Raw genomic sequence first — 288,358 nt, forward strand, 5'->3', positions numbered from 1 at the left:
AATGGAACCAGCATACTAAAGCGATACATGATGTGACACAACATCCCTTTCATCCGCTGTGCTTACACTCTATAATAAACCAATTTGCACCCTTAAGGGTGTTTTCTGTCTATAACTCGCACCTTTAGACCCTTACGTGTGTAAGAGTGTGACCTATAGACTGATTTGCATCCATAAGGAACCGTAAGGGGTGCAATTCGGTTTACAATGAATATAGTATATGAAGAAGCTGTTCCGAAACAGACGTCACAGACTAAACGCAAGTTCGCTACGAAACGTGCTGATTGATCCAAGTTCCAGAAACACGCTACTTGAGCACACCTTCAGCGTCGTTGCTTGCTAAGTATGAAACATAGTATAACTAACCTAAGTGAGCATCTTACTGAAACACCGTAAGCCAACTAACTACCTTCGCGGCGCAAACGGAGCGCCTTGCGGCGAACCGACGCCGCCTCGCGTGGGGTTCCACATGAGGACCGTTATCGCCCATCGCCGCCAAGGAGAAATCTTTAGTGCAACGTTTCCAGGAACGACTTTTCTCGCCGTTTTTATCTTATCGCGTGTGTGCAGCCATGCGAGCAGTGACGGTTCGCACGCGCTTTCCCGCTTTGCTTGCTGAGGCCCTGACCTCGCATGCGTCGGCCTGTCGTAACGAGAGCCGACTACGGACACTCTGGGTATTTAACCCGTTAAAGGTCTGCTGGCATTTCAAAATGGGTATGCAGCCTCGTTGTCATACAAACTTGATGACCGCCTGCGATTATTCAACGTGCACCTAAATCGGCTTAAGTGGGAGGCATGGTTTACGGACAAGGAACAGGATAGCCAGCTGGCTCTTATGGACCAAGCCCAGCGAGCACTCAACCTAGTGGGGCCCTAGACTAGGGGCTCCACCCACATTTTCCTTCTTTTTTTTTTTTTCCTTTTCTCTACAAAGTTTTATTCTCTCTCTCTCTAAATCACCCTACACGACCGTTTCTGCATATCGCCCACATAGATTACCGCTATATAATGCTCTCACTCAAATTTCCCAACCTGGGGTGCTATGCAGGATGCGCCGAGTTTCTCGTTCGTACGAGTTTCACCCGAGTTTGCTCGATGGCAGTCAGTGAACGGCGATAGCAAGGAACGTGCAAGAACAGCATGCAAAAAGAAATGTCGAGATAAAGCCGCGTATGACAACATGAGCGCACCCTGCACGGCACAGTGATTCCGTGATTCAAGCGCAGAAGACTGCGCAGCAAAACGCGCCAGCGCCGCGTATTGTTATCAACGTATTATCACCATTTAGCAATACCGTGACTGTACCGCTGTCTATCTGCACACTTGCCGTGAGCCACTTGCCACGCCTTTCTAGGGCGAGTAAAGGGCGTGCCTCCTCTTTCGAGCATTATCTTTCTATCCTCCGTCGAATGCGAACAGGGCACATGCGGTGCATTGTTGCGCCTACACTTTCCATCAATCGATTACGTTCAAATACAACAAATAAAATAAGGAACACTTTATTTCTTGAAGTATCTGTTTTTCGTTTGGAATGCCATAAATGTTTGATGACAAACAGAGATCGAGCGAATTATTAAATTTTGCACTTTTTTGCCGCGAGTGGCGACAGTGAGGCGAAAGCTTACACGCGGATACATTTTAGAGCGTCGCACGCACGAGGGAGTTCATACGGTGAGCAGTCACCAGGGGCACTGCAGTGCTATCCTTGATAGGGTGCATTGATGCCCGCGCGCATCGGGCCACTCTTATCATTGATAAAGTCAGTCATGACAGCGATCTTTCCATTTCCTGACTATTAGGGGAATGGCCACGCAGCGCTGCGGCATGGTTGTTCAGCGCAGGTGCTTCACTTAGGCTGCTATTAAGGCCGCCGCTTTACCAACTGAAACGACGGGAGCAACGGTTGTCACTGCAAAATGGCTGTGCGGTATTATAGGGTCCGTAGTGACGCAGCACAGTGAAAGTGCACCAGTTTATCTGCGTGCGCGAAGCCTCCGCGATGCATTGCAAGGAAGAGCGCGCTGCCCAGTGACACAATTCATCGCTTGTCATCGCTTGCCCAGTGAAGGTGCCTCCGTTCGCATGTATACGCAGAGTTGTTCTCTCCAATGTGCTTGCCGATTGTCTCTGCTGCTGAGCTAACAGCGATCGCAGATAGATATAGTAACGACAGCGCAGCAATCGCATTTTGGCTGGTGATGGCTCCTGTGTGCAATTAGGAAATTAAACTTCGAACGCAGGAAGGGGTTGCAACTATTTAGTGTGCCGTGCTTGTGATGAAGAAATGCCATCGCACTGTGTTTAAAAAAGCGAGCGTTTCTCGGCGCTGGCCGTGTTTGCGATACTGCAGATCCGATACACCACCGATGACAGAGCAGCCATCTCAAACAACAGCTGCGATACCTTTACGTTGGAAAACACTACGCACTGATCAGCATCGTCATCCACCACGGCGCATCGACACCTTGCAAGCAGCTACAGTGTCGTTCCGATAATTATTTGCTGTGCGCTACGTCGCTACAATGCAGACAATGAACCATGTTGTGGGGCCATCACAGCCTAAGAAGATAGATGCATGAACCAGGGAAAGTCGCCGCTTTGTTTTTGATAGTGGTTCTCAGCTACAGTGCATCACCGATGACAGTGTGCTGTGCTTATTTTCTGTCGGCGGTCAAGATTGTTGATGCCTCTAAGTTCCACACCACGTCGCTGTTGCCGGAAAATAAGTTGGGCGTGGCCCAACCGTGGCGGGCGCGCGCACAAGAGTTACAGCGGTGAGCACTGTTAGGGTGAACACGCGAGCGCGTGGCCGACGGCACTATCAGCGCCGCGTAACAGCCATCGTTGGAAACATTGCACATGCGCAGCATGTGCTTTGCGAAACACTCTTTCCACCGCGCGCATCACGTCATCGATACGCTTGTTCGTCGTCTGCTAGCCGCATTTTTTGTTCGCTGAGCTGATACCTTCTGCATTTCAAGGTCCATCTGGATTGAAGATTGGCGCGTGAAGGAAAAATGTGAGTGTAAGAGGGATAATTATTAAACTTTTTATTCAAGAAAATTGCACTTTTGCAATTCAAGTTAAACAAGACCATGAGAACAAATATAAAAACATGAGCAAATCTAATAGCGGGTCATGTGACCACTTACAGCAACGACTGCAGCTATTCTGGACGGTAACGAGTCGTAAAGTGATCGAACATATTCCCGATCGGCTTTCAGCCTTTCCCACTCGTTGCTGACTTGCGCCCACAACTGGTCCGAAGTCGCGGAATAAAGGGGCTTCCTTGCCAAAGAAGCTTTCAGACGGCCCCACACGTTTTCTATCACATTCAGGTCCGCTCCTTTCGGAGGCCATTCCAGTAGCTGCATGTGCTGCTCCGCCTGGAACTCCTTGACAGCCCGCGCCGTGTGTATCGGTGACCGGTCCTGTTGGAACAGGTAATCACCGTCTGGGAATAAACTGCTCGCATATGGCAACAGCACATTGTTCAAAATGTTGCAGTATTGTTCCGACGATAAGTGTCCACGTATACGTTGCAGGGGCCTTAAACCATATCTTGAAACAGCACCCCACACGTTCACACTCGATCTCCCACTGGCAGAAACACCTTGCACGTTGTCCGGGTCGTTCCTGCGTGGCATTGTGACGTTAATTAAAACAATTGCTTTTCAAAGCAGGAAGTTTGCCTCACCGTGTGCCTGGTAGTCTCCAAACACGCAATCTTTGGTCTTGTCGCGTCGAAAACGTCGACTCATCCGAAAAGATGACGCGACCCCACTCTTCTGATGTCCATGCTTCGTGCAGCTCAGCGAACTGCCGTCGTGCGTCCTTGTTTGCCGCCGTTAGTAGTGGCTTCTGCGCTGCGACGCGACTGCGAAGGCCCGCAGTACGCAGGCGACGTCGAACAGTGGTGTCCGAAACGTCCAAATCCAAGTCCTCGCGTATTGCTGGGGCTGGCAAGAAAGGGTTACGAACAGCAGCTGCAACTATGAGGGCGTCTTCATCGTCTGTGGTAGCTTTAGGGCGGGGCGCGCGGGGTGCATCCTGAATGCGACCTTCATACTTGTAGGCTTGAATTATCCTGTTCACAGTCTTCAGGGGCCTATTAACTAAAGCGCCAATATACAGCTGGGAATAACCTTTCAGGGAAAGATCGACAATTGAGCGCCGTTCATCATCGGGAACCCTAGCCATAATACGATCTGGCGACAGAATGAACGGCTGCGAAAGATGTTTGGTTGTTTTATATACGGCGTTGCATGCACAACAACTTTGAAGGGAACGAATAGACACGCCCCCATAGATATACAAGTTTTTTTGTCTTGTTCTGTTCAAGCACAGATGTTTAAAGAAATCTTAAAATGCAGGATGCATGGGCTTAGAAAACAAAAATGCGGCTAGCAGACGACGAACAAGTGCATTCATGACGTCATGCGCGCGGTGAAACAATTATTTCGCGGAAGGCGTGATGCGCATGCGCAATGTTTCCAGTGATGACCGTAACGGGGCGCTGACAGTGCCGTCGGCCACGCGCTCGCGTGTTCACCCTAACAGTGCTCACCGCTGTACATGCCTCGCGCGGGGCGTGACGTATGGTTTTGATTGACACGCGAACTCGGGCCAAACTCGTACATCGCAAAACCCCCCTCGAGTTGAACTCGGGAACATGGTGGCGGCAGCAGCAGCCTGTGTAATCGCATCCAGCGGCAGCAAGCGTCAATATGACCATCTGGACCCGTTCACCTACATGTCCGACGTAGAGTTTCAGCGTCATTTTTGCCTTTCCAAAACGTGAGTGCGCTGGCTGTGTGACGAATTAGGTGAAGGCCGTTGTTTGCGGAGATAGGGTGGCGGGCAAATTATGCTTTCCCAGCGTAGACTGGTGTGACTAGGCTGCGGAGGAATAGTTCGTGCGATCGCTTCGGCTCTCTCCTGTTTCAAGCAAGCTCGTCCACCGCGCCCCAGCCCCAGGTCAGGTCCGGCGTCGTCATCGGAGTACTGGAGCACCTGCGAGCACCTGGGGTTCAACCCGGACCAACCAACCTGCGCAGGCGAAGTAGTCACATTATATTGGAAGACTCAGAATGGACGCCGGGCTGCCTTCCGGTGCCGAAATCAGTTTTGGTGCCGAAATCAGTTTTGGCAGGTACACGGTACCGCTGCACGGCACGGGCAGAGAGGCGAAGGAAGTTACTGCGCCAACACGGACCGCCTCGGCCGTCCGAACGACCACCTCTCGAGGCGGCAAATGATTTGACTCACGTACTGCGTGAGCAAAAGCGTAGACATATGGATGTTGAAAGAGACCGTAGACTTGTTTCCTCTATCGGAGCACGCCATCGCCGACTGGTGGAGCTACCCCCGTAAGGTCGGGAGGGACGAGCTGCTGGCGCGAGCTCCACTCGGTGGCCCCGGGAAGTCAGCGCAAATTGACGAGTGCCTTCTTCGCGGCGAGCAAAAGTGCAATCGAGGCCGCCTAATGACGGGCGACAACGTTCCGCCGAGCCGCCAAAACTACGGTGGTGTTAAAGATGGTGGCCCATGGGTCTTCGGCATGGTCTGCGCGACCTGAGGGGTGCTGCTACTTTTCAAGGTCGACCGACGAAAGGCGGCGACGCTAGGCGCCATTATTGCAGCCAATGTTCAACCGGGGACCAATATTCATAGTGATGAATTGGCCGCATACAACTGTGTCCCAAATTCAGTGGATGCTAACGGGGCTATACCTTAATCTGCATTGGGAGACAGTTAACCACAGCGTGCACTTTGTTGAAACCAACACGGGCGTTAACACGCGAAAAATAAAAAGTTATTGTCAAAAAGTGAAGCGCCACCTCGTCAGCAGTGGGCACAGAGTAACTGCACTGATGCTGGAGTCCCGCCTGGGATGAATGTGGTGGCACTCAACGGCCACGTGCGCTGCAATGACCCTTTCTTGCGTTTGTTAGAAGCTACGGATCGCTGGGGCTACCCAGTATCAAGACTCTTTCCTGCGGCTGTTAGAAGCCAAAGCTCGGCGCTAGCCAGTATTAAGGTGCGTCACAATGTAAAAGAAAATAAATCGTAGTTTTTTTTATCCTTGCATGAGAGTTTTCCAACATTCCTGAGTGCTTACACGGTAAGCGCGCGGCAAACCACTTCTGCGCTAGCCGACGCTCCCTTCGTCTCGAAGCCTTACTTTAGCGCGAGCAACGAGCGATCTGTTCAAAGCCCAGCGTAAAAATCAGGCGCACACCAATCTGTGCTCGGAAATGGGAGCGCAAGCACGTAGGGAGCCGCGCCAATTAAATCTAGAGGAAAGAGAAAGAGCAACGAGCGATCTGTTCAAAGCCCAGTGCGAAAACCAAGCGCACACCAATCTGTACTCGGAAATGCTAGCGCAAGCACGTAGCGAGCCGTGCCAATCCAATCCAGAGGAAGAAAGAGGAGGGCGAGCGTGCCCTCGTGGTATAACGCGAAACGATTAAACTACAAATTAGTCTAATACGCATTCAGTGTACTACTTGTAAACTTTAAAAGACCTATACCCTATGGTAATGTGACTAATATTATTGTACTAAATGCATTTATTTGATAACTTGCTTGTGCCTCTAATGCACTCGGTGGAACGACAAACAAGTGAAAGAATGCACGACCATGCACCGACCGTATGATCACGTGAGCCCCAGTTTGTCGACCGCCCATATGGCAACGCCCAAGGGATGATGGCCACCCAGAGTGAATCTAGATAAACCAATGAAACTGGAGGTGTGCCGACGGACAAACTTTGTCTTGTTACCATTAGTTTTTTCATCTTGGGGCGTCGCCAGAGCTCGTGAAGATCCTGAGTTTCGCCAAACTCGGGGCATCCTGCATAGCACCCCAGTTTTCATTTCATCGTCCGCATCAAACCATAAAGCAGTTGGCACTGTTAGTTTGCCGGTTTATTCGTTATTTTAGGTTATTCGTACACGTGAGGAGAAGCTGCTCCGTGACACTGTATACAGTGTCAGAAGTGAGCTATAGCTCACTTCTGCAATGGCGAGGGTCAAACGCAAAGCTGGTTTTTAATTTCTCTGGGTGAACGAGGCAAGCAACGGCTACAATTAGTCTTTCTGCATGACGCGGACCAAGAAATGCGATACTACTGCTAAATTTGAGCGAGAATAAAGTAGCAGTAAGTAAAAAGATACTTTAAGATTGTAAGAATAAAATTGCAGGTCACTATATTTCATCGGATCTGACTTTATTTTCCTGTAGGAATAGCACATATCTACTGTGAAGGTCTGACTGCTGTAGGAATAGCGCATATGTACTGTGAAGATCTAGGCCGCGATTTCGTACCGAGATGCTTTTCGCTCGATTATATGCCACTATTATCATCCACCGTTCACGGCCGGCTGATTGCTTTGATAACGCGGGCGGGGCGTCGCTCTGACCAGTGACAAAGCGCGAAAAGGAATATCATCAGAGAAGGAATCGCTACAAAATCGCGGCCCTGACTGCTAACTATCTGTCACCTGTTCAGGTTCCTTGCAGGAAAAAGTTGTGGAGTATCAGCTGTACATGGATGGTTCGTTGAATTCCTGCGGTACAGCTTGCCTGTAATATACAGCACCTGTAAGACTAACCTGCGTACGATTCAGAGCATTCAAGCCCAAGCCCTTAAAATATGTCTTGGCTTACCACGCAGTGCGTCAACGGCTGAAACCATTGTCATTGCCGAGGATTACCCAATCACGACGCACATTACCGTTGAGACAATGCGTACGCATCTCAGACACTATGCTAGGACCCCTTCCCAACACCTGGCGAGCCTCACTGCTGGAGGGCCCTCCACGATATTTAGCGCTACTGTCAATGCACATCGTACATCGTTTACTTCAAGGTACGCAGCTGCAAGCCAGTGTTTTTCCTCCATGGTTTTTGAGCCGTCCACAAGTACATGTAACGATTCCAGGGGGCCCGGCCCCCCTGGCTAGGGGCCTACCAGGTACCCTTTGAAAGTCAACCATGTCCCCCCCCCCAAACTTTGATCTGTCAGTGCATGTCCTACGGCGCTGAGTACATCGGCCGAACGGGCCGCCGTGTACGTAAGCGACCCGGAGCATCACAAAAGAGCAGAGGACGCCGCACCCGACAGTCGGCACCCGATAAACAAAGAGGGGCGGCTGCGCTCCCTGCTTTCTCGCCACTGCGACCTCTTCCCGCCCGCTTCTTCAGCCACAACTCTACGCACGGTACATGCGTAGAGTTGAAAAAGTCACATAATTTACATACTGCGACTTTTACCGAAAATAATTACTGAAAAATAAGTGCATTCCTCAAATAGTCAAGGCCCTCAGCAAGTGCCCCCCCCCCCCCCCCCCCTCCCCGACAAAATATTCCTGGCTACGGGCCCTGGTACCTGGTCATTGTGGAATCAGTGGGAATGATTCCGCAGATAACGCTGCTCGCACATCACATCAAGAAGAACTCAGCGTTCCGATTCCGCTTTCGAGGACAGACGCTGCAAGGCAGCTTCGACACCTGGCACGCAACCTCTCACTGACCGAGTGGAACTCGCCAGACATACACGACTGCATCAATTAAACGCATCACCGCAACTCCGACCTCCACTCGGACTTCCTAGACGTGAAGCTTCGCTTCTCTGTCGCTTCTGGTTAGGAGTTGAATTCACAAAGGCCTACTCTACATTAATTGGAGTGACCGACGGTGCAGGATGTGAGGTCTGCGGCACCGAAGAAATTATCGACCACTTCCTCTGCCACCCTCTACGATATACCTCAGAAAGGCGAGAACTTGCTAAAGTGATACAAGAACTGGACAATCGGCCGCTTTCCGTGCAAATGCTGCTGGAACAACGCCCCCATCGTCGTCGGCCCACAAAGCGGTGAAGGCACTTTTGTGTTTCTTGAGTACGACGGGCTTGTGTGAACCACAGGTGCCCGCATGCTCTTTGTTAATACGTTTTCAATAATCCCACTCCATACACGCCCAACTTTGGACCCCTGTATAGCACCACTGTACATGCCCATCGTTTTTTGATGATTTTGACATGGGTCATTGCACGTGTTGACATCCATGACGACACGAAATCTGTGCACACCTGTGGTCATGGGCTACTCACGATTTAGGAGCTTGTTTTCACAGCCTTGTTGTATTCACTTTTTTAATAATTCCACTCTGTGCACGCGCAGTTTTCCATTTACGTGTTCATTGTATTCCTTTTTACTTTTTTTTTTTCACTTTGTATTTTTTTCTTGTCTCTTTTCCCCCTTACGGCAAAAAGGTATAAATTGAGCTCTGTATGCTTGTACACGCACTCTTGATGAAGGCCGGACCCCGGCCGAAACGTCAGTAAAGTCTTGTTATGTTTTTCCTACGTGCTTCTATTTTTTGAACTACTTCTGTGCCGGCTCCGGTTACTCTTTACTTCACTGATATATATATATATATATATATATATATAGGGTGTTTCAGCGAACACTTTCAAAGTTTATTTAATGTTGCCTGTGGCAGATAGCTCAATTCTAGTTAATGAGCTGGATCCACTTGGAATTAATTCTCAGGATGACACCAGTTTCGAGATATTAATTCCCGAACTTTGCGGAGAAATGTATTGGCGTTCCAGTTAATTTTGTGCTTGGATGCCTAAAGCGCCGTTTTCTTAAGATACTAACTCGAGCGCCAATCCATTTCTCCGCAAAGTTCGATGATTACTATCTCGAAACTGGTGTCATCCCGAGAATTCGTTCCAAGTGGATCCGCCTTGCGAACTCCCAGGCTACAATTTGTAAATTGCAATATGGCCCATCAGGTAATTAGCAAAAATGTAATTATTGAACGTCTGTTAATTATTCAATTCTGCATCTTAATTTCTTGCGCAAGTAATGTCCGCCTCTTCGAGTAGACCAGCTCATTAACTAATTGAGCTATCTACCACAGGCAACATTAAATAAACTTTGTTTCTCCGCAAAGTTCGATGATTACTATCTCGAAACTGTTGTCATCCCGAGAATTCGTTCCAAGTGGATCCGCCTTGCGAATTCAACGGCTACATTTTGTAAATTGCAATATGGGCCATCAGGTAATTAGTTAAAAACCTAATTAGTGAATTATTGGTAATTACTAAATTATGCATTTCAATTTATTGTGCAAGTAATGTCCGTCTCCTTGAGTAGACCACCTCATGAACGAAAATTGTGCTATCCGCCACAGGCAACCTTTAAGAATTTTGAAAGTGTTCGCTGAAACACCCTGTATATATAATGACCATTACTCCTGGGTAGCAATAGTACCTTATAGAAACGTAAGATTCAAGCAGCTTCGGGTTATGCAACTACATACAAGGCCAAGCAGAGTCGAGTCTCAGTCCCGAATTTTCTAAAACCACGCACTGAAACTGTACCTGAAGATTCGTGAAAGCCTTCCTCGAATGTTCTGTAGCCAAGGCTCCTTCCCGCTGTATAGCGCAAAAGGAAAACACGCAAAATTCTTAACGACCATATTGTGGGGGCACGGCCACCGCCTCTCCGCGTTCTGGGCAGTCGACGCTGCATGCATGCTGCGGCCGTTATCGAGGCGGGCGCGCGTCGTCGTGCGTTATTTGCCTAAGCAAAAAAGCGAAAGAAAAAAAGAATGCAGCGCTCGAAGTTATAATCGAGCCAGGTCGAGACGTCGCCGTTGTCGCCCCCCCCCCCCCCCCCCTTCCCGATCAGCATGCAGCCACAGGGAAGTAGTAGAGGCTGCCGCGTGCAACGTCTTGCGAGCGGTCAGCCCGCAAACCCGAAGAACCAGTCTGGCTTGGCGCAACCCGAGCACGTTATATATGCATACTCCGACTCGCAGAGACCGCATACACGAGGCGGACAACGGGGATAACCATTAGCAGCCAAGGATATATAGTATAGTGTAATGGCAAGGAGTAAGGAACAACATAACCCGGTTTATCGCTAGAGAGCGTGTTTTCGTGCGTGTCGGTATTAACAACCGTCCTTGCGTTTGAAAGCGGCTTTTAGGATTCGTATCACACGTGACTAAGGTGTACCGGCGAAACAAATGACATTATAATATACGAGCGAGCGATGCTGCCCTGCCGGTTGGGTATACCTCCGGGAGTTCTAGCGGCCATTTACGCGATTTACGCGTAGACTCCGTGCGAAGCCTCAAATGTGCGCGAAACTGTGCTCTCTCTATCTCCTTTCTCTCTCTTTTCATCCCCATAGCCTCTTCCCCCAGTGTAGGGTAGCAAACCGGACGTGCGTCTGGTTAACCTTCCTGCCTTTCCTCTCTTCTATTTGTCTCTCTCTCTCTCTCTCTCTTACGCATTGAAATCAACATCATTCGTATGAGTCCGGAATCGCGGTTATCAGCGGAGAGTTAATGCTGTGCACGTAATTCCCAGCGTATACGACACAGGTGATACGCGTTTCAATCTTAGTTTAATGGAGACCTGAGCTGAGACATTTTGGAACACAAATGCAGACTGTGTCGTTGCGAGTGCCTGGCCATATGAGGCGCCTGTATATCGTCTTTCTTTCTGGTTTTGTGTTGCAAAGTTATTATATAGAAACATAAGCAGGTAGATAAATAGGACATATTTAGAGAAGACACACGTAGCACATATAATCCCGCCGCACAGGTGTCGACGCAATCATGTTAACACCATTCGGTAGCATTAAAATAAAGCATTGAAAGAAAGACTAAATTCTAGAGTTTTACGTTGCGAATTCGCGATCTCATTATGAGGCATGCTATATCACCTGTGTTTTTTCTTTTCTTCCTTTTGCTCCTTTTTTTTTTCTTTAACGTGCATCCAGTGAACGCTACGCAAGCGTTTTTGCATTCCGTTCTGATTGGAATGCGGCCGCAGCGGGAGTGATCGATCCCACGACCTCGACCTCGGAAGCGCAGTGTCATAGCCAATAGGGTTATACCGCGGCGGCTCTTACCCAGCATTTGCTCGTGCTGACGCCGGCTGTGTTCTACTAATACAAAAGCGTAATTTAGTAATACAGCTTAAGAATTAATATTTGGGTAGCGTTCGAATCGCAAAGTTTTCCGAATCATTGGAATCAACTACCAGAAGATATCGTCTGTATTACAAACCATGACGAATTCACTCGCAAATTAAAGCTTCATCTTGGTGCCTGAATGACATTGTATAATTGTCTCAGATTTGTTATGCACTTATATTGATTTGTTAAAAACCACTATATAACATGCACAAATTCTTTCACTTACCTCATAATCAGGTCGTACCTCATAAAGGCGTACCTCATAATCAGGTCGTGGTTTTGGCACGTAAAACTTCAGAACCTAATTTTTATTAGAAAGGAACCTTTGAATGTCGAATTGAATTCGAAATATTTCTGGATCAATATGATTGCTGGTTACCAAATGGCATTTTAGAATCACGGATGGCCATATGAACATTCGGGGCACTTTAGATTACGCACTTATTGCTCACAAGAAAGAAAGAGATAAAGAAAACTCCGCCCCTCGGGGCTAAATTCTAAACGACACCAAATAGTATTGATGCTGTGAAGTGATTAAGAATTAGCGTGTACCGTTGTGCAAGTACTCCATTATCTGCGTGTATGCTCTGATTAGGGCAGCTATAGTGACACAGCTGTGGAAAAAGGCGGCGAGGCAGACAATCGCCTTCAAGGGACATTCTAATGCATTAAAATGGTGTCAAACACCTATGTGACAAAGCCATTGCTCCTCCCGGGTCATTCCAGCGCTCGACGTGCCCACGCCTACAGCCGATACGTTCGCCTATAACGCTGTTGACCAGTGATGCCATCTCGAGGCCGTTAGTGGCAACAAGCCTAGAGATGCGTGGTTGTAGGGGTGTGCTCACATGCTCCAGACCGCTATACATAATCAAGATAATCATTGCTGCGCATGTACCGAAAGCAAGATCCACGAAATCGGGGCTGACCGTGGTGTTTGCTCCAAATCAGCACTAAATAAGTCGACTGCACTTGAGCACGAGTGCCAAAGGAAATTCCCACCGTACGATGTAGACCTATCTCTCCGCCTCTCCTTAATAACAAACCTCCTTCTTCTCTCTTGCTTGTCTGAATATATGTTCGGAAATTTTATTAAGTTTTTTAAACAATGTTTGCATCACTGCAGGGGCAGAAAACATGTGTCGATAACAAAAAAGAAAGCCAAGCAACACACAGAAAACAGAGAGAGCTAGAGAGAAAAGAAAAAGGAAAAGAACGCAAGGAAAGAAAGAAAAAAATTAATTCATTGAAAGAAACTGAAAGCCACTTCATTTTAGTGTAAAGCGCATGATTCTGGAATCGAACACCCAGGTAGCGGACCGGTGGAACGCATTTTCGGCGCACTTTAGGCGCGGCCCGGCGCGTCGCGCGATATACCAACGCTGCATTTCACATTGGAGTGCATTTCACAAGGTTAAAAATCGAGAAAACCGGATAACCGCTCAGATCTGCATGATCATCGCGCGGCCGACTCCGGGAAACAACGCTCACTCTGAGTACATCCCATACTAGCTCATCTACCTTATAAGGAGCGACACAATTAACCTAATCTAGGCACCTCACCGAAAAAAAGCACTGGGGTTGCCTTTTAATACATGTACATTTTTAATAATACAGTCTTTTTATACACACACACACACACACACACACACACACACACACACACACACACACACACACACACACACACACACACACACATACATACATACATACATACATACATACATACATACATACATACATACATACATACATACATACATACATACATACATACATACATACATACATACATACATACATACATACATACATACATACATACATACATACATACATACAAGAACTCCCTGGGCTCGAAGCAGATCGAGGACTCCGAGTGGTATGGGCGAACCGTCAACAAAACAACCACTAACACAAATATCATCACGTTGCCCGTGCTAATTGATTGATTGATTGATTGATTGAGCGACCGAGCGAGCGAGTGAGCGAGTGAGTGAGTGAGTGAGTGAGTGAGTGAGTGAGTGAGTGAGTGAGTGAGTGAGTGAGTGAGTGAGTGAGTGAGTGAGTGAGTGAGTGAGTGAGTGAGTGAGTGAGTGAGTGAGTGAGTGAGTGAGTGAGTGAGTGAGTGAGTGAGTGAGTGAGTAATACTCTCAACATCATTTACAGCTACTTGAGCAGAAAAAGCTGCCTCGTATGGATTAAAACAAACTCGGGAAAAGGGGGACCAATTCTTCCTTTGCACCGCGAACACCTATGCGTGTTCACCTTTTGTGTGAAAGGCGCAGCAGTGGGGACCTATTGATTCGTTTGGGTCATTCGCCGCTCTTGTTCACCGAAATCGCAGTACACGACGCTTTCGCATTCAGCTCGTGCCGCGATGCGACGTAGAACTGAGGAACGGAACGCCATACGCTCTCATCCAGCATGAGGCCGATGAGCTTCGCACCTTGAATTGTGTGCGAACACTACGGCGCAAACGTCGGTGACGCACAAAAAAAAAAAAGTGTCAAGTAGCCATTTACGAGTATATCTCGCGAATACAACGGCAGTGTCAAAATGGCCTTCGCTTAGCCGTACTCTCGAGGAGGAAATATATGTCTATACATACAGGAAAAATTCCGCAAGTGCCCAGATAGAGACGATAAGCTTCGGATGACGCGCTCCCCCACATAAGGGGGCGTTATCTGGGCGCTGCCCAGAGTGTGTGCGTGTGTGTACAAGAATACGTTAGTCACGGAGAGCATGCCACTTCAGTGCGCTCCGATACAAGGCGTTAAGACGAGCAGCAAGCGTCTCGGCCATGAGAGCGAGATGCGAATGTCAATGATTACTACGCGTTCCGTCGAGACGCCGTCCATTTGCGAAGAAAATGACGTGCGGGAGCGATCAGCGCTGGCACGCTGCCAAAATGTCCCGTTTTCCGCGAGAACGATCTCGACACGCTTGTACGCGACGTCTGGTTCAGCTTTGTAGATGGAAGAGTGAAAATTCCAAAGGTATTGCGATGCAGAACATTTGTTTTCTCCTCAACAGTTTGCAAATTTCGTTAGAATGTTCTGACATATACAACAAACATTTCGTATACCCTCAAATTTGTCCATACGTAGATCTTAATAAGCGATAAAGTGCCTATTTATTTATTTATTTATTTATTTATTTATTTATTTATTTATTTATTTATTTATTTATTTATTGTTATTTATTTATTTAAAGAGAGAGAACGGATGCATAGAAAGGCAGGTAGGTTAACCAGAGCTAGTTCCGGTTGGCTACCCTGCACGGGGGGAAGGAGTACGGGGATAATAAGAGAAAGAGAGTGGCAGGGAGAGAGAGAGAGAAAGAAAGACGAGCACAAACAAACCGCATACACTGGGGTTGCCTTTCATACATGTACAATTTTCTATTTTTTATGATCTAATAAACGTCTTCTCTCTCTCTCTCTCTCTCTCTCTAGAGCGGTAGGGGGCGGCGTTCTTAAAATCTATCGTGAAGGCCCGTAGACCGCAGGTATACCGTAGTAACGCGAGTAAAGACTTCAGTGCGGATGTTCTTTGGGAGCACTGACCTAAAGCTTTTAGTTGTGATAGTGGACGATTGTCCAATTGGTTCAGCCCTCTGCACAGCACTTGTCTCTCGGCACTATAGCGCGGGCAGACACAGATAATGTGCGCGAGCGTCTCATCGCTGCTGCACATGCCGCACGTGGGGCTGCTGGCCATTCCCCTAAGGAAGGCCTGTGAGTTCGTGAATGCCACGCCTAGCCACCGACGGTACAGCATGGTCTGTTCAAGTCGTGGTGACCCGAGCCGGTAGGTGCATCCGTGTATCCGGAGACAACGAACGCAAACGACACATGGTGAAAGCGTTCGAGTCCCACAGCGGCAAAGTACATTCACGGGACATCAAGCAGCCCAGCCGCAGCGTCTGTTCGCGAAAGCGGAATCAAGAGACATTGACCACTTTCATGTGCAAATCGGGCGGCTTCGTCGGCGTGGTCCTTCCTACTGATGTTGCAATGTCCTGGAATCCATTGAAAGATTGTGTCCCTTGTCATGGCTGCTATGATATACATAATATTTCTGAGGTCAGTTGTTCATTAGGGTCTATGGCGCATTCGCCTTTGTATGCACTGAAAGGCTGCCTTGGAATAATTAAAAACGGTCCATTGCTACGGTGGTTCCTGATTAACTAAATCAAGTGCAGCACGGAGTGCCGCAAGTTCTGCACCCGTCGAGGTGGTAACACGTGACGTTTTTAACTTGATTTCCTCAGATTTTATCGGGATGATGACTGCAGCAGCAAAGCTGTTGAGTTTTACCGAACCATCTGTGTAGACAAGTTTCCGGAATCTGTGGACGTTGTAAATGTGTTCCAAAGTTGCTTGCTTCAAAGCTTGTAACGGCGCTCTGGCTTTCTTTTTAATGCCCGGAATTGTCAGTAGTACTTGCGGCCGGTGCAGACACCACAATTGGGCTAATAATCGTGTAGCAGGCGTGAATTGTGTTGGCAAGGAGGACTGATGTCCTACAATACTTTTGGCAAATGTTGAATGTGCCTCTTTGCTGGCAAGCAAACACGATGATGTGAGGGAATTCGAGCCAGGTGTCGGATGTGTGCTATCAGAACATCTGTAGCAATGTGGACTGTCAAAGGAGAGTATCTGGCAATGGCCACAGTCGCAATCGACGACGTAGTTTCTGGGAAACCAAGACAAGTTCTGAGTGCTTGGGCTTGCACACTCTGGAGTGTGCGGATATTTGCACTGCAAGTATTTCTTAGTACAGGTAAGCTGTACCAGCCGGAATCCCGACAATTTGCTTTTATATGAATTGCCACATAGGTGGTACGTATATTTCATGTCAACGACTGCATATGCAACGTGGATTTTGACCCGTTTTGGAATGACATGGTGTATGGCAACGACGCCGTGACGACACCGTATATGGCAACGGGATACGAGCTCCATTATGACGCTGGAATGCGTCGACGGAATTGCCGCGATAAATGGTTGAAAAGACACACCACATAACTTCGTTGCGTCGCCGCGCACCGTATGCTGTATGTGCGAGTGAAAGCGAGCTTAGGCGACTAGAGGCACACCACCTTGCACCATCGGCCGCAGCACGTTGGGCCGTTCGGCTTCTCGTCGCTTTCGCATCCATTCGCGCTGTTGAGCGCGCCTGCGCTCCTTGAAGGCGCGTTCTTCCTCTTCGGAGCGAGCGACACGGGTCTTACCCATACCGAGTCCAAGGGGCAACTGATGACGCCGCTAGCGAAATGTCTACGTCAAAAGAGAATGAGACACAGCTATTCGTTGGTAGGCTATTACGTTCTCTCACTGACGTTTCGACACGCATCGTCATAGCTAGACTAGCATTTGGGCAACAGCGTTCGTCGCTCCGGCGCATTGTTTTTGTCTCTTTGGGTCTCACGTGTGACAAGGGTAATTCAAGGGCGCTTTACAGGTCCCCGAGCGCACAGGGGTATGTGCCATTGAGCTTGGACCCTTTCTGCACTATCACCAGGATCGGCCCACATGACAGGGGTATGCGACATCGCGCTTGGACCCTTTCTGTGCTATCACCAGGATCGGCCCACTTTTTTCTAATTGTTGTTCTGCGCATCGTTTTGCCCGCGGACGTGATCCGCCACGATACATATACGATGTATACGACGTAATGTAATGGCAACGACTGCATGATGGCAACGCGATGTGGACGTTGGAATGACATGGCGGTATGGCGACGACGCCGTGACGACGACCGTATGATGGCAACGGGATAACGATGCTCCAATTATGACGCTGGAATGACGTCGACGGAATGTCCGCGATAGCATCACGACGACGGCAAAATTTCAACGACCGCGATGCGGCACAACTTCCACTATACTGCGGGCGCAGTCAGTGGGTTTTGCCATCCTGAACTCAACTGAACTTTCACCCTACTCTTTTTAACGGGAGAGTAATGTACTAATGTACTGAGGCCGAAGGGCAAACAAATATTATAAAAGAAAATTAAGGGGGGGAAAGGTCAGAAGAGAGAAAACGTTGCAGAAAGAAAAAAAAAGAGCATTTGTGCATTTGTTTAGTAATCGAGCAGAAATATTGACATCATTTTCTAGATATCCGGCCTGAAATTCCGCCACGAAATACCTTGGCGCGTCAGCTAATAGATTCCCAAGAGCGTGCGTGAAGCATTTCGGGAGGATCTGGACTATAACACCAATGCCTTTTTTTAGCAGATTTTGGGGACGTAAGTGGCGTTAGTCTTGGAATTTCTGTTAAGCAGACATGACTCCGCTACTGCTAGACTTGAATTTCGCAAGTGCAGCATGTGCCCTAAAATGAATAATTAAAAAGTTAATTAGTTATTCTTTTCAACTAGCCACCGAGACATTGCGATTTCTCGTGCAAGTTACGTCCGACTATTCAGGTAATACACCTGAACAGGCTTAATTGTGCTACATATGCTACATGCGACTGAAAAATTTATGTTTAAAATAAAAATAAAAAACACGAAAAGAAAGAAAGAAAAAGAAACACGACGTACTGTGCTATACAATATACAACACACACGCTGCCCGCGGTCTTCACATACCTGGTCGGTATGCATGATTTGCCCTGCTATATACACTACTGCATACGGCAGGCATTGCGAAATCCTGACTGGGAGCTTACCACTGTCGTTGAAACGGCAAGTGTACAATCATTGCATTCTACCGGTGCTAACATATGGGGCAGAAACTTGGAGGTTAACAAACAAGCTCGAGAATAAGTTAAGGACTGCACAAAGAGCGATGGAACGAAAAATGTTAGGCCTAACCTTAAGAGACAGGAAGAGAGCGGTGTGGATCAAAGAGCAACCGGGATAGCCGATATTCTAGTTCACATTAAGAGGAAGAAATGGAGCTGGGCAGGCCTTGTAATGCGTAGGATGGATAACCGGTGGACCATTGAAGTTACAGAATTTATACCAAGAGAAGGGAAGCGCAGTCGAGGACGGCAGAAAACCTAGGTGGAGTGATGAAGTTAGGAAATTTGCAGACGCAAGTAGGAATCAGCTAGCGCAAGACAGGGGCAATTGGAGATCGCAAGGAGAGGCCTTCGTCCTGCAGTGGACATAAAAAAATAGGCTGATGTGATGATGATGACACTACTTGCACTTAGATTTTCATGTACGGAATTCAACAGTGAACAATTCAACACAGAAAAATAATAATATCAACCAATAGATATATTCTCGACGCACAATACGTTCGTGAGAATGAGACGCTGCTTTGTACACGTAAACGGTACAGGTATAAACGGTACACATCACGGAAGACCGACCGACACAGAGGTCACCACCGCGAAGGAGACCGAAGCCATTTGAGGCGGATCGTTTTGTTCCGTATACGTTTGGTGTGAAATTTACGACCAGGGCAGGAGGTAAGTCCAAAGTGAACGAACGGGAAATGGCAGCGAGCCACGGCAGCGTAGTACTGTCACGCGCGTTGCCGTATAGGTCAAGTACATCCGTGGGCTCAGCCAAGAAAAAAAAAAAAAAAGAAAGAAAGCAGACGGCGACCCCATCTCAGATAGCAGATAAACGCATATGGCGCTTGCAAACGGGTCGGAAGATATAGTTCGGCTGCACTTTCGAATCGACAGCTGGTATGGGTATTAAATTCAAACGCGTATATTCAAATGGCAGTTTATTTGTTTGTTTTCTTTGAAGTTTACGCACAAAAGTCATAGTTTTAATGTTTTAGCTAACGTATACGCATGTTCAGAAACTGGGTTAATTGAATGAATAATCAGTGAAATGTTTCGACTAATCGGGCCAAAATTTTTAATCGATCCCCACCTTTATCTGATAGTGGTCTTCGTTAATGCAACATACAAGACTTGGACTGAATACTCGCTTGCGACCCCTTTAAACAAACAAACAAACCAACAAACAAACCAACAATATCATTGTGGCAGATCCAACGCGCTCGTTGGTATCAACGTTAAGCGAAGCTATCGTGCAACGTTTACATTAAATGCTACGCAAAAATACATTTGGTGCACGCAGTTTCAATATATGTCCAAGTACCCGCAAGGAACTGTTCATGTATCGCAGAAGTTTTGTGTCATTTGGCTTTGCGGTAGCGCACATGTAAGGCCCTGATTCACACATCCTTCAAAAGCCCAACCCCGTCTCGGCCCCGGCGTCGGTCGTAAGACATCGTTTTCTCGCAAGTTTTTCTTTAAATATGGGACTTTGCCGACGTTAATAGCACCAGGCCAACGCCACCGGCACGCCATCTTTTTGAAGAAACCGGTGAGGAAACGCCTTCTCAATGGCGGACGGCGGTGCCGTGATGGTAACGGGACGGGGCGTTTGACGACTGTGTGAATGAGGGCTACCCGCTGCGCCGCATTTTGCAGCGTAGCGATTACGTGTCTGCTCTTCAAGACGGCAAGACGCGGAGGCTCTCTGCCTCGCGACCCACGTGATGGCGCATTAAACTGTCTCCATGACCGGTCCACTTTACATAGGGGATAAACCGACTTTAAAAATGCGCCAACTCCGTGGAGGATGTCACAGACAGCCTAGCTCTAATAAAGGAATTGTGCGCTTGAAATCGTATATTTGTTGCACTGAGGATGTGAGTACGAACTTAATGAGTACAGAGGTAATTGGAGATCGCAGGGAGAGGCCTTCGTCCTGCAGTGGGCATAAATTTAGGCGGCGGCGGCGGCGGCTGCTGCTGCTGCTGCTGCTGCTGTGCTGCTGCTGATGATGATGCTGATGATGATGCTGATGATGATGCTGATGCTGATGATGATGATGATGATGATGATGATGATGATATTTTTTTAATCCACCGACTTTCAACAAGTTTCAACGTTGAAAGGGTACTTCCTTTAATTAACATGCGCATTTACGGCAGTTAGTCGGCACATATAGTCCTACGTCCTGACCAAAACACGGCGCCAACTCTGCGGCAAGTGACGACTAAGCTCCGTAAGTGCGTATGTGCACGGTATTAGAAGGATGTACCTTCTCGACATTCGTAACAAGGACACACTGATACTTGGCAAAAGCTTTGGAATACAATTTTTGAAAATGCTGCTCTGTGGTGTATTGCAGTGAATTTCAACAAATTGTCTAAGCGGTATTGTCCAGAATTCCTGGGCATGCGGGTAATTTCGTAGAAAAACAGAGCCAGTCACCTCATATCTAGTTCAGACGGTTATATACTGCAGGGTGTTTCAGCGAACACTTTCAAAAATTCTTAAATGTTGCCTGTGGCAGATAGCACAATTCTAGTTCATGAGCTGGTCTACTTCAAGAGGCGGACATTACTTCCACAAGAAATTGAACTGCATAATTTAATTATTAAGAAAAAATCACTATAATTAAGTGTTTAACTAATTACCTGATGGTCCATATTGCAATTTAAAAATTGTATCCGTAGAGTGCGCAAGACGGATCCACTTGGAATGAATTCTCGGGATGACACCAGTTTCGATATATTAATTCCCGAACCTTTCGGAGAAATGCATTGGCGTTCCAGTTAGTTTCTTAACAAAACGAAGCTTTATGCATTGAAGACCAAAATTAACTGCAACGCCGATTCATTTCTCCGCAAAGTTCGGGAATTAATATCTCGAAACTGGTGTCATCCTGAGAATTAATTCCAAGTGGATCCGCCTTGCGAACTCCACGGCTGCAATTTGTAAATTGCAATATGGGCCATCAGGTAATTAGTTTACATCTTTTTAGTGAATTTTTGTTAATTAGTCGATTATGCATTTCAAATATTTGTGCAAGTAATGTCCGCCTCTTTGAGTAGACCAGCTCACTAACTGGAATCGGGCTATCTGCCACAGGTAACCTTTTATGAATTTTGAAAGTGTTCGCTGAAACACCCTGTATAAGCCGATTCATGGGGCCGCCGCGGTAGCACAAGTGGATATGGCGTTGCGCTACGGAGCTTCAAGGTCGCGGGTTCAATCACGGCTGCGGCGGCCGCCGAAATGCAAGAGCGCTCGTGTACCCGTGCACTGAGTGCACGTTATAAAACCCCAGGTGGCCAAAATTAATGCGGGATCCCCCACTGCTGCGTGCCTCATAATCAGATCATAGTGTTGAGCAGGTAGGACCCCAGAATTTGCTTATTTTTTTTATAAAGATTTACTTTTTTATACAGGTTTATTATATACGCGTGTTGTAGGGGTCTGGCCTATTTTTCAAAATAGAAGCCACGGTCAGCAAGGTGTGGGAGCGTTCGCAAGAAATCTTCGCTTTAAGATAGCAGCCGAACCCGGATATATCGAACTCGAAGGGGATCGCGAAATAGCTCGATATATCAATAATTATATATATATATATATATATATATATATATATATATATATATATATATATATATATAAATAGAATTTCATACGAAAATTTTCAAGGGGATTATACAGCTGTTCCTTATACACGATAATTCGTTAAATCCGGGTTCGACTGTACCACCATTGCCCGGCATTTCCATCAGAGTATGATGAAAGCGCATGTGTATTAGACGACCAAACGCTGCTGCAAGAGGTACAGCCCCGAAGGAATATTGGCCGAAAAGTGCCCCGGTATCTAAGAATCTGAGCAAATGTTCGTCTGTATACCAACAGTAAAAAAACGATTGATCAAACGCCGCGTGCATGCTTGCCTCGGGGGAACTTGGATTGCGCAGGTACCATTCCCACGGAGCAGGGCACCATATATATATATATATATATATATATATATATATATATATATATATACTTTCTCCGTGTTTCGAGAGGTCGAGGTGCAGCAGCGCTTATACCTCTGCCATTATCTTCCCATAAAACGGCTGATGCGCATGGCCTGCCTAGCCAGTCAAATTGCAAGAAACTTTCGCTGGCGTATATGCGTTCGGGCAAACAAAACCACTCATAGAGACAGACACCGGCAAAACATTCACAGAGGCCTGAGCGAGAGCTGTCAAGGTGAAATTTTATAGACGGGGATATAGTAGATACTATTGAGACCACAAAACTTCGCCTGGTAAAATGCATAACTTCGCCTTTAATTGGCACTCTTGCAAGGAACCTTGGATTGCACATGAAAGCACTTGCGCTCCATTACGAGTTCGCTCTCGGCTGAAGCTGTTCCTGGTGTACGTGTTTAACAGCTTCCATAGATTCCCTAAGGTTTTTGCATATTTACAGTCAATACATTTGGAGAGATTATCCAGCATCATTGCGTACATTGAAGAAGATAAGCATACTTTTTTGTGTTTTGTTGGCGTTGTTGTTGTTGTTGTTGTGACTGTGAAGTTGAGAACTAAGAGTGGGGAACTGGGCGATTTCACATCTACTCATCCTAGAAAAAGCTCGTAAAACGTACTACAAGGTGGAGAAGGAAGCTTGCGCCACCACCTTCATTTTGTTATTTTATTTTTTCATCGATGTTTGTAAGCGGGAAAGCATCTAACATTTCATTCGATATTCGAAGCACGTATTTTTAGAATATTATCATTCGATGCGAAGATTTCTTTAAGCCAACACCCCTGCTTTTTGCATCTTCCTTGAATATCCGGGTTCTCCTTGTTTACGGAGATTTGTTTTTGTTACAGCGGTGATAATGCTGCGTGTAGCTATTTTAGCACTGCTTGTGAGGTACGATTATGTACATTTTTGCGCGTTTGCCACTTTATGGAAGCGAGCCGAGATCCTTGTTACACGTCGACCTCGCCGTACGGCATGTGACAACCTAATTTGGAATTTGACACTCGACTACATTGACAGGACCGCGTAACTTGCATCCCTTTGTTTCTCTGTAGGTTACGCCGAACAGAAAACGCCGTACAAATGCGCATTTTTGTTGACTCCAAAGCACGCAGTTTTTCTAAACCTGCAAACTCCAGTGCGGCGCGAGAAGGACTGACAGTCAGTGTCAGAAGCTGCGCTTACATCAGCGCGAAGCGTATTTGGCGCATCCCTATAATGCATCGTCATAATGATGCGATGCGCTAGCGTTCACAAAAGTGGCCACTGTTCCGAAACGAACAGTGGTCAGTTTTTACTGAGAGCGCCTCGCCTGCGAGTAAACAACATAACACGCCAGGCTTTCGTTCAGCCTCCCCGACGAGGCCGGCCGAACCACCCAACGACAGCGCGGAGTTCATTCTTAACCCATTATCAAGTACAAAACGCGTCGCGTGCTGCTTGCAACATTTCAGGGAACTCCCCAATGATCGCTTCTTTCTTTTTCGCGTGAGTTACGACATGGCATTTCTCGATTGCGCAGCCTTTATCCGCACAGCTACCACAAGGCCTCTCCCACTGCTATTTCATATAACTTCCTCGTCGGATTGGCCGGCTTTCTCGTGTGAGACAATTTCAATCGTAGGAATAACATCGAACAAATCAGCTTCTCTGCCACAGGCCCTGTTTCGAGGTCCAACGTGGATCTCCAGAGGGCGTTAAGCTGACTGGGCGATCGACGCTTTACGGGTGCAAAAGTACTGGGTGCACAACCCCACACCAGCCGGCAGCCTATAGAATTCTACGTTCGCGCCCTAAATTCAAGATTGTTTAGCGGCCGCTTACAGACGAGCTGTGTCTTCCGCCGTGCGCGCGAACTGTGTATCTCCGTTCTTGCATCTTCTATCCAAACAGATGGTGTTCATATGCACGCCCTAACGACGGCTGGCACTGAATATCAGGAACAGATCTCAAAGGCTATGCTTTTATGAGCTCCGTGTGCCAGCAGTGATGCGAATCCAGAAATTCGTCATGGCCGACATGTTTTAGACGCCACCTATTGTAATCTCATTTTACCCATGCAGGGTAGCATGGGCATGTTTGGGCCGGCCTTTGTTTGTCTGCCTTGCGTCGGTTGTGTTTCTCAGGTTATTACTTCTGACGATCCGATAAGTTGGTGGCGTCCGTGGTGCGATGCTCTTCGCATATATGTATATATATATATATATATATATATATATATATATATATATATATATATATAGTAACTGGATTTTTCAATGGGCCAAGCGTATTTAGGAAAATCAGAAGCACAACTTCGCGGTTATCTTAGGTTTATTATTTTCCCAACAGTTTCGGTCGGTGGACCGACCTTTTTCAAGGGATGATATATATATATATATATATATATATATATATATATATAGTTGCCTGCTTAGTGCACTGCGCTCGAATGAGCTGGAGCGCCCCGTATGCCCCAGTGAAGCTTTAGCAAAAGCGCAACTGCTGACTATCCAGGGCCGAGTCAAAACATAAGTGGTACATTTGCCTGCCGAGCACGAGATTCGTTTTCCTCTTCTTTTCTTTTTTCCTTTGTCTTTATTTTTTTTTTTTACAGTGAAGCTGTATATGGCTATGATCCAGGGCTTCGTGGTGTCTGTGTGCCGAAACTATCATCATCAGTAATGGCTTGAGCGTCGTCGTCTTCTTCCAGAGCTGTTGTGCAAGAACTATCATCATCAGCAATGGCTCGAGCGTCGTCGTCTTCTTCCACAGCTGACTCGTTGGCGCCCCTCGGTGCAACCGCGCGAACGCGCTCGTGCCACTGCTCACGCGTTCGTCGTCGTCGTCGTCTGCTTCCACAGCTAGCTCCGTTGCCGCTCATCATTCCAGGGTACAATTTCACTGCTATTCTGTCGTCGTAATGGGGAGGCCACGTTTACGAGGGTATGAGCCATTGCTTAAGGGGGTACGAGTCTTACGTGACGGACGCATTTAATAGCAGCGGTGATACGTGAATGCGTGTGCGTACCTATCGTCACGATTACCACCGATCAGCACAATAAATATTATCGTATACCTTTGTTCAAAATTCTGTGTCACCTCTGTGTCGTGTGCTAAACAGCTTCTTTGGTCATCCACCTTAACAGAGTAGAATGTCTCGTGATTTTTCTTTTTTTTTTCTTGAAATGAAAGAAAAAGAAGGAGATTTATAGTCACCTTAAACAATGGTGAAGTCTACTCCTGTCCTCAAGAAATCGTACACCATAGGACCTCTCTCACACACCTTTCAAATATCAGTGATGAATAGACGCGATATGAAATGAGAGTAAACAGCAGAAAATCATAAAATCAAGTTTTAAGAGGAGTGAACGAGGTATGTATAGTTATAGATATACAGGAGGCGCAAGTCCAGAACAGGCTCGCGCTATTTCACTCGGCCTAGTTCGAAGCTACTGACTCCTATAACGAAGCTTGGCAGCGGGGAGTTGGTTGGCAGCGACAGCGATACAGATTTCGCGTGCGGCGGAAGCAGGTAGCGTCGTAACACGCTGAGAAATCCTGAAACCATTGCAGAGCTTCCTCTGAGCCTTCATCGCTGTTAGTTCCTCGTGTAAGCAAATCGGACGCAGAGAACACTGGCAGTGGGGACTTTCTGCACCATTTGTTCCACGTTCACACTGAGGGACTTGGAGGGCTTTGAAAAATGGCGCTGCACTCAGTACGAGCTCCTCGCGATCTGCGCCCAACAACCTACACCACAAAAAAAGGAATCAAAGCTTCTTTCTTAAAGAAAGATAGCTGAACGCGAAGCTTTCGCCCATGCAAACTGAATCAAAGTCAAAATCCAAAGCTAACGACCACGCAACGAACCCAAGAAATGCCGAGCGACATGATGCGATGGATATGCGATTTGATTGCTTGTTTTGGATTGTATTGTTTGAACGTTGAAGTTGAAATAAAACACATTTCGTTAAGGTGCATAGCCTTTATTTCAGATCATGTAGCCGTTGATGACACGCACACACTCACACTTTTACGGACTGCATGCCGTTGCCGATACACGGGATCGGCCTTACGGGCACGATCGCGCTCGCGCTTACGTTCGCGTACGACAGCCTCCTCTTCTGCCGTGCGCTGCACCCGCGGCTATACCCATAGTGACGGCCGGGAATGCAGTGCGTGACGCGCGTACTGCAATGCAGATATATACAGTTCGTCTGGGTAGCGTGGCGTTGCAGTTCCCATTGTTCTTATCGGTACAAGCACGAATGTAAACTGTAGTGTTCTACAATTGTGTGCGCAGATGTTCAGATTGGTCTATTGTGCGCGCAGATGCGCAGATAGTTCCATTGTGTAAGTTGACTTTCCTGCAGTGTGTTTTCGGCGCTCACGGATGAATCCGGGAGACATAGAAAGCTTCGCTTATATAATAATAATAATAATAATAATAATAATAATAATAATAATAATAATAATAATAATAATAATAATAATAATAATAATAATAGAGAGATAAAAAGATAAATCGAGGGTCAAACTACTGAACTGGAAATTCTAGAATTTAGACACACTGTTCCCAGCAAGACTTTACGGAACCACTGTGGCTGCCGACAAGCTGAACCCGCCCAAATACCTGTGCTGAACAATCTTATATGGGGAAGTACAAGCAGCCCGCGCCTGTGCGACCACCTTCAGCACACGATCCCACGAAGAAACAGTTTCCATTATTTCATTTCCTTTTTTTTTCATTTATTTGGAATAACTTCAGACAAAAGTCTATCTGGGATGACAAGGCTAAAAGGCAGAAATCTTCTGCCGCACTCGGTGCCAAAAGTTTTGCTTACCATAGTTCTATTGACAAGCGTTCAGGGAGGCTTGGATGCCACCTTTGACTCGCTACAAAAACGCCTATAGCCTCTCTGCAGGCCGCAGGAGACCGACCGCTCCTGAAAGCTGAAGTCACCTCCGCTTATGCACACCGCGCGTGGCTGCGCTGCGGCGGCTTCGTAAACGGGCCGTTTGTTTTGCTCTTGACGGCGTACAACGGCCTCTTCGCTTCTCCGCCTCAAGCACGCAGCCGAGGCACCGTGTCCTCGACGGGGTAAAATCGCAAAACGGGTCGTGCGAGATTAATGGAGCCCGAAAACGATACGCCGCTCTTTGGGCGAAAGATTTATGGCCGTCGCATCCCTCGCTTTCTTTCTCTCTTGTTCTTTTCTAATCGGCACGCCGGCCAAACAGGTTCGTCCCGGCCTCTCCCTGGCGCCGGGCCACGGACGGGCGTTCCTTGTCCGGCGAGCAGCACGCGGCCTAACGCGGAAGAAGCGTGCCTGTAGCTGTGCAGTTCTGTGCACATGCAGGTGAGGCTTACAGCCGCCCTCGAGGATGTCGACAACGTTACCGAACCGGCGCTCTTCAGTCATACCACTGGCGAAACTTCCCGTAGGTCCCATACGAGTGAGAACGCTTGGGCGACCTGGCGATGGTTCATTGCGGTTCATTGGTTCACACAGTCAATCGCAATAGGCCCCACGTTGCAAAGCCCGGACGCAATAATTCGTTGGAGCAGGGAGTCTGCAGACAGTCCCGTCATATATGGGCCACCAAACTCCACTTTTTGAGCACAGCAGCGAGGTGACATCTCAATAAGCACTGTAGGCAATACCAAATGAACAGCATTTTCAATCAGCACCCTCTTTTTCAGCGAGGTTAGCCAATTCAAGCGCTATTTAGCAGGCGGTGAGTACCAACGAAGTTCCGCTGCAGCGGCGGCGCCCACCGTGCGGGATAAAGAAAAAAAATAACCAGAAAGCTCGCCTTCCCGCATAGCGTTCGCCGCCAGCGCTTGCAGGTAAACATTACGGTTACGTAAGCTGCAGTAGCTGGGAAGCATGAGAAGCAGTCAGGGATCTTTGGATGCTATTGCGTCCCACTCTTAAAGGCGAAGCTTAAGCGTCCTCCATTTTTTAAAATCAATACTTTTTCCTTTTTTTTCTGGAAACAAGGAGTTGTAACTAAAAGCTGAAAATTCAGCTTGACAACGGTTCCGACTCCCTGCAAAGTGACAACAGCAGTGTAGGCCCCATCACAACACTCACAAACAAAGAACATTTAGAACATCTGCTTGAGTTAAGCTCCCGCGGTCAGGTTTAAGGAAAGTTAACTGTGAATGGTTTAATCCTAACCATCCCTGTTGCCGCCATGCTAACGAACCACCAGTCCACAAAGAGCTGCAAGTTGGATCCGCTTATCCTAATTGCGCAGCCGAGGACACCACTTTGGCATTCCTGACGTCACGAGTAAGCCATCTATCGAGCAGTCTTTGAAACCTGGGTGGCAAGTGTCTACGCACCAGAAGGCAAAAAAAAAAAGAAATATTAGTGCGGTAATCTATTGGGCAAGTAGTTTCTCAGTTTCGCTTTTGAACGCATCTCTTGTATTCAACACCCAGGAACGACGTGCATGCCAGAGACGCTGATCATCTCCCTGTGGGAATTCGCGCGTTTGGCTGGCATCGACCGCCTGATGTGATGATGTCCTTAAAGACATTGATCGCCGCTCAGGGTGGTTGGTCAAGAATCGGGCGAACTTGAGATACGTGTTAAAGGTATGAAGTTATAAACCTTTAATTATAAGAAATAGGCTAACGTGAACAGAATATATATATATATATATATATATATATATACTCATCTCATCGAGCGGATCAAGCTATTTGCTCGTCGTTCCTACTGTTCTTCGTAGTGATATACTGGAAGCATGCCACAACGAGGTCACTTCTGGGCATCTAGGATATACGCGGACACTGAACAGAGTGCGACAAAGATATTATTGGCCAGGACTGCCCGTTGCCGTGAAACATCACGTTCGGACCTGCCTAGAGTGCCAGCGGCGCAAGTCACCTCCAACGAAACCAGCCGGTTTGCTACAACCCGTTCAGGTACCGCAAACACCATTTGACCAGATCGGAATGGACCTCTTGGGTCCGCTTCCTACCTCTACTAGTGGTAACCGCTGGGTTATTGTAGCAACTGACTATCTCACTCGCTACGCCGAAACAAAAGCTATCCAGAGAGGCACAGCAGCAGAGGTGGCCCGATTTTTCATAGAGAATGTTGTGCTGAGACATGGCGCACCAACCATCGTCATAACAGACCGAGGCACCGCATTCACAGCCGCGCTTTTAGATAACGTCCTGATGCTCAGTGGCACAAGTCACCGAAAGACAACAGCCTACCATCCACAAACAAACGGACTAACAGAGCGCCTGAACAAAACACTCGAAGACATGCTTTCCATGTACGTGAATATAGAGCACAACGATTGGGACGAGATTCTGCCTTATATCACGTTTGCTTATAACACGGCTAAACAAGAAACTACACGGATAACTCCATTCAGCCTTGTACACGGGCGTGAAGTAAGGACGATGCTCGACGCCATGCTACCACACGAACCTGACGACATTGACACGGATGCCGATGCGTTTACGCAACGTGCAGAAGAAGCCAGGCAGCTCGCACGCGTGCGAATACACCAGCAGCAAGCATACGATGCAGGTCGCTATAATGCCCATCATAGGCCTGTAACTTATGAAACCGATGAAAGAGTATGGGTCTGGACGCCTATACGAAAACGGGGACTATCCGAGAAGCTTCTGAGGCGATATTTCGGACCCTATAAAGTGCTGCGTCGGCTAAGTGACGTCACATACGAGGTCGTTCCAGATAGCCCTCACTGCACAAGGCGCCGCCAACACCGTTCTGAACTTGTGCACGTAGTGCGCATGAAGCCCTACGTCATCGAGTGACTGTACGAGCGACTTTCATTTTCACCAAGCGAACTTCATTGTCTAGCATCGAGGCGATGCTCTTTTGGAGAGAGAGCAAATGACGCGTACTCTATCTATAGACGTTTAAACGACGATGACAGTATGTGCATTAACTGACTCTGAGTAGTAGGACAGGGTATTCGAAGACGAAGAAGATGTCTTTGTGCTGGTGATTCTGAAGCTGCTCCGCCGTCTTGTTCAACGTGTGGTCTCTTGTTCGCGTTGACCCGTGACAATATATATATATATATATATATATATATATATATATATGGGGGGATGCGAGAACACCCGTGTGCTTAGATTTAGTTGTACGTTAAAAAACCCCAGGTGGTCCAAGTTTCCGTAGTCCCCCACTACGGCGTGCCTCATAACCAGATCGTGGTTTTGGCACGTAAAACCCCATAATTTTTTTAAATGACGCCAGACAGCATGCTGTCTTTGGTGTCGTCATTCAATCGTGACTATGCCGCCGTTGTCATGTCGTTGCCGTCATTTTGCCATCGTCAGGCAGTCGCTGTCATGCATGCGTTGTCATGCCCGTCTTGGCGGCCCTAACATCGTTGTCATTCCAGCTTAGTCATGTGGTTGTCGTCATACATTCGTCGCCGTCCCATTGTCCTCGTGAAGTCGTTGCCACGCTGTCGCCATTATAACATCGACATCGTTTCAGAATTGCCATCTCAATGTCGTCATACCACCAGCTGTGTCGTGCCATCGACGCCATTCCTTCTTCGTCATTGCGCCGTGCTTATGGGCGACCGTGGTAAGCGAGTGACATGTGCCCTACCAAAGTAAGCCGATGCCGGACACAGTGAAAGTCGCGTATAGCCGAAGCAACGGAGGTCTCCGAATGACCACTTCAGAATTTCAATAAACTTCACTTCAGCTGTACGGTGTGTCACTAAATCGCTTGAATGCTAATCGCATTACCTTCGACAGTCATCGTGAGATGGGTTCTGCCGTAGTTTTATTTACTTGTATTACCATTATTATTGCGAAAGTATTATATGGCACATGAGGCGGAACATCCGGCGTTGGCGTGACCACACGATGATCCAAAAAGGCCACGTAATCTCGAGCTTTGGTGGGAGTCAAACCTTCGACCTTCGTTGGGAGTCGAACCCCCAACCTTTGGTGTTAAGTCCGAGTTAATTTAGGTGCAGTTAATTAATGTAGAGTTAATTAAGTCACTTGTACCCATGACCTTTGGTGTTAATTAGGGCGAAGTGTGTGTGTGTGTGTGTGTGTGTGTGTGTGTGTGTGTGTGTGTGTGTGTGTGTGTGTGTGTGTGTGTGTGTGTGTGTGTGTGTGTGTGTGTGTGTGTGTGTGTGTGTGTGTGTGTGTGTGTGTGTGTGTGTGTGTGTGTGTGTGCACGAAATCGGTGTACTTCATCAAATTTCAGAGCCCTTCCCGTGTCGAGAAAATGGGGGGTAAGCGAAGCTTGTGGCAAGACGACACTGCTGCAGGCGTTCCGCTTCGTTTGCCCTAGACTCAGGGTTGGCGGCTCTTCGCTGAGATGTGGCCTCAACATCACGCTCCCGCTGCTCGGGGTCCGGGGCTCTTCGCTGACGTTTCGCCAGTGCTTCGGAAGCCGTCACGCTAGAATCGGACGGCAAGCTTCACTTACCCCCATTTTCTCGACAGAGGAACGGCTGGTGATTTTGTCTCTTTGGGTCTACCGTGGGACAAGGGTAGTCAAGGGCGCCTTACAAGTCCCCGAGCCCACAGGTGTATGTGCCATTGAGATTGGACCCTTTCTGCACTATCACCAGGATCGGCCCACATGACAGGGGTATGTGCCATTGAGCTTGGACCCTTCCTGCACAATCGCCAGGATCGGCCCACTTGTCAGCGTGACACCACCACCACCACCGAATCTTGTGAGCCTATAAAGCTTCGCTTAAAACAGTTTTGCACACTGGCCTCTAGCATTGGGACCATTGACGGCACTTGCAGGATCGTTCCGTCAATGGATCGTGCCAGGCAGGATCGTGCCGTGTCGTACTATGAAGGCGTAGAAAACAGTTCCTCTCTCGTTCTCCCGGACACCCTTAGTTCGCTGAGTATACATTGAGGTCAGATTAGTGCGCGAATTATGCAAGAAGTTTAGAGTCACGTTCATAATATTTCAAGCCCTCCAATACATTTGCAGTCCTGGCACACGGCACCACCTTCAGGGTACAACCATTGAATCTCTGAATGCATGGAGCCTTTAAGAATGTGACCGTAGTTCTTCGCAGTTAGTGGAAGGAACAGCAGGACATCGCCGTCTGAACGACTAGTTGCCGTGCTACGTGCTTTATTCTATGTTTCAGGAATCGACGTGGCGTTCATGATGGGTTTAGATCTCGACATGTACTAGGACTCAAAAGAAGATGCAGGAATTGTGGTTAAAATGGTTTTATCGAAGACAAAGACTGCTTCTGCTGATAACAACGGAACCCATTTCTGGTTTTATTATTTGCGGCTACAACTAGTTTTCCAAGCGCGGCCTGGTCGTTGTGGTATTCGTTGTAGTGTGGCAGCGGCGGCTGCCATAATCGTGTAACAACAGCTTATGTGAACTATCGCTTTCTATGTGAACTCACTTCACTCTGTAACGCCTTAGTGGCCATGAGAGTAATAAGATGAACTTAAACGAAATAGCAAAAGTTAACACACCATTTCATAGCAGTAACATCGGTGTTTCAATCTATTGGAAGAGTAGCTCAGAAATAAAGTTCTCTCTGCCTCGCTAGAAAGGCAACGGCTCCATTTGCAAAGAGCCCAGCATGGGTCACACTGCATGCAACTTACGCGCGACTATAGTGTCGGAGAAATTAACAGAACAGGTCCTTCGAAGGCGCGTACAAACAGGCACGCGCTAGAACGCCGCGGATGGTAATGGGCGATAATCGTCGTAGCAGCACTTCTTATTTCTCCTCGCCCTCTGTAGCAGCAAGGGGAGGGACTGCCCTCTGGCGTGCAAAACGCGCGCTCGCTTTGCGCGCTCGTTATCTGAACGCCGCGCCGGAAAGAACAAGTCGTACCGTTATCTCGAAACCGTTCACGCATACAAAAAGACTCTCCTCTCCTGGTTTCGCGGCGCCAAAGATGCGCGGAGTGGCTCGCTCTTTGCAGTCTTGTGCAGTCACGACCGGCAGTGTCGACCATCGGCAGAGTAAATTGCTATCTGTTTTGTCGATGCTTGCTTCGCCTCCAGCGGGTGAACGACCGGGTCGTCCTCGTAGGGTCTATGAAGCGTCTATGAAGCGTCTATGAAGCGTTATATGAAGGTCTATGAATTGCGTAGCCGAGAATAGAAGAGAAAAAACTAAAACGTTCTGAAATTGTGAGGCAGGACTAATTGCATGTCGTCCGCAATGCAGATTTTCTTCTTTCGTTTTCCTCCACGAGCATTGATTACTATAGGGAAGTCACATTAACTTCTTTCCATGCTTTCCACCTTGGCGTGGACCTCCGGCTGTGCCTGGAGCAAGCAACCCACCCCCTTTTATGTTTAACTTACCGCGTTTAATGTCTCCTCTTTCAAGTACGACTACAACTTGACATTGCCGCTCCAGCTTCCTGCGGCTTCATGGACTGGGCTTGCTTGGGCCCGGTTAAATGTCTAGCAATCGACAATACTTAAATTGTATTCCAAGTTAAACAAAAGTTCAACCCGTAAACTTTGAGAACTTCCCCGCAAAAAAAGCGATAATGCCATGGCATCGCCGACGTTTCACTGATCGCTGGCGCGGCATAAGTCGGCATAATGAGCGGGTACTCATTCATACACTCTCACCAATATTTGAGCAGGCTATATGTACTCCCTCACACTCGCGCGTGTACTCACAGTAGACGGCACTCCCTCACGTTCCCATCTCGCTCACTTGTACCTCAACAATCACTCATAGTTCAAACACTCATAGTACTCAAACACTCATAGTCAGTGACGGAGCCACTGACTATGAGTGTTTATGACTATGCCACTGAGTCAATGGCGTGCCCACTGACTCCTAGTCAGCGGGCACGCACTTGACCGCGGGCGGTGAGGGTTAGGGGGGAGGGGAGGATGGGCAGGCAGTGCACTAAATTCGGGTGGGGTGAGGGGGACATAATTCCCTTCCTCCCCTGGCTACGCCCCTGCTCACAGTCGCTCGCATGCATACCCAGTCACGCTCATACTACACTCTAAGAAAAAAAGGACGAAATGGGGTATCGACGTTAGTCCTTTTGGGGAGTAACTGACTTGCCACAATCATTCGTCCTTTTGGGGAGTAACTGCGAGGGGATGAACTGTTACTCCCGATGCGGTTACTCCATCAAGGGGACTAACAGTTGCTCTTTTCCGATGCCCCTCAAGGGAGTAACGGTCATTTTTTCCGATGCTCCGCAAGGATGTAATTGACGAAATTAGCCATTTACACGCTGATAAGAAAAAAAAGCTATTGATGTGAAAAAAAAAGGCTTCCGCAGCTCGATTCAAACTGAAGTCCTCTCACTCTCAAGTCGGGTACCCTAACCACTATACCACGGCAGCTCGCTTGACGAGACAGGATACTGAGACGAGGTTATGGATCGAAACGCAGGTGTGGCAATGCAAGAGACTCGGCAATTTGTATATGCTATGCGGGGAGAGTCTAACGCTGTGTGTACTTGCAACCATGCGACTGCAAAAAGAAAGTTGCCCGATTACGCGATCAGACATTACGCGGTGTACGTACATACGTGTAGCGAGCGTATACGGGGCACGGAAGATGACAGAGAAGGCGAACTTATCAGTCACTTAGCGTGCCCAGTTTGAGCTACATATCGCTTCACTTAAGTTCGTAATCTCCTTGGAACGGTTGGAACTATAGGTACTATTGACCAAGAACATGTGGCAGTCCATCAATGACTTGCGCGTTTAATGTGTATCGTTCACTTATGGCTTGCACATGACTTCCATGTGTCTTCACACTCCACATTTTAAATTTCACACAATTTTCTCAAGAAGAGACAAAGTGCTGCTTCGCATGTAGTTCAATAGACAGTGCACGAACTTCAAAATATTCACGATTTATAGACAATACGGTTTTCGGCGCACCACTCCACGACACGGACGAAAACAGCGAAATGTTTGGGGAGTAACTGTTGCCATTCGTCCTGCCGTTGCTCTCTTTTCGACCTGGGACTAAACACTTACTCCCCAAAATTTGCACACGACACGCACACTCCTGCAGTTAGTCCTTTGAGGAACGAAAACGCCCTTTTTAGGACTAACAGCCCAGTTACTCCCGTTTTCCCCGGGATTTTTCTTAGAGTGTAGCGTCCACCGCCGCTCGCCGGCACGTACATAACAACGTCCACTCACACTCGCCGACAGTAACTCACGTGCCATACTGACGTTCACCCCAAACCAGCATCACGTACTATCGTTCTTGCCCACCTTAGCCGGCGCTCACTCTCGTCCATGATCCCGTCCACTCCCATGACGCTCTATATCACGCCTGTGAAATGAGTATGAAACAAGTATGAGTCAAAGTACTCGCGAGTGAGTATGCCGACCACTTGCGAGTAAGGCGTGGCTAGTGAGGCGCTGAATTCAAGAAATTCAACTTCGGCCTCGAGTTTTGCCGCTCATGAAACATCGCAAATTGAGTTTTGAAAAAATATACCCTACCGGGGATCTAAAATCCTGCTTTAATGCATGCCTTTAGAGCCCCCCTTAAAGAAACACTAAAGAGGGACATTAACTTCCGCATTAGTAACACGGTCATCTTTACCGTCAGAGGAGAGTTGTATAGTGTCATCTGTGTATAGATGCGCATTGTGTACATAGTGTCCCCGAGTAAAAGTATACGGATCAAGGATTCTGCGATAAAACTGATGTTCTTATCCGCCTATGAATGTAACTTGAAAACGAGGGCTGCAGTCCAAACTTGGCACTGCGTCATTTTTAATACGATTAGCGTTATTACGTAGGATACGTCACGTACGTTCCGGTATTTGTGCCGGTATTTAACCGTTTTCCTTTCACGCCAACTTGGGTCACTGCATGGTATGTGCCGTTCTTCATAATAATCAGCATAGCATATAAAACATATCATCACCAATATTATCGCCCATCATAAGATAAGTACATTGCCAATCGCATTAACGTCGCCACGCCAATCACCTCCAAAGGATGGATGCGTCGCCATTTCGTTTCCCCCGTATAATTGATTTAGCGTTTCTCAACGGTGTCCTTTCGATATCGCCGGACCATTCCTTCAACTTGCTTCCGAAGCAGCTCCGACCTCGGTTCCTTGGCGTTGACGGCGAGGCTTCGAAGGCCCTGCGCTGCAGCAGCGGAGACACTGGCTGCATTCTTTGTACACCTGGTTCCCAGGAGCGAGCGGGCGTCGTCGCTCGGTGACCGTGGAGAAAGTGGGACACGCAACCCTTACCTCACGTACAGTATACATTCAAGGACCCGACCTCAGCGCAGGATCGCCTTTGTGTGCGCACGCACACGAGTGCTTGGTTGTTCGCGCGGCACCGGTGAGGTGGATTTGCGCGCGCTCTTATAGCCGCGTATGCGCTGGCACAGTGGCTTCTTTCGGTTGTCCAGGCAGCCGTAGGCACAAAAGCTGAAGTGCTCATCCCAGTTAACTCCCGTTTTGGCGCTCTCACCCGAATGCAGAACAGGGTAGATGCCGAAGGACGGTTTGTTGCCGACGCGAAAAGGAAATTGCGCACCCGATTGCTCTACGAGACTATGCCATAACTCCCATTATATAACTCTTCTTCTATTGTCCATCTAATTTATAGGAATATACGGGTTTTTATATAGGATGCTATATTGCCCATATGCCTTTTTTTTTCCTTCTCTATGTCTTTGTTATAGGGAAACGCTTACAGCCTTCTATGGCCAGGGAGACGGCCGTGTCGAGCGACGATGGTTCCTCGTCGTTCTGAAACTTCTTAACTGCACTTTAAATGAACGTGCAATAAACTCAACGCCTCCTTTGGCTGTTTCTCCGCTATATGAAAGAAAGCTAACAGTGTGCGTATGAGTGCGCGCGTGCATCTTTGGATATCCATGACATATATATACGGATGTATATATGTACGACAGCGTCATGCTGCAGCTTCGTGTATTATCTGTTTTCATCGATAAGCGATAACATAACGGCACCATGGCTAACAATAAAAGTACTGTTCTTGAGATACTTCTTGCCACTGAGGAGCGGTTGCTTTGAGTTTTTCTTGGAAGGCCTCAGGTACTACTTACACTGCGTACTTCTAGCTGTGTAACGCTAATCATCAGCAGCATCTGTCGTGACTGCGCTACACCGTTCATGACATCGTACTTCGTCCGTTACGGTGGCAGAGGTGTTCTGCTGCAGTTCATTTGGCACTTTGATGTCTCACACACGTCTGCAAGATGCGCTTATTTCAAAGCACACCGTACAGAAGTGCGTTTCCTGCGCTGTTTGAATCGCCGTTGAAAGCAAGCAGCAGGTGTCGATCAAGTCGGTAAGGTCCCGCCTATATTGAAGTGTAGAGCGTTTATAAACAACGTTGAGCAGTTGACGCGCACGTTGGCGTTTCTGCCGGGAGCCGGCTTTGCGCACGCTCCGCGATTCGCGCATGCGCAGATGGCATCAGTAATGGCAGTAGCAGGAATGACCGAACGATATGTAACACTCTAGACAATCGTGCTAATGGCAATATATGATGAGCCCGCCTACGTGTATCAGCCGTATATGGTAGTGTGGTAATCCTTGCCTTTGCGCACGGTGCTTCATTCGCCAGACGCAAAAATTTACCGTACGACCAGTCATAGTTGTTCCTGCAACAATTACTATAAATGGAACTATGGTGCTAGTGTTTACGGGATCTGCAAGTGTGGAAATTCAGCCGACGTGCATGGGAATGCTGGGCAAAACAATTTTGCGATGTTATGTGCCAAAACCACGATCTGATTATTAGGTACGCCGTAGTGGAGGACTCAACCCGCTTTATGACCTTGAAAATATGTCATTTTAAAAAAAGTACTGAGTTACAAATGCTCGCGTAATCGCGATGATTACACATGATAGGCTATGCATGATGATAGACTAATTGTCTTGCTGTATTTAGAAAATTATGAATTCCTAGAAATTGAGGAAGGTAAACTGTAATAAATGCCTCCGCAAGGACGTTTGAAGCCTCATGCACGAAGATTACACTAATCAATGTACTAACCATCATTATCAAGGTAGCGCGGACCAACCTCAGCGCCAAAGCATCCTGCAGCAGCAATTTTTGTAGGAAACTCTGTGCGCCCAGGTGCTTTTCGCTGCGGTAATACGGCATGACTATCGATGGCACGTACGTACAACGCTATTGGCGGTGCGTACACGAACAAAATAAGAAACGTAAAAAAAGAGCTAGAAAATAATAATCGAACTGTTAGTGTGGGTTTTTGTGTACGCTAAGCCACTTGGCGCTATTTCTAAAGCTCCCTACTGTGCAATTATAACCGTGGCGAATTATAGATGCTGCTGTTGTATTACCGTATGAAAATGCACTCAACCCGAGCACTAGCCGTCTCGCAGAACGTTCTCATTGCAACTTCAGTAGAGTCCGACACCATATGAAGGTTAATGCGTGAGCGTCGACCGACCCCGTGCCTCTTGATGGCGCTTTCGGCTCGACTGTGACTTCGATCATTCTTCTGCTACTATTGTCTGCAATTCCTTACAGCAATCACCCTACGGCAGTGCTGTTAGTGAATCGGTCGAAGCTTTACATTGCGGCCGTCTGTATCGCGCTAGAAAAAAAACATTAACTATAAATGATCATGCCTATGACATACTTCGTTTTTTTATGTATAAATGCACGTTCTGGACGCATTTTTTACAAGTTGCTTCAAGATACCAATGTTTATTAGCAGATTGATCACTGCAATGAAAGGTGCAGGTATGTGCATCTTCATAAGCTTGCTGCTAAGACGGAGTCGCGTTATCTGCCCCAGTAGATTTTCGCATAATTTGAGATCATCATTATCATTATTATTATTAGTACTACTACTAGTAGTAGTAGTAGTAGTAGTAGTAGTATCAGTAGTAGTAGTAGTAGTAGTAGTAGTAGTAGTAGTAGTAAAAAGACACTGTAGCTGTTCCCAAGCGCTATAATAAAAGATGAATTGATTGATTAATTGATTGATTGGTAAAAGAAAAAGAAACGAGAGAATATAAATATCCTGCAGCGGTGTCGTGCATAGCTTGCCTTATCCACAATTTGTGAAAAATAAACTGCCAACCTTGCCTCACCAAAAAAATTCATCGCGGCTTTATTTCTCCGAACAACAACCGAAGGCTTCTGCTATTTGTTTACAACTAATTGAGCCAATATTCAAAATGGCTTGTCATTTGCAACCTCAACGCCCCGAAACAAAGAGGATATTTTATCGGTGTTCTGAGCCACTTCGCAAGGCATTTTCACACTGCAACGTCCCTCTTGGAGCATTGGATTTACTTGGCTGTCCTTACAGGCACGACTGCCAAACAAAGGCTCTACAAAATACTGAAGAATTAGCACAGTTGGTCATCACCACGAAGACGCGTGGGTTCAGTGCTGGGAACATGATACACGTATACGGTATCTTGTGGCCAGTCAATCACAGTTTGGCAAAGATCAATCAGGTTATATTATATAGGAAACCAACATTGAAGGAACCGAGAGCCCATAAACGCGTAAATGGGATCAAAAATGCTGGTCGATTGTTACGAAGGAAAGCACAGAGTAGTAAAGCACATTTGGTATACTACATAGTGGAAGTGCAGATGCATAAAAAGAGTTATTGATAAACACGGCGTGTGCTGGCAACCAGAAATGTAATGAACGAGAACACTGCTTTGAACATCAAAACGTGAACACGAACACAGCTAAAATATTGTGTGTTGGGAAGTCCAGAAATACATGGCCAGTTCGTGATTGGCGATGCGACCCACACTAAAATATTTGCATTATAGTGACGTGAAAACCGCGTATGTGCCACTAAATAACGACGTACACGTTTCGTATTTTAAAAAGAGCATTGAAGTGGAAAATATGAATGCGCAAAAGAAAAATAATGCTGAGTGGGCATCACAATCCAATAAAGTCGATAGCGTCACAGGGTTGGTGCGTTCTCTCAGCAGTCAGATTTACGCCTCTAAAAGATAAGCTCTCGAACCTTCGTCATTTACATTGTTGGTACATAATTTCCTCCTGATTGAAATCCATCCCTCGACTTAACAAAGGGTTTTCTTCGTTAGTTTGAACTGCATTCTAACGATGAGGCGAGCTCAACAATTATTTGGACATTACACACGAAGCGCATGTTAATTTGAAGATCAGTAATGTCGGCAGCGCTGTAGTGTGTGTGATTGTATTGCTATTCTGGAGCAGTAAACTCTGAAGCTTTGTCAGCGAGCCCCTGAACAACTTGGAACACAATGTCATTTCAAAAAGAAAATTCCACGAAAACGTTTCACATCTGCCAAAAAAGTACATACTCGTATCAGCATTCAGCGGTTTATGAAGCACTTATTCGGAGCCTCATAAATAATTATATAAAAAGAATGAGACGCTCGATCGTCTCATCGATTTCGATCTAATAAAATCTAGAATGTATCATTTTACTAATTAAAATGAACAAATGCACGCAGTTATAAGTCTGTATGGAAGTGGTATAAACGGAAAAATCACTGTGTGGAACGACTTAGTTTAGGTGACGTGTCGATGTTTGCACGTACGGTACCACACCGAGCCGCATATTCCGCCATGCTGTTCAAAAAGTCGTAAAGGTGGGCGTGGTTTATACCGAGGAGTTGACCGCTCCGTCCACGTAATCCGGATCTTTCTCCGCTGCCAGCCTCTGAGAAAGCTTCATCACGATGTCCCGAAAGTGGTACGCCTGCATGTTGTCCTTGAGCAAGTAGAGTACGAACCAATCGCCGTACGCAGCCTTCATCACCAGCTGATCCATGTTCTTGGGAGGCACCATGCGACTGAGGGTCTTCAATAGCAGGTACCGGTATCGGGGGAACGCGCACACGACTACGCGGTACAACAGCGTGATTCCTGTGACCACGGCGAGGATGATGAGCCAGAACCAGAGGAATACGTAGATCTTCTCGTTGATGATGTTCAACGGGAGGAGACAGATGGAGTCGTGCTTCTGCACGTCTCCCGAGGTACCGAACCGATGGAAGCGGCACTTGGTCATCTTGGGGAAGACGCGAATCATGGGGTCCACCCTTACTTCGGGGTCTTCGTTCATGAAGCGGATGACGTCGGCGCCGTACGTCGAGAACATTCCCCCGAGAAACTTGTCGATGAAGTACATCTGGCCGATGACATTGATGAAGTTGATCAGCTCACAGAGGAAGAAGCGCAGTGCGTACGACTGGTTCTGGCTTCGGTGCCGGTAGAAGTAGTCCACCACGTCGTCCACCTGCTTCTGCTTCTTCTCGTGCTCGAGCAGTGGCTTGTTCAGCTCCAGGAGGAGCGACTGGACGCGTCCGTTCTCCCAGCTCCGCCAGAGCCAGCGTGGGAAGTAGAACATGATGGCCTGCAGGCACAGGACGAAGCAGACCCATTGGTAGTACGCGTGCTCGATCACCTCGTCACCGTCCTTGATGCGGCGCTGGTCGACGCCGGGCGACGCGACCTGCTTGCCCACTGTGCCGTTCAGCGAGCGGGGCAGAGTGATGGTTCCCTCCACCCAACAGTAGGTGTTCATCACCGGCTCGGGTATGGCATCGTGGGCCACACAGTAGATGGGGTTGCCGAAGAACTGCGTTGCGCTGACGAGCACACTGCAGGCGAGCAAGAACAATCCCGTGAAGCGGTAGTGGAGCCGGAAGACATTGTTGTCTGTCTGCACTTGCCCCACTCGCAGGATCTTTCTGAACGAGTCGGTGAAGAAGAGCTTGTCCATGGCGGCGTTGTTCGGCCCGCGGCTGCCAGGATCCTCGACGGGGCTGTGGGCGACGCGGCCGGTGGGGTGCCGGTGCCCTCCCTTATCGGCGTTATCTTGCGGCCTCGCCGCCCGAGACGCTGCAGATTGTCCCGGGGGCTTCGACAGCCCAGGTGATATGGCGTCACCTGGCGAACAGACCACGTACTATGGAACACGCAGAAAAGCACAAGTTTACATGGACCGCCTAGGTGATATGGCGTCACCTGGCGATCAGGCCGTGGACAATGTAAAGCTCAGAAAAGCACCCCCAAATTTAGATATCCGTATTGAAAACCAGGCTTCTTTTCTACAATCATGAAGGGAAGCAATCAAACCATAGTTTACGTTAAACAAGACGGGTTACGATAAGCATATGGGACGACGTGACTCACAGACGAACAAACTAACAAAAAAGTAAGAGAGAGAGAGAGAGAGAAAGAGAAGGGTCGAGGACAAGTCACTGGGCATACACCTGTTATTATATACGAGATCCCATAAGATCACTTGTCCTTTATCAATGTAGCGAAATTCTTGGGGGGCCAACAAGCTCGATATAAGTTCGCTCTCCAAGAGAAAGCAAGCGATGTTTTCACATTTAGATCTCCACCCGATTAGCTTAAGAAAATTACATTTCGGTTGTATAACTTTGTTAGCTATTAACCCGCGATAAATATTGCTGAGCGCTTCAAAACTTCCCCAAACAGATCAAAGCTTCCTCGAACGAAAGCACCAAACATCCTCAGCGACTGTTACACAAGTCTGACTACCTATTGTGGGATTCGAATCATTCGATCATTGTATAATATTGCTGCAAAACAACGAAGACGATTACATATAACCTGCCGACTACGACGACGAGTACACAAGACAAAACGAGCTGCCCATCTTTTGGCATGAAGTTACGGCGGGTGTATATAGCACACTTTGTAAACACACTGTCCCAGCTTCCCATCTTGCAACTGTGGCTCAATATAGTTCGCGCTTGTGTCTTGCAACGAAACAACATGATGTTACAAGATTATTGAACAGTGCAGACGAGTAGACCTCTGGGCATATTGGAGAAGCGTAGCCCATGCAATAAGTGGAATTGACAGAATCGGAAAGAGAAGCGGACTGAGCAGTTATTAGGTAGTTCCCGCTCACTTTTCTCCATTTTCCGGAGTGAGAAAGACCACAGGAGGTCTATTATGCGTAACCGTGTTTTTAATGCGAAGTATTCCCTGCCATGTTACATTGCACCCCCCCCCCCCCTCCCTCCGCCTTTAGGATCAACCTACTTTCTCCAGTGCTTCCCTCTGGCAGTTTGCGCTTTGAGACGCCACGTGACACTGCACCGCCTTCGAGATCGACCATATCCTAACGGAACAGGTTGTACGGCTTTTTCGTCAGAGTACAGTAAATCAGTTGTCACGCCACCTTCCTCGCCGTTGTCATCTTACTATCACTGTCTTGCCATCACGTCACTGTTGTCGTCACATACGCACACACGCATTACGCACACAATTGCTGTAGCCTTACACAGACACGTTGCGCCTGGTACTACTTTGCGATACTCGAAACGATGCTAGATAGAGATACGTGCAAAAATTCTTTGCACAATATAGATTCCCACAGTGCGTGGACTCAGCATAACATTTTTTTTTTTTTTTTCGCTGGAGCTGGCATTTTTGTGCGAGAACCTTTACAGGGTGTTTCATTTTAGCTGCACCAAATTTTTAAAAATTGCCTGTGGCAAATAGCACAATTATAATCCTTGATCTAAACTACTCGATGAGGCGGAAATTATTTCCGCGACAAATCAAAACGCCTAATTGAATATTTACCATAATTAGGCTAATTAACTTTTTAATTATTTATTTTACGGCACGTCGTTCAATATACGAAATATAGCCGCTGAGTTCGCAAGGCGTATCCACTTGGAACGAATTCTCAGGGCTGAACCAGTTTCGTGATATTAATTTTCAAAGTGTCGAGCGAAATGCATGAGCGTTCCAGATAACTGTTTGAGGAAAACGCTGTTTTATGCATTCAAGCACAAAGTTAACTGGAACGCCCATGCATTTCGTTGGACACTTCGAAAATTAATATCTCGAAACTGGTTCAGTCCTGAGAATTCGTTCTAAGTGGATATGCCTTGCGAACTCAGCGGCTATAATTCGTATATTAAAAGATGTGCCGTAAAAGAAATAATTAAAGAAGTTAATTAGCCTAATTATGGTAAATATTCAATTAGGCGTTTTGATTTGTAGTGGAAGTAATGGCCGCCTCATCGAGTAGTTTAGATCAAGGATTATAATTTTGCTATCTGCCACAGGCAACATTAAAAAAAAAAATTGGTGCAGGTAAAATGAAACACCCTGTATATCCGAGCCACTTCGAGGAACGGCAAACTTCCGCTTCTGACTCTTTCCATTTTTGGCTTGCCATGCTGTTGCGCTTCCCAATGTAGCAGCGTAGCGGACGGCATAGCAGTCGGTTGGTCTGCCGGTCTGTGACCTCCAAGATCCCGCGGCGCGCGCGCCGCCCAATCTCGGAGGCCACGGTCGGTCGCTGGTCGGGTTCTCGTCTAGTAGATTCAACCTTACTGTAAAAAAAAAAAAAAAAAAAAAAGTAAAGAAAAAGAGTGCGTCCGTCGCCTGGATTCCAACCACGGCTCGCTAGCGCAGCAGCCAGACGCTGTAACCATTCTGCCACAAACGCACGTATCCTTCTCTCGTGCCAACATCATCTAGCTCTTTCAGATGGTCATGACGTGCCGATTATGGTGATGATGATTTCCATTCTTCATACGCACAACGAGGGATTGGCCAGGCACGGACGGTACATATCGTGTCATCGCCAGCTTGCTCTTTGAGATGATGTTGATGATTATTATATAATTTCTATACTATGGAACATACCGAGAACAGAGGATCGGAAAAGAAGCCTGTCGGCGTGTTGATTATGGTGAAGTCATTATTGCATATACCCACAACAGGTGATTCGCCAACAACCGGGCGGTGCATACCGTGCCACCAGCACTATAGGTCTTTGATATGATTGCCGCGTGTTAATGTTCTCTATGATTTCCACACTATGGCGCGTGCCCACAATGGGGGATCGACCTCGAAGTGCGTTCGCGTGTTGATAATGATCATGATGAGTTCCACACAATGGCACATATCCACAACGGAGGATTCGCCAAGAAGCGGGCGGTACTTGTGCCAACGCCAACTATGTGAGATGATCGGATCGTGTTGAGTATGCTTATGGTATATCCATGCTACGGCACATGCCGACAACGAAGAATCGACAAGAAAGCGTTCCCGCGTGTAGATAATGATGATGATGATTTTCATACAATGGCACATACCCAGAACTGGGGTATGTGGGGTTGCCCAAGGAGCGGGCTGTACTAGCTCGTTGAGATGACTGCCGTATGTTGTTGACGATTATGATTTCCGTATCCACAACGGGTGATCTGCCAAGAAACCCCCTCCCCCCCACCCCGGTACATTTACAATTAATAAGAAGAAATGAAGAAATAAAGGCCAATATGAGATTTGTCACATTGCGTAGCACGGGTGCGCGGGAGTGTGTGTGGCACTTCGAATGCAAAAATGGCCAATTGGATAATATTGTCAATTCACATATGTAAAAATTAACCTCATTTGACGCTATAGGAAAATTAATCCTTTGGAGATGATTGCAATTTGCAATTGTTATTATAATGGATGTGTTTCAGTGATATGTTTTATATCGTATGATGATTACGATAGCACCATGCCATATCCCCATGCCATGCGCGTGAATCACGATACCTCACAGGCACATCAGCAGATACACGAAGCCGCAATTTCGCTTCCAACCACAATTCCAAGTGATATACCACGGCAAAGTTTATCTTGTTGCAAAATGTTACACCCCAGTTGAAACTCCATTTCGATGTGTAGCGGGGTAGTGTCGCCATCGTGTAGCTCTTCAGAGAAGCAGTAATGTTGGCGGGAGATTTGTTTCTGTCAGCCGAGGGCTCATGGACGGACGAACGGAAAAAAACTTCATTGAGAAAATACCTGCGAGGTTGTCGGCCCGGGCTCAGACCACCCGGGCATTATGTGCGGTGAGGCGTAGTCAAGTCCAGCAATCTGGGACATCGACTACTGCGGCGAAGCCGACCCTGGGGCGATGCGGTTGGCGTAACTCTATGGGAAGCATTTTTTAAAAATCGATTACTGAGCAATGGCTCGTTTTTCGCGATTTGCACTTTAGGCACTAAATCCCGACAACGTTCTCATGGTATGTGTCGAGTGTAGTCTAATTCCACTGGCTGGATTTTTTTCCTGGGACACTTTTGTAGACCCATTGAAAATGCATGGGGTGATTTTTAAAATGTAGTTTGCAGAACAGTAAAAACTCATCCGCTAATTGCACTCTAGTGGCACATACTTTAGGTCTCTCTATATATGTAGGTCCAGTTTGGTTTTAATCCGCTGGCTGAATTTTTTTCCTGGGGCGCTTTTGTTTGGCCACTATGCGGCAAAGCATCTCTACAGGGGCAAAAGATTCGTTTGCCGTGGAATTGATGGTAAATAGCTTGCGGACCATGTCAAAAATGGACACGAATGTTCAGCTGTGATGCATATTTGCGCCATGACGTATAAGAAAAGATGATGGTATTAGATTCTGCAAGAAGGAGCGGGCCAAATGGCTTTATGGAGTGCCATCCAAGCGCGAAGCCTGGTTGCGCGCCCCCCTTTTTCTCAAGTTTCGGTGCATGGTAAAGTGTTTCATTTGGTATTTAGAAAGATAAGGTGCTTAGACAGATTTAGTATTAGGCAAATTTTTGACACAAAAAGACATCGCCAAATAGAGCACTTGTTACGTGTGTTTAGGTGTTACTTGTTAGGTGTTTACTTAATTTGTTACGTGTGTTAAGTGTGTTTAGTGCAATGTGCCGACAATGCGAAGGTTTGAATATTATCAGTGTAAAAACAAATTGAAAGTAAAAACTCATGATCTATAGTGCGCGTGACGGAACGAAATAAAGAGGAAAAGATAGTCCCCGTGTTACAGCGAAAATCAGCAGCTTCATCTCGTTTAATAAACCATCCCGTTTTAGTTTTAAATGCATGAGCATTTCTATGCCTACCAAATGAGAAATTTGTCCGTCCGTCACGTAAGACGAATGCAATGGCTCATAACCACGTAAGGCAGAGGCTACAAGCGCTCAGCGAAGTGAAGTGAACAGCGCATACATTAATTCAGATCACCCATACAATGCACAGAACAGCACACGTTTCAATAAAGAACAAGTGCAAAACAAGCATCCGAACCATGAATAAACATTGCATGCTCCCTCAGCAATTGTAGTGGTGGTTTTGTAACAGCTTAGCTGGACATCCAGGTTGATAAGGACCGATAATAGTTCGTAAGGGTCGGATCGTGTTCGATAAGGTTGATAACGACCGATGAGGGTTTATAAGGGTTTACGCTGGTCGAATCAAGTTTCATAACATTGATGATGACACCGGGCAGCGTGGGGATTGGCAAGCGGCCCAATGCTTCTGCATACTTAGGCAACTCCAAGAGGAGGTTCTGCGTGATTTCGTTTTTCAGTTCGGAAGTATAACTAAAATCTTGCGTGCCTGTTAAGTGTACGCAAATCTCGCACGTTATACGCGAAGGTAAGGTTGTGAAGGTTTGAGAAAGTGGAGCCGCAACCGCTGAAGGGCCTGCTGTGAGCCACACGATTGCTTAGCTGAGCAAATTGGTAATCTCTTGAGAATACTTCTCGGAGCCCCGCTTTGTCGGGAATATTTCCTCTCGCAAGGTGACTCTTACAATGTCCTCGTAGCGCAGCAAAACACTGGTCTGACGATCGTTCGGACATGACAAACCTGATTCCGGGCTTTTAAATGCAGTCGCACCAAATCGCTTGGAAATACGAAGGAAACATACAATGCGTTTGTTTCTCCACAAACTCAGTCGTACTGTGGGGAAACAAGCTTCTAGTTTATGGCAGCGGTATTTCTCGTACACGTTTTTTTTTATTATTGTGAAAACAGTTATATGTACACTCCAGGCGCATTTACGCCGACGTCATCCGCGTCGCCTTCGCTGTCGCCGCGATGTTCCATGTGAAGTCCGACTGCGATAACATCGCGGCCGGATGTCGTATGTTGCCGGTGCGAGTGGAAGCGTGCCAGATTCACCTTAGAAGCCTGGTGGCTCAATCTCGAAGGATATGAAAAACGGCGCACAACAATGCCGCAAGCAAGCACGTCTCGCTGTGTATTGTGTGTATTACACGGACAAACAGGTGCACGCAGAACATCAACTCACCACTCTCGGGTTGCACTAAATGCTGAAGAAATTAAACATTCACTGTTAAGATCACCGTGTGCCATCGTCAGTCAAAGCAAACAGCAGAGAAAGCTTCGCTTACTCTGCTTACCACACTGAGTCGGATCCACATAATTTTATTGCGATTGCAAATATATGGGCACTCCAGGCACATTTCCGCCGTCGTCGTCGACGTGATGTTTCGTATAATGTCCAAGTGCGATAACATTGTGGCTGCGCGCCGTATGGTATGGGTAAAGTGAAAGCGTGAGAGGGTGAGCAAAGAATGGTTGCTCAGTCTCGCGTGCGCAAGGGAGGAAGGCGGGGAAAAAGCGCCCCGTCTTCCATCGCGCACAAGGCCGCAGGGAAAGTGGGGGACGTTTTACTCCCGTGGCGGCTACGTATAACGCGGCTGAGCGCGGCCGCGCGGCCCCGATCTAGAAAACCATCTGCACTGGGTACTAAGTCTAGGCGGGCCGATGACTGGGACCCTATAACGTAAAACTATTCCAATCTGTTTTCCTTCTAATCACCTGATGTCCAATTTACGTAACCGCCAACGCAAGCATCGGGCGGTGACTCGCAGCGTTGTTTGAGAAGGCTATTGAAACGCTCTCCTATTTTATAGGAGGTCACATGTTGTTTGCTTTCAAAAGGAATAGCATTGCCTAACTTAACATATATTTCTTACCTGATTGGCTGACCAAGGGCGATGAGCACGCAGAAGTGGAGGGGGTAACGTGGGGCCGGGCTAGCGCAGTGAAAGTAGATAACCTGATGAGCAGGGTGTTGCCGGCGTCTGCGTTTGCCCTGCTTCTTCTTACTTAGCTTTCGGTGTCTGCTATAAAATCACGTCGGCGTGCAAAGGAAACCTAACAATGCAGCTAAAACGAATCTTCAGTGAAGAAAATTTGACATAACGATGTCGTTTTCGTGCTGAAAGGACTCGACAACCATATAATGTCACGCAAAATTTTTAATATAGGCAAATAAATTCATTCTCCACGGCAGCTCCGACTAGCCAGTGCCAGAGCGATCGGCGGGTACCCACCTTCTATTGATGTCGGAACGGCGCAGTGTCCGGCTATTAAAAAAAATTAAGTTTTGATCGGCGTAATAATGCATCTTTAATGCGTACAAGCCACCTTAACGCAGTGATTTTTCACGGTTTTTGGACGTCAGGTGACAGACAGGCGAAGTGGACGCAGCCCGAAAACTTTTGACCAATTGCGGATGGCTGATGGTAAAAAGGCATAGAATCGAAAAATAATATTTTTCTGTTGTTCGGTCTCACATGCATAATTAGTGTGCACACGTCATATAAGAGTGAGTAGCTCTCGCGGTTTTTTAACAGCGGAGCTGTTTAAGCCGAGCGTTAGTCCGTAACCTGCGGACAGAAATTGTGGGCCGATCCTGGCGGTAGTGCAGAAAGGGTCCAAGCGCAATGACACATAGCTCTGTGAACTGGCGAAGCTGAGCCTGGATAAGTCTAGCTAAGCATGGTTGGGACTACTTAAGCTTAGTCTCTCATCAATAGGCAATCGATAGTCAACCAGCAACTAATCGATAATCGATAAATGATCAATAAATTCCGGAAAATGCTGGGGATGAATTGGTAGTGCTTAGCCTAGCCCAAAAGTCAGGCCAAGCTAGGTGCCCATCAGCTCTGCTTTCTCTGTAGCATTGCGCCTCCCGTGCAAGCTACGCTAATATTTTTCCTTTACGTTGCGTGAAAGACAAGTGAAGTTGGGCAATCATGGAGGCCTGATTGCAAAAATAGAATAGAAGCAGTTTGGAATAGCTTTTCGTTAAAGTGCCCCTGATGCCTTCGTGTGCGGTGTATTCTCGGCGCAATTAGTTAGCGTTGCAGCTAGAAGTAGCACGATGGACAATTCGCTCGCTGTTGCTGCCACTCTCCCCTACGCCATCGTTTTGACAGTGAGTGTCCGCGCTTATCGAGAGAGATGTGCTCGTTTGTGATTGTGCGCGCGTGACAACGTGCAGGTTAATTTAGTTAGTAAGCGAATGTTTACAGCCGTTTATGCAGCTGATAAAACGCTAACCTTAGTTTGCACAGCTGTCTAATAAATTTCTGTCGCAATGAGTGATTCGCCTGTCGGGCGAAATTGACCTTATTGTTAATATTATTGTAGTTAATATTATTATTACTTATTACGCTCAAGCCAGGCGCAATACACATAAAAGTTTCGAATACAGGCGCAGTTCTGTCTTCTTGCGACTGAGTGCCGATAATTTTTTTCGAGCAAATGGGGCACAGCGTGTCGTTTACAAAAAGGAGCTTGGTGTCTGCCACTGCGGATACGGTGGCATAGACATGTTGTAAATCCGGTTTTCTATTGGATGGCGCATATCAGCACGCAGAAAGAGAATTTCGGGTGGTGGGTCGATTCCTTGTTGGAAAAATGGATATATTCTCTCGCGCAAGCCGTTGCTTTAAAAGTGAATCCAAAGTACAAGTGCCGAAAAATGGTGGTATTAGGTAGTGTGCGCTCTTTCCCGTCTCTTGTTGTTTTCTTCCTGTTTGTTTTGGGCAGCGTCTCAATACATTAACGTAAGGTCACTGTCTCGTTCGACGAAAACACCTAAACATTTTTGCAGTAGGTAGAGTCATCTGCGTTCGGCGTTCTTAGAAGTAGTCCCCTTCCGAGGTGATCAAAAAGCACAGTGCTACTTCATCTTTCTTTTCCTTTTATTAAACGTGCGACATTTAACGGTAGTGCGCGAAGGCAAGTATTACAAGCTTTTGCACTGTAGTCGTTTTTTATTGAAAGCTGCACACGTGGCTCCATTCTCGTGCGGCCGAGACGTGGACTGTCAGAGTATGGTCATTTATCGGACAATGCCAGGGCTACTACTTTTATTTTCTTGCCAAAGAAACGTCCAACGCCCCTAGTCGGTCAAATAACAGTCATAACCTTACCACAAACAAGACAAATTGGCTTTGTGCTTTTGAAAGCGGATAGTGATAGTCTATCAACTCTTTGTCTTTGGATCTTAGCACTTGCTTTCTTTCAAGCCCATACTGCCCTAGAAAAAAGTCGGCAGAATTTTTTTTTCTGGTTACAATAAGCATTCTCAATAGGAAGTTAACATTTTCGACAGTATTCGTCTTCTACCGCAGTGCGACGTGTGTGGCGGCGTTGTGTAGAGATTTGGGGAAAAAGCGGTCAAATACGATATTGAGCAGCTGACTGCTGCACTCTCGTTAAATGCTAAACGCTTTTTGGGTGGCATGACACCATTTACACACCCTTATATTGTCATTTTCTTGGTACATGAAAAATTTGTGCTCTTCAAATGAATGTTCTATGGTGTAAGTGCTGCATTGTTTTGCTTCTTTTATTTAATGTACTAAGCTTGAAAATGCCGCTAGTCAGACATAATAGAGCACAGAGAAAAGGCCCAACTGCACGCGGCATAGTCTTATCCTTACAATAAATTCGCAAACGAGACAGATCATGAATCCAACTACAAAATGATATCTCGCACCAAAGGAATGTGGGAAAACCACTAGGATACACTAAGTTCGACAATATTATTGTTAACAGGTGTTTCAAGGGTGACGCAAGGCGACAACTGTTGCATATGACGGCGTGCATACGACTAGACCATCAATAGAATAACATGACTTTAGTGAACCAAGAACCAATATGCAGGCCATGCGGTAAAACTTTATTATAGGAACACATTTTCAGCATTGTTCATACAACTCACCGCTTGAAGCCTGTGTATATTTGCCTGTGTATATTTGGTATGTATATGTTTTATTGATGCATGGCCCACTTTGGTTATGACCCTGCGTAACACCGTGACTAAATTTTGCCTCATCACACGCACATTTAAGCCTTCTTGAAAACAGAACCAGGACGATTCAGTCAGTGGAACAGCCTTTCATTTATTTATCACACAGTCCCATATTCGCTCGAGGAGGATTATAGCGGGGAGCATGTATACACGCATTAAAACTTTTTTCAAGGTAACATTATAAGAAGTGATGCCCAACCCAAACAAGATCTAAAACAGAGTAACAAAGCACCAGCGGCGGAATTCACAAAGCTTTTCGATCGTAAGTGCTGCACCATATTGGCTGACACCTGCTTCTGCGAACAGATTTAGCCTGAGAACGTTTTTGTGAATCCGGCCCCAGTATGTAGCATACAGTAGTTACCATGAGCCTAAAAGAAAACGATTTTTAAATTAAAGGCGTGTAAAATTGTTATACATTACCAGGAATTTAGGACATCGCCGAACAGCGCCTCTAGCGGCCGCCTCTGAAAACATACGCGTTTTATACGGGAGAGCGTCGTTTTTTTCCAAATAACTAATCATAGAAGCCATGTTTTAAAATATTCCCGTGGAAATAGGCTCTTGGCGCTTAGCCCGAAATAACATGCAAGTGGTACCATTACTTACGGCAGAAAACTCGTTCCAAATTGTGGGCGAAGTTTCAGTTATGGGAGTCTATTGAAAAGCCAAAATTTTGGAGGATTTTTTGGCAAGTAAAAAGCAATTTGCGATGAACCTATTGCATTGACTGACGTATTCCTGGGGATTTATGAACTTCAATGATTTATCAACTTCAATGAATCAGCTTTCAGCTAGTTGCAGCAGCAGCTCTTGAAATGGCAAAGAAGTCGTTCCAAAATCGCAGTTTTCATAACAAGGTCGCGGAATTTATTGTGGTACATATATAAACCTAGTTTTCGCCAACAGCAGCATTTCGAAGCGGTAGCCGAGCGTGTTGAGCGACCACAGATCAAGATCACTGATAACCAGGATCGTGAGTTCGCAGGTTCGAAGCCAGCTGTACCGCGCTTCTTCTTATCACTTTGTCGCTGCTTAGTTTGGCAGTTTTTCCACCCGATGGCATATTCCGAAATGCAGGACATTTGGTTACGGTTCTTGTTTAGTTTCTTTCTACTGTACCAACGTCTTCCTAAAACAATATCTGGCTGGTTTAGAGAACATGCGAACGTGTTTCCAATCATCTTTTGCACTTTAGGTATATATTATTTTGCAAAATAAACCCAGGTAACGTGTTTTGAAAGTACATTTCTTTCTTAAGGTGGATATTTATGAAGACATTACTAAGAAATATTCTGCCTTTTCAGCTACGTCTTGGGAAAGGCGTGTTTTGTGCAACTATTGTGCGGCTTGAAACGTGCCACAAAAATAAATAGCGCCCAGTGTGTGCAATTAAAAGACACAGAAGTAGAAAAGTTGGCTGCAGCCCCAGACGTAGTATTTTTACAAAGGAATGCAGTTGAAGCTATTTGACTGAGTGCATTTGCATTATATCAAAGCAGAATTTTTGCGTATACCTGACCTTCAGTGCAAATGAAGGCTATCCGAATTAATGCACAAGCTTGTTTGCTTAGTACAAACCAGTACCTCGAAACATAAACATTCTACCCTCAATATGCAGCGCACGTGTCCTATCATTTGAACCATTCCCATATACCTTCACAAAATTCCAGAAATACTAAAAGTCTTCATATCCTTTTACCCTTTTACAACAACTTACGCAGAGGAGTATTGGAAATTATGAGAAAAGACTCTGGGACGTGTTAATGTAGCCTGTCGTGTAAAAATAGAGAACGACTCCAATCACAGACCACACCCTTTTTGAATTATGCCCACAAAGTTGTGCAAGAAGACACTGTTTTCGGCTACAATTACCGAAGTTGCCATATAGCATTCTGCTGTTCTGTTCTTGACTAACTCTATTGCTGAATCAGGTCATAGCACCATGATATGATTACTGGTGCAATTCTTTAGTAATTATGTGCGAATATTCTCCTACCCTAAATTTAACGTGTTTGAATAACTGAAGAAAAATGAGAAAGGACCATGACGGTTTGCAGAAATGTTCCTTTATTATAATCGTTTATGACCCATATCGGTACGGTCGTTTTGTCATGATCACGCCAGGGTGCACTGAGCATCATTTATCATTTTGTCTACTGCCTATAAATAAAATACAAAAGTGTCGTTCCTTGTGTGTGAGTAGCACAATGGCAGTTGAACCTTTGACATGGTCCTACTAAGCCAAACCTTTCCTTTTCTGCCATGGTGCCACAGGAGATGTCAATTTCACACTTTATTTTCGCCCCTTCAGTTTCCTAGAAAGCATAGGGAGGTACACAAGACGAATAGGCGAAATTTTGAAGTAGTCCTGAGATTTCAGTAAAATTTCATAGGCAATGTTATTATCCTTTATTTGTTTACAAATTTATTACACCTCATTGGTGATAATAATGACACTACATAGTAGTTCAGTTCTTATACTTAATACATCATGCCTGAGATGGCTGTCCTGAAAATTAACCAGGTGTAAGCATTGCATGACGTTGCCTGGAAGGCCATTCATTAAAAAATATGTGCAGAATAAAGAAAATACAAGTGTTCAATGGCACCGTCACCGTCAAAAGTTTATGCGGCCGAGATTCTGCCAATAGGTTCATTTTCAACGCAGCTACGCCCACAGCCAGTAAAAGTATGCAAAACTTTTGTTTACTCTAGACTAGTATACGCTGTAAATCCGAATGCCACGATGCGTGCCTCAGGCGCAGAAATATAATATTTTTTCAGCTTGAGGCATGCGAAAGCTTTGGACGCTGACTATACGTTCTGAAGGCCAGGCTGCTTTTTAGCTTATACGTGATGACAAGCGCCGAGCTCTTGATGATGGAATATTAGAGCGTAGAATTGTAGAACTTGTGCAAGGTCAGGTGACTTCACGACGCAAACCTAGCGATAGAAGCTCAGCATGCTTTTTGTTTATTAACACTGATGATAAATGAATACTCAGAGTAAATTAATGTTACTGCCCGTTTCTGGACAGACTCGAGTGTAATGCATACGTTCTATATCACTGAAGGTTCCATGCTAATTCCATACAGGGCATTCATATTCTAATTTTGGCCTGTCTTACGCCTACCGAATCTTTAGCAATGAGAAGAGGTAGGCAATTGCTTCTTGGGATGTAGCCGAGGCCATGGTAGATGTGATTAGTAATGCGGTATATGTGAGTAGGCTGACGGGATTACATGAAGTACGCCAACGTACCTAGGTTAAGTCACGGTGGAAATTACAGAGCCCTTTATTGTATATATGTTGAAGTCATGTGAGAGTGTCTCTGCTAAAAAGTTATGTTTGATATCACGACTGAATAGCCTTCTGTTAAGCTGTTGGTAAAAATACTCTGTACGAAGTTCAATTGTGGTTTAAACTGCAACGTTATCAGCGTTTCCAAAAGAAAGCGACTACAAGTCCATCTTTCTCGGGCGTTCATTTCACCTAGGGTACCACTGCCTGACTCGTGACCTTTATATATTTAAATCTGCCCCGATGAGGTTAGTTACGTTGCGGAAAAAATAAATACCCTTTCTAAAAAATGAACCATCACATGCTTCCCGACAAAGTGCGGTACGTTGGCGCAAGTCGTCATGTGTGATCACGATAAGAACGACCACCCGTCGTTAAAAATGACTTGTCACTCCCCGGTTTTTCTTTTTTTTTTTTTGTCAAGGACGCGACAAACCCGTAGAAGGGTAATCCCGACTTTTGCATGATGCTTGAGACTTTTCTGGTTCCGGACGAGCGCGTTCTTTGTGTATAATTCAGGCGCCTGGCATCGAAAGGCTTACACCTTTAAACAGCGAAAGGCTTTCACAGTCACTTCGGTAGCTCCACGGAAAACGCGGAAAATCAGTCCACTTTCAGCATAAGCGCTCTGACCCAAGACACATATTTGCGAGAAAGGAGCTCCATTATTACCCATAGCGAGAAATGTATCCACAAATTACACCTCATTATACCGATGTGTTTATGAGCCGCACTCTGGTGCCTGTATTCTGTATTATGACAAAAAATATAGTTTGTGCAGTGTCAGTAGCCTAAACGTAAAACAGGAAATTGAGGTCATCACAAAGACTGTCATATATCATAAATTGCAAGAAAAAACAAACTAAAACTGTACTTCATAATACTCGCAATGCAAACTTTGATGCACCCGCCGGGGTGGCTCAGTCAGCTAAGGCGTTGCGCTGCTGAGCACGAGGTTGCGGGATTGAATCCCGGCCCCGGCGGCCGCATCTCGATGGAGGCGAAATGCAAAAACGCCCGTGTGCTTGCGTTGTAGTGCACGTTAAAGAACCCCAGGTGGTCAAAATTAATCCGGAGCCCTCCACTACGGCGTGCCTCATAATCAGAACTGGTTTTGGCACGTAAAACCCCAGAAAGAAGAAGAAGAAACTTTGATGCATGTGATTCATTTCAATTTCCTATCTGTTCCGACCCGCCGTGGTTTCTGAGTAGCTATGGTGTTGGGTTGCTAAGCACGAGGGCGCGGGATCGAATCCCGGCCACGGCGGCAGCATTTCGATGGGGGCGAAATCTGAAAACACCCGTGTACTTAAATGTAGGTGCACGGTAAAGAACCCCAGGTGGTCCAAATTATTCCGAAGTCCCTAACTACGGCGTGCCTGATAATCAGATCGTGGTTTTGGCACGTAACAGCCGATAATTTAATTAAAATTTTGAAACCTAGATGTTGCTAATCGTAGTGTTTAGGGGAAATAAACATGCACTCTTAGCGCGTGCAGAAACTTCGTCGGTTTCTAGCGAGGGGAGCTTCGCGCCGTGACACAGCAGACCCCTTCAAGCATTGACAGTGCAGCATGCTGCCGGCCGAAATATACGGGCGGTGGGGTGAAACTCGGATGTGGCAGGGGCTGCCGTTGCAACGCGAGGATAATTGGATGTGACGGACGTTCGCGCCGAAAATTAAAAAGATTGTTGATAATAAAGCGACAGCTGTGCACTATGACATAGCCAAACATGGCAGGTTTTATTGGTGGATCATGAACGCTATGACAGAGAAGGTTTACTGCAAAGCGTTATATGGCGGGCAGAGGCGCGGTGGGGTTTAAAGCGATAGCCCTGTGGCGGCACATGGGCAAAAAAATTGTACCTTAAGTATCCTTACGTGATTTGAATGCGAAAGCATTATGACTCCTCTTAGCCATTGCCAATAAAGACTTCTTAAGTATTACAACCTGTTTGCGATCCTTCCTTTGCTTTCTTTTCTCTGCGTTCATTAATCACCAGACCACAACCATTCAGAACTCATCGCCAAGTAGGTACGAGTTGATATGGTGATCCACTTTAATCCACCTTAACCAAATTTAATTCCAGTTTACTTCAGCTTAATTCACTTGACTCCACCTTAAGTCACCCTTCTCTAACTTGTAACTTTATTTCACTTCACTGTAATTCACCTTAATTCACAATAACTACCCATAATTACTACTAATTAACGTCGTCATACCGTTTACTATCTTCTCTATTACTACTGATTTCATTCAAGACGCTGATGAAGTCACATTGACTTTTGATACCACTCGTTGTGGATGACGTCGGCTTTTCTGCCTCATGGCTCATCTAATGCTTTCGCATTAATGACTACTGTAGACGACAACGGTCCGTCTGTACGGCGCAGAGTAAACAGCTTTCCCACTTTCATTGCGATTTGCGCAGCCCCGGTGCGCAGCGTCCCGTCAGGCTCAGAGTTGCTGCAGATAGTTCTTGCGCGGCGACGAGGGGGACCGTGTATACTGCTCGAGTGCACGCGATAGGAGTGAGACCGCTGCTCCGGCCTTAGCGGCCAGATGTTCTTCCTGACGCCGTGGTGGGAACGCGCCTTTGCCGATACGGATGGCACAAGAGCTGAAGCAAGTGGTATACCGGCGTTGTTTCCGCCATGTTCTCTGCTCTGTACCGAGTAGAACGACTTATATCGCTTGTCACGGCGGACAGCGGCGGTGCCGGTGGCGCGAGGAAAAGAGAGGCCCTGCGTATTCAGGTGCACTATCCATCACCAGTACACGGGAGCCCAAGCCCAGAGTCCACTAAAGTTTCTTAAGAGATTTAATAGTGGAGAAGTGGTTTATGGTAAATGAAAAAAAAAATAATCACGATAAGTAAGCCAAAGAATGTTGATTCCACTGTCAATCTGCATCAAATCGACAAATTTAACACATGAAAACTTTTCTATAATCGCAATGGAACATTCGCATCACTTATGCTAAAACACTGCGTTGGATCTCATGTAAAGCTGTCATTGTTGTGGTACTTTCTCTATAATAATTATTTATTAATAATGTAATAGTAGTAGCAGTAGGGGTAGTAGTAGCAGTAGCAGCACTGATGGGACTTCAGACCACCCCCCTCCCCCCCGAAATTATTTCGTGCTGGCATGAACCGCCGACCAGAACAACCACCGGCGCCGGGAATAATTCTGGATTTTGTCCACAATGTCCTTTTCACGCTCGAAAACAGATTTCGGCACGCACATTGCGAACTCGGGCTGGATTTCGTCGCAACGCCCTCTGCACCTGAACTCGCATAACGCAAGGAGCCCCATCCGAGCACAAACTTTCAAGGGTTTTTCGATAGCGAGCGGGCGCGTTGCGGCATTTCGCAGCGGCCGCGGAATCTACGGAGCGCATGGAATTCAATTCCGAAACTTTATGGGTATAAAGTTCTCATAAACTTATGACGCGAAAGGTGCACTCACATTTCCAAAGGCGTGCTTTAGATTTTCAATTCTGGAACTTTATGGGTTTAATGTTCTTATAAACTTGAGCTAACTGCGCGCACTGGAGCCCTCGTGTCCAAGCCGTTTCAGAAATGGAAGGCCGCGCTCGCAATCTTCCACACCAGAACAACCACCACACAACAACACACACGAAAATACTAAATATGACCGTGACTGCCAGCTGGCAGCTGATAATTTTCACCAAACATTTTCAGGAAGGGCGACCGATGTGATCAATCAGGTGGACCAGGGCAGGCAAAGTGAAACAAGAGAACACAGAAGAAAGTTAACGATTGAGGCGGTTCTTTTTTTGCGGACGACAAGGTCTGGCTCTCCGTGGCCATAGGGACAGTGGTCCTATGGATTTAAGCAAATCCCCTCTGAAAATATTGGTATTTTCAGAGCGCTTCTTCATTTGCGATCTGATTCTGGAGCTAGATATCTGAAGAACCATTTGGATTTTGCCCCAGTAATACCTCGCATTTGAGCCCAGATGTACAAAACCAAATTATAGAAATTTGTGGTGAAATTATCAAAGAAAGCCTAGATGCAAAAGTAAATGGTGCAGGCCGCTTCTCCATATTTGCTGACGAAACGACGGATATTTCCGGTATCCAACAGTTTACTGTTCGTGCAAGGTACCTAAACAAGGATGCCAACGAGATCGAAGGAGTACTTTTAGGTTTTAGCACCGGAAAAGATGCCCTCTCTCAATGCAACTGCAGGTTCTATGTAAATGTGTAGAAACGGCTTCAGATTCTAGCCACCGTTCCAGTGACCACTTCAAGCGCAGATAGTATATCTTTACCATGAGATTAGAAAAACTACTTGCGCTCTGCAATGTCTGAGGAACACATGGTTAGGCAGGCAAAGTAAAATACGAGAAAACAGAAGAAAGTTAACGGCCTATTTTTGAGGCGGTTCTTTTTTGCGGACGACAAGGTCTGGCTCGACAAGGGTGCCGACGTCCACAGAGACGTCGGCATCAACGTGTCCGAAGTCATTGACCGCTTCACTAAACTTCCCCGCCGAGTGAAGTTTGTCCTTTAGATTGGGAAGCGGCAAAAATCAATGCAAGTAAAGGTTCTGTTCCTTCAGGTCCATAAACGCGTAATTATGAAAACGTATGACTGTTCATTAGTTTGTAAAACCGCAGAAATTATCGCCGTTTGTTCAAACAGGTAGCATGATAATCAAAGCTATCGTGTGAAAACGAAAATTACGAGGACATCAATAACCAATTTTTACCGACCTTGTTTATTGAAAGCCGGCCCTCGCGGCGCTTCCCAACAAACACACTCGGATATTGGGTAGTTTAACTTGCCGCATCATCTGTGGCTTTCGTTTGGTCTTTTCTTTCCTTTTTAGCTACCCGCTTTTACTTCTGTTTTGAGCCGAAGCAATACCCTCCCTTAGTTTTGGGTGCAGAAAATTTGTCGCCGCTTTGCAGGCAGTTAAATTACACACTTTCGTACTGATTTTTGCATTATTCCTATATTATCTACCCATATGGCGCTGTCGCGACCGCCGCATGGCCCAAGTACATATCACGAGTTCCTTTCAGACACAGCGCAAAAAAGTACGCACAACACACACGAAGACACGACAGACGCGGACGAGCGCTACTACCAACCGTTTATTTCAGTCAGCAAACCCTCCGATTTATAAGGCGAACCACGTACACCAGTGTCACGCCCCTTTCCCATGCAAGGTGATAAAAAGGAATCTAAAAAAGTTAACAGTACTATGTCCCTCAGGTAACAGAGTTCAAATAGTTCAGTTCGGCACTGTGGAAAAGAATTGACGCTTCGCTTATACAAATATCTGAGTTCTTGTGGATGTAGAATGCTTCTAGAGCCACTCGAGCCGTGTAGTTTGTTGATTTGCCTAAGATAGTGGTTTCATAAAATCGTGCCTCGCAACCACACGTAATGATGTGGGCAACCAAATGTGCATACCTGTCCTCTTTTCTTTTCTTAACGTTTAGCGCATGCTGCCTTAGCCGGTCGTTTATGCACCGTTCGGTTTGGCCGATGTACACCTTCCCGCACAACAAGGGGACGGAGTATACCACTCCTGTCGCACACCCCACGAAGCGGCTATCTTGGCTTGTTTGGCAACCTTCTTTCCTGTCACCCCAAATTCGAGGGCAGAGCCTGGATAGCTTATTAGGAGCCGTGAAGACCACATGAATACGCTGCCTGTTCGCGACCTTCTTCAGGTTGTGCGAGACCTGATGCATATAACTCATGGCTACGGGTGTCACCATCCATCGCTGGGTCGCAGCCCTTTCCGCTCCAGCTCTGTTCTTTACCCTCTGCAGGATAGACTCGGCCACCGGAACAACAAGCAACTGAGGGAATCCCGCTGCTAAAAGGCGACCCAATCTGATTGGGAAAGCTTTGCTGCATTGAATGCGGGCATGACTTACGGAGCGCATCATCCAGACATTGTAATGCGATGCCCCTTTTTACTATTTTAGAGTGGGCAGAGTCAAAAGGCAGGAGACACTTCTTAACCCGTGGGAGGTACTCTCAGCAAACATGGCCTACACTAAATTTTAGCCTGAGATCCAGGAATTGTAACCCCTCAGTTCCAAGCAATTCATGAGTGAAACTCAAACCCTGCCCAGCTTGAATAAAAACATCTAAAATACTCCCAAGGGCAGTGAAACCGTCCTCTTTCTTTAAAAGAATTAAAAAGTCATCGACGTACCGAAGCACTTTGAATACCTTCCCCCCATTAAAAGCCAAATCAAGCGCACTGTCAATTATGTCGCATAGAATCGGAGCCACGCAAGACCCAATACACATTCCTCTGCGTTGCAGAAAATGCTGCTCGTTAAAAGCAGTAAATGTTACACTAAGATAAAATTCTAAAAGCGTGAAATTATGAACCGACAACAAGCGGAGTTTTGGAAATCGCATTCGCAACTCTGTTCAATGCACTTCCTAACAGCAACTAAAAGCTTATCTTGAGGTACTGAATAAAACAAGTCCTCAACGTCCACAGACAAGCCATAATCTATACTCTCGTTGTGTTTCACATATTCAGCGACTTCTTCAGATTTCCTCACGCGGAAAGGATCAACAACCGTGAGTTACTTAAGGCTCTTCAGTAAAAACTGACTAACCTTCTTTTGCCAAGCCCCCCCTTCGCTCACAATGGTTCTGAAAGGGACATCTGCCTTATGTGTTTTTGCAGAAAAGAAAACCTTCAGACTGTTCCCCTTACTATTTCTAATAGCACTAGCAAGAACATTCAATTCCAAGTTCTTACAAAATTTGATGAACTTAGTCTTAACCCTCACTGCACTTTTTTTAAACAGCCACAAAGTTCTTGTCCACTGCCGCTTGGGTTTTTTCATTGAACATGCCTTTCGGCATCACAACAAATCCACCTTCCTTGTCAGCTTCTAGTAGAACCAAACTGTTCTGCCAAACTGAAAGTAACTATGTTAGACCAACTAGCCCAACAGGCGGTCCTTCTGGAACATATCACGATTTCTGAGATCATAGTTTTGTTCTTGCCGGGATCGTCTGTCTTTCTATGCGTAAAGCTACTACTATGTGTGACTGCGCAACATGTCTATTTGTCTTGTTTGACGCATTACATACAGTGACGTTTACTTAAATACGTAGATTTATTGGATACTTATACATATATTTAAACATCATGTTGCGAGGCTTTGTGTATACAAACAGTGCATTTTGTTACCAGTGACACTTTTGTGCCCTTTATCAACTTGTATCTTCGCACTTGTATATTCCATTCTATTTTCGCAATTCTAATCTACATCTTGCAGAACTCCTGCTTCTTTTATGTACTCACTGCTGCGACTATATTATCGGTGTAATTACAATACACGACCGGTAACAACTGCTCATGCGCAATCTATTGCAACGAAGGACAGCGCCATTGAGGTTTTTCCCTGGCCGTTGCATATGTACAGTCACGAGCAAAAGTTTGTGGACCAAAGGTATGGTATGATGCTTTATAATATAAAGCTTTATTACGGTCCCTCGGAACGCGCGTCAGCACGTAGCGGGCCGCTCCCACGTCGGTACAGAAAGGCCTAGCCTCTCTGCTGCCACGATTTTATTTTTTTTCCTTCGCAGCCTGGGTATTCCGGCTGAAATCAAGAGCGCAAGCCTACGTGCGCGTGATGGACCAATACAACGTATTAAGCCAATTCGGGGCCGTGCAGCTGCGCTTGAATATATTTAAAATTTTTGCTGATGCCATGGTCTCCAAACTTCTGCTGGCGACTGTACAAAAAAGTAAACAAGGTTCTTTAATGACAAAGATTTATCAAAATAATTGTGCCCAACTTGTTCTTTTCGTGGCCTTTACGTTTTTCGCACCAGCTGTATGCACTGCTTTGCTGGTTTGGAATTCTATTTTATTCTGATGTTATAAAGTTGGTGTGATAATTTCATTGCTTATTAAATAGACAAAAAAACGCGGAAGCATTGATATCAGTTACTTCTGCCACAATTTTTGGGACATACGAACATATTCTTTTATGAAAAAATACATAGTTTACTTGACAGTGGGTAGCATTCGGTAGTTTGTTTGCAGCCTCTAATATACAATGACATTGGCAATGGAAATGCAGTTATTATTGATGTATTTTATCCCTCGACAAATTCTATCGGGAGGAGGCCGCGCTGCAACGTGAGCCCCCCTCTCCGAAAAAAATTTCTGGCTATGCCACTGTGCAGTGAAGCAGGTCTTCGAACACTGACCAGTTACAGATGATTTTCTGCATTGACACCCGTCGCTTACCAAGAACTTATAAAAGGTGTTCGGCTGAAATGTAGCAAATTTTCTATACAAAGCCACGAATTTACTTTGTTCACAGGAACCTCCCTGAGAAAACTGACGTCAATCCGAGCTTTTGTTGACGTGGTTTTACTCTTTGCGGTGTCGGCCATTTTCGTTATGGCGCGGTTTCGCCAAGGTCACTGCCAATGGCACCGAAAATATAGCCATGCACCTAAGGCTTTCGCCTTCGAAAAACAGAAATTCCGTGGCAGTGAACATAACTCGATCAGGCACCTGCACGCAAATGCGCAAAGGACTCGTAAATTGAGGCCAACCGAGATTAAGGGTGTCAATCATGCGAATGCATATCCTGAAACATGCGCCCATCGCGACCATTTAGCAAGCTTACATTATTATTTTAGAATCAGCTTTCGAGAAATGAAGTGACAAAAGGGCATTTTTGCTTTTTTGATTCGATCGGACAAAAAGTTCGACGAGGAAAAGATGGACGGAAAGAGAGGGGGGGGGGGGGGGGGGCGGAGGCCGCTCTTTCAAGATTCTGCACCCGCTTTCTCGAAGCGGGGCTGAGCCTCTAAACGACTATCAATAGCAGCAAAACTGCTGATTCACAGTAGACTAGCTGGCCGCTCGTCTTATACGCGCGGCGGTTATCAGATCAGTTATTCCTGATTCGCGCTCGTCCATGCTTGACGGTGAAAGCTGTTGGCGTGGTCCTTATTTTTATTTTTATTTTATTGTTACAACGTGTATTCTGTTATCGTCCAGTACACTTCGTGCGTCATCGCGCGAATTTCGAATCTTAAAGGTCCGTACGCCACGTGGTGTAAAACCTGTGAACTAAAGGCGATGTCCGGAATTGCTGGGGTTGCTTTCCACCATTGCCCGGGCATGCAGTGAGATCAAGGAAATGAAGGATGTAGTAAAGAACATAGGCGTTTGTTCCTGCGTTTGAAGTGTCCATTACAATAGAGAGTTTTGAAATAGGGGCCTCAAATGTTTGGGGCCCCAAAGAGCTTTGCGGATGTTAGCGTTGGGGCATGCAAGACTGAAGAGATTTAGAATAGGGCTTTGCGTTTGCGAATAGCGTCTTGCGCTTGCAGCGCCACTACGGTGTCAAAGAAAAACTATTATAAATATTAAAATAAACTATACCATTTAATGACAGGAAAAGTAATTTTGACTTTCGTGGTTTGGCGTTTAATTACAATTGAGAGGTTATTCTATTAGCAGCAAGCGATTTGTTGCGCCTAATTGTGAGTAACCAACTTGACGTGCCTTCACCAGCCAAGCTAATCCACGTTAGGCCTACGAGCCATGAAATCGACAATCGAATTCGGAATCAGCGGCGTCTAATGAATCAATCTTCATTACACACGTTAGTTGAGAGAAAACGATAACCGCAGTCACTTCTCTTAGCTTACGAACTTCACGCGTTACCACGAATCAAGCCAAGTTTGGTACTCGGAGAGCCGTCGCTACGATGGGTGCCGCCATGTTTGTTGACGCAAAGCTTTTGGGGCTGCTTTTGAGGCTCCCGCTTAATCGGTTAAATAGCTTGCCCAACGCAAAACCCAAACGCAGTTAGCGTCTCGCACATGCGCAGTGGTGTCGACGCTATTTATTTGGGTCCCCAAAACGTTTGGGGCCCCTATTCTAAAACTCTCTAATAATAAACAAAGGTGGAAAAAAAGCTCCACTTCAGTTGCACAGAAAAAGCTTACAAGAGACAAGTTAAAGAATTTTTAACGCAGGAAAATGGTTGTTTTGTAGGCCAGCACACAAGTCATCTTTAAGCACAGTACGCACGCATGATTTACGCAAAACAGTATTTATGCATATATGCAAGGAAAGCTGGTGTGCTGGTCACGTGACTCCTCCACTACAATGGCGACGAGGATGACTTTGCTGGCTATCCGATAAGGACTTCTGAGTCTTGGAACAGCAGGACGCCTTGGAGGTGGAGTGCACGCACAAGAAGGTCTGTTTGCGATGTCATCATCAGCCCTTTATCCTTTTGGGTAGCCGTGTGTTTTTCCAAAGTGCAACCTATTCGATTTGTGTTTAAGCAACACTAATATTAACGGGCTGTGTATTCAAATGCTATTTTTTGCCGATTTGTTATGAACATCTTAGAAAAGTTTTTCATCTTAGCATTCGCTGAAAAATTAAAGCATAATAAGCAAATGACCTTAATATAGATAGTGCTCTTCAAACAACATGGCCTATTTATCGCCGTCATTGTCTTCTGAAGACGCCGCGTAATCAACATCGAAGTTCTCTGAATAGTACTTGATAATAAGTTCTTGAATTTCTGCATCATTCAGAAAACATGCACACTTCTGTGCCGGTCATGTAAGAAAACTAGATGTGAGCAACATGAATGGTCGATATGCTTGTCCTGCCATCGGTCGTGTAAAATCAAAACCTTCCAGAACATTTTAGTTTAGCCAACTTCTAAGTAGATCAGTAGCCAGTCAACGGATGTATTTCACAAATTATCTCGAGCACGGCCAGGGGTGTAACATTGGTGACCAGGTAGTAGATACAGTTAAATCTCGATATAAGGAAACCGGTAAAATCGGAAATTTGCTTTACCATATTGAAATGTTGTTATATTGAAATTCTATCTTTTATGCAAATAAGTACAATCATGTGCACCGACACATTTTTTTTTAAATTTTGATCCTAGAATTGTCCTTCGCCGGATAATTCGAACTTGGCAAGTCAGCGCGCATGCGCCTGAACCTTATGAGTAACCCCAATAGCGACCACTTTAGTGGCAGTGCATGCCTGTCTCGGCGGAGCTTAGGGGACAGTGCATGTGTCGAATATACGGCATCTCCCGTTGAATACGCCTATTTCCGACGTCCTCTAGGAATTTTTGAAGCAATAACCGTAGCTTACAATGCCTGATTACGGTATTTACGTCATTTTAATGCGTGGCATTTCATTTGTTCAGAAAAATTTGTCCGAAAGTTGCCTGCGTGGTGCAATCAAATACGAAACCAAAACTGCGTTTGTATGCTTTACCGCATAACGCAAATGTACTGCGGTGAAGGTGGCTTTAAAAAAACGGCACTCATTGTGCAACGTATTCATCTTAAATTTCTGTGCGCAAACAAACAGGGACGAAGAAAAGGAGACACAAGACAAGCGCTCGTCCTTGTGTCTCCTTTTCTTCGTCCCTGTTTGTTTGCGCACAGAAATTTAAGAAAATGAATCTGTTCCAACTAGGCCGACTCGCAGTTATGCATAAGTATTCATCTTGCTAAAAAACCTGGATGCGCATCAAATGTCTAATTTGTTCAGCAGCTTTAATGTAATTTCTACGTTCGTTTTCTGCTGTAGACAAAAACAGTGGGTCTACATTTGATTCGGGTTGGTGTTAGATTCTGGCAAATACTACCAAATGAATCGGTGGTGTGTTTTTACATTTTTATGCATCCCTTCTAATACGACCCACTGGATAGCTCAATCAATTTTGTTGATCCCGTCAGGGTCGAATTAATGGAAGTCGACTGTATTGAGATTTAACTGTACTCATGCATGGCACTCAAAAGGTAATGAACTAATGTGAAGTGATAGAGAGACCCATTCCCACATTGTCCGAACAATGTAATTGTCACATTTGTCTGTATAGCAACCTTCGGGTGTATTCCAGTTCTGGGAAGCATTGAAGGCAGTCAACTCTGGTGGCCAAAAAGGCAGCCTTGAGCCTGAGTATTGTAGTGTATCTCTGCGGCTTGACACGTACTGCCTTGCATTGGAAAAACTAAACAAAATAATAAAAAAGGTAATATCACTACGTCTTAACATTTTTTCGTGAATGTAAGAACACATTCTGGCTGAATTAATCTAGAGGGGCACTATAGAAAAACACTAAATCACTTTAGACTTATGAAGCATTCTTTCAAAACACTCTTTTCGTTATTTTGTGGTCATAGATTGAAGTATTAATCTATTACCAATCTTTTATCGAGATAAGGAAGGTTCAGAGCTCTATTTCTTGATATACACTGATACCTCAGCACCGACGCATCAGTGGGACATCATGGGTTTTAAAGTACTTCTTGATATTTTGGCTGTTGGGGCTCAGTAACAGTTTTCGAAGCTTGACAAGTCTCCTTGTTTGGTACTCCTAAAATACAGTGCAACCCATTTTTTGTCAATAAATAATTGGCTAAGCCCCAAACTGGCGCCACTAACTCTTTTGTTACCACAGTAGAAATGTGCTCATTTTCAGTACTTATATGTTTTAACCTTTTATTTCGACACATAGTAGTCGCAACGTATACCGCGATACATAAAATTATAAGCTGATCACTGGTTTTTTGAATGGATGTATAGCAGTAATACTTGCTCTGACCATTCTTGAGGATTCTTATGTGAAACTTCAACGAAGCACCTCGAGGAACACGAATGAAAGCAATAATTTACTATTTTTAGTATAAGTACTGCGAGTAAAAAAAAAAATCTGAAATGTAGAAAATACGCACCCGGCTTCTAGTTTCCAACTTTCGTAAGTCAGGCCACGCAAAAAAAAAAATGGCTATGATTTGCTGGCGTCGATACTAGCCATAATGATGCCCATGCTATAGGGGAAAGCAGTAGCTTCGCAAATGTGAAAATGGGTAAGTTACTATTGTACCGAGAGCATTTGTTTATACCCATTGTAGCAGGCACCTGGTTTGTTTTCTGTTGCATTTTTTACGCTCGCGAAGCAATTGCGGTCAGGTCAGGGAGAATGTAGAAGCACAGGGGGGGGGGGGGGGGGTTACGACCCCCCCCCCCCCCCCTGTGCTACTGCGATGAAGAAATAGAACAGTTTTACGAAGATGTTGAATCAGCAATGAGAAAGGTGCAAACTCAGTATACTGTAGTCATGGGCGACTTGAATGCATAAGTGATGAAAAAGCAGGCTGGTGAGCAAGCGATTGGCAACTACGGCATAGATTCCAGGAACACTAGAGGAGATATGTTGGTAGAATTCGCGGAAAGGAATAGGCTCCGAATAATGAATACCTTCTTCAGGAAACGCAGCAACCGGAAGTGGACCTCGAAAAGCCCTAATGGAGAAACAAGGAATGAAATACATTTCATACTCTCTGCCGATCCAAGCATAGTGCAGGATGTAGAAGTGTTAGGTAAGGTAAAGTGCAGTGACCATAGGTTAGTGAGGTCTAGGATTTCTCTCAATTTGAAGGCAGAAAGAATAAAGTTAGTTAAGAAGAAACGAAGAAACAGGCCAACCTAGACGCAGTAAGGGTAAAAGCAAACCAATTCAGGCTGGTGCTCGCAAACAAATATGCAGCTTTAGAAAAGGAAGATGAAGACAACATCGAGGTAATGAATGAAACCGTAACTACGTTGATCTCGGAAGCAGCAATTGAAGTTGAAGGTAAGGCACCAAGGCAACCAGTAGGTAAGCTCTCCCAAGTAACAGAGCACCTAATAAAGAAATGACAAAGCATGAAAGTGTCAAACTCAAGAGATCAGACAGAATTCGCTGAACTGCCAAAACTGATCAACAAGAAGAAAGCAAGGGATATTCAAAATTTTAACGTGGGAAAGATTGAGGAAGCCGTAAAATATGGACACAGCATTAAATCAGTGAGAAGAATTGGCATAGGACAAGACAAGATGTATGCACTAAAATATAAAGAGCGTAATATCATCAGCAATTTTGATGACATAGTAAAAGCAGAGGAAGACTTCTGTACTCACCTGTACAGTTCCCAGAGCAGCCAAGCTACTTTCATACGAAGTAGTGATGAACAGGATACAGAGGGTCCTTCTATAACTAGCGATGGAACTAGAAGGGCCTTGCAAGACATGACCAGGGGAAGGGCTGCTGGAGAAGATGGAATAACAGTCCATTTAATCAAAGATAAAGCAGATATTATACTTGAAAATCTTGCGGCTCTTTATACGCAATGCCTCACAACTTCAAGTGTACCAGAAAGTTGGAAGAACGCCAACACTATACTAATCCATAAGAAGAGAAACGTTAAAGAATTGAAGAGTTAACGACCCATTAGCTTTCTTTCACCATTATATAAAATATTCACCAAGATAATTTCCAATAGAATCAGGGCAAAACTTGACTTCAGTCAACGAAGAGAATAGACTGGCTTTAGGAAGGGATATTCTACGATGGATCATATCCATGTCATCTGTCAGGTGATCGAGAAATCTGCGGAGTACAATCAACCTCTCTATATGGCTTTCATAGATTATGAAAATGCATTTCATTCAGTAGAGATACCAGCCATAGAGGCATTGCGTAATCAAGGAGTACAAGAGGCATACGTGAATATTATAAGACCGAGACCGACCGAGCTGTCAAGCGCTTTTTATTCCAAAAAGCAAACGCCCCAGCTCATGCGCGAAGAAGTAGAAGAACAGGGAAGGTGATGATGGCTATGTACAAATGAAAAGGACGAAGTACGTTAATATTGCTTACACTAACTTCCCCCCGTCATGGAAGCGGCCAGCCTGGCCGCAGATTACAGATTATCTAAACGGGGAGTGAAGGGCTTCATCCGCGAGACGTGAACAATTTCGGCATTCCGGCGGCGCCGGTCAGTGACGGACTGTACTGGGCGCACGAGATAGTTCACTGCAGATGTTTGCTGCACAACGGTGTATGGGCCAATATAGCGTTGAAGGAACTTCTCACAGAGGCCTGGAGTTCGGGCTGGAGTCCAAAGCAGGACTTGGTCTCCAGGGTGAAAACGGAGGTCACGGCGTTTGTTGTCGCAGCGACGTTTGCGCTCAGCTTGGGTAGCGTCCGTGCTTTGCCGGGCGATTTGACGGCAATGTGCAACTCTGGCAGCAAAATCTTCTGGAAGGGACGCGGTAGGCGAAGAAGGTGCTAAAAAGAATTCTCTGTCAAATATGGTGGAAGGAGATCTTCCATATACAAGGAAGAAAGGGCTGTAACCGGTAGTCCGTTGAATAGCAGTATTATAGGCGAATGTCACAAAAGGAAGAATTTTATCCCAGTTAGTGTGGTCAGGCCGGATGTACATGGAAATCATGTCAGACAGCGTACGGTGGAAGCGCTCAGTGAGGCCATTGGTCTGCGGATGATAGGTAGAAGTAGATTTGTGCACGGTATCAGTGGCCCGAAGAACTTCCTCGAGAACTTGGGAAATAAACGCCTTGCCACGGTCACTCAGAAGAACTCGAGGAGCCCCGTGGCGCAAGACGATGGAGCGCAAGAAAAAGTCAGCAACCTCAGGCGCGGTACCGGCTCGCAGAGGGGCAGTCTCGGCATATCTGGTTAAATGGTCGACCGAAGTGACAATCCAACGGTGACCAGAGGGTGTCAAAGGCAAGGGACCATATAAATCAATGCCAAGAAATTCAAAAGGTGCGTCCGGGCAAGGCAGAGGTTGTAGTAAACCGGCAGGAGGGGAAGTCGAGCGTTTTCGGTGCTGACATGACGCACAGGAGGCAATATATTTGGCCACCGTTGTGGATAGGCCAGGCCAGAAGCAGCGGGTCTTGATGCGGTCGTAAGTCTTGTGGAAGCCTAAGTGGCCAGCCGATGCGTCGTCGTGAAGTGCCTCTAATACGCGCCGGCGAAGGCAGCGAGGTAGAACTGGGACCCACCGGTGACCTGTTGGGTGATAAACGTAGCGGTGTAGCACGCCACTTTGCAGGCGAAATTGTCGAAGTTGGCGTCGCAAGCGGCTGTTGGGTGGTTCGGCGAATCCACTAAGGCGATCCATGAGAGTTCGACAGTAGGAGTCGGCCCGCTGAAGCAAGGCGAGATCAGAGCGTGATGAAAGCGTAGCTAGGTCCAGGGGCGTTATCGAGAGCTGGTGTGAGGCAGGCGTAGCATCGGAACGACGTGGTGGGGAAGGCGACGGCGCGTTACCGGGAGAGAGCGAGAGTGGGCAGCGAGACAATGCGTCTGCATCATGATGACTTTTTCCAGACTTGTACGTTATTGCAAAGTCATATTCCTGCAAGCGGAGTATCCAGCGTCCTAAGCGTCCTGACATGTTTTTCATTGATGACAGCCAACACAGAGCATGATGGTCGGTGACGATGGTGAAGTGGCGGCCGTAAAGGTATGGGCGAAATTTCTGAATCGACCAGACGATAGCCAGGCACTCTTGCTCTGTAATGGTGTAGTTCCGCTCAGCTGGAGAAAGTGTTCGGCTGGCATATGCGATGACTTGCTCTTTAGAGGCTGCATTACGTTGCAGAAGTACTGCGCCAATACCTTGTGCGCTTGCGTCAGTATGGAGTATGGTGGGGGCTCGATCATCGAAGTGGCGAAGCACTGGTCCGGAAGTAAGATGTTGCTTAAGAGCTTGAAAAGCTGATTCGCATTCGTTAGTCCATGTGAAAGAGGCACCGGTAACCAGTAGCTTGTGTAGAGGAGCTGCTATGGCAGCAAAGTTGCGTATAAATCGACGAAAATATGAAGCCAAGCCGAGGAAACTACGTAGATCTTTCTGCTGCTGGGGCCGCGGAAAGTGGAGAACAGCACTAATCTTTTCGGGGTCTGGCTGGATGCCATCTTTTGAGACGACGTGGCCCAATACTTTTATAGTCTTGCTTGCAAATTTGCATTTTTTTGTATTGATCTGGAGACCAGCATTTGCAAGGCACTTGAGAACTTCGTCTAATCGATGAAGATGTTGGCTGAAGTTAGACGAAAAGATGACAATATCGTCCAGATAACAGAGGCAGGTCTTCCATTTTAGTCCACGAAGTACGTTATCTATCATGCGCTCAAATGTGGCGGGAGCGTTACAAAGACCAAAAGGCATCACGTTAAATTCATAAAGTCCGTCTGGTGTAGCGAATGCGGTCTTTTCTTTGTCAGTCTCGTTCATCGGAATTTGCCAATAGCCTGATCGAAGATCAAGGCTGGAGAAATATTCCGCCCCTTGCAGTGTGTCCAAAGCGTCGTCGATTCGAGGTATTGGATATACGTCCTTGCGTGTGATCTTATTGAGCGCTCGATAGTCGACGCAAAAGCGAACGGTGCCATCCTTTTTCTTTACCAGAACCACGGGAGAAGCCCAGGAACTAGATGAAGGTCTAATTATCTGCCGCGCAAGCATGTCAGCAACCTGTTGTTCAATGACCCTCCGTTCAGACGGCGAGACACGATAGGGGCGTCGTCGTATGATAGCGGAACCATAGGTTTCGATGCGGTGTGAAGCCACAGAAGTTTGGCTCAACACAGGGGAACAGCTATCGAAACAGGCTTTGTGCTTCGCTAAGACCGCCCGTAAGGCTTCGGACTGCGCGGCGGTTAGGTCAGAACCAAGAACGGCTGGGGGAGGGAAGGAATCATCCAAACCCGAGGTAGGTGCTGGCGACGAAGAAGGGCAAAGCGTGACTATAGAGATAGGTTGAGTGTCGGCGAGGGTTGCCACAGTCATCCCTTTGGGCAGCATCACAGGATCTGGGGTCGTGTTGCAGGCAGACAGAAGGGCGCGGCCACGTGAAAACCGGACGAGACAGGCGGCAATGAGGATTCCACGAGAAGTACAGCGGGAAGAAGGGGCGACTAGAGCGTCTCCGTCGGCGATCTGCCGGGATGTTACGGATACAACGTCTTCGTGACCAGGACGCAGGACGTAGTCTTCATCAATGGCCAAGTTCACGCATGAAGGTGAAGAATCTGTAACAGGTGCAAGCGCTGTATCCGCGATGTGGACAACTTCCTCTCTACATGAAATGACGGCTGAAGCAGAATGTAGGAAGTCCCAACCCAAGATAAGTTCATGGATACACGTTGGAAGAACGATAAATTCAATGTGGTGGCGAATGCCGTCGATGAAAACACGAGCAGTACACTGTCCGTCGGGGTGTATGAATGCATTATTAGCACCACGCAAAATAGGTCCAAGATAAGGCGTTTTCACTTTCCGGAGCCGTGAACACAGATCACTACGAAGAACAGAAACGGCGGCACCGGTATCGATGAGAGCAGACGCGGGAACACCTTCAACAGTTACATAAAGCATGTTGGCCGGGCGAACAGGAGGAATTGTTGAAGACCAATAGGAAGCAGTTTCCCCTCCAAAAACTGCAACCGTTAGTTTTCCGAGTGCTGGTCGGCAAGATGGGAAGTGGGACGAAGCGGCGATGTAGAGCGCCGGTAAGGCGAAGGAGAACGACGTCTGGCCGAACGGGAACTATGAGGCAGATTGGGAGCAACTGGAGGAGACGGTGAACGCCGCTGAGGGAACGAGTACGAACCGGGATAGTAGGAGTCTGGTCGGCGAGTGCGGTCTCTCTCGTGCTCAGCATAGCCTCGTCTTTCATCCTGCTGGCGACGGCGGCAGAAGCGAGATATATGGCCGCGTATACCACAGTAAAAACAAACCGGACGAGGTGGACGCCACTGAGGGTAGGATGGCGCAGCAAGTGCTCTGGTTTCCATCGAGGCCAAATGGTCATAGGTAACGTCAGGAGGCACGGAGGACACGGTAGGGGTGGGGAGCGAAGCAACATCCGCGTAGGTAGGTGCGGGGCGCGCTACCGGAGCAAGATGCGTCGTGGGTGTAGTCATCGCTGTCAACTCCTGCTTTACGACCTCGCGCAAGTCGAAGGTGGGGGTTGGGGCACAGGCAGTAGGGGAACGCCTCAGGTCTAATATTTGAAGCTCCTCGCGGATGATGGTGCGGATGAGAGCACGGAGATCGGAAGAATGGGGAACCTGAGGATCGCTACTGTCATGTTGAAGACGAAGAGACTGCATCTCGTCCAGGCGCTGACACGTGGCAGTGATGTCTTGGACAGAAGCCGGATTTTGCACGATTAAGGCGTTGAACGCGACAGACCCAATATTGCTTACAATATCTTGGCAAATATCTACAAAGATTCTACAGCTACCTTGGTTCTTCACAAGAAATGTAGACAGATACCTATCAAGAAAGTGGTAGGGCAAAAAGACACAATCTCTCCAATGCTATTCACTGCATGCTTAGAAGTGGTATTCAAGCTCTTAGCCTGGGAAGGTTTAGGAGTGAAGATCAACGGGGAATATCTCAATGACCTTCGGTTTGCAGATGACACTGTCCTTATCAGCAACAATGGGGACGAATTACAATAAATGATCGAGGACCTTAACCGAGAAATTGTAAGAGTGGGGTTGAAGATTAATATGCAGAAGACAAAGATAATGTTCAATAGCCTGGCAAGGGAACAAAAATTCAGGATCGCCCGTCAGCCTCTAGAGTCTGTAAAGGAGTATGTTTATCCAGATCAATTACTCGCAGGGGACCCTGATCATGAGAAGGCAATTTACAGAAGAACAAAAATTGGGTTGGAGTCATTGCCAGATCCTGACTGCGAGCTTACTACCACTGTCGTTGGAAAGAAAAGTGTACAATTACTGCATTCTACCGGTGCTAACATACGGGGCAAAAACTTCGAGGTTAACAAAGATCGAGAACAAGTTAAGGACCATACAAAGAGCGATGGAACGAAAAAATGTTAGGCCTAACGTTAACAGACAGGTAGAGAGCAGTGTGGGTCAGAAAGCAATCGTCAGAGAGAGAGCAAAGAGAGGAAAGGCACTGAGGTCAACCAGAAGAACATTCGGTTTGCTACCCTACACTGGGGGTAAGGAAAAGGGGGAATAAGAAGATGAAAGGAGAAAGAGAGTGAGCACTGTGTGCATAGCGAAGCACCATGACGCTAAAATCAAGTCACATATCTGGTGATGTGCTTTGAAGACACCTGGCATGAACCAAGGGCCAGTGGTCGTTGCGTGAATAGGAGGCTGCGGGTGAGCCATGGGGCTTACTCGAGACTTGCAAGCACTGGATTAGGAGCATCCAGTACTTGCACTGCACTTCGCGCTGACGGAGTTTGCAGCTTGCTTAAGGGTTTACGAAGGGTATTTATAAGGGACCGAAGCATCACAACCACTTGCCAGTCTTCCTCGGGCAATTTATCGGGAGTCGGCTACGTGGACTCTACCGCTGTGCACTGTATCCTTTGATGTGAATGTGGCTCCGGCTGTGGCTTCAACTGTGGCATCGGCTGTGGCTGCGGTTGTGACTGTGGCTTCAACTGTGGTATCGGCTGTGGCTTCGGTTGTCGCTTCTGCTGTGACGGTGGCTGTAGCTTTGGTAGCCCGGGCCAGGCTTCAGTATTGGGGTTCTTCGGCACGACCTTGTCAGAGTTATACTCGACTCCGCCAGGCCTAGGGGGCAGAGGAGGAGGAGTTGTCGGATTTGCCGCGCTCTTCATTGGGGAATCTGCGTTCTCCGAAGTCCGACGGCGTCTGGAGCGTCGCTTTTTAATGGCCGCAACAGCTTCCCGACGAGGCGAACGGTCTCTTGCCATCTGCTTCAAGACCGCCCTTTCCTTCGTCATTTTGGGGCAGTCCTTTGAGGTAGCATTATGGTACTCATTGAAATTGGGGCATTTGAGAACGTTGGCTACACAGGAGTCTGCAGCGTGGGGCTGTGCGCAACGCGAGCAAACGCTCGTGTTCTCGCACACAGCGCTCACGTGTCCCAGCCCCAGGCAGTTGCGGCATTGGAGAGGTCTATGGATAAATGGATGCACCGGGTGTCTAAAGTGGTTTACCTTGACTTGTAATGGAAGAGATTCACCCTTGCAAACTACTTTCACACAGCGGGAAGTGCCGAGTCGAGACACATGAGTAATAATGGCGATGCCATCAACGGCTGGCCCAATTAAAATCGGCAAGTCGGTGCTGGAGATGGAGACGTCCACCTCGTAGATGACACCAGTAGTGGTGTCACTGTCCAGAGGAATGTAGAGCGGACCTTTATGCCGCCAAGTTCCGTAAGTTTGCTCAAAGTGATCCGCGCAGCCACGTGTACGACGTCAATAGCCAAGACGTTTTTTTCGTGTGTTGACTTTGACGTCCGTGACTTGATTTGGCGTCACCGCTTCGAGAAGCACTGAGATTGACTGCCTGTTGAGTCGCCTCAGGTTGTCGGTAGCGAGTTCTGGTATAATTCGAATTTTACTGACTGCGCTATTCCGAGTTGGTCCTACAGTCGACGTGCTTGAAGACAGATAAGCCCCTGGGGCGCTATAACGTAAAATGATTCCAAACTGTTTCGATTCCAAACTCCTGATGTCAAATTTACGTAACCACCGACGCAAGCATAGGGCGGTGACCCGAGGTGTTGTCTGAACAAGCCAATCAAACACTCTCCTCGTTTACAGGAGGTCGCCTTTGTTCAATTTCAAAACCAATAACATTGTCTACACTCAGCGGTTTTTCTTATCCAATCGGCTGACAAGAGGCGAGGAGCACGCTCTAGTGGAGAGCGTTTCGATGGGACCGAGTCAGCACAGTGAAAATAGATCACCGCATGAAGAGGGTGGTGCCGGCTTCTCCGATTGGCCCGCTTCGCCTTACTTTGCTTGCGGTGGCTTGGCGAAAATCGCCGCGGCGTGCAACGGAAGGGTAAGAATGCCGCTAAAACGGATCCTCAGCAAGGAAGAGTTGGCAGAGCGATGTCGTATGCATGCCGAGAGGGCTCAATAAAACTTTTACTGCCACGCAAAAAGGTTTATCATACGCAAATAAATACATGCTCACCGGCAGGTGCGAGTAGCGAGGGCCTGAGCAATCGGCGGGCAGCCATCTTCTATTCCTTTCGGAACGGGGCAGTCTGTGGCTATTCAGAAAAATTTTCAGTTTTGTTCGGCATATTAATGCATTTTTTTCGCCTACACGTCACTTTGACGTGGCGAGTTTTCGCGGTTTTGTGACGAAGTGGGCGAAGTGGGCGTAGCCAGAAAATATTGGACCAATAGCAAAGGGCTAATGGTGAAAAGGCGTCGAATCAGGAATGATTACTTTTCTTTTGTGAGGTTTAATCATGCATAATCAGTGTGTACACGTTATATCAGATGGGGAGCTATCGCGGTTTTCGTGACGTCGCGTGACAGACAGGCGAAGTTGGGAGTGGCCCGAAAATGTTTTGACCAATCGTGGAGGTTGATTGCAGAAATTGGAATAAAAACAGTTTGGAATCATTTTATGTTATAGCGCCCCTGGTGTTTCTACGTTTCGCCTTGCGGCTCCTCACAAGCTGAAAGTCGTCATCGGAGAAGTCCTCCTCACTGCTGAGCGAGTAGACACTGGTATCATCGAGGTCGGTGTCGCTCTGGAGGCCGGTCCGCTTCCGAGACGCAGCCACCGCTGAAGTCGCCATCTCCAGCAGAGACGCGGGGACGTCAACTTGCTTCCGTACAACCATCCATGACGGCTACTCGGAGATATACACAGAAATCGGGCGAAAACAGCAGAGCTAGAGAAGTAGATGTAGATGTTGTGGAGATGGTTTCGCACAAGGCTTACCCTACGAGCGACGGTCAGGAAAGGGCACGACGCTCCTCCACTCCGCAACGCACAAAGGCGCTACGGCAGGGTTCGTCGACTCTCCGACACGGCGCAGAGAAGGCTCCGGAGTCAGATGGCCAACAAACACGGGTTTATTCACCCAAGGTACAGCACAGTGCTACAGTCACGGCGCTTAAGGGCCAAGGCTCACCGCAAGACCGATCGAGTACGCGCGCCCGCTGCGCTAGTGCTAACCGGGTAGCGGTCCACCAAGCGCGAGAACGAGGAGTCGCGGGAACAAAGGTCTCATGTAAGCATCTCGTTGTGGGCCTGTGAGCATCTGCCGCGGCGAGGAAGCATAGAATAAAGAACCAACGAGGAAGCGCTTAGCGGACGAGAGCTCGGGTGGAGAGGGTGTCCGGGGGCCGCCACGTGGAGGCCAATCAGGGCGCGTCCCGGTGACGTGTTCTCGCGGGGCAAGTCCAATCCCGGGGGGGGGGGGGAGAAGCACGGTTTGCGCGGGAAAGTAGGTCCGGCGCGCTCGCCATGTCCGCCATGTTGCCGTTACGGCGGCGGTTCCCGGGGATCGAGCTAAGCGCCACGCGCGAGCTGGGGGACAAGGCGCAGGAAGGCACCTCGATCCCCACAATGTAGATCCTTGGGCTATTCTGGCACTTACCCACTCCGGGGGATTGGCCAAGAACCGGGTAGGTCTAAATGAAATGCCCAATAAAGTGCAAATTATATACTGGCTAAGTTAGAATCGGAAGATGGAGATTAAAGTCTGCGTGATTTTGTAGCGTTCTGATTATGATGATGATCCTCTGTACAAGTGGAACATACCCACCGTGGGGGATCGGCCAAGAATTGGCCGGTTTGGAGAAAATGGGTTTTAAAAAATTTAGAAAAAGACAGGAAGAAAGAAAAAAGGAAGATAAATTTTGCTCGGTGATCTAATTAATTATTATAATTGACTGCTTTAGGAAGGCAGTCTGGATCCCAGAAACTTCGTCTTCGTTTCTCCAGAGCAAACGGGGATAGCCGATATTCTAATTGACATTAAGAGAAAAAAATGGAGCTGGACTGGCCATGTAATGCGTAGGATGGATAACCGGTGGACCATTAGAGTTACAGAATGGATACCAAGAGAAGGGAAACGCAGTTGAGGACGGCAAAAAACTAGGTGAGGTGATGAAGTTGGAATCAGCTAGCGGAAGAAAGGGTAATTGGAGATGGCAGGGAGAGGCCTTCGTCCCGTCATAGACATAAATATATAGGCTGATGATTATGTAACAGTATTTATGTAAGGTGGTATGATGTCGTATGCAATTAATTTTATCTTCAGTTTTCTTATGGGACATCGCGCCCTACGTACGTTGTTGTAGTTAAGCTACGTGATTTGTGTGTATTGAAGTCAGTATACCACTTCTATATATTCATTTTGTTCGTTTTGTCTCACTTTACCTTGTTTTGCTCAGTGATTTTTTTTGAAATATAGATTAGCACTTTGGTATTGTTCCAGAATGCCTATGCAATATCGTATCCGCACGTTTGCGTCTGCGTGCGAGATTAGGTGCTCTGCAAATTGTGCTTTTGTACTGTGTTTATTACTGCTGTCGTATTTTTTGGCTTGTGCTAATATCAATTTTTTTTTCGTTCGAGGCGAAGTCGAAGCGATATAGTAATTAGTGTTGAATAATTTCGAAGTGAATAGTTCGAATAGTTGTGGGATTTGTACAAAACCTTGACACAAGTGACGTATGTTGACAGTTCTAAAGAAATGTGGTTCTTAAATGATTGCAATAAAGAAAACAGTTTCATCTCTGGAGTCAGTTTATTTTTCAATGTGCCGTTATTCACATATTTTCATGCACTAATACAAGTTCAGCATTGCTTACTCTTGCTCAATGTTGGATTTGACGCATGCGTGACACCGGTAATTTATGCCGTGTTGCACAAATTCAGCTTCTGCAAGCGCACAGACAAACTTGGTAGGCACGCTCGCTGCTTTTGCAGCCCTCAGTCTAGCCCGCGCAAATGATTTGGGGCTCGATCACCGATGAGAGGCAACCTTCTCGCGCTATTTCGCCACGTGTTGGCCACCAATGTTACGGCTTAGTGCAACGTCAGCGCAATTCTATTTACAGCGGCCGTGCGGATCTCATGAAGCCGCACTGCCGCTACGAATAATGTGTTTGAACACTATGTTTGAATAATCGAAATCAGTAAGCCACTGCAAACGAATCCTTCTTTACCTTCTCTAGGCTATGAGTTATCCGGCGCGACTAGCTCACCAAAACCAAAGCTGTCTGTTATGTTCAAAATTTACCATATTTATGTGCGTACAAAACACGTCAAAGTTTTTTTTTTTTTTTTTTTTTTTAATTTATCAGTATCGGTGGTGCTAGTTATACGCGAATTTCGACTTGAAGTGTGGCTTCACGGCAGCGCGAATGCTGCCTCAAGGTGTAGTTTCACGGCAGTGTGCGCCGCGCTGCCGTGAAGCTACCTTTAGGGTTAAGTTCCTCACGGCAGCGCTGCCGAATAGGTGGGGAACAGAGCCGCTGGCCGAAGATACGACGGCGGCGATTCGTGCCTCCGCGAATGGAGACTGTCTTTACAAAGATTTGCGCGTTGTACGCAGTTAATTTAACGTGTTATAGGCGTGGGTTCTATTATTACTTCTTCTTAATTTCCGGGGTGTTCTAATTGAGGTTTTGGCTTAAAATACGTAGATTCGTTGGTTTCGCGAATACTTCAAAAACTTCGAATACTGAAATTCGAGCCGATGCGGATATCGAATAGCATAATATTCCATCGAATATTCGCACAAGATTGCTGTGCGAACTGTTTACAAAGGGGTTGGAGCCTTTGTCAGGATTTCTGCCTTTAGTCTCAATATCCTCTTGATTTGACGAAGACACAGTAAATGAAATGAAAATTGAAAACAAAATGTGTCCGCCTCACGAAATTTATTATCTTGTTGCGTTTGAAGAGAAGCTTTGTTTGCCTTTCCTCCCGAGTTTGGCGTCTCTGCTGGCTGGGTCGCTCAGTATCTTGGCGGATATATTTGGGTTATATACAAAGGTTACTTGTGCGCCGAATGAAAGTACCAGCGAAACGGCACCTAAGCTCCCACTGCCATTGGCTGCGACGCCACGTCACTAGCACGCCTCGACGGAGCAGAGCGGGCGAAAGGGCACATCAATTAGCGCGCCATGTGTTGCGTGAGGGGAGGTCTGAGCATTGCCACGACGCCACGTCATCCTCGCCTTCGGAAGCCTGTCTTATCCGCGCGTTCCTTGTCCGCGCAAGTTCTCGCCTATGTTGTAAGTTCACCACGTTAAGACGCCGTTAAGACCAAATCAAAACGCGCCAAGCGTCTCAACGCGCTCGCTTGCCCGCGAGGAGTTCATAACTCGAAGGACCGCTCAACGGCCTTCAAGTGGACATTAATGCTTTCGCATTCCCAACTAGTATTGCCATAATACAGCCATTGTTGTATTTCGGCGGAAGCCGCAGAGGAATCACGAAGACAGTCACGGCCGCAACGGAACAAGACCACCTCTTTATTCGGAGGCATGTATATATACAGGTGAACTGGAATACTTGAACAAGTGAGAGTTATTGCTACCGAAATTAGCGACATAAAAGAAATTACGTATGGCTTCATATAAGCAACATAAGGACCGCAACATGCGGAAGCGGAACTGTGGATGGAAGTGGCGGTTGCCGCTGGTACCGACGTCGCCCTCTCCTCAACATGAGCAGCAGCGTCATCATTTTCATGGCAAGCAAAACTTTATTTCTTCTGGACACTGGCCTCATGATTCAAGAGTCAACGAAGCACAAAGGTCAAAGGACGAAAGCATAGCGCGCAGCACGCGTAGCAAGCGAGTGATGCTATGCCGCAGCTGCTGCAGGTTTCACCAGGTTCACAATACTCGTATTAAGTCGCAGTTGAGCTGACTGAACCACTAGGAGCCCTGCAATATATTTTTAAAACGTAAAAAGGAAATTTTAAGTCAAAACTTGTTGCTAGGCTAGGCTAGGCTGCCTTGAACATGGCAACCTATATAGAAATACTGCGCCTCCGCGACTCTTCCGGTTGTGCAAGAGTCGTTGCGCAATTTCAGAGCGAGCAAGCGCGCGCGCGATGATATGAAACACCCCCTGCACATTACCTGCATCCGAGAGAGAACCAATAATAATAATCGTCACCCACTCATGCGTGCGCCAATTCAAAGCAAATTCAAGAACTGAAAAAAGCGCAATATGGACTAGCTAGCGCTCATCACAAGCAATACCACGATTAATTTTTTCAGGGCCTGCATTCATTGTATCTGAGTGACTGACGCACACATCGAAGTAAGCTGGAAAGAAAGCTTCTCTACAAGCCGCTATTTCAATGTTCAGTAAAACAGGCAACGGATCCTAACAATCGCGAAAAGCGCAATCGAGAGGCTGTATCTTCGTACAGAATTGTTCACAGCGGAAAGCAGCACCTATAGTACTGAATTTCCGACTGAATAACAGTTGACGACGTGCGAGGTGATGGAGTCCCAGCAGAATATTGAGCATACTGAGGACAACCCCATTTTTATGCAACGCACAAATTGTCGCAGCTACATATGCAGCATTAGCGGATGCTTGCATACGATCAATAAGAAAGGCACCTTACCTCGCAAAAAACACTGTTCTTTGTCGGAACAAATTAATTTCGGCCAATGTTGTGTGCAGCCACTGCTTTTTGCGCAAGCCGTCATGCTTTTCCTGTGGAATCATAAAAACAGCATAACCATCTTCAGGCTTCTTGCTGAAGTCATATGCGCTACAACACGGCATAGCGCTAGCGCAACACCGCATGAAACACAACGTGCAACGTTCGCCGCGCTGAGCCAGCCGGGCTAAGGAGAAGAATGGCGCCAACGAAAAAGCAAAACAGGCAAAACGCAAGATCCGCGCGTTTCCAAAGGCAATGGCAGGGAGACCAATCGTCGTGCAGAAAAACGGGAGCAAAACCGGCTCACGCGGAGGGGACGTGCTAGGGGCGAGGCGGAGGCGAGGAGGTCGCGCGGCGACGGCAAAGTTCAAAGAGTAGCGGTATACCATAGATGTTCTGCGGCGGTATTTTCAACTTATTGAGAGGCAAGAAGCCCGAACCGCCGCAGCGGCCTTTGCAGACCACAGAGTATGTTCGTCGTGTTTGTTAATTGGTTGTGCGCTGTTGCAACACTGTGTTTAACTGATTTCGGCATGCTTTCTGAGGGCAGTGCAACACCTCAGTTGGTCATAACTGATGTGTTGCACTGCCCAATTTGGACCACCTGTTCTTTAACGTGCACCTAAATCTAAGCACACGGGTGTTTTCTGCATTTTGCCCCCATCAAAATGCGGCCGCCGTGGCCGGGATTCGATCCCGCGACCTCGTGCTCAGCAGCCCAACACCATAACTACTGAGAAAGCATGGCAAATTATGACGCAAAGTCTGGATTCTGCATATGACTATCAAGTTGTTCAGGATGCTTAACACATTGCTTGCTGCGCCTTATGTAAACCAGCTCGGTAATGTTAATTGTGTGCCGTATTTGTACGTAAATAACGCGACTACGAATATAACGCAAGGTGGCCTTTAGATCTCTCAGAAAAATAAAAAGAATGCTTGCAACAGAAATTGCTATACGAACAGGAATTATTAATATATATAAAGAGAAGAAACAAGACAAAAAGCGGCTGCTCGCAGGGTTTAATTCATCGTTACTTATAATTCGAACTGCAGTCGCAAAATAAAGTGAAAGGGCGAGTGCTGACATATTTATCCCTGACGGTGAGAACGCCGTCGTCGTCCATAGCATCCACCAATGGTTATTGAACAAACATCTCTTCAGAAATGCCCGCGACACAATTGAACACGGCAAAGCCTTACTCGGATGGCCCGGTGATGCACCGCGCGACTTCGAAGACCGTTCACTTGACGCGCCGCACAGCAGCGCCTATCGTACCTTTCACGTCAATTAGTGGGTAAAGAGTGATTAATGTTCATTACGCACTCGCATCACACAAGCTTTGTTTGCTTAGAGAGACCGTTCATGTTTTATCCAAGCGAGGAAGTGGCGAAGCGTACCGTTGATAGCTATTATCAAAGCCTGCGGCAATAAATCGAAGCAAGAATATTTTTAATCGACAATAACGGCACGCACATCTGGGCTGATATACTTTCTAAAGAGGGTTTCTTTTTTATTTTATTGCGATAGCAATTATATGGACGCTTCAACCGGATTTCTGCCGTCGCCGTCGCCGTGAGGTTCTGTATATATAAAATCTTCGCCGCGCGCCGTATGCCCGAGCGGAAGCGTGCGGGGACGCACGCTATCACGGAGAGCGAACGCACTCAATCTTCCACGCGCAAGCAAGGAAGCGGGAAGCCAGCGCCGGAGGGAGCAGGGGGGGGGGGCGCACTTCTACTCTGCCAGCAACCGCGCTCGTCGCTCGCCCGCACCGTCTCTTATCTCCACACGGCTCTGACCTTTATGCACTGTGCATTCGCCGCTCAGTTTCCGTTGAAGCGATAGACCGCACGTACCTTCGCCCGCTGCGGCGTATGCGCTTGCTGCCAGCGTTTTGACAGTCGTTGTCTGCAGTCATTCAGTGTGATCTATTCATGTATACTTGTGCGCGCTCACACCACGCTTGTTCATTCAGTTAGTAATAGTCGGGCCACATTTTCCAACGCACGCTACACATGCAGTGCTGCCCGGATCGGCAGTGCAGCGCTACAGCTGTGTCCCTTCGCACGCGCTGCCCACGGGAAGCGCTTCTCATCAACACCACCGTTTCACACGCGCCTTCCCGTGGTCATCGAGTCTCTGTTCATGTCGGTCTACTTACGCCGCAGCACACCTTACTTAATCAGCTCATGCTTACTACAATTCATATTGCTACCAAAGCCGCTCACCTTACTTCGTATGACATTGCTGTGTTGCTATCGCATTCATTGCTTCGCCCTTAGGGCGAAACTGTGACGTTTTATTTAATCGCGGAACCGTAAACACAGGGAGCGCCTCGCGTATACCGCGGCCACCTATATGATGGAACCGCGCTCTTTTGCCTCTATATAGCAACATGGCCCGCCGCAGGTTTCACTCGCTCCCATAGGCGGCGGGCCCAAATGCTCCCAAATGCGAGCTTGGTGTACCTAGCTCAGGTACACCAAGCTCGCATTTGGCCATGTTCACGACTACACCGCGCTCGACTAAGCGCTGGAAAACGATTCGCAGGTGCTTTATATGGTATTCTGGTGTGCCACTTGCAACTAACAGGTCTTCAAGGTAAGCGTGGCAGAAGTTGAGGCCGCGTAAGGCGCCGTCCATGAATCTCTGGAAGGTCTGACCCGCGTTTAGGAACTCGAGTAGTCCGAAGGGCGTCGCGATGGCTGTCTTCGGGACATCCTCCGGAGCAACGGGAATTTGATGGAATGCCCGCACTAGGTCTATCTTTGAGAAGATGCTAGCACCGTGCAGGCTCGTCGTGATGTCATGGATATGCGGTACCGGGTATCTGTCTGGTGTCGTAACCCAGTTTAGCGCCCGGTAGTCTCCACATGGGCGCCAGTCTCTTGGTGTCGACTTAGGGACCATGTGAAGTGGAGATGCCCAGGGGCTCGACGAGGGCCTGATGATCCCCAGTTCCAGCATGTGGTCGAATCCCTGCCGGGCGACTTTCAACTTCTCCGGGCACAGACGCCGAGGCCGCGCGTGCACGGGCGGGCCGCTGGTGGAGAAGTAGTGGCATACCGCGTGCCTCGCCGCAGAGCCGGCTGGCGGCTGCCTCGTCAGTTCAGGAAATTCGTGCAGGATGCGAGCAAAATGTTCAGCCCCGGCCGGCCCGAGCAGCGTAGGACTCAACAGAGGGTGTTTTGAGGGGTTGCCTTGCACAGTCGCTTGCGACACGGGATCGTGGAGTCGTCTGTTGCGCACATCGACGAAAAGACCAAAGTGCCGAAGGAAGTCTGCACCCAGGATAACGAATTTCACCTCTGCCACAATGAAAATTCATCAGAATGTTTTCTTCAAACCTATATCCGTAAGTGGCAATGGTGGTATTGTTGACCGCCTGAAGGGGAGACGCACTGGGGATACGGCGCTCTGTTGACAAAGCCGGCACCACGTTCACCTAAGCCCCGGTGTCCACGAGGAATCGCAGGCCACTGTCACGGTCGGTGAGAAAGAACACTGAAGGACGACGCTCTGAGGTATCCGGAACACTGGTCGCCCTCAGTGCCGGCTGCGGTCGTTTCCCGCGTAATCGCAAGGTGGAATACATTTGCGGGCCGCGTTGCCGTATTTCCTGTGGTACGAACAGATTCTCTGTCGCAGTTGCTGGGGTTGCGCTGCGGCACCCTGGTGCTCCGCGCGCGCGCTGCCGTCCCGCATGGCTGCTACGGTGTCAGCGAGGTGAGAGATCTGCTCCCTTATGTCCTGCAGTTCATTGGTAGATGTGCGGATTCCCATGTCTGTTTGCACCGCCGCGATGGATTGCGAAGCCACTGCCGTTACTAAGTCGGCGAGTTCGGCGAGCTGAGAAAGCTGTTGGTCGGCAGCCGAGGCGAGGACCATCCGCACGTTTGTGGGGAGCCGTTGCAGGAAGAGCTCCCGAAGCAGCCTGCTGTCCACGTCGGTGGTCGTCGTGCCGAGCAGCTGTTGCATGTGGCGCAACAATTGGCTAGGGGTCCGGTCGCTGAGCTCAGCGCCGTGTAGCAGCTGTTTCAGTCGCTGAGGCTCTGATGGCGTGAGGCGGCTGATGAGCAGTTGCTTGAGCGTTGTGTGCGCTTTCACTGCACGTGGAGTGACCAGTAGATCTCCTACTTCGCTCGCTGTTGTAGGTGGAAGGCTGCCGACCACGTGGTGGTACTTTGTCTGGTCGGCAGTAATGCGTCGGGCGGCGAATTGCGATTCCACTTGCAGGAACCAGAGTTCTGGGTCGGCTGTCCAAAATGACGTTATATAGCTTAACGTCGACGGCGGAGATGGCTTGTGCGTCGGCTGTAGTCTCCTATGGCGTCGATATGTGGTTGTCGTTAAGCCTCGTCCGGGTCACCACTGTTGGGACTCGAGTACGCGCGGAGGAGACAGAGAGACGTCTCGACGGCGTGAATCCCAAGTGTCAACTGGTTTTATTTTTATTTTGCTTCAGCCGCCCTTGGGGCTGCTCGCCCTTTCCACTCGTCACCATTGGTGGAGAGTGGAGGACACGGGGCGCAGGGTGCAACCGGTTTGGTGGTTAGAAAGGTTTCGGAGCTGCGCTCGCGGCTCGCCCTTGCCTGCACGTTGTGGCCCTCTCGCGGCCACTACACCATCTGCCACCCTCGGGTCGGGGTGGATCGCGAGTAGAAGCTGCTTCAGTCGTGACCTCGAGTAGTCTGAAGCCGCCACTGCTCGAGTGAATGTGACTCCTGGGTGCTAGGCAGCTTTGGCGAGGGTGTCCGCCTCCTCGAATTACCAGCTATGCCCACATGGGAGGGCAGCCAGTGAAAGGAGACGGACACTCCAGAGGAGGCGAGCGCCGAGAACTTTGCGGCCAAGAGGGACCCCATCAGTCCAACTCGATGGCAGTTGGAAAGGGACTGCAGCGCCGGTTTACTGTCGCATAGCGCAGCGACCGGCTTTGCAGGTGGGTCCTCAGCCAGGAGGTCAGCAGCCAGGTGAAGCCCCGCCAGTTCCGCCGCTGTCGAACTCGCTGGGAACGGGAGACGGCATTGCCTGCTGATGGCTCTGGCAGGGATGACGCACGCCGCTGCTGCTGACCCATCCGGCATCACGGATCCGTCGATGAACACCTGCAGCCGACCTTCCAGTTGCTCCTGGAGTTTGCAGGATGCTGCCTGTTGCATAGTGGCCACAGGTGTCCGGTGCTTTGTAGCCCCGCCGTGGGAGAGGTAGGCCTTTGGTGGCCGTTGGTGTGGTGGTGGTGAGGCAACCGCCACTGGTGGGTGAGTCACCATCTGCTCGTAGAGAAGGCATAGCCCTCTCATTCGTGAAGATGGTAGGCTGCGAAGCCGTTCTAGGAGGGCCCTGCCATCAGGTGTCATGCGGTAGCGTACTGTGGTAAGGGGGATAGTTATTGCTTTCTTCCCTCGTGCTCTGGCGTTTTGAGACGCTGCGCCTTTGGTCGAAGACACTGCACGCGGTTCCGAACTACTTCTTGAGGAAGTGGCGCTCTAAGTACTGGTTGACTCCCGCGTACGGGTAAGGCACGGTGGTAAGGGGAGTGCCGCCCATAACACATAGTGCTAACGTAGTACCACAAATAACCACCTGCCAAAACGTGCTAATTGCATTTTTGGATAGCAACCGTGGTTAATTCTTCATAAATTTAGTTTGTTTGCTGTTGGCTTAACTACGCAACAGTTAGACAAACGTACATTTGGGTGCTTAGCAGAGCGCAGCGTGACAGGAATGGGGCTGCACGTAAACAAATTCAAATAGCGCGGGCATTGTTATTGCTGCCACGTCCGCGAGAGGCCGCTACAGAGCAAAAGCTCCGAATGAAGTCTGCGCAATCTTCATTCTTGGAAACAAAAATTGCAGTATTCAGTTAGTTCTATGGCACAAAATAAAAAAAAATGTAACTAAGAATTTTATGTACAATGTCGGTAAAAATGAAAACTTTTAAACAATATGCAAAACTTTGCCGCACGTTCTGAAATTTAGCGTAGTAAATATGATATTTTGTCGCTACATTGGGAGGCTCTGAAGCACTAGCTATAAATAACTGCATCGTTTGTCACGCGCATTGAAATCGTTCACATACAGGCGGTGTTTGTTGAATCGACAACAATTGGCTCGGTATTTATGAAACCATGACAATTCGAGGCTTGGGAGTAACATTTAGAGGCCCGTCGTGAGCTTGAAAGCTGTTTATTAAATACGAAAAAATAATTCAGCTAACCAGACAACGCTAACCGTGCAAATGAACTCTAAACGCGGCTCGCGCGCGTTATGCACAGCGTGGCGTCTGATCTTATATTTTTTGCCTACATGTTGCATCGTTCACGACCGCAGCGCTAACGTCGCTTACCAAGGCTACTGTACCAAGGCAGCAGCGGCGCAGTGGCAGCTTTTGGTTCTTGGTCCTTTATTCTATGGCTTTTCTTTCTGCTCGGAAGAATAAGCACAAATGCCGGATATTAAACATGACACTGCAATGATATTCTTTAATATTTTTTTGTTGATAACCCTTGTATTTGTGGATATATTGAAGATACGTTCACTTGGCACTGGCATTGCGTTTGTTTACTAACCAACTGAATTGAAACTCCGTGAAGTAGCGTAGTCGGTCAGGTTAGGCCGTCAGATCAGATCACTCGTTCTACACCGAAAAACTGGTCGCAGCGCCTTACAGCATGATACAGGAAGTACAAACACAGAAACACCCGCTACGTGCCCGCTACAGAGCAACAATTGTTCTTAGCGCTACTTGCGGCGTTGTATTGTACTAAAGGGGCCACAATATCTCCTGCTGATTTGGCGACAAGCTGAACGGTTTAGCATTTGGCGAAGCGGGTTCTAGCAGTCTTTCAAGCTGCTGTTTGTGTGTGTGTGCGGCGTTGCGGTGTTTGTTAGCGGAGTTTTATCTTAAGTTGTGTACACACTGACCGCGATTATGTGTTCTGGGCTTGGTTCCTAGCCTGAGGGTTCGTTGTGTCTTGTAGAGTTGAACGTGTTTGAGCAGCGCGGAATGACAGCGTGAAGCGCCCCAAAGAGCGGTGGTGTCCCGTGATCCGCCGACGATCGGAAGACCAGCCCGGCGCGACGTCAAGTGTTGGGACGCAGCTGAGAGCTTCTGCTGTGTGCTGTCCCTCGTGACGAGGGGACCCGTTGGTGCCCGACGGCGTTGTCTTTGCTGACCAGGGGGGCGGTGTTCTGCCCTTGCGCACACATGCGCCGCCGAGGTTCGGCCGCCGAAAGTGCTCGGGGGCGTTGATGCGGGCACGTGCTTGTTCTCGCTAGACTCAGCGGTCCTCGCCTGCTTGGCCATGACGGCCGATGCTATGGTTCAAAACCAGGACGTGGCCTGCTACCTGGTCACCAAGTTGTCCTGGAAGGGCAAGTGAGTACCGCGCGCTACCCGCTTCCGTGCACGGTTCCGGAGCGCCTGGTTGCGACGTGTAGGCCGAAGGAGCCTCGAACATGTGCGCGCCTTCGCAACGGTAACTCGTTGCGCGGTTTATCTTCGCAGGTGTGAAGTTCCTCCTGTCGGCTTACGGCGCTTCGCTGTAACGACAGGCGGTGGTTTTGGATTGGCACTTAGTAGCCTTGGTCCCTACGCGAAGGTACACATGGCACCCGGCGTCCGCACAGCCCATTTTGATTGATGTTGACGCAACAGGGCGTGCACAGCTGACTGTTTGCGCGACATTTGCATACCGCGGTGTGCATTTTAGGCATTGGGTACGTGTGTCAGTCAGTGCGCACGGCCCTATCCAGTGTATGGGAGGAGCTGGAGGCCACGGGGTACGCATACTGTGGGAGTTCAGACTTGAGCAGCATAATTTTTCTCATTATCGAGGCCCCTTCCATCAGGCAAACTCAACGAAGCGCACGTCGTTGGAGTGCCTTTTTTTTATTTCATATTTTTTTATAAACAGTGCTTTCTAGTTTGTCCGTGTTATTCGAATTCCTGACCTAGATTTGTATTTTGAAAGGTACGTTTGACTGAACCCATTAGAGAAACCAGTTACAAAAAAAAAAAAAAAAAAAAAGCGAAAGCCTGCACTTTCTAAACACGTGGTTTTAATTCATATGAAAACTTAGGTGCACCTGAAACCTCATTTTGCGAGAAGACTTGAAACTTCAACATTCCTGCAAATATCCAATTCGGTCTCAGTAAGTTAAATGTGAAGTCTCTTTTTACGGCTGCAGTGTCTCATGTGGTGCGTAGCTCTTGTTTTTCATTCAACGTAACATACTTCATTTCATCTATTAATTGTTTTAGGTGGTTATTCCTCCAGCAATAGATATGGTAAACAAAGACAACAGGTTTAATGAAGAAGACGATCTCAGTTATCCAAAATGCATCCAACCCCTGTGTGAATGCTTCACGGATACACACTTATCAGGCCTTTAAAAAAAAAAAAATCTTTTGCATGTACGAATTGTGTAACTTGAAACTTGACTAATCATGACTTTCTGCAGCATCTTAACTGGCTATGTACACAAATTTGCAATTTCCTTTATGGAACTACATCTGATGCCTCATCATTTTCGATTATTTTTATCACTCTATATTGCCTTTAAAGAGACTCGGAATACTGCATTCAGGGCAGTTGATTGTGTGTCACCTCGTACATTGTCATCATGGGAAAACCGTGCACTTTCCTCACTGGTGACCGTTGTGAGGGCCACTTATCAGTGTGCGCCAGTTCGTCAAGCCTGTCGAAACTTGCCAACAGATGCACTTCTCTACATTGTCTTCATGTCACGCAGGTTTCGAGTGCATTGGCAAGACAGGCTGCAGAAACGCCGCAATGTCATTGAATACCTGTCTCTGCAGAGAGGCATTGTGCTGGATATGACGCCATCGGAAAGTGATGGGCTGGACAATTAGCACTCAGATTATGTACGCACAGAAAGTGGGGACAAGTGGTCATCTTGTCTTCCAGAGTGCACTTCTTTTCTAGTGCCAATTCCCCTCAACAGTTATGCAAGCCCAACTAGTGCAACAGTTAGTCATTTCTATGAAATTGGAGGTGTCACTGTAGGTGACTAATCAAAAATACAACCTCAGGCTTGCTGCCTTCTCAGACAGTTGCAATTAGTGGGCATGGAGTGCAAACCACATAGTGAAATTTAGGTGCACAGAACAGAAATTCAGCCATAAATCGTTAATCCATAACTTTCTGCTGATACCATGGGGCACTTCTTTGGTACATAAAACAATATAAACTCTTTATTAAGTTTTCTCACTACTACTTTCCACTGCTTGGTTCAAATAATTAGGACATTTTATATTCCATGACTCCACTGTGGTCATGTGGTACACTACAGTTGTGGATTCATTAATTTTTATCACGAAGAGTGCTCAAAAACCTAAGTTTAAGTGCATGAGTATTTTGCATTTTGCATGGAATTAGCCACTTCTGGAATTGAACCTGTGACCTGTTGCTCAGCATCACATCATAGCCACTGAGCCACCAATGTGGCAAGTCAGCTACATCATTCAGAGCAATAAACGTTCGAGCACAACTCAGCTACGATGACTATCCGAATATGCAAATAGCATTCTTTTGAGAGGAAAAGAAATTCAGGTAAAATTTAAAAAAAAATTAAACGGTTAGATAGCCAGAAAGAAAACTGGTCCTACAGTGCCCAGAATACTATTCGCATTAGGAGAAAGAATAGGCCCTCTTTTTTTATGCTGCACTATCTTCGGGATCAGCCCACGAAAATGGTTAGATAGCCGGGAATAAACTTGGTCAGACAATGCCAAGAATGCTATTTACATTAGCAGGAAGAATAGGCCCTCATTTTTATAGACTGCACTGTATTCGGGATTGGCCCACGAAAATGGTTAGATAGCTGGGAAGAAAATTGGTCAGACAATGCCAAGAATCCTATTCGCATTAATAGTTGTACTTGCGCAGCGTTCATATTCAAGGAGTTACCCGAGGAAAGGCACAGGTGCTCATGCGAGATGTCAGAGTGTAGTACCGTGACTAAGAAAAAATCGCACTACGTGCATTCCTTCTTAAAAGTCACTACTGTATATGGCAATATGAACGGAGTAGGAAAGGGACTTTGGTTTTGCTGTTGCCTTATCAGTTTCAAATAATTGTTTGCATGAAAAAATAACACCTTGTTGCTATATTTGTAAATAAATTTAAAAAATAAGTCCCGACTTGGTGCTGTGCTATAATTTCCGTTATGATGACTTCTTGGAGTCCTTAGATGATCTTGTAAAAAGCAAAGGAACACCATGATAATGTGCTGACACGATGGTTGTGGGACTGTACTAACAATGCACACGGACTAGTTTGCTATCTGCGATAATGGTTATGTTGAAATAGTTATATACCGCACAGAATTTTGGATATTCATTTTCTATATGATTCTAATGTTGCCATACAAGGAAGTTTGTTACCATCCCAAATGCACTGGTTATCACCACTGGGAGGGTAGGCCTTGTCAGGCACACACTGCCTTTAACCTCCCTCCTGATGTAGCTTTGTATGCTTGTATGGGAAAAGTGAATTTCGCAATAAAGCTTTCAAACTTTCAGTTGTACAGGCACGTACACATTTGCATACCTGCCAAGTCTCCCTGATTACCCGGGAGGCTCTTTGATTTGACCATTTCTTCCGGTTGTACGGTTGACAGGAAAATCTTCCGGAAATTGCTGTTGTGTCCCGTTCCCGCGTCCAAAGCTTTGTCAGGCTACATTGCCTAAAAAAATATAACCCAATCTAATTCAGTTAGAAGTTCATTGCGCGAAACATTGTTAAGAAAGTAGTAGGGAAACCCTGTACATGCGCTATTTCGTTAACCCCAGAGCCGCTCCTTGAGCTGACAGAGCACTGCAGAATGCGAGCGGCAATTTAACATTGTGAAAAATACGAGGAGGCAGTGCCGCTCGTCTATGTGTCGCTCGTTCAAGACGCTGGGAAACGTCAACCTCGCAAAATGTGAAAAAAAAAAAGAAATTTCTTACTATCAAACATTATCTGAAGAATTTTTGAACACCTGCCGTGGTTCCTTAGTGGCTATGGCATTGTGCTGCTAAGCACGAGTTCGCGGGATCAAATCTAGGCCGCAGTGGCCGCATTTTGTTGGCGGCGAAATGCAAAACCACCTGTGGGCCATCCATTGGGTGCACATTAAAGAACCCCAGGTGGTCGAAATTAATCCGAAGTTCCCCACTACGGAGGGGCGTGCCTCATAATCAGATGGTGGTTGTGGGATGTAGAAATTAAATTTTGAAGAATTTTTGAAGGTGAAATTAGCAACAACGAAATGCTTGCAAAAGTGAGACCTTGAGGTTCATGTGGCAATTTGTATATCTGTAAATAAAATTGTAATGTTCTCCTGGCAGTACTTGAAAATATCGGCATTGGGGGAGGGGGGAGGGGGTAGTGTAACCAACTAACCCCCCCCCCCGGTCGGAAGATCTCCAGGAGTTAGTTGCTCCGAACTTCCGAGTGCAATAATGATGTGTCACTGCATGTAGCAAGCAGCAAGGACATGTTTGTATTAACAATAGCGTAGTATTTTAGAAATAGCAGTACTAATTGGCCAAGCTGTGTTGTCATAGCATCTCAGGTGAGTTGAGAATCTGTCAGTGAAAGTACTGACAAGGGGCTTTTTGCATGAATAAATTACAAAGGTTAGAACTTGTGTACCTCATGGAAAGCATTAACAGTTTGTGATGAATTATTCAAGCATGTTCTGCATAAACCAATGAGGTGGAGGCGTGTAAAGAAAAGTTGCCACCCAGCTGACTGGCAGAATAATGCAAAGGGACACATTTCCACGTCTTTGAAAAGCAAACTCGGCAGTTGAGAGAAAATTCGTCTTGGTGAGGAGACCAAACACAGGACAGCTGCTTTTGTGGGGCAGTCGCTCTACCATCTGAGCCTATTTGAACAACTCATTTGTATGAAAGCTTTCATGGTTTTCAGTTGTTAATTAGTTTTTTTCGTTATGCTGCCATCTGCTAGAACCTTGGTTAGGTTGGTTGGCAGAGGAACTGTGCCCCCTAAAAAGCATCAGTCCTTTGTTAAGTTGCCAGTCCAGGTTGAAATCTTCAGTTTCCAAAGCTTGCTCTTTCAGGACACTGAAATGAGTACACCCTTTGTAGAATTCCGCTACAAGTCAGATGAATGGCAAGTGTTTGTCTTGCAGGAATTTCTAATGCCTTAAATAAATGTGAAATAGAGATTGTTGACAACATAGAATGAAAGTAAAAAAAAGAACTGCAAGCCATCAGTGGTGTTTGAATGCATATTTTACAAGCTGTATCCAGTGTACTGTTTAGCTGTTGTCCTATGCACTTTCGTGTGGCAGCCATCTCTTGCACTATGTTGTGTATCTCTCTGTACCCGTGTAACCCTAATCTGAGAGCGCTGCGTGGCACATTTTCTTAATACAGTAGCTGATCAAGTCATGTCATGATCACATCATGTGAGATAAAAATTCTCATTCATGATCCTGCAGCTGTTAGCTGCTGGTTCTTAACGTACAGAAACTTTTTCAATACTATATAAGGGGCTTTCTCTCTGTCAGCATGTGGAGGGAATAATTTTGTGCCTGCAAAAGTGTTGATCTGCGGTGATTGGCTTGCAGATATGCGCGGGTGTTCTCGGTGGGCACCCAGGGCATCCGCACCTACAGCCTGCCCTACATGGAGATCACCAACCAGTGGAGCTACGGTGACTTCCTGCGCATCCAGCCCTTGGGTTCGGGCCACGAGTTCTCCATCACGTTCCGTAAGGGTCGCAAGGGCGAAAACAGCATGCGATTCCTCTCCGAACACCGTGCTGACATCATCACCCGTGCACTGGTGAGACCTTCTTGAAGGGGAATAGCCATTATAGGACGACTTATGTGGAGATCGTGGTCAATCAGGCACACAAGGCTCTTTGCTTACTGTCACCGCAAGGAGCAACAAGACGCATTCTTTCAAACGTGCAATTGCCACTGTTTGGATAGCTCTGGACTTTTTTGGACATTTTGCAGCCATACATGCACAGTAGTGACTCTCAATGGGTTAAAATTACTGCCCTATAGAAACAATCTTAAACAGAGGCATGCATTAGTATACTTGCTTTTAGGGTTTGTCCAAAAGGAAGCAAAACATGGATGCTTGATTTCTTTCTCTTGCACTCGGACTAGTGTAAAGCAGAACAACATAAGCACGTACCATGCAGCATAGCTGTTCAGCATGTCATACATAATAGAATGTTGCGGGCAAAGGAAATGCACATGGTACAGTACAAACGCAAGTACAAAAACGAAAACTTTTTTTTGTTGCAAAAGTTCCAGTAATAATGTCAGTGTTTTTAATGTAGGACTTTTTGCCGTTAGACATGAGTCAAATGAGGCATGCTGGCTTTTCATGTACCTAAACTACAGTTCTCCTATTTTTTCTTGCTCTAATTTGAACCATCTTGGTTGTGTTTCGGCTGTCTGCAGTTGTACCGGCAGAGTAACAGTAAGCTTATGAAAAATAGCCTCTATTAGCTAAGCCTTTAGTCTACGTCACTTGGATGCATGTGCCCTTACAGGCTCCCTACGGTTGCTAAGTGGGAATGCATGATTGTGCGTGCGCAGTAAGCCCGGGCCTCTTTTGGCTATGCTGAGGCAAGAAATGAATAAAATATGAGGAAAGGAATCTGTATCCAAATGCAGCCCTGCACTATTTTTCAGGCTTGGTTGTAATTCTGAACTGCTGTAACACTGTAGCTCTGCCCTGTTTTAAAAAGGCACTCGAGGAAAATACTAAGTCAAGCTTAGGCTTCTGTAATAATGAATTCATCATTTGTAGGGAGAGCACAGCTTTTATAAGTGAGAAAATGACATAAAGGATAAATTGGAGTGGCGCCGCCTATTTTGTACTATGGTACCTTCCGTGACATCAGTACTAGCTGATTCCCAGAGAGTGGCAGAAAGGAAGGTCATATAGAGATTATGTCAACTTGTTCATTTTGGCGAGGGAAATTGAAATTAAGAAACAGCAGCTTCAGTGGCATTTTTCTACACAACATTCATATATTGGTAGACAGAAGAGGATGATAAAGTGGTAGATCAATAATCTGTTGATATAACTCTGCCTAATATTTTTCTTTGGTGCACTTTTAAGGACATTTTTTGTTATCTTGACAGCCATGGAGCTCCTTGGGAACCTTAATGTCAAGGTGTGTGTGAGGTGCTGAAAAACAAATGATCATCGAGGAGTAGCATACTCATTGAATAGTAAAATGCTTCACATAAAAATGTAGAAGCATAAGACTGTTGTGCACAGTTCCCCAAAGAGTTGGGGGAACTATTTCCAGCATGATGTTTACAGAAGTTGACCATCTCATATATTAGTTCTTGTCGAATAATTAGTTCCTATTTATTCCTTATTGTTTCTTTAGTTTTCTTTGGAGCCTCGTTCAATACTATTCAGCTCTGTCAAAGAAACTCTTTCATCTGTGCATAAAAAAGTTGGGGAGAAAGCTAATTGTGATGTGCAAATGTAAAGATGCTGAAGCTCTCTTCACTGCTTGTCCCTTTACAGGATTTCAAGCATCTGTTTGCTGAGCCTTGCAAAGAGACTGCGGTAAGCACGCTGGCAATTTTGCTGATTTTGTCTTTTCAAGCGAACGCAAGGTCTTTGAGTAGCTCCTTGAATTGATGCTTCTCACTATCATGTTGTGTTGGAACCTATAACATGAAACCACACGCGCGCGCATGCACGTCGCAGTGCCGGCGCCGCCCGCTCCCTGAAGTTTTCTGCTGTTATCGGGAAGCGAGCGTTGGCCGGCATGGGCAGTTTCGGGGCCTTCGCTCACTACGTGCTTGCGCGCCGCATTTCACGACTCTCACCATTCGTACATCGTGCTATGGTGCACAAATACTACAAAAATAAGTCCTTCTTTTATTTCGAACAAATTTTCGGGCGCCTTTGAGTTCGAATTATCGAGATTCGACTGTACCAGCACCTACCTGTGAACAGACGTAATCAAACTACTGGGGGCAATGGATGAGTGAGCATCTAGAGGTGACCCTTTGAGAGATCAGAAACCAGACAAACATCAGTTTTTGCAAGCGCGACAAACGAAAACAGCCCGCGAGACGAAACCAAAACTAACCTCCATATGCCCACGGCGCGAGCAGTTGCCTGCACAACGGCGTAAACGAGTCATAGAATTAAAACAGAGATTATGGAAAGAAAAAAATAATTATTGCATCCACACAGGGTGGCAGCATTTGCTGGGCTACAGCAAGTGCGATAAATTGGCGCGTTCTTTAAATATACAGACGATGTCGTAAATATATTACATTGACCATTTGGGACTTGTTCGCGGTGCCATATATATGTACGTCTTTGACCCTCAAAGGGTTAACATGCGCTTCACTAATGTCCCGAAGTTTCACTTCTCTGCTAACTGTCTAATTTTTGCAATGAAATCATGAGCAGTCTCACCATTTTTTTGCGAGCGAAAAAGGATGGTGAGACTGCTCATGAAGAAAGCATAACTTGTAGTGATCTCATTAACTTATGAGGCCTAGTGGTCTTCCAAAAACCCGACGACGTCTTCATAACACAGCTCGTTGCCCTTTTTGGGGTGGCACTGCCCCTAGACCACTTGCACTGCATTGTCTGTGAGGGATGTTATGAGCAGTGCTCGCTTTCTCGTTAGTTCCACGGTGTTGTGGGCTTCAAAGTTAGGCCCCAGGCAAACACAGTATGTCGGCCACGTACCTTCCACGTCTGCAAATACTGGTGGCCGCCTGACACTCATGCTTGTGCGGGTCTACTCGCTTCACGCCAACGTGCTTCCTTGTTGCCACCGCTATGTCATGTTCGAGCCGATAACGTGAGGCAGTGATAACGTAACAAGAATGAAAAGGTCTATTCCAGCAACACCGCCATTTTTACCGCCAGCCTGTGACGATGCGGTCTTTTGGTCGTCCATTTGTGTTGGCTGTGGCTTGCTGATGAAGCATCGCTCACTGCACCAGCTGGCGTAGCTATGGCATTCTGCTGCTGAACACGAGGTTGTGGAATGCCTGAAGGTTGGGTGGAATGCATGAACACTCATGTGCCAAGCATTGGGCTTCTGAATTCAGGAAATTTTCACTTCATTTCTTTTTGTTGTGCGTAAGCTATGATCTGGCTGAGTTTAATTTGATTGCTTTGCATGAGTGCTGCTGTTCACTCAGTAGTCGGCATGCTGAGAGCTTGTTGTTTTTCATCTAGGATTGGACAAGCTTAGAGTGCCCTTATGCTTTCTATGAAAGGGACACATCTAGCCTCGCTATTCTATTCATGTCATTCTAACCACGGGTAGGCTCCAACTTTAGGCAAATAAATTATTGGACACATCCACGGGACATTAAGTGCTGTGGTGTAATTTTTTCTAGTGGTGTGTGAATATTCGAAACTTTGAATATTGGATTCGATTTGAAAGGCACTTCTAGTATTCAAAATGTTCGAACCACGAAAAATTGTTGTTGTCGGCTTTAAGCATGAAATGCTTTTAGCTCCTGTTTTAGCTCCCGAACAAATTGACCTTTGTGTTGCCGCTCACATCAACGCCAACTAAGCTGCGAAAACACAGCACGCGACGGACTCTGTGCCTGTCGCAGATGGCATTCAAGATACAGCGGCCTGGGTGGGCGTGTGTGCTGCGCCTCCCGGAGTAGAACGGGCCCCCTCCTTCCTACCCTCCCTCCGGAGCCTTGCGTGTGGCGGAAGACTGGGCGCTTCCTCCCCGCTTTCCTTGTTTGCATGCACGAAATTGAGCCGCAATCGCCAACTCACCCTCGCACGCTTTCACTTGCGCATACAGCATACGCCGTGTGGCAACGATTTTATCACCGTTGGACTTTACACAGAGCCTCAAAGCGCCGGCAGAAATGCAACTGGAGTGTCAATATAATTGCTATCGCAACAAGAGAAGATCCATGTGAGTGGTGGTGTAAGCATGGTGCCCACTGTTGGCTCGGCTTGCGAAGAGATACTTGCCGATACCAGACACTAGTGTGTTCAGTAAGCACCTCTTTTCAGTACCTGAAGGAATTTTGACATGCAGGAGGGTGTAGTTGCTCCCCGAAAATGTCGAGCCGCTATCCTTCCTTCACGACAACATGAAATAACTGCAGTTATGATACTGTCAAGCAAAAGTGTTTCACTAGCCTCCCTGCACTAGCCCACAAGGCACCCAAGCCTCCAGGATCGGTAGCGGTGGTGGTCACTCCGAATGTTCATCTCAACCAAAGAATATGTCTAAGGCGGTTCATCTTAAGCTGATTTTTTTTGCATTGAGTCTATGGAAAACCGAACAAACGTTCCCATGTTGTTTGTTATATGCGAGAATTCGACTAACCTAGCTCATCTTAACGAGAGTTCACTAATTCTATAATATCGAAAACTGGATATAGTGAACTTTTAGGAACATATATGAGAGTTCAATATACAAGGTAAAACAAAGCTGCACGCAATGGTACTGAAACATTTCATGGTGATCTGATTCTTGCAGCAGCATGTGTAAGTAACCCGTCAGCGCAGTATCATCTGTAGCTTTTTATCAAGTTATGCGTCATATCGGACTCTACCTGGTTGCATGGTGAAAAATGCTTAGAAAGTGTGGAAAAAAAAAAAAGCCGCTGCTGGTGGTTTTACATAGATGTTCAGCGCTGTCTGGATATTTGCAATCCAAATTTGTTTTAAGGGATTTATATTGCATGAATATCGCTAAAATAAATTTTGGTGGTTCGAGATAGAGCTTATTTCGCTGTACAGTCGATGACCGATAATTCGGACTTCATGGGGAACGTAAATAAATCCGAACTCTCGAATGTCCGAAAAAAACGAATGTGCCCAAAAAATATAATTTTATTTACGTTTTAATGCCCCTGTGCAAGAAAGAAGCGGTCGATTCATTGTTGCACACACTTCCGCTTATGTGCAACCAAGTACGCCTATATTTCTGCCGGTTTTCTGTTGTCGCTGTACGCTGATGCAAGGACTGCAAAGGCTCGAGTCAGATCTGCATGGCACATCATCATCCGAGTTAGAGTCGCTGTTTGACGGTGGGAGAACTTGCTCAATTATTTCGTCATCGTTCAGTTCGGCACACAACACCGCGCTGTCGACGTTGGCAAAGTCTTCAAATGTAACGGCGGCAGGAATCGGAAAACCGTAGCCTAGCAGGTCATCAATAATGGCAGCATTTGAGCTCGTTGTAGTATGCGGAAGTTCAGGCTTTTCAGTTGCGTAGTTGGGGTCATTCGGACTGCGACTCGAGACTCATTCGGAGTCAGACTGCGAGGGGGACCGTTGGTGCTATTTGACGCTGCCTGTCGATAACTTCACGAGAAACACTTCTTGGAGCCAGCAGAGCGCTGTCTGGAACGTCAACTAAACAAACAAAATGATGAGAGCGAGCGGGCCATGCGCTGGGATACCGGAATAGGATGTGATGATCGCGATGTTGATGCGACCTCACAATTCAGGCAAAGCCTCCAAGATCAACATTAGTAATTTAACCTGAGGCGTAGTGCTGTGACCGAGACAAAGCCTCAGAGATTACCATTTTACATTTAATCTCTAAGGCCATACTTGATATCTCGTATCTCTGAGGCCATACTTCATTTCTCATCAAGGTTGCCAGAGGAGATAATGGCGGCAGAATCCGAGTACACTACAGTCATGGATGGAGTCCGAATAATCCAACGTACAGCTGGTGGCTGTCCGAAATATTAGTCGTCTTTACACATTAAGTCTACGGGGCCATTGGCGGTGCGCGAAGCTGTCCGAATTATCGGTGTCCGATTTATCGGTCGGCGACTGTATCTGGGTTCCTTACGATTGGATTTGACTGTAATTATTCCCTTGATTGTATGGTGGTGGTGGTGCACATACGCAGTGTTACCGGGCTCGCAAGCTGCATTGGTCGGACGAAGAGCAAACGGTGGAGCTGGAGTTGGGCTGCCAGGGTTTTGTGCAGCGGGATCCTGCCCAGAAAGGTCGCGTCCTCGGCACGTACCCGTATCGTGATTTGCGGGGCATGGCCGCCCTATCAGACGCACCAGGAGGTCTGGTGCTTGCTACCGGACACGAACGCCTGGTAAGCACTACATACAAACCTCTTTGTAATGAATTCGCATCCTACAAAAGGATACCTTAGTTATACCCTGTATTCCTTAGTTATATATATCTGATAGCATTTCTGGTCCTGTGCAAAGCACACTTTCTGCACACAGTGCCAGGAATGCTGTCGGCCATATACTTTGACACATCCAGTGCACAGAAATTTTACGAAAATGATAGTATCTGTGAAAGTGATCGCCTAAAAATACCACCCCTGAATTTGCATAACAAAGCCTAAACTGCCGGCGCTGTGCAGTCAAGGTCGCACTTCACAGCATCATCTGCATTACGACAGGCGAATGCGAAACGCTCCCGTAGCCTTGAACATTGTAGTTCCAAATATACTGAAGCACAAAACTCGGCAAAAGCCTGTAAATGAATTTCTTGTGTTGTTGGCTGCGTAAAAAAAAAAAAAAAAAAGATCCCATGAACTTGCTTTTTTGCATGAAAATATCTGAATCACAGTACTATAATTTAACTAATTCCAGGGATGGATCTGTTTCATTATGTTAAAGAACCATTTTTTGTTAATGATTCGTCAACATCTAGCACTCATGTCAAAAGTATTATGCATATCCTGCAGCTATTCGAACTATTCACTTTGCAATTATTCGGCACTAATTACTATTTGCTTCAAACCAAAAAATTCAGTCAACTTTCGTTAATTCAACTCTGGTTAATTCGTTTTTTTTTTTTTTTGGGTAATTCGATCTCGACCAATCGCGGTCGCCGACCGGCGATCATGCATTTATATGGGCCCACACTTTCGTTATTTTGATTGTAAAATTGGCCTTCGCTGGATAATTTGAAGTCGACCAATCAGTATGCATATCCCTGACCCCTATGGTGGCCCCAATAGTGATTCCTTTAGTGGCACCTAAAGCGCCTATTTTTGGCCTGCCCTAGGAAGATTTCAAGCAGAACGGTAGCCCACAATGTCTTATTACAGTATTTTCCCGACTAACATACACCTTTTTTAGAGCCCTTAAGCGCCCGGTCCTGCGGCAAGCATGTCGTCTGGGAGGTCTCTGCAGCCGCTGCTGTGAATCGTGCCCACGCGTCACCCACGCGCTGGCTTTCGCGATCTCCACATTAGCGAGGCAAGTCGCGCCACACTTCCCTCCATTTGCAATGTGCCGCGCGAGACAAATTTTCCGTGCCAACCAATATGTTGCGAAATGAAAACACGTATGGAGCTGCACTCAAATATCGCAGTACTGAGTATTGTAATCGTCGGTGAATTATTTTTCCTAGGAATATTCGGCCAACAACTGAGATTGCGGCGTTTATATACTTTGCCGCCTAAAACGGCTGTATTGCGGCGAAGCTTACTTTAGGTAACCTGCCAGTGTGCAACACATAAACCCTTGTCCATTTTTTTTCCCGCCTGAAGAATAGGGAGCGTGTACGACTTCTACTTTGTTCAGAAGCTTCAGTGTCATTTATATGTGTGTTTTTTACTTTGGACTCACAGAAATCGGGCGTGCGTTTTATACTGGGGCATGTTAGAATTGTGCGAATACTGCCAAAAGAGTCAGTGGCGCGTTTTGATGTCATTTTCTGCATCTTGCTTAATTCAGCCGGCTGGATAATTCAATCAATTCCGTCGGTCCCATCAGGGTCGAATTAATGAAAGTCGAGTTAATACAGTATGTTCAACAGTAAATGTGTACCCCATGTGGTGCACTTTGTAAGGGTGATGTATAGACCTACACCACCGCCCTACGTCACGAAAATGCTGGTGGCGCTGTCGTCGGAATTTAGTTTCGCATGGTAGGCACTCTGCCACCGAGCCACTGCCCGTGTCACGCCTACCACAGCAGCCGCTGGGTTTCGCGGTTGGTTGTGCGGTTCCAAGTGTGAGGTCTTTATTCTATGATCTTACAACGAAGGAAATGCAGTATGTCGACGTGCTGAGTTGCGTCGAAACACGCAAGAGGCTAAAGTTTTCGTAGGTTTCCTGTTGATGAAAACCGTCGCAAGCAATGGGCCGCCGTGGTAAAAAGCGAAAGTTGGATTCTCATACCAGATCATCCATTGCACGCAAAACATTTCGTAACCGTTAAGCTTCTCTTTTATTTTGAGTGGCGTGCATGAGCCAACCTATGATCGTGAGGTCATTATTAGCCCGTCATTACAATTTCTTGCCGCACTGTGGAGAAAGCTAGCTAGATTAGGATTAGCCTTGAACGTAGGTCGAGCGAGCAGTGCCCCACAAAGCACGTCACATTCAAATTTATTTTCATCTCGCAGCATTGCACCACTTGCAGTGGTGAAATTCATATCATATCACACGTTCACATACGCAGGCTGCACACGCGCCTAAACGTGTCAATTAAATTTCGAGCGCGAAATAAAATGTACAGGGTTAGTGCATAGTTGGAGCGATCAGGATGGCCGCGGCCAACAGGTCAGGATGCGCGGTCCTACACAGCCGGCGTCGCCGTCGGGACGGTACCTCGCTGGTCCCATCCCAGAGGCGATCGCTTCTGTCGCCGCACACGGCGACGTAGAAATCGGCTACAGCTTGTTTTTAACATGTAATAATTCTTAATAGAAAAAATATCTCGAATTTGCACGTGTTTCGTAAAGCACTGCCCTGTACTAAACCACTGGCGCGATCGGGAGCAACGATCCGACGGCATTTCGTCTCGTGGAGGGAAACCCAAGCACCGGCCGTGTCAGCGAGGTGGCACGGCTGGCTTGCAAGTATATACTACGTTTTGTTTACTAATAGCACCAAAGACACCGTTTGCTATTTGCACCAATTCATTTAAGCCCACATTAATCGTGTTGTCAAACATAAGCGCACTATGATGAGCTGCAGGCAGATAAGCGCTGTCGGCCGTCACTGCGGCGGTCAGCGAGCTAGGCCTACCGTCTCGTTCGGCCGTATTCCGATGGGGCGAAATGCAAGAACGTTTCCCTCGGTGCACTCTAAAGAACCACACGTAGTCAAAAGTAATCCGGCGCCCCCACTACCGTGTGCTTCATAATGAAATCGTGGTTTTAGCACCCTCCACCCCATCCCATTCAACAAAAAAAAAAGTGCTATCTTCATGTGCAAGCGGGGCGGCGAAAGTGGGCGGAACCTACGCGACGTTGCTATAGGGGCTAAAATATATTGACGGTGCCTACCACTGTTTACAAACATGGTGTAGGTCTATAGCTGCCTGGCCACTGCACATTTAGTTTGCTTTCCTTCAGAAGGAAATACCCATGGAAAGGTGTTTGTCCACTGTGAAAATAGAGACTATAATAGCCAAAATTATGACCAAGGTGGGCAATATTTCACTATGTATGCAACCTATTTAAATGCACACTCTATGTTTGTAGAACTGGGATACCTTTTTATTGAGAGATCAATGTCAGTACCAAAGGTGGCCTAATCAGCTTGTTTAGTGCCCTTGCTGAAATGGCACTTCCATGCTTAAGGATTGGCAAAACAGCAAGTTAGCTTTTAACTATTACAGTCAATGTCCGTTGATGTGGCCTTGACAGGACTGACAAAATTGAGCTAATTATCCGATGGGTCAAATTAAACAAGAGGCAGCAAAAAAAATGCCGGAATACACCACTGCCTTGTGCAACTTGCACAAGGCAGTGGGAGTGGGAGAAAATGTGCACGGAGCGTTTGGCAAAGTGCCCAAACAAGTCTGAAATTATTAAAACCTACTTAGAGCCAAGTACACTGGGCCGAGTCAGCCAAGTGCAGATGTTTAGCTTACATTTTGAGAGAGAAAAAGTCAAAGGGTTGGCTTCACAAAGAGTTCGCTTGCGAAGGGTCGCTGTGTGACGTAATGCTCCCTCCTAGCTTGTTTTTTTACAGCGTAAGCTGTTATGGGCTCATTCCAATAGCCGTTTCAGTTCGCGATGGTGTCCGCCGCTGCTGTTGGGGACCGTAACTGCTATCGCCAGAAATGCTAAAAAAGTACCCGGTTCCCGCCAGGATCAAACCCGCACTCGCTGTGTGGGAGCCAGATACTCTACCACTGAGCCACGCAAGTGCTTGCTTTCGGGCAACGGGAAAATGCCCTATAAACGCTTTCTAGGCAGGCGCGCAGGCGCAGACGACCTGAGCCTCCGCCAGTATGGTGGCGCCATCTAGGTAAGGCGCCTGCAAATGCAGCATGTGCAGGCGAGCAGACGAAATGTGATTCAGACGAGGCCCGCTATCAACGCGATCCCGAGCTGCCCGAGCCTCCGCCAGTATGGTGGCGCCATCAAGTTAAGGTGCCTGCAAACGGAGCGTGCCCGACATGTAAGTTGCAGTTGTAAGGCTTGATCGGGCTCAGCAGACTGCTGTGCAGAGAGCATTACAAGTTGCAACTCGCCGTCAACGCCGGACGGACAGTTCAGATCGTTCTTGTCAAAATGAGGTGAAGAGACTTTGCCGCGAAGTGTGTGGTGCCGAAATTGGAGCTACTCTTGAGCTGCTCCACCAGCTTACGCTGTGACTGTGCTGCGTGTGCCGCGCAGGCCTGTGACTTTTTCTCTATGCCACTGGCAGTGCTGGATCATGTGACCATCTCACCACGTGTGTTAGTCTCCACCGGATGAGCCAGATCACATGATCACATGTCGGAGGGAGAACTACATCATAGACAGCTTATAACGTTAGTCTCCGGAGTTGCGAATTTCCACACTATAAGTGGTGACACACTATAACCAAAACAAGATTTTTCACATGCTGTGCACGTGCAAAACATGTAGACTAAGCAGCCGCCGCATGTGTCCGGAAATCGAAGCATACGACCGGGATGTGCTCGCGATTTCGTTGGCAAGGTGGTTCCTCAGCTTTCCAAGTGCCTACAGCCACTGTGGAGCATTTCCTTGACTCTGCATCAAACTGCAACTTTGGCCACCGACTCCTGACAAGATGACACTGGTTAGGCCTAGCCGGTGGGGGTGTTGGGTGACATGCTGTCGTGGAAAACTCGCCCTTGATATATGTTTGTACCTGTAGATGAATACACGGCGATCTGGTGCAAAATGATGCACAGAGGCTGGACTGACAGCAGCACGCGTAAAGCTGGCAATCAGCTGCCAACTAGTGCGAGCGTGTATAGCAAAAGTTTGTATGTGGGCATACTGGTAGGAACGGTGAAAACTCCTATGTGGACAACGTTCTGAACTGATGAATTTGCGGCACTCAGTTTAACTCCTTGACTGTTTTAGACGAGCTCAGCTCCTCACGCCATCCTGGTTAATTTTGCTTTGTACTAGCTCTGCTCCTCGATGGCAATAACCCTGTTTTCAAAGCGATTTGGACGAACTCAGCATGTCCACTTTATTTTTTTTTCTATTACGTAGACGGCTGTAGTGCCAGCGTTTGAAATACATATGCGGTTATTTCACTCTTTTTGTTTTACTAAATAGATGTCAGCACTTTTTCAGCGCCTTCAAGGCCACATTGATTGAGTCTTCGTGTTCTACAACATAGATGGCAGCTATTTCGTCAGCACTGGAGGGGCACGTTTATTGCGGTCTTTGCTTTTCTTCTCCATAAAGGCAGCACTTTGTAGGCACTCAAGAGACCACATTTGGCAATCTGGCACTTTTTGCACCTTTTGGCAGATTTGTAACGATAGCGTCTGTACCGTTTGTGGCAATTGCAAGTACATATATATATATATATATATATATATATGGCATAGTAAAGAGGTAAAATGAGTTTTTCACGCATAAAACATGAAGCAAATTGGGTGAAAAAGCTTTAGAAGGGTTCTTGATGGAGTGAAGTTTGGAAATAACCTTTAAAAAAGAAAAAGCTAATTAAGGTCACTTTTATAAAGTCAAAGCAACAGAACACTTAAGGGATTAGACTAACAGCATCGGGAAATCGAGGTCGCACGCGCGATATTTGCACATCACAACGGGCAGTGCAATTAAATATATTAAAACATTCTCGATTTATTCTTAATTATGGCAGCACGTATTTATCGTGGAAAAGAGAGAGGAGCTGATGAAGCGTGCTGTGGACTGGGCCAGCCAGCACGTGGGTGTCCAGCTGTCGTTCCGTGAGCCGATGACGCGGGTGTCAGCAAGAGAGGCCCGCCTTGGACGGTACAGGTGCGTGTCACCCTTTGGATCAGTATTTCTTGTTTTGTGGAGTGTGGTAACTTACCCTGTGCAGTCACGAGTCAATGCTCTAAGATATTGAAGAGCTAGGGACAGGCACAAGACAGAGCAGCCCAAGAGAGATAAAATGGAACATCCTGTCTGTGCTCAACATGCTTCACAATAATCTCTCATTAGTGGCCTGCACGATCTTGATGTTCTAAGCATTTGTACATGGTTGTATGTTCTTGTGTTCCAGCGTTGGAGCATGTCCGTTCTTAACAGTGCAAAGTACGTGCAGAGTTGCACTTGGTGCAAGCTGGAAACATTGTCTTGAAAAAATGTCATTGCAGGTTGTGTCGCGCAATTGTGAAATGTCCCACAGTGAACTGCTCCCTCCAGTTGCTATGTTGTGTGTCTGACATTATGGCCAACATGGGAAGTTTCAGTGCAGGTTCTCCTGTAGCAGGTGTGGTGTTCCAACTTGTGGTGTTCCGACTCTCTACTTTTTCTGCAGTACTGACGAGGCACTCACATCTCTATGCGAGTTCGTGGTTCACAAGATTTCTCCGCGTCATGAGGTAAGCTGCATGTTTAGGTGTTTAGGCAGGAATGTTCATAAGGCATGCACCTGCACTAGCTTTAGCTATTAAAAAATTTCATTCTAAAATGGCAGTGCTGTGCCATTGCCAAGATGAATCAGTTCCTTAATGAAGCTGCCCACCGTGGTTGCTTGGTGGCCACGGCGTTATGCTGGTAAGCACGAGGCTGCAGGATCAAATCCTGGCGACAGCGGCTGCATTTCGATGGGTACGAAATGCAGAAACGCTGGTGTACTGTGCTTTGGGTGCACATTAGAGAACCTCAGGTGAACAAAAAAGCAGAGACTTATGGCGTGCCTCATAATCATATCGTAGTTTTGGCACGTAAAACCCCAGAATCTAATTTTTAATGAACCAGGCCACAAGACTTATTTGAAACAGTAAGCTTTACTTTTGAAATGATGTTTACTTTTGTTATTCACTTATGATACATTTAGCTTACACTTACCGTGCTCCAAATTGGATCACAACAATGCAAAGCCCTTTCTAGATTGTAGCCACAGAAAGCGTGCCCGGGCTGTATGTTCAGCTGCTCTCCAGAGCAATTTATGGGGGCGCTCGACCCTATTCCTTAGTGTGTTCTATTCCATGCACAATTCTGGCTAACTAGCTTTGTTGCAATAGAAAGGAACAATGAATGGCCTTTTTTGTGCTTGCACTACAGTGTTGTGTTTTCTCTGTTATCCCACAAATTGGATGCTGAAAGTGGAAACTAGGGATGTGCTTATTCGATTTTGAATCGAATAGTGAATGTTCAAAGAATTCGATTCGAGAATCAAATTGTATTGGGTAGAACAACATCTACAAACCTAAACTCCTTATTTATCTTACAAAAAAAAAATGCAATTAGAGCAATCGTTAATATTCCCTACACTTCAAGTACACGAGAATACTGGCGACCACTGGGGATACTTAACACCTATAAGGTAATAACACTTCGACAGGCAATAGAGGCTCATTGCTTGATCCATAGCAAACCTAACCTTAGCTTTGGTTCAGTTGCACGGCCTGATGCTGTTTCTGAACTCCGATATGTTTCTCGCAGAACTCCTGAGGTTAGAATTAACTATGGGCTAACTTTCTTGAATGACAACAAAGATATCGAAACGTGAGTTCGATACATGAGTTCCCAAGTAAAATACTTTACCAAAAAAGAGTTATGGATCTATTACTTAGATCATAACACACAACTTCGACCTACTGTAGTCTTTACTTGGTAGATTTACAACATTGCTAGATAACGGTGGTTTACTTATTTATTGATTTTTGTGTGCTCTCTTTCTTGTTTCTTTTCACAGCTGTAATTTCAAAAATTATGTCGAAACATTTATATACTGTGCAGAATTGTGGATGTTCCTTTTTGTGCGATTTTAATGTTACCTTAGAAAAAAGCTTGTCGTTTCAAATGCACTGTTTGTCATCACCAGGAGGGTAGGCCTCATGAGGCACACACAGCCTTTAGCCTCCCTCCTGATGTGGCGATGTATGTTTGGATGCTGTATATGAAATTGAAAAAGAGAATAAAATATCTAATATTTGATTCCTCGAATGTTAGATTTTTCTAATATCGGTAGCTTTGATGAATTACCTGGCCGTGATCGGTTACTTGATGGGCACAGCGTTCCCACGGCAAGCGATCTCTATCGATACAAGGTTCATTGATGTTGACGACACCGATCGAAACGATTAACACGACGCGGACAAAGGGAACTACAACAGTCGGGAAAGCACGAGATCATGTGCAAAGATTGGTCTGATTAGCCACCTGAAGACACGCTGATCGCATTGAATACGTGAGTTCAGTGTTCACGCATACTGATTCGTGCACTTAGGAGCTCTCTACCCACATGCAAGCACACAGAGACGCTAAGTACATAGGCTTCTCTGCCAGCAGAGCTTTAATACTTTTTTTTATTGCGATAGCAATTATATGGACACTCAAAAGCAGATTTCTGCCGTCGCCGTCGTGAGGTTCCGTATGACGTCAATGGAGATGAAATCGTCGCCGCGCACCGCCGAACGCTGTATGTGCGAGTGAAAGAGCGCTAAGGACGCGCGCTTTCACGGGGAGTGAACGCACGGCGGAGAAGAAACGCGCGTTCTGCGCTGTGCTCCCTTAAGGGCTGCAGAAGTAGGCGTCTCTTTCCTCCTCTACAATCACCATATATGTAGAGTAAACGTACCTTCTTCCGACGCGCGAAAGGGTGTGGGGAAAGGGGGGGGAGGGGCAGGGAAGGGAGGCGACGTTTAGCTGCGGCACCAAGTGCCTATTTATATCAGAGGCTCCGGCAACAGTCACCAACGCCGCACGCATTTTGAGCGAACGCGGGCAAAACGCCGGCGGCGTCGACAACAGTTCTGCGTGTTGCCGGGGCTGCTGCATGTCCAAGTTTATACAGCTGATAAAGCTGCTATCATTACTCCGTATAGCTCTCTTCAAATTTGCTATCGCAATTGATACTTCGCCTTTCAGGTGAAACTGCGACAACTTTTTTTTTTTCGTTCACAATACTTCTATAGAAAAGCTTGGTATACTGCCCAATGTAGCTGCAACGTGGCACAGCATCAGTCAGGGGCAGTTAACTTACATGTGTATTTCAGTGAGTTTTGTAAACTTTCCTACTGCAGTGTTTCAGAATGCAAATGAAGCGATCATTCATGTGCATACTGCCAATAGCAAAATTTTTAAAGTTGATAACTGCTAGAAAGACAATAAATGCATGTTTTATTAATTTTGTTATAAGGTATTGCATCTTTATTGTTCTAAGAAATGTTTTGCTGCCGGCGATAACTGCCTTTGTTAATGCACAAGCCACAGTGCACATATGTGTGGTCACTGTTGGTAGCTATTTGACTGCAATCTGCCCATTTAATCTGCTTCCAGCAGTTTTTAACTTGCTTGGCACCCGTACATTTATATGGTCTTTTGGTTCTAGGATCCTGTGAGACGCCTGCTGTGCCTCACGGAGAGCTGCCTGCTGGAGAGGGACCCTTCGACATACACGGTGGTCACGTTGAGGCCATTGGCTGACGTGAGTCGTGTAGCGACAGTTTTCTTGCACGGGGTTGGTCATGTATGCATGGGTTGTGGGGTCTCACATGTGCTCTTGGGACAAAGGAACGACAATACAGTAGTGCAAATAATCACAAGGGCATTTATTACACCTTTCATACACTAATACACACTAACCGAATTACAACCAATAGAACATTCACACGGCGCGTGCGCGTGACAAATCAAGTAAGTCCGACTCACCGTGACCCGATAGCGAGCGAATACGTTCGCCCCATGCTATGACACCATCGCCTAGTCGTTCACGTGTACAGTCACGCGAACGGTGGCGCGCTCGAACGATCCGTGTTCGTCCGTACCGGTGTCCTGCTCTTAGCTTCGCGCGACGGTCGCGTGAAGCGGGCCGGTGCACGGGCGAAGCGTCCGTGCGTGTTGGTCGCCGATCCCAAGCCAAAGAGAGAGCGCCTCCGACCTTTTTCTCCCAAGTGACCTCGCCCATCGGTGGCGTTAGCAATGCGACACTAGCGCCATCTCTCGCAACGCGCCGCAACCACCGCCGGGCTTAGCCACGCAGAGAAGCTGGACTACAGGAGACATGCGGGGAAAACAACATCAGGGGACGCGTGAGAGTCGCGCATCCCCACAGGGTAAGGTAATAGAAATTAAGTGAGCTACTTAGTACATACATATTTGGGAGCTAGGAATATTTTGCAAAATGGGACAAGGAGAAAGCGCAGGGCACGTTGATAGACGGCAGATGTTTATTGAATGGAGCATAGCATTTAGAGTTGCATCTGGACACCAGTGCCACATTCTGTCTTCCCTGTCTTTGTTCTGTTACGAATGACGACAGACCGACATGTTCATCGCAACATTCACTTTTGTGACTCTTACAGCACTCCGTTCAGCCGCGCACACCGCACCACACAAACTTCGCGCCGCCCGCATCTTCCTTCCCTTCTCACCGCTGTTCTCCCCCACCTGGTTCCTCTCTCTGGCAACTACAGTCTATGGCGGGCATCCTCCGAGAACCGCGGCTTGTCTTGCCTCACTTGGAGCTCTCGGTCCGCTTATGCTTCCACTCTCTTCTCGCAGTTCTTTCTGTACTTTGCACTCTTTACTGCCAGATATTCACAGTAGTAATAAGTAGGGGTGTGAGAATACTCGAATATTCAATTTTGAATCGAGTAGTGAATGTTTGAATAATTACATTCGCGAATCGAATATCTAATATTCGTTTTCTCGAACATTAGATTTTCATATATTGGTTCCTACAGTGAATGACCCGGCTGTGGTTGGTGCCCTGACTCGCTTAGATTTCCACGGTGTGCGATCTTTATCGGTACAAGGTTCGACCAGGTTGACCGGACCGATTTAAATTATGAACGCTACGCGAACAGAGGGAACAACAAAAGCATCGTGTGTGGAAAGCATGGAATTATGTGTGAAGATCGGGCCGATTAGCCACCGGAAGGCATTCTGATCATATCAGATACCAGAATTCATGTTCATGCATGCAGGTTCGTGTAGTTCGGAGATTTCTACCCACATGCGAGCTCACAGGTGAGCTTGGCATGCATGTTCGCGGTAGTTGCTGCCTGGTCGACCGCAGACTCGAATGCTGCTTCAACAGTCTTACACGTACGTGGGATTTCGGGACCTTCACTGATGAGCTACCCTTAGGAACATGTTAGCAACAAGCTTTTCACGATGGTTTGCGACCCGTTATCACATCGGCCAATGGCGAATTTTTGTCACGGCCTCTCCATTGGCCACACTGTCTAGCCCGTCAGGCCTAATTGGAGCTGCGTTGTCAGGTGTCGGCGGCAAAAGTTACGGTTACCAAATCAACGCAGATCTATTCACAGTGGTCACGTGACCCTCAGAAAGCCGACAAGCCGCCTCACCAACGAAAGTGAGTGGACAGGATGACCCTTGCATGTTATGGCCGCCATCTTTGCTAAATACCGTACGGTATCCCCTCGTTCCGAACGCTGCTTGTAGGTGAACTTTCCTACACTTATTGTCGTTCTGCCCATAAAGGCATGCTATCCATAAAATATATTTTCCAGACCTTCCTATATGAACTGAGTTATTAGTGCTGGCATACTAGTTTGTTTCTTTTGATAAGAGTAGAGCATGCTATACATCTCGATTCACATGTACAGTTGCCGACCGATTTTCCGGACCTCGCGGCGATCGAAAAATCTGAAAAATCGAACAGTCCGAAAAACTTGTTCAACCCAAAAAATAAAATTAATTAAGCTTAGAGTGCTTAAAATGTCTAATAATACCCTGCCTACGCTTAAAGGCGATCAGATTTGTTTGGATTTGTGCAAGAGTGATGTCGTCTCCATATACAGTCAACAAGAGCATCATCGTGTTGGCGATCTCCGTTGGCGGAAATCACCATGGAGATAAAATAAATTAGCCATGTTTCTTCACACCACTTGGCTCTCACAAAGGCACAGTAGGTGGCGGTGATCACACAAATGCGATGCCTCACAAACACACACAAAGATGCCACAATGTCTGAGACACACCTGCTCTGTGGACACACCACGTGCATAATAGCAACTGAAACTTAAAAAAGAATAAAGAAAAGGAAAAAAAACGGATCCCCCATTAAGTGATTATTACGGTAGTGCTGACTGAAATAAAAAAAATGAAAGAAAAGGTGCTGTCCCCTGGAACGTTTTGTCAGCCAAGCAAGAGCGGGCATGGCTTCCAAGACAGGACGATGGCGTGCGCTCTCTATTGATAGCGTGCGCCTGCCAATCTTGGAGGCTATATAGCAGGCCACTGGAAGCCAAGCCTTGCCAAGTCAGCGGAAAATCCAATATGGCAGCCTCCAAAAACGGGTAGTGTGGCTCGAACGAGCGATTTATTTCAGAAAACTGAACTTTGGACCTTAAATTCGTCCAAAGAATCGATCACGAAAATGCATTAGCTATGTGGGAACCCTGACGGTGTGTTTATGAAGTCTGTGATATCCATCAAGTGCGAATTTTCGGAATCCGAAAAATTTGTCAGCTACTGTTCTTAAGTAATGTGTTTAGCCTCCGGAGTACGTGCAGCACTGCGTTTTAGAGCTCAACTCTTCGTCACCCATTCCTACGGCGACTGTCGGCGTCTTCGGCGTAACCGAGCGAACGAGCACAGTGAAGGATGAAAGCAGATGCAGAGTGCAGCATGAGATGAAAGACGGCGATAGCAAAGAGAGCGCAAGGAGGGTGCAGCGGAACCATGAGGCGGAAAGCGGAGGAGGAGGGTATTGCAAAAGTGTGAGAAGAGCATAGTGCCGCTCAAAAGGGGCTCTGTGGCGACGATGGCTACGAGATGGCGCCGGAGTAGTGCACGTCGGCTGTTCGCTGGTGACACCAACGATACCATATGTGGAAATAAAGTGCTGCATGAGCAGAGGTCTGTCTGCGGTGGCTGCTGTGAATTGCGCCCATGCGTCACCCATGCACTGCCTCTTGCGATCTCCCAATTAGCGAGGCAGTTGCGCACACTTCACTCCGTTTGCAATGCGCCGCACGAGATAGATTGTCCGTGCCAGCCAATATATCGCGAAATGTAAACACGTATAGAGCTGCGCTCAAGTTTCGCATTAGGGAGTATCATAATCGTACATGAATTTTTCAGCGCTCGAAGGCCGCATTTTTGAAATCTTGCTCTCTTGGTGCCTTTTGGCAGAACGTTTTGAAAGGTGGTGCAAGCCCTGTGGCAAAGTGTGCGCCAATCCTTGCTTCATGAAATTTCAGATTGCTAATAAGCACTTTATGGCCCACTATAAAACTGAAAAACCCCATTGGTATTTCACAAAATTTCACATGCTTTGTGACCTGCCCTACCGTAAAATTCCGAGCAAGCGCCCCCCCCCCCCCCCCTCCTCAAGCAAGTCGAAATTGCCGGCAAAGTGTGGGGGGGCGCTATCCCGGAACGGCACCAAAATTCAAGATGATGACGAAATTTTCACGCCAGAAAAAAAAAAGGCAGTGTGCATGGATTTAAAATTTTATTGCACTGAACTTTATTTAGGCCAAAGATTTGTTATCTCTTAATCACTTTCAACACCATCAAAAAGACTCTTCGGAGTCAGTCGCAAAGAAAAGGCTGCAGCATTCCGCTTGAAGTCCGCCCCAGTCTTCTGGCACCACGGCTCCAACATCTGCCAGTCTGCTATGCAGGTCGCCGTCCTCTGAGCCATCGAGTGCGTTGCTAATGCCACACCCCTTGAAGGATCGTGCCACTGTCTCGTCGGGTACAGCGGCCCACGCCTCGGCAACAAAATCAAGCACTTGTTGCCGCGACGGCTTCTTCAAGTTTCCCTTTGGGGTTCGCTCTTCCTCATGCATATATTGCTCCCACAAACGCCGCAGGGTGGATTTAAATGGCTTATTCCAATAAACGTCGGCAGGCTGCAGGATGCTCGTGCACCCTGCAGGCACATAAAGCACGTCGGTATCGTACTCCTCGAAGGCATTTTTCGCAGCTTGCGTTTTGTGAATGGGCGCCTGGTCCAGTACCAATAATCATCGCACGTCGTCGACGTTTGGGCCTCAGACTCTCGACAGCCATTCTTGCATCTTCTCCGATGTCATCCACCCGTTCTTCGTGGCGGTGTGACGAACATTTACTGCGAGTGGGGAAAAAAAAGTCAGCATTGTGATAGAACGAACTCGGCGAAATTGTGACTCCTCGCCCCCATCAATAAAATAAAATTATTCTCAATTGGTATGCGAAGGCTCGCAAAGGCCCTGGCTGGAATTTTCCCGCTTTGCTCCTTCAATACAGTAGACCGCTTATAACGTAAGTCGCTGGAGTCGCGAATATCTGCACTATAAGCGGCACTGCACTATAACCAAAACAACGATTTTCAAGCCCTGCACGTATGCAAAACATGTAGACCAAGCATGTAGACGCGCTTTGTACTATCGTGCGCACATCGCGATTACGTTTTCGCCAGTGAGCTGGCGAAAACATAATCACAATGTAGCCGGCGCTCTTTAAGTTCGACAGCTTTGCACCGAGTCAAAACGAAACAACAGTTTGCCGCAACCGCTGCGGAAAAAACCGTGAGCACTATCGACGCGATTATGAACGGCGACTTTGCGGTGCTGAAGGCACGCGCCCGACGCACGCACCAAGTCTGGACGAATTAACTACTGTTCGCTACAACTGCAGTCGAAACCGCGGTCGCTATCTATGCAATCATCGATGGCGACTACACAGTTTTTTTTTGGCTAGTGGCCGACGCGCGCATACCGAGTAAAAACGAAACTACTGTTCGCCGCAACCGCTGCGGAGAAAACCGCGGCCGCTATCGACGCGATCGTGGATGACGACCACGCAGTTACAAAAGCCCGTGGCCTACGCGGTGTTATGCGCAGCGGTAAACGCAAGCATACAGGCTTTAAAGACACAAATAGGCTCGAAGCGTACCGGCATTGCTGTCATTCACATACGTTTTCAACTGATGGCCGTGGCGATGCGGACTCCGCCGCTTCGTTTCGGTCGTCACCGTTGGACGCTAGCGCCGTTCTTGCTCTTTTGCGTCGCACATTTGCGGCGCTCCTCGAGCTCCGAAAGTAGTCCGAATTAACTGATGTGCGGCCAAATAAGTCCGAATTAACGAGAGTTTGATTGCATTGAATAATGCACACGTCGGCCGAGAGCACGCACCTTGTTGAGAAGCGTGCTCGCTGCCGCCCTTGTTGGTGCTTTCCCGGAATGGCACGGATATTTGAAATTAGCAGTGAAGTGTGGGGGGGCGCTTGCTCGGAATTTTATGGTAGTAATAAGGCATTCAGACCTCTTTATGGCTGTCAAGTTATCGCACACTAAGTAGAGAAAACCACGTGAGGTTATTGTGGCATCAACAAGATGTTCTTGTAGCATTAGAGATAACACCATGGGATTATTTTGGTTGACTTCTGATCGAACTTAAAGTGCTGAGCAATTTGGTCAGTTACCACGTGTAAAGTTTACAAACTTGACATTTTCAGCATGTCTCCTCTTTGACCAAATTCACTTTGTTTGAACATGAGGTATGGCTGGCCTGTGCAATGCTTTGAAGAACTCGTTCATGGAAGTGGCTGGAAACATTGATTAGTGCAAGCATTCAATTGCAGAAAAACTCAGTTGTGCATGAATACAAACCAGCAGGCCACGTACACTGTAATCTTGAATGAGATCAGTAGTTTCCGCTGAGAAATCATATGCATTTTTTTTCTGATATATTTCTCAATGCACAACTAGTGTGTCACCGTATTCATTGATGTGTTCTTTCGTAATTTCATTTTTCATTCAAAGTGCGCCTGCGGCCTCAGCCATCACAAAATTTCAAATAGTCAGAATGACCATTACGCTAAAACTCTGTAAATGAAGTTTCTGTGCTGCTGTGCTGTAAAAAATGTTGAAACAATTTGCATTTTTGCACAGAAATACCTGCAGAACAGCACTTTGAAGGTAAACTGTTTCCCGGGGGGAAACTGTTTCCATCCTTGGAAGTAAAGGCCCCCTTTAATCTTAGATTTGTCAACTTTTGGCTGTTGTGACAAATTTTAATGCAAATCCCACAACTATTTGAACCACTTGCTTTGAAATTATTCGACGTAAATAGCTGTCCAAGGTAATTTCACTTCGAACCAAAAGATTTATATTCGCGCGAGCCTAGTTTTCATGCTTTGCCCATCAAAATGAATGCTTACCAACTTTCTTACTTCCCATCTTTGTGTGTAGTGAACTTGCTTCTTACCAGCTGTGTTTCAGCAGCTGTGGCACACTGCGGTTGACTGTGAGGTTGCAGGTTTTATTTCCAGCCTCTGCGGCCCCATTCTGATGGGGGCAGAATGCAAAACACTCACGTACTGAGATTTCATTTGATTCATGTGAACTAATTACTTGATAACTTGTGTTATTACTTCATAATTGTTCTAACATTACTGCTGCTTTTTAATGCTGGATTTCAGAGTCTCATTCTGCAGATTTTAAAGCCGTTGACTACGTTGCAGGATTTTTAATTCATTCAAATACTGTCTATTTACTATATCGCTGTAAACAAGATGTTTGGTGTGGCTATGATCAATGTATTTGCTCTGATGAAGTGGCACACTACAGTTTTTCTCTTGTTGATGCCCCTCTGGCTAGGGGTTCTTGGGAACCGCTGTGATGGCGTAGTGGCTTTGGCGATGTGCTGCTAAGCCCAAAGGTGCGAGATCGAATCTTGGCCGCAGCGGCCACATTTTGATGGAGACAAAAATCAAAGACGCCCATGTACTGTGCATTGGGGGCAGGTTACTGAACCCCAGGTGGTCAAAATTAATCCGGAGTTCCCCACTACGACGTGCCTCATAATCAGATCATGGTTTTAGCATGTAAAACCCTAGAATATAATTTTATTTCTTGGGCCTGCAGGATTATACAAATATGTGAATAAATCAAATTTAGTGCACATTAAAAAATGGTAAAGACCCCAGGTGACCGTAACTAATCTGGAGCCTCCACTGTAGCATCCATCAATGCAAATATTTGGCTTGGAACATAAACCTTAATATAGTATAATTGTGATCATTAGTCATTGACTTTTTTTTTTTACAGTGTTGAGTTTAATGGCTGTCCATGCTTCTTGGTTGCAGGTGTGCCGCATTGTCCGGTCGAGAGATCAAGTGCAACAATTTTCCATCGAATATGCTCAGGGGGATACGCGCCATTACAGTTCCAGTGATCGGTGAGTGCCTTGTTGGGAGTATGCTGCAAGTTGAATTCACATTGAAGAACTTGCGAAACAGTGTGAAATGGGGTGTTCTCGCTTATCCCTATGTGTTGCTGTATACGGCGTTGGACGTAAATGGGACGAGCAGCACCAATAGAGCCATCATGTGATAGACGTCACAGTATGTTACTATTCTGGAGTAATATAGTAGAACCTCGTTCATACGTCTAGGGTGCAAGATAATCAAAATGGCGCCGGTAGTGGCCTTAATGCTGTTTCGGACCTGCGGTCATGTCAAAACATTCGAAAAGTTGGATGGCGAAGGATTTCAGCTTCTTCAGTGAAATTTCGAACTTCCTTATACATTCATTGGCTCTATGGGGTATCTGGTGGTGCTGCAAAGGCGTCTGAATTATCAGGCATGTCTGAAAAATTGGCCGTGCGAAGAATCGGTTGTTGACTGTAGTTTTAAAAAACGTGACAGCACTCGCAACACAGCCGACCACCAGGAGCCATGATGTCCCTGTGTCCGGTGTGTCTTGGCCATCCGCGCACAGAGCAGCAGCGCCTAGAACCACACTCGGCATCTATCAAGCTGTAGATTGTTACTGTTGCACAGGCGATATTGCAAATGCAAGACGCATGCTCCAGACCGGCTGCAGCCCCTCCTATCACTGATAGCACCTGTGGTTGCCAGCAGACAGTGTGAACTGTACTGCCAGGCATGCGAGATCGTGTGTTGCTGTTAACAAATCCAAGCTCTGTATTGCGCCGTCCACTTATAGCAGTATTCATCAAACCTGAAAAATCTGATCGTTGTCACAAAGTATCTTTGCTACATGTTGATTAACCTCAAAACTGCTGCCAGGGGCACCTGTGCGCTTATGTAAAGGCACCGTTTCAGCAGACAGCACAGACGGTCGTGTCAACAACATGATTGCATGTTGCTGTTAATGGGATCTGAGCTGCCAAGTTTAGTGGGTGTGTAAATAACCTGGAGGCAGTGGACTCGCCTGCTAGTTGAAAGTGCTTGTGCAGCATGCTTATCAAGGACGTGCTCTTGAGAGTGCAAGTGTTTGATGTTTCACGCAGGGATGCCCTACTAGCCACGCTGCTGGATGGGGTGCGTGCATCAGGTAATGGAGATGTGCTGGTGTCGGGGCAGCCGGGCCAGTGGGGACGAGGCCGGCGGGTGGGGCCGCTCGGGTGCCCACCCGACGAGGATGTCGAGGCTACCTACGTGCGCATGCTTCACACACCGCCACCTACCGGTACGTGTGTTGTGTGTGTGCATGTGTATGCGTTCTTTCTTCGTTGCTTGTGCTGCTTAGGTGTAGAGCTTTATTTTGGAGTGATCACTTTTGGCAGGGTTTGTTTTTCATCTAACATGAAATTCTAGAGATACCGTATTTACTCGCATAATGAACACATTTTTTTTCCTGTTGGGGGCACTCATTATGCAAGGTAAAATTTTGAGCAGATTTGTTTTCTGGAGTCACCTCTAAAAAAGTTGCGGTTTCACCCGAAAGGCGAACCATCGATTGCGATAGCAAATGCGTAGACAGCTACACGAAGTAAGGATAATAATTTTATTGGCCGTATAAACTTGCAAACATTCGCTAACTATGTAAATTACCAAGCATGGTGTTAGCGCGCACAGGCAAACATGAACACATCACACTCGATGATTGCGGGCACTCGCTGTCAAAATGTTAGCCTGAAGTAGCGCGACAGCACCAGCGAGCGAAGTGACCTTCGTGCCGTGTATCACTTCAACGCAAACTTAGGGGTGAGAACGGAGTACGCACAAAGGTATAAGCCGCATTCGCACCTAGATTCAGCCCCCAATGCAGATCGCTTTCAAGGTAAGGCGCACGCAGCCGTGCAATGTGCAGTTGCTGCGCCGCCCCCCTCCCCTCGGCGCCATGCGTGTGATGGAATGCGGTGCGTGTCCTCCCCGCTTTCCTCCCTCCAACGCGGGAGATTGAGGCGCGATCGTCGGCGCCGACGGCAAAAATTCGCGCGTAGTGTCCATATAATTGCTATCACAATAAAAGTAGGAGACGCAGCACGATTTGTTGTCTGATACAATCGTACCCGCCGGACGCCATATCAGACACTGAATCATATTGTGTTTCTTCTACTTCATAGCAGCAAGTTCAGGGTGCGTTCATTATGCGAGAGGAAAAAAATATCAGTTGCCCCTTCCCTATCGAGGAAATGGGGGTAAGCGAAGCTTGTCTTGGGTTTCTTCGGTGTTCCTCCGAACGAATTGCACTGACGAGTACCACATCGTGCTCAAACCACAACTGGTCACACGCACTACAGCTGGCTCCGAAGTTCCTGTTGAGAAAATCGGGTTTAAACCTGGCCATCACACCGGGGAAGTTGGCGCTAGCATTTTCGAGGTGTGCACCTTCATTGTTGGATTCCTGTAAGGCGAGACGACGCTGACGTTTGGCCTCAACATTGCGCTCCAGCAGCTCGGGGTCGGCGGCTCTTTGCTAATTTTTCGCCTGGGCTTCGGAAGCTCTCACGCTTGAATCGGCACGTCAATGATGAGCCTTTTCCCAAGCGCGTTCACGGCGGCGTTGCTCAAACACGTTAGGACATGTTGTCAGTTGCTCATGAATGGCTCATATCCCCGTAAACGCGGCCTCCCCATTACGACGACAGAAGTCTCTCTCTTGTGTGTCGCTCAGCGCTCGCCTCTCGGTTCCTTCATTCTCGGCCCTTCCCCTTTGGCCGCTGCATCGCTGACTGCCGGCACTACAGAGATGCTGTTAAATTTAAAAGTGGTTTTCAGCTTGCAGAACATCCATGTTCATTCCCACTCACGTGTGTCACTGTGAGCATGAATGAAGCGCGTTCAGTGTGGACTTTTTTAGGGCTAGCATTGTGATCAGTCTGCGACGCTAGCAACTTGCGACATTTGTGTGCAAGAAAAGTAAACTTCTGTGTATTAGACATGGCTTAGGGGAAGAAAATTGGTAAATTCCCACTTTTCATGATCGCAGGAAACTCGAAATCTCTTGGGGAAACTCTCGGGATCTTGAGATGTGCGGAGCTTTCAGATGGGATCTTGAGATGTGCGGAGCTTTCAGATAAGCTTCACACGTGCATAGTATTTTATGTTAAGAAAGATCAATATATTGAACAATTTCGTGATCCCCTTCGAGTTTATTATATCTCAGATCGACCATATTCAAAATTTTCGAATACAGTAAAAGCTTGTTAATTAGAATTTTACGGGGACGCTTAATGAGTTCGAATTCGAACTAACGAAAGTCATTGAAAAACAGCCAGAATGGACCTTTTTCCAATTCAGCTATGCCCATGCGCGTACCCTCGCCCCAGCTGCATTCCACGCCGCGCCGCCATTATCGCGGGGCAGGTGCGCGAAGTGAGTACGTGAACCCTTGCATGATCCGCGGCAATTTTCTGAGCTTGAGGGGCTGAACAATAATTTTTCTCGTGTTCTGGGCGAGGATGTTGTTTAAAGGAAACACTTAGCAGTTAGTGGGAAAGACTGCAAACACTTTTGTCGATGAAAACGACTCCGTGAACTAACGCTCGAGCGATAGGTGCAGTGTTTGCGACGAATCTCATGCCGGGCACTTGCTCGAGTCGAGCGACTCCGAACGACCGGTAGAGTTCATCCTGAAAAAAGTCCTACCGCGGCGCGTTTGACGATCACACATGCCTTCGCCAGTTGAATCAAAGTACTGACCAAGCTGTTGAAGAATAAAGGCTGGTGCATCTGTCAAATCTTGGTTACAAATGGCCTGCACGTTGCATCAGCATATTGCCATCGCGTCGGTAAATATAAAATGTGTTATTGCTACACGTGAGGAAATACGCGCACTTGAGCAGGACGATGAGAAGCTAGTTCAACAACACAAGCGACAAAAGGAAAAAAAAAAGCAGGGACGGCCGTCGCGAGACTGCTTGGTCAAACGCTACCATGCTCTGCGTAGAGGCGAGAAGCGGCGGGAGCGTATGTGTCTTGCCCGTCAAGTTTAGTTGAAGTGGCGGCCGCTAGAGGGGTCGCTTACTGGAAAAAGGTCCATTGAGATCGCGTTGCGAGAAAGCACTTGTACCTCACAATATTTATTGACCAAAATAATCTGTGATCACTTTTTGCTTCTTTTCTTTGAAAGCGATGGCCATCAGTTTGTCTTCCCAGCGCGAACGTGACACATAGCTTCATCTTTCACCCTCCTTGAAGTTGAAAAATAGGTGCTCAACACCGAGCTCGCTCCATTACAGTTGCCGACGGATTTATTGGACTTGATGGATATTCCGGACTTCATAAATGCACCGTCAGGTTTCCTACAGAGCAATTTTTCGGACAAATTTAAGCCCTAAAGTTCGATTTTCCGGACTAAATCACTCATTCCGAGCCATGCCACCCGATCGTGGAGGCCACCATGTTGGATTTTCCGCTGGCTTGGCCAGGCTTGACTTCCAGTGGCCCGCTCTACGGCCTCCAAGATTGGAAGTGAGTGCGCTATCTTCTCGTCTCGGAGGCCATGCCCGCTCTTCCTTGTCTGACAAAACACTCCAGTGGACGTCACTTGTTCTGTTTTCTTTCTATTTTTGGTCTGCACTATCGTCCTAACCACTTATAGCGGGTTCCTTTTTGTTTTTGTTTTTTTCACTGCATGGCAGCGCTCAGTTCGGCGGCGCGCAGTTCGAATTAATGATGGCGGAGCCGATGCGCATGCGAAATAACAAGTTGGTTTACCCATAGGCGCCTATGCTGCGTGGCTGGACTGCGACCTGTCAGTTCGACTTATCCAAAAGTTAGATTTAATGAGGTGCGAATTATTGAGCTTTTACTGTATTCATTTCGCTTTGAGCAGAAAGGATAACACCACTTATTGTAGTCTCAGGGGAGAAAGAGGAAAGGAAGTGTGGACAGTTCTAAATAATTCTGCTGCAGGAGATCCGCGGAATTCTTGAAAGAGGCACAAGCTCCTCAGCGAGTGCACGAAGAAGCCAACTTTTGAGAGTAGTTCACATTTAGGCAATCTATGAATTCGTTGTCTCGTTTTATACAAAGCAATATTTTATTTGACCACACTCATCCCTGTTGCATTTTTGAAAACTGACGCGCAGCTTCAATGAACGCAACACTGTAAGTGTACGAGGTGACATGCTGTTCACTTGTTTCATTAATGCCATTGTCGTGGTGCACGAGATAACTGAAGTTATTTATCATTTACAAGCTCCTCAGTTGACCGGCTGTCAGTTTGTGATTTGCATTACCGTATTTACATGATTGCAAGTCTACCTATATTTTTAAATTTGAAGATCTGAAGTGAAGTGAAGTGGGGGGGGGGGGGGTCGACTGGGGCACCGAAACATGGTACTGCCAATGAAAGCTAGACAAACGAGTTATCAAGGGCGCTACAACGGGGTTACAATTTTATGTTTTCTCTACAGCTATGCCCATAGCATCTGGCCTATTCTGTGCATTTGTTTGGAAGGGTTTTTCTACATTTTTTAAAGAGTTTTACAGCGCACACTGCAATCATGGGGTTGTCGATATTGAGGGAAGGGCCGCTGTTCCAATCGCGGTGGCACTGGCCCTCGGAACGGTGGGGCTTCCGGGGAGTATCGGTAGTTCATGGAAGAGCCGACGCTGCTCACATGTTTCTCTTTCTCTATAGCTTTTCATTTCACGCGTTTGACTTGATTGCCGGCCACGTGTTAGTACTAATAAATTTTCATTATGGAATGCGCCCACAGGTATGCCCTTTCTTTCTTTTTTTTTCTGACACATGTGAAATGGGGGGGGGGTCGACTTGCATTCGAGTCGACTTACAATCGTGTAAATACGGCACATGCATGTATCAAATAATGTAAATAAGCTAGAATTTTTTTTTTTTTACCAGACTGGCTCCATGCCAACTTTATATTGCACTTCAGAAAATATTTGGTATTCAATTCAATATTCTAAGGTAAAGCTTTTTCAATATTTTTATTCAACACGAATAGCTCATCTCATTATTTGAACACCCCTGGTTACCATAAACTTGTATAAGGCATACCATAGCAAAAAGATATGTCTGGTCATTTCGGTTTTGACAGTAGGTTGTGCTGCCAAGTGCAGTAAACCTCTGTTAATTTAAATTAACAGAGGATGGGCGCCCGCCGACCGATAGTCCCGGCGGGCGCCCATGCATTTCTATGGGCCGAAACTTCCGTTATTTTGATATCAAAATTGTCCTTCATTGGATATTCGAACTTGACTGGTCAGCTTCGCCACAATACAGCCGTGTTATGCGTTGAATCGTACCAAGAAGGGAAAGGGGCCACTGTCACAGGACATAGTACACTTCTTTAAATTATACCTGCATGCACACGCCGTGAGCACCTAGAGGCTAAATAAGCATACTGGCAGCCATTGAGAGCCGTTTCTGACATTGCCGTGGCAATTTGAGCCCTCGTCTCGCCCACCATGCGTGTCTCGTATACGAGCGTTAACGGGGCCTAGTACGCGTTCCTTAATTATATGCGCGTGCATACGTTGTGCACTGAGAAGCGGAGAAAAACCATCTGTGTTCTAGGAAGGCTAGTTAAATGGAAGGCGGTAAGACGAAAAACTTTGAAAGTCTAGGGCTCGGTTAAGGCCAACGTAAGAGTGGGGGTCTATCTAAAGCTCTGAAAGCATGCCAGTGAACTTATTAGGCGTCTCGCTGCTTGTACTGTGAAGACTGTGCATGTACGTGTGTAAATTAAGGAATACGTGCTATGTCCCATACAATGGCACCTTTCCCCGCTTGGTATCGTTCACCGTATAACACAGCTATATTATGGTGAAGCTAACTTCAAAGGCAAATACTGCCATGTGAATCAATGGCGTGTTTTGGCATTTTTTTTTTCTTTGTTTTGTTTAATTTGACCCGCCGGATAATTTGGCCTGTTTTGTTGGTCCCGGCAGGGTCGAATTAATGAAAGTCGACTGTAGTTCTGTGAGTGGTTCTACATGAGGTTGCATGTAGGCTTGCATTTGCTGTTAAGGCTGTGACTGAGAACAGCTGTTGAGAAGCGTTCAATAATATCATGAGGTAGAAATTTTGTGCTTGAGTAAGACCCTGTTTTCCTTGTCCTGCAGGTCACTGGAGCTATTCCGAGATTCTACTTCGCTTCAACAGCAATGTGCCTTACAGTGGGCTCCTCAACACGGCTACCAAAGAGGCAAGTGTTGCTGGAGTCATATTTTTTAAGGGCCCTTTTGTTTCAATTCTGTACCTTTATCATTTGCTATGCCAAGTGGGCAACGCTGGTGACAGGCAGTGCAGTGGCATTTGAGCCAATGACAAAGACTGAAAGGAACACAGAAAGCAAAGGATGGTTGCAATATACAGCCCTGGATCTTCATTTGTAATAACCTTCAGGGCGTTCAGTAGTGTGAAGAACTGAACTGCTTTGGTACATCAGCGTGTGTTGTATAGACGTTTTCACGAGGGCGCTTCCGACGGTCTGGCGTGGAGAGTATGTGTCAGTGTTGCCTGTTCGGTCTGGACTGTGAGCTTGCCTTGCGCTTGCATTGCGGAGTGGTAGCTTTCCTTCGATGTTTCCGTTTAATTTTGTCACGAATGACTTACGCTCGTAAATAATGACATATATACTCATCAAAAGGCTACAGGCCAGCACTGTGCAGTTTATGGGTGCACAAACAACCAGCGGAAAATAACGATTTTGGGGACTAAGTGTGTCCACAACACAGCACTCCGCGAGACCACTGCCGATGTGATATGTTCTTCACGTTTCGCCGGTTTCCTGCATCACCTGAGGACTTGGCATTCCAGTCTAATGTGAACCAATGCACACATCAGTAAAATAACGCATTTTGGTAAACCTTTTTCGGCACATTTCCCAATAGGTTGCGAGAATTGTCAGCTCTTCGATGCAATATTTTCTCGTATGTAGTGGCAGAGGCTACATTTGTTATTCTTTCAAACACGACTTCATTCCAGTGCCTAATACGGGGGCCATGCGGCACACTTTTGATCGTGATCGAGGCCGATCCGGGTCAAATTTCTTGGTTGCGATTGGCTTCTTTGCTCAATCTGCGGAAGGGCGCCAATCGCGGTCGAACATTCCGATCCAGATCGTTCTCGATCGCTATCAAAAGTGGCCGTGTGACACCGGTATAAGACAAATTGAAGCACTCTGCGAGAGAACTAGTCGGTAAATACACTTCGCAACTATCTGGAAAAATCGTGTCCTATGGAAGATGTATGCAGACCCTGTATCTACCAAAACATTGTCTCTGCGTTCACACGCACCCTGCGCGGCCCTGCCCATAAAGTTAATAACTTCAACAGTGTGGTGCTGCATCGAGCTCACCCATCTTTGAGCGTTGTCTATGTGCTTGGGCAGCAAGAGAATGCAAAAACGAACGTGTCAACCTCATCAGCACGGCCTAGCACCAGTGCTAGAGGTCAGGAACCATAATGCGCTAACTGTGCATGGCATAGAAATGCGCTAAATGAGCCCGCGCAAGTTAGAACGTAAAAAATGGTATTCGCATGGATACGCGCGGACAATAGCATCATGCTTGCAAGAATAACAGTAACGAAAAAAAAAAAAAATTATTCGCACAGTCGATCAAGTGAAATACGTGCGTGCAGTGACCGCTTCGCTGACCACTAAGCGCTTTTCACTCATGGTCAGTAGTGGTTTGTATTTATTCGACAATTTATATGTATTTATTCGACAATTGTTGAGACTCGACATTACTTTATTATGAACATTGCACAGAAACTAGAGAAAGAGCAGAGATGGCCCTAACGCTGCAATATTATTGGCTTATTTCGCTTCAGAGATAGCGCACATGAACAATTCCTTCCGTACGCCGTATCTTCAATACAAACTTCGCGCACGATCTACGTTAAGGTTCACCGTGAGCGAAGCTTGTTCCAAATTTAGACATTCGAAAGAAAAGCCATTCCAGGTAAACAAATATCTCTTTATAACAAGTCCTGTTATAATCCCTATTGGGATTGACAGTATGCATAAATAAATAACTACTAAATACTAAAAATAAAAATCTAGCACCTGGGCTGTATCAGTTGCGCTGTCATCTGTGATCACTGTCGCGCGTCGGTTCGCTGCAGGTACCGCGCTGCTCGATCGCCACGCTTATGTTTTGACATTTGGTTATAAGCACACTGCACCGCACCAGATCCAATAAATTTTGCATGATTGAGCTGTTCAGTTGCGTCGGAAGCGTATGGAGTAACCACCGCATATCTACCAACCACTGACACGAGTCGTCGGGCCGCCGGCGCCTGGTTACCCGACAGCTACGTACGCGCCTGCTTTCGCTAAATGAGGCAACCCTCAACCGCGAAACCTAATGGTGATCAGATTCAGTCGACGATACGATCACATGTGCCGAGCAATAACAATGAAATATACCGCTGATTATCACGCCAGGTCTCGACGAAGCAGACGTGGCTGCCGCCGCTACCGACGACGAAACACCACAACCACTGGCACTGCCTGGGCTTGCTGTTGCCATGGCACACCAGACTGAGCGCTCACGCGAGCACGTGAAACATGTAACAAGTCAAGCCGCACAAGACAAGCGAAACGGAAGAAAGCAATCGAAATAATGCGCGGCGAAGATCACACAACCGAAGTGCGGCCGGCCTGCTCTCTCGTAAGGTGCACAGTCCAAACCGGTGGCATGACATGTTCTGACGCTAGACGTCGCCCGCGTAGGCAAATGGCGCTGCTCAAACGTCGGTTTGTGAAAAGGTCTATAGAATTGCCAAGAAGGAATTACCTCTTTTAGTGGAAAAGACGCGAAAATAAGTAAGGAAATAACCAGACACAAAAGAATGCCACTCGTGTCTAACTTTATTATCCCTCTCCACATCGCCTGCTGTCCCTAGAATGAAGTATACAGTAGAATCTTGTTCATACGTTTTGGAGAAAGACACGAGAAAGAATGTGCTAACCGGAAACACCGTTACGAAACGATACGACCCGAAGTCACTAAAAAAGTTTGGCAGACTCAACTTTAGTTGACACCTCGTAATACAAAGGGCTGCTCGATTCGTTGTAGCATGAGAGACCGACATGCCAAGTTGGTGGGGCCCGAACGGCCTGAGATGCGTGTTAAGGATTGTTCAGTTTTAGCAAGCTTACGTTTGCGCTCCTCGCACCGCACACAAAGCTATCAGCACTTGCAGCACTCTGTCCCCACCGCAGATCACTTTCAAGATAAGCCGGGCCCTATCTTGAAAGCGATCTGTGATGGGGACGCTGCTTAGTTTGCCTTGAAGCGATAGTGAGCACGAAGCGCAATTTGCTCACTGATGCGGGCCCTACCTTGAAAGCGATCGTCTTACATGGACGGACAGACATGTTTCCTCGTTGGATAGGCATAGAAATGCTTGCACATTTAAGAAACTCAACAACTCACCACTGATTCATTTGACGGTGTTTGCCCAATTCTAATGCACCCCTGAATCGAACAAGTACCCACTTCCTATGTGTCCAAAGTAGAAAACTAACATAGAAATGACATTAAAGCGCTTAAACAAATTAGAAATCTAACCAGCTCTCAATATTTCAGCAAAAGAAAGTTGTTGCACAATGGCGGTTGGTTTCCTAAAGTCAGCATCGCTGCAGGGTTATTAAAGGCAGTTTTGCTGCAATACATTCTTGTCATGCAGTAAAGCATGCAAACATTGTGAAGACTGTTTTGATATCTTGTCCGACTGCACCGTGCAGGCAATTTATGGCCCAATTCTCACAAAAAAAAAAGAGAAAATGTGCGTGTTAGAATCGAGTACAGTATAGACCACTTATAACGTAACCGCTTATAATGCAGGATTGGATATAGTGCGGTTTTTTCATACTCCCGTTAATTTTCCCATAGCACTCTATGTATACACATATCGCTTATAGTGCAGTTGCGGGAAACGAAATACCTGTTACAGTGCGGCTGCCTGGGAGTACGGAAGTCAGCGGAGACGGCGAACGCTTGCCTCAAACGGGCGCCCCAAGGAGTGCTCGAGGAAGAAAGAGAGACGAAGTGGAGGAGAAGGGCACCTGGTGCGAATGAACAGCCAGTGAGGCTGAAACCAGAATCTTTAGTGCGAGTCGTGAAATATCACGGCGCGCATAGGGAGCGAGGGCCACGAAACTGCCAACGCATGGCCAACTCTCGCTTCACGATAACGGCAGTAAACGAAACTTCATGGAGCGGGCGGCGCCGGCACGGCACGGCGAAGGGCGCACGCGGAGACCATGGAATGTGAGGGAGGAGGGCGGCAGGGAAGCGGATTTCGCCTCAGCAACTCCGTCGCTTCGGTGGCTCCCCTCACCCTCCCTCATAACTCCCTCACTTTCGACTGTCACCATGCGCGCCTGCCACCGTGCAGGCGCCGCCGCTCCAGCCGGCCCGGCGCCAGCTCCCCGAAGTTTCGTTTTCTGCCACTATCGGGAAGCGGGCGTTTGCTGGCGTGGGCAGTTTCGTTGGCCAGCCTGGGACAGCGCCGCTGCTTCCCTCTGCGCCGTAGCCGCAGCATGCAAGGTGACTAGAAAGTAGAGGAAGCATAAAGGAGAAAGAAGGGTTCACTGCCATTTTCTACGCGCAGCTACGGTAGCGTGGCTGAGACGTCGGCACGTACACGCACCTTCCGGCGCAACGCAGAGTCGGCGACCTTGCCATTTGAGAGAGGGTAAAATTTCCACCGCATTTTTTTTTTTTTTTTCTTTTGTTTTGTTCGCGCTGTGACATTGAGGGGTCTCTCCTAAGCTTTAACTCTATGGCGGTGCCGGAGCAATGCCGGTCGGAGGCGCCGCCGCGTGATTTGGTTTGAATTAACTAGATTCGACTGTAAATTGAATGCAACATTTCTAGGCGCATTCCTCGACTGTCGCATACACGTGGCGGCTCGGTGCACATGTTTTGCATATGTGTGGGCCTTGAGAATTGTTGCTTTGGTTATAGTGCGGTATCGCTTATAGTGCGAATATTCACGACTCCGGCGACTTACGTTATAAGTGGCCTACACTGTAAATACCGTAACCGGACACTGTGAGCTATGGTTATGGCTTGAAACACCTCTGCAGTAAAAGGATCCTGAACCACCCTTCGGGCTTGGTGAAACAACGCTTTCCTTGGACAGCATATGCTGCTGTGAACATCTCAGCCAAATTTTGCAGGCGTGCGTGGCACATGGAGTTCGCAAGTGGAGCATGAAGTCGCCTTTTTCTCAAACTCTTTTTAAGAGACGCCTACTCCTCGCACTTTTTGGGTGCTACATTTCATCATTTAGCATATTTCGATATGCGACTGCTATTGGCCAATAGCTGACATCAATCAGGAAGGGTGTTTGGATCAGTGCACTTCTTCCTACTATTACTGTGTATATTTATTGATGCAGTTTAATGAACGACGCCGACGCACCTACACTGCATAGACTCTGCCCCCAACGCAGATCGCTTTCAAGATACGGCCCGCACGACCGCACAGTACGCAGTTAATGCCAGAGCACAACGCTGCCTGCTATCCCTTCCCCCTCGCTTCCTCGCCGGTGCCTCGAGTGCAACGGAATAAGGCGCGCTTCCTCCCTGCTTTTCTTTCTTTCCGTGCGAGATTTAGATGCGGTCGTCGGCTCCCGTCGCACGCTTTCACTCGCACATACAGCGTACGATGCGCGGCGACGGCATTATCGTCCTTGGACTACATACCGAACATCTATGGGCCAAAACCAATTTTAGGGCCGCAACGCTTCATAGACACCATCTTTAGATAGCAAATACGGATCTCAAGGGCCATACTTTTGCTGGCGGAAACCGAAAATACATCATAAGTGTCGCCCCCGGTACTTTGGGCGGCCATGCCATCGTCAAGCAACCAAGCCAAGCAACATGAAAAGTCAAAATGGCCGCTCGGGCCAGCGCGGGGTGGCAGTTCGCAACATATGATGCAGGAGTGGTCCCACAGTTTCGACGTAACAGTGCGTTTACCAATGCATTGGGTTCTATGGGAGCTGTGCCGGGACCGGCCGAAAACGACCTAACACCCAGGAAAATGCAGCACCCGGGAACGTAACAGCGGAGTTCTACTTTATTGTCATGTTGTAGCAACCTCAAGAGCAAGACAGTGTTGAAACTATGAGTTGTGAATTTAACTCTTTATTGGGTGAACTTGTATCAGAAGAAAGCTCTCAAAGCACAGCGATAGCAGCGAGCACAGTCATCGATCATCAAAATCTGATCTCCTGTGCCAAGTATGTCCCCTATTTATACCATAGACTTCCGTTAATTCGACGCCGGTAATTAGATTTTTTGATTTAGACTGAAGCTTCCAGCTGGTGTCCATGCATTCCTATGGCCCAAACGTTCTTTATTTCGATCCTAGAATTGGCCTTTGCTGGATAATTCGACCTCAACCAGTCAGCATGCATGCACCTGACATTTATGGTGACCCCAATAGCGACCCCTTTACTGGCAGTGTCTATTTTGGCCGAGCTTAGGGGACAGTGAATGCTTTGAGCACGTCATCTCCCGTTGAAAACGTCTATTTTCAGCCTGCTTTTGGAAAATTCCGATTACGGTATTTACCCTGATTCTAATGCGCGCCTGTTTTTCCCTAGACCAAGGGTTCTCAAGCATGTTCGTTTCAGGGAACCCTGCTAAGCTCCATGAATCGCCAAGGAACCCCCCCGCCCCCGAATTAACCGAATTAAAGTGTCCTAATTAACCAAATGCCAAATTATCCAGGGTATCAAGAAAGCAATAAATGAATGCTTACTACATCAACACGCTTTTATTTACTGAATGAATCAGCAAGTCTTGCTTCTATTTCGCACAAGAGCTGTGCGGAAGCTGAAATACTCGTCATCTCATGACTGATTAGAGCTACCAGTGGCGAAGGCCTCGCTTACATCCTTCGCAGTGAAGCCGCGGCGTGGTCTTCATCCGAGACACGCTTTTGAATATCGCGTGCACATCCCGATTATTTTTTCGCTAGTGAGCTGGTCGCCAACAAATTGTCCATCCATCACGATGTAGCCGGTGCTCTTCATCTTTTACAGCTTTGCACTGAGTCAAAACGAAACTATTGTTTGCCGCAATCGCTGGGGACGAAACTGTGGTGGCTATTGACGCGACCATAGATGGCGACTACACACTGATAAAGGCACGAGGCTAGCCGCCAACGCGGTGTTACGCGTGGCGAATAACGCAAGAATAAAGGCTTTGAGGGCACAATTAGACACGAAGTGTTCCGGCATTGCTGCCAGTCACGTATCGCGTACAATTGCCGCTGAGGACCATAGCGAGTGCTGACTGCGCCACTTTGTTTTTGGACGCTAGCGCCATTTTTGCTCTTTTGCGGCGTGCATTTGCGGTGCTCCGTGCATTAATTTTTTTATTCCGCCGACGTATACGTCCGTGCGCACGTTATCGGCTCCTACCCTGTCTACAAACGGGAGAAATACGCACGGTGGTAAGTTATGGCCTCCGAGATTCAAGTGCGGAAGCTTAGGCGCACTGCCCATGGCTGCCGGTTTTCGGAGGTTGGATGGCTACAAGCTGCTTGCGGATTTATTGCGCAGTTTGCGCATTGCTGTTACGCACTGGGATGTGCTTTTTGACATTCGGGCATCGGTAATGGAGGTTCTGTGGATCGAGCGCACCTCGTGTTCGCCGTTTTGGCCACTTGGCGAGCGCGGGACCACGGAAAATTTATCAGTGGCTCGCAGAACCCCAGGGTTCCGCGGAACCCACTTTGAGAACCACTTTGAGACAATTGGATGAAAACCCACATTTGTGGCATTCGCATCTTGTGCCGTATAACACGGCTGTATTTGGCAAAGATGATTTTGGGAAAACTGGCAGTCACTGTGCTACACATATTGCAGCCTTGGCCATTTTTCTTGCTGAAGAAAGCAGGTGCGCATTAGATTTTTACTTTGTTTAGGAGCTTTAAGATTATCTCTACACTAGTTTTTTACTTTAGACACATAAAAAGCTGGCGCGTTTGATTCATTGGCATGTTAGAATCGGGCAAATACTGCCAAATGAATCAGTGGTGTGTCGCGACGTTTTTTCTGCATCTTGTTTAATTCGACCCACCGGATAATTTAATCAATTTCATGATTCTCATCAAGGTCGAATTAATGAAAGTCGACTGTACATTTATCACAGTTCCATTCCAGAATAATTGCTTGCGCTCGCTTACATTTGAGAGAGCACAACAGCATTCGTGTCGCATGTGCCCTCGGTTTAGACGAGATGCTTCAGATACAGAATCTGTGACAACATTCTAGAATTTTTGGATACAATAGGCACATCTTGCACTGAGTTACTAACCGATAACACTGAAGATCTGCTGGACAAAAGTCATCGTCAAAAAGCAAAACAATGTACGCTTGATAATATTCATTAAAAGATGTATTCTGTACCATTAAATAAAAGGTGTTGCCCACTGACGGTAGAGCCTGTCTGTCACGGCGGCACGCAGGGCTTCTTTGCGGAAAACAAGGAGAAGCAGGTGCAGAATGCCCTGCTGTCGGTGCTGGACCAGGAGATGCCCTTGGAGATAATTGAGGCCCAGCTCCATGCTTTGAGGCGGCCTCTTCGCCTCGAAGCCTGGCTTCGCTGCCTTCAACCAGATTTTGAGGTCTGTGGTGCTCCTCCCTAGGGATGGAAATATGTGGAAGCGCTTCCCCTGTTCGCCTTGACTAATTTTACGGGTGTAGTGCATGTCCTGCTGGTATATCTTGATGTGCAGTTGGCCATGTACGTTATGATGTGCGTATATGGTTGATGTACGTGATGGCCATGTAATTTTTAGCGTCATTATGTAATAAAGTGTGCTTACCCACTAGCATAATAAAATTAAATTTCCCGAATACCGTGAAGGAAGAATGAGGAAATAAATGGAAACATTACACCGAGCGCCAATGGTCAAATAATTGGATTAGATGGGGTTGTTTGCAGATGCACCACACCTTGCTGCCGAGTGTTATGCAAGAGTGATGAAAGCTCACTGTAAAAGCATGTACAGTACACATGAAGTGCAGATTCCATGCACTAAAGCACCTCAAACTATGACACGCACACGTTCAGGGCACAGTGCAATGGCAGGCACTGCCTGTGGAAAGTGATATACATGTATTGCATGAACACGCCCAGGAGGGAGGTGCAACATGACAAGCTGCGGAGCACCGTGATACGAACTTTGTGATGACACTGATGCTTAGTCAGTGAGCTTCCCGCTATCTACCAACTGCAGAAACAACCAAAGAACAGATCGATATGTTTTCACGCACCGCGGTGCTCAACTGCAAGGCTGCACAGTGAAAAGAAAAGAATTATGAAGGTTTTTTTGCACAAAAAATTAAATAAATATAGCAATCCCACATTTTTTGGTAGCATGTGGAGCATCAAAAGCTTACTGTACAAATGTTGCACATGCTGCAGTGTGCTGCAATGCATGACAGTTTGTCGCCTCTGCCAGCGTTTTCGTGCTCCTGAAAGCTCACATTGACGCAGAATCTAGTCTGCCCTTTATACAGAGCACCGCAGGATAACGACAGTGCATGCCTGTTCTGGGAGTGGCCGAGCGGCACTGCATGCTTGATGCCCTAAATGCTGAGTAGCCGCTTCCAGTTTTCAGCCTTGCATTCAACATAGGCACAGATGCCACTCAGTTTTTTTTTTTTTCTTGGTGCTGGCAAAGTAATTGAACTCCTCTGACAATTGTTTAGCTACTTGCACCATGCTAAAGAAGCAAAGCTGTTGTTGGTCATTAATGCCAACAAATAAATGGGCAGAAGTGGCAGCGAGAGGAGAGGATTAGAGCTGTGCAATCTTTAGTGCGTAAGCCTTGCACGGCATTTCTGAGAACTTGAAACCCTTGCCCTTGCAGGGTCCGGGAACGGGTTGGCCTGCTGGTCATCAAGGCTCTCAAGCTAGATGACGTCGGCGTGGCCCACGCGACCATCGACATGCTGTGCGCCCTAATGCAGGCAGGTTGTCATCTGAGAATCGGCACGTTCCTGTTCTCTAAGCTTGTGGGATCCCAGACAGTGAAGTCTGGGGCCCGCTTTCCTGGCACACTGCTGAAGATCATTTGCAAGCTGACCACAAGATGTAGAAAAACATGGTTTACAATGTTCACTGCATGTTGTAATGTTTTAGGCATGTCTGCATCATGCATAAAACATTATTGATTTATATCAAAAGCTGGTCCTTAAAGTTAGATCTTACAACAAATGCTTTAAATCTTTACTCATTGTGTTACGGTGCTGTAAACTTGTAGATATATGTAATTTATGTACTTATTTCAAATTAGGTCCATTTTCGCTTATCTTATATGGTTCTGACTTTATGCGAGTTTCCTTTACTTAATTTTTCAGAAATATTTGCAATAATTCAGTTGCTTAGATTTTGTTAAACAGGGTATTAATGGCACATGCATGATTCAAGAGCTCCAATAAGACCAATTTTTATTGCTTGGCTTATCCTAGACCAAGAGAAGTGAGACTGATGTGAACACTCAGAAAAAGGCTTTTATGGAAGTGTTTGCAAGACTGAAGCAACACGCAAACATAAATTTGCTTTACTATAACTGGGGCTACATCACACCCCATATTTTCAATTTTGCTATAGCATTAGGATGCTCGTTGACATAAAACACGGCCAACGAATATGGAATTTTGGGTTTACATTGTCAACATTCAACTGTACTAGTGTTCTTGAGCAGGCCATATGCACGATGGTTTTACATTATTATGGTTACCTTCATTTTGATCAGAGGCACCTTTGCATTTTTGCTGACATATGGCTTTTTACTGATGATGCAGCCCATGCACGACAATGGCGACCTCTACCATGAGCAGCAGAACAAGTTGGCATTATTGTCCTCAAAGGGCTTCCTTGAGGCCCTGCTGTCTAGCTTTGTGCAGCATGTGGTGAGTTCTTGGCTGCTACATTTGGAACAGCTGTGGTCTGTAAAAAGTAACCAGACACACTGTTGAGGTCAGGCTTGGTTTCCCGACTGGTATTGTTGACTGACTTTTAATAGCCTGTGTCTTCAACTAGAATCACTAGAAAAGCATGTTTCAGAGTACCACGTTAAACTTGTGTAAGCGCCGCTCTTTCTTTCTTGTTTTCTAGCAATTTTGATGTGGTGTGGACTTTACAAGAGAGCAGGCTATTGTGGTCCAATGTTGTTGTTTTCGTTTCATAATAGAATTGTTCGTTTTTATATGGACCACTGACATATGCATTTTTTGTCATCGTCAAAAGTTGTGGCCGGCGTATGCGGCTTCAGCGTATGCAACAACCTTTAGCATCAAATGCTGCCAGGCACTTTCTTCTAGAAACTTAGCATGAAAATACAGCTGGCTGGACTAGCTCTAATCAGTTTTCTGAAAAGTAGGCGGTGCTTACACAAGTGTGGCCCTTGCATATGTACGGTATGTTCAACAGTACATATGTGCCCCCTGTGGTGCACTTAATAAGTGTGACTGGCCACTGCACTTTTCAAGTTTGCTTTCCTTCAATAAGAAATGCCCATGGAAGGGTGTGTCCACTGTGAAAATGGAGAATAGCCACAATTATAACCAAGGTGGGCTGTTTTCCACTAAGCGTGCAGCCTATTTGCATACAGGCTCTATGCTTTGTAGAACTGGGATATACGCGGTATAGAGAGATCAATGTCAGTACCAAAGATGGCCTAATCAGCTTGTTTAGTGCCTTTGACAAAATTGGCAGCACTTAAGGATTGGTAGAATGGCAAGTTAGCTTTTCACTAATACAGTCGATGCCCATTGATTCAACCTCGATGCGACTGAAAGAATTGAGCTGATTATCTGACTGGTAAAATTAAAGAAGAGGCAAAAAAAGAAGAAGAAAAAAACAACAACCTCTGAAATACACTGCTGCCTTGTGCAACTTACACAAGTACATAGGGAGAAAATGAGCATGGAGTGATTAGCAAAGCACCCAAACAAGTGTGAAATTATTGAAACCTACTCAGATGCAAGTACACTGGGCCGAGTCAGCCAAGTGCAGATGCTTGGCCTACATTTTGAGAGAGAAAAAGCGAAAGGGTTGGTTTAATGGAGAGTTGGCTTGCGAAGGGTAGCTGCGCGACGCAATGCTTCCTCCTATTGTTTTTTTCTTCACGCCACGGCAGCGCCGTATCGTGTGATCACCTCTATACCTTCAGTTATCCTCTCTCCTGTTCACGTTTCATTTGACGCCGATAGTACACATATGTAGCATATCATCATGGAGTAGGCACTACTTGGCTCTCATGGTGCCTGTCAACCAAGAGGACTTTCCTTGCAGGAGCGGGGCACAGGCGCCCTGGTCGTGAGTGCCTTGCTGGACCTGCTGACATTTGCCATGTGCCCGCCATATAGCGAGACGACAGATGGTGCACAGTTCGACTCGCTACTTGAGCTGGTGGCCTCTCACTGGTCGTGTGGTCTTCCAGCTCTTCCAGGTTGGTGAAGGCCATCTTACTCACAACTATGGAGGGCCAAACCCAGTGCCGGCTGACCAGAGTCCATACTAACCGACACTACTAGATAGCTGCCAGTTTTCACATCTCTTCTTAGGAGCCCTGTGTAAACTAACCCCTTTCTGTTGCCTACTTCAACTGCTGCACATTTCTGCTGCCTTTGTACTCCGTGTGGAGCAGAAGACATCTGGTGGCAACAGTGTCCTATTGTATTCCCATTTGTTGATTGATTTGGGTGGGGTTTGATGTCCCAAGGCAGAGCTTGGACTGCGAGCGACGCTATCATGGAGGGTTCCAGGTTAATTTTAACCTCCTGGGATTCTTTAACGTACACCTAAATCAAAGCATACAAGCGTTTTTTCATTTTTCTCCTATTGAGATGTGGCTGTTGTGGCTGGGAATTGAACCCGCAACCTTGTGCTCAGCAGCACAACACCATAGCCGCTTAGCCACCATGGCAGGTGTTCCATCTTCTCATTTGTTAGCCTAGGAGTTTTCTTCACATGCATGTTTACATGCACCTACATATCCTCACCAATCACATGGTGGGTGGGAGGACAGCATAGAGCCAGACAACCCAGTGTTGCAGGTTGAAACATTAAGGTTCAACATATGCCAAACAAGTTTTCTGCATTCTGATGTATGTGGAATTTGAGAACATTTTTTGTGTATGATTTGGGTACATAGTAAAGAATATGCAATTTGCTGGCCTCCTGGTTAGCTCAGATGATAGAGCGACCGCCCCGTAAAAGCGTTGTTCCTGGGTTCGAATCCCGGACCAGGATGAATTTTTCTTCAACTGCAAGGCTTCCTTTCTGAGAAACCCGTATGGGTTCCCTTTGTAGCTTTATGCTACAATATGGTAGGAAGTCAATTTTTTCCTTTCATGCACTTACCTCCACCTTGTGGGCTTCCGCAGAATTGATTTGCCATAAAGGATATTATGCTGTCAAAATTAACCCAGAGCCCTCCTTTATAGCATTCTTTTATAGCCCAGTTGTTGCTTTGTGATGTTGAACATTGTCCAGTCAATTAGTCATCAATTTTTATCATCTGCCAGTGCTGTAGGCACTGGGTAACAGAGGAGCACTTTCATTACACTGAGAATGAGAAGGATGTTATACGAAAATAAGAATAAAGCTATGCATGCTGTCTATAGCATGCTATTCAAGTATTGTCCATGTGTAAATGGTGTCTGTTGAGCAACAAGGCCACGTCAGCCTCATTTACATGTCTATTAGAGCATTTTCATACTTATGCGCATCTTATGCCTCACTATATGTGCCAGTATGTTCATTCTTTCCTTCTGATGCATTGAGTCATTTGCACAGTGATGCTTGCAAGAAGAAACGGAAGCGTAGATGGTGTTCTTCTACCTTGTACAGCATCCGTCGGTTGCCATTGTGAAAGGGGCAGGCCTGGTGATGCGTGCAATCATAGAGGTGAGTGCTTCACCACTTCAGGCTTCACTGTCGACACAGTAGAGGGATAAGGGGCTGATGCAAGTTATGACTGTCGCCACCACACCCTGAAGCATGACTTGTGTTTCAGTGCAGCTGCTGAAGGGGGTTACAGTGTGCAGTAAGTGTTACAAGCTGGGCTAGTTGGTTTGGGTTCAAAGGATGCATTTTTCCAGTGAAACATTTTAATACGTAGTTAGAGACAGAAAGGACAGAAAAACCAGCTAGTGCGATTCCCTAAGCCATCACTTTCTCTGTTTATAGCCCCCTTTTCTTAATTTGCGAGTGCACTTCTCTGCATTGCCTATTTTTCAAACTAATGGCAACATAGATCATAGATGAAGACTAAGATGAAGTTTTAGCTGCATATGCTTGGGCTTGTCTGTTGTGCATGGTTTCATCACGAGAGTCATGTCTGCACTATAGCGGACTGACTCACTGGAGTGAGAAAGGTAGCCTTACGGTTACGAAAAAGGTCCATCACATTGCTTTGCGCCATACCGACCAAAGTCATGTTAGCAACTCTTGCTATTGCCTCATAAATGAGGGCAACATAGCTTAGAATAATTCATGACTTCTTCCACACCTTCTCCAAAGCATCATGCACTGTTGTGGCCTCCCCACAGATTTTTTTTCCCCCCCTTCCTCCATGATTCATTCAAAGTGACGTGTTTTAAATAGTCACAGGCAATCCACGGTGTGCACACTGCTGGGACCTCAAAATTTGTGTTCAAACCTGTGTCACATGTGCACTGCATGCGGTGGCAAACAAAAAAACGCAAGAAGGCAATGCAGTTTATTTTACTGGATTGTTTTGGCTTTTTCTATTTGAAGGCATGGGTTGGTTTAAATCTGCCTTGTTAGTAGGGCTTGGGGCAGTAAAGGAGGAGGTTATTACGACAGACGAGGCTTGGCAGTCAATTTAATGACCTAAAGTTTGCAGGTGTTGAAAGCTGTTTATTCATTTATTCCAGTCGTAAAGAGAATGGGCCCAGATAATGAGTTATAAAATGTAGTTTGAGAGTGTCTGAAGCCCCAGTACAGACTGCAAGGAATTAAAAAGAACAAGAAAAATAGCTGCACAGTTGTATGCGAGCATGCATACACAGACACTATCAGCCAAGAGTAACAGAGAGCCTCTTCCACAGTGAAATAAAAAGAATTTGTACACGTTATGGCTAAATTCATACATGCATAGTTAACACATTCGTATAATGTGTGCAAATTTATGCTGAAAAATTATAAAATACACAAAGTACAGGTAATAGAAGCAAACATACGACTATACAGTATACGAATTCACACAGTTCTGTTAATGAACTACAACTTGAAGTTCTTCAGTGGCAGTGTAAAAATAATGGCATTGATCTCATAGCTATTCAACATGAAAGAAAAAAAAATTGACAACCACCCGTATGTAGCATGAAGCTACAAAGGAAGCCCATGTGGGTTTCCATTGTAGTTTTGTGCTACGTACGGGTGGATGTCAATTCTGCACGGGTGGATGTAAATTTTGCCTTTCATGCACCTTCCTCCACCTTGTGGAATTCCACAGAACTGATTTGCCAGCTATGAAACATATTTGGTACGATAAACTTATACATTTTTTACCGCTATTAGTCTTACTTCTGGGTTCCGTCCATTGCTTTGTGCAGGTCTAGTGAAGACAAGCTACAGTAAACTCTTAGTTGTACGAATGTCAGTTTAACGAATATTTCAGAATAACGAACTTTCAGAAAATTCCCAGCGGTTTTCCTATGCATTCTATGCAAAAATGTTTCAGTTAAACGAGTTTCTGAATAGCGAATACTTCAGTTAAATGAACAACATCCAGCTGGTGACAGAGGTCTGTCACCAGCTGGATGTTGACAGCAACACTTCATTTGAAGACTATGCGTAGTATGACAGTGAGCTCGTTACCTGTGCTGAACTGCCAGATCTGGAAATTGTTTCCAGTGTTCGCCCCGAAGAAGAGTGCGATGAGAGCGATGCAATGGCAGAGGCAGCTTCAAATCAAGCAACTCTAGCCGAGGCTGTAGGATGCCATTGGAAGGTTGCGAGACTTCGTGTCTCAGCAGCAAGCTGTGCCAAAGGAAGTGTGCAAAGACCTAAACTCTCTGGACAGCTTTGTTACTTCTTGCGCTTTAAGAGCAAGAGTGCAAATTAAAATTAGATTTTTTTTTTTTTCAATATGAGATAGGCAGCAACATAACTGGTAGGCTCCATAAACCATAACTCTATAAATTGCATTTCACACTTTTAATTCGAGGTCTGCTGTGCCCTATGCTATTCCATATTCTAGTGAATATTCAGTTTAGTGAACTATTTCCTTGGATTCCTTGAAGTTCACCCAAGTGAGAGTTCACTGTATATCTTTTGGGCTTTAGGTTTGCAAGTGTTTTAAGGAAATCGAAAGCACATAGCAGAAAGAAAGACCGAGAGAGTAGGCCATACCCTTAGGTATCCTTTGTGCCACTGAATACACATGCAAGATACAATAAGGCAAGTGAAGTGATGAGGTATTCAGCGGTAATCGATGGTCAAATACTAACTGGGTGTTCCCTTCATGTGGCCCACACGCTGTATATCTCTTCTCACATTGCCAGGTTTCATGACAATGTGAGTAGTTTCGAACGCTGAACTGACTGTTAAAGTTATCACCACTAGAAATAAGACTGTGTAAAGGCTAGGTAGAAAAAGAGCAGCTCGTTAGTGATACCATTAATTCATAAAGAACATTAGGCAGGAGAAAATAGCTTCAACAGATGAAGTGGGCATTGTTTTTTCAGCGCTGTAGAAACTTGGGTCTTTGCATAAAAGTTTAAAATACTGTGGCTAACAGCAGCCTCTACGAGGTCAGGCACAAAAACGTGTTCATTGAATGCAGCACCAGTGTCGTTTGTCATGTAGCGGCAGGTACATAGGGCAAATGGGTAGATGCATTAAAGGGGCCCTGAACTGCATTTTCTTTTTAAGTCTCAATACGGCATTATATTACCTTTCAGGAATATACAATAGAACCCTGTTCATACGTTTTTCAAGGGACTGCGAAAAAAGAATGTAACAGCTGGGAAAACGTAACTGTGAGGAAGGCTACCAATTGCCACAGCTGTGTCAGAAACAGCTCTGAATGGCTGCCATTACCGTTATTAGACGTCTCAGCGCTCGTACTGTTACCGAGAACGGTGCGTACGTGCGTGTATAATTAAGGGACATGTACAATGTTTTGTGACAGTGGCCACTTTCAACTCTTAATATGCTTGACCACTATATTTTGCTTATGCTTCACTGCATAACACGGTTCAATTGCGGCGAAGCTGACTTAAGAGAACCAACGATTGTGCTACACATATAAGGCCCTTGCCGGCTCCAAAATAAATGTAACGCTGCACTCGGTGGATCTGCCCCAGTGTGCGTGGTTCCTGGTAGGCTTTAACTGATGCACACTTCGCTTCGGGTGCTCCCCCAACTGCTCTGTGCACATGTGCTGTGCCTGGCTTGTGCAACTTTGGTCGCTTACTGCAAACTTTGGTCGCTTGCTGCGAACTTGTTGTTACTGCAAATTTTGGTCACTTGCTGCAAATTTTGGTCGCTTGCTGCAAATTTTGGTCGCTTGCTGCAAACTGCGGTCGCTTGTGGCAAACTGTGGTCGCTTGCTGCAAACTGTGGTCGTTTTTGCTAACTTTGGTCATTTTTGCTATGCTATGCTATGCATTGTTGCAATGCACCAGTCACTTGTTGCAACGTACAAGCTGGCTGCTTTGCAAAATTTACGCGACCACCACGTTCAAACGCAACGTAAGATGCAGGAATATTACAGATTGGTCACGTATCAAGGGGGAGCATAACACATGGAAGTCAATGGGATTTAGGTCGGGGCCGGAAAAGCACAGCAGTGAGTAACATATCAATGGGGTTTCACTGTAATACCGAAAGAATCTTTCTGATGTCACTGATGTCAAGAGGCAGCCGCCAGCTGCCTCAAAATGGGTGAGGAGAAGGCGCCTCTGTTGAAAAGAGTGTTTGATAAAAATGCCACTTCGCGCTCCACTTGGGAGCCCCACGCACAGTGCATGAGTGCAATATTTGGCTGAGATGTTCATAGCAGTGTATGCCATCTGCAGAATGGGTTTTTAACCATACCCGAGGGGTGGTTCGGGCCCCTTAATGAGAGGCTCAGGGAGCGTAATTGCTCTTGCAAACACATCGCACACCCTGGAAATCTAGTGTGGCATTGTACAGCATTAACATCTGAACTGCGCTTTAGCGAGAACTAAAGTTAACAGGCACTCTTGTGATCAGAGATTAAAGAGGCATTAGAAATGCACCATACTGATAAGATGCTCTAGTGCGCTGTCCATAGCTGTAATTAAAAAAAGAATTCTTTAACCCTGCACATGTTCAAAAAATAAAAGCATCTTTACCACACATATGGACGAAGGAAGTCATGCTCAAGGTTTATACTGCGTCACTTTATCTTTTTGAAAAATTTAGCACACACAATGACGTTAGGAAGAGAACACAACACGGGCATTGTGTTTTGTCCTCTTCCCTACGTAATTGCTATTTATGTGCAAAATTTTTCGACATGAATCGATACCAAGTTGCTCAGTTCACTCTTATTAACTTTGTCGTGCTGTTGAGCTTTTACTGTATCTCAAGTTTTCTGTCTTTTCAATTCTGTACATAAGCCACATCTTGAGAAAAATAAAACAATAAAAAAACAACCAAAACAAACAACAAAAAAAAACAAAAAAGAACAAAATCCCCTTGTACGGGTCACCTTGTTGCTAACTCATGCTCTGCTACACTATGAAGCAGTGTGTCTAGCCATGAGGACCCCACCCTTCACACCCCCTGGTTTGTGGCAGGAGGGAGACACAGAGACTTCCCGGCGCATGCAATCGCTCGCACTGGCTGAGGCAGCGCTTCCGCGGCACCTGCACGGTGCCCTCTATGGCGGCGGGCAGGAGTCCCGGCTACTGGCCCTGCGGCAGCTGTGTCGCCACCTTGTGGGCCTCTGGGTCTCTGGCCATGAAGCGGCCATGGCAGCACTCAAGCGAATACTCCCACCTGGCCTGCTAGCCTTCCTTGAAGACCCCAACAAGCCACCTGCCGACGCCGCAGTTCCCCGCCCGAGGGACAATTTGCGTCTGGCAAACGTAAGTGGCTTTGTTTCGAGTAATTTCTTAACCCTTTAACCTTTCCTGTTCCGAATTCTTTTAATGAAGTGATAATTTTATGTAATGCGCATCTGAATGATAAAAGTCGAAAAAAAAATTGTACTGGAGTTTTTGGCAATGAATTGAACATGTTTCTCATGGACTGCGAAGTGCTCAATGTGTTGTAAGCAGGATGTGGTTCTTCATGTTTCATAATACATCATCATCATCATCAGCCTATATATATATTTTTTTTTATGTCCACTGCAGGACGAAGGCCTCTCCCTGCGATCTCCAATTACCCCTGTCTTGCGCTAGCGTATTCCAACTTGCGAATGCAAATTTACTAACTTCATCATCCCATCTGGTTTTCTGCCGACCTCGACTGCGCTTCCCTTCTCTTGGTATCCATTCTGTAACCCTAATGGTCTACCGGTTATCCATCCTACGCATTACATGGCCTGCCCAGCTCCATTTCTTCCACTTAATGTCAACTAGAATATCGGCTATCCCCGTTAGTTCTCTTATCCACACCGCTCTCTTCCTGTCTCTTAACGTTAGTCCTAAGATTTTTTGTTCCATCGCTCTTTGTGCGGTCCTTAACTTGTTCTCGAGCTTCTTTGTTAACCTCCAAGTTTCTGCCCCATATGTTAGCACCGGTAGAATGCAATGATTGTACACTTTTCTTTTCAACGACAGTAATAAGCTCCCAGTCAGGATTTGGCAATGCCTGCGCAATTCTCGAACCCAATTTTATTCGTCTGTAAATTTCTTTCTCGTGATCAGGGTCCCGTGTGAGTAATTGACCTAGATAAACGTACTCCTTTGCAGACTCTAGAGGCTGACTGGCGATCCTGAATTCTTGTTTCCTTGCCAGGGTATTCCACATTATCTTTGTCTTCTGTATTAATCTTCAAGCCCACTCTTACACTCTTTCGGTTAAGGTCCTCCATTGTTGCTGAATAAGACAATGTCATCTGCAAACCGAAGGTTGCTGAGATATTCGCCGTTGATCCTCACTCCTAAGCCTTCCCAATCTAAGAGCTTGAATACTTATTCTAAGCATGCAGTGAATAGCATTGGAGAGATTGTGTCTCCTTGCCTGACCCCTTTCTTGATAGGTAACTTTCTACTTGTGGAGAACCAAGGTAGCTGTGGAATCCGTGTAGATGTTTGCTAAAATATTCACGTATGCCTCCTGTACTCCTTGATTACACAATGCCTCTATGACTGCTGATATCTCTACTGAATCAAATGCCTTTTCATAATCTATGAAAGCCATATAGAGAGGTTGATTGTACTCCGCAGATTTCTCGATTACCTGATTGATGACATGGATATGATCCATCGTAGAATATCCCTTCCTGAAGCCAGCCTGTTCTCTTGGTTGGCTGAAGTCAAGTGTTGCCCTGATTCTATTTGAAATTATATTGGTGAATATTTTATACAATAATGAAAGCAAGCTAATGGGTCTGTAATTCAATTCTTTAACGTCTCCCTTCTTATGGATTAGTATAATGTTGGCGTTCTTCCAGCTCTTTGGTACACTTGAAGTGGTGAGGCATTGCGTATAAAGGGCCGCAAGCTTTTCAAGCATGATATCTCCTCCATCTTTGGTTAAATCTACTGTGATTCATAATTCACCATCATAATAATGTGAAATATGGCCACAGATTATTTTAAGACCATTTTTGTGCCGCTGAAGGCAGGTTATAAGATGCTCTTCCAATAAAGAGGAGTGATAGGCAGGTTACTGCTATGGGCCTATTGGCCCTGCCCAAGCCAAGAGTAATGTTTGAGTTGAGATTTAATGGGGAAAGTAAAGAGTGCTCTCGCTATATCTTCTTTCATGTTACAGGTCCTCTTCAAAATTTCTTTCTGGGATATATTTCTTGAGAGGCGCACACATTCATTAAGTTGCTCATGTTTCAAGAAAAAGTGTTTCATGACCCCCGCCCCCCCCACCTCCCTATGGGGGGGGGGATATACAGTATAGACCACTTATAACGTAACCGCTTATAGTGCAGCACTGGATATAGTGCGGTCTTTTCAGACTCCCGTTAATTTTCCCATAGCACTCCATGTATACACGTATCGCTTATAGTGCAGTTGCGGGAAACGAAATACCGGTTACTGTGCAGCTCTCTGGGAGTACGGAAGTCAGCAGAGACGGCGAACGCTCCCCTCAAACGGGCGCCCCAAGGAGTGCTTCAAGGAAGAAAGAGAGACGAAGTGGAGAAGGGCACGTGGTGCAAACGAACAGCCAGTGAGGCTGAAACCAGAATCTTGAGTGCGAGTCGTGATATATCACGGCGTGCATAGCGAGCGAGGGCCACGAAACTGCCAACGCTGGCCAACGCTGGCCAACGCTGGCTTCAAGTTAACGGCAGTAAACGAAACTTCAGGGAGCGGGCGGCGCCGGCACAGCACGGCGAAGGGCACACGCGGAGTCCGTGGAATGTGAGGGAGGAGAGCGGTGGGAAAGCGGACTTTGCCTCGGCAACTCCGGCGCTTCGGTGGCTCCCCTCGCCCTCCCTCGTAGCTCCCTCACTTTCGACTGTCACCGTGCGCGCCCGCCGCCGTGCAGGCGCCACCGCTACAGCCGGCCCGGCGCCAGCTCTCCAAAGTTTCATTTTCTGCCGTTATCGGGAAGCGGCAACGCCTCCTTGGAAGCGGGCGTTTGCCGGCGTGGGCAGTTTCGTTGGCCGGCGTGGGACAGAGCCGCTGCTTCCCTCTGCGCCATAGCCGCAGCGTGCAAGGTCAACGCGTGACTAGAAAGTAGAGGAAGCATAAAGGAGAAAGAAGGGTTCACTGCCATTTTCTACGCGTGGCTACCGTAACGTGGCTGAGACGTCGGCACGTACACCGCGGTGTGGACTGTGGCCGCACCGCGAGCTGAGCCATTGCCTAGCAACCGCCACAGCTGGCAGCGCCGTTCGTCGTGCCATCTGGCATGACGTCAGAGGAGGAGCCGGTGAAACTGCAAGCTCAGCCGTTGCCTAGCAACCGTCGGCGTTGCATCGCCGAAGGAGCCGGCTTTGCATTGTATATATAGAAGGGGCGGCTCGGTGAGATTCATTGGCAGATATGGAAAGTGAGTCAGAGATACTGAAAGAAGCCAGGCTTCGTCGTCAGAATGAATCCAAGAAGATTCAGGGAGCCGAGGAGACAGAGGAAGAACGAGCCGCATGCCTCGAGAAGCGTCGTAAGTACGAAGCGGCCATGCGAGTGCATTCAGATGAGGATGGTTCGTCGTCTAGTTCGTCATCTCGTGCCAGGGCCGCGGATCATAGACGGAATGAAACAGGAGGAGGCAACTAGCTGCGGGGACAGAAGAAGAACGTGCTCGGCGTATCGAACAGAGATGACAGAGTGATGCAGCTCGGAGAGCGCCACGCCTAGCCACCGATACAACGCAGTTGGAGGACGTGAAGGCTCGCCGTGTGACAGACCATGTGATTCGGCTGGCTCAAAGTTCAAGTGCGATGCGCATGTTCCAAACGGACTTTACAGACAATCCGTTCAGATTTGCGTGTGATGTTTGCGTAAGACTGGCATATGTGAGATTTGAGTCCGGTGAGTAGCGCAATGCGTGAAACACTTGGTTTAGCCGTACCTGAGTGAGGTAACAACCAAACCTAAACACTCAGATGTACGAAGATAAACAATAAAGATGTAACCGTACAGACACCCAAGCTAACCAATAACCCGTACCTCTCGCTACGCACACCCAGGCATAGCTGAGTTAAGCCACAGCTAATTTTTTGGAATCAGTTGAGAGTGTTCATGATTGTTCCGTGACTTCTTGAAAATTTCAATGTTTCTCAGCATTTTGCTCCTTTTTGCAGTAGTTTGATGCAGTTTGATTTAAATTGATTCTAGCCAGCATGTCACCATCTTCAGTGCCCAAGTTACAACAAGAAAGTCAGGGCTATAGATCAATCACGCAAGCATTTTAAGAATATGGAATGGCTGTTTGAGGAATGTTGTTTAGGCTGCCTAGGTAATGTTTTGAGTAATGACAAATGAAGTTCTTGTTTTTCATGGCTTCTCTCTTTTGTCTGGCATTGTGCCTTTTGAGGGACAATATTTTATATTTCGTATGAATACATGAGTTAATAAGTTGATGAGATGACTAGGGGAGCCTGAGATATGTCCCTTGAGTCTCAGCTGCTGACATGTTCCCCATTGATTCTCACACATAACCCTTTTTGGTCTTAATAGCTTCAATGCTTATTCCAAGCATGCAGTGGATAGCATTGGAGTGTGTCCCCTTGGCCGATATCCTTCTTCAATTGGTATTTTTCCACTTATGGAGATCAAAGTAGCTGGGCAATTTTAGATCTTTTCTAAGATGTTGATGCATGCTTCTTATACTCTTTCACTACGTGATGGATCCATGACTTCTGGTATTCATACTGAATTCAACACCTTTTCTTATGTGAAGGCCATATATGGAAAGGTTGGTTGTATTCCACATATACTTGTTATCACCTGATTGACGACATGAATGTTTCAGCTAATCAGCTGACTTTGTTTGCATGTCTCCATGATATTGTGTTTCTGTTCATGCAAATAGGACCATTCGAGCAGCCGGGCACCCTCGCGGGCTGCACAGCAATGGAAAGCGGTTGAGCGGCAGGTGGACAAGTTCCTCCAGCACTGGAGGCAGCGGACAACGCCGCCTTCAAATGCCAACGACACGGTGCGGCCCGTCGTCCTCCGCAAACGACGCCAGCGTGTTCGTGTTGAAGCCAACTGGCCCATGTTCTACTACCAATTCTACCAGGACCACGCACGACCAGACCTCATTTGGAACTTCAGGGTGCGTATCTTGTTCCGAAGCAGGGTTATTGCCAGGTTTTGCTACTTTCTGCCGAAATAACTGCTTCTGAGAAGGTCTACATTGGGATGGCTACATTCAGATCTGTGAGCTAAAAAATGTACTCTTCTACTGTGTGTATACTTTTACGTATCAGCGTATGTGCCCGCACTTTGAAGATTTGCAATGGGACTGTATGAAGCTCGGTGATAAAAGTTGGCTTATTGCCAAGAATGAGGTCAGCTGTCATGGTGGATGATGGATGACCTAGATAAAAATAGGCGAGCAGCGCTGTGGGTGACGTCATTGGTTTTTTCCTCATTAACGATGCTGTCAGTGATGCATCGGTCACAGCATATTAATCGTGACCTTGGGCAAGATGGTCGGCACTTTTTGGCTACAGTTGCAATCGCTTTTAGGTATTACTCGTGTACTTAGATTTACGTGTGCATCAAAGAACCCCAGGTAGCTAAAATTAATCCGGAGTCCTCCACCACAGCGTGCCTCATAACAAGATTGTGGTTTTACCATGTAAAAGCTAAGAATTTAGTTTAATTTAATTTTGAGTATCACACCATAAAATTGAGGTAACTTCTTGCATTGCTCTGTAACGAAAGCATGCACTCAGCTGGCATCTATATTTCTGTCCTCTACGATGTTAGAGTTTAATACCGAGACACCACTGTTCGTGGCTACTGCTTGGCTACTGCTTGGCTACTCTTCAAGTCTGCTGCCTAGATTGGTTAATCTTTGGATAGTTCGCTACATTAAGGAATTTAGGGGCTACTTTTGGAGCAGGGGGCCAGGCAACCTAGTCTCCAAGGGGCATGTAGCAAAGTGTGAGTCAATCATTCATGTGCTCTCTTGGAACACATGCACACCTGTGAAACTCTGAAAAGGTGCTGATGGGCCAAACCTATCAGACTCCCTGCTTCGACCTGTGAAACTGGAATCATTTCTGATTGAAGCAGGCATGTCTGAATGCAGTCATCACAATGCTGGTGCATAGGCTAGATAGTCCGACATGTTTATGTATGGTGTTCAGCGTGTACAGGTAAGGACAAAGGATAAGAACGCGGATGCTATTTTCTTGCTATTTTCGTGACGTGCGCCCAGGCAAACATGAACATATCTCACTCAATGACCGCGGACACTCGCTGTCAGTACGGTGACGTGAAGAAGAGTGGCAGCAGTGGCGAGCGAATCGTTTTTCTTGCAAGCTCTTGCTTCAACGCGAACAAAGCCTACGAGAACGCAGTGCACACTAAGTCATCAGCTGTCTCAAGTTTCCTACCCTTAGCATCGACCGCAGATTACCACCAAGAAAGGGTGCGCGCAGCTGCACTCAGCTGCACCGTGGGCAGCCCCTACTCCCCCCCTTGCTTGGCGGCATCGAGCCACCATCCTTCTCAGCTCACCCTCGCCCGCTTTCCCTTGCACCCATAGCATACGGAGCGCAGCTGTGATCTTATCGCCCCAGGACTTTATATGGAACATGACGGCAACGATAACAGCAAAAATTGCCCTTGAGTGTCCATGTGATTGCTATCACAGTAAAATACAGTTGACTTCCGTTAATTTGGCCTTAATTGGACTGACGAAATTGATTGATTATCTGGCGGGTTAAATTAAACGAACAAGAAAAAAACTCCGAAATACAACGCTGATTTATTTGGCATTGATGCCCTTCTGAAACCTTATGCCAGTCACTGTTTCCAAGTTGCTAGCTGCTAGCAATGTCTAAACACAAAGCAACATACGATACTGCTGCCCACATGGCTGCCGCATCTTTCCGTTGTCCCAGATAAGTTTGGGTGCAGTGAAGTGGAATTAAGGCCGGCACGCAGGGACGTGGCGGACGCTCAACATAAAACTTTTTTTCTCACCTACAACAAGGCGTACTTTGATTAAACTTTTGGAAATAAATTGCTTTTGTACGCCCATCCAAGTGAATTTAAACATGCATTTTAACTTGGACTGCATCATCAATCTACATGTGCCTAAACATGAGGCATATTTCACATTTTCCAATGTTTGCGCCTTTTCCCCTTTCAAAACTACTTGCCCATTGACTTGCATACTTTTTTGACACCCTTACTGCCAACTATCCAGCCACATGATGCAGTTGTATTGTGTCTGTAACACTTGTAGAATTTTGTAAAAATAGTCAAAATTGGTACAAAATCACCGAATTGCTTCACCACAAAGCACATTGGGAGACAACGTAGCAGCCGCTAATAGGAGAGAATGCATTAGTGATCGCCGCCACGATCCTGCTTGGTGCAGTTCCTTTTCTTGCAACCAGCAGATCTTTAAGGTGGTCTGTGTAGTAGTGTATTTTTGCAGGTGTTTCGCAGAAGCCTTATGGCTTAGAACGGCTTTGCAACCTTGCAAATTATACATTTCCAGCAAATATTTCGTAACAAATGAATGAATAAACACAAGTAAAATTTTCTGACCACTGGATTGGATCAGAGGACCTCTAGCACAGAAGCCTGGTATTGTAACCATTACGCCATGGATGAAGATGTCGACAGGCAGAATAAAACATCCTTACGAATTGCCTTCGGCCAAAATCAGCATGTTGAGGCGCTCTGATGCATTTCAATTTGGCTACGGAAGCATGCCTCGAGATCCGGAATCACTAATTAGCAGTGATTATAGATTTTCAGTCTTATTAGCTTCTACATTTAGGAAAGTGTAGATCTCTTAAAGATTTGGGCCAATGAAGGCAGAGAAAAGGGTAGTAAACAAAACCTCAAGAAATCTGAGGCCACAAGTACGAAGATCAGACGAATCCAAGTACTAATGGTTGTGTCCAGCAGTTGTTTCTTGTTCTTGGTTTTGCTTTCCATTATCATATGTTACGTCGCCACTGACTGCAATATCATCTGTCAGATATGGCTGCTGTGTGCTGAGCCAACTTGTGCGCCATTAACACAGTAAAACAACTTCTCCAATAGTGTCTGCCCATTCTTGGCAGCACCCCACTTTTATTTCAAACTATGACGTTGTCTACACATGAGTGGTGATGTAACATATGACAATGTAAACAAAAAAAAAACATAACCAAGAACAGAAAAACAAAAAACTGCTGGACACAACACTAACCATCATTCCCATGGTGGCTGAGTGATCGCAGCTGCGTCACTCATGCGCCCCTTGCCAGGGGCGTGCAAGGAAGTCGGAATAATTGAATAAGCTTGAAAAATCGGGTATCCAAGAAATCGGTCGGCAACTTGTAGTACAGCTACGCACAGTTAGTCTCGTTGAAAGTAATGTGAAACAGCTGAAAACAACTTGCCAGCTTCTGCATTCACAGTATGAGAAGGAAGATCGTTACACTTACGTGACCATAATGCAAAAATTGAAAAAAAAGAAAAATATTCGTTTTCTTTTTATGCATGCGTCTCATGTTAATTACATCACAAAATGAAACACCATGCATGTGCGCACGTGTACGCAGACGCGGGAGGAACTGCGGGATGCACTGGAGGCGGAGTTGCGTAGCTTCTGCCAAGACCGGTCGGTGTGTGGTTCCGGCCTGCCCGTAGCCTGGAACCACTGGGAGTTTGAGGTGCTCTACCCAAGCCTGCAGGAGGAAGTACGCGTAGGCGACTACTTCCTACGCCTGCTTCTCGAGGATGACCAGCCAACTGAAGGCGCCTCGGCCTCCTACATCCGTCGCTCGTGAGGAGCCTTTTTGTCCTCAGCTGGTGCCCTGATTGGATACTGGTTTTTGGTGTTGCTCAGAAGAGAATTATGTACAGTTAACGATTAATGAATTCGATGGAACCTGAGAGTTATTTTTTTTATATTGAGAGCTTCGTTGTATCACAACACTTTAAGCACTCAGAAGAAAAACATTTATTTGCGAGCAAAAAAAAAAAACGTAAATGCTGCCTGCACGCTTATCACACTTATTGTTGAAAGTGAGCTTGTTTAACGCATCTTGTGTACCTTCCTAGTAAAGTTAAACCTCGATGTAACCAAGTTGGTAAGATCGGCAATTCGACAAGAATTGTAAATTATACATCGCTCTTAAGTACACCACCAATATGCGAGTATGACTTTTGAAAAGCCCTTGTAAACATTGGAGCAAGTTCACGTAACATGTAAATTCATATATCAAATTTGTCTGCTTTCAATGTTCTAATGGATGCCGTGTACAGAAATGCGATATCTGTTCTTGGTGCACAGTTACAGATTTGTAAACTTTGTGCTTCTATTTTTTTCAAACTTACCGATTTCCGGCAATTTTTGTTAAAAAAATTAAGGCAATAAATTGAAATTCCACTTCTGACAGTCGCTACGATTTAACTGTATCTTTCAAATACAACAAATTTGATTCAAACCTGACCAGCGGTTGTCTCATTACACATTGATGCATTTCACATGTGTTTGAATTGCAAAATGGGAGTTAGCTCTGAGCTAAAGCTTCCTCTTAACTCTAGTGCATGGGTTCTCAAAGTGGGTTCCGCAAGCCCCTGCTTGGGGTTCCGCTAGCTACTGATAAATTTTCCCTGGTTCCACACTCGCCAAGTGGCTAAGACGGCAAGCATGAGGTGCGCTCGATCCAAAGAACCTCGATTACCCATGCCAGAGTGCCAAAAAGCACATCATACTGTGTAGCAGCAATACGCAAACTGTGCAATAAATCCACCAGCAGCTTGCAGCCGCGCAACCTCCGAAAACAGGCTGTGCGCCTAAGCTTTCGCACTTGAATCTTGGAGGCCGTAACTGCGCATTTATCCCGTTTGTAGATAGCGTAAGTGCCGATAGCATGTGCACTGACGTTTACATCAGAGGAATGAAAAAAAAATAATAATAAATGCGCGGAGCAGCGCAAATGCGCGATGCAAAAAAGCAAAAACAACGCTAGCGTCCAACCAAAACGAAGCGGCGCAGTCCGCATCGCTGCCACGATCCTCAGCGGCCGTCGTACGCCATACGCGACTGAAAGCAACGCCGGAACGCTTCATGCACAGTTGTGCCCTTAGCCTTTATTCTTGCGTTTATTGCCGTGTGTTACGCCGCGACGGCGGCTAGCCGCGTGTCTTCCTAAGTGCGTAGTTGCCATCTATGATCACGGCGATAGCCACGACAGTTTCGTCCGCAGCGGTTGCGGCAAACAGTAGTTTCGTTTTGGCTCGGTGCGTGCGTCAGCTGCTTGTCTTCACAACTGTGTAGTCGCCATCCATGATCGCGTCAATATAGCGGCCGCGGTTTCGTCCGCAGCGGTTGCGGCAAGCAGTAGTTTCGCTTTGACTCAGTGAAAAGATGTCTAAGATAAAGAGCACCGGCTACATCATGATGCATGGATGAACTATTTGTTGGCGACCAGCTCAGTCGCGCAAAAAATAATGGGGATGTGCACGCGGTAGTCAAAAAGTACCTCAGATGAAGACTCGCGCCGCGGCCACACTACGAGGGAAGTCGCGAGGCTTTCGCCGCTGTGAGCACTAATCAGTCACGAGATTACATTTTCAGCTTCTGCACTGCTCTTGTGCAAAATAGAAACAAGATTTACTGTTTCATTCAATAAATAAAAGCGTGTTGACTTGAGCATTTGTTGATTGTTTTCTTGATACTCTCGATAATTGGACATTTGGTTAATTTGGACATTTTCATTCGGTGAACTTGGGTTGGGGGGTTCCTTGGAACTTCATGGAGCTTAGCAGGGTTCCCTGGAAGGAACATGCTTGAGAACCCTTGCTCTAGTGCATTTACATTTAATACTGGGGCAGGTGGGACTGGCACACGCTTGCACCTGTCATTTTGTTCCTATCTTTCTGGCGCACATATATTGTTCTTGGCTCACTTTATTTCCTTTGACACACGACCACTGCATCATAGTCAATCTTTCAGCTACATGATGAAATTGATGTATGAAATGTAGAAACAGAGATGGCAGGACTTGTGCCAAGCTCTTTGTGCGTTTTTGTCTTATTTCAGAGAAATGGGGCGTCTAGTGAACGATACAAGCAGGTCTTTTTAACCCTTTGAGGCACCAGTTAATTCTGGTGATGGAAAACTTGCTTTCACCCTCATGTCCTGCACCTTCAGAATCATAAAAAGCATACATCCGCAGAGTAGATTAAGAATTTTGAATTCTTTAGGGAGTTTTGTCAAGTTTACAGAATGTGAACTCCATGTGAAAAGTCACTGCAGGAACATCCAATATGAGAACATCAACTATTTCATGTCTAGCAGGCTTAAAGATGATGAAGTGTCCAGCCACTTGAAAGTTATGCCTGGTTTCATTTCATTTCATTTTATTACCTTAAAGACCCCATTGAAGGGGTATTGCATAAGGTGCCTGGTGGCAACACATTGAGAAAAACAATGGAAGAAGTGAACCCACTACATACAGCATACTCGCACTGAGAAAAAACACCCAACCATCTACCTTCCCTCTCATTTTGCTAAAACATTTGCACATGTTAGTCAAGCTTTCCGCAAAATTACACTCGGAAGTGCTTCAAGATGTACGCGACACATTTTAAAAATCATTACTTTCATCAATGCTTTTGCTGTTGATGCACTATCTTGGCGTACACAGTGCCTGAAAGGGTTATGACTACAATCTTTTATAAAAATTTCCAAAAAATTTTTACTGGCTGAGAGTGACTGGCTGGCTGCCCTAACAGTCAACTCTGTTCATTCTACATAGCACAACAGATGTGGTGATAGTGAAATGTGCTTCCTTCTTCAGGTCTGAGTTCTTCAATGACTTGTACCATGCATTCCTGTTGGCATCAGATGCAACACGACGCTGCCAGTGTCTTCAAGCTATGGCACTTGTCTATGGCCGCCATTACTTGGACATAGGACCGTTCAATGACACCAAGCACATACTCAGCAAACTGGACAAGGCAAGGTTTTCATTGTACAACTGGACCTTCCCAGAATGTCTGTTATGGGGCATGTCACTTTTCTTTGGAGTGACTATGGGCAACAGTAGATCTTTATTACATAGCTGTTATGAGGCTGTTTTGCTGCATTTGCGGCATAGGTCGTTGCTGTGTGCTGTTATAGCAACTCCCCAGTAGTAATCGGTATTGTGTAGTCATGCAAACAATATAATGAAACGATTTGAGATAAAGAAGATGCTTCAGGCGGGAAAACCAGGGGCCTTCACTTTCAAAAGTGGACACTCGGGCGATGGACATCTGAAGTACACAAACACTAAGAAAAATTTTGAAATTTGCAGGCGTAAGAGTGAGTGAGCCAGCACAAGATGGGTAATTGAAGATCGCTGGGAGGGGCCTTTGTCCTGGAGATGTACCTCAGTCAGGTTGGTGATGATCATCATCATCACTAAGATCAGCATTTCCTGACAAAGCAGTGGTTCAGCTTCACAGCACTGAGGTGAAAGAAGTTAATGCTGGTTGGAACAAGTGAAAGACAGAAAAATGGGTGCAAGTAAACGTCACAATTCTCCAACAGAGATTAGTTGCATGCTGATGCCAATGTTTTCTTTAACTGATACTGTCTCCTGCCACCTGTTAAAACTAAATCTACAAGGTACAATTGATGCCATTTGGAACCATTCAAAAGAAATTGAAAGAAAAATGTGCGGATCTGAGTGTGTTGAGTTTTTTTTTTTTTTACTACTCTTTTCGTGGACATTCTACAAATGTTGAACTTTTAAAATGAATTCATAAAATTTTCTCCTGCAAAGGCTCGAAGTACAAAAATGTGGCTCCGCTGCCTGGGTGTCAATGGCTGTGTTCCAATACTAGCTGTAGACTTGAATAGAGAGCAAAACGAACAGCGGCCATTTTTGAGTCTTATTCCAATTCAAATGGAGCCTACAAAACAGCTTTGGGACGATAACATGGAAGTCAAGAAAGATGCAGACTACCTTGGTGTCCAAACAAGATGGCTGAGCAGCCTGCCTGGAAGCTCAGCAGAAAGTTCACCTGCACACAAAAAAGTGTAGCCAGGCTTGCTTGTGCACTTAAAGTAAGCCACATTGCGTTTTTCTTAGGTTTGCATGCTCAAAGTGTTAAAATATAGTATTACAATTCTTTTTCTTAGCTTCTTTTTTTGTGCCGATGCAAGGTGATGTCTAGTCGCAGAGAAGTGTTCCAAATATATCCCAACATTTGGAATCGAAGCTGCCTTTTTAGCCAATGATGTAGACAGGCTTTAATGCCGGCTCGAATTGGAACAGACCTAATGTGAGCCTTCGTTGTGAAAGTTGCTGTACATGTGAAAGTACGTGTGAAAGTTACTCAATAAATCAACATAACAAGGGAGCAAGACTGCAGCAGCTATCAGGGTTTTTAGTGGTAGATATACAGTGGAATCTCGTTGATACGATTCTGCATAGTATGTTTTTCAGGATAATTCATTTATTTTTCTTTTCATGATAATAAGATTTGGGTGGATAATATGTTGGATAATACAATTTTCAGATGATACACTCAGGATCTCTGCCAGGGAGGGTTTAATTTTTATGATGGTGGGGGGGAGCAAGGACTTTGCATAATATGCAATTTGCACTCGGCCTCAGGGGGAGGGGGCGTTACAACACCCGAACCCCCCACCCCCCCGTCGGTGCGCCACTGATACGCTTTATTTTCCGGTTCCCATGAAGATCGTATCAACGAGATTCCACTGTACTCTGCTCAGTTGAGCATGGTCATGTGATTGTGACACAGTCATGTGATGACATTAACTGTGTTGGTGCAAATTCTGTGGATTGATTTGCTGTACTCTCTTATCGCAGTGTATGGACCGGATGGAGAGAGACCGTCTGCTCATTTTCCTTAGCAAGCTGATTCTTCACAAGGTGAGTAGCTTAAAGATCTTAGGCCTAAAATAAATTGCTTGAATGGCCATCCTGCATACAATGTGACTGTATTGCCTTAAGCTTGTTGTGCCTTTGTATGGCTTGCTTTTACGCTGGGTATCAGTGGTATTTCCTTTTCCAAGCATGCAGGTTGACTTGGCCGCATGATGGTTGCAATTTTTTTGAGAGTGGATGTGTACGTGGATTGCCTTCCTCGAAACTATTTCCTGTGATGTGCACCAGTATTCGGAACTGTTTTTGACCTGTGAGAATAGCGCTCAACTAATAACCATTCAGAATTATCATTATTGACTGCTACAAGACCTGCTCAGAATCCCAGTTCTTCCTGCTACAAAATCTGCTACAAAACACTCTTGGCCATTCCCACCACTGAGTAGTGCTTGACACCGTCCATGACAGGTTTGTTTATACAAACGTCAAGCAGTTGCAACTGAGACGTCATGCCTCCAGGGATAATAAGTTCGGTTCACACAGCAGTCACTGTGCGTAACTGGAACTGCAGATTTGGGCTGAAGAGCGTTTGGTTCCGCATATAATATGAGGCGTAAATGTGATGTGTTAAAAGCGGGGGACAGAAAACAACCTCGTATTACACGTGGGTGTTTGTGGTACTTCTTGAAAAGTTCATCCTGAACTGAGGTTCCATCTTCATTCACCTCTAGGCCTTTTCATTGTTAGTGCTGTTAGATGCAGCAATGACCTTTGGACCATGCCAATGAGGCAGAATATTTATTAAGGTGCACATGACTTGAAAAGCCTTTAGTGCATATCAGCTGTGAATCATGAATGAATGAATGTTAACTTTATTTATAATCCGGCGAGTTATTTGGGGATTTAGGCGAATACCCCTGCCTAGGTGTCGGCCAGGAGCCCTTGAGCTCTGGCGGCTTCCTCGGCCCGCTGGACGGCCCAGAGTTGGTCTTCGAGGGCGGAGCTGAGCAGCGTAGTCTCCCAGCGCGTTCGGCTCGAGGCTGCGTCCCCGTCTGGAACCCCCCCTTGTTTGCACTCCCATAACATGTGTTCCAGGGTTGCCCTGGCCTCACAAAACTTGCATTGGTTGGACGAATAAAGCTCTGGGTAACAGAGATTCAAGATCACCGGGTTTACAAACGTTCTTGTCTGCAGCTGTCGCCGTGCGACCGCCTGTCTCTTGTTCAGTTTCTGGTGTGGTGGCGGAAATTTGCACCTCGCCAGTCTGTAGTGTTGTGTTATATCTCTAAAACTCGTCAGGCGATCCTCCCACTTCCACCCCTCACCAGACGTCGTGGCCGAGGCGGCGGTAGTGTGGTTGGCGGCTCGGTCCGTAAGCCCTCGAGCCGCCCCGTGCGCCGCCTCGTTGCCGGCGAGTGATGTGGTGTGGGCGGGTGCCCATACGATGTAAACTTCTTTATTCTCGGTTTTGCCCACGAGTAGTTCGTAACGCCTCGGGGGAGATGCGGCCGTTGGCGTAGTTGCGAATTGCCGTCTGGGAGTCGCTGATGATCACTTCGGCCTCGGTGGTCGCCACCGCTAGCGCGATGGCTACCTCCTCCGCTGTTTCCGCGTGCACCGTGCGTACCGTGACACTAGTTTTGCAAGTGTTCTCGTGATCTACCACGGCGGCCGTGAAGGCGCGCCTGCGCGTGTACCTGGCCGCGTCCACGAACACCGCGTCTTCATTGAAAAAAAAAAAATTAAAAATCTTGTGGTTTTACCTTGCATTTAAGAAACTCTTTAGCAGTTGACAGTGTATCTTGAAGTGTAGTGCCATATATTCTTGGACAGCATTTTTCTTTTTTTTTAATCGGGTACAAATTATATGTGTGCGGCCCACACATGAGCAATAAGTAAACAAATGTGCAGCTGCTTCGAAAAATAACCGAGCTTGCTACCATAAGCAACGACCTTAGGAAAACTGTGTGTTGGCATTTTCTACCTGCCAGTACAAGCAGCTATAGTGTAGGGAGTGTAACATGCTAGTGAGCCGTTGAGAAGATCTGTTGTACTGATTGATCTCTGATGCTGACTTTGCCAATTCAGCGCAATGTCAAGGAACTCTTGGATGCTGGTGGCCTGACTACTCTGGTGGAGCTGGTGACTTTGGCCCATCGGCATGTAAGCCGTGCACTTGTCCCAACACAGGTACGTGTGCTTATTCTGTTTTTTGCATTTTGCCTGCTTCAGAGTGCAATCTTACGAAAATTGTGTGTCCCAGTCAGGTAGTGTCACGACTGTTGAGGCCTATGTCTTTTCCTTGTGAGCTTCGCTTGCTCCGTATGATTCTTGTTCATTATGGCCACATGTTTTTGTTATAGGCCTTAATGTCAATTATAAGCCTAGCCAAATAATGAGTGCATAATGAGCCTTGCTGGCTAAAGGCTGGTGAAAATCATTTTGCTATTACCAGAGTGATCACTAGTTTATCACACCAATCACTATCGTGAGTGGCGAGCATCTGGTAGCTGGTCAATGAGTAAACATACTTATGTAAAAGAAGTATTGAAGTTTGGTGAATGAGTGTGCTAGTGCTTAATATTTCTGCTTGTTTTTCACTCTTTTGTAATGCGAGGTTGAGTCAAATTTATGTGCTTTGGTGGTTAAAGAGCCTTTCAGCAGGCCCCGTCAAAAATTTCACTTGCCCACTGGAAATTGTAAAGCACTGTGCAGGGAGCATTCTGCCTCAAGAAGTTTTTAAAAGTGTTTAGGGAAATTGCCAAGGGGGTAGAAGCAAATAAAATGTTGTAAGGCAATGGCCGAGGAAGACAAGCTACCATTCCAGCAGCACAGGCTCTCTCTCCCATTGCCTAGAAACGACATCCCTCCTCTGCTTTGTCCAATATCAAAACCAAGGCCCACGTCACAAAGCTGGCCCCCCCTTTTTAAATGCAAAGCTTTCTTTGGCTCATTCTAGACGCTTTTGCGGTAGGTTGGTAGGTTCCTGTCTAGCCTTGTTTCTTAAAAGAAAAATCAAAACTGTTTGATCATGGGATTTAACCTCTGCCCACAGCAGCCCAATGCTCTAACCGTTAGGCCGCAATCGCATGCATGCTTCTCTCGTGCCAATGCCAGTTAACTAGATCTTGAAAACGACGGGCGCATACATCACGTCACACAGCACGAGCTAGAGCACGTGTGTGCGCGCTAGTTGCCATTCGGCCACAGACTTGCCGCTCTCTTTCTATTACGTCACGAGTGGGAGCTTGTCAGTTTTTCCAATTCTTGCCTCATGGCAGCTGATGTTTTGATATGGTGCGTTGGACTGCAGCACCTTCAGGATTGGCCTACATTCGCAAGCTTTTTCCTCATAACAAAATTCTACAAAGACGCTGCGCGACATTGTGCCACTCAGGTTGTCACGAAACAACTTCTAGTGTTTCTTTCCGTAGTAAACAAAAGAAACTCATGTAATGCTGTCACCGTCATACTATCATCACTGTCTTATGTCGTCACACACGGGCTCGCATCAAACACAACTGCTTGCTTCGCACAAGCAGGTTGGTCTATCTGGCAACTCTTCAAACCCCAAAAGGTGCTGAATAGCCAGCTACCTGCAAAATGTGTCGCATGAACATAGATTCCCCCAGTGCATGGGATCTGCATTATTTTCTTCTTTCTTGTCTTGCTGTGTGGTGCATTTCCGGTGAGGGTCTTTCATGCTCTGCGACTTACACTAATCCTGTTGTGTGTGTCTGTTGTGTTGCTCCTTTCTATTTGTGAGCTGCAGGCAGTACCATGCAACACCAACTGTGGCGTTGTCTTTACTAGTGGGGGCTCCTTTGAGGGGAATCTTCCATGGGTTTTCATTCAACCTTAAGGCCATTTTCACAGTGTACATCGGTGTAATAGTTTTGCAGACGATTGTCACCACAGGGATCTACGCACTTTACTAGTCTGAAGTGGCCAAACATGGTGAAGGGACAGGCCCTTCACCGGGTTTGGGCACTGCAAGCAGATAAGCGCTGTGTGTAGAGCATGCAGTGACGATTGTGTCCACAAGGAATTGTAGATAGTAATTCTGTGAATAGTTATCTCCAAATTCGTATAACAAAAGGACTTTACATCCTTCACTAACAATGCATATGTAACAGTAACATGCATGCTTGGCCTGGTGCAGATGAATGTGATAGAGGCATCACCTGAGATGGCGCTTTGCCTGGAGAAAGAGTGGCATGTCGGCGGTGAGGACAAGGACCGGCAAGGGCCCTATGGCTACGATCAGGTGGGCTATCTTTGTGGTTGCATTGATGAAGTGCTTTAGCCTAGTGTCATTGTATCAGCATAGACGTGTATTGGAAGACAAAAATGGAAACACCAGTGTTGCTGTCAGACATCTGGAGACGTCATGTTCTATCAACACAATGCGAACTCTGTCAGCATTCTGGTAATCACCTGTGATACTACACCTGGACCATGCTGAAAAATCTTGTACCTTTAGAGTTAGCATCATTACTGGGCGAAAGCTGACTCCACTAACTGTTGTCTAGTGCATGTCATGCGGCTGACTGCTACATACTGCATATGCAGTAATATTGTCTGTTATATTGTACAGAGAAGGCATACCCTAGAGCAGATGTAGCTAGCCTGTGCCTAAATACAAAAGAACGTCGTTAATACGATCCCCTTTCGTGTGGTTTCCCAGCGCCAACGTTCGCGATCTAGAACACAAAAAGTGACCCAATACAATATCACTTCTTTTTTTACTGGTTCATACATCCCCGGAAAACAATCTTATGGCACCAACGTTCAGCACATTGCCAAATTGCAATCATATGATACGTTTTCTGGCCGCTTACCAAGGCGCCTATACTGATAAAGATGACTTTTTTGCTATTCCAGAAGCGTAATTTTTTAATACAGCTCAACTTATTTTTCTTTTTAGAAGGGGAGTTGATTAATACAGCTCAACTTCTTTTTCTTTTTAGAAGGGGAGTTGATTAATACAGCTCAACTTATTTTTCTTTTTAGAAGGGGAGTTGATTCCTAGTCATCTTATTTTCAACCTTTATTCTTTGAGTTATATGGCTGAAAACTTGTAGATAGATGTACCCTGTATGTGCTTAGTTCGAATATGAAGTCATTTGGTTGTGATTCTATGCAAGTTTCACTTATTCAATTTTCTGTAAGCATTTGCAAAGGATCAGTTCCCCAGGTATCGCTAAACAGGGTATCAGCAGCTTCTGCATGATTAAAAAAGTCCAATAAGACCAACCTTATTGCTCTGTCTACCCTTGAACAAGAGTTATAAGAGTTTTAAGTTAACACTTGAAGAGACGTTTTTAAAGTTAACTTTAAAAGGGGTCTCGCAACTCAAGGGCACTGATACTTTTTTGACAAATTTTCCAGAAGGTTACTTGCATAGAACAGAAATGGATCTCATATTCTAAATAATTAAACACACAAAATTACAAATACACTCGTACCTCGTTATAACAAAACGGGACATAACGAAATAATGGATATAAAGTAAGTGAAATTGCCCTTGAAATCCCCATAGAGATCCGCGTATTTAAAACCTCGTTTTAACGAAATGAAATTGTTCTGCAAATGGATAAAACAAACTAAATTCGTCTCCGAAACCAAATAATACCCGACCATTGCGCACCGCGGCGGTACATCGCTTTCCACAGGGTTCGGCACTCGTTCGTCACGGCAGTTCAACACTCTCGCATCCCTGCGTCGAATATATAGTCGAGCAACACTAATCTTTCTGTGAACTGTATGTTCTGTGAACTGTATCTTTTGTTTTATACTCTAATAAGCTCATCACCTCTACAATTATTTTTGTGTAATCATCCAGCATACGCAGGAAATTATGAATATCCATTATTATTATGCCAATTAATCGTGTATGTATATTATGTACCAATTATGCATGCTGTTCTCCTTCTTTTGTGATACCCCCCTTACCCAGTGCCTCTCACGAGGCCTGTAAGGACTTTTTAATTAATAAATAAATAAATAAATAAATAAATGGAAAGCAGATGTGGGAGATCATCACAGAACAGAAGGCAGCTCTCTGAAGGCTGTGGCATCAGGTGCTAAGTGACGTGTTGTGCACGCAGAAGATTTTTTTTTTATTTTATTCAAATTTCATCGCATGTATGGGCTGTGTAGCGGTTCCACGGGGTGCAAAGCCGTCTTCTTATTTCTATGTTTACAATTGTGCACCCCATTGGCCATATATTGCAGTAAATGGCAATAATGGATATAACGAAGTAACGGATATTACGAAGTAATTTTTCTCTCCCCTTCAACTTTGTTATAACGAGGTTCGAGTGTACAATCAAACCTCGCTATAACAAAATGAGATAGAGTAACGAAATAATAATTAAAACAAATTAACTGAATTTCCCCTTGAAACCCTTATATTGATTCATATTGCAATGCATGTAATAATGAATATAATGAAGTAATGGATGTAACAAATTAATCTTAGCTCCCCATTAAAATTAGTCATATTTTAACAAGACTTCACAGTAGCTACATGTTTTCAGTACTATAACATGAGTAATAACGATTTGAAAACTGTTTGGTCTAAGTCCCAACTCCTGCCTCAAAGCCTAAAATTGTAGACGTCTGTCTTACCCCCGTATTCCGAAATGCAACTTCGCTTCAAGTCCGTGCTTGACTTGAATTAAGTGACGCCTATTGTGAACATGCCCTGGACGTTCTTTGCGTTTGCTTCGGCGTGTTCACAATAGGCGTCACTTAATTCAAGTCAAGCACGGACTTGAAGCGAAGTTGCATTTCTGAATACGGGGGTTAGTCCTTTTGCTGGTGTGTCCCAAATGTTGATCTGGAATGTGTTGCTGTCCCTGTCCTCCCCTTTGGGTGTGCAGTTGCAGGAGATGTGGGCGGAAGGCAAGCTGTCTGCACGGACGATGTGTTGGGCACAGGGCATGGCTGGCTGGCAGCCCCTGGTGCGCGTGGCGCAGCTCCGCTGGGGCCTGCTTGCCACAGGGCAGGCCCTGCTCAACGATGGCGAGCTTGCGGCAACCGTGCTCTCAGTCCTCTCGGCCATCTGCTCCTTTTACCCATCACGCGACTCGGACGGTGCCGTGGTGCGACCCATCCCCCGTGCCAAGCGGCTCCTTTCCGAGCGCTCCAGCCTGGTCCACGTTGTGCAGGTGAGGTGGCTGCAAGCATGTGGAGCGTGTGTTTATGTGTATGCATGAATGCGCGACTACAAGAGCTCACTACTCCGAATGCATATGGGGTGAGAGCTCCACTGAAAAACTTAATCTTGTGCATACTGCCAGGAAGTCACATTTGTATTCAGCCTAAAAAAAAAATTAAAATACGGGGAACAGAACACAAGGAAGGGATAAACAACGTCCAGTTTACTGCGTCTTGTGTCCCTTATGTCCTGTTCACTGTGTTGTTTTTTCCGCTCAAGTCGTGAACCAACCAGCCCAAATGTGAACCCAACCTACAAATATGAACTTCAGCAGTTCATATTTGTAGTTTGTACTGTATGTATAGAAGTACAAACAATGATGTTCGCATTTACAAGCCAGAGGCCCAAATTGCATGGAAATTCAGTTCCTTGGCAGAACCCTCATTCTGTAATCTTTTGGGGTTGATTGTGCAGCCTTTGTCAAAAGTTGTTAGGCCATAACTTGCACAAGTGCATTGCTTGCACAAGTAGCATTGCACAAACTGGACGCCACTGTGCAACACATATTAGACCCTTGCTCATTTTTCTTCCTAAATAATTGGGTGTGCAGTATGCTTGTACTTTGTTTAGTGCCTCATAATCAGATTGCTGGTTTTGGCATGTAAGACCCCAGAATATAATGAATTTAACTAATCAATTAACACTTCTGAATCTGCATTACAGGTCCTGTTGACCTTCGACCCCGTCCTAGTGGAGAAGGTGGCTCAGCTACTGCTGCAGGTCATGGAGGAGAACCCAGCAGTGCAGCAGCTTTATGCCACAGGCTTCTTCTACTTTGTGCTCCTCTACACTGGCTCTAACCTGCTGACAATCGGTGAACTGCTACACCGTGCCCACACATGCCAAGCGCACCGCTTCGATGAAGTACGTAGCAGTCTCATGCACCCCCATTAACATGGTCATGTCCTTCGTCAAAATTTGTGTAAGCCATATTGAAATGAAGTGTTGGCTATTACTTTTGTAGCACGAGGCTCTTTGATGGTCTGCGATACAATACTGAATGTTATGCTGAAGAAGGAGCCTGGTTTATTTGGCTCTTACGGCTAAACTGCTGGCTCACTTGCACTCAGGTCTCTTGCAAAGATAGCGTTTCACAATGTGATGCTGTGCTTCGGTGCAGTGCTTGCCTGCTCTGTCATAACACAATGACCTACTTAAATGCCTCTGGCAACATTGGATGACGGAAAAACGTAGAGACAGACGAACAAACTTGTAACAGTATTTAAGTGTCAAAAAAATTTCATTGTTAGAACCGATAATTGTTATAACCAGTGAAATCGATGAACGTGTGTGTAAAGTGTGCATTAGTATCATTATTAGTGAATTTTTATATCTTGATGTATGCCGTGTTATGTTTTTCTTTTGTCTAGTTTTTTGATTGCCTTCTTTCAGCATGTTTTGCCTATCAGCTGTGTATGTATTCCATTCTTCGAGTAAGCAAGTTTAGTAAGTGCTTGTCCTCTCTCAGGCTCTGTTCTGTCTTTGTCTTAATTAAATAGCATGAAGATAAATACCGGAATGCACATGGTTTGATGCAGCTTTTGTTTGACATTACGAGTGCAGTGTTTTTCTGATTGACTAGCTGAAGCATTGCCACGTGCTACCTTCTTGCAGGGTAGCTCACTGACTCAGCGCAGTATTCTAGGCCCTCTGCTACCAGAAGCTATGGTGTGCTACCTCGAGAACCATGGAGCGGCCAAGTTTGCCGAGATCTTCCTGGGCGAGTTTGACACGCCTGAGGCCATCTGGAATGCGGAGATGAGGTAAGGCTGCAGAAATGGCAGCCCACTGTAAAAGGCAACCCACTTTACACCTACTTCTTGCTTATCGTACATGCAAGTGCTGACTCGCATCACTTTATTTGCTGTAACATGCGTATGCGTACTCATAATTATGACTCTGATGGTCAGTTATGTGGCAAATAGCTTTCTTCATTTTTTATTGTTGTGTGGAGCCCTGTGGCGATCGTTATGCTTTTTTTTTTGCTTTGACAATTCATTCTTATAAATTAATAAAACACACTGGCTATGGTGCTTTATGGCAGTCTACAGTTAAACACACTGGGCAACATATGGGTAACAAAGGCCACCCGCAACGTCAACCTCCATGCAAACTCTCTCTGAACATGTCTACACAACAGGTGATGAGGTTTTTTCTTTTGTTACGGCTAGGGTGGTAACCACATGCAGATGCTGGTTAGGATGAAATTACCGTATTTATTCGATTATAAGGCGGTCACGATTATAAGGCGTGGGTGCCAGTTGGAGGACCCAAGAAAAAAAAACTTAAGTATGCACACTACAGTAGGGTTTCCACTTGGGCTTGTTGGTTTTCCATTAAGAACGTGTAGCATTGCGCGCAGAAAACGTGGACAAAAGAAGGAACACAGTTTACACGGTATTTTAACCATGTTCCTTCTTTTTTGTCCATGTTTCTTGCGCGCAATGCTTCATATTCTTTATGCACACTAATATAAGGTGATATAGAGTAGCTGACAGATTATTCAGACTCGGCAGGGATTACCTGAAATAGTGAATTACTAACACAGCCAAAACACAAAATAGCGACCATGAAATATGGGGGAAAGGTGCTCCAACATGTGGAGTGTGGGTTATATGTGAATTTTTGCCTTTTGGTGTTGCTTCACGGCAGCGCAAATATCGCCTTATAGTGTGGCTTCACGGCATCGCGGCATGCGCTGCCATCAAGTCACACTATAAAGCGAAAGTCGCGCTGCCGTGAAGCCACACTATACAGCAAAATTTGCACTGCTGTGAAGCCACACTTAAAGGCAAAATTTGTGTATAAGGCAGGGGGTGACTTTGAGGGTTAAGATTCTTGCAAAAAGTCTCGCCTTATATTCGAATAAATACGGTGGCCTACCGTTTAACCCGCTTAGACCGCTACAGCCTTGTGAGGCCGTGATAAACAGTCTTAGCGCAGCAGGAGCCAGTCGAATGTACCATTAGTATTTGCCTTTGGTAAAACGGGATGCAGTCAAATGTACCATTAGAATTTGCTTTTGGTGTCCTTTTGCAACTGGCCCGCATTGTCTGCGCTCGCTGCAGGCGCTTCATGATGGGCAAGATTGCGAGCCACATCGGGGACTTCACACCGCGACTCAAGTCCAACACGCGCGCCCAATATGACTACTGCCCAATCCCACCCGTGCGCTATCCGCAGCTGCAGAATGAGCTCTTCTGCAACATCTTCTACCTGCGGCACCTTTGCGACATCCAGCGCTTCCCAGACTGGCCCATCAAGGACCCTGTGAGTTGAAATCAAGAGTGCTGCTTGTAATACTGCTTTGAAGAAGGAATGGCCAAATGTAGGATACCCGGGAATATCATTCGGAGGTCTGCTTCCAAGCATGCAAACTTGAATTTCATTAGAATGTTGAGGTGGGCTAGTTGGCTGAAATTCATCATGAATACTGGAAGGTGCAGGCAGCAGACAAGAACTCAAAAACAGCCAGTGTTGCAAGTTACGCACCTGTCCTGTACTTCTCTAATGCACTTAAAACTATTCATGGTAAATTTCACGGCAGTAGCTTTAATGGAGTGCAGATGGCATAATGTCAGATTGCAGTTTTGCAGCAGTAGCTCTTAAGGGGGGACGCGGCTTTCGCATCGCGAAAAATGATTAAAAAATCGATTTTTTGAAAATCACATTTTCAGTTTCTGTAACTCTTATTCTATGTGATTCCGAAATATTATCACTGAAAACCAAGTAGAAGTGCTCTAAAAAAATTGTTGTATCAGCCACAATATCTCCGGAACGGCGCAGCTGAGCGCCGCCATTGGTCTCGTTGGAAAGCTCATTTCTCCGCCTTATAATTTGCCACTTCAACTATCTCCCCTGTACAGAAACAAGCACACAAAAAGCAAATGATTGAAGGTCGTGCCGGAGCCACAGATTGGCCGCGCTCGCCACGTGACTCCAGCGCGGTTTGCCATTGGTCTGGTGCTCGCTCCGCAATGGCGTCGTCTGCACCGCTTGTTGCGGTCTCCTCGCGAGCTCTGGACAGTTTCCGTAATCTCGACGAGTGTTAAAACGGGTGCTACGCGGACATCGCAGTAGCGTGGCCGATCCCGCTTTTTGTGGACGTCTCATACCCGCGGCTAAGCATTCTGAGCATCAGCGACGCTGACTTCGCGACCAAGCTTCAGGCACGGAATCCTCGGACACGCGGCTAACTCTTTTGCGCGTAGGCGTCTCCGACTCGGCGATCAAGCACATTGCACGCGGACTTCTCGGATCCTTGCCTAAGCATTTCGTACATCGGCGCCTCCGACTGTGCGACTAAGCACATCGAGCGTCGACTCCTGGAGCCTACAGCTATGCAATCCACGCGTCGGCACATCGCTCATCGAGTGTCAACTCCTCGGACCCGTGGCTAGGCACTTCGCGCGTCGCTACCATGAGCGTCGACACCTCAAGCCCACGGCTAGGCATTTCGCGCGTCAGGACCTCGGACTGCGCGACTAAGCTAATCGAGCGTCGACTCCTCGAGCCTGCGGCTAAGCATTTCGCGCGTCGGCACATCGCTCATCGTGTGTCGACTCCTCAGACCCGCGGCTAGGCACTTTGCGTGTCGGCACTTCGCACGTCGGCACTTCGCACGTCGGCACTTCGCACGTCGGCACTTCGCACGTCGGCACTTCGCACGTCGGCACTTCGCACGTTGGCATTTTGCACGTCGGCACTTCGCACGTCGGCATTTCGCACGTCGGCATTTCGCACGTCGGCATTTCGCACGTCGGCATTTCGCACGTCGGCACTTCGCACGTCGGCACCTCAAGCGTCGACTCCTCGAGCCCGCGGCTAGGCATTTCGCGGGTCGGCACATCGCTCATCGAGTGTTGACAATGCAAACGTCTATTCCTCAGACCTGTGGCTAGGCATTTCGCGTGTCAGCACCTCGGACTGCGCGATTGAGCTCACCGAGCGTCTATTCTTTGGACCTGCGACCAGGCATTTAGCGCGTCCGCACCTCGGACTGCGCGACTAAGCTCATCGAGCGTCTATTCCTCGGACCCACGACTTAGCACATCGCGCGCCGACTCTATTATCGTAATGCCACGATATCTCGTAACAATACCTATCATACCACCCCTTCATAAAGAGAACCTCATCATGAGTTCTGTTCACTAGGCCACTTGGGCTGGCACAGACACCTGGCTGCAGAAGTGAGGCATCATACAAAAGTACGGGCTGGAAAGCACTGAGCAGCTGCATTGCTGCCTATCTATCAGTGGCTGCGCTAACCTCCGTAGCCATTGTCAATGGAAGATTATTCAGAACGCTGCTGAGAGCCTTCATTCAGTAACATGGTCGATTCTACCAAAAGAAAACAATGCCTCAATGACTGCACTAGTCTGCAGGTACAATGCTAGAACTACTGTATATTTATGCCCACATAGTTCTGCACCTCACTTGGTTTGAAACCCAGGCACCATGCTCTTTGTAGAGCAGCAGTAAAGAATGCCATACAAACATGAAAAAGGCAGAACGAAGGCGCAGCAGACCAGAGGCCACATGTCCAAGAAGCCCCACATCACAAAACACATCAAAGATTTCAAATTTGGTGCGTTTTAAAGAACTGAAGAGAAGGTGAAATTTTGAGAGCCGTTTTCTCAAAACTGTTTTTTCGCCTTTCTGCTCAGTTTCTGGAGCCGATTTCTTCGTTATCGTTTAGCCTATTTTGATTGTGTTTTTTTTTTTTTGTCACATTCCTTGGACTACAGTGCAGGTCGAGACAGTCTCAAATTTTTATCTTGACTTTTTATAAATTTATGGTGTGGCTGTTCGTTCACCCCAAAAGTGTGCTTGGTGCGAAGGTAACTTGAAAAATGACTATCTAAAAAAATTTGTGTTGCGAAAAAAAAAAAGTAAGACTATCACGATCTTCAGCACGCATTGAGCTATGCAGTAAATACTCAACGAGCCTTCCATCATGTTTTTTAAGCTCCCCAGGCCCTCCAGAAAGTTCAAGAGAAAAAAATTCTGCTCAATAAAATGTTCTCAAGGTATCACTCTGAAACTTTATGGAAGTATCAGGGATACATTCTAAACATTTCTGCCAATTTTCATCAAAATCCATGAACAAATCAGGAAGTTGATTTTCAAAGCCACGTCCCCCCTTAAATAGGCGTTAAAAGAACAACACTTGCTTTAATTTAGTCTGGTGAGTTTGAAGTTTGAAGTTTATTATTATTAGCAAAGTAGCGATACATAAAATGACCAGGCATTGAGTTATGACCAATATGAGTTATTCTTTTAAAAACTTGATTTTCACTTCTTTTGGGGAAAAATGTTGTTTACTAGCAGAGAAAACAAAGGAACATTTCCTTCCTTGAAGTTTATGCCTAAACAACAGTGTCATTACATTTAGATCTGTTGTTTGTGATGTCGTAGATTTCTGAGGTATGTTCGGATCAGATGCTTTCCAAATTTTATGACATCCTAAGAAGTTAGCCGAGGAACTTTGAGCCTGTCTTTTGTCTTTGCATCTTTTCTGTCTCACCCGCCGTGGTTGCTTAGTGGCTATGGGTGTTGGACTGCTAAGCACGAGGCCGTGGGATCGAATACCGGCCACGGCGGCCGCATTTCTATAAGGGCGAGATGCGAAAACACTCGTGTACTTAGATTTAGGTGCACGTTAAAGAACCCCAGGTGGTCCAAATTATTTCCGGTGTCCCCCACTACGGCGTGCCTCATAATCAGATCGTGGTTTTCGCACGTAAAACCCCATAATTTAATCTTTTCTGTCTTGACACTTATGAAGAGGTTGCTCATGATGAGACTGACATACCCGGTATTTCGGAAGTGTCATTTACTAATCCCGCCCAACGTAACATTGCAATTTATTGTCTCCTTAACCGTTACTATTTCTAGCTTTCATGTCACCTGTCCTTGCTATAGAACAAGTCTCCATAAAACTTGACATGTCCTTCACTCCCTGCACGACCAAATACCCCTAGATTTAATCTCGTTGCCTACCGACTTCCTGTCAAAATTTGTAACTTAAAAATTAAATTCTGGAGTTTTGCATGCCAAAACCACAATCTGAATATGAGGCACGCCATTGTGGGTGACTGCTGCTCAAGTTTGGCCACCTGGAATTTTTTTACGTGCACCTAAATCTAATTACGCGAGTGTTTTTGCATTTTGCACCCATCGAAAGGCAGCCGCCGTGACTAGGACTGCACCTGTGACCTTAAGCTTAGCAGCACAACGCTATAGCCACTAAGCTATCGCAGCAAGTAATATCTCAAACTGAACTTACGACACAGTGGGCAGATGTTTGAAGTGCTGGGGGAAGCTCTCAAAGCTTCAGGTAACACTCGCATTACCTTGACGTGTTTTAAATTTGAAACCTACAAGTCCAGAATTATTTTTGGATTTCCAGGGGTTCGACTTGTGTGACTGCACTTATGAAGGTCTGCGACGTGGCTTGTATTATGCAGGTAGCGCTACTGCGAGATGTGCTCGAGCGATGGCGACAGGAGCTGGACCGCAAACCGCCACCACTTTCCATGGAGGAGGCCTGTGCAACCTTGGGGGTCACACAGGAGCAAAAGTCAGCAGTTGCCATTACTATCTACTTTCAATCAGTAACACTTTAATTCATGGTTCACAGAATAGGAAAAAAAGTGTCTGAATTAGCCAAATGTTGAATTATTGAGGGAACAGAGCCAGTGTTTATTGCAGCAACAAGACCTTGCCGAGTAATTGTATCTTTTGCCCTCGTTCGCATATTGCTTGAAATCCGTGCATGAACTGCAGTTTTTCTTGTTTTGTGCAAGTTATCCAGCACTTGTAAGCTTTCGAAAGAAACTGCATGCAACTGCTCCAGATTGGCGAGGGCCTTGTAGCCTTTTTCTTTCGCAAGGCAGCTGTAAATGCCTGCATACCTACACAGATTTCTAAATTAATATATAGCTACTATAAATTGTAAAAGCACTCTTATAATACAGACCCAAATGTAATTCGCTGATGTTTGGGGACCGTAAAAATAGGAAAAAGAGAGTTTTAATTGGCATATAGGACTAGATGGTTATGCGCGGCGAGGTGTTATGCGTGGCGGTAAACGCAAGAATACAGGCTTTAAAGACACAAATAGGCTTGAAGCGTTCCGGTGTTGTTGTCATTCATCATTCACATACGATTTCAACTGATGGCTGTGGTGATGCGGCCTCCGCCGCTTCGTTTCGGTTGGACGTTAGCGCCGTTCTTGCTCTTTTGCGTCACACATTTGCGGCGCTCCTCGCTCAGAGAGCTCCGAAAGTAGTCGGAATTAACCGATGTGCGACCAAATAAGTATGAATTAACGAGAGTTTGATTGCATTGAATAATGCATACACCCGCCGGCAGCACACACCTTGTTGAGAAGCTTGCTCTCTGCCGCCCTTGTCAGCGAGATTTTCCCGCAGAAGCCACATTATAACCGGTATTTCGTCTCACGTGGCTGCACTGTAAGCGGTATGCGTATACATGGAGTTCTATGTGAGGGTAAACGGGAGTCGGAAAAGGCCGTGTTGTATCCAGTTCTGCACTATAAGCGGTTACGTTATAAGTGGTCTATACTGTAATACGAGGCATACATTTGACATGCTAGAATCTGAAAAAAAAATGTTGTATTATTTACGGGCTTTAAAAAGTTTGCTTTGTTCTGCAGTAACAAGTCATGTGCGTCAGCTCATTCCACTGATAACTGCTCGCTTAGGGCACTCTTTCTTGTCATTTCGCAGCAAAGCTGTGAGCCTCTTCTAGTTGGTTGGGATTTTTTGTTGGCTCGGTGCTCACCCAAAAACAGTACTGCCATCTAGTGGCCGCGGCCACTCAGACAGATCTTATACCCCTGACACACGGGCAAAAGTAAAGTCCTTTGCAGGAAAGCCCTTTTGTTACTCCGAAGGACCCTTTGCAGAAAGGAGTTGCGGCGATGATGAAACGGCATCGCACTAACTTCTTTAGATGGCTCTTCAGATAAACGCGGAAAAAAAAGCGTTGTTTGTTAAAGCAGCAAGAGAGAAAACATTTACAAAAAGCTGCGCATGTAGGTTACATTCAGTGATTGCAGAACCTAAAAACATTTTCCCCCATTTTGATGATAATGCGCACATTCGGAATTCAGCATGGCTGCGCTAACGATGTGGTGCGAGTGTTTGAGAGTATAGCTAGAGTAAATCTTCACTGTTCGACAAATCGCGTTACCACTAAAAATTTAAACATTTTCCAAGGTAAGAAAAAAACACTTACGGGACACCGTAGTAATGTAACAGGTTTTCTTCTATTGATGAGTTGTGCACGTTGTATGCGAGAGTACACCTTTCCGCTCGAACAGTAGATGCTCGATCTTCTTTCCCCCAAACGAACTTTGCCGGGAGGGAGATGCTCCTTTGTCGTGTGTCACTGCGCTTAACGCCTTTCCAGTAGATGACCCCTTACCTAAAGGACTTTAGAGTGCCTGTGTGTCAGGGGTATCAAACAGTAGCTGGAAAAGGGCTTTGCCTTCTAGTTTCCGCGTAACAAAATTACGCTTTCTCATATATTCGAATTACATTCCAAAGCTATAATGTCTGCAGCTTGTGTTCAAGTCGTACTTGAGTAATTACCTGACGCAATTTACTTTCAAAAATTCAGCTAGTTCAATAAGGCACTTGTGCTTGGCAGAGGGCCTAGAAGAATAAGGATGTATGCTGCACTTCCGCCCACGTGCATGCACGCATGACGTACATGTTCACACAATGTATCTGTCTTTGATCTGTGGGCGCTCTGCCCGTTGCATCTGTCGCACAGCATGTGCTGTGACCATAATCTACATTATGGCAAACACTGTCCAAATAAAAGTATTACATTAGCAGTTGGTGGTTGTCTAACGTCGCTTGTGGTGGTACTTGTCTAATGTCGGTTGTGCTTGTCTAACATTGGCAACAGCTTCGCTATACATACAATTTCATAGGGTGGAATGAAGGCTAGAATGGAGGCAGACTTTTTATAGTTTCCATTTGTTTTGCGGTCGAGTTGCAGAGAATATTATCGCAGACTTTTGCATATTTTGAAAAAAAGAAATTGTGCAGACATCTTGCTCAATGTTTTTATTGGAATCAAGGGATGATAAACCACACAATTAATAGGTATTTCATGAGAACATTGCGTGCAAAAAATTGTCTGAATACAAAAATTTGGGAAATTTCACGAGCTTTTCCAGAAAAAAACCTGGGAGTTAAAGCATTAAGCACCTGTGTGAATGTGGGTGTGGACCAGGTTTCTTAATCTTTTACTCGTTGGTTGGGCAGGTCAGATGACTCAGTTATTCGGCGTGCCTACTTTCGACTTGCTCAAAAGTATCACCCTGACAAGAATCCAGAAGGAAGGGTAAGCATTAGATTTTCTCACTTTGCTCGCTTTTTTGCATGGCAGTTTTTCGAAAATACGACTGCTGCTACTTTATAAAGTTTGCATTGTGTACTGATGTTTTCTGGTTAGAAAACAAGGTAACATAACTCGTGCTCATGCATCATGCTTCAGTTTCATTTGCAAGGTCATAAATTTGTCAAGCTGTAAACCATATTCACAAACTGCTAACTACACTCATTATTGTATCATAACCGTAAAGAGCATTAGTGTTAATGATCCTTTTCTACTGCCAGCTTTCACATGTGTCACCTTAATTTTATTTAATTCTCTCTTCACATGTATTTTTAACTTGACAGCATTTTGGGTTGTTAATTTCCTGTGACTGCTTTAACACTCTTTTTGACACACTTGCTGATGCTTTTGCTAAGCATACAGTACCAAAAATGAGGCTTAAAAAAAAGTGTAAAGCTCTGCAGTGGTAACATAGACTGTGGTAGCTGTGGGTTCTTAGTGTCTCACAGGAGACCAACCATCGCGGGTTCGAGCTTAGCGAGCCACAGGGCCGCGTCAGCCATCGCCTCCAGCACCGCTGCGCGCGATCTCAGGCTGCAAGGGGCTACCGAGCGACGCACGCAAAAAACACAGTAGTGCCCCGAGTTAACGGAAACCGTTTATTGAATCCGTCGGCACCAGCACTGCACAAACGCCCGCGCGGTGGGGAACCAAAGGGGTCCTGCACCAGGGCAAAAATACAGAAACAGGCGCCTATAACACGTCGCTGCGAGAGTACAGGCTCAAGCTGGGACACGCCGCCAGGAAAAGTCCCGGCGGCCATGCTGCTTGCTCTGGCGATTAACCAATAGGTCAACTCGCGAGAGCTCGGGCAATGTCCTTCAGCTTGGGCTTTCGGCGAGTGCGGCTTGGCGTGGTACGACCTCACGTGAGCACTAGGCACCGCTCGTCAGCTTAGCGTCAGGAAAGGATCAGCACAAAGTACGCGCTCCCCGAACGGGCAAAGGCACCGTGCGCGAGCTCAAGTCCTAGTCACAAAAGTATCGGCGGACGAGAGGAAAGCATGTACGTACCCTGCGCTGGTCCCGGAGATAAAAGAGCCCCGCTCAGTAACTAGTAGCCGACGCGCGGCCGCGTGGCGACGTCAGCGCCCCGCCCTCACCGCAAACCACTGCCTGTGGAGCGCGACCGCTGGAACCGATTGGGAGCGGACGGGGTTGGCGAGGGACGGCAGAACAGGTGAAGCCCACGCAATGACGCCGGTGCCTCCCTCAATCCCCACACAGCTCACACCTTGCACAAAAAGCAATTGTGTGCCGACCCCCAAAAGGAAAGGGTAAGCATAGCAATATCAGAAGATTGGTAATGTATCAGAAAGCAGTTTGGTGCATTGGAAGTGCCTTGCAACTAAAATGGCGGTTGTGTATTGTTACAAGAAAGGTACCTTATACCGCGCGACAACATTGCACCATAGTTAACTGTTGCCTTTCCAAGTAACTTGAAGATTTCGACTGTCCTTTTTAAGTTTGTGCACTAAACACTTGCCTTTTTGATTGAGTGTAGCACTGACAGGAGTGAACTTGTGCTGCACTTAGTGTTAACGCAGCTAGTCACATGACACTCTTTTTATTGAAGGGCATAAACAGTTATGCTTCCTTGAATGAAATGAAGACCTTTTATTCTCATCAGCGTGCAAAAAAAGTCAATATTGTGCTCCAGTTCAGTGTAACGCTATCCTTAGATGTGGAGTTTCTACCTTCAGAGGGAGCCACAGATTATGCACATTTGACATATCTTTAGTGTATTGCTACTTGGCGTCTACGCACCTCTCCTACATTATGTCTGCACACCTCTCCTACCTAACCTGACAACGGGCGAGACACTAAGCTGAAAGCATGTCAGAAATGTGTCTTGTGAATGGCAAATCAGTTTTGTTGAAAATCCCGGTGGTGGAAGTTTTATTAAAGGGACCCTGAAACGATTTTGTACAAACGTACTGAGTCATTAGAGTAGGTCCTTCTGATCATTAATTGACGCATCTAAGCGCTCCGTTTAAAGTGTGTAATTTATTATAAAGTTTTCAAAAGGTACATCGCTACTTATCGCAGCATGCCTATCGGCTGAGTTTTGGTACCAATTGACACGATTTGACCATATCACGTCAGTAGGGCAGCTAATCAGGCGCGTCATCGATAATTTTTCCAACATTATGGTGAACAAATATTGTTCGTAAGCGTTTAGATGTTAGTTAATTTGTTTCGATAAAAAGAAAGTAACAGAAGGAGAATGCACAAGGACATGTATCACTACACTAAAAGCACTTCTGGCCCACGGCAAGTGTCGTCTGCTTGTGTTAAAACATGCTCCGTGTTGACAAGAGCTGCGCGGTCAGTGTTGGTCTTGTTCTTTCCTTTCGCGAGCACCATGGTTTGCCCTTGTTGCGTTGTGGGCTGCAAATGTAGCGATCGGCGACATGTCAAGCTGCGACATCGTGCCCCGCTGCAATACAGCAGACGAGCGGAGTGGCTGCAGTGCATCGGACTGTCGGTATCCAAACGACGCCAGCATCTACGCATTTGCAGCCATCACTTCACGTCGAAGGATTGCCACAATAGAGTTTAGCGTGTCCGGTATTCAAGTAAACACAAGCGTAAGTTTACTGGCTGTTTTACCGCGTTTTACGTGATCAACAGAGGCGCACACGTGAACTGCTTGCACGGTGCACCCACCTGGCGGCACAAAGCTCAACCAAACACACAGCTAATATAGCAGTAACCAAGTTTTTTCTACTTTGCTGCTGGCTCAAATTTTTGGCAGGAGCGTAATCTTGAACACGTTGTCTTTTTGTATGTTTAAAATGTTTTAAACTTGGTTACAGGAATATTAGCTCTGTATTTGGCTGGTTAAGCTCTGCATGCCGATCAGGCCGCTCACGTACGTCTACGAAGCTCCTTCATCACAGCGGTATGGAGGGGCTTTAGTTTATGCCTCTGCCTATCCGTCAAAATTCCCAGCTCGCCTGTGGTTACCGGAATACAGGACACGCTCGGTGCTGTGGCAGAACGCTCGCAGCGCACGCTGCTTGATCGCTCTTGCTGGAGATTGACGGCCGGGCGGTTAGCAGAGATGTTGGAGAGCCTTTGCGCGCTGGCTCGAAGACAATCGAAAGTAGATGACAACACGTCACGACATGACGTAGAGCGAGCGAAGGCGGAGCTTAGCCCCGATCACTCGGCAAACGAGTTGAGGAGGAAATACATGGCTAGGGAGGAGGGTAACTTGTAATCGTCCGTAGCTCTCTTAATATAAGACGCTTCAATTAAATTGTGAGGCGAATGTTTTACTGTAGCTGTACCCTACACGTCTACAAAATTTGGCCGAACCGTTTCAGGGACCCTTTAAAGGGACCTTTGTCATATGCGTACATGGTCCCAGGTTCGACACCCAGACAAGGACAAACTTTTTCAACTGCAACGCATTCTTTCCAAGGCATATACGTGGGAAAGTTTCCTCTGTAGCTTTGGGATACCTTCAGGTGGACGACAATTTTTCCCTTTCATGTGTTTTATGTAGTTGGCAATCTCATGTTACTACTCATATTTAAACACATTATGGTCTCACCTTTTTCTATTGCTGATCACATATTTGAGCGGCACTTCTTTTCAAAATCTATGTGTTATCATCTTTATATTCTCGAGCACTGATGTACTTTGTACCTAGGATCTCCATTCATGTTTTTCATTTTATGTCAAGCTCCGTTGTACTGAGCGCTGAGTGACGCATGCTTCATTTGGATGGGACCCACAGGAGCAGTTTGAGAAGGTCAACAAGGCGTACGAGCTGCTGTCCGACAAGACTCAACGCTGCTTTGATGGGCCCGACCCCATCAACCTTCAGCTGCTGCTCAAGACGCAGGCCATTCTCTTCAGCCGACATGCTAAAGGTCTGGCAAGATGGCTTCTTAAAAGGCATTGGGCATATTGCCTACACCAGAGGTGGCCAAACATATATCCCATGAGCCTCAAGGAAGGACTATTTCATTGAAGAGCCATACCAAGCATCGGAATTACATATTTTGCCACTGTTGACTTTATTTCCAGTGTCTTTTGACAGTTCCTCATTTTTACCAAGAAACCATGACTGACGGAAGTATAAAAACATGGCTAATAACAAGATCTCATGAAGCATGTTTCTCTAGCTCAGCAACAAATGTGACACAGTATATAGTGCACATAATTAAAAAAAGAGCCTCGTGATACGATAGTACCTGCTCAAGTGGTCCTTACAGCCTGTCTGATTGGCTGTTGAGCCACATTTTGGCCATCAATGTCCTACACATTCAGCTGTCTCCTGGAACGATTTTACCTAATGTAAGAGAAACTGCAAAGTAAATGGAGCAAGGACTAGACCATCTCTAGACTTTTTAGACAAAATTTTACCTCCGAGTTAAATCGTTTCAGCATGCAGTACCTACGTGTAGTTTAATGGATTGAACAGATTAGAATTTTTGAAATTTGTGGCGGCTAACAAGTCATAGTAGCCACCCACTACTCAGTGTGTTAGCAAGCTTCAAATAAACATTGTCTGGCCTGACGTGATGCATGGCAATTGCATTCGATGTAACTTAATTCGTAATAACAGTTTCGTAAATTACCATCCAGAAATGCTGCCATGCTACTACAGTCGATCCCACCTATAACAATATTCAAGTGCCAAGGAAATTCCATTGCTATAAGCAATAATTGTTATAACCGGGTTTCACAAAAAATAAATGCAAAAAAATGAGGGGTATGACATTAAACATTTTAATTAAATAGAAAGAAGTACAGTCAAACCCACTCATGAAATTGCCATTTTTAACAATACTTGGATTTAACAATGAGCAGCGTCGGCACCATGACCTTTTGTGGGTGTCCTATGGGAAAATAAACCTGCCTACTATAATGTTCCCATGCCGCATTATTGGTTATAACAATTGAATTTGGTTACTGGGTGTCTGTGATGAAAGGAAAAAGAAAGCGAAACCTCGCAAAAGAAAAGCGTGAGCTGCCTCACCCGTATTGTGTGCTGTGCACGCCGCCTGGCACGCCTTGGCCGCATCGCGAGCCTTGTGTGTATCTCTCCTGTCTGGAGAGAGATGCATGTGAAAGGAAGGGAGATGCATGTGAGGCTTGATCTGGCGAAGGCATGCCAGATAGCGTGCGCGACACTTCATGTGTGTGCGGCTAAGGTGCGGTGCAGCAGCTCTTTCTGAGAATTTCGCAATCTTATTAGGCGCAAGCGTGCATTCCCGTCTGTGAAATCGGCGAGATTAAGTCTGAAGCCGCCGAGCTGGGAGAGGGAAGTGAGTACCAGAGGAGGAGGGTGCCTGGAGGTGGAGAGTAGGAGTGTGCGGCGGAGCGGGGGAGGGGGAAGGAGGCAGAGCGTCGCGGAGTAGGAGGGTAGGCGGAGGCGTGCTCGGTTCACCTCTTCTGGCAGTTGCTACAGACTCTGTGTGCACTATGGATGTACCGTGTTCGTCTGGCAACCGAGAGGCTGAGCGCCAAGCAAGAAGGACAGAGCAGCAGCGCAAGTGGCAGCAGGCCGAGCGTGAGTCGACCGACCCCGAAGTCGTCGGCAAGTGCTGAGCACAAGCTGAACAAGATCAGCAAAGGCGTGGGCTAGGCGTGCCCAGGAGACTCCCGAAGAATTTGCTAGGTGACTTCTGACAATGCAGGCGTGTCAGGCAAGACAACATAGCTTAGAAACTCCCGAACAGTACCCATATGCTTGCCGGTAACCCGTGTTCACGCAGTGAAACGTCACTATAATATTTTTCCTTTCGGCACAGACACCCAGTAGCCGGATTTAATTGTTGTAACCAATAATGTAGCATGGGAATATTATAGTAAGCAGTTTATTTTACCATAGAACACACGTAAAAATGGACGGTGCTGTGACTTCTCTTTGTTATATCCGATATATTGTTAAAAACAGTAGCATTATAAGGGGGCTCATCTGTATACTACTTGCCAGACTACTGTACCACCTAATAAAAGCTCAACAGTACACACACACACACTGTTAATACCTATAGGAGCACAGCTTACAAAAAGTGGTTGTGTGTATGTATGTGTTATATGCTGTTCTGAATAGAGGGTAGTTATTGATTGTGCTTGAGCGCGAAGATGGCGCTCAAGTTGTGTACTCCTGTCCGCGAGTTCTGTCTCTGCTGTGTTCTTCCTGAACATGACCCTCATCTAAATTAAGTACACAGTCGCCTTTCTTATCACTTCTTATAAAATGGTGGCTGTGTGACTATGCACTATGCTTTGCTACTGTCATCATTGACTATGTGACAGTTCACTATAATGGCTCCCCAGCCCATACCTTTCTTTTACATGTAAAAGGGCTTGTAAAATGATACAGAAGGACAGAAGGTGAAAAGTATGGGAGCATAGTGGTACTGGCTGTATGTAGTCTTGCAGAAGCACATACACTGCAGGGTCTTCCAACTGCTATATTCTGATTAGTCTCTATTTGTGGACCTTGTTGATCAAGGTTACTTGTCAAAGCTTTTAGTATATTTAACTCTTTCCTGGCTGTCGCAACACTTTACTGTGCTGCATCTGGTGAATTTATAAAATATGCTTCATTAAAATTGCACTAACTGTATTGAAAATGCATAAATTGGCAAGGGAAAGTCAAGATCTCTTCATTATGACCACTACTTCGTTATATGTGAGTGAAATGGACCATCGTTCTGGCACTGTTTGGTTTGTGCATTGCTTGCTTAGATAATGAAAAATGGGAGGGTAACTTGGACCCAGGTTTTGTAACAATTATTTTACCGATCAATCCTTTTGGCTTTTTTCACCGGCTTGTACGTATCATGTAGTGCTGGTTTCGCTGGATTCTGTCACCTGGGGCAATTGTTATTGGCACACCATGCCACCACATGCCGCTTAAGCTAAGATTGGACACCGAGCGTGACTCTTAATCTTATTTGTCCAATTTTCGACATCACTCACTTGATGAAGCAAAAAAAAAAAAATTAACTGACCATGTTACTTGTTTCGTTCCAAACAATCCATGTGCAGAGGGAAGCACTGTCTTTTTCTATGGCTCATGCTTGGACTGGGCTTGGCTTCACAGTGCAATGTACATTGATGCACAGAGCTGGAGCCATACAAGTATGCGGGCTATGGGCTGCTGCTGCGGCTAATGGAGTCGGAGCTGGACGACCCCCAACTGCGAAGCAAGGCCACACCCTTGCTGGGCGTAGCCATCGAGACCGCCTGGCACACGTTGAGCTGTTCGCCACTCAATGTTGAGGAACTGCGCAGGGAAGGTGGTCTCCAGGTACTGTAAGCTTCACTAGCTAGAACCTGTCAGGTCTGGACCTGTCACGGTCGCCCAATGGCTACTGCATTGCGCTGCTTAACACGAGGTCGCAGGGTCAATTTGTGGCCTGTGGCAACCGCATTTCAATAGCGGCGAAATGCAAAAACGCTCGTGTACCGTGCTTTGGGTGCATATAAAGAACCCCAGGGAGCCGAAATTATTCCAAAGCCTTCTACTACGATGTCCCTCATAACCTACTGTGCAGCTTTGGGACGTTAAATTTCGTAATTAATTTAATTTAACTTTGATAGGTCTGGATGACGTTCTACATGGCGTGTACATTCATTGGGCTGGCGTGTGCATGCTTGAGCTGTCATCAAGCTGTCTGCATACTGCACTCGTGTTGCGGTAGTGATTGAGCCGAGGTGTTGTGGGCATGTAAACCCGATGGTGGTTGGCTCTAGACCTTCTTTGTAGTACAGTCGAATGCTTGATAACGAAGTGCTTGGGGCCTCTGAAATCATTCGTTATACAGGTCATTACCTTGTAAAGGTCGTGTACCACACAGCTCGGAATAGAACTGGGACAGAATTATTTCTTTGTTGTACAGGCACTGGACTGTAACTTCATCTGTGCGCTTGCTGGGTGGAGAAGAGAATGCTCATGCTGAGGCAGTTATCGCCATACTTATTTCTCAGAGTGCGACTTAAATGTCAACTGCAACAAAATTTTCGACCATGTCATTAGCCTTTTCTGATAAGTGTATATACAGAGCAGCCTCCACGCAAAATTTAGATTTGAAATATAAGTGAATGCAGCACAAAAAGTCTGGGAAGGTGAACATCTTTGTTAGCGATACTTCAAAAAAAAAGAAAAACACTGGCTTTTTTGCTCACCAGAAATGCCAGAATGTTCAGAACCAGTGTCCACTTCTGGCATGTATATCATATCTGCTTACCACCAAGTGGCCACTTCGTCTGCTAAGGTGCTATTTAAGGGCATCAAATCAAAGACCTAGACAATTACCAGCCCTATGGCATAGCCAATATTGCTTTAATAGTCTACATCATTCACTTATACAGTGGAATCTCGATGATACGATCACGGCTAATACGAATTTCCGGATGATACGAATTTTTCCGTGGTCCCGGCCGAGCCCCATTACTTTGCAACGTGCAAGAGAACGGTCGTTACGAATCGATTTTCGACCCGCGTCAGTTGATACAAATAAACACCACCCCACCGACGGCCGCGAAAGAGAACAGCGCGCAGTCACGCACTTTCTCCCTTTCTCTTTTGGTGCGGAGGCACAGACGCGGCGCCGGACATCGCGGAGGCCGCGACTGGGTGCAAAGAGTTTGAAGCCGTGGCGCTTTTGTTGCTTTTGTGGTTTTCCTCCTTTTCGGCGGCCGCCCATCGGACGGAGTGGCTGCTGTGCTTCGGGCCGCGTTCTTTGTGTTTGCGCCATTTTGACTAGTCGCAGCGAGCTATGTCTACCGAGATACGATCTCGGCCGATTCGCGTGGCCGTACGCCCAGGTGCGGGAGCCTCCGTTGGCGCGTCTTCCATCGACTGCGTTATTGGTGCCGATGGCACAGGGCGATTGTTGGTTTCGCTGCTGGAGTCACACGATGCAAAATAGCGTGGCACGTAATCCACGGTGCAAGGTAGCGCAGCACGTTCAGTCGGGTGCTCCTCCGCTTCTCCCGCTAATCGCCGTATTTTTCTTGCCGTAGGAGGCTTGCGCTTCCGTATTCTGAAGGCGTGCTTCGTCCAAAATTTTTTCTTCAACGAGCGACGATCCATCACTAACCTGGGAGCTTTCAGTAATCCGAATTCTGCGTGTCAAGTGAAGACGTCGGCGTGGTTTACGAAGCAGACAACTGCGGTTGCCATCTTGCCCCTGCCACAGCAGCAGCCAATCGGAGGCCTGCTTTCATCAGAGGGCCCGTGTGACTACCTATTGCAGACCCGCGCTTCTTTTGTGTTTGCGCGTTTGTTACAAGATGGCGACGATGGACGAATTGAGAAGCGGTACGGCGAAACTTTGGGCTTTCGAACGATACCAAGATGGCAGCGCTCGGTAGCAGGAAATACGAGATATGCCTCCGTGAATTGCAGTGATATTGCGCGATTTAAACCTGTTTTCTCGCCCTGCGCACTGACGAATAAATCTTTTTCGGCCACTTTTAGTGCGTTTTCAGCTAAACCATTTTGATACAGTGTAGATTAGGCGTTGCAGATACCGAAACGCGTGGTTTTCAAAAATCAATTTTTCTCACGATTTTCGCAATCTGATCCCTTCATCCCCCCAAATTTAGCCAGATTTAATTGTGTTTCGATGTTACGAATTTCGGCTAATACGAATATTTTTTGTGACCCGGTGAGATTCGTATCATCGAGATTCCACTGTACTAACTTGTAGCCAACTTAAGCAAAGTTTTTTCATTGTAGTTGGCCATTTAAGTGCCGTCGGGGCAAACTCAGTGACAAACGACGTACACTATACACATATAGGGAACACGACCAACTATAACAAAATGTCAACTAGAGCATACTGATGAGCATGACTGAGCAAAAATCTATTACAAAGCTTTTCATTCAGACGGTGTTGTAAAAGGTAATGAATTTTCCTTTTTCCTTGCGTAAGTTTCTTCGGACTGCCTGGTTTTCAGGCATTTTTGTGGTTTATACTATGTCTGAAAAATTAGTCAACAATTGTGCGTTAATTCTTTGGCCGTCGCTTCACCTACACGAATGCAATTCTGCTGCCTCGGTGTACAAGCTTTAGTAGTTCTGGATGGTACAAATTTTGGACAATGCAAATATCTAATGGTACCGCATCAGTCTTGCATCTTTAAAACGACATTAAAGGAAGAAAGTTGAGCTAGATTGAAAGATTAAGCTACCATAATAATGAATTTGTCATTCATAGTGAGAACAGATATATTGTTAGCAAGAGTAAAATGAAAATTAAAAATTTGAGTGGCGCAACTTGTTTTGGACTGTGGTACCTCTCATGTGCCATCAGCACTGGCTGATTCACAGAGAGCGGCAGAGAAGGAAGTTACGGGGCAATTGCGTCAACTCATCTGTTTTGGCTCAGGCGATGCAGATTGAGGAGCAGTTGTGGGACCTTTGGTGGCAATTGTATACGCAACAGTCATGTAGGCGTTTACGGCGGCTGCATTTCGATTGGGGAGAAATGCGATTTAGGTGCACGTTAAAGAACCCCAGATGGTCCAAATTATTCTGGAGTCCCCCACTACAGCGTGTCTCATAATCAGCTTGTGGTTTTGGCACATAAAACCCCATAATTTAATTTTTAATTTTTTTTTATGTAGGCATGTAGAAAGTGACAGACTTCTAGACGAATAATCTAACAATCCAACTAGGCCTAATATTTTCCTTTAATGTTCCCGTAAGATCCTACTGCACTCGGTTCTGTCGTAAAAACAGTCTCACATGTGTGAAAGAGTTAAAACACGTGTCCCTCTATCCTCTCGCAGCTGCTGGAGCGTGCACTGTCGTGCAGTGTGGAGATGTTAAACCACAGCTCCCAGAAGGGCGCCCTGGAGGTGGAGGTGCTGATGCATACGGCACACTGCCTGGGTGTGGCAGCACAGTTCCCAGCCTGCCGGCAGGCCCTGTCCACCATGCAGGGACTGTCCAGGGACCTCTGCCGAGGCCTGTACTTTGATGTGAGTGTTGGGTTTGCTGTTTTGTCGTGCTTTGTTCAGTGCTTAAGGCCTGAAGAAACACTAAAGAGAAGAGAAATGTTTAATGATATGAAAGACATAGAGGTCGGCGACCGCTCTTCAGCCAACTACTCTGTGCTGGCAGAAAGGAGAGAGGAAAAGAGGGACAAGATGGCTAATGCTGTCATTTATCACTCTGGAGGCATCTTGGGCATCGTGTTATGCTGTTTGCCCACGAGCTCGATTTTGTTTATATTTCCAGTCACAGTGTCAGGACACTATGCAATAGGAAAACAATGTGCGTCTCGAGTTGCTTAGGCCCTACCTGGTTGAAGCACGGCAATGATTCTGCACGTCAGGACTTCCCGTCGAAGTGCCCAGCTTAAAGAAACTGCTGACCCTGGCCAAATTCGTGGCACACAAACTTAAGCTTGTGGAAGCTGTAAAAACGACAATGCACGTTTCGGGGCTGCTTGGGCCCCGCCAGCTCGGCTCGTGTCGGCGCACTCATGCTGCAACAATTTGCGCAACGCTTTGAATTACATAGATGTCAACTAAACTGACTTCCGATCATACGTTTTCTCAATTAGTACATTTTAACTCACTTTTTTTTATAACGTATGAATGAGATTCTCTGTACTAGGTGTCCAGATAATACACTAGCAGCACCAGTGTATTAATAACGTAGATGATTTTATTTTATTGTTTTTGCCGAGAGGTAGTTATATCACATGACTCTCTGAAATAGCTTGGTGTGTTATAACTAAACTACATGCTAAATCCACCAGTTTTGTTCCTGTAGCCAAAATATTTTTATCTGGGTTTGAGACACAGTTAGATTGTAGGGAAATTCTAATGGGGAAATTCTAAATTTCGTTCCGTTCTGCTGATGTCCTTATTCAGTGATTTTGAAGATTCAGTGATGTTGAGTGATGTTGAAGTTGTTTGGCACCTGGAGGGGATATTTAATTTTATTTAGAAACAAAGTGAGCAACTGTGGTCATGCAGCTTCTGGTAGAGAAACAGATTGTAAAATGGCTTGTCTTTAGAGAGGCCACAAAGAGGGCAGCACATCTCTCGACACAAACCACTGAACTGCTCATAGTTGATTTTGCACTGTATCGTCTTCTCAATCTGTTCATCCTGTGCTTTCCACGATGTGCAGTGCATTATGTCATGCCACCAAGCCCAAGCACCCACCTTTGTAAATGCCTCTTGGGCAGGCAGGATTTTTCTATTGAAGAGTGTTTAGCTTGTCTGCATACATATTGCTCTTCATGGTATGCCAGGTTATTGGAGACGCTGACAAAAACAGCTACATTGGTAGTGCCATCTTTTGGTGCAGCAAAATTGAAAAGCCAACTGCAGCGAAATATTGAACAGCTTCATATCTTATGTTTAGAGAGTGAAGATATAGAGCAGCCATCTTGCAAAATTTTATGTTTGTAATACAAGTGGATGCATCACGAAACGTTTGCAAAAGTGCAAAAGTAAGTGTGCTTAATACTAAAACAGAAAAAAAAAAAATGCCACCATTACCGCTCACCAGAAGTGACGCACAACCCAGAATTTATGGCTCCTCGGCATGACCTCCGAGGTTGGGTGCCGCCCGCGGCTGCTCGCGGCGTGTTGAGAGATCTCTGAGGCACCATGATGGGACTTGCGTCATAGTCCGCTAACCACCAAATGCATGTGTTGTCTGCTTGAGCACATTAAGGCGGCTAATAAGAAATTCGGATGATTACCAACCTTGCAGCTGTGCCTAAGATTGCTTCAATAGTATGTTCTACTCATTTATTACCAATTTAGCCAAGGTGAAAGTTCTATACATTTGGCTTTTAACCAGAGGGGAGACAGTTTCATTATTGCAGAGACCAACCATATATAGTTGACTCATGGTGGAATGCATTGGTAGCGACAAAATCACACAGCTTCTTTTTTTGTACTTTTTCCTTCAATAAAAATGCCATTGTAAAACAAAATTGTCTGATAAGTGTTGTCGGACAAAAGCATCAGAAGATGTTGCTACCAGCGTTTTAGTATCATCCATGTCTCTGGTAAGCTGGTATTCTTTGAAGGGTAATACATATACAGATAAAATTCCATTCTTTTGCTTCAGTGCATTAAAATTTCAGTTCAGTGCCTTGTCCTGTGTGCATCCTCTTCTGTGCATCGCTGTCTCTTTTGCACTGCCATGTTAATGAATTTTTTGGTTATGTTCGGTGCAGCACCTGTCAGAGCTATGCCTGGCACTGGTGCGGTGTGTAGGTGCCCTAGCGGTGGAAGATGCGCTGCAGACACGGCTGCTGGCAGCTGGCGCCCTCTTTCACCTTCTGTTGTCGGCCTTCCACTATGACTACACACTGCGCGAGGGTGGTGTTGAGAGTGCTCTCGAGACCAACCAGCAGGTAGGGGGCAGCAGTACGTAGTTGCATACTCACTTTGTGCAAGCTAGTTGCCATAATTTCCCAATTATGGTTGTCGCAACAAATATAGTTGTAGATTCTTGACTTAAAGATTTCTTGACAGCTAGAAAGACACATTACATTATAACCCCAATACAGTTAAAGCTTGATATAACGAACTTCAAAATAGCGAAATTTTCGATATAACAAAGTATTTAACTTTTTGACACTTCTTGTCCATTGAACAGAGCATATTTCGAACCTTAATATAACGAAGTGTGTTTATACATAATTTCAATACAGTAGAATTCTATTAATTCGACTCTGGTTAATTCTGCTCATGCCATGCATTTCTATGGACCCGAACTTCCATTATTTTACCTCAATATTGGTCTTCGCCAGATAATTCGAACTTGACTCGTAAGCTTCACCGCAATACAGGTCTGTTATGCGGTGAAGCATAGTCAAATTATTGTGCTGAAGATTACCAAGATCGGAAAGGGGCCACTGTCGCGGGACGTAGTACGCATTCCTTAATTATACAGGTTCACAAGCGCCGTCTTCCCTCACGTCTCTGCTCGTTGAGCCACAGCACACTCAGCGAGCAAGTTCGTTGTGGCATCCCGTGGCAGCCGCAGTATCTATGCTACATAGCAGTGTGAGGCTTATATTGCATGAAAAGACAAGGACGATCGTCCTTGTCTTTTCATGCGCTATAAGCCTCACAATGTCATACCAACAAGCCCAAATCACTGCATTACAGCTACATAGCAGACTGCAGCTACATGCAACTGTAGTGCGTATGCGCAGCGTTTCCTTTATGCATGACAGGGCTGGAGTGCGCGCTTGCACTTATGTGCTCCAGTGTGGCCGGGCTTTGTGGTGCAGACCAGCTTTGTCCTGGGCCAGCTTGACCATTGAATCGTAGCCACAACCAAATTGAGCATTTTGCGCAGTAGCTAATACAAAGCGAAATCTGCCAAGGCATCTAGCCAGAAGTGGCCAGGAGTGAGCGCACGCTGCCAATCGTGCGTGTGGTCTGACCTTAAGTTTCACGTAGTTCAAGGCTAGTTGAGAGTTCAAAACTAATTGAAATCAACGAGACCCGACGAGTACAGCACTGATAATCAGTATGGCCAAAGTGTCATTCCGATGCAAGTGGGCACAGCTGAGCATTAGCAGATGATAGTCGGCAATAGTACGATAGTCATACTTCTGGAAATACATAATTTTTATCAAAATTCGAAACGCAGATTGTCACTTACTTCATCCTGTTTGTTAAACTACGTCAATAAATGTAAACAGTAACAGTAGGAAGAAGTGCATGGATCCAAACGCCATTCTTGATTGATGTCAGATATCGGCCAATAGCAGCTGCATATGGAAAACTGCTATATGACAAAATATAGCAGCCAGAAAGAGTGAGGAGCAGGCTTCTGTTAAAAAGAGATTGTTTGAGGAAAAGGTGACTTCGTGCTCCTCTTGCAAGCTCCACGCGACAAATGACTGCAAAATATGGCTGCAATATTCACACAGAGATGGAAGTGCTGCGGCTATTGCGCCATCTTCTGCCAAACTGTCGAGCTTCACCAACTTGTGCCAGAACACTGATTTCGAATGAAGTTGCCAAATTTAGCAGGATGTGCCCATTCAGTGGCAACCACACAGCCATAGATAGACATGTGTTGGCTAACGCCTAGCCCTGCAAGCCAAGCCTAAGCAATTCATTTCAACATCTGCGTCTTTGGAGTCTGGCTATGTTCTGTGGCATAGTTGTAACTAGGCTGTAAGAAAATGAAAACCGTTTTGTGCTATATATAGTTTGCCCAGCGTGTAGCTCATGAGTTTTGTTGTACATTTTAGCACTTGCTTTCAAGCTCTATTGGTACATCTGCGTCGAATAATGAGTTAACATCGTGCAAGTGATTTTCTAAATCTATTTCGCACGTACTCTACGTCCAGTTACTGGGATGATAGTGCGGCACACTAACAAACGAACTGCATATCTTTTTTTTTTTTTTTTGACCTTCTTGGTCACAAATATTCAATGGAAATTGCAATCGTCACTGAAATTTGCTCTGTGGCTACACTATTTTAACGCGACAGTGTTAAAGGCCCCGTGTCGCAGAAAATCCGGCGTCGGTGGCTGGGAAAATCATCTCGAACCATGCAGGCTCCATGTAGCACAAAGTGTTAGTGAACAAAATTGAATTTCTCAAAGGTAAATCTGTCAGAAAAATCGTAAAGTACAACTTAATTGCTACCTACAGACATGAGTACAACGTCGCATATGCGAGTCGCACTTTAAAGAAGGCAGAAGCCAACTACTCTGTCACAGAGAAAGAGTGCTTGGCCATTATTTGGGCTCTCGTCAAATTTCGTTCATACCTATATGGTCGCCCTTTTGACATCGTTACCGACCACCACGCCCTTTGCTGGCTGTCCTCGTTGAAAGATCCGTCAGGTCGCCTCGGCCGCTGGGCACTTCGCTTACAAGAATATAACATCCGCATTGTCTACCGATCGGGCAGAAAGCACTCCGACGCCGATGCGCTTTCCCGATCACCGCTACCTTCCGATGTGGCTTCAGTGTCAACGCCCTTCGCATCCATGTCGACGATCAACATCGCTGATATGCCGGCCGAGCAGTGTAAGGATCCCCTGCTTTCAACTATGCTGAATTTCCTCAGATTGTGTCAGATTGTAATTTGAATGTACGAGAAATTACAATTCTGTTACGAGGGAACTCAAACACAAACCCCTTTTCCAGCATTTCTACTATACCAACAGCACGAGCCCGGGTAGGTTACTTGCAGAAACATCCAGATGGCGCTCGCCTCCTCGGCAGTGTAGGCAGTGTACCCTGCCTAAAATGGCAGCAGCGCGCAGAGGTGAAGGTGGAGAAAAAAGAAAGCTTACCAAGCCTCTCCTGCTTCGAAATGGACAATTCATGCTCTAAACCTGCTTCAAAGGGCCAAATTTGCAGCTCCCAGAGCTGCTCCAAAACTTCCTTGGCCGCTTCCATCCCTGTTCACAGCAGCGTATGCTTTCCGCGGACTGTGTTTTTTCATCAAGCCCGAGGGGTGGTTCAGGACCCCTTTAAAGTGAGAGGCAGATGAAGCATTCACTCCTTGCTCCTGGCTCTTTTCATGATAGCGGCGTCCCACTGCAGGCGACACTGTCGGCTGCGGGGGAGGAGTGCACGCGAAAGCATAGGGGCTTGGCTTTGTACCGCCGTAATGAAAATATTGCCGAAACGGCATGAAACCGTATCTTTCGTCACCAACTCTCAATCTCAACAAAATGTTTTTTTTTTTTTGTTTTCATTAAAATTTCCTTTGTTCGATTTCTCGATAATTAGAAAAATCTTGCGGCTCCTTCCGTGTAATAAAAATTAATTGGTGACAGTACCTATTTGCATGGAAGGTTGAATTTCAATATAGCGAAGCAAATTTCCGATTTTACCGACATTGTTATATCAAGGTTTAACTGTATAATGAAGTAATGGATGTCACAAAGCAATTTTGTTCCCCCTTCTACTTTGTTATAAAGAAGTTGTACTGTTAAGCAAATCTTGTGCTGGCAGCTCATTCTGTATGAAGGTGCTGTACAGCTCCCGAAATTTATGTGTTTGACAGTTCGCTGATAATCTGTTTTACTAATAATCGTATTTACTTTCTCTTTTCACCTGCCATGGTTGCCCAGTGGCTGTGGCGTTACACTGCTGAACTAGAGGTCGCGGGGTTGCATGCAAAGCTGCATTTTGATAGGGGCATAATGCAAAAACGCTTGTGTACCATGCATTGGGTGCACTTTAAAGAACCCTGAGTGGTCAAAATTAATCTAGCCACCCACTGCGGCATGCCTCATAATCAGATGCTGCTTCTTTCCTTCCACTCATGTAAGCAGTCGCCCATCAGCTGGCTGTACAGAGCAGTGGCTCATTATGAACAATGAATCTGTATAGCAATGGTTACTGATCGGTTTTATTGGTAATCAAGCTCTCTTTATGCCTACTTCTTTCCCTTTTGTCACCTTTCTTTTGCCCTTGCCTTTTCTCTCCTCGTGTAGGAAGTTGCGAATCGACTGGCTGAAGAGAGCATTGGTGCGTGTGCACGACTGGCTGGCCTAGACGAGGCATGCCCACCCAATGCAGCTGCTCGCACGGCCCTGTCTGCACTGCTGACCCCATACCTGGCCAGAAAGCTGGGCGTCCTTCCAGCTCCGGAACTTCTGCGGATCTTGACGGCCAACACGGAGAACCCTTACCTGCTCTGGGACAATGCCACCCGTGCCGAGCTCCGGGAGTATCTGCGTGAGCAGCAGCGCTCAGTCGTGCGATCGGTAGGTGCCGCAGGCACAGTCTTGCTCAATAGGTTGTTACTACACACTGTTACACAAGACGTCGTCGATCACTTCTTGCCCTTTCCGAGTGTTCCCGGCACCCACCTGTGCATGTCATTGGTGTGGTGTGCAAATGCCAATGACGTGTTTCTGGATTCACTTCTGCCTAGTCACAGCTTTGATGCTGAAAATTGAGCCACATTTGTAAACGACCTCCTCGAAAAACATTACCTTTGTTTTGCTTTTAGATTTGTGTGTGTCAGCTGTCAGCAAACTGCCAAAAACTGGTCTAATGAGCTGGCTGAACCAAAGAAAGTGGGAAAGAGTGCGGCAGGAGTGTAGTACCTTTGGCATGCATGGATGAGTGTCAGTCACTTTATTTGGACACACGTACTATAGGCATCAAATGAAACGTGAGCAGCAGAGCGCATGGCCTAAGCATAACTGAACGTATAGTGCATGCTGCCCAGTCATCACCATTGACAGGCGCGCACATCCGGTTTGCCTGCGCTGCGCGATTATGCTCCCCCTATGCTGCGATATTTTTCGCTTCTATTCTGGTTCTCTCTTACTTGAAAGTGAGAAAATATGACGGCACAGTAATGGCGATGGCCCAAGCTGTACCACACACACTGCTGTTTGCGTTTAATTTGATGCCGACCACACATACGGTTTCACCGCACTGGGTGATAATACTCGCCCTATACTGTGTATTCTAGCTTCTGTTTTCTTTGATTTTACTTTCTCGCTTTTAAACTAAAGAGAACCGGTACAGAAACAAAAATATTGCCGTATAGGGGAGGCACCATCACGCAGTGCTGTCAAACCGGTTGTGTGCGCCTGTCAATGGCGCGCACTTTATCTTCAGTTATGCTTAGGCCATGTGCTCTGCTGTTCGCGTTTCATTTAATGCCTGTAGTAAATGAGGGCAGGCTTTTACTGTGGCAGCAGCTATGAGCTAAAGAAATTAGGTTTACGTGTCCTGTCTATCCATCCATTGGCATAAATTACAACAGCTGTGCTACCATAGCCATATGGCAATTGCGCCTCAGAGTCGAAGTTGCACTGAATGATGCACAGAAGCCAAAGGAGAAGCTATAGGTGTAGTGTGTTGGGAAAGAGGTGCAGTGCGAGAGGGAGGCGCAGAATGTGTAAGTCGGTGCTGAGTTTTTTCGTTCACAATTGCAGGATGTCTCCATGCTAGAGAAGGTTGCTCAAAGAGGTGTGGACATTGCAAAACGGTTGGGGGGATTAAATGGGATTTTCACAAATATTGCATAGCATTTTGGAGACTTTTGCTGTTGCAGTAAATAAATCCAAGCACTGGAGAGAATTGTTAGAGCCTGGGTTCTTTTTCTTGTGGACTTTGAAACTAGTGATGTTACAATAATTCGAACATGAACGTTGCTTAATGCAGTTGTAATCATAAAATTAAAATAGGGTCCTTTCTTGTGCAGGTGTTGATCATGGTAAGTCGATGACAGATCATCTGTCAGTCTATTCTAAACCCTCAGCGTGACGTGCTGTTATGCCCAGTGCCTCCCTGTAGGTTTTGGTCTTACTTTTGCAGGGCGAGTGCGACGAATCGTATGGTGCCAACTTCGTGTACAGTGCCCACAAGGAGGAGCTGGTGGTGGGCGAGATATTTGTACGCATCTATAATGAGCAGCCCACTTTCCCCCTTGAGGTAAGGCACGAACATCACCGGGCCATGCTTTGTTCTGCCTGGCGGTATCGTGTATGTACCTTCTCTAAGATGAACTTCTTCCTGGTTGCTTTCTTGCTTGAAGTGCAAGCTCATTCCAGTGCTTAGCAACGTGTGTTTGCCTTGTGGTGTTGGCTTAATTTCAGGGTTACCAGAGCACTGTGTCGAAAAAAAATGCCGCAGATCCAACGAGTTGCAATCTGTATACAGCGAAGCTTTGTGCGAGTGCATAAAGAGTCTAAACACGAGTTTGTGTTAACTGAATGTTCACACAAAGTGACAGGGAAGGCTTTATTCAGGCATTGTAGAGAGGCTAATGCAATGCCGCCAACACTGCCGCGGATGCGCGAAGACGAGCTTTCTGGTTCTTTTTTTTTTTCTTTCCCCCACACGGCCACCTCCGTGGATGCGCGGAGGTGAGCACCATCTGGTGGTGGTGCAAGGAACCCAGCGTCAATGTCGCATGCGTCCTCTGCTGTGATTGGTTGGCATATTCGGCTAGAGAACAGCCACACCGCAGCACCCGCGGTTATGAAAACTCAGCGAGGTTGGCAAAGAAAAGCTTCGCTTTTAAAACAAAACAAATCTGAGCCATGCTTGCATGCTAAAATCTAGTTTTATGGTTAAACTCATTCGTCACAAAAGTGCATGCCAGTCATAGTGTTCACAATGGCTAGCGTGAATTACAGTTGCTATATAATTGTACCTATTTATTACGAACATTGATACAATAAAATACAAGAACTCATAATATCAGCGACCACACTGGCTGTGTGGCCACTGATATTATGAGTTCTTTTTGTTCTTCTTGCACTCATTGTCATATTTTGTCAAATATTTCCTTCAAGCTTTCATAAAGTTTCTTGTGACCTATATCAGTGTGTTTCAATCTGTGTGTCATGGAGCCAGTTCTTACATTTCTGGCACGATTGGAGGCAAGTTTCCCCTATATTGAAAGCTTACTTAAACTGCAAGTTGTCAAAATTTATTCGTTGGCCCAACTGTAGTATCTCTCATGCTCCTCCGTTGCTTCTGGACATTAAACCCTATGAATCATTCAGTGAGGTAACCATTACAGTCTGTGTCATGAGGCTCTGAGAAAAACATTCCAGTTTCTTGTCTTACTATGATAGCTCTTATTGACTTTTTCCATTTTAAATGCTTGCATTGGGAGTTGATATCACCAGATGCTTCAAAAAGAGAGTCCGAGAAAGCCGCTCCACTTGTTGCACAGGTGCACTGGTGGTGCAAAGATTGCAAAGACTAATCGAAAGGTAAACTTAACATCATCACAGGCTTTACTACAAGACACACAGGATGCGTGAGGGACCAAAAATGTGCCATAGCTATGACTGCTACTGTATTAAGGATTCATGGCAGATTATGAGGCTTTTTCAGGCGCTACTAATGGATCACTAATCACTGTCTGCTGTTACCTCCTGCATGTCGCAGTAAGGTGCCATTTTTGACAGCTCTTCATGTCCCTTTCTTTCCTGTGACCATCATCATGGAACATTTACAGATGTAACCTCTGTTGCCAGTATGCGAAATTGGGGCAGTCGTCTAGAATTAATCATTGTCTTGCAGAACCCACGCCAGTTTGCCCTGGACCTGTTGGACTTTGTGGGGTCCCAGGCGCAGTACCTGCACTCGGCCCGCTCACTGGATGATAACAACACGGGTACAGCAAGCGGTGGCATCCAGCGAGTGGCACAGACAGAACAAGCCCTCCAAGCCCTGCACAATGTGCTCCGCAACAATCCTGGTCAGTGTGCGCGCATCTTAACGGAACTGTCCATCAATTTTAGACTGGACTTCGTTCCACGAGTATTGCACTCAGCAACAAAAAATGGCAAAGGAACTTTGAAACAGATTACGGAAATACAACTCTTAACATTACATGCGTCACATCACAAACAGGTTATTTAATGGAGAAATACACGACACAATAATCAATGATGCACTCGACCTCGAAAAGACACAGCAGCGTCAGATCTGGACGGGAATGTAAACATTGATCGTAATAAGCTAGGAATTTGACAACAACAAAACTTTTAGCCTTTCTCTTGTGGGCACATGTTTATTTGGGAGTACAGGCCATTTCAACAATTTCAGGGCAGTAGTTCAAGATTTCTAGTACATGATAATAGATTGCATTCTATATATATGTAGTTGTACTCTTGACAAAAGCTCCCTGCCTCAATTCTTAGGAGCAGATCAGGTATTTCATGTTACTCTTTCCACATTTAGTCTAAGTAGGTGCTCATACTTTTTTTAGTTATTTAACTACTCAGACAATTTTCAGCATGTTTCTTTAATTTAGAACATGTCAGCGTGGTCAGGGATACTTGTGTGGCTTTGCAAGTGACTGCAAGAAAGACTTTTAGCAAATGGCATCGTTGACACGGACGTCCTGAGCTAAAGTAGAAATGAAGCCACTAGAGCAGGGGTTCTCAAGCATGTTCGCTCCAGGGAACCCTGTTAAGCTCCATGAAGAGCCAAGGAGCCCCCACCCCCCCCAAATTAACCGAATTGAAATGTCCTAATTAACCAAATGTCGAATTATCGAGGGTATCAAGAAAACAATAAACAAATGCTTAATGATGTCAACACGCTTTTATTTACGCAATGAATCAGCAAATCCTATTTATATTTAGCACAAGACCAGTGCGGAAGCTGAAATTCTCATCTCATGACTGATTAGCGCTAGCAGCGGGAAGGCCTCGCGCGCAGTACATCCCGATTATTTTTTCGCCAGTCAGCTGCTCGCCAACAAATTGTCCGTCCATCGCGATGTAGCCGGTGCTCTTCGACAGCTTTGCACTGAGTCGAAGCAAAACTACTACTTGCCTGCAACCGCGGCGGACGAAACCGCGGCCGCTATCGACGCGATCATGGATGGCGACCTCACGGTTCAGAAGGCAGGTGGCTGACGCACGCACCAAGTCGAAACGAAACTACCGTTTGCTGGAAGAAGTGCGGACAAAACCGCGGTCGTTATCGACGCTACCATGGATCTACCATGGATGGCGACTACGCAGTTGTGAAGGCACGCAGCCAACGCGCGCACCAAGTGAAAACGAAACTACTGTTTGCCGCAACCGCTGCGGACGAAACTGCGGTGGTTATCGACGCAATCATGGATGGCAACTACGCACTTATGAAGGCACGCGGCATGCCGCCAACGCAGTGTTATGCGCTACGATAAACGCAAGAATAAAGTCTTTAAGGGCACAATTAGGCACGAAGCGCTCCCACGGCGCTCCGGCGTTGCTGTCAATAAAGTGCCGCGCACGATTGCCGCTGAGGGTCAATACGATGCGGACTGCGCCGCTTCGTTTCGGCGGGACGCTAGCGCCGTTCTTGCTCTTTTGTGGCGCGTACTTGCGACGCTCCGCGCATTTTTTCCTTCATTTTTTAATTCCTCCAACATATACGTCAGTGCGCACGCAATCGGCACCTACGCTATCTACAAACGGGAGAAATGCGCATGTTGGTAAATTACGGCCTCCAAGATTCAAGTGCGAAAGCTAGGCGCGCTGCCCGTTTTCGTAGGTTGGATGGCTAGCTGCTTGTGGATTTATTGCGCAGTTCGTGCGTTGCCGTTACGCGCTGTGATGTGCTTTTTGACACTCGGGCATGGGTAATGGAGGTTCTGTGGATCGAGCGCACCTCGTTTTTGCCGTTTTAGCCACTTGGTGACGGGGAACCGCGGAAAATTTATCAGTGGCTCGCGGAACCCCGAGCAGGGGCCTGCGGAACCTTGGGGGTTTCGCGGAACCCACTTTGAGAACCCATGCACTAGAGCCATAGCTTGCTTTTTCGAGCTGGCCGTGGACGACAGTGCTCTCATAACGGTCTTGTGAATTATTGATGTGTATAGCGCACATACAGAAAAAAAAAAAAAGAAAGGTGCTAGGGTTCAGGAAGACTCACAAAACACATAGAGTGCTACTTTCAGCAGCTGTCTTTCATATCCAATCACAAGGCAGAGTATACACTACCTGCCACCAGTCGTTCCACAGATAGCGTGCACAATCTGATTTGATCAAAAAAAGGAAGCAGTTACAAAACAATGCAATCAGAAACAGTTTTAATGCAAAAGCATTATATAGCTTATGAGGCGGAAAACCCGGTGTTGACGTGACCACAATGGTCTGAGAAGTCAAGTGAGGCAATCAAGAAAGTTGATGCCAGTTATGGCGAAGTTAATGAGGGCAGAGTGAATTAAGGTGAAGTTAATTAAGTCAGGTTTAATTAAGGTGGAGTTAATTACGGCACTCGTACCTAAGGCCATTGATGGGAGTCGCACCCACGACCTTTGGTGTTAACGTAAAGTTAATTAAGGCACAGTTAAATAAGATAGACCTAATTAAGGTATAGTTAGTTAAGATAGAGTTAATTTAGGCACTCGAACCCAGAACCTTTGGTGGGATTCGAACCCACAACATTCAGTGTTAATTATGACAATGTTAATTAAGGCACAGTTAATTAAGGTAGTGTTCCCACGGTTCCCACGGAAATTCGACCCTTTGAGGGTCGAATTTTTTTGCCAAATGCAACCCCCCAGGGTCAATTTTTTTATTGCTGATTTAAATTCTTCGAAAGAACCTATTTCGAAAAAATATGGTCGTAATTTTTTTAGAGTGACAGTAAAGTGAGGAAAAAATTGTTTGTGTTGTAAAATACACAATGTTTATTCATGAATAAGAAGATAAGCGCACTGAAAAATGGTTGTCTGCACGTCCGGAAACCGAAACAAGTGAGAAGCCTTCGTCTTATCGCCAACAAGGTGCGATAGAGCTTTTGTGGTCTGCAAAAAAGGAAACGCAAAACCAGCAGCATCGTTTGTGTACATACGCGCCTGCCTGGGAACAGGTGTAATCGCGAAATAAACGATCGAGTAACAAGCGGTCACCCTTTGAGAGATTTGCAACCAGATAGCCATCAGTTAAGTGCGTGCAACAAGCGGGATCAACCGCAGGAGAAAACCGTAACTTGCCGCAAGCGCGCACGCTCGGAGGCGCAAGCGATAGCTGACGCGCCGTTGCCATCAAGGAAAAAAAGAATGGCGTAGCATTGGCGCAAGTAAACAATTCCGCGTGTTCCCGTCGAGTGGCAGCACATGCCAAGCAAAAGAAATGATCAAAAGAGGCGCGCACTTGCCGCTGCTGCGCGCGCACGCGCCCGGATGCCCAAGCGATAGCCGACGCGCCATTGCCATAAAAAAAAGAGAGGCACTGGCGCAAGTAAAAAATTCCACGTGTTCCCGTCGAGTGGCAGCACATGCCAAGCAAGAGAAATGATCAAAAGAACCGCGCACTTGTCGCCGCCGCGCCCGCGCCCGGTTGCGCGAGCAATAGCCGATGCGCCGTTGCCATTAAAGAAAAAAAAAACGGAGAGGCATTGGTGCAAGTAAGAAATTCCACATGTTTCGGTCGAGTGGCAGCACGTGCCAAGCAAAAGAAATGATCGAAAGAGGCGCGCGCGCTTTTATAAATGTACCAGCGATAACGTACATGTACGTCATTGACCATTTTGAAGGTGTTCGCGGAGGACGTACATGTACGACATTGACCCTGAAAGGGTTAAAGCTCTCAAACCCAGGACCTTTTTTGGGAGTTAGACACACGACCTTTGGTGTCAATTAAGGTGAAGTTAAATTAAGACCACTGAAAGAGCATAGGCATTGTGCGGTGGTCGCAGTGCTTTCGCATTCATCCACGTAGGGATAACTAAGCGCCCCTTGAATTTTACTTAAAAACTTATCTGTTCCTGGCAAATCAGTTCTGCCGAAGCGCACAGTATGGAGGAGGAAAGTTCATGAAAGGAAAAATTGACATCCACTCAGGTTTAGCGTAATAAAGATAACCCATCCGGGTTTCTCTTCAAATGTGAAGCTTTCTTTCTGAGAAGCCCATATGGGTTTTCTTTGTAGCTTCGTGCTGTAGGTGGGTGGATGACATTTCTTCCTTTCATCTCTGCTCTTATAAATATATCACCGCATGCTCAGGAATTTACAGCCAAATTGATACCGTTAAACCTTGATATAACAAACTTAAGTATAACGAAATTCTTGATACAGCTAAACCTGGATATAATGAAATTGGCAAATTCCCGAAAAACTTCGTTATATGCAGGTTCGGCACGAAAATTCGAAAAAGAAAGTGCTTACCGTATGTACTATCACTCAAGATTGACTCCCAATACACTAAAGTTGCGATGAACAAAAAAGTCCCCTGTTTCGCCCGAAAGGCGAAGCATCGATTGCGACAGCAAATTAGCAGACAGCTATACGAAGTAAGGATAGTACAGTCAAACCTCATTAATACGTACCCGCTTAATGCGTAATTGCAGTTTAAATGTAATCGCAAAGATTCCCCCACCCAGCCCCTATTGAACCCCCTGTATTGGCTGACCGGTTAAGCCGTAGTCACTCATTGCCCACCAAACGGTTAGTGCGTACTATTTTTCTTGTTCTGCATGCACAGGCACAAAATCGGCAAAATCTCATTGCGCAGACGTTCGATTCTCGAGTTGCGACGCCCAGACGACAGTCGCCAGCAATAGTGAACTTACAACATGGCCACCATGACGTATTTCCTGCTCGTACAGCTGTTGCCAATTGTCGCGCACAAAAGCATGGCCTTCGAGAAAAGTTCCCGGTAACGCAGACAAGCTGCCGGTAGGAGGTGCGACTTTGCTGTTGCCATCGGAGTAGTAACAGCGCAGAAGCACATTTTATTGCGAAGCGCATTTGTGCCGTCACCGTGGACGTCGCTTTGAGGTTCCGTGTAAAGTCTAAACACGACCACATTGTCGCCGCGCGCCGTACGCTGTGTGTGCGAGTGAAACCTTGAGGCGGTCGGCCTAAAGTCCCTATACAGTAGAACGCCGCTGATACGTTTTTCACGGGACAGTAAAAAAAAACAAAACGTAAGAGCCGGGAAACGCAAGAGCCCGGAAACGGGAAAAATTGAGAAATGGGGAGCAGTGTTGAACTGCACACAATATTATTTTAATTCTTACGTGTGAAAAAAGTCGTAGTTTCGCCCGACAGTCGAAGTATCGATTGCGATAGCAAATTAGTAGACAGCTATACAAAGTAAGAATAGTAGTTTTATCGTTCGTATAAGCTTATAAACATTCACTTATTAACTATATTAACAAGCATGTTGGCAGCGCCCACAGGCAAACATGAACACATCACACTCGATGAGTGCGGATACGCGCTGTTAAACGCTGGGGTGAGGAAATTAAGCGCCGCTGCAGAAGCAAGCAAAGTAACCTTCGTGCTGTTGTCTATCGTTTCAACGCAAACTGAGCACCAAGAACATGCAGCACACACAAAGCTACGAGCCGCCGACGCACCTACACTGCGTAGACTCATGCCCCCAACGCAGATCGCTTTCAAGATACGGCCCCGCGCGCCGCCGCGCAGTACGCATTTGATGCGAGAGCACAACGCTGCCTGCTATCCCTTTCCCCTCGGTTCCCTCGCCGGTGCCTCAAGCGCAACGGAAGAAGGCGCGCTTCCTCCCTGCTTTTCTTTCTTTTGCGCACGAGATTTAGACGCGGTCGTCGGCTCCCCTCGCACGCTTTCACTCGCACATGCAGCATACGGCGCGCGGCGACGGCGTTATCGCCCTTGGACATTATACCGAACATCTAGGAGCCAAAACCAATTTTAGGGCCGCAATGCGTCATAGACACCATCTTGAGATAGCAAATATGGATCTCAAGGGCCATACTTTTGCTGGCGGAAACCGAAAATACATCATAAGTGTCGCCCCTGGCACTTTGGGCGGCCAATGCCATCGTCTAGCAACCAAGCCAAGCGACATGAAAAGTCAACATGGCCGCTCGGGCCAGCGCGGGGTGGCAGTTCGCAACGTATGATGCGGGAACGGTCCCACAGTTGTGATGTAACAGCGGGGTTACCAATACATTGGGTTCTATGGGAGCTGTGCCGGGACCGGCTGAAAACGACGTAACAGCCGGGAAAACGCAGCACCCGGAAACGTAACAGCGGGGTTATACTGTATAGTAAAAGTACCGCCATCTACTCTTTCCTCCGCCGTCTCCTCTCCTAAAGCGCTTGTTTTTTTCTTTACTTTTTGCTTACGGAAGCAAGTCGACGATGGCACCCCAGAAAGTCCCCGTTGAAGCTTTCAGGCCGGGGGCGCGTGGCGACCGGCGACTGCGGCTGCGCAGAGTGACTTTCAACATGGCTCTGAGGCGGAAAAAAAACAAAATACAAAGAAGTGAAAGCGTGCAATATCGTCCAATTGGAGATGCAGAAGAGAGCGAAGCGGTGTTGATCAAAGGATGGCGGTGCTTTTCCTATATAGGGACTTTAGGTCGGCCAACTCATTCTTGCGCGCGCGTGGAGAGGGGGGGGGGGGGCTGCAAGCGTGCTTGCACGCTAGGCAGGGCGGGGGAGGCGAAAAAGGGAGGCGTTTACTTCGGCGGCAGCCGCCGTATCTTCAAAGCAATCTGCGATGTGGAAAAAGTGTGCGCCCGCGCAGGCCTATCTTCAAAGCGAACTGCAGACAAGGTCAATATCTTGCGTTTCTTCGTCGAAGCACTCATCCTTGGAATATCACACCAGGTACTGGATTCGTGGACGCGTGTCGTTTCGCACAAGCGCAAGGCGTCAGAAACGACGAGCGAGCGACACGATGGCGTTGTAGCGTCATATAGTGTCAGGTTAGTGAAGTGAAGTGCAGAGACTTGTGCAGTAACCAAAGAGTGGCGCTGCCATTGCGTTGAAAAAAAAATTTTTTTTCCTTCGGCAACATAAACAGGAAAAGGAGAGTGCCGACTTGGCGGGCTAGGCCAGCTGCAGCAAGCGGTGGGATCAGGCTTGAATGAAGGGAAGGGGAAAGGTCACGCCCGCGGCGGCAAGATCGCTGGGTCGAGGGATGCAGGCCCGCCTCGTGCATGTGTGCTCTCGCCTCGCAGTCACCGTGAATTCGAGCGTGCCAAGCACGCCGCCGCTGCTTCGCATTCCGTGGTGGCGGAGAAGGTGCTTCCGGTTGCTGCTCGTGCAAAAATGACAAACTTTGGGGCGAAATGTCTAGGTTGCTGGCGGGGAAAATTCTTTATTTCGAGGGGGTCTCCCACTGCCACTTCGTTACGCAGAGGTCTCAAATACATGTGATTCTATTATAGTGCAGTGGTGCCTGCGCATGGCTATCAGTGTGGCTGAGCACATACACAGCCCGCTTGCCCTGTTTTAGAAGTAACCTGACGTGCGTGCAAGGACTTGGTGAGACAAGATGGCGTGGCATCGTGCACTGTCTTTCTGCGTGTTTAGTGCCGGAGGCTGCGTAATCTCTAGTTTCGAAGATGTGTTGAAGCGAGAGGCAGACGAAGCATTCGCTCCTGCGTCCCACTGCGGGTGACACTATCAGCCGCATAGGCAGAGTCCATGCAAAAGCTTGGCCGGCTTCGCTTCGTACCGCCGATGTGAAGATATTGTCGACACAGCATGAAAACATATATTTTGTCGCCAACTCTCAAATTTAACAATTTTTTTTATCATTCAAGTTTGCTTTTCTGATTGCCCAATAATATAGAAAATATTGCTGCCCCTTTCATTTCAGAAAAATTATTGGTGACTGTCTTTATTTGCATAAAAGATCGAATTTCAGTATAACAAAATTTAATATAACGAAGCGAATTGCCGATTTTACCGACTTCGTTATATCAGGTATAACTGACAAGGTTTCCCTATGCTTGTTTTGTGGTTGCGCAGGCCTGGAGAGCCTGTGTGTTGGCCACTTCCGGTTGCTGTTCTGCCTCCTCAGCCTGGACGGCTGCAGGGGCCTGCAAGCAGTCACCGTGCAGGTCAGCATCACACCAGGATGGGACTTGCTTTTGCTGCAGAGTACACTTCTAAACTCCAAGCCACCTGCATGCTTTTAGGCTGGGACACAACAGCATTTTATTTTTCAACTTCCATGTCTCAAGAACCTTTTTCAATTATGCTCTTACAGCAAGATACTCCACGGGTTTCTGAAAACTTAGCTCAGCCCTACGTGTTAACCGTTAAACTACCAAGCCCGAGCTGTACTCACTCTAGCTGTTTATGCCAGTATCGCCAAGGACGAGTCCCACTGGTCCATGCCACAGTTTCCATTGCCTTTAATTGCTGTGAACGAGTTATGTGCACGTCTGCTCATCCCACCACCTACTGCTGAGACTGAGCCCTCATGGATTATTGTTTTGCAGTTTGCATTTGTTCTGCTGTCATGTGTTGAGAGAACATTATCGAAAACTTGTATGCATTATGAGAGAAATGTCTTTCTCAAAGCAAGGTTTGTTATTCCGTGTTTTCGTTGAGTAAAAGAAGTAGAACATACATTTAATATTTTTTCAATGAGAAAACTACGTGCGAAACCTCAAGGAAGTAAAAAACAAATTGGAGGAAAGTTTTTGCAGTTTTCCAGGAAAGATTTTAGGTGTTAAATGGTTACAGCACCCCTAGTGGTCGAAGTTTATCCCAAGCCTCCCACTGTGGCATCTCTCATAGAGCCCTTGTGTTGCTTCGGGATGATAAATCACAGAATTTAATTTTAAAAGATGCTTGTATTTGTCTGCCTTCCAACTAGAGTGACAGTCTGCTTGTCACTTGATCATAGGTGATCCAAGCGCTGACGGGAAGCCAAGAGTGTGTGAGCGACATTGCCAATTCGGAGGTGCTCGTCTACCTGCTGTTGGTGCTGGTCACCTTCAAGGAGGCTGAACGTGAGTTGCAATAAATTTCTCAAGCACTTTGCATAATTTATTTGGTGGTTACTATGGAAGTTGCTCTTTGAATGCACTTGTACTGAGAAAGTTTTGTTTTTATGCCAGCATTCGGGTAACTTTAGGGGCATTATTTAAAGAAAAAAAAGTTGTGTATATTTAGTGATCAGTCTTGAGAGCCAACAGACAATAAAGACAGGGGAAAGTGTAGGGGAAGTTAACCGCCTTTTATAAATTTAGATGTTGTGAAACAATGAGGAGAAGGGAAATGAAAGTGGACAAAAGGACAATCTTGCAGCAATGCTTCGCCATTGGTACAGCATTTATCGTCAAGACGGATGCGTACAAATTGTGTGTAGTCCACCTGTAATGCAATCGCATTAAAAACGTTTAAAGCCGAGCTTACAGCAACTTGTAAAGGGCCCTAAATGTAGTGCTGCTGCAGAATTCGAATGCTGTGCACTTCTGCTGCATTCCCATTTAGCCCTGAAACTGCCCTTGATATGACCTGGCAATCCTTGCTTGATTTTTCAGAGAGGCTCGTGGTGCTGGACACACTTCTTCCGCTGGTTTCCAACAGCCGTCTCGTCAAGGAGGCCATTGCGAAAGGTGAGTGTTGATTGTTGATTATCACCAAAGCTTCCAGGTGCAGCTGTCATCTCTGTGGTGAGCTTTGCAGAAACTCATGGGTGTTTGCTTGCTTGGTGGCACATTTTCTCATACTTTGGACATGTGAACATAGTATAGTCAAACATTGCTGTAGTGAAATCACTTTCGAGGAAATACCTATGTGGAAATACCTATATTTTATGCAATATTCGTTATAGGTGTATACTAGGAATGTGCGAATACTTGAATATTCGATTTGAAGTCAAATAGTGAGCGTTTGAATAATTCAGTTCGCAAATCGAATGCCTAATATTCGATTCCTCAAACATTTGATTTTTTGAATATTGGTAGTTTCGGTGAATGACCCAGCCGTGGTCAGTGTTGTCATGCAAATGTGCCGTGGCCCTCCCGATTTGAGAGCTCTTTACTGTCAGCGCTGACTGCGTTCGACGCGTGCGGCACTGATGACCACGCAGAGCGGTCCCGAGTGACGTGATGTGTATTCCCTGCTTTTGTCTGTCACGTAGCTTGGCCTTAATTAATGAGCTGACGATAACTCTTTACTGTCAGCGCTGACTGCGTTCGACGCGTGTGGCACTGATGACTACGCAGAGCGGTCACGAGTGACGTGATGTGTACAGTCGAATCCCCCTACAACGAATGCCGCTACAACGAAATTTCCGCCACGACGAAGTCTTTCGGATTCCCCGTCAGCTGCCCATAGAAAGTAATACAAAAAAAGTCCCTTCATAACGAAGGCGCTTTATTCGGTATTTCCGCTTCAACGAACTTTTCGAGAACGAAACTGGGACTGAATTGCAATTGAAACTGCCGAGTAGTCAAATTAGAAGGCCCTTCCAAAGCTGTGACGATCGTATGTCCGCTTGAACGAGGTTTTCGCGAACGAAATCAAATTCAAAGTACCGGTTTAAGCCACTGCAATCCATAGCCACGCGTGATCACCACGCGCCTGCGCGACTCTGCAGGGGATCACCACAATCGCTGCCGTTTTCTGTGGTGTGTGTCCGGGTGAAATGGCTACGCCAACGAAGAAGCGTAAACTTCTCTCTCTCGAGGAGAAGGCACATACGATCGCCGAGGCAGAAAGCAAAAGGAAAAATCTCGCAGTTTCGCCTGCAAGGCGAAGCATCTGTTGCGATAGCAAGTTAGTAGACAGCTATACGAACTAAAGATAGTAGTTTTCTTGTAAACATTCGCTAACTAAATTACCGGGCACGGTGTCACACGCACACAGATAAACATGAACAGATCTCGCTCGATGACCGCGGAAACTCCGTGTCAACACGCTGGAGTGAGACGCGGCAATAACAGCGACCTCCGTGCCGTCACTCGCTTCACCGCGAACTAAACGTCGAAAGCACAGCGCACACGACTCTACCGGCACTAGTTGCACTTTGCCCCCATCGCAGATCGCTTTGAAGATGAGGCCCGCGCGGGCACTCACTTTGTGCACGTCGCAAATTGCTTTCAAGATAGCGGCCGCGCCGCAGCCGCTGTTGTCAACAGGATGCTAACGTCTCGTCGTTTGGGGAAAATGACTATCCGCTAGACACACCGACTCCGACGACTGCTTTGAAAGCAATGGTTCATTTTCGCCTCATCAGAAAAGTTATCCGTACCCACGACAATGCAATGGCTCTTTTAACGGACTCTGAGACTCGCGTAACGCCTTTGCTTGCCGTGAAGCGTAAGAAATCCAGGCTGACCGACTTTGGGAAATAAAACTTCTGGTAAGCGCAAGCTTGCCAAGCTTGCCGACTTTGTCATAAATATGCAGTGAAATTGCGATAATTCAAGCCGCTTCATTTGCGAAGGTGCGTGTGCCACAAAATGAGTGTTTCGCGTTGAGCCGGGCACGCGCGTTGGATTAGGCGTCAGCCGCAATGTACGAAAAATGCTGTAACAGCGGCGCAAAATGCATTCTCTCGTGAAGTTGACACTATCGACTGCCTTCGGTACCTCTCAACCTTTGCCCCCCACCGCCATCGCGAAGATTTCCCTGGCGATGGTTTCGGTTTCGTTCCGGCTTTGCCGTTTGGCGTACGTACCGTATATACTCGATCCTAAGCACCCCCTTTTTTTTCGTGATCGCGATGCCCAAAGTGAGGGGGGTGCTTAGATTCAAAAAATCTCCGTGACGCTCGGCTCCGGCTACGCGCGGCGCGCGAGCGTCACACGAGTCCACGCGGCGCGCGGGCATCACGAGTCCGCGCGGCTCTGCAGTCCGACTGTGCGGCGAGATCGCGCTGCGGACGCCGTGCCACCTCAGGAGTGCGACGGCTCCGGCTACGCGCGGCTCGCGGGCGTCACGAGGCGGCTTGGCTACGCGCTCTTCTTAACAAATAGGCGGGTGCTTAGATTCGCATGCAAACTTTTCCCCAAATTTTTTTCGCGAAAATAGAGGGGGGGGGGGGGTGCTTAGTATCGCGAAAATACGGTATATACATACCAATTCGCGTCAACGAAGTTCCGCCACAATGAAATTTTTCGTGTGTCCCGTGAATTTCGTTGTAGCGGAACTCGACTGTATTCCCTGCTTTTGTCTATCACGTAGCTTGGCCTTAATTAATGAGCTGACGATAACTCTTTACTGTCAGCGCTGACTGCGTTCGACGCGTGCGGCACTGATGACCACGCAGAGCGGTCCCGAGTGACGTGATGTGTATTCCCTGCTTTTGTCTGTCACGTAGCTTGGCCTTAATTAATGAGCTGATGATAACCCCATAGAAACCACCTGCCATGAAGATGGAAAAGCCCTCCTGTTTTCTGGAAGAAAACTATAAAGCAATACTTTCTAAGCAATAGAAGATTGCCATTAAGCGCAATATGGCCCACTGTTAAACTGAAAAACCCCATTGATGTTTAGGACAACTTCACATCTTCAGCTTCATAGGGTTAACTCTATTTGACAGATATTCCATCGATAAAAAATATTTCCCAGACATTCATATACGAATGAGTCGTTCTCAGTGCTGGCATACTAATTTGGCATTCCTTTTAGCAAAAGTGGAGCACACTATGCATCTCAATTCATAGGTATCTAAGTTATTGATAGCTAGCAAGATTCTTGGTAAATACAGTAAAAGCTCGATTATACGATCACGGCTAATACGAATTTCCGGATGATACGAATTTTTCTGTGGTCCCGGCCGAGCCCCATTACTTTGCAACGTGCTAGAGAACGGTTGTTACGAATCCATTTTCAGCCTGCGTCGGTTGATACGAATAAACGCCGCCCCACCGACGGCCGCGAAAGAGAACAGCGCGCAGTCACGCGCTTTCTCTCCTTCTCTTTTGGTGCGGAGGCGCGGCGCCGGACAGCGCGGACTCCGCGACTGGGCGCGAAGAGTTTGAAGCGGTGGCGCTTTTGGTGCTTTGTACTTTTCCTCCTTTTCTGCGAGCCGTCAGATGGAGTGGCTGCTGCGCTACGGGCCGCGTTCTTCGTGTTTGCGCCATTTTGCCTAGTCGCAGCGAGCTATGTCTCGCAAGCGGAAAGCACTCTCCTTTAAAGAGAAATTAGACATTCATAGAAAGGTCGATGAGGATCCCAAGAGGAAGCGGACGGAGTTTGCTAAGGAGCTAGGCCTCGCAATGTCAACACTGAGCACAATTGTTGCACAGCGAGACTATCATGAAAAACGTGTTTTCGTTCAACGTCAACGCGAAGCAAGCGAATTCGAACACGCTTATTTCGAACATACCGCGCACTGACAATGCTCTTAGCAGCGCGCCAAATCACGCGGCGGCGCCTCCGACCGGCATTGCTCCGACACCGCCATAGAGCAAAAGCTCAGGAGAGACCCCTCAATGCCGCGCGCGAAGGAACGGAAAAAAAAAAAAGAACCCGCGGCGGAAATTTCCCTCTCTCTCAAATTGCAAGGTCGCCGTTTCTGCATCGCGCCGGAACAAGCGTGTACGTGCCAACTAGAGTGTTCTAGACACTCAGTCTAGAACACTCTAGTATTTTAGCACACACTAGTGCCGACGTCTTAGCCACGCGGATAAAATGGCAGTGAACCCTTCTCCTCTATGGTCTAGTCACATGTTGACCTTGCACGCTGCGGCAGCGGCGCAGAGGGAAGCAGCGGCGGAGGCACAGTCGGGCCAACAAAACTGCCACGCCCGCAAACGCTCGCTTTCCGATAACGGCAGAAAACGAAACTTCAGGGGGCGGCTAAAATAAGCTGGCGCGGCGGGCGCGCACGGAGATGTGCGCACGGAGTCGAAGGTGAGAGAGCTACGATCCCTGGGAGTTGAGAGGGAGGGCGAGGGGAGCCACCGAAGCGGCGGAGTTGACGCAGCCAAATCCGCTTCCCTGCCGCCCTCCTCCCTCACCTTCGACGGTCTCCGCGCGCACCCGTGTGCCGGCGCCGCCCGCTCGCTCCCTGAAGCTTCGTTTTCTGTTGTTATCGGGAAGCGACCGTTAGCCGGCGTGGGCAGTTTCGTGGCCCGCGCTTGCTATGCGCTTGCGCGCCGCGATATTTCCCGACTCGCACCGTTCGTGCATCGTGCTATGGTGCACGAATACTTCAAAAATACGTCCTTTTAATTCGAACAAATTTTCGGGCCCCTTCGAGTTCGAATTATCGAGATTCGACAGTAGTTTTAATTGTTTCGATGATACAAATTTCGGCTAATACGAATATTTTTCGTGACCCCGTGAGATTCATATCATCGAGCTTTTACTGTAATGTGGTAAGCATTTTGAGCATGTGCAGCACTGTTTTTGTTTTTTGCATAAAAGATTCTGTAAAATTTTCTGATATTCGATATTAGATTCGATATTCGGCTTTCTTTTTCTTGATACGATTCAATATTCACTTCGAAATCTACTATGTGGTATTTGCACACCACTAGTGTATAAGGTAATATTGGCATAAAAATTGGTGCATCCATCTTTTAGAGATGATTGGCAACTTTAATGCTATTAGAGACCTAGGGAAGTGATAAGATTCTCAGAATCATTCGCTAGTCTGATGTTATTATTGTTTTTATCTCTGTAGATTGTAGTGTTAGCTTCATTAATATACAGTAGAACCTCGTTGATATGATTCCGTTGCGTACGATTTTCCGGCAGTAACATTCGCAATCAAGAACACAAAAAATTACCCGATTGAGTTACGCTTATTTTTTACCGGTTCATATGTCTTCAGAAAACTATCTTTCATCACCAACGTTCAGTATATCACCAAACTGCGATTGTATGATACGTTTTCCGGCCGCTAGATTCCATGACAACAAGAAAAGCCGCAAGGCACGCACGATCGAGAACAGTAGCCGCCCGCCGCATCAACTTCCCCACAATACCCGGCAGCCCGTCTCACCTGAAAGTGCCGGTGCGCACTCAATTTCTTATTCCAGTACCAGCAAATCTCCTCCTGAGTCGTCTCGCACCAATTTCACAGCTATCGCCGCCAATCCTATTGTGATAAGCATGTTCACCTGTCTGTTTCACAGCGTGTGGGGTGTAGTGCCATTGGAAGCGTACTGTACGCTTTTTTGTAGGCGATAACCCAAACGTGCCGCCATTCCCTGCTGCCGGCAGCGCAGTGTGAGCATCACATTTCACTCTGGCGGCATCCGGCGTCGCCATTAGCTCGATTTCATTTTGGTTTCTTTTCGCTGTCTTAAAACACTACGTTATAGGAAAACAACAAAACACACGTCGAGGGCCGCAGGAGCCCCACCAGGTCAACGCGCATCGGCGCCTCGTGCCTCATGCCACACGATTCGCGTGACGCTTCGCATTACATAGATGTCAACTACAGTTAAGTATGTTTTTTTAGTTTCTTCATATTGTACATTTTCCTGATTAGTATGCTTTTTCTAGCATTTTTTCCCAAAACCTATGAACGAGGTTCTGCTGTACTTATGCCATATATTATGTATCCACATTTTATATGTCCAATTTCAACCACGCTGCCTATATTATGAGCACTGTGGTGTTTAATTGAGCCATGCTTGACCAGCCTTCAGCATGTCTGTGCAAAACTGCAAAGTACGAGCCATTCATGATGTGTATGGCAGGTGCGGTGGTGTACTTGCTGGACCAGTGGTGCAATGGCACGGACGAGACGCTGCGTGAGCGAGCGGGGGAGTTGCTGGCCAAGATGGCAGCCGACAAGCTTCATGGCCCCCTGGTGCGCAGCACAGCTGGCCGCTTCCTGCCGACCGTCTTCTTGGATGCCATGCGCCAAGGCCCCAAGGAGGCCCTACACCTGTTTCAGGGTGGGTGTCTCTCGTTCTTAGCTGGCAAGTTACCCCAGGCCATGAGCAAACACTGCAGCAATATCCTCAGTTCATCGCTTTCGGGGATACAGTCATTTTCACAACATTTTGCATGACTCAACGCCGGACACATCGGTGTCTGCAAGCAACCGTGTTGCTTGCAGAAGTGATTGACCAAGAATACGACCCCTGATCTGTTTTGCAGCCCAAGTACTCTTGGTGTCATAAATGTATTTAGTCTAAGAAGACTTCCAAAATTTTCTGCTTGATTAAAGGATTTTAACGTCTCAAAGCAATACTGAGGCTATGAGAGATGTCGTACTGGAGGGCTTGGGATTAATTTTGACTACTTTGGGTTCCAGGGGTCCTGAACCACCCCTCGGGCTTGTTGAAAAAACACAGTCCGCAGATAGCATACACTGCTGTGAACAATTTTGCACTTGTGCGAGGCGAGTGCAGCTCCCAAGTGGAGCGGGACAGCACCCTTTTCTCAAACGCTCTTTTCAAAAGAAGCCTGCTCCTCACTCTTTTCGGGCTGCTTTATTTCGTAATATAGCATATTCCAATACGTCACTGCTATTGGCCAATAGCTGACATCAATCAAGAAAGGCATTTGCATCAGTGCGCTTCTTCCTACAGTTTCTGCGTATATTGATTGACATCGTTTAATGAACAGGCTGAAGTAAGCGAGAATCTGCTTTCGAATTTCTATAAGAATTACGTACTTCCAGAAGAAGCTGACTGTCGTCTGGTGACACTTGGCCGTGGCCACTCAGTGACGTAGCCATCGGGTCTCTCTAATTTCGACTAGTTTTGAACACTCAACTAGTCTCGAACTATGTGAATTTAAGTTCAGAACACACGTACACTTTTCAGCACGTGCTCACTCCTGGCCACTCCTGGTTATGCCTTGGCAGACTTCGCTTCGTATTGAGCTATTGTCAGCGCTTCAAAATGCGCAAATTGGGTATGACTACTACCCGTCGGTCAAGCTGGTGCAGGACAAAGCTGGTCCGCACCACGTAGCACGGCCAGATTGGAGCATATGAGCGCGAACGCGCACTCAAGCCCCGTCGTGCACAAAGCAAACACTGCGCATATGCTGTACAGTTGCATGTAGTTGCGGTCTGCTACGCAGCATAGATGCCTCGGCAGCCCGCGAGTCTGCTGGCTTAGCGCACTGCAGCTCACTAAGGACAACCGTGTTTGGCTACATTTGGCACGTCGTAGGCGTGAAAATTGGAAGTAGTGCTATCTACCTGAACATCCAAAATTAAATTTGAACTGCGCGCCACGGTGACATTCAGTAGGCGGAGCATCGTACGCATGCCCTGCTCTGTCGTAGCCTTCGCAGTGCAAGGCATTGAAGAAGGAACAGGAGACCTGTGAATGGGATCATTCGTGACCTTTGATTGCCAATAACTCCGCTTCTTCTGAATACTTGAAGTACTTCTTGCGGCGAAGTATTTGAAATAGCCTATTTAAACTTCAGAGGGATTTCTCGACTTTGATAAAAAGTGATTCAGAGTCCCTTTAAAGCGCACCTAAATCTATGCACGTGAGCTGTTTTGCATATCGCTCTCATCAAAATACTGCCTCTCTGGCTGAGAATTGAACCTACAACTTCATGCTCAACAACAGTACACTGCAGCCACTGAGGCCAAAATTTCCTAAAAGATAGCAAAGTATAGACATTTTCTTAAAAACACGATTAATATGTTGTGTTGTCAAGACATTCGCTTTGACATGCTTATGCTATGGCGTACAATATGCATGGACTAATAACAACGAAGAACATGATGACACAGTGCAAATCACTTCTGTTTTGTTTCTTATTGTTTGTCCTTAGTCTGCATGCAGTAGATACTATAATAAGTAAAAAATAGTACGATTGGTGCACAAAAAACGGGTATTTCATTCTAATATTTTTTTCAACTACTAGTTAAGGTAAACTGGTTAGCTTCTTAATCACTGCTGTTGCAAGGTAGGCCAATGACAGGCTTGTAGCATGAGGGAGAGAATAATATATACACCTGCGGATAGTTGGAACACCGTCCACGAAGATCAGCACAATGCTAAACCTTGCTACCGCTGTCGCTGCTTCGGCCTTCAGGCAAAACTGGCAGTTGTTTTTTTTAACCCTGCAGCCCAACAAGAGAACCCTGAACTTGTCTGGAAGGAGGAAACACGGCAACGGCTATGCCAGACAGTGCGCCGCATGGCTCTCGAGTGAGTTTTGCGAAGACTTCCATATTGGTGTGAAAGCATTTCTCTTCGGCGTGGTTAGCATCAGTAAAGTTGTGCAGTTCTGAGCAAGGGCATTCTGCAAAAACAGGATGGCTGGAGCGAAAATTAACTTGCAACTCAAGCTTGTAGTGCCTATGGGGTTGCAGCAAATTATTAGTAAAGGAGCAGCGATGCAATGGCTTGTAAGTACAAAATGCTGAAGGGATGTATGTGTAATTATCTACATAGATTGTGTATTAGACACGTCATTGGTGCTTGCTATGCTCTGCAGCATTGTCGGACGTGCGGGCTTCATAACTTGCAAGTGTAACGTGTGTGTCAGCCATGTGTGTCCTGCAAAAGCAATGACTGTATATTGGCATTCATATTGTACATTGTATGAGGTAGCATACCAGAGCTATGTTCTTCCTACTAACCTTTCCATGCTAGTTGCCATTCAAATCTATTTATTTAATGAATTGTCTGTGAAGTATTCTTTGCCTTCCTGAAGAGACCTTGCTCTATATTTAAGCCAGCATGGACATTTAAGAAAAAAAGCGGTTCTTGCTATATAAAATGTGCTTAATGTCAATCAAGAAAATTGTGTGCGGACGTCAGTGCTGTTAAATGAGTGAGTAGTCTTTAATCAAATTGTTTGTTCTGCAGGCAGTGGAACCTCCAGAAGAAAGACCCCAAAGCTAGTTGCAAGGTGGGTCATTTATTTTGTCTATTTTCTTAAAGATGGTGTCGCCAACTGTCTTTCGTTTTCCTGTCTTTTCTGGCTAACCAAGCCTCCACTGTTGGTAAAATTGACCCTTTCAGTATTTCAGAAGTGAAACTTATGTCCCTTAACCCTTTCTAGTTCAGTGTTTCTTGTAGGAATCAGAATGTTTTACAAAAAACGCCCAACACGAAAAAGAACAGAAGCCCAAACTAACCTGAGAAGTCAGAGTTCCAGCAACCCTGATTACGTAATTTATGTAGGCTTCGTACTGCAGATCAAATCACTTTGCAGATCAATACAAGTCCACATCTGGCTACATGCTGAGATTAGGCATCTGCGCTGCTTCTTTGGAGCATGCCTTAAAGCATGTAAAATGTAAGGTACAGCATGAAAACATGCTTTTAGTTTGTTGTGCCTATTCTTCGCACACGTGTGATTGAAATTGACAAGTTTGAAGCTCCATAAGCTCCCCACCACGTACCGAATTGGTGACGGACGGCTCTCATGAAAAAGTGCTCTGGTAATTTTAAAGCGATAGCTTTCTTTGTCTCTTCTCCCCACATTGCGGTTTGTCAGTTTCTGGCCATTTGTGGTCAACTTGAGACACTAGATGTCACTAGTTGCCACTAGGAATGAGTTAAATAAATAAAAATGTCTGATTGTCGGTTTCCCACCCTGGCCCCCCTTCACAGAAGCTCAATGCTCTAACTATTAGCCGCGGATGCATGCCTGAAAAGATTAAATAAATTCATGCAAGCCCGCGCACGAGATGCTTGGTGCGCCAGTCGCATCACATAGCAACGTTTTACCTATAAAAAATGAGCTCAAGCATCTTCTAGCTGACGATGAAGAAAGAAGTTATGGAACATATTTCTCTCCGAAATTCACTGCAGATCTCTCATTGTACTGTGGAGCTGTGGCATGTTTCTACAAGGTCAAGCATGTCGTGTCTTGTGATTGAACATGTTTTGATGCTGAATTAAAGTACCGCTTTCTCTGCAAGGTCCACCACGGTGGCTGAGGGGTGCGTTCGTCACTAAAATGTGCTATGTGTCTCTTATCGTAATGTGCAAGCTATCGCTGATGGATATCAACTAGGGGTGTGCGAATAGTGATTTTTGAGACCGAATCGAATACGAATCGAATAGTGCCAGAAGCAAATAGAACCGAATCGAATATTGAGTACTTTTTGAATAGTTTACGAATAATGATTACTCGTAATCACAACAATTATAAAACGAACTTCACGTCCGAGTATTTTTAAAGTTGGCACGTTTCCTTCATTACACAGTACGTTATGAAGCGTTGTTTATTAAAACAAAAATGGAGCATTAAGAGCAAACGAGTAGTTTCTTCGCATGCACAGGGCTCTTCAGGGAATTCGAATGATCGCTGTACAGCCTTTAAAGTATGGCTACCCAACTAATGTCGCCTGCTCCACCCGCAAGTTTTCATGTTCTATGTCTATACTATGCCTGCAGGGATGAAAATGTACCATACTTTTGCTCCAATGTTATGTTTATTTGGGCGCAGTTGACGTTTTGAGATGTTCGAAACGTATTAGAAAAATATTAGCATTTACGAATAGTGGCTATTCGATTTGAAGATCAGATCGAATAGGACACTGTTCGATTCGTTATTCGAAAGTTTCGAATATTCGCACACCCCTAATATCAACCCAAGGTTGGTTCTGCCGGTATTCAATTGTCATATAAATTTATTACTTCACAAACAAAATTAAGGCCAGAAACGTTTACATAGGTTGCTGTTGCGGGTGGTGGTGGTGACCAGTGTAGTCTGACTTTTAGTCTTAAGTTTTCTTTTCAGATTGTGTGTCACGTGTTGTAACATGCTGTAGTCTAAAGCTGCTGGGTCAGGTTAATCATGTGGCACATTGTGAACTCGAGTCCTAGAGCACACCATTGAACACATTCCACTTGGTGTTTTCTTGTACAGCTGCCAGCTGAGTTCAGTCTGGTGGAGGAAGACCCCTCGGAGCTGGTGGTGGCAGGTGTCTACGTGCGCCTGTTCGTGCAGAATCCAGGATGGACACTACGCCGGCCACAGGAGTTCCTCACCGAGTGCCTCGACCGCATCTGTGGCCTCCTTGCCAAGGAGCCCCTCGAAGTGCGTGGCCGTTCAGTAGCTTCAAAAACCGTCTAGCTCAGGGGTTGGCCAAATTGAAAATCACTGCTATTGCATGACCGTGATGATTAGCAGGACAGATTTTAGCCTGCAAACTGAATTGCTGATTAAGTTAATGGACTTTTTTGAATACTGAATTGCTTATTCAGTCTTGACTCTATTGACCCTTGAGACATTGCCTTGCCTTATACTGGGAACGCAACATTTTTTTTTTTTTCCCCTCCGCTTTTGTGCTGTGAAGTGCAGAATGCCCACCTACTATGCAACTGAGCTGTGTGGTAAAGCCAGCATCCCAATATGGAGACTACAGATGCACTTTCACATAGTGGGGTGCAGGGCTGCAAGTACATGAGAGCAGAACGAAGGAGGAAAGATGCAGCGGCATAAAGCTGGATGCTCTTAGCAGTCATGCTGAAATTGTGTGACTCCCCTTGTTGCAAAGCGCTAGAGTATGATAAGGAACTTTCTGGCAGCTGGGTGTTACAATTGTTTTGTTTTTTCACACACCACCACTAGACAGAACTCACTATAAACAAGTTGCATGCTGTGTCTGGAAGGGATACATGGCCTCTGACCTCACGCAGACCGACAAGGAGGAAGGCGGCCCCTTAGATCTGCTGTGCACGGCCGCATGCGGTGTGCTTCAGGGCCAGCCGAACCTGCGGGAGCGGCTACCCGTGCTAGGGCACCTTCCTCAGCTGTGTCAAGCACTGGCACGTAGGCCGGGCCTTCCCGGCTGCCTTCGCATCCTGCACCAGGCCAGCTCCAGCCAGGTAAGCTGTGGGAGTAGCCACCTCGTCTCTACAACAGCAGCTTTCCCATTGACGCCACTTGTGGCAGTGGCTGGCGCTATGCATCAGAACAACATGTTGGGAAGGTTGGTCTAGCATCACTGCTAAATACTAGGAGTGTGCAAATACTGAATAGTAGATTTCAAATAAAATATTGAACCAAATCAAGAAAAAGAAAGCCGAATATCATAGCGAATATCAGAAAATATATCGCAAAGGTTATGCTTACAAATATTGGCAAGAAAACACGATGCTGCAGATACTCGAGAGTTTCCTTATATTGCATAAGGATGTAGCAAGCTATCGGCAACTTAGGTACATAGAAATCAAGGATATACAATACAGCCTGCTGTTATACAGGGAATTCCTCATTAGTAGGCCGGCACTGATTACAGCTGCAGTTGTAGTATATAAAGGTCTCATATTTTTTTTTATCAATAGGATGTTTGTTGAATAGAATCAAGTGTCCTTTTTTTACTCTGAATCTAAAGATCTAAGGATTTAGTGGCATTATGTTGTACTGAGTACCAATGAGGTTCTCAAATAGTGAACCTGTGACTTATGGCAATATTTTATAGCATACAAAATGTTCCTTTCCAGTTTTTCTTCAAAATACAGAAGGGCTTTCCCATCTTTATGGTGGTTGGGTTATAAAGAGGCCAATCTGCACGACAGAAAAAAATGCGGACCTGCGCATCATGCGACTTTATCACTGTTCCGCGCATAGCCATTGTTGGTGCTGTCGTAGCCATCGTTGATGCGTTGGTACCACAGTTGGTGTTGCTGGTAAAGAGCAGGTGCCTTTTAATTGTCAAGTTCAGGCATTATTTGCTACCTGGAAGACTCAGAAATTGGAAGGTTCCCAAGAAGTTCGCCGGACCCTCCCGCCACTCTTTCTCGTTCGTCCACTGCCCATGCATATGTGTGCAGCCGGGCTGTCAACGCCCTAGTCGCATGACACTTTTGCACCCGCCACGTGCTCAAAGCTAAAAAATAAGACCGGTATGTGTCAACGAGTGGCGTTGGGAACAAGAGGCCGCCGTACCATATATCACGAATATGGCGGCCGTGAACAACTTTCTTGCCATCCAGTGCACTCGCTTTCATTTTCGAAGTGGTTTGTCGGCTTCCTGAGTATCGTGCAGCTGCTGCGAATAGATTCGCAACTTTAGTTGCTGACGCCCGACAAAGCAGCACCAATTATGCCTAGGGGCCTAGGCAGTGTGGCCATGACAAATTGCGGCTGGCTGATATAATGCTGGCCACCATGTAATGCTTGTCGCTACTCTGTTCATATGGGTGGCTCATTAGTGATCGGTCCCGGGATCACGCGGGTGGATTGGATTGACAGCTGTTGAAGTGGCGTTAAGTTGGTCGCCAGGTCTTCAACACGATCTGCATGCCTCAATTCCGGTGGCTAATCGGCCCTATTTATGCACATTCTCTTGCACTTTTCGAAATACGCGCTGCTTTTGTTGCTGTTCCCGCTGCCTGTGTCGCATTATCGTTTAAAATTAGCACATGCACATGGTCCTCTGCAACACATGCAATATGCAGCACTGCACAGGTCTCAATACCGATAACACTGAACATTAAAAAAATATCTATTAGATATTCGATTTGTGAATCGAATTATTCAAATGTTCACTATTAGATTTGATTCAGTGATATTCCAGCATTCGCACACCTCTACATTTACTTCAGTCAGTGCAGGCACACATTAATGCAAGGTAGAAGACAAACATGGGTACGCTATCTTCTTCGTAGTGTGTGTGTGTGTATGCGTGCACGCACATGAGTTCATGTGTGGAAAAAAACTGTTCGACATTTCTTCCTCATGAAGCTGTCATCTCCTACTGAAATTATTTCTTTTTTTCAATGTTGCTAAACAGTTTCTGCACACCAGAGCAATTCTTTTGGATTACCGTCATTGGATCACTGTACATTTGTCACAAACTTTCATGCAGTGTTGCATTTATTTTGCAGTTAGCATAAATAACAGAAACTCAGCTCTACCAGTCTCTCATTCTCACTGGGCCTTTCTTCTTTTCTCTTTTGTTGTGTAATTGTGTTTGTTATCTTTGGGATGTGTGCAGGCAAGAAGCAAAAAGCCTAGCCTAGCAGGTTCTTTTTTCTTCTTTTTTTTCTTTTTTTTCTTTTTCTTTCTTTTTTTTCAGTCCACTTCTTTCCCAAAGCAACAAAATCAGGTAGCAGCCTTTCCTATCATGTATCGTTTATGTGCCCAAGTTAGTGCAGAGTGTCCTCGGTCATCTTCAGCTTTGAATATTATGTGGCAGCCATTTCTATTGCTTTGTACAGTTTATCACTGATGTTATGTACTCTTAATGGGTGCCTAAGAAAGTATGGCTAGGCTTTTTAAACTGCCTTGTGCACATGTGCTGCACACAGGCCTGTGTACAGTCGGTGGGCGTGGCCTGCCTGGACCCCCTGGGCCGGTCCTTGTCATGCCCCGAGTCGGCCCAGCTGGCCTGCCAAACATTACTAGGGCTCTGCCAAGCTTCTGTGCCTGGTCTCGTTCAACAGGTGAGCCTTAAGCTTGTTTTAGCATAATAATTGTGGTTAGCGACCTATTTTTCAAAGGATTGTGAGGGCCTCGAACGTTTCCAAAAAAGTAGCACTGCAAGAGGATCCACACTATTGTTTGAGCAGAGATTTCAAGCTGTGAACTCAAAAGGAGGGGGAGTTGCTGGTTTTTCTTTTTGTTGAGAAGCTAACAGTCGCTGCTGATGTTTCTACATCTTGTGGCACTGCTAGTAATGTCCCAATGAATGCACACCATTCATTCTGTAATCTCCACCACAGTCATTCGTATTAATTTTGGTGAAATTGCAACTGAAACTTTCTGTAAGGCAATGCCCTTCGCTCACGTGCAGGTTTTGTATAACTGTGTGATAAACGTCCTGTGCAAATTGCTCTACTGACCACGCTGCTGGCAGTTAGCACTCTGATTTTGAACAGAGGTGGCCTTTCACAGTGCAGTTCGTTTGATAATCACGTTTGAATACAGTATCTTTTCCATTTTGTCCAGGATAAACGAAAGTATGCATTGTCTGAGGCAAGGCTGGATGAAAAAATGTAGATCTCAGCAGATGCAATAGTGATGGGCATTTTTCAACCTCCAGACAGTGCTGTCATTCCTTTCTATGAGAAAACCGTAATTTATTGTAGGCGTTGTCGGACACAACATGTTAGCATTTATTCTGAGCAAGACAGGCAAGTACTGTGTCCACAGATGATAATAAGCAAAATGTGCTGGCCTACCAAGTGGCTAAGTTAGCATTCCACTTCTGAATGTGAGGTCGCAGGTTTGATTTCAGGCATCCAAACCACTCGTGTAATCATATTTGGGTGCACGTCAAAATTAATCTGGTGACCTTTGCTACAGTGTCTCTCATAGCCAGAGTGTTTATTTAGGATGTTACACTTAATCAATCAATCATTCAATAAAGAAATTTCTTGTGAAGTGCCACCTCCATGTTAAACATTAGCAAAAACAGGCCATTGGTTTTACTGCAAGAGCAATTAGGGCCTAGCATCCTATTTATGCAATATTCACCACAGGAGACAGCAATGGGCCAATGCCTTGCCTGCTGCTTTTGTGGAGGAGGTGCGATTGTGTCTTTTGGACTGTTGTGAGGAGTGCATTTACGCTGCTGCTGTGTGACCATTTCTTGCATAGGCTGTGCGTGGTGGCCTGGTGGAACAGCTGCTCAACCTTTTGAGCAAGCCCTCAACAAGCGCAACAACCAAAGCGCATGCTGTGCAGGCACTCAAGGCCATGGCAGCAGACATGGCCAGCGGGGACCAGGTCAGTTTTCTGTGAAATTTATAGCTCTAGCGACCAACATTCGCCTCCAAATTTAGACTGAAATATGTACCAAACTTGGTTCTCCACAAGAAAAGTAGCAAGTTACCTATCAAGAAAGGGGTCAGGCAAGGAGACACAATCTCTCCAATGCTATTCACAGTATGCTTAGAAGAAGTATTCAAGCTCTTAGACTGGGAAGGCTTAGGAGTGAGGATCAACGACAAATATTTCAGCAACCTCCGGTTTGCCGATGACATTGTCCTATTCAGCAACAGTGGGGACGAATTACAACAAATGATTGAGGATCTTAACCGAGAAAGTGTGAGAGTGGGGTCGAAGATGAATATGCAGAAGCCAAAGAAAATGTTCAATAGCCTGGCAAGGGAACAAGACTTCAGGATCGCCAGTCAGCCTCTAGAGTCGGTAAAGGAGTATGTTTATCTATATAGTTTAATTACTTAGGGGACCCTGATCATGAAAAAGAAATTCACAGAAGAATAAAATTGGGTTGGAGTGCATACGGCCGGCATTGCCAAATCCTGACTGGGAGCTTACCACTGTCATTGAAAAGTGTACAATCATTGCATTCTACCGGTGCTAACATATGGGGCAGAAACTTGGAGGTTAACAAAGAAGCTCGAGAACAAGTTAAGGACCGCACAAAGAGCAATGGAACGAAAAATCTTAGGACTAACGTTGAGAGGCAGGAAGAGAGCAGTGTGGATCAGAGAGCAAATGGGGATAGCTGATATTCTGATTGACATTAAGAGAAAAAAATGGAGCTGGGCAGGCCATGTAATGCGTAGGATGGATAACCGGTGGACCATTAAGGTTACAGAATGAATACCAAGAGAAGGGAAGTGCAGTCGAAGACGGCAGAAAACTAGGTGGGATGATGAAGTTAGTAAATTTGCAGGCACACGTTGAATTCAGCTAGCGCAAGACAGGGGTAATTGGAGATCGTAGGGAGAGGCCTTCGTCCTGCAGTGAACATAAATATAGGCTGATGATGATGATGTACCAACACTGACTTCACCAGTTCATGTTTAACTGAAATGGAGGCCAGTCGATGTTGTGTGCCATGGTGCTACCAAAATTTTTGTTTCTTTTGTGCAGAGTGTGATGGTACAAGGACTAAAGGTGAGAGGTTGGTTTGTGTTAGCTAGCTGCTCAATTAAGCTGAGGTCATGGGAAAATATTGTGCTCAAAGGTATCGCCGACGATGCTTTTAACCTGCTTGTGCACACCAACGTTGATACCGTCGACACAATCATCAAAGAGTGCCAGCGGTTTAAACACGCGAAGAGCCGCCGTATAACCCAGAGATTCACATGGCTGCCCAATACGGCTGCAACTTCATCATGCGATGCCGTTCGCCAGCCACCCACCTGTGACCACGTTACATGCATTGTTCGTCGCGAAATTGAAGCTGCCTGTCCTGCACATATTCAACCACCCGTGTTTACACCCCACACCAGTGACCCATCGCAGCCATTGGTGTCCCTCATTCAAGCTGTAGTCAGGCAGGAGTTTCCCAATCTTGGCCTTCCATCAGCGTGCCCACTGACTCATCCTGACGCTCGGCCTTATTTCTCTGGACCCGCTCGATGATCCTACACCTTTCCCGTCTCCTTCCACAATCCTGCGGAATGGAGAACGCCCGACGATCAGCCCATCTGCTTCTCCTGTCATCGGGCTGGGCATATTGCTCGTTATTGCCATCGCCGTTGGACCTATGCATCTCATCAGATCGCCATCCACCCTACTCCTTCTAGACGTTCAGCCGCTGGTTCCCCTACTTACTACACGTCTTCCTCCCACGAGCCTCTTCCCTCTGACGCCACTGCTCCTGTTCGCTGCTTCTCCCGCTCCCTGTCGCCACAACGCCACCAATCCCGCTCTCCGCAGCCTCACCGCTTTTCCTCGCTGTCCTTCTATGGACGCTCGCAGCGGGAAAACTAGATAGTGCAGCTTATGGAGGTGAAGCTGCAATGCCATCGTCTCCTGCAAATCCTCTGCTGACTCTCCCCACTCACCATAGCCTCCTAGACGTCAAAGTCGACAATATTCCTGTGACCACCCTCATCCGACACTGGCGCACGCTTGTCTATTATGAGCGCCCCTTTACGCCGCCGCCTGCAGAAGATTATGATGCCATCTACGACACAGACAATACGTGTTGCCGATGGTGGTGCTGTTCAAGTGATCGGAATGTGCACCGCCCGTGTCAGCATTGCCGGTCGTCACACTGTTTGTTGTCCTTTTTGCCGTCCTTGCTCACTGCCCCCGTAACCTTATCCTTGGCCTTGACTTTCTTTCGGCACACTCAGCCTTAATTGATTGTTCTTCCGAAACACTCTGCCTCGATCTTCCTCTTGTATCCAATGCTTGTGAAACGCCCGTCAGCCGCTTAAGCCCCACCGCTTTTGTTCGCCTACCGCCTCGAGCCGTCACGTACGTGTGTTTGTCATCGACTCCTCCTATTCCTGACGGTGACTATATCGTCCCTCCAATTACTGATGTACGCCTGACGCGCAATGTTACTGTACCACATACCATCGCCACATTAGCTGATAACTGTGTGTTCCTCCCGCTACTTAACTTTGGTCTGACCCCCCAAGTGTTGCACCACAAGATGTCACTTGCCCACCTCACTGCTATAACAGACCATGACGTCAAGGTTGTCGCCATAACTGCTCCTGAAGAAGCTGAAGTTTCCCAGTCGGCAAGTTCTGATGGGGGGCACCATTTTTCGCAACATGATTGGATCAGACCTTTCACCTGACCAGGCCCGACACTCTCTGCCAGGTTTTGGCTTTATACAGTGACATTTTCGACATTCATGATCGACCCTTGGGCCAGACTAAGATTGTCACCCACCGAATCAACACTGGCGACTCTTTGCCCATTCACCGTTGACCTTACCGTGTGTCCGCATCAGAGCGCGAAGTGATTAAAAAAGAAGTGGCTAAAATGCTTGCGGAGGACATCATCAAACCATCATCTAGTCCTTGGGCCTCCCCCGTCGTATTAGTAAAGAAGAAAGATGGCTCCTGGCATTTCTGCATTGATTATCGGCCCTCAACAAAATCGCCAAGAAGGACGTGTACTCTCTTCCACGTATTGACGACGCCCTCAACTGCCTCCATGGTGCCACCTTCTTTTCATCCCTGGACCTTCGATCTGGCTACTCGCTACTTCATTAGATGCTCAATGTACAGTTGGCTGTGAAGTGGAACACTGTAACAACTGAAAAAGAGTCAGTGTCATTCCGCATTTGACCTCTAGACTGTCTCTGGAGCATTTGGTGTGGTCCAGGTTATGTACCGTATTTACTCGAATCTAGGCCGACTACGATTCTAAGCCAACCAACCCCCCAAAGTCCGAAGCCAGAAGAAAAAAAACAAGAAAACTGGAATGTAGGTCGAACACAAAAGCGAGGACGGTGTTCACAAAATGAAAACAGCATTTATTGAATATGAACATGCCGAGCTCATTCTACTTTATTATCGCTGCTAGCCTTGTCGCTATCTTCCTTATCGCTTCCATTTTCAAACACTGCACTATATCGCTATCTTCCTTATCGCTTCCATTTTCAAACACTGCACTATATTCAGTACCATCAAGCGCATTAGAGATGCTTCACTTTTTGAAGGAGCGCATGATCAAAGTTCCTGGGTAAATCTCATCCTCCTTGCGGCGCACGCAAAAAGCATCTCCCGTTGCCCCCTCCAACGACGGACATTTTTCTCATCGATTCCGAAGTCCCGTCCGGCTTGAATGTTTGACGATGCTTCTGCGGCTAGCACAACTGTTCGTTAGAAAGCGGTACTATAGAGGCATCGCCTTTTTGGTGCCATTACAATAACGCCACACCACACGCTGATACACCATTGCCCCCTCCAACGACGGATGTTTTTCTCATCGATGCTGAAGTCCCGCCTGGCTTGAACGTTTGACGATGCTTCTGTGGCTAGCACAACTGTTCGTTAGAAAGCGGTACTAAGTGGCATCACCAGTTTGGTGCCATTACGATAACCCCACGCCGCACGCTGATACACCATTGCCCCCTCCAACGACGGATGTTTTTCTCATCGATACCGAAGTCCCGTCCAGCTTGAACGTTTCACGATGCTTCTGCGGTTAGCACAACTGTTCGTTAGAAAGTGGTACAGTGTAGACCGCTTATAACGAAAGTCGCCGGAGTCGCGAATATCTGCACTATAAGCGGTACCGCACTATAACCAAAACAACGATTTTCAAGCCCTGCACATATGCAAAACATGTAGACCAAGTATGTAGACACGCTTTGTACTATTGCGCCCACATCGCGATGTAGCCGGTGCTCTTCAAGCTCGACAGCTTTGCACCAAGTCAAAACGAAACAACTGTTTGCCGCAACTGCTGGGGAAAAAACCGTGACCGCTATCAATGCGATTATGAACGGTGACTTTGTGGTGCTGAAGGCACGCGCCCGATGCACACACCGAGTCTGGACGAATTGACTACCATTCGCTGCAACAACTGCAGTCGAAACTGCGGTTGCTATCTATGCGATCATCGATGGCGACTACGCAGTTTTTTAGGCACGTGGCCGATGCGCGTATCGAGTAAAAACGAAACTATAGTATACTGTTCACCGCAACCGCTGCGGAGAAAACGGCGGCCGCTATCGATGCGATCGTGGATGACGACTATGCAGTTACGTAAGCCCGCGGCCAACGCGGTGTTATGCGCGGCGGTACATGCAAGAATACAGGCTTTATAGACAGAAATAGGCTCGAAGCATTCCGGCGTTGCTGTCATTCACGTACGATTTCATCTGATGGCTGTGGCGATGCTGACTCCGCCGCTTCGTTTCAGTTGGACACTAGCGTCGTTCTTGTTCTTTTGCGTCGCACATTTGCGGCGCTCCCCGAGTCCGAATCAACCGATGTGCGGCCAAATAAATCCGAATTAACGAGAGTTTGATTGCATTGAATACGCTGGCCAGGACTAGAGGATGAGTCTGAATTAACCTATTTTTGGAATTAACGAGGGCCGAATTAACGAGGTTTTACTGTAGCTCCAAACTAAATTTGCGGAACACTGCTTAAATTGACAGCGTCGCTCGCGCGATATCTGCACTTCACGACACGCATCGCGACGGGTGCACAGAAACTGAAGCCGCATTCAGTCCAAAATGCACCGCTGATAAGCAGCCGAGCAAAGGGTTTCTCCGTCGCCTAGACAACCTACACGCGCATTTTTTTCTGTTCGTTTTCTCCGCGTCTTGTGTTCCTCCTCTGCTTCGCTCTCGTTGATCTCCTCTCCCATCGGATTCTATGGGTGGGCGCACCTTGTTGAGAAGCGTGCTCGCTGCTGCCCTTGGCGGCGAGATTTTCTCGCGGAAGCCGCATTATAACCGGTATTTCATCTCATGCGGCTGCACTGTAAGCGGTATGCGTATACATGGAGTTCTATGGGAGGGTAAACGGGAGTCGGAAAAGGCCGCGTTGTAGCCAGTTCTGCATTATAAACGGTTACATTATCAGTGTTCTATACTGTACTATAGTGGCATCGCCTGTTTGGTGCCATTCTGATAACGCCACGCCGCACGCTGATACACCATTGCCCCCTCCAACGACGGATGTTTTTCTCATCGATGCTGAAGTCCCGCCCGGCTTGAACGTTTGACGATGCTTCTGCGGCTAGCACAACTACAGCATACCGATACTACCGATATGACACAGGTCAAAATGGCGACGTCGTTCGTGTACTTTAGTTGGCTACTGGCGTGGCTAGTAGCGTCTGCGATACTGACTTTTCTAGATAGCGCTAACTATGCACCATATTTATCAGTTTCAGTTAAAAACTGGCGTGTTTTTCAACATCCTCGAATCTAAGCCAACCCTAGAGTTTTGTCTATGATTATTTGAAAAAACTATCAGCCTAGATTCGAATAAATACGGTAAGTGAGAGCCGTTACTGCAGTATATGATGTTCAGTTTATTACATAATGACAGTTACACAATTTAGCTTGGTTCTCATAAGTGCTGCTGTCCTGAAAATGCTGGGCTGTCGGTAGGAGTATTTCCCAAGTATTGTAAGAGGTGACAAGCGTTGATGCAGTGTTATTACACCAAACTCATGTGTACGACTATGTTTTACTCTTAGAAAACTCATCAAACACTTTGCATTAGTGGGAAGGCACTGTATTTAGATATTCCCTTCAGGCACCAATTAGTTCTGTCCATTGAAAGTGCAGTTTCATAACATTTCTTGCAGCTTCAGAATCACGAAAAGCTTACAGCTGCAGAACAAATTGAGAATCTTCAATTCTTCTGCGAGTTCTGTCAAGTTCGCAGAATTGGAACTGCATGTGAGAATTCTTCACTAGAACGTCAGATATCAGAACATCAACTATTTCATGTATAGCATACTTGGAAAGCATGAACAAGTGGGAAAAAAACTCCGAGATACACTACTGATTCATTTGGCAGCATTTGCCCAATTTTAACATGCCCCTGAACCGAATGCGCACCCACTTTTTATGGGTTCAAAGTAGAAAACTAACGTAGAAATTATATTAGAGCTCCTAAACGAAGTAAAGATCATAATGTGCAACCGATTCTTTAGCAAGAAAATGAAGCATGCCTCCAATTTTGGCAATAAAAAAAAAGAGGGAACCAGTGAACTTTACCTTCACAGAATGTGTACTTATTTTGGACTTATTGTTCATCATCATCACTCTGGCAGCATTTTATCGCTGTCTGTGAACCACATGTCATCCTTTGTATGGTACGTTATACGTTTGATATTCTGCATTTATCAAACCGCTCCATAACAATCTCAAAGGAGGTGGTGGCTCACACCTAGACTAACCCCTTTTTGCATGCGACACATGTAGGCTTGTGCGAATATTCAATATCTTCGAATATTATGCTATTCAATATTTGCTTTGGCTCGAATTTCAGTATTAACCCTTTCAGGGTCAATGACATACATGTACGTCCTCTACGAACACCTTCAAAATGGTCAGTGACATACATGTACGTCATCGCTTGTACATTTAAAAAGCACGCCTCTTTCGATCATTTCTTTCGCTTGGCATGTGCTGCCACTCGACGGGAACACGCGGTAATTTTTTACTTGCGCCGATGCCTCTCCGTTCTTTTTTTTTTTTTTTAATGGCAACGGCGCGTCGGCTATCGCTCGCGCATCTGGACGCACGTGGCGGCGGCAAGTTTCGGTTTTATTCTGCGGCGGCTCCCGCTTTTTGCACGCGCTAAGCTGATGGCTATCTGATTTCAAATCTCTCAAAGGGCGACTGCTTGTTAATCGATAATTCATCGCTCACCGCGGTGCGATTACACTTGTTCCCGGGCAGGCGCGTATATACACAAATGATGCTGCCGTTTTTGCGTTTCCTTTTTGGAGACCACAAAAGCTCTATCGCACCTTGTTGGCAATAAGACGAAGGCTTCTCACTTGCAGAACGGAATGCATTAAGCTTGCATGTAGACGGGAGGGCATCAAGCTGAATTTGCGCAACACAGCATAAACTCCCAACGTCGTGCAGTGAAGGTCGCATTTCACAGCATTGCCACTTCTTTTGGGATTTAATGTGCCAAAACCAGTTCTGATTATGAGCCACGCCGTAGTGGAGGGCTCCGGATTAATTTTGACCACCTGGGGTTCTTTAACATGCGCTGCAACACAAGCACAAGGGCGTTTTTGCACGACGGGCGACCGCAAGACGCTCTCACGATTTCAAACGTCACAAAATTTTACTTTAGGCTGAAGCACAGCAGTGAGCAAGAGGCCGCAAGCAAAGTTTCTGTGCAGTTGGAGTTGCAAGGGATGGTTAAATTCCATATTACATCAAAGTATCTGAATAACAGCAATTTGAAAATAATTCGACTCCAGAGAAGAACCTGTTACCTCTTTTGCAAGCAAAGAACCAACTTTTTTTTTAGATTTGTCAACATCTGGCTCTTATGTCAAGGTTTTATGCAAATACAACTATTCTAACTATTCTTTTATAAATTATTCAACACTAATTACTATTTGCTTTGACTTTATTTCGAACCAAGAAATTTATATTTGCTCAAGCTTATACACATGGAATTCTCTGGATTGCCTAGAATACATGACACGACCTGTTGGCACTAGATTAGCGTGTAAAATAACTTATCTTGTGAATTAGCTTTCGTAATCAAAGACTGAAAGTTGCACACCGTTATTGTCATGCTGCGCGAGATGTTCTAAGGCCATCTGCAATGGCAATGACGCTGTCTAGGCTGGCTCTGATGGTAGGCTGTTGCAAATGCGGTTTTCGTTTTGCACCCGATGGCATCACGCCAGCAATTTTCTAATCAATTTGCTTGGGAAGGAAAGACGCACATTATCATCAAGTAAATACATTAATTATTCATTGTGAGCTGCCGTTTTCACTTGAAAATCTTTCTAGCTGCAGCTTGAAATTATGTGTTTTTGGCGTGAGATGACGTGTGTTCAACTCATTCATTGTCCTCTAAGTGCTGCCAAGATAGAAACTGCTGCTATTGGGGTCGCCATTTCGGTCTGGCACATGCATGCTGACCAGCCATGTAGTGGCTTTGGCGTAGCGCTGCTAAGCCTGAAGGCATGGGATCAAACTCAGGCTGCCATGGCTGCATTTCTATGAGGGTGAAATGCAAGAACACCTGTGTATCATGAATTCGGTGCACATTAAAGAACCCCAGGTGGTCAAAATTAATCTGGGGTCCCCTACTGCAGCGTACCTCATAATCATATCATGGTTTTGGCGCATAAAACCCCAGAATTTAATTATTTTCTTTTACGATAAAAATGTCTGTGTTGACCTTGAATTGGTTTCAGCTGCCTGGTGCGAGCTTACGCAGATTGGCATGAGAAAAATGGCTGGCTACATGAGGGGTTACTTATTGTGTGTCTTCTGTTCATTTTTGGGATGTTCTTCTTGTGCAGGTGAACAACCTTCTTGGCCAGTCCAGCGTCTGGTCCGACTACAAGGACCAGAAGCACGACCTCTTCATGGCGCCTGCTTCCACGGCTGGCTACCTGCCCAGTGAGTGTGGCCACCATGCCTGTACTTCTGCTATTCACATGTCTACTCTCCTGCCCGTTCACTTGTTGCTTTGTCTTGCGGTTACAGTACACATGTTACGGGGCATGCACAAAAGATTGACTCTATGACACGACTCTTCTTGCCAGTTATCGTGATTTGACTGCATATTGATTGTAAGCTCCTAAATTGGTCCAGGACACTTAAAGTTATGTGGCTAAGCTTGACTGGTATTCTAAACATCTGTAATGCCAGATTTTATTGTATTTACTTGTGTAAGACCCGCACTTTATATACATAATCTTTGTAGGGTGTGGCTCTTGCACGAGTCGAGCATATGACAACTCGCTAGAACTGCGAATTACGTCGCGAATGATGTAAAAAATAATGCACTGGAAAGTAACGCTGGCTACACATTATACACACATTCAAAATTCAGTGCCATTGATCAACTTCCGCTTCATTCCTTAACCTTCCCCCTGGTGACGTCTTTCCCTGTCATCATTTATTTATTTATTTATTTATTTATTTATTTATTTATTTATTTATTTATTTCATTACTTTCAATGCCCGAAGGCGTTACAGAAGGGAGTGGGGAAAAAAATACATAATTGTCATGATTGTTAGCGGCTAGTACCGTATTTTCCGGTCTGTAAGTCGCACCTTTGTATAAGATGCACCCCCCCCCCTCAAAACGGCAGTTTTTCTGGAAAAAAATGTATATAAGTCGCACCGGTGTATAAGGTGCACCTATTCGTTCGGTAAGTGATTGAAAAAAATGATTGACGTTTCACTCCGTGAACGCGGGTCATGCGCAAGCGTATGGGTGCCATATATTTCCACTCCAGGCGCACTTCTGTCATTGTGGTTGTGGCGATAACATCGTCCCCGCGCACCCTATGCTGTATGTGCGAGTGAAAGCGTCCGACGGTGAGCCGAATCGCGCACAAGGAAAACGGGAAGGCAGTGCAGGAGAGAGGGGGCTTGTATTCTGGTAGCAACTGCGTAGTCTACGCAGTGACGCGGGCCGTATCTTGACAGCGATCTGCAGACGCGACGAATTCGGGGTCGGCTGACTCGCGGACGGCCTACTGCGGCCGCTTGCGTTGCTGCTCCGTCCTCGCACGGCGCCCGGGAACTCGATCACGAGAAGAATGTACCCGCCACCTCGATAGCAAGCACAGAACCCGCAACAATTAAATCAGCCAGTGCGCTTCGCGTGGCTATAACATCGAATCTGATTTTGACAGGCAGTTTTTCCGAGAAAAATAACGTACATAAGTCGCACTGTTCTATTAGACGCACCGACTGAAAAATTTTGAAAAAGACGTGTCTTATACACCGGAAAGTACGGTATATACAATAATTGTCAACAGCGGAATTAAATGCAGAAACACTTGGAATGGTCACGACGTTTGAAGCTTACTACCTCATCAGCACGCTACCAAGAACGGTTGTGCATTGATGCCAGATAACCTGAGTGAAACTTTATTTTTAATTATTTACCTCGAAAGTAAGGGGCGCAGGTCTTTGATGAAGGCGAGTATTACGCAAGTAAATACGGTAAGCTTGTGCAAATGTTTAATAGTTTGGAATATTCGCTTGTTTATTATGGTATTCGCTTCAACTCTAATATCTGTATTCGAATGAACAAATGTAATTTTGAAAACAAAAATCGCATTCTCACCCAAAAGGTGATCTGTATTCGAATGAACAAATGTAATTTTGAAAACAAAAATCGCATTCTCACCCAAAAGGTGAAGCTTTGGAAGCAGTGATAGCTATAGCAAAGTATTAGACAACTACACGAAATAAAGTTCGCAGCTTGATTGGCTGTTTAAATTGCATTAAACATTCGCTTACTAATTAAATTGGCAAGTATGCTCTCATGTGTGCACAGGCAAACATGAACAGATCTCACTCAATGACCACGAACACTTGCTGTGACGACGCTAACGTGATGAGCGCAAACAGAGGGCAGTGATCACTTCCACTGCCTCTCGCTTCTACACATCTCCAAAACTTGAGATTGTGCGACCTCCAGAACTTGGCACGATGGAAGACAGCACATATGGCAGCCACCAGCCATCTCGAGTCGCCGAACCTTTGCACCTGTCGGAGATTACCTCGAAGGTAGGGCACGGGTGGTGAACACACTCAGCCACATGGACATCCATGCGCAGCCGCGGCCGGGCTAGCGGAGGACACGCGCGCTCACCTGCCCCCTGTCTTACACGTGCTTTTTATCACGTGACCTCCACCATCAAGCCCCCAATCTTTTTTGGACTCACCCTCGCACTCATAGCATACGGGTGTCAGGCACGATAGGATCTTATCGCACTTGTACATATTATGGAACCTCACAATGCTATTGATGACGACATTGAATATTTGCCTGCAGTGTCCATATACTAATTGCAGTAATACAGTTAAACCCGGATATATTGAATGTGAAGGGGGTCACAAGAATGTTCTATATATAGGTATTTCAATATATAAAATAAAATATTTATATAAGTTTAGAGGGGATTTTACTGCTATTCGTTATAGACAATAATTTGTTATATGTGGGTTTGATATATCCGGGTTTGACTGTATGTAGGGGAGGTAGAGAAAAAGTGGGATGTCTGGCATTTGCTCTTCCTTAATCACAGGCAAGCTGCATTCGATAAATACAGGTGCAAGCTCGTTTTGGATGCCATCGCACACGTAAATGCTGGCGCATCAAAATATAATGATGTGCAAAGAAATGCGAAGACATTCATGTAAGCGTGGCTTATATTTTGAGAAACTTTGGAACCACACATGCTCTCTCATCAAATTCTCAGAATAATGCATCATATCGTATCGCACCCATCTAACGTTGCTAAACCTTTCTGAAGGAATGATGGAAGCGTCTTCATTTTTGGTATCCAATGCTTTTCAAACTAAATTACTTTTCTCAACTTTTCTTGTGATATCACAACAAGGTGAAGCTAATAGCACCTGGTGCACAATGTTAATGTTTTTTGTGTGGCTACCTAGCTCCAAGTACTGAGCAGTGTCTGCATTTTTGTCAAACGTCCAATTTAAATTTCTGCTGCCTGACACCACTGTGGTTGTACTCTCTCTTGAGCATGGGGCTACTGTGTTCTAATGTAAGATCTAAAATGAGTTGACATATCGAAAAGTGGTCAAACAAAGCGTGTCTGTCAACATTTCAACAAGGGGACCTGTCTTCATTAGGGCACCAACTTGTCGTTGCCCTTGTTGGCCTAACAAAATAGGTCCCGTTGTCGAAATGTCAGCACCAGCACGCAACACCCCTTGTTAGGCTGTTGTTGATCACTTTGAAGCTTCGGTATACATCTGCTGTGTATCCCTGTCTTGTTTGGTCGTATCATCGAAGGAGCTAAACCTCTTTAAAGGAGCGAAAAATGCCTTTAGGACATAACCATGAAAAAAAATCACAGAGAAAAAAAAAGCCCTCTTTCAGATGCAACTGAGATAACAAACCTTCAGGTGGCCTTTTTAAAATTGAGGCACGCTTTTCTGGCTCGCAGGTGCAGGTACGGCTATCGCTGGCTACCTCACCCAAGGCTCGAGCCAGCACATGCCACAGACGCCGCCACCCCTGGGCGAGAGCTGATGCCTGCTGGGACTTATACGCGACACAAACGTGCCTTCCACTGTGATGTTGGGTTCGCTGCCAAACCCTGTTCCTATCTGGTCCAAAGCTGTGTGTGGGGAGGGGGAGCGTGGTGTCTGTCTGCGGCATGGCTTGGAGAACGCAAGCTGGCCTGGTGAAGAAAGCCCCCTCCCTGCATAAGCCACCTGGCAACGAGGTCCGACTCAGCGCTACTACTCTTATCATACGTCTCGGCGCTGGTGGCAATGCCGTGGCTTGTTGTCCGTCTCGTGACTGAACTTGTGCCTCCCCTGGCATCCCGAATTGCAACTGCAGCACTCTTGCTGGAGTGATGTCCAAGCCAAAGGAGCGAGGCTGTCGTGCTGTTTCCCCCTCTTCTGGGCAGCTTGCCAGATTGTTTATAACACTCGTCAATGCAACGAGTCTCTCCTGGAGCTATCAAAGTGTCAGCCACATTTAGAGCGACCCGCAGACGAGGCGTCTGCGGGTCGACGATTTGTATACCAGTTTTGTTTGCCTTCATAATTTTTAATGTTGTTACTTTTCGACTTTTTTTCCAATTTCTCTTGCTGTGGCTGCAAAGTGGAAAAGTTGGGGCTTTAATGCTCGCCGGTGCCGTTGAGGAAAGAGTAGTTTTACAATGGCCGTCGGTAGGTGCCTGTTTATGTAAATTGTCCGTCGTTTTTGGCTACAGAAAGTGTGGATGTGATGCTTATTCGGAAATGCTTGTGCGTGTTTTGAAACCGGTTTGCAATAAAGACATTCCCCTTGCAGTCGTCTGTACAGGAAGGTGTGTTGACCCTCAGGGCAGGATTTGTTGTAACTGATAGTATTATTTTTGCTGCATACATTTGGAGACTAAACCTGAGTAAATTATCTCCAGATGAGAGTGAAGCTAAATAAAGAAAAGAAGAACACATACCGAGATTTTTATGAAAACAGGTCACATATTCTATGTTGACGTGACAGTCAGATTTTTTCTGCTACTTTTTATTCTTAAATCAGCTCATTCGCAGAAAAATAAATGTTTGTATGTGCTATATTTGCATCACTTAGTGTCTGTGGGATGAGAGCTTAGTGCACGCAACTGTGACAGAGCAGAATGGGAGGCTTTATACACAATGTTGCTTCTGCAGAATTGGTGCTCTGGTAGGTAAGCATGTGCTGTAGTTGCTTGCTTAATAGAGAGGTTTAGCTTGTCCGGTAATCGGGTAAACTGCGGGCTGAACCGGGCGTTGGAGCAGTTCTGGTGGCACCGTAAACGTGAGCGACCCTGTATGGTGCTGCCACCTGGTGGCGCAGAAATCAAACAGACAAAAAACGGCTAATATTGCAGTAACCAAGTGTATTCTACTTCGCTGCTGGTGTATATGTATGTTCGACAGTGGCATAATCGTGTTGCCGCCAAAAATTTACGCCAGCAGAGAAGTAGATTACACTTGGTTACTGCAATATTAGCTGTTTTTGTCTGTTTGAGCTCTGCGCCACCAGGTGGCAGCACCATACAGGCGGCTCACGTTTACGGTTCCGCCAGAACGCCCAACGCCCGGTTCGCCCGCGTTTACCCGATTACCGGACAAGCTGAACCTCTCTAGTGTTCTGAAGATCGGGCTTGTGCGTGTGAGTACAATGAAGGGCGTCCTTTCGTGTTTTGTTTGGACTGCTCCTTATGGCGAGATGTGCCTCCAAAACACATTAGTCTTAGTAATAAAGTTAGGATTATAAAAGCTAAGACAATGACGTTTTCGTTTACTTTTCTCAAAACTCATTTGTCTTGATGTTTGAATAGTGAAATTTCAAAATCAAATGATATATATATATATATATATATATATATGTATAGATGGCATATAATATCAACTTTAATATTGCCTCATTTATAAATTAGAAAGCATATACTATATGGCAGATGATGCTGTATTTGCATTCTAATATGTGAAATGCTGTTCGCAGCTGTAAGTACAGCTGAGCAGAGAATTTGTAAATGAGAAAAGTTCAACTTGGCTATGTCTTACACAATTGTATGTAAATGATGGTGGTGCAGCAAATGACCTGTGCTTTACTAGTATTTGTGCATAGAGCATGACGTTCATTGACATAGTTCCTGGTCATATCGGAGGAGCCAGGTTTAATATTAGTAGTACGCCATGTGTAACTGCATCACACTGCACATAAGTGGGGCAAGATCCACCAAGGAAGCAAAAGGTTCTGTTTAGCATCTTTGGTTGATCTCGCCTGTTAAACCCTCAATTTTCTGGCAATTGTTTCAATGTTCATCGCTTGTTAACGTTAGCGTAATGTGTTAAAGAACCTTTCAGTCTGTCCGACATACATCTCCTGCAGGGCAGTGGAATATTGTACCGTGTCTTGAGATGAAAGTTCATGAATTATATTTCAAGTGCTATGCAAGCTATGCAAATATGACTGGCACTGATGTTTTAGGCTACTTGGTGGACATGCTGTGCACAGAAAATTAAGCTGAAAAAGTGCATAATGAAATAATTGCATTACCTAATTCAAAATGTTTGAATTTAGGATGTAGGGAAACTTGAAGACTGTCGTAACCTAATACGAGTTCAATTAGTTTGATTCTTCTAGCAGAAAGGTCTTGAAAAAAAATTCATCCCGAAATTTCTCACTTCATGCAGCTAATTTTGTGTTCCGAGTTGAGGATGTTGGTGCAAAGATTCGCCTCGAATTAACTCAATTCCTTGCATGTTGCACACAAGCCGGAAAGCAAGGCAGAAAGCATAGCCGGGGTAGTGTTCTCAGACAATCACTTTCTGGGATACTTTCACTTTTGTGAGATTTTGCATGACTAGCAGCAGACTCATCGACGGATTACAAAATTCCTCGAACTGTGATAAGACAGCATACCTGGCACTGCGCCAAGAATGCTGTCGCTCATGGACGTCAATAGACAGTTTTAGTTTAGCGTGGTTACCGGAATAGCGGGCGTACCGGAATAGCGGGATCGAAATGCGCATGTGCAGAATGCTAAACGAGCCATACCGTTTACCGTGCGCACGTTATTTCTCAGAGTTAACGTTACCATGTTAGCGTGTTTACGTAGTGTACGTAAAACATGGCGGCGGTCCCGGCCGCCCGCTTCGAACTGAATTTGGAGTTGCTGTTGAATAATTCACTTCGTTGGTAGGAAATGACTGCGTAAATGGCTTTCGCTTACCTTCAGGCAGGATCGACAATATGTTTTTATGGATAATTTAGCGGAGTTTTCGAGATCGCTTCTCGTTTCGAACGCGCGTAAGCCTAACGAAGGAAATTTTCTCCGAGATGTGAGCGCCACCTGTCGATAAAGTCGGGAGATAGGCGCGATGACGGCATATGGCCTCTGAGATGGGAGGATTTCGGAGGCTATGGTAGACAGCTTGTACTGCTTGTCTGTTTCGTTGCAGATCGACGGACATGTGAAGTAAATATACAACACGCTCCTGGCTTCCATTGTGCTGCTTATCGCACTTTCCGGATGCACACACCCATAGAATTAGTTGCCCTATGTATGTGAAATTCAAAGCGTAATGGAATAGCGTCCCGCACGTAAATTACGCTATCACGCTATACTAAAACTCTTTCTGCAAAATTCGTTTGCGGAACGGTAACGCTATTTCCCGTAACCCCGCTATTACGCTAACGCTAAACTAAAACTGTCTAATATGTTTGCTGTTGGTCACGCGAAGTCTTGCAAAAGTGAAAGTATCGCCGAAAGTGGTGCCAGGGGGTGGTACACCGGGCACCCCCCCCCCCCCCCTTCCGCTTCAGAAGAAAATTTCTCGCTATGCCACTGCCTGCAGTGGACCGGTAGCACCTGAATTGTATGATGCTTGGTGGTGTGTTTTTCAAACTTCACTCCAGCTACTTGTGATGACTGTGACTCGGGGTCGTGAACACAAGGATTGAAGAACATTCAAACAAACATTCGGCTGCGTCATGACTTCATTACCCAAATTTTAGTTGTAATCATCTGCTTTTAGAAGCTTAAAAACGTATTCCAGGGTTCGTTTGCTGGAAGGCACATTTACCCCTGTTTAACTTAACACCGGTGAATTTGGGGAAAAAGCATCGCTCGCACATTGTCCCCCAGGCACCCACGGCATGTAAAGTTATACCCCATACTGCAGTGAACCGCTGATGTCTGTCTGTCTCTATCGTGCTACAAACTGCAGCTGACACAGTTGGTGTTGCTCATGTAAAGCCATGCTCAAAGTATCAGCATCACTGAAGAGTGTTTCTTCCTTGACTATGCCCTGACTGCACAAACATGCTCAAGAACTATAATGATGAGCAAATACATGCGCACCCGTTACCATTGCGGCCGCGACGGTATCTAAATTTCGAGCCTTGTGTAGTCGACACCACGGTGGAACATGACAGTGCCTGTGGTGCTTTATGCAAGTATGTGTGGTCCTGCAGCTCTTTGCCTCAGGAAAATTCTTGCTTTTGGCCGCAGGAACTGTGGTTTGTATATGTCTCAACTGCATCAGCAATTGTGTGTCAGGTCACCCTTTCATCCCGTTTCTTATAATTATTGCGATAGCAATTATATGGACACTCCAAAGCGGATTTCTGCCGTCGCCGTGAGGTTCCGTATGACGTCGACGGCGATGAAATCGTTGCCGCGCTCCGGACGCACCTGAATTGTATGATGCCAGTGAAAGGGCGCTCCGGACGCGCGCTTTCACGAGGAGCGAACGCACGTCGGAGAGCAAACGCGCGTTCTGCGCCGTGCTCCCTGAAGGGCTACAGAATTAAGCGTCTCTTTCCTCCTTTACAATCACCATATATATAGAGAGCAAACGCGACTTCTTCCGTCGCGCGAAAGGCCGTGGGGCGGACGGGCGGGAGGGGAGGCGATCCATATTACGAGGGAGAGGGGCAACCCAGAGTTTCTGGCGCCAAGAGTGGGGAATCCGATCGGGGGGCGCCGGAGGAAGAATAGGTTGAAGAGCAAGGCGCGCAAGCAGACGGCGCCCAGGAGACGTCTGAGACAGGCGACCAAGTTGGTTAACGAGGTGAGCCTCCCGAAGCTCCGAGTAGGAGTTGTGCACCCCCAAAGCCGCAAAACGACGGTTGGAAGTGGACACCGGGAGGTCCAGCGCACGCTTATGCACAGACCGGATGAGGGCATCCAGCTGGGCCTCGTGGTGGCGACCGAGACGGAGGGAGGGGGCTGCGTACATGATCCGACTGATGACGAACGCTTGGGCCAAACGAAGGGCATCCCGCCCTCGCAGACCGCCACGTTTCGTAGACACCCGACGAATCATGCGGCTCACCTGCTCCCCCATACGGCGGAGGCGGGTAAGGGTAGAGCCCGGGTTGAGAGAGGACGAAATAAAAAGTCCCAGAACACGGAGCTCGGTGACCACGGGGATGGGACCCGTGGGCAAGGAGAGCCGGGGTGGGGGTAAAGAGGAAAGAGAAAGAAGTGCCGATTTCTGCGGGGTGCACTCCAGGCCACAAGAGGTGGCGTAAGTGTCCACTATAGAAGCAGCCTGTTGAAGACGCTGCTCGATTTGAGCGGGGTTGCCAGAATTAGTCCAGACGGTGATGTCATCGGCGTAAAGTGCGTGTTGGATACCCTCCACCTGGGCCAGAAGAGCAGGAAGGCGTAGCATGGCCAGATTAAAGAGGAGCGGAGAGAGAACTGCTCCCTGAGGTGTGCCCCGCGTGCCCATGGGGTACGGCCCGTGTTCAGAGTCATCGACGCGGATGAAGGCAGAGCGGTCAGAAAGGAAAGCGCGGATGTATGCGAACGCTTTTGAGCCGCAATGTGTCGTGTTGAGATTGGCGAGGATACTACTATGTGTGACGTTGTCAAATGCGCCGCGCAGGTCGAGCGCAAGAATGGCTTTGTCGTTGTGGCGCATAGTAGTAGGATCAATAATGTCGCGGTGAAGCTGGAGGAGGACGTCTTGCGCGGACAGATGCGGGCGGAAGCCGCACACGGTGTCCGCGAAGGTCCCCTCCCGCTCAAGGTAAGCGGAAAGGCGATCCCTAACCATCGCTTCCTTGAGTTTCCCTACACAAGAGGTGAGAGAAATGGGGCGGAGGGCCTCGATGTGAACGGGGTTGCCAGGTTTGGGTATAAATGTAACGAGAGAGGTAGTCCATTCTGTGGGGAGGGGGCACCCATCCCAGACAGAATTCATGAGGTGAAGGGAGAGATAGGCCGAGTCGGGAAGGTTAGCCAGCAGGGTGACCGTGATGCCATCGCGACCCGGGGCCGTACCCCGTCTCATTTTGGCCAACGCAGCCCGAAGGTCAGGCAGCGTGAAGGGAGCATCAAGCTCAGGGTGGGACGGCCCGAGTACTGATACTCCGTCCACCGTGCGACAGAGGTACCGGTCGCGCAGCTTGTCCGCGAGCTGAGCCGAGGTGCCAGGGAACCCGTGCAGAGCGCGGCGCAGTAAAATCACCATATATTTCTTCCGTCGCGCGAAAGGCCGTGGGGCGGACGAGGGGAGGCGACATTTAGCTGCGGCACCAAATCCGGCGTTGCGAGGCGAGAAGGTGGGTAAGATTTCCGACGCTGCTCGACGAGTGGATCTCGTCGAAAACCTCCGAGCTCACCTACGCCGCGCGCGTTCGGTGCGAAGTCGGCAACAGTTTCTGCGCGTTGCTGGTGCTGCTGCATGTACTGATAAAACTGTATAGCTCTCTACTAATCTGCTATCGCAATTGATGCTTCGCCTTTCGGGTGAAGCAGCGATTTTTTTTAATGTTTTGCACGTGTCGATTTACCTCAAACACTTTTTAAGCGAAGCTTTATAGGCTCACAAGTGTCGGGGGTGGTGTCACGCTGAAAAGTGGGCTGATCCTGGCGATAGTGCAGAAAGAGTTCAAGCTCAATGGCACATACCACGGACAATAAGTTACAATCGTCGAAAACCTCCGAGCCGCCCCCAGAGGCACCGGCAACAGTCAAGGCCGCGCGCGTTCGGTGCGAACGCGGGCAAAACGCCGTCGGCTGTCGACACAGTTCTGCGCGTTGCTGTTGCTGCTGCGTGTCCAAGTTTATATAGCTGATAAAACTACTATCCTTACTCCGTATAGTTCTCTACTAATTTGCTATCGCAATTGATGTTTCGCCTTTCGGGGTAAACTGCGACATTTCTTTTTCTCTTCCTCAAACCTTCTCTATCTGCCTTGTACCGCTACCCATGCCTGTAACGAATCCGGTCGAATCGATCTCTTCCTTGCTATTTTCCCAGCAATACTCTAAACGTATTTTGCTTATCTCGATGGCTGACCGGTTGATGCTTCCGTCCACTTTAAATCCAAGTGCTTCTGTAAGGTGTGTACGTTACCTACGGGTCTCACCGGGGGAATCCCTTCGCATTGCATTAGGATGTGCTGAGTGGTCTCCGGATTTTTGCTGCAGCGTACACATGCCTCTTCAAGTTGAGAATATTTACTCTGGTATGTTTTTTGCCCTTAGGCAACCAGCTCGAGCCTCAAATAAGGCACTTTAGTGTTATCGTACAGATTTTCCGTTCTCATTTCTTCTTCTTGTAAATCTCCATGGCCTCTTTTGTTTTGCATTATTTGCATCCATTTCACTGTCTCGGTTTCTCTCAATTTCTTTCTGATGACTCTGGATGCGCGGAGGCGAGCGCCATCTGGTGGTGGTGCAAGGAACCCAGCGGCGCGCGTCCGCTGTGATTGGTTGGCTTATATTCGGTTAGGGAACAGCCAGGCCGCAGCGTCCACGGTCACGAAACCAGTATTGAACATGTTCCTCCAAAACAGGAACGAAAGCTCGTTCCTCGTCCTTCCCAATCTTCAAACGACTTTCCGTTACATGTTCGTTTAATGCAAAAGGAACGCGTTCCTAGTTACACTACGAACATTGAACGTGTCGTTACGTTTTATGATTCTCTAATGATCAAGTTAAAGTTCTACACGGTGTGTCCAGACTCCAGAATGACCCTTGTTGCTGTCCAGACTGGCTCAGACAAGAAAAAAAAAATCGGCTCCCCCCCCCCCCCCTCGAGCTTTTCGGCCCGGCGGGAGCGCGCCGCAGTAATTAAAGCGCGGCCCTCTTCACCTGCCCACCCTCCCCCTGGTGCCTTTCGGCCCGGCGGGAGCAGTGTTGTACACGTCCCTCTAAAACAGGAACGAAAACTCGTTCCTCGTTCCTTCCCAATAGTGAAACGAGTTCCCGTTACATGTTCCTTTAATGCGAAAGGAACGCGTTCCAGTTACATTTCGAACATTGGAACGTTTCGTTACATTAGCGTTGTATTTAATGATTCTTTAATTAAAATATAGTGTCGAATAATCCTGAGGCGAAATAATATGAGCAATTTAAAACTCACATAGAATTACGTATATTGCACTAATTTGAACATCGCCGGCAGCAGACTATCTGGAAATAAAAAGAATCCAAAGAAACGCCCCTATAAGAATTTTTTCAGGGAGCACCGGACGTAGTCCAGAGATGTCTAACTGCAACTTTGGTGCTCGTATATTACAAGTGCAACACATATGGCACTTTCCACTTCGGTCTTCAAATGTACAGACAGGATACTGCGCTTCAGATGTGGAAATAGAAAGTTACTCACATGCATCAAAATAATTAAATTTCTTGCACGAGATACCGCATCGAAAGGAACTATACATAGGCGTTTGATGAAAGCTGATTCAATATTGCAGTATGAGCGGAAGAAAAATGTCCACTATACATATTCGCAACTTAGTAAAGTCGCTTGTTTGAACTCTGCAAGAGTTGCATCTCGATGTTGGTGTCCGACAGACGAACCCGTTTCTTCGTAAGCACTTCGTTGGCAATGTTGTAGAGCCGTTCCACCGAAGCGCTTGAGGGTACTGCCCTGCTGTAGTTGAGGAAAAGTTGGTTCAGTCCCTCGAAGTGCTTCATCTGCGACAGCGGGTAGTCAACTGGTACCAGCAGGTACCGCGACAGCTCATCTTGTTCCTCGACTGGAAATCTTTCTTTCTCTCTCTCTCTTTCTCTCTCTTTCTCTCTCTCTCTTTATTTCTTTCTCTCTTTTTATATCTCTTCCTTTCTCTCTCTTTCTCTCTGACCTTCGTGTTGATTTTCTTTCTCTCTCTTTCTTTCTCTGTCTCTCTTTCTTTCTTGTCTGACCGTCGTGGTGATTTTGTAGATTTCTCTCTCTCCTCACTCTTTCTCTCGGTCTTTCTTTCTTTCTCTCTCTCTCATTTTCGCTCTCGATTTATTTTTCTTTCTTTCTCTCTTTCTTTCTTCGTCTGACCTTCGTGGGGACTTTCTATATTTCTCCCTCTCTTCCTCACTCTCTCTTTCTCTCGGTCTTTCTTTCTCGTTATTTCTCTCTCTTTCTTCTCTCTCTTCTGTCAAATTCAAATTTATTTACCAGACAATAAGCTGGAAGGTCCGCTGGGTTAAAAGCCGTAAAAACGGCTTGACAGGGCCCAGGTGACCGTTACATGGCAGCAGATGTACAAGATGCGCAGGTTGAGATGATAGATACGCCGTGACAAAGGTACAATGAAAGCAAGCAGATTATACAACATCTACATAAATCACACAAATGCATCTAAAGTTACAATGCACAGAGAAATGCATATGGAAATTTACAAGTAACAATGTATCAGTCCTGGTCCCTGGTATGTGCCATTGAGCTTGGACCCTTTCTGTACTATCGCCAGGATCGGCGCACTTTTCAGCGTGACACCGCCGCCGCCACTTGTGAGCTTTGCTTCGCTTAAAAAAATGCACGATAGTCACGTGACAGGCAAGCGGTAGTTTGCGTATAGTGAACCAGGCCCCGGAAACTCTCGAGTTCACCAAATGGCCACAGAGGGCGAAAAATCAACCGCGGCGCGTTCCAGCATAAGCGCGCAAGTGGAGCTACTGTAATTTGGTCGCATACTTTAGTTTGTGTTTTTTCTGCTAGGGGCGCTCAACGGGGCTCAGTATTTGATCTATTAATGTAAATATAATAACCAAAAAACACAGTTACGGTGTCATTTGTTTACAAAATAAGTAGTGTATTGTTTTTATTTGACTTCTGTTATTAAATTCCTTGCTTTGTTACTTGAATAAAGGTTTTGAGGCCTCACTCACGTGTGATCAGCAGCAGCCCACTGGTATCGATTGCAGTCCGTGCCGTTTATCGATTCAAATTGTACGGCGGTAGTATTTGCGAGCGGGGTGGTCGTTTATGTTGAGCAGCATCACGCAGGTTCGTTTTAATTAGTTATCAGTAATATCTCAGCCAGTTTATGCGTATAAAATTCGATAGCTGCCACCAAGCGAAGTTGTTTAAAGACGGTAAACTTTATCAGCTGGCGGCGTTTCACTAGCATAACGGCTGCATGCACGGCTTCCGCCGTTTGTGATCTGCCGCGTCTGGCCGCGTAATGACGTGTTGCTCGAAAAAGAAAGTGCTGGCCAGCACGAAAATTCATCGCTGGAACCGAGCACAGTCTGCTTGAAGACTACCCACGAAAGCGGATTAACCTTGCAGCTCCTCGGCTTGTGCGCCGGTGAGTAAAAAAGCAGTGCTTCGCATTTTCAACTTTGAATTTCTTTGCGTGCGAGGCGGATAAAGCAGATTCCTGTCGTCATTAATTAAAAGTAGAAAATAGTAATAATTATAAAGTTATTGCCCTTCCAAAGCAATTCAAACGAGGCTCTTGCTATTTTGCCAAGTTGCTAAAATTGCTAACATGAGTACGGCATAGATAATAAAGTTTTGGCTGTTTCTGCATAAATGATACACCGCGATAAGTTCACTGCACATTAGTGACAAGTGTACTTCCGGTGATACAGTTAGATTAACTGCATTTGAGACATAATAAAATGACTGTGTTTATTACTAGTATCTGGCAGAAACAATTGTCATCTAATCGAGGCTTGACTAAGCACAGCCCACACAAGGACACCACTGAAAGAAATGCACACTCAAAACAGTGTTGGTGTGTGTGTGTTTTTCTGTCATGGAGCGTTTCGTGCATTGTTCTCTGACATACATGAATCACAAACTCAGGCACACTTCCACCATAGTAATTGAGGCTCTTTTTTCTTTCGATTCCAGCCTCCAAGACGCTGCTCATATTTGGACTCATCCCTTTGGACTCTATTGTCTCTGAACGTACAAGTCAACCGTGAATGTGTCACCACTGGAAGTAACATCAAGGGCCAGCATCATCACAGGGTATGTATTTGAGCACTTCAACTAGAACCGTGATTTATTCATTATGGGACAAACTTTTGTTTCACCATTTTTTGCTTGCATGTGTGTCATGGCTTTGTCATTTCTCTTTTCAGGAAGACGGACTAACGAGAGATTATTGGTCTGCAAGCTGCCCACGCTAAGCCACAAGATGCTCAACTGTCACCATAATGACAACAGGTCCTCTTGAACTACGTGCCTCACTATGAAATGTTTGGAAGTTTACCAGATAGAGAGGTGTGAGCCCTGTTAGGAAAGCAGCAGTCTACAGTTCTGTATCGTACCGAGCGGGAATGAGAAATTTGACATACAAGCTTAGTTGCTTTTAAGGGCGTTTTATGACAATCGGGGAAGTAACATGTTGAGTCCCAACTTGTTTCTTTTCCAGTCATTATAGCCGTGACGACCAGAACAGAAACAATGTAGCAAGCTCCTACTTGCTAATGCACAAACTCTGTCATCTGCTCTGTGCAAATCAATTTGACGGGCATTAGTACCATGAAGTATCACATGCTCCCTCACAACGATACTTTGTTACATGAAAATGCAAAGAATTTTAAAATGATCAAAAGCGCCTAATGCAATTTTAAGGAAATGACACTTCATGTTGACTGAAACTCTGGCAGTCACTCTTCATTTTATTTTTTGTTTAAAGTACCCTCAGGGCCACCTCGCATTAAAGAGGGGAGTGGTTACAAAGTAGTAGAGTCAAAACAAACAAGTGCAGTGAGTTCTTGTGACATAATGATTCTCCTGATTATACAATGTTAGCTAATGTTTTGCAAAAAGTTTGTTATCTGTGATGGCTACGATACTTGGTGGTTACATTTCTGAGATGTACGGGGCATGAAAGAAAGACTTCGTGTTACATGAATCAATCCCTACCTTACTGCGATGATCGACGCAATTTGAAATGCACTGAGGCCGCAGTATGAAGTCGTCATGAAGTGTGGTGCGATAAAAAAAATTTATGAAATAGCAAAAGATGGCCGACTCTGCGGCGATTAGCTAGTGGAATGAGTGCTAGACTAGTTTACATTGACGTTATACTTGCGGTACGGTTATAATTAGAAATAATGAAACGAGTAGAGTTACTGTGTACTAGTTCAAGTGAAGTAATAAGGTTAACGCGACTGGCATCCCGTATTGCAGATGCATATTCAAGTTTCGAGCGAATTAGTCTTGTAAAGCTGTAGTTCTAAAGTAGACAGTGCTTTGGAAAAGTTGTGCCATAAGTACCCGAGCATGTTATTAGCATTGCTAATGATGCACTCTATATTAATGGTCCAATTTAAGTTATTTGTAATGTTTACACCGATATATTTATATGGCATGACAAAATCTAAGGGAACGTTAACATGGCAAGTGCTAGGATTAGAATTAGATCTCGAAATACGCATTATTTTGCATTTGTTTACTACAAGAGGCTCATATACAGTTTGCATGAAATCAATAACTAGGCTAGTACTGCACCATAAGAGATATCTAGAAAAGGCAAGCTCACACAACCGGCCAGCCTATTTAACACTTCACAAACTTGAGAAATCACTAAAAACAAATATTGTTTCTCTTCAAACAGCAGATGACAAACCTGAGCGCCGTGTGCTCCCAAAAAGATTTTGAAATGTACTCGCAGAATAAGTTCAGCTTAACATTCAGCTAATCAACAGTGGACGAGCACGGGAAACCTCACCTGAGCACTAAATGTGCAGCAGAAGAATATCCAGAGCACAAAATATGTGGTGTAAAATTTAGCATAACGCCCCCCCCCCCCCCCCCCCCCCTACACTTCGTGCTACGAGGGCAATGGGACATTGCAGCTCGAGTTCATCTTGCTGACAGTACATTTCTGCCGAGCATTTTTTTATGTTCCTTTCTTTACTCTAGCTGAAATCGTCGAACGCAGAGAATGTAAAACGTCAAGCAGCACTGTACGCAATACAAGTACGAGGGCAGCTCAGCATACATATCACTGTCTGAACCTTCGTTCGCCCTGCTTTACGGCACGCCGAACACGATGAGAAAACTTCGCTCGATTTCAGCTTTGCGTTCCATTAAATAGATGGTTATTTGTGTTTCTGTATGTTGTAAACTCGGTGACGGACAACATTAAGTCCACCTGAGCTGTACGAAAATTGTGAGCATGTACTGCCTCATTCACCATTGACAATAAACAATGTAAGCTTACTTGTTTGAAGTGTTTTATTGCCAGTTGAGGCCTCTCGGTCACCTGGCGACATAAACAGATATCTGTAGTCATGTTATAGTACAGTACACACGAATACCGCTCCGAAAGCGGTAACAAAACGTCCAAAACCAGCGAGCGAGCAGCGCGACCAGCCCTACGAACCGCTACCGTAGCGGCCATATTGCTCACTACGTAATGATGATGATGTTAGTTTCGATTCTGCCACCGCCATCTCTCGGTCGCATACTTTAGTTCACAACGCCACCGCTACGCTTATTTCCGTTGCACTGTGGAAGGTACAGTTTCCCTTCTCTAAGTTTGTATGGGTGTTCTGTGCTATCACTTCCAATGCAATGCAGCTCTTGAAGTGTGCAGAAAGGCGCGCTCGTAACGCTCACCTGTTGCAATACGCCTCCCTCACACGTTGTGTTGTTTTGCTTATTGACGTTTGCCTAAATTTGGTGACGCGGGTAGTGTCATTGTTTCTTAACCTGTTCAGTCAAAAGCAGCAAGTTGCGACCGCCTGATAATAATTGTCCACTTTAGTTGTTTTTGTGCGACAGCGCTGGCCGACGGGCTTCGCGTCCGACGAAAGGACGAGCACTCTACGCCCAAAGCGTTCGTCGGCCTCCACAAAGAAAGTATGTTTAGTGCAGGGATGCGATTTCGACACCCGTACGGCAGACCTTTCCCTGCCTCGCTTTCCGTGCTGAAAGTTCGGAACGCCCACCAAGTCGTATGGCGGGGCATTTGAATATACAGCTGTATAATGGCCGGCCTCCGAAAACAAATTTCGCGCCTTTGAGAACAAAATGACGTCACTTCTGTTTTTAATGGATATGACATCACATTATTTTTTTTTCCGCCGGAAGTGTTCTCTTCTCACACAGATGGCGCTAAGCCCCATGAACCGCAAACATGGGTTCCGCAAACATGGGTTCCGAAAACAAAGAAGTTTAGAAGATAATCTGTTCTCATTGACACAGTGTATTGAAATAGCAGAAAAGGAACACAGGCCCCTATGGCTTGCCTTTCTGGATATCAAGGGAGCCTATGACAGTGTAATCCAAAAGGATTTGTGGGACATACTGGGCACTCTAGAGGTGGAAGATGGAGTAAGAAATCTTTTAAAAGATATCTATAAAAGTAACAGAGTGCTTATAAAATGGGAAAACAAGGTATCTGGGCCTATAGAGATACAGCAGGGGCTTAGGCAGGGGTGCCCTCTGTCACCTCTGTTGTTCATGCTGTATTTACAAGGATTAGAGAAAAAATTAGAGAGGAGCGGACTTGGCTTCAACCTTTCCTATTTCAAGCAGGGAGAATGGATTAAACAGTCATTACCAGGACTGATGTATGCAGATGACATTGTACTTATGGCTGACAGCAAGGAAGACTTGCAGAGATTAATGGACATCTGTGGTAAAGAGGGAGATAGCTTAGGTTTGAAGTTTAGTAAAGAAAAATCGGCAGTCATGACTTTTAATGATAATCAGGGCAGCGAGCATAGGATACAGGAGGTTACGCTGGAAGTTGGTGGATAAGTACAAATATCTTGGAGTGTGGATAAACAATGGGGCTGAGTACCTAACGGAACATGAAAAATATGTGACGGCTAAAGGTAGCAGAAATGCAGCTGTGATGAAAAATAGGGCACTGTGGAATTACAATAGGTACGAAGTGGTGAGAGGGATTTGGAAAGGGGTGATGGTCCCTAGTTTGACTTTCGGCAATGCGGTCCTGTGCATGAGATCAGAGGTTCGAGCAAGGTTGGAAGTTAAGCAGCGAGGGGTAGGTAGACTGGCTCTGGGAGCACACGGAAATACACCAAATCAGGGGGTACAGGGTGACATGGGATGGACGTCATTCGAGGGCAGGGAAGCCAGCAGCAAGATAGAATTTGAGGAGCGATTGAGAGAGATGGCAGAAAAGCGGTGGGCAAGGAGAGTTTTCAGTTATTTGTACATGAGGAATGTTGATACAAAATGGAGGAAGCTGACCAGAAAACTGTCAATCAAATATTTGGACTGCAGGAGGGGTGCAAACCAGGAAACAGCGGTTAAGAAAAAGGTTAAGGAAACAGAGGGGTCTGTGGAAAACAGGGATGCAGACGAAATCAGCACTGGGCACATACCGAACTTTCAAGCAAGAAATTGCCAAAGAAAATATCTACGATAATTCTAGGGGAAGCTCTTTGTTGTTTGAAGCCAGGACGGGAGTATTGCGGACTAAGATGTACCGAGTCAAGTACCAAGGTATAGACACGTTGTGCTGTGCGTGTGGAGAAGAAGAGGAAACGGCTGAACACCTCATACTTTTCTGTAAGGGGCTTAACCCTACAGTGCAAGGCAACGGGGCTGATTTTTTCAAAGCATTGGGATTTAGGGACAGTGAAGGCAAAATAGACTTTAAGCGGGTACAAATAACCAAACAGAGGTTATCTGATTGGTGGATAAAATCAAGGCAGGGGTGAAATTTCACCCACCACAAAGTACAAATTATGTTAATAGCCATGGCTAGGTGGCGTATGCCACCGCCCGATTTAAAGGGTTCAGCCTCATCCATCCATCCATCCATCCATCGCCGATGAACCGCCATGTTTTGAACGTATGGGCTTCTATGGAAGCTTCGCTACCAGGTATATCTACCTTGGTAAGAACGCACGTGCGCCATTTTCAGTTAGTGTGACGTAGGGACGGTAACGGTAACGGAGGGTGCGCCAGCCTGGTCGAGCCGAGTGTGTTCGCGAAGAACGGGTTATCAGAGTGCGCGGGCTCGTTTCCCTTACTGTTCCCTGCCCCGGCGGGCTGACCACCCGTAAAATGAGCATTTTTGGAATGTGAGAATGCTTTCACTAGGTTTAACAAAAGTTGTTGTCTATGATAAAATAACAGGTAACTGAGTCAGAGGTATTTGCTTTTATTGCGATAGCAATTATATGGGTACTCCAAGCGCATTTCTACCGTGGTCGTGGTCGTCGCTGTGAGGTTGCGTCTAAAGTCCAAACACGGTAACATCGTCGCCGCGCGCGTATGTGTTCCCTAGTGGAATTACATTTCTTTATTTTTTTTTTCAAGTCACACACTGAAGGTAAAGTACACAGCCCCCCTCGGAGATTTGACAACACACGCATTCGTGCCTGCATTCGCAGAAACTTACGCACACGTTTTCAGATTGTACGAATCTTGCCAGGGAATCCCTGTTTAAAAATTGTACAGTTCAACACTTCGATACTAATAGCACGTGGGTTATTGCCAGCGCCGTAATCCAGGTGGCAATTGAAACTGTAAACTTTAATTAACCTCTTCTGCTACGGGCCAGCAGGTCGTTCCGTTTTTGCACTCAAAGGCGAATTGCAGTCACAACTGCCTCTTCTTCGCACGAGGAAAATGCGAGAAGGTTTCAAGTTTTCTCCAGAGTCACTTGTGCCTCTAAGCGGCAGCATTTGCTAACTCAGCGTCAAGCTGATTTCGAGTAAAAAATACAAAATTGAGAGAGATAAAGAGAGAGAGCGGGATAGAAATAACATGCTTATTTTATGAATCAAGCTTAGGGAATGCATCACTAGTCTAAAATGCATTGAGCTCGGACTGCTTCTTGGGCACTCGATCGTGACCAGCCGAAGCTGATCCTAGAGGCTGGAGCTGGCAGTATTTTGCCCGACACTTACAGAAAAATGCCTCGAGTAAAGCGAGGCGTAAAGTAAAGTTAGCTCACAACGTGGCTCAGTAAATATTGATAACGTCATGCTCGCGCGTACCGCGTTTCTAGGTGGTTTCTTTCGCCGAGGGCGCTCGAACGCAATCATATGGTTCGCATCTCTAGTTCGCATGAATGCAATCCTTAGAAGCGTGGCTGTATGGCAAAACCAGTGTGGCAAAAACAACACTTGTGAACCATGGGGAGCTCCTAGTTAAAAACCGGCGCTGCATGGTGATAGACCCCGAGCCAAAAGCCGTGAAAATGAAGCTCCTATGGCTTCCTGAGCATTTAGAAGATGGCTATGTAAGGGAAGCGCTTCAGTTATATGGAAAAGTTACGTCAATCAAGCTTGAAAATTGGAGAGTCGCCGACATGGAAGACATGCGGACTTTGAACCGGGACGTCATGCTGTCATTGAATGATGGTGTCTCTGTCAGCGAGGTGCCACATCTTTTGACAGTATGTGGCATACAATGTCTTGTTTTAATCCCCGGAAGGCCACCACTGTGTCTTCGCTGTAATAAAGTGGGACACATACGCCGTCAATGTCGTACGCCTCGTTGTGATAGTTGTCGCCGATTTGGGCACTCAGCTGATGAATGCGCTTTGACGTATGCTGATAAGCTCCGGCATGGCACGCGTCCCCCTGATGAGGTTGTCCAAGAACATCTCATGGACGCGACGGAAGTCCTCGACGCAACAGGAGGTTTGTCAACAGAAGGAGCTACCGGATCAACGACATCACATGTGGCTGAAGGCACATCAGCGTTGCCTAAGCAGGAAGTAAGCGGAGTTACATCAACCGCGCTTCAATATCATGCACCACCGCAACAGGACGTGTCTGAAGCTGTGCAGACAGTGTCCTCCCACCGTCCTCAGCAAGATGTAGTGGATGCCTCAATCGTGTCGTCGCACGCATCACAAGAAAGTTGTGATGTGCGTTCCTCTGCCGTGTCATCGCTTGCTCCGCAAGAAAGTGGTGATGTGAGTGCCTCTGCCATGCCTGTGCTTGATCTGCAGGGCGCTGGGCCACAGCCTAGCGAGCATCCTACTGCAGGTGTGCCTGGTTCTGGTGCAGTGGCAAAGCGTCGTGTGATGTGCGAGACAAAGTCAGGGGATACGACGGAAGGCAGCGATTCTTCCTTGAAAGGACCTCGTCGTAAAGCATCTAAGAAGTTGGGAGGATCTCGACGATCAAGGTCCAGAAGCCCAGGTGTCACCTCTCGGGAGGCGTCACCGAACTCGATGCAACATACCTAAAACAATTGTCAGTAACCATGGCGCTGTCACAGCAGCTGAGCTTTCCAACTTTGAATGTACGAGGGCTGAGATCTAGACAGAAACAGGTACAGCTGCGCCGATTACTATCTCATGGCCGCTTTGACTTTGTCGCCATTCAGGAGACAAAGTTGGAGAGCGATGAGATGACCGGCAATGCCCTGCAGCCTTTCCTCACAGATTACTTTGTTTGCGTATCACACTCTGTTGGCCTTTCCGCGGGTTGTTTTTTGTTTCTAAAGAGAAGTCTTCCTTTTTCTGATCTCATTTATAACGTCGACAGCCAAGGCCGCTTCATAAGTTGCGATTTTCAGTTGCATGGTGTGCTGTGGCATTTACTTAATGTTTATTCTTTCAGTGATGAAGCTAATCGAGTTAAGTTTTTTGAAACTATGGGTAACATGCTAGATTGCGATCGTTCTGTCGTTCTCATGGGAGACTTCAATTGTGTATGCAATCCATCTGATCGTGCTCAGTCAGTGAACAGGCGGGATAGGAGTGCTGAAGTGCTAACATGCATCACTGATAACGCTGGCCTCATTGATACCTGGTCTTGTGCTAGGAGTTCATACTCCTACACACATTTCCAAGGCTGTTCCCATGCTCGTCTGGATCGCATATATGTCTCTTCAGCACTCCTAAATTGCCGGATTTCCTGTGAAGTGCAGCCTATTTCATTCTCTGATCACTGCATGGTGATCGCCCGGTTTGGTGATAATGGTCGCAGTAATTTCAAACCAAAGTGGAAACTATGGAAGCTTAATGTAAGCCTAATTAGCGATAAAGAATTCATATCTCGAGTACGTTCATTGCTATCATCTTGCTTTTCTAAGAATTTACACTCATTTGCAGCCTGGGAAATGTTTAAACTGGAAATTCGAGACATAGCAATCGAAATTAGCTCGATAAGGTCGTATGTCAAAAAGTGCGAAGAAAAAATGTTGCGAAAAAGCCTTTATAACCTTCATGAGCTGGAATCAGAAACACCTGGCACATATATAAATGAAATCACTCTTGTTAAAAGCCACCTTCAAAAATACGATGCTGAACGCTATAGAGGTGCTCGCATTCGCGCTCGTACAACCCGTGCCTTGCACTCGGAAGAACCAACGCGCCAGGCGTTACTTGATGAGCGTCGGCATGCAAATTCAAAACATATCTCAGATATATATTCTAATGGCGTGCTTGTGACAAAAACGGAAGAGATTATCAAAGAATTTCAAAGATATTATACAACGCTGTTCAGCTCAGCTCATACGCCAAATCCTGATATTCTGACACATTTCGTCTCCCTAGTTAACCCTCTCTCAGAGGATGATGGATCTGTGATTAGTGGACCATTTACCCAACAAGAAATAGAACTTGCCATTGATCAGTTACCGCTTTCCAAAACACCAGGTCTTGATGGAATCTCTGGAGAATTTTATAAAGCCTTTAAATTTATATTAAGCCCTGTTTTACTTAATATATTTACTGCTAGTTTTGATGAAGATTGCCTACCACAATCTTTTACTAAAAGCCATATTATCTTAATCCCTAAAAGTAGTGAAAAAGAAAAATTGCGGTTTGTAGAATGCTATAGACCCATTACACTGACGAATGTAGACTACAAAATTTATGCAAAAGTCTTATCTAATCGACTCCAGTATGCAATGGCATTACTTATTGGACCTCACCAGACTTGCGGATTAAAAGGCCGTTCCATACAAACAAACTTGCATCTAGTCCGAACAGCTCTTCAGTACTGCTCGTCCCACTGTGATCATTTTGCATTGCTTCAGATCGATTTAGCGAAAGCATTTGACCGAGTGAACCACACGTTCCTTTTCAAACTTTTAGAACACGCCAATGTTGGATCCGTTGTTTATAACGGTGTTCGCATGTGCTACACTAACTGTTCTACCAATATAATTGTTAATGGAAATCTGTCCGAGCCGGTGTATATTCTTTCCTCTGTAAAACAGGGTTGTCCGTTATCACCACTTCTATTTGCCCTTTATTTAGAGCCATTGTGTATAAGCATTCTAAAATGCAGTGACATTCATGGCTTTAACATTTTGGGCAATGAACTCAAAGTATTGGCTTATGCAGATGATCTTGCCTTTTTCTGCTCAGACAAACCGAGCATTGACAAGGTGCTATCATTGACTGAAAAATTTGGTATGGCTTCTAGTGCCCAGAAAAAATGGTCAAAAAGCTCAGGTCTTTGGTTTGGTTTATGGGGATGTACGCCGACCCAATATGCAGGTATAGAATGGACAACCGTGCCACCTAAATACCTTGGTGTACCTTTTGATGCATATAAGCTTAGTGCACATTTCTGGCGGGAACGTGTACCGGCACTTCAGCGCCATGCGGATACCTTTACGCCACACCGCCTTTCAATATTTGGTAGGGCGGCGGCTTGTAACTTGTTCCTGGCTACAAAAATATTTTATGTACTGCAAATACTTCACTGTGCCCGGACTTATATTCAATGATTTCACAGAATATTTGCTACTTTTGTGTGGTCTTCCACCTTTGAGCCTATGAGACGAGATAATATCTTTAGACCCGTATGTGCTGGCGGACTTGGCCTAGTGCATCTATATGTGCGACAGATTGTTTGGCGTTTCTTCTTTTTTCGAGATACTTCACACCCGATACTACGATCATTCATACAAGTGAACTTATCCAATGCATTACCCAATCTGGTAGTTTCATCCCAATATTCTGAAAGACCTTGTTTGTGGGGTTTTATGTATGAAGTATATTTCGCTGTGCAGTTCCTCATGGTTCGATTTTCTACTGAGTATCTCTACGCAGTGTCCAGAAAACAACTATACAAAGATTTGATATCAATGATTTTCCCACCTCCACTTTACCGTTCTACATTCTCACAAGTTTGCCAGGGAAAGATGTACTTAAACGAGTCCGCAAGATGCCTTTATCCCCATGTACAAAAACGTTTTTCTTTAAATTACACAGTGAAACATTACCTGTCAAAACTTGGTTGCACAAAAAAGGAATTTTTGTATCCACTGTGAACTGTCGCCTTTGTGATGTACCTGAGACTATAGAGCATTGCTTTATAAGTTGTAAAGACGCAATATTGTTTTGGGATGTGCTCCAAAGAACTCTCAAGAAAGACTTCATTTTGAATCACCATACCATCCGATACTTGATTGCACCCCACGGAGAAGACGTGCCTTTTGATATGTTTTTCTTAATTCGACTACACAGCTTATGGAAGACGCACATGTTAGACAGAAACGCTGAACCTGTTGTTTCGGCGAAATTTCACTACGCTCAAATGATTGGTCTTGAAGGACATGTATGACTTGACAGAGTTTCAACCGGACTGGTACCATCTCTTGTTACGTTGCTTGTCGTTGCCACCTTTTTAGGATCAAAGTTACTTGCCACTTGTTTAAGAACAAAACTACTTGTAGTTTTGTTCGTGTAGGGTGTGCTTAACGAGATTTTAGGCCATTTCTAGGCCATGAATATAAGATGTGTTGGCTGGTGCTTGCACGTTTTCCGCAGATAGTATTTCTCTCGCATATACATGATGCAATAAATACCATGTAAGAAAAAAAAAACTGTATGGCTGAGTGGCTACGGCGCTCGGTTTGGGATCGCGCGTACGCTGGTTCGAATCCCGCGTGGGCTAGATAGTTTTTTGTTCTTAATGTCACACTTTTTTTTCCTCTCTGTTTGCCAACGCGGTCGCTTGAACCCCGGTGCCACGGCGGCAGCCGTGGTGCCGGGCACCGACGCGAAGCGGCGGTCGTTGGGGTGTTGCGGAGCGCAGCGTAGCAACACCCCAAATAAAAAAATACTGCTCCAGTCAGGTAGACTGCTCCCTCCCTGATAGTGAGATAATATTTGGATCATCAAAACAGTGATGCGTTTATAATACCACCGATCCCAACAGCAGGCTAGTCACCACTAGCCCAGCGTTTTCTCTGTCAACGCCTCCTCCGTTCCAACGGCGGCGCTAGAAACATGGTACACGCGAGCGGCGCAGCGTGGCGCCAGCGGTCAAACGCTGCGCACCCTCTCCGGTTGCGCACCCTCTCGAGTGAAGCCGAACAGGACGGTCGTGGCCGAGTGGAGCTCAGCGCAGCAGGAGAAGTGAATAAGTTCAATTTTTGTTTATTTTTATTTGGTTGATAGAAGTGTTAGGGTACCCGAGCTATCTATATATATTGTTTTTCATGCTTTTTTAGTTTCTTGGTTAGTTTGGTAGGACGTTAGTAGGTAGCGAATAGTTCTTTTTTTTCTTTTTCTTTTTTTTTGGAAGCGGGTTGTGGCGCACGTGTTGCATGGTGAAAGCAGTGTACAGCGGCAGTTTTAAACCGCGTTAGGGAGGCTAGCGGAGGTAGCCGGATAGCGAGTTTGCCGTACGGCTTACCGTGGGGCTTTGTTCAGGTATTTTGGCAGGCTTTCTCGTTAGGTGGACAGGTGGACAATGGTGCGGCAGGCTAGGAAGGACAGGGGTGATGACGAGCTGGTGCAGTGCGAGGAGTGCAAACGTTGGTGTTATTTGGACGAGACGCACTTCGCCAGTTTAGCCGACGCTGATGAGGCTAGCTTCGCGTGCAGGTCGTGTGAAGGATTTAAGGGGGCTGTGCAGCGGATGGAAGGGGAATGGGCAGCCAGTGTGGAAGAGCTCAAAGGGGAGCTGAAGGTGGAGCGAGAGCGGCGAATTGAGCTCGAAACTCGGATCGGCGAGTTGCTTCACAGGGAGGGGGCCGAGGCCGTCCTGGTAAAGCGAATAGCTGGCGAGCTACAAGAAGAACGGGAAAAGGTGGCCGTGCTGGAAGAGCGGGTGGAGGCGCTAATGGCACAGGCGGCGCGTAATCCCGGGTCAGCTCAGGCGGGCGGCGGGGACAGCCCAGAGACTCAGGCAGAGGCATGCCATGAGAGCAGGGAGGGACGCCTAGGGGCCGTTGAACAGCAGGCGAGAGCCGGCGGCAACACGGCGGTTCCACAACTCTACAGCGAGGTAGTGCGGCAGGCTTCGGGTGGGAAGGGACGAACGGCAGGGAGCACATCGTCACATGTCAGTGGCGCACGGCGGGTGGAGAACCAGCTAGCGCGAACTGGAGGACGACAATCGCAGGCGGGAGGCAAACGTGTAGAGCGAAGGATCCTAGTGGTGGGGGACTCCAACGTAGCTAGGGTTAAGGAGGGCGTCCTTGCAACAATGAAGGCAGACGGGCGGGTGAGGGTGGAGGCCCAGTCAGGGAAGTGCATGGTTGACGCAATGGCAAAAGCTCAGAAGGTGGTATCGGACAACCTCGAGCATAAACATCTGGTCGTTATCCATGCTGGTCTCAACGATGTGCTGAAGGGAGGGAGCCAGAACCTAAACAGACAGTTAGAGGTTGGGTTGCGTAAACTCAAAGAAACCTCTGCGAATGTGCATGTGACCATATGCACAATCCCACAGGTCCGGGGCCAGGCTAGCGGGGTGGAACGGAGTGTGCTTGAGGCTAACCGGGTCATTAGGGGTCTGAGCCGACCACTTGGGTACTGCATAATGGAGGTAAACCGGGAAGTGTACGAGTCTGGCTCCCACCCTTTTGCACAGGATGGCATTCACTACAGTGGTGCGACAGGCGGGAGCGTAGGTAGTAGGATAGGGCGCCAAGCAACGGCTTTTTTTGGGGGACCCAGAGCCCTAAGACCACCAGTGTAGACGAAGACGAACCCAGAGAGGCCCCAAGATTCAAGAAACGTAGAATCGGTAGGAGAAGAAATAGACGTAAGCACCAGGGGCAAGGTCATTCTGACATAGGGTGCATTAACATGCAAGGTGACAGGAATAGGCTGAAGTGGGAGGAGATAGACGAGCAACTAAGGCAAGAAAAGCTGATGGTATACGGGTTTGTGGAGACACATAGGGACATGGAGCAACCTCCCTGTAATCCTGACTATGCATGGGAATATTCCAATAGAACAGAGGGCAGCAGAAGAGGGGGTGGAATTGGTGCATTCATTCATAAAAGTATGAACTGGCAAAGGGTCAAACAGGAATGCAAGGAGCATTTATGACTAAAAGGGAAAGTTGCAGGAGAGCAGACACTCCTTGGCTTTGTATACCTGTGGACAGGAGCAAATGCCAAAGAGGAAAACAAAAAATGCTGGAATGCATATCAAGTGACAATAATGAGCTAGGAGAAGGGTGCGAGATTATTATACTAGGAGATATGAACGCACACATAGAAGACATGGATGGGTACACAGACTCAACGGGCAACATGATGCTGGATATGTGTGAAATGCATGACTTAGTTGTATGCAACAGTACTGAGAAGTGTGAAGGGCACATAACATGGGAGGTAGGGAGCCTGCAGTCGACGATAGATTATGCACTAATGTCACATAGTATGCACGATAGGCTAAATGTAATGAGCATAGATGAATATGGCTCTAGAAGTCTAGGTAGTGATCACAAACGTATTAAGGTGAGTTTTGGAAGGGAAATGAAAGTAGGTAGGAGGCAAGATGAACAACCAGGTGGGATATTTTACTCGGAAAAGCAGCTTGAAATAGCAACCCAGCAAATTGAGGAAGTAATTTCAGAGGATACAAAAACAGAATGGACATTTGCAAATTTAACAGGCCTATTTGAGCTAGAGCTTACTAAGGTACGAGTCAGGACAAAAGGGAACAGAAGACGTAAACCCAAGAGCTGGTGGGATGTGGTTAAGAAGGCCATAGAGAAACGTCAGGAAGCATCCAGGGAACACAGATATTCAAAACAGAGGGGTGAACCAGAAGCTGATGTAGGCAGAAAATGGAATAACTTTTTAAACTGTAGAAGGGAAGCATCCCATTTGATCAATGAGAAGATCAGAAGAAAGGGGAGCCAATGGTTGTCAGAAGTAAACAAAAAGGATAGAAAAGCAGCGAAGAAATTTTGGAAACATCTCAACTCCTTGAGTAATAAGACTAGCCTAGAGCAGAGGTTTATAGTTACAGCTCAAGGTGTTCGACTAGAGGGAGATGAGGCAATGGAACATATAAGAACAATGATGACAGAAAAATTTAAAGAACGAAACATAGCATGTGCTCAATCAGGTGAGGATAGACTAGTCAGTGCAGTGGCTCCACTGGCACAAAGCGAGTGAGAAAGGGAAGAGAAGAGGGTTCCTAGTAGCACGTCGACAGGTCCTGATGGCATCCCAATTATGTTGATAAAGACATTGGGCCCAAAATCTAAGAAAGCATTAAGAGAGGCAGTGAGCAAAATGATAATGGAAGGTAAAGCCCCCGACGGGTGGAGACTGAGCAGGATGAGCATGATATATAAGGGAAAGGGGGACAAAGCCGACATAAACAACTACCGTCCCATAACAGTGACGTCAGTGGTTTACAGGGTGGTGATGCAGATTATAAAGGACAGACTGCAGGCATGGGTGGAGAGCGAGGAGGTGCTGGGGGAACTACAAAATGGGTTCCGAAAACAAAGAAGGTTAGAAGATAATCTGTTCTCATTGACACAGTGTATTGAAATAGCAGAAAAGGAACACAGGCCCCTATGGCTTGCATTTCTGGATATCAAGGGAGCCTATGACAGTGTAATCCAAAAGGATTTGTGGGACATACTGGGCACTCTAGAGGTGGAAGATGGAGTAAGAAATCTTTTAAAAGATATCTATAAAAGTAACAAGGTGCTTATAAAATGGGAAAACAAGGTATCTGGGCCTATAGAGATACAGCAGGGGCTTAGGCAGGGGTGCCCTCTTTCACCTCTGTTGTTCATGCTGTATTTACAAGGATTAGAAAAAAAATTAGAGAGGAGCAGACTTGGCTTCAACATTTCCTATTTCAAGCAAGGAGAATGGATTAAACAGTCATTACCAGGACTGATGTATGCGGATGACATTGTACTTATGGCTGACAGCAAGGAAGGCTTGCAGAGATTAATGGACATCTGTGGTAAAGAGGGAGATAGCTTAGGTCTGAAGTTTAGTAAAGAAAAATCGGCAGTCATGACTTTTAATGATAATCAGGGCAGCGAGCATAGGATACAGGAGGTTACGCTGGAGGTGGTGGATAAGTACAAATATCTTGGAGTGTGGATAAACAATGGGGCTGAGTACCTAACGGGACATGAAAAATATGTGACGGCTAAAGGTAGCAGAAATGCAGCTGTGATGAAAAATAGGGCACTGTGGAATTACAATAGGTACGAAGTGGTGAGAGGGATTTGGAAAGGGGTGATGGTCCCTAGTTTGATTTTCGGCAATGCGGTCCTGTGCATGAGATCAGAGGTTCGAGCAAGGTTGGAAGTTAAGTAGCGAGGGGTAGGTAGACTGGCTCTGGGAGCACACGGAAATACACCAAATCAGGGGGTACAGGGTGACATGGGATGGACGTCATTCGAGGGCAGGGAAGCCAGCAGCAAGATAGAATTTGAGGAGCGATTGAGAGAAATGGCAGAAAAGCGGTGGGCAAGGAGAGTTTTCAGTTATTTGTACATGAGGAATGTTGATACAAAATGGAGGAAGCTGACCAGAAAACTGTCAATAAAATATTTGGACTGCAGGAGGGGTGCAAACCAGGAAACAGCGGTTAAGAAAAAGGTTAAGGAAACAGAGAGGGGGCTGTGGAAAACAGGGATGCAGACGAAATCAGCACTGGGAACATACCGAACTTTCAAGCAAGAAATTGCCAAAGAAAATATCTACGATAATTCTAGGGGAAGCTCTTTGTTGTTTGAAGCCAGGAAAGGAGTATTGCGGACTAAGATGTACCGAGTCAAGTACCAAGGTATAGACACGTTGTGCTGTGCGTGTGGAGAAGAAGAGGAAACGGCTGAACACCTCATACTTTTCTGTAAAGGGCTTAACCCTACAGTGCAAGGCAACGGGGCTGATTTTTTCAAAGCATTGGGGTTTAGGGACAGTGAAGGCAAAATAGACTTTAAGCGGGTACAAATAACCAAACAGAGGTTATCTGATTGGTGGATAAAATCAAGGCAGGGGTGAAATTTCACCCACCACAAAGTACAAAATATGTTAATAGTCATGGCTAGGTGGCGCATGCCACCGCCCGGTTTAAAGGGTTCAGCCTCATCCATCCATCCATCCATCCATGTACCTACTAGCAATTGGAAATACGCTGCCGGGGTACAGTGGCCGGGGCCCGCCACTAAGGAGGCCAATCTGGGCACGTCCCGGTGACGTGTTCTTGCGGGGCAAGTCCATCCCGGGAGGGGGAAGCACGGTTTGCGCAGGAAGTAGCATCGGCGCGCTAGCCGTGTCCGCCATGTTGCCGTTACAGCGGCGGTTCCCGGAGATCGAGCTAAGCGCAACGCGCGAGCTGGGGGACGAGGCGCGGGAAGGCACTTCGATCCACACAAGTCAATGGCTGATTTTTGAGTGTGGCGTGTCCACGTATAGGTGCCTTGGCAGAGTGGGTCTAGGTTTGCTATGGATAACTGGCATGTTTCCACTAAGCTGCAGAAGGCCATTGCATCCTTTTCTTTGGCTTCAAGCTCCATTATATGGCAGTTGAAGTCGCCTAGGAGGAAAACAGGATGTCCACTGTATTTTTGTTGGATATGCTTAGTGATGCATTCAATTATTCTATTCCATTCTTGTTGAGATGATGTAGCCATGTATATCACGCATACATATATGCTGCGTTTTTCTATTTGTAGTTTGATCCACATGTGTTCTTGGCAAGTGTTTTGGTCCTCTCCAGTACAGATATTATTGGTGGTTTGTGCAAGGAATCCGACCCCTTCTCCACGTTTGGTTCCCCTTTTTCTATTTTGTCCATACCACTCTAAACCGTTGTGTCTATTGGGTTCTTCATCATATCTGAGGCGCGTTTCAGTTAGTGCGCATAAATCAATTTTCTGCTGACTGATTTAACACTGTACTTCTTCCGATTTCAGTCTGCGGCCGCCTTGCATGTTTAGTAGGCAGATAAGTTTTTTTGACTGCTTCCCGAGTTTACTTTTTGCGTTTTCTTTTTGGGTTCAGGAAATGTATGGGGTTTGAGATCCTGCGTGTTGTCTTGGCTTACTTGCAAAACTGATATACAGATGGCGCTCTCATCCTCGGCAGTTCTAATTGGGACTTCGCCTGTCTAATGCGTTTTGGACACTTGTGTGTCGGGGCAATAGCAAATAATGAAATAACAAAAAAAGGTGCTAGGGCCTTCACATTTTAATACAAGACCACTTATATTGCCCCTGGAAAAGCGTCTTCCCAGCAATGAAATGCATTTACGTTTAAAAGTGAAGCAGACTTTAAGGGGATCGGTGTAAGCTTGGTCTTTGTAAACTGGTTTTCCCACGTTCTGTGTTGCAGTGAAGCCCACTGAAAGCAAAAAAAAAAAAAAAAAAAACACAGGCCTGCGCGGCACACGCAGCACAGTCACAGCATAAGCTGGTGGAGCGGCTCAAGAGTAGCTCCAATTTCGGCACCACGCACACCAGGGTCTTCGCAAGAAAGTCTCTTCGCCTCGTTGTGACAAGAACGATCTGAACTGTCCGTCCCACGTCGATGGCGAGTTGCGCACGTTGCGTTTGCAGGCACGTTAACTAGATGGCGCCACCATACTAACGGAGACTGAGGATCGCGTTTCTTTTTTTGCGCGCCACGTTTGAATAGCATCTCGTCGTCTGCGCCTTAACTAGATGGCGCCACCATACTGACGGAGGCTCGGATCGTGTGCGTCTGCGTTTTAGGTGCGTCTGGATCGTGTGTGTCTGCGTTCCGCTTTCACAAGCGCGTGCGTGGCTGAGTGGTAAAGTATCCGACTCGCCCGCAGAGGTTCTGCGTTAGATCCCGGCGGAGATCGGATACTTTTTTTCTCATTTCCAGCGATAGCGGTTATGCAGAGGGGGCGGAGGCGGCATCATCGCGACCGGAAACGGCTATTGGAATGAGCCCATAACTGCTTATGCTATAAAATGCGATGCGAACGGAGCCCGATAACACTATCGCGTTCCACTCTTAAAGGCGTGGCTTAAGTGTCCTCCAATTTTTTTTTTTTTCGCTTTCCGGCGATAGCGGTTACGGTCGCGAACTGAAACGGCTATTGGAATGAGCCCATAACAGCTTACGCTGTAATATCTCTGAAGGCCTGCCAGCACATTTATTAGGCGTCTTTGTTTGTACTGTGACAGGAGACGTGACGGCGAGCGTCGCGAGTATCACGTATCCTGCGACAGTGGCCCCTTTATACTCTTTGTATGCTTCACCGCAATACATTGCTTATGTTTGGCCGCGTAGCACCAATGCATTGTGGCGAAGCTGACAGTAGGGAACCGGCATTATGCAGTGCTCGAGCCTTCTTCTCAGTGACTCCGGATAGAAAACTTATACACGTTCAAGAGCTTTTCGTCAATCTTTACGCCCCTTTATTGAATGAAAAGGATAACGTACACCTGTGTCCGTGAGTTAAAATATCGATAAAGACTCTGGGCCTTTCTTGCAGTGTGTAAACAATAGAAAACTTTATGCTGGAGCCTTATTCTGTAATGCTTCGGTTTTCGAAGAATTCAGTTTCGCGGTGGCGTCACGTTTGGGCGGTCTGCTGACGTAATTAGAGCGAGAGGAAGGACAGAGGCCAATCGGCACGCAGGTTTCTTTTTCTGGAAATCAACGTCACAAACCAAGGGAAAATATAGCAAATTAGGAACGCTTCTTGGTAAATAAAAAATAATTGCCGCCTGAATTCTTCATCTGCCATCTCAAACGCGTCTTTTCGGTGTTGAGGTCGTCGTTGCCTCTCACAGATGTTCACTAAAAGCAATAACACAGGCGCCACAGGGATAACCATCGCCATCATTTTCTTGGGAACGCTGACCTCGCCCATGCATACGGCACACACAGGCTCTGCACACGGTGCCTTCGAATCGCACCAAAGGGCCACTTCGCTTCGTAGCAGACAATTCGGTTTCCGCATGATTGACATGTACGTGAATATCCGTGCATGCGCCGAGGCTATGGCGTCACCCAGGCGGCGACCAATCGCCGCTCGCAAAGCGAATTCTTTGAAAACCGATGCGTTACAGAATACAGCTCCAGGTGTCCATGCTCCTTTAGGAAACTGCAATTCAGTGGTGATCCGGCCTTATCGAAACATAGCCGGCTTATCAGTCACAAAGTAGGAGCTGAATAAGAGAACACGGTAATGCCGATATTACACCTCATTGTATAGTGCTTAATTTGGGGTTAGCCAGTGTTAAAGGCATTTCACTAAACATTGAGACTATGTTTTAATACGCAGCACTCATGTGGCATACAGGAGAACAAAAGGTGAGAGCAATGTTTTGAGATGAGGCAGGACTGCTTTTATCTGTGTAGTGAAATTGTGTGTATTATTTCTGTCACGTCACTGCACTCACTTTTTGTGTATTATTTGTGTAACGTCACTGTGTCACTGTCTAACATTTACTGCAGCTTACAGCTTCTGTCAGTGCAAGTGCTCCTTTACTGGAAAACCTTTGATTTATCAAATAAAGTTACCATTTCATAGTTTAAAAGTTTTGCTCTGGTCTTTTAGTCTTTTCTGAATCTGGAATATCTGGCTGAATGCATGTGTATCAGAGTTGATCCTCCATCAGATTTAATGGTACATTTCATCTCAAGATAGCTGACACACTTTCTGAACCACAGGGTTCACCAGCTGCAGTGGCTTCACATCAACACAGGCGATGTGCGAAAGTATCTTTCTGCTTGAAGACAAGTGCATGTAAAGCACCACAGTCGAATAACACTACTCTTCCTGTATACATATACAGTGTCATTGCTGCCACTACAAGGGTGATATGATGCACTACATGTGGTTCAGTGCATGTGAGCACTGCAAATTGAACCATTCTTACAAGACACCTAACTCCTCCTTCGGCTCGCTCTTCTTACTAGTGCATTCTGCAGCAGCTGCTGCACTTGTTTCTGTGCATGTGTATACCCATGCACGGGCAAGTGCCAGAACAATTCACGTGATGCTCAGAGTCGGCACTAACCCTTGGTCAGTCACAGACTAGTGTGAGCAAAAGGACATAATGGCAATTGCTTCCTTTCATGCCATATAGCGCTGTGCCTGGCAGGCATGAGATATTTTCACTGTGTAAAGGCACTTAGCTAAAGCAGTGAAGTTTGCATGCGAGTGCCTGGTTTTAGTCCCTGCTGACATCCAAGTCAGACATTCCCTTGTGCACCAATAAATGTACAAGCACAGTCTCGCTGCCTACTATACGAAGCGTAACATTCTGGGTAACCACATTTTTTAGTATTCTTCATTACTATAGAAAAGTGAATTTCGCCACATCCTAGAATAACCCTTGACCTTTACTTTGACACTGTAGGTCACTGTATAAAGCAAAAGCTCTTGAGCCGAAAAAATTTTATTGCATAAATGTTAATGTACTTAAATAGCCAATGCAGTGTACTTGATTTTTACAATGCTCAATCCCATTGGTGGTAAGCTCGCACTATAGCATGCACAAACTGAACAGCATATCCAAGCAAGGAAATGGGTATCCAATCACAGTTAAGTCGATTCTCACGCTATTTGAAACCTGGGACAGTTTATGTATGGGATGGCCGATGGCATCCCAGCTCATCATAATCACCCTTGTAGTGGCAGCAATGGCGCTATATATGAATACAGTAAGAGCAGTTTTATTCGATTGTGGTGCTTTACATGCACCTATCTTCAAGCACAAAGAAGCACAAAGATGTCTTTGCACGTCGCCTGTGTCGATATGAAGCCACTGCAGCAGGTGAACAAAGTGCATGCACATGGCACTGGCTTCATCCCTTTGGAAAGCCATCCTCATATTGCACAACGCAGTGAAGGTGAAGGCCTTTAAATGAATGTCTTTACTTGAGTTTTTATTTACCTTTCATCTACTATTGCTAACAGAAATGATGTCTGGTGGTAAGCCAGACGCCTGTGAATGTTGCAAGGCACAGTGTCAGGCAACCTTTCATAATATTCAGCATAAAACCGCAGAAAGCAGCTTTCTGGTTTGTATACTTGAAATCAACATAAATGTAAGCTATACAGACTATATCATACTAACACTATACAGACTATAGAGGCTGTGTAAAGGCTGGCTAACATAACAGCTCTACACAGCCTGTACTGCTTAGAGCAGGCAAGTCACATTGGGCCTATAGCAGTAGCATGCCGATTCATGTAGGTATTACTTTAGTATATTGTGTGCATATAACGTTTCTTTGAAAAATATGTCATTAAGTTTACCTTGTCAGGACATGCATAACCACTTAAATTGCTTGGTCTTCAAATAAATTAAGTGAACACTTTCTGCATAGTAACTTTTATTCACATCAAATATGTAGCGGTGTTGACCCATGGAAGAGTACACAATACCGAAATTATTCAAGCATTCAGGACTGACAATTATTCAGGACTGACAAATTGGACTGTGCAACACAGACAATATAGGCTATGTGCAAAAGACTTTCTTGATGACCTAGTTCCTACAAGGTATTCTAGAACGAATGTGGCGGAAACTGATTGGAAAAGGCAACAAGACAGATGCAGCACTGACTTGTGACTGAATATTTATTTTGTGTGTGGCAAAGTATATGCATGGAAAGGATGGGGTTCAAGAACACGAGCAAGAACACATAATGTGAGGTCGAATGTGGGGTAGGAGTGAAATGTCTAAACTGAAGCAGAAAGCTAACTTTAAAGCGATTAACAGAATAGGAATGCTAGGGGAGCTGCTGTGCCGTGAAGTGCAACAACCACTTGAATCTTGAAATGTCTTTTCAACGTCCCATTAATTTCCACTGTTTTCATTTTAAAGGGGCAAATACATCTCCGGCCATTTACCAGAAGGTGCACATTTTCTCCAAAAGACAGTCCACTAATGCTAAATCTCTCTAGGTCACCAAAGCAAAATAGCATTTGATTCAGTCAATATTGCAGTAAGCTTCCAATTACTCCCTGAGTTGTCTACCTTGAGCAAGGCAGCTATTAGCTGGTGTAATGTCAGGATTTGTTTATTATTTACCGCTGTTGACCTGCAGATCCTGGTGATAGTTATTAACTGGTGTAATGTCAGGATTTGTTTATCATTTACCGCTGATGACCTGCTGATCCTGGTAATAATGTAGCTAGAATGCTTTGCTAGCACTGAGAAAGTGTGAAAAGGAAAATGATTGCATTGTTTTAGGCATCATGTACACTTGTGCACACATGCAGATGTACAGTAAAAGCTCGATGATACGATCACGGCTAATAGGAATTTCCGGATGATACGAATTTTTCTGTGGTCCCGGCCGAACCCCATTACTTTGCAACGTGCTAGAGAACGGTTGTTACGAATCAATTTTCAGCCTGCGTCGGCTGATACGAATAAACGCCGCCCCACCGACGGCCGCGAAAGAGAACAGCGCGCAGTCACGCGCTTTCTCTCCTCTTTTGATGCGGAGGCGCGGCGCCGGACAGCGCGGACTCCGCGACTGGGCGCGAAGAGTTTGAAGCGGTGGCGCTTTTGGTGCTTTTGTACTTTTCCTCCTTTTCTGCGAGCCGTCAGATGGAGTGGCTGCTGCGCTTCAGGCTGCGTTCTTCGTGTTTGCGCCATTTTGACTAGTCGCAGCGAGCTATGTCTCGCAAGCGGAAAGCACTCTCCTTTAAAGAGAAATTAGACATTCTTCGAAAGGTCGATGAGGATCCCAAGAGGAAGCGGACGGAGTTGGCTAAGGAGCTAGGCCTCGCAACGTCAACACTGAGCACAATTGTTGCACAGCGAGACTATCATGAAAAACGTGCTTTCGTTCAACGTCAACGCGAAGCAAGCGAATTCGAACATGCTTATTTCGAACATACTGTAGCGAAGTGACGCAGCAGTTAGTTTTTGGACGCATCAGCTCACCAGGGAGACGACGATGAAGGGGGATGAGCTCTGGCAGCGGCAGGTGCAGATCGGCAGGTACGACGACAAAAAGTAACGTTTGAAGAAACTAGATTTATTTAACTTGGCATTAACTTAGTTCATAAAAACTGTACACACATATTATACATGAAACGATGTCATACCGATCGTCGACGGCCTGCCTGACCGGCCTGGTCTCCCGTGGTGAAGTGGCGCCGTGGGCTGCTGTGTCCTTGCTCACTCCAAAATGACCCAAAACCCCTTCCTTAAATGTGTTTCCACAGCATCCACGGGGCCCGCGGACCCGTGGGAGACGCAAGCCTCTATTCGTCAATCAGGCAAGCCGTCGTGCTCCAATAGGGGCCAGAGTTTTGGGGACCACGCAGACATGGTCGCAACAATAGACCGTGAACAACAAAATTGGCATGACCTTTCCCCCCCAGTATAGCCACGTGCGGAGCGACCGCGCTTTACATGTGCACACACTCGTTCAAACCCGTTTCGGGATTCTTCAAGGTCGGCCGCGGCAGACGTTCTTCGCGACACCTTCCCCCTACGAAGAAGAGTGTCCCACTCGTTGTTACAGAGCACTTCGAACGTGAAAAGAAAATGATGGCTCTTGAAATTAAGTACATACATGAGGGGTTCGTGTAAGAGAAATGGAAAGAATAAAAACAAAAATGAACAAGCGCGTTTTAACAAAAATGGAAAAAAACCCGAACAATTGCGAAACACAAAAGTAACACTAAAGTTCATTAACTTGCGCTGTGATACACATCAGTGTCCGTGTCGTAAGCAGTGAATGTCCTCCAGTCGGAGTAAAGTTCAGTCACAGCGTCCAAGCTTTCTACTACGCGCACTCTGTCGTTGGTCTCTGTCTCACACATGCACGATCACACGAGGCAAGCCTCTGGTCAGCACTCGGCTGGCACTTGCGCGCACCACGACGAAGATCACACTTTTTCTTACGACGTTCGTCAACAGACTCGTCGTCTGCGTCGTCATCATTGGAGCACTTTCGGACGTGGGAAGGTTTTAACCACGCAACATTCACAACGCGATGTTTTTTTCTGGTTTGGTCCACTAGTTTTTTATGAGGCTGCAGTTCATAGGATTCTTTTCTGACGTCTTCCATGCGGCGTAGCGCGCCTTGTCCTACATCTACCTGCAGCATCGGTTCATTCTTAGGGACCACAAGGGGGTCGACGCTGGCCGTCTTTCTGGGTGAGAGCTTTTCGTTCTGGCAGTCAGAGCAGGATAGAACGTACTTGCTGACATGCGAGAACATCTTTGGCCAGAAATAGCGGCGCCGAACTTTCCCCCATGTGCGCCCGAAGTCGAGGTGGCCCGCCGTAGTGTCGACATGACAGTGCCGTAAAACCTCCGGCCTCAAACACGATGGGACAACGAGTGCCGTGCGACTTTCATGAAAGCCGTTTGCCCTTCTGTACAAAACACCATCAACTAACCGAAAGCTCCGTGCCGTTCTTTTCGTTTTCCTGACAACGGGCGCACTCGGCTGCTCTAGGTGCTGTATCACTTCCTTCATCCATGAATCTTCCCTCTGCTTTTTTCCAACCTCCACATGATCCAGCACGAGCAACGATAACGGGTTTTCTTTGCTTACTGGTGCGGAATCATGCGGAAGGTGGGCAAGCGTGGCGGGGTTTCCATGCTTGTAGCTAGAGCGCTGCCGTAACTTTGGGTCAGTCCCCTTTGCTCGGACAGGCAATGCGAGGGGCTGACTTTTCAACAGATTACAAAATGGTAGGCCGGACGGGCCCCCTATGCCCGGCCGTCCCCGTTTCCCGAGGGGTAGAACTGCTCATTGTGAGTAACGCCTTGCTCCCTCCGTTGGGGTCCGTCTTCTCGGAACAGTTGCCAGCACTGGGGCGCGAGGTGGCCGATCCAGCCGCACAGCTGGCATCGTGGTCGGCTGTCGTCGTCAGCGGAACTTCTCGGTGGCCAGTGCGCTGGAGGATGTTGTACGTCTTCTTCCATAGCCTTTAAGCGGTTCGATAACGAGGCTATGGAATCCGCGATCGCTTTTAGGTCCCTGTCGTGGTCTGTAGCCTCTCGCAGGCAATGACGCTCCGCCGCCGCGCAAGTAGCGAAACAGGTCGGAGGCGGCTGCATTGCTGGTACAGAGTGTGTCACTCCGACGGGAGGTTTCGAGCCATATGGGATCCATGACTGCGGGCCGGCAGAGAAATGAGTGCTGATTGATTGTGGCTGGGACGCACGGGTCATCAAAGCAGCCAGATTAATACGCTGCAGAATTTGGAGGAAGGCAGAGCAGCTGTCCGGGTTCGCGATGATTATTTTCTCTTGCACGTCCGGACGCAAGCCGCGCATTAGGTGCCGTAACCGATCGTCTTCCGTCATGGAAGGGTTAACTCTGGCGCACAGCTGCACAACGTCGTAATAATATTGCTCGGGGGACTCTGATGGCAACTGGGTCTGGTTTTGCAGTCGCAAATGGGCGATTTCAACTGAGTAATGACTAGTAAACGACGTTTTTAGGAGAGTCGCCCACTCTTCCCATGAATTAGGGGCACCCGTTAAAATTTGAGTTGTGTGCCACTTTTTTGCGTCCCCGTCCAATGCCAGATACAAAAATTTAACTTTTGTCGCTTGATCCCAGTTGTTCAGTGAGGCTACATGTTCGTAGCAAAGCAGCCACTCGGCGATTGATTCTTCTGGCGCGCCTCTAAGACTGGTGGTCCGACAAAAGGTTTAGCTTGAGGGGCGGCCATGGTAGTGATAAAAGTAGGGGCTTCGGTCATAGTAGAGCTCTCAGAGGTAGGTTCCTGAGGTTTGTTACCACGGCCCATGATATTAGAGCGTGGACTTCGCTACCCAGCAACCTCCACCACTTTGTAGCGAAGTGACGCAGCAGTTAGTTTTTGGACGCATCAGCTCACCAGGGAGACGACAATGAAGGGGGATGAGCTCTGGCAGCGGCAGGTGCAGATCGGCAGGTACGACGACAAGAAGTAACGTTTGAAGAAACTAGATTTATTTAACTTGGCATTAACTTAGTTCATAAAAACTGTACACACATATTATACATGAAACGATGTCATACCGATCGTCGACGGCCTGCCTGACCGGCCTGGTCTCCCGTGGTGAAGTGGCGCCGTGGGCTGCTGTGTCCTTGCTCACTCCAAAATGACCCAAAACCCCTTCCTTAAATGTGTTTCCACAGCATCCACGGGGCCCGCGGACCCGTGGGAGACGCAAGCCTCTATTCGTCAATCAGGCAAGCCGTGGTGCTCCAATAGGGGCCAGAGTTTTGGGGACCACGCAGACATGGTCGCAACAATAGACCGCGAACAACAAAATTGGCATGACCTTTCCCCCCCAGGGGCCGTATTCTGAAACGTTCGCCTAGGCGAAATTTCTTTTTTCGCTTTCAGGCGTGCGCCGATTGGCTGTTTTAGCAAAATTGGATGAGCTGATTGGGTGGTTGAGCCCGACGTCATTCAATTTGCTCAACCAGCCAATCAGCGCGCATGCTGATTTCGCCTAGGCGACCGTTTCAGAATACGGCCCCTGTACAGCCGCGCGCGGAGCGACCGCGCTTTACACGTGCACACACTCGTTCAAACCCGTTTCGAGATTCTTCAAGGTCGGCCGCGGCAGACGTTCTTCGCGACAATACCGCGCACCGACAATGCTCTTAGCAGCGCGCCAAATCACGCGGCGGCGCCTCCGACCGGCATTGCTCCGACACCGCCATAGAGCAAAAGCTCAGGTGCATGGAGGTAAAAAATAGGCCGGCGCTGGTGACACGCGCGTGGCACCAGCGAAGTCCAAGTGGAGAGCGCTGCTGCCACGCAATGACGTCACCAAAAAGAAAGCAGTTTAACAGAAGACATGAAATGCTAGTATTATCGTTTTGTTGTTAAATATACTTCGTCGAAATATATAGAGCATTTGATTTAATGCCGCGTTTTAAAATCGAAAATGACTGTGGGCGCCTACACATGCGTGCACGCAGCGGGGGAGGGGATCGCACGAGACGGTCTTTTCGTCGCTGTGGCTACTTGTGGCCGTGTGGTGTGTACTGTGTAGTATCAGTGAGTGCGAATAACGTTTCCCTTACGAAGATAATAGTGAAGCTTCGAAGGAACTGCATTGCATCCACAAAACGGCACCACATGTCGCCTGCTATGGATTGGCGGTTTCGAAGAGTCGTGTGGTGACACTGCGCCGCCGACTGCATGGTGCCGACAGAGATAATTCGTGTGTTGTAGCATGTGTCGTAGACTGTTGCTAGTTTTAGTTGTGACTGCGTCTTCCAATATAGCCGGATGCCTGTTTAGCCTTCGACACCACGTTACGGTGGCTAGATGGGTAACACGTCGAGACACTGCTCACGAGCTCGAAAACGCAGAATTGATGCGCGCCGCCGTTGGACGATCGATGTAGGGTGCATAGATATTTCCAATTATCACTTTGCAAGATAGGAGTGCCTTTTGTCGATAAACAAATTGTATTCACGCATTTCGCCTCCCTTTGCGCACGCAGAAGCCTAGTCAGTCTAATGACGCGAAAGTCTGAACGTGAAACGTGAATCTAACAGAAAGGCATGTCCCCGCCTGAAGGCAGTCAGCAAGTGTCTGTGACGAGTTTTAAGTGACTTACACGAGGCTGGGGATTGAACAGTGTGTGTAACGCTTCTGCTTTAGTCTGGCGAGTGCCCATCCCGCTTTCATGAACCAATTGAAATGTCCAATGTATTGGTTGCTGTAGCGAGACAGCAATTCCATAGCAGCAGTGAAAATTACCTGTGGAAGTAATAGTAATGCGATGGGGTTTTGTGGTGATTGTCATTATGTAGCGTATGCATGGGAATACAATCATTTCCACCCTGTGCATGTGTGTAGATAAATGGTTTATCTCCCGAGATTATGGGACAGCAGCTAGCTGGTGTTGTAATTATCTTCAGTGGATCTCTTACTGTACAGGCTATAACAAAACCTCTCTACTTTTATGTGCCTTCTTTTTGCAATTGTCTTCGCTCTGCAAGGAAAGCCAAGCTTCTCTAACTAAGGTGTAGAAGGCTTGTGCGACTTCAGCTGAACTTGAAGCAATCAGCAGGAGTCAAGCACATGTGTTGAGTTTTACTGGTGCATGCACCCTTAGGGGCTCATTTCTTATTGAAAACACTACCATAGCATTTTTTTTCTTTCTGTTTTTAATGTTGTATGCCTTAATAACATGGTTAGAATATAGAAGTACTTCTGTGAATTTAGGAAATGTTGTTCAATGAAGGCCCATCTAAGAAATGTGGGGTCCCTGACGTAATTCCTAATGCATTTTCGTACATTATTCCCAGTGGGCTCCTCAGCATTGCTATTATTTTTCAGTGTTCTCTCACAACAGGTATTGTTCCTTCATCTTGAAAACAAACGAAAGTCCTCCCCCTTTCTAAATCTGGTAAAAGCGTGCTTTTGTAACTATATATAGATTGATCTTTTTTACACCTTAATCTAGTAAAATGTAATACATAGCTTATAAGCATATTGTTGAATTCGTTGAATCACATAATGCCTATCTAAGTTTTAACAGGTACATTCGATTCGCCTGCACCATCTGAACCAGTTCACGAGATGCTGCACCCTGCCATTCGTTTCAGCGGTGAAGCAATGGTGACCGCTGAACCACGCCGTTCGTTTCAAAAGGTGCAGGGCTGGTTCACGATTTTGCTGCACCCACTCCATTGTCGGTGCTGCCTTGGTGCAGGCGTACAGGCGCGAGGCAGCAGCGCAGCAAACCACACAGCACACGGGCGTGAGCGCCATTAAAACCCCGCTTATGCACATCTGATGTATCTATGCAAGTGTGGTGTGTGTATTTATGCCCAAGAATTCGATCATATCTGCAGTTCAGGACCTCTCAAACTTACGCACTCTGTGCACATTATTCGGACATAACGCCTGCACCACCTCTGCACCTTGGCATTTGTTTCGAGTGTCGCACTGTGCCTGCACCACAATTTCTGAACTTTGCGTGAACCACTGTGAACTGGTTCACAGTGGTGCAGGCGAATCGAACAGACCTAACATGGCATTTTGCATGGATTTAGTACCATCTTGCCATTTATGGAATTCACTCACGGCCTCACTTGTGCTTTTGACATTAGAATCCAGTTAGATGCCATTTTTGTTATTTTTGTTCCGTTATTTGTTCTAACTGCTGAACAAGCTGAGCATTATCCTTAAAACTCTATATTACTTGACTGCATTTCTAACTTTCTCTTAAATTGTTTGCAGTTTGTTAGTTTCAACTCGTTTGATTCTGCCATACTAGGTGCCATCAGGTGTTCTTTAGGCGTCTGTGCTTGCCAACTTACTATTTTTACTTTACATAAGTGACCTTCCCAGTAACACAGAAAGTAGCGTTTGATTGTATGCTGGCGATTGTTTTCTATATCCCGAAATTAATTCTACTTATGACTGTCAATGCCAGAATTATTCATTTTCCCAATTTTGTGCCTTGTGTGAGGCTTGGCAGGCAGTGAATGATTTCAACAAAATTGTGATATAGTCCTTCGTAAAACATACATCACCAATTATTTCTATCTATTCAAATAACAGGCTAACTTTAGACAGGGTTTTTCAATACAAGTGCTTAGGCTTCATCTTGCCTTATCATTTATCCTTGTCAAAGCATGTTGATATTATTTGTGTTAACGCTTTTCATGAACTACTATAGCTGCAGCGAATGCTAAAATCATCTACCAACAATGTTAAACTTCTCATATAAATTGGGCTAATATGACCTTTTCGAGAATATGGTGGAGTTGTATATGGAATGTGCACAAGCTACCAACATTAACAAACTGGAAGCCGTCCAGAAGAATGCCATTTGCCTTGTTTACAGACAGCTCAACCGTTACTTTCCCCATCCAGTCACATTTTCCTTGAATTATCAATGTCTGTTAAACTTGCACTATCGGGGTTTGAAAGCCGGTATTGTTTGTTATGGGGGGCTTCACTAGCTTTGAAAGGTTAAATTAAAGCTACGTTTAGACAAATACAAGAAAAGAGATAAATGTTGAGGCTATGTTTGTCAGCTTTTATTTGTTTGCTTTGCTTGAAATATTTATAATTGCATTCCAAGGCCAACTAGTTTGAAAGTGAGCGCTCATTAAAGATGCCATGGGGGGGCTGCGAAGAAAGATTTTTAAAAATTATAGTGCCATTCGACTGAGAATTTGTGCTGTCAAATCGAGAAAGACAAAAGAGAGTTTTATGTGTAAAACTGTCTTTCTCAACATAATTAAAAAATTGAATTTAGATTGCAAATTAATTGCATCATAATTATTGTATATAACCAAGTCTTCATTGCAGACCTTCCTGCACATATTTACTGTTGTGACGTAAGCTATCACAATTGGTCCGTTCGATTCACCTGCACCACTATGAACCAGTTCACAGCGGGGCACAAGAAGTTATAAAAATTGTGCAGCTCAATTAATTTCATCGGTACAGGCACAACGCGACGCTCTAAACAAATGCCGAGGTGTAGACACAATGCAGGCATTATGTTTTGCCCGCCTGAAGAGTGCCATTTATGTCATTTTGAGAGGTCCTAAACTGCAGGTATGGTCGGCTACTGAGGCGTAAGCACACCTCGCGTAGCTTAGGTACGGCAGACATGTGTAAGCATGGTTTCAGTGGTGCTTACGTCCGTGTGCTTCATTGTCTGCTGCTTTGCACCAGCATGCCTGCACTATGTTTTGCCACCGTCTGTAGGGAACGTGCAGAAAAATTGTGAACCAGCCCTGCACCTTTTGTGATTCTTTTGAAATTAATGGCATGGTTCATAGGGCACCATTACTGCACCTCGTGAACTGGTTCAGATGGTGCGAATCGAACAGACCTAGTGTCATGGCTACTTGGGACAATGCATGCACATTGGATACAAAGTTTGGGCTATTGCACAGCAGCAAACATGGATTGTGACCTGTGACACCATTATGTAACACATTTTATTTATACTTCAAGAATATGTAATCACTATTAAAGCACAAAAATAAATGTATAAGATACACATGGCCCTTCTAGATATCTTAAATGGCCACTCAATTTGTTCCATGTTCAGCATTGTTTACCAGCGACCACAAGTGCAAATGCAAATACACAGTGCAAATGCAGCATTGTGTTTATACCAGATTAAGTGAGCATTAAGACGTTGCTTAGTGAAAACGTCCCTTTACACTTCTTGCCTGCAATGTGGTCAGTGTGGGTGCAGGCCTATCTTCGAAAAAACAGAGTCTGCACTGGAGTAAGCGTGTAGGCATGCATGGCACTCCATTGAAGCGTACCTTATAAAAAATAATGCAGACATGAGGATCAGTAGAATGTCAATCATGATTAATAGCCTTCACTTCATTTGCTTGATTTTTTTTCACATTGCTTGATGTGTGCGTATTGTTCTTGTATATATAATTGAATAAAAAAATTCAGTTGCAAGTCAATGCTCCTTTTGTGTTTTCACTGGCCTTCATACTTTGTGCACTGTTTCTAGTCTTTCAATAATGCAACAACTCGCCCCGCTCTCAATTCTCCTAGCCTCAGTATGGAAGTTTAAAGTCACGCAATAGAGAAAAAACACAATGTAGCGTATCATTGGATACAGGGCCATTGCGCTATCTACGGAAATGACTGTGCAGATAAGGCCGCCCGATCTGCTCATGATGGTCTCCACTCTGCTATTATACCTCTATCCAGAACTGACACAGCTGCAAGGCTTCGTTCACACGCACGTGAACTTGCACTTGCACAGTGGAATTCGACGGAATTTACCAACGCTCGTCTCCACAGCTTGGATCAGAATCTACTGCTCCATCTTCTATCAGGAATATCTGGAGCTGAGGAGACGCTTCTGTGCCACTTGTGGCTTGGCAGGGCCTTCACGAATGCTTACTCATTTCGGATCGGAATGGCCAACAGCACTACATGCGATAACTGTAGCTGCGAGGAAGCTATCGCCCACCTTCCCTGTGAGTGTCCTCGCTTCAGTGCGGCCAGGAAAGAACTTTCAAGAGCGTTAGACCTGACAAACGCCCTTTGGCGGAGGAAAGGATCTTGAGACACTGGCCGAGACCGTCCTCAGCACAGAAGGCTTTGAAAGCATTGTTGTGCTTCTTACGGCCTTAGAGACAGACTTTAAGCAGTGCCATATTCTTTCATTTTTTTGTGCTTTTCTTTCCCCCCCCCCCTTTATTTGTAACATCTCTTTTCTATTATCTTTTATTCTCCTTACCCCCTTTTTCCAGCACAGGGTAGCCAGCCGGTCAGAACTGGCTAACCTACCTGTCTTTCCATCTATTCTTCCTTCCTTCCTTTTTTAAAGTCATTTGTTAAAATGAGAATCCAATAAACATGAAAACTGTTTGTATTACAATAACAAAGCTTTTACTGTTTGAAGCATGCAGTTTACACCTGTTGGCACAGGAAGATTTGAAAGAGATGCACAGAGTATTACAGTGTACATCGCAACGTTGAACGGTCCTGTCTCACCCATGAATACTGCAATATCATCATAGGCATGCAGGGGTCTTGCACTGCAAGTCAGAGACACCTTCTCCAGGGCTTTCTTATTCTATTAACTGTCAGCCTCTTGCATTCATAACTTGGTTATAAATTTCTTACCTGATTTCCCATCTAAGTTCCTGCATTTCATTCTGCTGTTTATACCGAATTTTTAAGCTCCTTTCTTTGAATGAAAAGTGTTACATTCATTTTGTCTCAAGGTGTTTTCTAATGTGCCAAGATTAAAGATTCTGCCTTATCAAAGCTGATCCAATGGCAAAAATATTCTCAGCCATAAAGGGTGCTCATTGAGACATGAGGCACCATGTCCCATGAAACATCAATCAGTTTTATTTTTAAATAAAAGCTCATCAGTTCTTGCTTGCCAATCTACATCTTTACACCACTAAGCACCACATGGTCTTCCAGAAAAGAAGGTTCCACAACTATTTAAATACACACATTAAACATTTTTTTCTCAAGGTCACCTATGTTTCTTTTTTTTTTTTTCAGTTGCAAAATGCAAAGTAGGTAACGTGAAGCTTTAGTGCATCTGCTGTTGACAGAGCTGAGCTGACATGAAGGTGAAAAGACATACCTACACATATCAACACAATGTAAAGATATGGCTTTTTAAAGACATGTTGCACTGCAAAGGTGAATTAAAGGTCGGCAGGATTCTCTGGTAATGTGGCACACACAATACAGCTAGGATACAATGCAGATTACTTTGCATTTACTCGTATGCTTTTTTGGTGTTTTGTGGCATAAAAGAAAGCTGCAGAATAAGTCTGCATGCTCTAGTGTCATTTGTATAATATCATCAAAACTGATTTAATTACAATTCAGTGGTCCACCAAAGGCACCATCAGCCAGCTAAGCCATTCTTGTGAGATAAGGCTTCTCGGCTTGGTCTGTGCATATGTTAGCTTTGGAAATGTCCTTTCACACAAACTTGTTACAGGAACTGTGGTCAAGAAGGCAACAGAAATTTTTGGAAACTGATTTGTCCACCCCAGTATTTTTTTTTTATGGTGCTGGCTTTCTTGATGCTAGTTTGAGACTTAAGAAGTTACATCTCAGCATGCAAGCTGTCAAATTACATGTATTTCAGAGGAGCTAGACAGAAACAGCCATTTCATTATTCCCCACATAAAGGTCCAAAAGGCTCTACATGAAAACTATGAGATAAAATTGTGTAAATCCCATGCAGTGTGGGAATTGATGTTATGCAAGGTGCTTTGCAGGCTACTTTGCAGGCTATGCAAAGGTGGAGCATTGCTGTCGGGTGTTTCGAAATCAACACTCGTGTGAAACTTGCTTTTGAATCGCTGTTCATACGGAGGCGACCAACAACCGGTGGGTGTGCTGCTGTTGGGACACCCGGATCTTTTCATGTGAACCACCTGGTTTTAGCGCAGATAGTGTGAGATTTGGATGACAATGCAACGACCACGATGGCATCATGAACACAACCACATGTCTAGTGGCATGAGCTAGGTAATATAAAACTTGGGCCACTGGTTTGGCATAAAAACATGACAAGAGTAACAACCCGCATTATTCAAATCTTTTAATACTAACTATAACAAAAAATTCTATGCTTTGTTGCACCTATAAAACGACGTAAAAAATCACGTACTAACATAAGCATGCAAATATACGCAATAAAAAGCACATCGCAGCACAAGCAAAATTGTGTAAAAAATCACGTACTAACATAAGCATGCAAATATACACAATAAAAAGCACATCACAGCATAAGCAAAATTGTATTACTTATGCAATCATATTTTATTGTGGAAGCCATGAAAGCAGAAATGCCTGATAACACTTTGTTAAAGCTGAAGCAGATGTCTCGTTTAGTCCATTTCCTTCTTGGTGGAGTTTAATTTGCTGGTCATTGACGCTTGTACATATTCACATATAATTCCTGCCAGTCACAGCAAAAGCTGATGTCATTATGATTATGGCATGCAGTTTTTCAGCTCAAAGTCTTGCTGCTCTTTTTTTGGCATAGCTTCCTTCAGTTGCAGCAATAATATAAAGTTAATACGTGCTGGGCCAATGTGTAAACATTTCTGAACTCTTGCACGTCATCTATATGTTTAGTTCTCCCCTTTCTGCCCAGAATGATGCAGTTGATTTGATTTCCAAGGTTGCTTTTACATTGCTTGGAATTAAGCTTGGAAGGCAGCATTCTTTGCTCTTTTTCTGTCCTTCCCTGATTAGGCAACAAGTGAGAATACTGCTTCAGGTGGCGCAATGTTTGCTTTATTTTGTTCTCCAAAGTAATAGCAGTTGCTGGTGCTACGAACTTAGCAAGAACCTGGTCCAGATGCCAGCAGTCCTTTCTTCGCCCTTTCTTCACCTTGGTCACAGATGTTTGACAAAGCAAATAATTGGCAGAGAATTTGCAGCTCATGCACTTCCGCTTGCTCATGCACCAGCTTCAATGCATGCAGTTTTATAACGCTTGCAGCAGTTTGCCCAGGTAACATATTCCAGTGCCAACAAAACTTGTGTGTCCATATCAGCATCACTCCTTTCTCTGGTGTTTGGTCGGATGAAGTTCTGCAAGAGAATAATCTGCCTAATCATTGCTCGGATAGAAGACAGAGGGTGTCTATAAGTGTCTTTTCAGATTGATTTTCTTAGAGTCGTTAGAGCACGTATAGCTTTCTTGGTTGATATGGCCATGCACCCAGGATCTTAGCCTCTGTAAAAGGTCAACTTCTGGTACACTCCAGAAGGGCTGACACTGGACGTCAGAGTGGGTGCACTGCCAGAGGAGCTGCTGGATGGTTTTTTCGAGTTTACAGTGGTCACATTTAATAAAGAAGGACTGTGAATTTGTGAAGGCTACACCGAGTCGTAGGTGGCACAGCAGTGTATTGTAACACCAGGAGAGGTTTGACATCGTAATCGCAGCTGCAGTGATAGATTAAGCCTGCACAAATGATGGTTGAATACTCTGGAGTCTTCCAAAGAGCCAGCATGATGTCATTAGAAATTCATTGAAGTTCTCTGACTGTGTCCATTCTAGAAAGCGGGATCGTGTGGGATGATATGGCAGCTTCATCAGTAAGATGCTTGCCAAAAACGCTGCAATGACCAGGCATCCACTGGATAATAACATCACATCCTTTTCCAATTATTGTGATCCTAGATTTCTTGTTTGTTTGAAATAAACTGTTCATAATTCCCATGGTGCAGTGTCACCTTGCAGGCTTTCAACAGCCGTTTTGGAATTACTGAACTCTGTCCATATACATGGGGGGTTTCCGTTCAATATATGCAATAGTGGCATGAAGGGCGGGATGTTCCGACCTTCTAGACGTGGTCATATGCAACATTTGGAATTTAGCTTTGATCGAGCCACAACAATGACAGTGACCGTTAAATCAGTGGACGCGACGAAACCATCCATGTAAATGTGAACGAGAGGTTCGCATACACTTTGTGTAAAAGGGGTAGAGTAAGCTCCATTAAAACTGTTGATGACAGCTGGGCCTGATGACATCTGAGGCTTTTGCATACACCACGGAAGGGAGATGGTGATCTTGCAGCAGGTGCAAACATCTTTTTGAAGGGACGGCTGGGGAGTAACAATGGTTCTTGAAAATGTAGCCTGAGAGCTCTTCACTTGCAAGCAAATGAGATGGTGGACAAGCGAGATGGTAGATTGTCGAATATGTCCTCTAAGCACTTTAGTATACATAGCTACGTAGGTCGCAATTAGGTCTCTCTGAAGATGGCAATTGTGACGATTTATCTTTCAACAATTGTGATTGCGTTCCACACACAGTAGATTCAAGAAAAGGCTACCTCGACCTGGCTATATCGCCAATTTAACCAGTTCAGAGTTAAAGCTTTGCTTGCAGCTGCCTCCGTGCACGTACATATATATGGTGTTTCCCCTCCCCCGGTACAGAGTAGCCAACCGGAGATAATGTCTGGTTAACCTCCGTGTCTTTCCTTTACCTTTTTTTCTCTTTTTTCTCTATGGTGTTTCAATTCTTGTGATTTCACTGAAAGCAAAACCACATTGATATTGCAGTAAAACACACTTTTCAAAATGCTAAATGTCTCGTTAATGGCCTTGTGCTCAAGAGGGTTTTATTTAGAATTTTTTGTCCAGCATGCCATATATGTATCCCCCTGTTGTATTGACCAGGACAAAGACCATTTATTTGCATTTGCAGATGCTTTGTAATAGGGAGGCCTGTCCTTGGAAATTTAGTAGCCATACCACACATGACTAATTTGTGTTGCAATTAAAAAAGACGTATTCTCGGACCAAATACCTGAGCTGTGCGCACCCCACGAAGGAATGAGAAAATAACTTTTGTGGTAGTGCATTTCGCACGCGTGTATGTTTGTGTGCTGTTTCTTCGTTTTTTCACTTCCTTGCCATCTCACACTGAGCAGCAAATTTGCGAAGCCTGTGGCTGGGACTTCTCCAGATGCAATTAAACTTCCTCTCTCTCGAGAGAGGGAGTGGAGCTAAATGTCAAATATGTCACAGCCACGGGCAATCCACTGTAGTCATAGCTCATATACATCCACACGTGGGCAAGGGTCTTGTACGCGTTTCATAATGGTCGACAAATTTTCTTTAATTAGCTTCACCGCAATACAGACCTGTTATGCGGTGAAACATATTTGCCGGTGCCGTGCAGTGAAGCATACCGATTGAGATTGAAAGGGCGCACTGTTCAACTGTCACGGGGCCTATAGTAAGAGTTTCTTCATTACACACGCGTGTACACGTTGTCTCCGGTCATAGTACGCGCACTGAGTCATCCAATAAGTGTACCGGCATCCATTGAGAGGTGTTTCTTGCGTGGTTGTGGTGTTTTAAGCCGTACGTTGTTTCGCCCTCATGATTTCTCTCTGTTCGCGCCCTCTTTACACTCCCAGGCCTTTTTACACACCCCCTCGCTGACAACAATAAAACCGACTAATAAACCCGGCTATTTTCTGTAATCCATAATTGTTGCCTGCAAATTGGCAACAATTATGAAGATGCATGTTCAAAATGCGCGATAAACATGCAGTTTGAATGTGGCTTCGGTTATATGTGAAAAAGGCAGGAACTGCTTTCTGGTTATGTTCTTGGTCGGAGCGAAGGCTGCATAAATATAGACGATTTTGTAATAGCTTCACGATATCTCTGTGCCGCAGTTCTTTGATAGCGCAGTACCAAACATATAAAATGCACTATATAGGCACGTCTTTTCCAAACTCAACATCTACCATTTTGACGGAGTGTTTACACCCGCGAAATTCAGCTGAGAGTTGTGTTTTGTGGCTGCTTATTTTACATGTCGACACAATTAAGGCATGTTCGCTAGTATAGGAAATAAAGGTGGCAGTCAAGAACTATTCTGCTTTCTTTTTCCGCGATCATGTCAGTGTTCTGATGGTCTAGCTATGTTTTAGGTATACTCAGAGTTGTCAGTTTATAGTTCTTTGCCTAGCTGTCATCGAAAGCTTCATAGTTCGCCTTTGTGGAATATGAAATCGACGATTTATTTAATTGCAGCGTGAAACAATGACTCAATACAAACGAGTGATTCATGCATATGGAACGAAAAATGTTAGGCCTAACGTTGAGACAGGAAGAGAGCGGTGCGGATCAGAGAACAAACGGGAATAGCCGATATTCTAGTTGTCATTTAAGCGGGAAAAAAGGAGCTGGGCAGGCCATGTAATGCGTAGGATGGATAACCGGTGGACCATTAGAGTTACAGAATGGTTACCAAGAGAAGGGAAGCGCAGTCGAGGACGGCAGAAAGCTAGGTGGGGTGATGAAGTTAGGAAATTTGCAGGCGCAAGTTGGAGTCAACTAGCGCAAGATAGGGTTAATTGGAGTTCACATAGAGAGGCCTTCATCTTGCAGTGGACATAAATATAGGCTGATGATGATGATTCATGCCATCTCCGCTTTTCCAACCCAGCGAGCCCACAAAGGCAGCCCTGTCGGAATAACTTATTCTTAGTTGAGAATGAACCAATGTAATTGGTGAAATGTTTTCTTTCATACTCATTTTAATGACTCTGAGATGCCCCTTCTACTTATGGCTTAACCAGTGATATAGCTATTCGGTCAGCACAATTGGTCAGGCCATTTATAACGTATTACCACTTAGCCAGAAATCAATTGTGGTTTTAAATTACACCTTACTGTACAAGATTTTGTGTAGAGCAAGTTATTACAAACCTAGAAAGACTTGTAAATGCATCCCTTTAACAATTTTGTAATTTTTTAATTCAGTACAATACTTCAACGAAATACAACACCGCACAATTAAGTGATCGACAGTGACTGAACAAGAGAAGCCTTTGCCTGGAGTCAATGTTTGGGCAAAGGGACTTGCATTCATTAGGCCAACAACTGATTTCCACATAGCTCATCACTCCCAAGGGTCAAGGAGGATAAGCTGGTATGTAAGAGTAAAATGAAGGATATAGGTATAGAGGAATAAGAAGTGCTTGAAGGCAAGGATTAGCTCAATTGGGATAGTAAAAGGGGTGTGCTAAAGGTTCTCCCAAGTAGAGCAAAAAAAAAAAAAACAGAACTGGAAATGAACCATTGCATGCAAGTAGGCATCAACCTATTGTGGCAGCCCTTTAGGAAAACCTTCTAAGGTAAGGCTTGCCCTGTCACCTCTGTGGATAGCTGAAAGTATGTCATAATTGTTGCCCGTAATGTCCTGGCCATAAACAAATATAATCTGGAGGTTCTACTGTTCCACTTGCCTTTAATTTGTATTTACTATGATATAATACTACGTGAAAACACATCTGCCTTGATGGACAGCTTTTACACTCACAAAGCCTTTGCTCACCTTAACATACTCAGGCTTTTTAAGCACTATGTCAATTTTATTAGCTTTTTGTCGATGAGTAACTGTTCTAAGATTTGTTATGTGCAAAATTCACTTATCTCTTGATCGTGTTTACTTGTGCAACATCTCCCGATATTACACAGCATCTAATATTTAAGACAATAGCAGTTCTAGTGGACTAAGGATGACTGTAGCAACTGACGAAACTAGCCACATGAAGATATCTCACTTTTTCCATTCATACTTTCATTTCAAATTTAAGTGCTCAACGAGAGAGTTCAACATTTGAATTGGTGAAACATTAAAATATGGTCAAATACACTGGGTTACACTTATTATTGGATTGTGCCTGCATTGGAAAGAAAAGAATGAAACTGCTGCAGTATAGTAGATGGAACACCTAGCTCATAAACGAAGTCATGAACTCAAACCCTTCCTTTTTTTTTCTACAACAAAGGTTCTTTTGAAAGATCATTTCTGATGACTTAACTCTGCCACGCTAGCACCTATGAGTGATATATATGACGGCTAAATTAGTTTGTGGTACGTTTTGATATTTTAAGCTTGTGGTTTTTTTAAATATATGCATTTGGGGAACAGACTTAAAAACTTATGATTGTGCAGCTTTGCTAATGTTCACTTTAAAAAGTTATTCCGTTTCAAGGGTTCATGGCAACTCTATTTTTAATAATCAGTATGTTGTGGCAAGATAAGTGTATCAACGACCATCATCTTGCACTCATTTCTCTCCTTCCAAGTTGAAAAAGAAAACAAAAAAAAAGAACCATGCTCACTAATAAAAATGTGTTGCTTTTAGTGTATATTTATAACTAAACACGTCTTCTAAACATACTAATATGACTAAAGACATTACATCATAGAGCCCTTCTGGTTGCCTGAAATTTTCGAGAACTATATCAATATGAGTGCCCTTTCCTTTGCATATGTTCGAAGTAGTACTTAATGAACAGAATTGTGGAAATTAATAGGCCAGTGCTGATGCTAGTAAGCTAATAAATTTATCAAGAAGACATTGTTACCTGATTTGTGTGAAGCTAGTCTGCAACTCCTTTTTATAA

At 46.2% G+C, this 288,358-nt stretch overlaps 3 protein-coding genes across 3 annotated transcripts; 1 reads left to right on the forward strand and 2 right to left on the reverse strand.

The window, feature by feature from the left end:
• Window positions 1-39,720: 39,720 nt before the first annotated feature.
• On the reverse strand, window positions 39,721-42,599 carry LOC119461555 (innexin inx2). Its single transcript, XM_037722899.2, has one exon. The coding sequence runs from the start codon at window positions 42,516-42,518 to the stop codon at window positions 41,394-41,396; it is 1,125 nt and encodes a 374-aa protein (XP_037578827.1). The 5' UTR covers window positions 42,519-42,599; the 3' UTR covers window positions 39,721-41,393.
• Window positions 42,600-89,991: 47,392 nt separating this feature from the next.
• Window positions 89,992-237,416, forward strand: LOC119461556 (dnaJ homolog subfamily C member 13-like). The gene is given in 49 exon segments (XM_037722900.2): window positions 89,992-90,691; window positions 95,920-96,136; window positions 97,856-97,897; window positions 102,213-102,413; window positions 108,369-108,508; window positions 109,014-109,077; window positions 112,035-112,130; window positions 119,755-119,846; window positions 120,924-121,102; window positions 126,955-127,037; window positions 135,337-135,447; window positions 135,449-135,495; window positions 136,747-136,846; window positions 137,684-137,791; window positions 139,176-139,303; window positions 139,305-139,332; window positions 140,736-140,792; window positions 145,682-145,972; window positions 150,552-150,797; window positions 154,261-154,484; window positions 157,510-157,669; window positions 159,532-159,594; window positions 161,635-161,736; window positions 163,709-163,813; window positions 166,434-166,721; window positions 167,435-167,635; window positions 168,386-168,534; window positions 169,840-170,041; window positions 174,241-174,353; window positions 177,076-177,154; window positions 180,956-181,091; window positions 184,305-184,489; window positions 187,981-188,172; window positions 190,398-190,577; window positions 194,646-194,918; window positions 196,489-196,605; window positions 198,211-198,388; window positions 206,384-206,475; window positions 207,270-207,375; window positions 207,910-207,984; window positions 214,033-214,233; window positions 216,381-216,462; window positions 217,126-217,168; window positions 219,140-219,310; window positions 219,913-220,101; window positions 222,529-222,663; window positions 223,820-223,948; window positions 232,919-233,018; window positions 236,558-237,416. Coding segments are annotated over 49 exon segments (6,660 nt in total). The 5' UTR covers window positions 89,992-90,617; the 3' UTR covers window positions 236,644-237,416.
• LOC119461558 (uncharacterized) lies at window positions 116,194-116,718 on the reverse strand. The gene is given in 1 exon segment (XM_037722901.1): window positions 116,194-116,718. A coding segment is annotated over 1 exon segment (525 nt).
• Window positions 237,417-288,358: the final 50,942 nt, after the last annotated feature.

This window comes from Dermacentor silvarum, chromosome 8, assembly GCF_013339745.2.
Source record: "Dermacentor silvarum isolate Dsil-2018 chromosome 8, BIME_Dsil_1.4, whole genome shotgun sequence".
NCBI classification, from domain to species: domain Eukaryota; kingdom Metazoa; phylum Arthropoda; class Arachnida; order Ixodida; family Ixodidae; genus Dermacentor; species Dermacentor silvarum.

Coding starts and splice junctions, on each gene's coding strand:
- LOC119461555 (XM_037722899.2), bottom strand. CDS start 42,518: ATGGACAAGCTCTTCTTCACCGACTCGTTCAGAAAGATCCTGCGAGTG.